General features: G+C 48.2%; 6 protein-coding genes and 1 pseudogene across 10 annotated transcripts; 4 read left to right on the plus strand and 3 right to left on the minus strand.

Annotated features, from left to right (window-relative positions):
- Window positions 1-11,648: 11,648 nt before the first annotated feature.
- On the minus strand, window positions 11,649-59,094 carry kri1 (KRI1 homolog). Of its 2 annotated transcripts, none has more exons than XM_072491017.1 (19): window positions 58,983-59,094; window positions 57,255-57,328; window positions 54,067-54,172; window positions 52,583-52,688; window positions 51,761-51,812; window positions 50,714-50,763; window positions 49,260-49,344; window positions 46,343-46,420; window positions 43,888-43,991; window positions 35,205-35,337; window positions 33,957-34,052; window positions 32,008-32,178; window positions 31,817-31,892; window positions 25,697-25,812; window positions 21,895-22,036; window positions 20,710-20,840; window positions 18,876-18,940; window positions 18,272-18,367; window positions 11,649-12,245 (listed from the first exon to the last, which is right to left on the minus strand). In XM_072491017.1, the coding sequence occupies exons 1-19, from the start codon at window positions 59,077-59,079 to the stop codon at window positions 11,747-11,749; spliced, it is 2,277 nt and encodes a 758-aa protein (XP_072347118.1). In that variant the 5' UTR covers window positions 59,080-59,094; the 3' UTR covers window positions 11,649-11,746. The 2 variants fall into 2 exon arrangements, with proteins under 2 accessions (XP_072347118.1, XP_072347117.1); XM_072491016.1 differs by having other exon boundaries at window positions 52,583-52,691.
- On the plus strand, window positions 59,003-184,332 carry LOC140403246 (uncharacterized). 3 transcript variants are annotated; one of them, XM_072491013.1, is made up of 24 exons: window positions 59,003-59,249; window positions 74,424-74,488; window positions 76,635-76,974; window positions 87,094-87,307; window positions 91,124-91,212; window positions 94,071-94,210; window positions 96,811-97,004; window positions 101,564-101,612; window positions 107,383-107,564; window positions 109,962-110,116; window positions 122,698-122,990; window positions 123,865-123,972; window positions 134,040-134,234; window positions 136,970-137,098; window positions 137,287-137,424; window positions 139,832-139,956; window positions 140,925-141,150; window positions 144,621-144,768; window positions 147,976-148,145; window positions 154,882-155,062; window positions 174,595-174,703; window positions 176,168-176,288; window positions 178,258-178,354; window positions 180,712-184,332. In XM_072491013.1, the coding sequence occupies exons 4-24, from the start codon at window positions 87,099-87,101 to the stop codon at window positions 181,107-181,109; spliced, it is 3,456 nt and encodes a 1,151-aa protein (XP_072347114.1). In that variant the 5' UTR covers window positions 59,003-59,249; window positions 74,424-74,488; window positions 76,635-76,974; window positions 87,094-87,098; the 3' UTR covers window positions 181,110-184,332. The 3 variants fall into 3 exon arrangements, with proteins under 3 accessions (XP_072347114.1, XP_072347115.1, XP_072347116.1); XM_072491014.1 differs by lacking the exon at window positions 76,635-76,974; XM_072491015.1 differs by lacking the exons at window positions 74,424-74,488; window positions 76,635-76,974.
- Window positions 63,311-72,774, minus strand: LOC140403251 (cyclin-dependent kinase 4 inhibitor D-like). Its single transcript, XM_072491022.1, has 2 exons — window positions 72,523-72,774; window positions 63,311-67,459 (listed from the first exon to the last, which is right to left on the minus strand). Exons 1-2 carry the CDS (start codon window positions 72,658-72,660, stop codon window positions 67,085-67,087), a joined length of 513 nt encoding a protein of 170 aa, XP_072347123.1. The 5' UTR covers window positions 72,661-72,774; the 3' UTR covers window positions 63,311-67,084.
- LOC140403390 (anoctamin-10 pseudogene) lies at window positions 166,490-168,756 on the plus strand (annotated as a pseudogene).
- Window positions 184,333-189,720: 5,388 nt separating the features above from the next.
- Window positions 189,721-213,952, plus strand: LOC140403249 (glutaryl-CoA dehydrogenase, mitochondrial-like). Its single transcript, XM_072491018.1, has 11 exons — window positions 189,721-190,040; window positions 192,944-192,982; window positions 193,749-193,892; window positions 198,631-198,693; window positions 198,881-199,051; window positions 199,152-199,281; window positions 202,164-202,380; window positions 204,077-204,180; window positions 206,218-206,343; window positions 207,983-208,143; window positions 211,736-213,952. The coding sequence occupies exons 1-11, from the start codon at window positions 189,941-189,943 to the stop codon at window positions 211,807-211,809; spliced, it is 1,329 nt and encodes a 442-aa protein (XP_072347119.1). The 5' UTR covers window positions 189,721-189,940; the 3' UTR covers window positions 211,810-213,952.
- Window positions 213,953-221,758: 7,806 nt separating this feature from the next.
- syce2 (synaptonemal complex central element protein 2) lies at window positions 221,759-233,860 on the minus strand. 2 transcript variants are annotated; one of them, XM_072491021.1, is made up of 4 exons: window positions 233,711-233,860; window positions 230,513-230,625; window positions 223,885-224,101; window positions 221,759-222,353 (listed from the first exon to the last, which is right to left on the minus strand). In XM_072491021.1, exons 2-4 carry the CDS (start codon window positions 230,620-230,622, stop codon window positions 222,159-222,161), a joined length of 522 nt encoding a protein of 173 aa, XP_072347122.1. In that variant the 5' UTR covers window positions 230,623-230,625; window positions 233,711-233,860; the 3' UTR covers window positions 221,759-222,158. The 2 variants fall into 2 exon arrangements, with proteins under 2 accessions (XP_072347122.1, XP_072347120.1); XM_072491019.1 differs by having other exon boundaries at window positions 223,885-224,107; window positions 233,711-233,859.
- Window positions 233,861-262,300: 28,440 nt separating this feature from the next.
- Window positions 262,301-265,518, plus strand: LOC140403252 (uncharacterized). Its single transcript, XM_072491023.1, has one exon. It carries the CDS (start codon window positions 262,571-262,573, stop codon window positions 264,080-264,082), a length of 1,512 nt encoding a protein of 503 aa, XP_072347124.1. The 5' UTR covers window positions 262,301-262,570; the 3' UTR covers window positions 264,083-265,518.
- Window positions 265,519-288,358: the final 22,840 nt, after the last annotated feature.

The following is a 288,358-nucleotide window of genomic DNA, read 5'->3' on the forward strand; positions in this document are numbered from 1 at the left end:
GCCTTGGCCCGATTAAAGCTCGCCCTCCTTCTCGCCACCTCCGCACTCCAGTCTTGATAAACGTGGATCACCGCGTTCTCCCATTTACTGCACCGAGTTTTCTTCGCCCATCTAAGGACCATTTCTCTATCCTTAAAACGGAGGAATCTCACCACTATGGCTCTGGGAGTATCTCCTGCTCTCGGTCCTCGCGCCATAACTCGGTACGCTCCCTCCACCTCCAACGGACCCGTCGGGGCCTCCGCTCCCATTAACGAGTGCAGCATCGTGCTCACATATGCCCCGACGTCCGCCCCCTCCACACCTTCAGGAAGACCAAGAATCCTCAGGTTGTTCCTTCTTGCGTTGTTTTCCAGTGCCTCCAACCTCTCCACACATCGTTTCTGATGTGCCTCCTGTATCTCCGTCTTCACCACCAGGCCCTGTATATCGTCCTCATTCTCGGCTGCCTTCGCCTTCACGACCCGAAGCTCCTGCTCCTGGGTCTTTTGTTCCTCCTTTAGCCCTTCGATCGCCTGCAATATCGGGGCCAACAGCTCTTTCTTCATTTCCTTTTTTATCTCTTCCACGCAGCATTTCAAGAACTCTTGTTGTTCAGGGCACCATATGAAACTGCCACCTTCCGACGCCATCTTGGTTTTTGCTTGCCTTCCTTGCCGCTGTTCCAAAGGATCCGCTGCAATCCGGCCACTTTCCTCTCCTTTTTCCATCCGTGTCCAGGGGGAATTCCCTTCTGGTTTACCGCACGGTGTTTTTAGCCGTTAAAATTGCCGTTGGGGCTCCTATCAAGAGCCCAAAAGTCCGTTCCACCGGGAGCTGCCGAAACGTGCGACTCAGCTGGTCATCGCCGCACCCGGAAGTCCCCCCAAAAATATAATTTAACAGTATATGTATAATTATCTGTAGCAACGACCTATACATATTATACAGTATATATTAACAACCCTGAGAGTCCTTCTGGTTCCTCCCCCCCCCCCCCCCCCCCCCCCCGATCCTGGGCTGCTGCTGCTGCCTTCTTTTTTCCATTCCATCTATCTTTCTGCGAGGTATTCGACGAACGGTTGCCACCGCCTGGTGAACCCTTGAGCCGACCCCCTTAGAACGAACTTAATCCGCTCTAGCTTTATAAACCCTGCCATGTCATTTATCCAGGTCTCCACCCCCGGGGGCTTGGCTTCTTGCCACATTAACAATATCCTGCGCCGGGCTACTAGGGACGCAAAGGCCAAAACATCGGCCTCTCTCGCCTCCTGCACTCCCGGCTCTTGTGCAACCCCAAATATAGCCAACCCCCAGCTTGGTTCGACCCGGACCCCCACTACTTTTGAAAGCACCTTTGTCACCCCCATCCAAAACCCCTGTAGTGCCGGGCATGACCAAAACATATGGGTATGATTCGCTGGGCTTCTCGAGCACCTCGCACACCTATCCTCCACCCCAAAAAATTTACTGAGCCGTGCTCCAGTCATATGCGCCCTGTGTAATACCTTAAACTGAATCAGGCTTAGCCTGGCACACGAGGACGAAGAGTTTACCCTGCTTAGGGCATCTGTCCACAGCCCCTCCTCGATCTCCTCCCCCAGCTCTTCTTCCCATTTCCCTTTTAGATCTTCTACCATAGTCTCCCCTTCGTCCCTCATTTCCCTATATATATCTGACACCTTACCATCCCCCACCCATGTCTTTGAGATCACTCTGTCCTGCACCTCTTGTGTCGGGAGCTGCGGGAATTCCCTCACCTGTTGCCTCGCAAAAGCCCTCAGTTGCATATACCTGAATGCATTCCCTTGGGGCAACCCATATTTCTCGGTCAGCGGTCCCAGACTCGCGAACTTCCCATCCACAAACAGATCTTTCAGTTGCGTTATTCCTGCTCTTTGCCACATTCCATATCCCCCATCCATTCCCCCCGGGGCAAACCTATGGTTGTTTCTTATCGGGGACCCCCCCAAGGCTCCAGTCTTTCCCCTATGCCGTCTCCACTGTCCCCAAATCTTCAGTGTAGCCACCACCACCGGGCTTGTGGTGTAGTTCCTCGGTGAGAACGGCAATGGGGCTGTCACCATAGCCTGTAGGCTAGTCCCCCTACAGGACGCCCTCTCTAATCTCTTCCACGCCGCTCCCTCCTCCTCTCCCACGCCGCTCCCTCCTCCTCTCCCATCCACTTACTCACCATTGAAATATTAGCGGCCCAATAATACTCACTTAGGCTCGGTAGTGCCAGCCCCCCCCTATCCCTGCTACGCTTTAAGAATCCCTTCCTCACTCTCGGGGTCTTCCCGGCCCACACAAAACCCATGATGCTCTTTTCAGTCCTTTTTAAAAAAGCCTTCGTGATCACCACCGGGAGGCACTGAAACACAAAGAGGAATCTCGGGAGGACCACCATCTTAACCGCCTGCACCCTCCCTGCCAGTGACAGGGATACCATATCCCATCTCTTGAAATCCTCCTCCATTTGTTCCACCAACCGCGTTAAATTTAACCGATGCAATGTGCCCCAATTCTTAGCTATCTGGATCCCCAGGTAACGAAAGTCCCTTGTTACCTTCCTCAACGGTAGGTCCTCTATTTCTCTACTCTGCTCCCCTGGATGCACCACAAACAACTCACTTTTCCCCATGTTTAATTTATACCCTGAAAAATCCCCAAACTCCCCAAGTATCCGCATTATTTCTGGCATCCCCTCCGCCGGGTCTGCCACGTATAGTAGCAAATCGTCCGCATACAAAGATACCCGGTGTTCTTCTCCTCCTCTAAGTACTCCCCTCCACTTCTTGGAACTCCTCAACGCTATCGCCAGGGTCTCAATCGCCAGTGCAAACAATAATGGGGACAGAGGGCATCCCTGCCTTGTCCCTCTATGGAGCCGAAAATATGCAGATCCCCGTCCATTCGTGACCACGCTCGCCATCGGGGCCCTATACAACAGCTGCACCCATCTAACATACCCCTCTCCAAAACCAAATCTCCTCAACACCTCCCACAAATAATCCCACTCCACTCTATCAAATGCTTTCTCGGCATCCATCGCCACTACTATCTCCGTTTCCCCCTCTGGTGGGGCCATCATCATTACCCCTAACAGCCTCCGTATATTCGTGTTCAGCTGTCTCCCCTTCACAAACCCAGTTTGGTCCTCGTGGACCACCCCCGGGACACATTCCTCTATTCTCATTGCCATTACCTTGGCCAGGATCTTGGCATCTACATTTAGGAGGGAAATAGGTCTATAGGACCCGCATTGTAGCGGGTCCTTTTCCTTCTTTAAGAGAAGCGATATCGTTGCTTCAGACATAGTCGGGGGCAGTTGTCCCCTTTCCTTTGCCTCATTAAAGGTCCTCGTCAATACCGGGGCGAGCAAGTCCACATATTTTCTATAGAATTCGACTGGGAATCCATCCGGTCCCGGGGCCTTTCCCGCCTGCATGCTCCTAATTCCTTTCACCACTTCTTCTACCTCGATCTGTGCTCCCAGTCCCACCCTTTCCTGCTCTTCCACCTTGGGAAATTCCAGCCGATCCAAAAAGCCCATCATTCTCTCCCTCCCATCCGGGGGTTGAGCTTCATATAATTTTTTATAAAATGTCTTGAACACTCCATTCACTCTCTCCGCTTCCCGCTCCATCTGTCCTTCCTCATCCCTCACTCCCCCTATTTCCCTCGCTGCTCCCCTTTTCCTCAATTGGTGTGCCAGCAACCTGCTCGCCTTCTCCCCATATTCGTACTGTACACCCTGTGCCTTCCTCCATTGTGCCTCTGCAGTGCCCGTAGTCAGCAAGTCAAATTCTACATGTAGCCTTTGCCTTTCCCTGTACAGTCCCTCCTCCGGTGCTTCCGCATATTGTCTGTCCACCCTCAAAAGTTCTTGCAGCAACCGCTCCCGTTCCTTACTCTCCTGCTTCCCTTTATGTGCCCTTATTGATATCAGCTCCCCTCTAACCACCGCCTTCAACGCCTCCCAGACCACTCCCACCTGGATCTCCCCATTATCATTGAGTTCCAAGTACTTTTCAATGCACCCCCTCACCCTTAGACACACCCCCTCATCTGCCATTAGTCCCATGTCCATTCTCCAGGGTGGGCGCCCTCCTGTTTCCTCCCCTATCTCCAAGTCTACCCAGTGTGGAGCGTGATCCGAAATGGCTATAGCCGTATACTCCGTTCCCCTCACCTTCGGGATCAACGCCCTTCCCAGCACAAAAAAGTCTATTCGCGAGTAGACTCTATGGACATAGGAGAAAAACGAGAACTCCTTACTCCTAGGTCTGCTAAATCTCCACGGGTCTACACCTCCCATCTGCTCCATAAAATCTTTAAGTACCTTGGCTGCTGCCGGCCTCCTTCCAGTCCTGGACTTCGACCTATCCAGCCCTGGTTCCAACACCGTATTAAAATCTCCCCCCATTATCAGCTTTCCCAGCTCTAGGTCCGGAATGCGTCCTAGCATCCGCCTCATAAAATTGGCATCATCCCAGTTCGGGGCATATACGTTTACCAAAACCACCGTCTCCCCCTGTAGTTTGCCACTCACCATCACGTATCTGCCCCCGTTATCCGCCACTATAGTCTTTGCCTCGAACATTACCCGCTTCCCCACTAATATAGCCACCCCCCTGTTTTTCGCATCTAGCCCCGAATGGAACACCTGCCCCACCCATCCTTTGCGTAGCCTAACGTGGTCTATCAGTTTCAGGTGCGTTTCCTGTAACATAACCACATCTGCCTTAAGTTTCTTAAGGTGTGCGAGTACCCGAGCCCTCTTTATCGGCCCGTTCAGCCCTCTCACGTTCCACGTGATCAGCCGGGTTGGGGGGCTTCCTACCCCCCCCCCCCCTTGTCGATTAGCCATCCCCTTTTTCCAGCTCCTCACCCGGTTCCCACGCAGCTGTATCTCCCCCAGGCGGTGCACCCCCGCCCATCCCCTCCCATACCAGCTCCCCCCTCTCCCCAGCAGCAGCAACCCAGTAATTCCCCCCTCCCACCCCCCCCGCTAGATCCCCCGCTAGCGTAATTACTCCCCCCATGTTGCTCCCAGAAGTCAGCAAACTCTGGCCGACCTCGGCTTCCCCCCGTGACCTCGGCTCGCACCGTGCGACGCCCCCTCCTTCCTGCTTCTCTATTCCCGCCATGATTATCATAGCGCGGGAACCAAGCCCGCGCTTCTCCCTTGGCCCCGCCCCCAATGGCCAACGCCCCATCTCCTCCACCTCCCCTCCTCCCCCGTTCACCACCTGTGGAAGAGAGAAAAGTTACCACATCGCAGGATTAGTACATAAAACTCCTCTTTCCCCCCTTTTTAACCCCCCTCTTCGCCCCCCACATTCGCCCCACCACTTTGTTCAAACGTTCTTTTTAATAACCCGCTCATTCCAGTTTTTCTTCCACAATAAAAGTCCACGCTTCATCCGCCGTCTCAAAGTAGTGGTGCCTCCCTCGATATGTGACCCACAGTCTTGCCGGTTGCAGCATTCCAAATTTTATCTTCTTTTTATGAAGCACCGCCTTGGCCCGATTAAAGCTCGCCCTCCTTCTCGCCACCTCCGCACTCCAGTCTTGATAAACGCGGATCACCGCGTTCTCCCATTTACTGCTCCGAGTTTTCTTCGCCCATCTAAGGACCATTTCTCTATCCTTAAAACGGAGGAATCTCACCACTATGGCTCTGGGAATTTCTCCTGCTCTCGGTCCTCGCGCCATCTCTCGGTATGCTCCCTCCACCTCCAACGGAGCCGCCGGGGCCTCCGCTCCCATTAACGAGTGCAGCATCGTGCTCACATCTGCCCCGACGTCCGCTCCCTCCGCACCTTCAGGAAGACCAAGAATCCTCAGTTTGTTCCTCCTTGCGTTGTTCTCCAGTGCCTCCAACCTTTCCACACATCGCTTCTGATGTGCCTCATGCGTCTCCGTCTTCACCACCAGGCCCTGTATGTCGTCCTCATTCTCGGCTGCCTTTGCCTTCACGACCCGAAGCTCCCGCTCCTGGGTCTTTTGTTCCTCCTTTAGCCCTTCGATCGCCTGCAATATCGGGGCCAACAGCTCTTTCTTCATTTCCTTTTTGAGCTCTTCCACACAGCATTTCAAGAACTCTTGTTGTTCAGGGCCCCATGTTAAACTGCCACCTTCCGACGCCATCTTGGTTTTTGCTTGCCTTCCTTGCCGCTGTTCTAAAGGATCCACTGCAATCCGGCCACTTTCTCCTCCTTTTTTCATCCGTATCCAGGGGGGATTCCCTTCTGGTCTACCGCACAGTGTTTTTAGCCGTCAAAATTGCCGTTGGGGCTCCTATCAAGAGCCAAAAGTCCGTTTCACCGGGAGCTGCCGAAACGTGCGACTCAGCTGGTCATCGCCGCACCCGGAAGTCCCATATGACACAAGTTGAATGTACAGAGCAAACATTGCACACATCGCAATATTGAAGCATTCCAGAGTGCAACATGATGTATGTGGAAAACATGGCTATTATTGCGCTTTGTGTGACGGCCATTTTGAAATGTTTGTAATGCTCTTTCAGATATTTTACGAATAAAGTATATTTTTTGCAAAAATAAATCAACAGCACCAGCTCGGTCCCCTTCTCCGACTGGGCTGAATTTGGGACCCGCCTCCACGCCCCACCCATGGTGGAGACCCTGGTGCTGTCGATCACTGGCCTTCACACAGAGAAGTGAGAGTGAAGCACTGACACGCGACTGGAGGCTGGGGGTGAGGGTGAAGGAGGTCCGTGCATGGCAGAGTCGGAATTCGCAAACTGTCAAGAGGTCACGGAGACGTTAACCCCGCCCTAAAAAAAAATCTAAATTACAGGCAGATGCAGCTGAACATTAAAGAAGTGAATTACCTGTGGCACCAGGCAAGGCTAAAACGTTTGAAAACGTTCAGACTTGAGAATGACCTTTCAACTCATTCCCTCCAAACATTGATGATGATTTGTTCTTCTTGGCTTTACACCAGGTCAGATACAGTGCTGCCCTTTGACCCCAGAGAGTAAGGCAACCCGTTCAAGTGGAGTTTGACAGGGGATTGACATGTGTTTAAATTTCCCCTCTCCAGCTAACACCAAGGTCGATGGAATTTCATGCAGGCACGCTAAGCATTCGCACAATAAATTTCAGAGGTGAGCTTTAAGCCAGAATGACAAATACTTATCAGTGATTGAGTCAGGGACAATCGCCAGGCAGGAATGTTGAGAATGAAATGAAATGAAAATCGCTTATAGTCACAAGTAGGCTTCGATGAAGTTACTGTGAAACGCCCCTAGTCGCCACATTCCGGCGCCTGTTCGGGGAGGCTGGTATGGGAATTGAACCGTGCTGCTGGCCTGCTTGGTCTGCTTTAAAAGCCAGCGATTTAGCCCAGTGTGCTAAACCAGCCCCTAACCATGTTCCCTTCCAGCCGGGGAACACTTCAGCAGTCAAGGGCATTCAGCCTCTGATCTTCGGGTAAGCGTTCTCCACGGTGGCCTTCAGGACGCGCGGAAACGCAGAATCGCCAAGCAGAAACTGGTAGCCAAGTTCCGCACACATGAGTACGGCCTAACCGGGACCGTGGATTCATGTCGCACTACATTCACCCCCCACCATCTGGCCTGTGCTTGCGAAATCCTAAGAACTGTCTTGGTTTGAGACAATTCACACCTCTTTAACCTGTGATTATCCCTCTCTCCAGTCGCACCGTCTGGACCTGTAAAGACTTAATTACCTGCAAAGCCTCACCTTCAAAGTATCATCTTGCATCATTGACTTTGTGGAACCTACTTCTTCACTCACCTGATGAAGGAGCTGTGCTCCGAAAGCTAGTGATTCCAAACAAACCTGTTGGACTTGAACTTGGTGTTGTAAGACTTCAACCTGGTGTTGTAAGACTTCTTACTTGCCCACCCCAGTCCAATGCCGGCATCTCCATATCATGGCTACCAATAAGATCATGGCTGATGTTTGCGTTTCAAATTCCATATATCATCTACCCCGCCCCAATAACCTTTGATTCCCTTGCCTAACAAGAATCTATGTACCCCCGCCTGAAAAATATTCACTGACCCCCACCTCCACCGTCCAAAGTTGCACAACCCTCAGAGAAATAAATTCTCCTCGTCTCTGCCCTAAAAGGGCTGACCCCCTAATTTTAAACCACTGACCCCTAGTTCTGGACGCACCCACAAAAGGAAAAACTCTTTCCACGCTCCCACCTCGTCAATACCATTGAGGACTTGTGCAGTGCAACCAAATCACCCCCTCACTCTTCTAAACTCCAGTGGACTCAAGCCCAGTCTGTCCAACCCGTCCCCACAAGACAGCCTGCTCCTTCCAGGTATCAATCTAGTAAATCAATGTGTTCATGCCTGTACTAATTTTCTAACATTACCTTTTATATAAGATGAGCAATGGCATTTGAGGGAGGTGGGGATAAACTTTCAATTTATACTGTTTCTGTGGAAAGTGCTTCAATCAAAATTTGGACTCGAGCAGCCAATGATACTGAACCGGCACAGGCGCCATTTTAAAACTTAAATTACAGAATGTGGGCGTCGCTGGCTAGGCCAGCGTTTATTGCCTGTCCCTAGTTGCCGTTGAGAAAGTGGTGGTGAGTTGTCTTCTTGAACAGCTGCAATCCTAAAAGTGTAGATTTGGCGGTGTGTGTGTGTGTGTGTGTGTGTGGGGGGGGGGGGGGGGGGGGGGGGTGGCTCTCCAAGTCAGGGTGGAGAGTGACCTGGGAGAGGAACCTCTAGGTGGTGGGGTTCCTAGGTATCTGCCGTCCTTGCCTGTCTAGATGGTAGTGGTCATGGGTTTGGAAGATGCTGCCGGAGGAGACTTGGGCGAGTTCCTGCAGGGCATCAGATAGGTGGTACACTTGGCCGTCACGGTTTATCAGTGGTGGAGGGAGCGAATGTTTGTGGAAGGGGGAGCAATCGAGCGGGCTGCTTTGGCTTGATTGGTGTCGAGCTTCTTGAGTGTTGTTGGAGCTGCACCCATCCAGGCATTCTTGCATTGTGGAACTAATAGCCCCAAAACATTGTTTCACAAGGCTATATTGGCTCTCCTTCAGCTTACTTGCGTACTGGTGCCTCTGATGCCACAGAACATAATTAAGCACAATTTCCCCTCATCAATTAAACCTCTGCATAACAAAGGCTTCATGTCCATCTTTTTGAATGGACAGGACTAGCCCAATCAGCTTACCGATCTGTTCCCTTCTAACATCAGCCAGGTACACTCTCAAAATCAGCCTTCAGAACTCACAGGAAACAAACCTGGTCTGCCAGTGACTTTGCAACATTCTGAAGCCCTCAACGAGCTGGAATGCTTCTTTGAAGGAAGGAGCTTTTTCCTGGATTACGAAGCGTACCACAATTTGCAGAGTCACCAGATTGCAATTGGTTACACAATCGGAGCACAGTACATTAATGTTTTTTTGGTGAAGTAACAGAGAAGGCTGACGAAGGGAAAGGAATGGACGTTGTCAAGCACTTGACCAAGTGGCACATGATAGGCTTGTTAATAAAATTGAGGTTTGTGGAATAGGAGTGCCAGCGTCAGCTTGGATAAAAAATTGACTGGAGAACAGAAATCACGAGATGTGGTAAATTGTTATTTTTCAGATTGGGGGGAGGGTAGACAGTAGTGTTCCCCAAGAATCAGCTCTCAGACGACTACTTGTAAAATTTCTACACTTAAGCACTAGCTCCCGATAGCCCCGGGGAAATACTGAGAGAGTCCGGTAATAATAGCTTCATTGAGAATTTGGAGGCAGTTTCACCAACACTTCGGGGTGGGGGCAGGGTCAAGGGAAATGCCGATTCGGGGGAACCACAGATTTGAGCCAGGGAGGTGGGATGGAAATTTTCAGAAATGGGAGAAGGTGATTAAGACACTAAAAGATTTGTTTCTTAGGGATCGGTTTGCAGGATTGAAGGAGCTGGAAGCGAAACATGGGCTGGAGCAGGGGGAAATATTTATATACGTGCAGGTTCAAGATTTTGCCAGAAATTAAATACAGAGCTTCCCGGTGGAGCCGGCCTCCACATTGCTGGATGAGGTGCTGACGATAGGGGGACTAGAGAACGGGGTAGTGTCAGCGGTTTGCGGAGCTATTTTGGAAGAGGAGAAGGCACCACTGGAAGGGATCAAAGCAAAGTGGGAGGAAGAGTTGGGAGAGGATATGGAGTTCTGGTGTGAGGTGCTCCGGAGAGTGAATGCCTCCACCTCGTGCGGGAGGTTGGGGCTGATACAGCTGAAGGTGGCATACAGAGCACACCTCATGAGGGCCAGGATGAGCCGATTCTTTGAAGGAGTAGAAAATGTGTGTGAATGTTGTTTTGGCGGGGGGGGGGGGGGGCGCGGCGCTAATCACGTTCATATGTTTTGGTCCTGTCCAAATCTAGAGAATTACTCAAAGGAGGTTTTTAGGGTAATTTCTAAAGTGGTGCACGTAAAACTGGACCCGGGCCCTCGGGAGGCCACATCCGGGGTGTCGGACTAGTTAGGGGTGGAAACGGGTGCGGAGGCAGATGTTGTAGCCTTCGCCTCGTTGATTGCCCGAAGGTGGATCCTGATAGGTTGGAGAGCAACCTCTCCACCCTGTGCCCTGGCATGGCGGGGGGGGCCTGTTTGAATTCTTGAGAAGTTTAAGTTTGAACTGAGGGGAAGCATGGAGGGGTTCTTGATGGGCATTATTCCTTATGCACTTGCAAGAACTGGATAGCACCAAACATTAGTTGGGCGTGTGGGTGGGAGGGCTGTGTGTGTTAAGGGTGATCCCCAATTCCTTTTTGTAATTTGTGTGAACATGCGGGCTAATGTTTGGGGTTTGGTGGGAGAATGGGATTGTTGTTATTGATATGGGGATTGACATATTTGTTACTGATTATTGTTTACTGGTGGTGTAAATCTGGGAGAAAAAATGTGAAAAAGGAGAATAAAAATATTTTTTAAAAATTTCTACACTTAATAATATTTATTGTCACTGGGCTTACATTAACACAGCAATGAAGTTACTGTGAAAAGCCCGTAGTCGCCACATTCTGGCACTGTTCGAGTACACGGAGGGAGAATTCAGAATGTCCAAATTACCTAACAGCACGTCTTTCGGGATTTGTGGGAGGTAACCGGAGCACCCGGAGGAAACCCACGCAGACATGGGGAGAACGGGCAGACTTCGCACAGAAGTGACCCAAGCAGGGAATCGATAATATATAGTGCACAATTTCGAAGTAGTTGAGGTCAACAAAGAAAAGTGGTTCCCAATACCCTCCTGGTACAAGGACCATGGGGAGGCGAGACACAGATTTAAAGGTTTGGGCAAGTGATGGAGGGAGATTGTGAGGAAGTTACACAGTGAGTGATCATCACCAGGAACTCGCCGCCTACGAGGATGGCGGAAGCAGAGACGGTGAATGATCTCGGAGGGAAGTTGAATGGGCGCATGAAGGAACTAAACCTTCCGGGCTATGGGGAAGAGAGTTGGGGAATGGTTCTGATTTTATTGCTCCACAAAGCACCAGCATGGATTTGATGGGGCGAATGGCCTTCCTCTGTGTTGTAATAACTCTATGAAACAAAATGCCCTTCAGTGGCCCCTTGACCCCCCTCATTCATGAATTTTCTTCCATCCTTTCTTATTGCACCAAATACAAAGAAAAGTATCAACAATAGGAGATAAAAGATTGTGCCGTTTTATTGGACCATCTGTGATAGCAAACCAGTTTATTTTCATAATATCATACAAAATAATCTCACTCAGTACAAAATCAGTCTTTCTTCTGTTTCTTTTTCTCTTTCTTCTTCCGCTCTCTAATTATTTGTTTAAATTTCAGTTTGCGTGGGTTTAGTCCATACGCCTTCAGTCTCCTGCCACTAAACAAATGTCCACCTAACTGCACCTGGGAAGTGAGGAGCATATTTTTCTTAGCAAACGTCTTCCTTTTCCCCACTGGATGCGCTGATTTTTGTCGGTGGGCAATGGGAGGGGCTGGAGGTTTTTCTTCTTCCTGCCCTTCGCCGGGTCCCTCTTCCTCTGGGGTTTCTGCATTCGTACTGCCCTTTGATTTGGCCAACAAGACATCTTCACCCTCCTTGCGGTCCAGTTGCATATTCTCAGCTTCCAACGTCACTCTCTTTGGGCTTGGTTCGGTGGCCACCTCCGCAGCTTCTTCCTCCCCTGCAAGTTGTGGCTTTTTCAGTTTATCCCTTCTCTTCTTCCCAGGCCTGGTTTTGGCAGCTGCCTCACTCCTCTGTGATTCGTCTTCCCTGCAAAGCAGCAATGGTTTGTTTCCAGTTAATAATAATAATCTTTATTAGTGTCACAAGTAGGCTTACATTAACACTGCAATGAAGTTTACTGTGAAGATCCCCCAGTGTCCACACTCCGGCACCTGTTCAGATACACTGAGGGAGAATTCAGAATGTCCAAATCATCTATCAGCACGTCTTTCGGGACATGTGGAGGAAGCCGGAGCACCCGGAGGAAACCCACGCAGACATGGGGAGAGCGCGCAGACTCCGCCACAGACAGTGACCCAAGTCAGGAATCCTGGCGCAGTGAAGCAACAGTGCTAACCGCTGTGCTACCCTGCCACCATGTTCGTATACCTATCCATCAATCCTTAATCAAACCAATTCAAAAGGAGGTTTAAATTGCTTGGGTGTGGAAAAAAAAAGCACAGCATATCAACAGGGCGTACACTTGGTCAGCTGCAGTGATGGCAGAAGCTCGAAAGTTAGCAACAACGCCCTTTGAACTGGCATGGCTGCCCCTTTGAGCACGCTATTGGTTGTCTATCGTTTTAAAGGCACTGACTTTACGCCTTTGCCCCTCAGATCTGAGCCCTAACCCAGAATGATGGATGCAATTCTCAGGAGAGAATACCAGGGTGTATGCAGACCATAAGCTATCAAATATATATCAGGGTGGAGGAGAAGCTACAGTCAGGAGGGCAGAAAGTAGGTACCGATAGGCAGGGCTAAAAGTGGTTCTAAAACTGAGGAGGGGAAAGAATTGTAAAAACATTTGTGAACAAGATGAGAACTTAGAATTCATTGAAGTTAGTGCATTTTATAAATTAATTGCGTTAGTTGGATTTTCCATGTGAAAGTTTCCCTCCCACTCCCCCTTGCTGGGTGTTGAGAGTCCTGTAGCCTCGTGTGCAGATCCCGATAGCCGACCTTTACCAATGGGGCAGCGCGGCATACAAAGGCTACAGGATGTCTTACTACGGAGAAGCTTAACCCTAATGGGGTCGGAAATGCTCCTCTCAGTTTGGAGCATATCCCTGGGGAGTTTTACCCTGTATCGTAATTGTGGGGTAACAGAACTGGAGTATTGTTGTAAAAAAGAGACATGCTATTGAAGCTTTTCATCGTGCACTCATCAGGTCAAATCACAAGAATACCAAATCTCAAAGGGAACAACAATTTGGACTGCATGAGAAAAGGGTGCGGATTGGTTGGCAAGCGGATTCTGATTGGTTGAGGTGTTCCTCTGGAGATTGCATCAGGTGACAGTTATTCCCAAGTTTTTGCTTAAATTCAAACCAGGCAGTTCCACTCGACCGGTAGAATGGGTGCAGAGGAGATTTACCAGGACGTTGTCTGGGCTGGCGTGTTTTTAAACTATGAAGAGAGATTGAAAATACTGGGGTCGTTTTCCTTGGAGCAGAGGAGACTGGGGGTGGGGGAGGGGAATGACTGAGATGTATAATTATGAGGGACAAAGATAGAGTAGACAGGAATAAGTTTTTCCCCTTGGTTGAGGGATTAATGACCAGGGGGCAGAGATTAAAGGTAAGGGGCAGAAGGTTTAGAGGGGATACGAAGAAAACCTTTTTCACCCAAAGGGTGGTGTGAGTCAGGAATTCACTGCCTGAACGGGTGGTGGAGGCAGAGACCCTCATAATATTCACGAAGCATTTAGATGTGCACTTGCAATCCCAGGGCATACAAGGCTTTGGGCCAAGTGCTGGAAACTGGGATTAGAATACTTAGGTGATTGTTTTTGACCGGTGCAGAGGCGGTGGGCTGAATGGCCTTTTCTATGTTGTAGAACTCTATGACTCTCTGGGGAATATCCCAATATCCCATGCTTTAATTTAGTTTAAAAAAGACGCAACGTTTGATCATAGAATTTACAGTGCTGAAGGAGACCATTCGGCACATCGAGTCCGCACCGGCCTTTGGAAAGAGCACCCTACCCAAGCCCACACCTCCACCCTATCCCCATAACCCAGCAACTCCATTTTATCTTTTTGGACACGAAGGGCAATTTAGCATGGCCAATCCACCAAACCCGCACATCTTTGGACTGTGGGAGGAAACTGGAGCACCCGGAGGAAACCCACGCACACATGGGGAGAACGTGTAGACTCCGCACAGACAGTGACCCAAGTCGGGAATCGAACCCGGGACCCTGGAGCTGTGAAGCAACTGTGCTAACCACTATGCTACCGTGTTGCCCGACACATTATTGGACACATTATTTTTGTTTAGACGACGGGGTCCTGCGTGTGAATATATGTAGCTTCTACCAAGCATAATGAGCCCCATTGCGAGCTCAAATACTATTTAATTGTTTTTTAGCGCAATTCTTATTACATTCAAAAATTAAGCAATATTATGTAAGTGCTGCCCAATGGCGGAATACATCTAATGTTAGACCCTACGTTCTGAGTTTTGCAAGTATAGGATGGTTGAGTACAGTCTGTGCTCTGCCTGTTGCAAACAGCTGAAGAGATGTGTTGTTTGATACACGATCCATCAATCATTGGTACGTCCCCAATTGGCATACTGAGTTGAGAGAAAACTGGTTGACAGACAGGAAACAAAGGCTGGGAATAAACAGATCTTTTTCCAAGTGTCAGACAATGACTAGTGAGGTACTGCAGGGATCAGTGCTAGGACCCCAGCTATTCACAATATATATTCATGATTTAGATGAGGGAGCTAAATATATCTCCAAACATGTAGATGACAAAGTTGGGTGGGAGGCTGAGCTGTGAAGAGGATGCAGAGATGCTTTAGTGTGATTTTGGACAACTTGGGTTAAGCGGTAAATGTATGGCAGGTGTAGAATAATGTGGATAAATGTGAGGCTATCCACATTGGTAGCAAAAACAGGAGGGCGGATTATCCGAGTGGCTCTAGAGTGAGAGAGGGGAATATCCAACAAGACCTGGGTGTCTTTGTACACTAGTCGCTGAAGGTAAGCACGTAGGTGCAGCAGGCAGTAAAGAAGGCAAATGGTATGTTGGCTTTCATTGCGAGAAGATTCAAGTACAGGAGCAGGGATGTCTTTCAGCAATGATACAGGGGCTTGGTGAGGCCACACCTTGAATATTGTGTGCAGTTTTGGTCTCCTTATATGAGGAAGGATATTCTTGCTATAGAGGGAGTACAGCAATGATTTACCAGACTGATTCCTGGAATGGCAGGACTGATGTATGAGGCCTAAGGATATGGAGTAAACCATTTAGGACAGGGATGAGGAGAAACGTCTTCACCCAGAGAGTGGTGAGCCTGTGGAATTCTCTACCACAGAAAGCAGTTGAGGACAAAACATTGTATGTTTTCAAGAAGGAGTTAGATATAGCTCTTGGGGCTATGATCATAACGAATGCTAGAGCAGGCTCAAAGAGCCAAATGGCCCACTCCTGCACCTATTTTCTATGTTGTGGGATAATGACGACCCTGATCAGATCGTTGCTTACTGTATATTGTGCAAACTCATTAATGGGTCTAACGCCGCCACTTTCGGTCTTGAAATTATGCCCAGACTACCTCAAGTTACCCTGGAAGGGCAAGCTGTCTCGAATAATGAAGCTAGCCTTTTTACACTACTACTATGCAATACGAGTAGTGTTTTCCAATAACAGGACAGTGGCATCAAGCCAAAAGGATGGTCTGCCTACCATAGCTGAAGTGCAAAGGGACTTGGGAGTCCTAGTCCAGGATTCTCTAAAGGTAAACTTGCAGGTTGAGTCCGTAATTAAGAAAGCAAATGCAATGTTGTCATTTATCTCAAGAGGCTTGGAATATAAAAGCAGGGATGTACATCTGAAGCTTTATAAAGCATTAGTTAGGCCCCATTTAGAATACTGTGAGCAATTTTGGGCTCCACACCTCAGGAAGGACATACTGGCACTGAAGCGGGTCCAGCGGAGATTCACACGGATGATCCCAGGAATGGTAGGCCTAACATACGATGAACGTCTGAGGATCCTGGGATTATATTCATTGGAGTTTAGGAGGTTGAGGGGAGATCTAATAGAAACTTACAAGATAATGAATGGCTTAGATAGGGTGGACGTAGGGAAGTTGTTTCCATTAGCAGGGGAGACTAGGACCCGGGGGCACAGCCTTAGAATAAAAGGGAGTCACTTTAGAACAGAGATGAGGAGAAATTTCTTTAGCCAGAAAGCAGAGGGTCTGTGGAATTCATTGCCACAGAGGGCGGTGGAGGCCGGGACGTTGAGTGTCTTTAAGACAGAAGTTGATAAATTCTTGATTTCTCGAGGAATTAAGGACTATGGAGAGAGAGCGGGTAAATGGAGTTGAAATCAGCCATGACTGAATGGTGGAGTGGACTCAATGGGCCGAAGGCCTTACTTCCGCTCCCATGTCTTATGGTCTTATACAAATGAGTAATGTGGTGTATGAATTTCCGTGCTGGTGTGATGCCAGATATGCCGTGGGTCCCAATGACTGGTGGGCCAAATCAAACAGTACATCTCTTTGAAACAGACAGGCTAAGGATCATACTCAAAAGCCTGTGCTTGTAGGGCAGCACGGTGGGGCAGTGATTAGCACTGCTGCCTCACGGCTCCGAGGTCCCAGGTTCGATCCCGGCTCTGGGTCACTGTCTGTGTGATGTTTGCACATTCTCCCCGTGTTTGTGTGTGTTTCGCCCCACAACCCAAAGATGTGCAGGTAGGTGGATTGGCCACGCTAAATTGCCCCTTAATTGGAAAAAAAATGAATTGGGTACTCTAAATTTATAAAAAGAAAAAAAAAAAGCCTGTGCTTGCAAAACACAGAACATAAGAGCCCAACATTAGATGTAATTCTGTGATTGGGCAGCACCTACTCAGCAATCCCAAGTGTGCTACAAATTAATTTATGATTATCAGCTGGTCTTGTCATTTAGCTCAGTAGAACACACAGTGCAGAAGGAGGCCATTCGGCCCATCGAGTCTGCACCGACCCACTTAAGCCTTCCCGAACAGGCGTCGGAATGTGGTGACTAGGGGCTTTTCACAGTAACTTCATTGAAGCCTACTTGTGACAATTAGCGATTTTCATTTCATTTCAAGCCTTCACTTCCACCCTTAACCCAATAACCCCTCCTAACCTTTTTGGTCACTAAGGGCAATTTATCATGGCCAATCCACCTAACCTGCACATCTTTGGATTGTGGGAGGAAACCGGAGCACCCGGAGGAAACCCAGGCAGACACGGGGCGAACGTGCAGACTCCGCACAGACAGTGACCCAGCGGGGAATCGAACCTGGGACCCTGGCGCTGTGAAGCCACAGTGCTATCCACCGTGCTGCCCTAAGGTACATATATTCACAGGCAGGGCCCTGTGTTCTATCAACAAGAAATAATATGTCCAGGCATTACACATTCTTCAACTAATCAAAGTTTTGGGGGGGAAAATATTTCACTGGGGCATTCCCCATGGCAACCTCGACCAATCAGATTCGATTTCCCGTAACAGCCTCCCCGAACAGGCGCCGGAATGTGGCGACTAGGGGCTTTTCACAGTAACTTCATTTGAAGCCTACTTGTGACAAGAAGCGATTTTTGTTTTGTTTTTGTTGTTTTGATTTGCCTGGTTTGAATTTAAACAAAAGCTTGGGAATAACTGCTGCCTGGTGCATTCTCCATGCCAACCTCGACCAGAGCCCACTTGGCAACCATTCAGCACCCTTTTCTCTGTGCTGCTCACTTTGAAATTTGGTATTCTTGCGATTTTGATCTGATGAGTGCAAAACAAAAAGCTTCAAGAGTATGTCTCTTTTTAACAGCAATATACATATAAATGAAATGTAGGGCATGCTATTTTGGGCGAGTGCTCACTCCTCGGAGTACTAAACGCAAAACTGGATATTAGGTGTGTGTTTTTAAATCTAAACGACACGTAAGTTTATTGTCAAAATACCCTGCAAACACTTAGTCATTACGATACACTTGTTGAAGCCACCACTTCCTTCCTACAATCTAGTTGTTGCAATTATGAAAACTGCTGACAATATTTGGTACAGTCAGTGGATTACACTTACTGTTGAGCGAAAGACCGAAAGATCTGCTGTTTTTTCCGCTGGTTCTGGGATTTCTGCTTGTAAATCTTCAGGTCATGAAGCTCTTCCTTCTCAGTTCTGTTAAAATATAACTTTCTTTTTATTGGGTTCTCATGTATCCGCATATGTACACATTTATACAATTAATTTATACACAGTTTACTCATTCGCGCTAATTTTATGAAGCCATTGAATGCTTGTGGGTACATTCATGTATTTTAATCGGGTCATAACGCATACAGGTGAACGTTCACTTAGATCAGCTTACTCAGCAAAACCTGGAGATCAAGGTTTCGATCTTCCTGGTCTGCCAGCACATTTTTACCAAAATCTCGAGTGCACAATCATGGATGTTCCCACAAATGAGACAACGACTACAATAAAAAGGTCACGTTTGGGAAATCCTAACCGTGCCAAGGAACAGACCTAGGAACGGTAAATGTTTGCGCTCCTGCAGGACTTGGGACTGTGGACTTGGGATCTGTACCCAAGTCTGCTCTATTGTACATTTCACAATCTGCAGGCGACCAGGCACGTAACATGTCTGGCAGCACTGCAGGCCCTTGTTTCACTTTTACTCACTGACCTGAACTGACAGGTTTTCTTTAGCGAACACCAAGCATTCAGTTCCTTATCATCCGCTGCCAAAATCTGCAAACAATAAGAAAAACGTTTCACCGCTGGGTTGTCAGGCTGCTCCCGGGCACAAAGCTCATTGCAAATCTTCTGGTGGAGATGCCCTCAGTTCTGTGCGTTAAGTGAAATCATGACAGGCACCCTTCAGGAAGCAGAGGAAACTGTCATTGATGTATGAACAATGTCAACACACAGAGGAATCGATCGTTCCTCCCATGTATCGGCAAGAATCCATCCCCGGCTGCTGACTGAGTTCTGGAGCTTGCTTCATAGCGATTGTTACACCATTTGAGTAGTTAACCTGCCCGCCTCGGAGGGTACTTAATGTCAATCACAGTGCGGGATGGGAACCACATACAGGCTAAACCTGGGAAAGGCGGCATGTTACGTTATCTGCAGTGAATTCCTTTAATAACAGTCCCATAGCTCTCGCGACAGTTTTTCTGCGCCATTCTTATTAATTACCATTCTTATTGACTCCATAATTTGCCATACTGGCAATATGGACTCACTGGGCTCCCAGTTCAGTAGCACAGCTACTCCATTCTTACCATGTTGGTTCAACAAAGCTTAAAGGGCAGCACGTTCAGAAATAATTTAATCACTGGGTTAATCTAACTCAAGGATGAAGTGAGTATTAAAAAGTCACCTCAGCAATTGTCCATGGCCATGCACTACTCACTGAAGAGAAAAAACGTGACACTGTTCTGAAGTCTTCACCAGTGCCTCCCTAAAACCAGTTCCTCCCTAAAACCAGTTCCTCCCTAAAACCAGTTCCTGCTCACAAGCAGCACAACCAAATTGCATATACAGTCTTTGATGTCGTAAAATGTCCACAGGAGCATTAGCCAACAAAATTTGACACCGTGCCATATAAAGAAATGTTAGGACAACAGGGGGAAGTCGGTGGCATTGGATGGGATGGGATTTGTTTATTGTCACATGTACAGAGGTACAGTGAAAAGTATTTTTCTGCCTACAGCTCAAACAGATCATTTAGTACAGGAAAAGAAAATACATAATAGGGCAACACAAAGTACACAATGTAACACTGGCATAGAAGCAGTGTCACTGGATGAGTAATCCAGAGGCCCAGGCTAATGTTCTGGGGACGTGGGTTTGAACTTGAATTAAATTGTCATGACCCATGACAACCATCACGGATTGTTGCAATAACCCATCTGGTTCCCTTTAGGGAAGGAAATCTGCCATCCTTAACATCCCCCTGAAATGGCCTCGCAGGTCACTAAGTTCAAGGACAAAATTTGACACCAAGCCACATCAAGAAATATTCGGACAGCAGGAGGAAGTGGGGTGGAAAATTGGGATGGGTAACAAATTTTTAAACAGTTGACGTAGATTTTGAGGAGAGTCTTGAAGGAAGAGACCGAGGCAGAGATTTCCAGAATTTAGAGCCAAGGTAACTGAAGACAAGGCCACCAATGGAAGGGCAAAGAAAAAACAGTAGCGAGGACCTTCATCAATTCACCACCACAGAGTGCGCTAGTCTTGATGGAATCCTCTCCAGGAACCATTTTAGCTCCGGCCTTCAAACGTTCCACTAAATAATTCCTCATCAACTGTGTTTTTGCTGTCTTCCCAGTTCTGTATCCACTTTGCTTACCCACCCTATGGGCTCAAGAGTACTATATGAACACCAGGCTATGGTGACTGAAGCTTGGCACCATCAGGTCTAAATAACGTAATGCAGATTGTGCAGTGGTTTTATTCATTCAGATTCTGGAGGGCTATGGGGTTTATCTGCAAGAAAAGTACAAACATACCTCGTCTGCACGGAGACCAAAGTCATTTGGCAACACCTGCCTGTACTTGAACCTGCAGGGCAAGTCATCGATGATATCTTCATAATCCAGCTGGTAGTATTCATCCAGATACTGTTCAAAGGTCTTGTCCTCTATAATAAAAAAATAATCTAGTCAAAAGCATTAAACTCGATAAAGGTTAATTGTTACCTGCCACCAAACGTACATTTAAAATGAGCCATGCCCACAACATATCTCCTCCCCTCAAATAAGATTAGTCACGTGAAGCACAACTTAAAAATTATGCAGTTAAGTCCCGAATCAATTCCAGGGTTTACGTTGCACGTGAGCTTCCTCCCAATTTGATCTTCCTTTTTTTTTTATCCTGCTGCGTATCTCTCGACTCCCTTTTCCATCATGTACACATCAAAACATTCAGATTCAACCACTACATATGGCATCGCGTTCCACATTCTCACCGCATTGAAAAGGAAAAGAAAACTTCAAAAACAAATTTGTTCATGGGATGTGGGCGTCGCTCGCGGGGCTGGTATTTGTTGCCCATCCCGGACAGCATTTAAGAGTCAACCACATTGCTGTGGGTCTGGAGTCACATGTAGGCCAGGCTGGGTAAGGACGACAGATTTCCTTCCCTAAAGGACATTAGTGAACCAGATGGGTTTTTACGACAATAAACAATGGTTTCATGCTCACCTTTAGATTTCTAATTCCAGATTTAAAAAAAATAAAAATTGAATTCAAATTTCACCATCTACCATGGCGGGATTTGACCCTGGGTCCCCAGATCATGACTCTGGATTACTAGTCCAGCGACAATTCAACTGCGCCACTCCCCTGCACCAAATGACAGGACACTGCAAGAAATATTCATGTACATGGGATGGGAAGGGCTACCAAGCATGCAGCCCAGCTCTCAGCATTGTTGGGGTTAGCTCGTTTGTTCAACGAGGTGAATCAGTGTGTCATAAATAAACTCAAGTCACTGGAGGCCAGCATCAAACACTTCTAGGCTTCTAGGTGAGATATGGCACAGCCAGTGGAAAGTTCCCTCCCATTCTATCCCACATCAACATGTGCAACATCATCTACATGGTTCAGATTGTCCATTCATTGATGGGTCTCAGAGAGCTGAGCTACCATGAGTAGTGTAGGTGAAGAGTCTGACTGCATGGCAGAGACACTTACTGGGATCAAACGTTGGCTTCGACTTGCTAATCGCCTCTGCAAATTTCGACTTCCGTCTTTTCTTGCCCATGAGTGGTGCATCTTGCTTCTTTTTCTTCTTCGAGGAGATCGGTTGTTGATCAGGATCATAATCTGCATCCATCTGTTGGAGAAACAATGATCTTTCAGTGCCTACGCTGTGGTCAATGTGCATCGTGACGGAGCAGGAGAGGAAAAAAAGCAAATACTATGATACTCTACAGTCCCTCCTCTCCCAACATCACCCCCCGCCCCCTCCAAAAGGCATGGATTCAAGCTCTGTGTGATTTCACAGTTTCACAGGTATCAGCTACTCCGAGCAAACCCAGATAATGAAGCAAACAGATCAATTCTTGTTAACACAACACAGGACAGGGACTGAACCAAAGGGCTTCTATGATCTGGGAGCTGCCCAGCCCGTGTGGTATTGCCACTAGAAACCAGGTGTGCCAGCATCAGGTGTGCATAGCCGTCACTCACAAAGGGAGACGAGCCTGTTGGGCAAGATAGCAGCAGCCTGCTGACATTAACGGATCTGTACCTCAGCAAGGGTCAGCACCTTCAGCACAGGAAGGGAGAAAGTAGGGATTAAAAGTAATGAACATCTCCCTCAGCTTCCCATCAGCTAATCATCGGGACAGGTACCTTTTTGAGCAGCACAAACAACTGCAGATTTGCAAGCTGCCCTAGTTCAGAAGAATTATTTTAAATGAGTTAAGAATACCCGTGTAACAATGGTACACACATGAATCCAAGTGTTTGTATGTTAACTATATTTGGGATTTCGAACATCGAGGGCCAGATATTCATTTCCTAATAGGGGTGTGAATTAAGTCGCAAAACACAGAACTTTTTTTTTGACTGGAAAAGCAATTTTCCTCCGTCTTCCTGACTGCAGCCCATTTATGGTCAGGAAGGCCTTGGGCCAAAATGAACTTGCATACACACCTTCCGAGATCAGCATCCCTCTCCACAGGAAAATTGAATCTACGCCCTGTGACGACTGGAAGATTTTAAGGAGTATTGGGCAATTAAAAGCCTGGGGTTAGAGCGTGTTTGACTGTAGTGGCCATGTTTTTTTAAGGGCCTGGGTGCTTTTAGGAGCCAGAAGGTGAAAATGACCAAGAGGAATGTGTTTTTCAATCTAGGCTAATGCACTGTAGTTTGACTGGGGACATAATGTGCTTTCGGTCCCTGGAAAGTTCATTTGTTTTGCAGCTTGGGGAGATGATGTCATTACTGGGTGGAGCTAAGAGAGACATTTTGAGAAAGCTTTTGTAGAAGTCTGATTTGGCTACCAGGGTCCATGACTAAAGGCGGTTTTCTTTCCCTGTAGGATAGTTTAGCAAAAAGATAATATTTAAAGCACAGTAGTCTTGTCTAAAGACAAGGAAGAGGCCGAAACAACCCAGTTGAAGCAGCTATTTGAAGACATTCAGCCAGAGTGTGCAGGGGTTCTAACCAGGGCCCAATTCTGTTCTGCAAAGCAAGTATTACTCTATGTCCTGCTAATTTATAAGATATATTGAGAGCTGTATGTTTCTTTTCTTGTTGTTTAATGGGTAATTGAGTGGTGGTGTTTTTTAATAAATTTAGAGTAACCCAATTCTTTTTTTCCAATTAAGGACAATTTTAGCGTGACCAATCCACCTACCCTGCACATCTTTGGGTTGTGGGGGCGAAACCCACGCAAACACGGGGAGAATGTGCAAACTCCACACGGACAGTGACCCAGAGCCAGGATCGAACCTGGGACCTCGGCGCCGTGAGGCAGCAATGCTAACCACTGCACCACCATGCTGCCCAATTGAGTGGTGGTGTTAAGGAGCAATTGTAAGCTGTTCATTTTGGGTGTGAAGTTGAAGAGTTTAATATTGTAGTCATAATAAAGTTGTCTTAAAATACCAACGCCCTATTTTTTCATGCAATCACTCCTGGAGCAAATTGTTCTTTCCGCACAGACTTATAACAAACTAAAATATTGGGATTTCGGTCCCATATCTTAGCCACTGTCGGGGTTTGGTCTGGGATCGTAATAGCCCGCACACAATCTTCGATTGCTGCTGCTGTGTTTTGGAAGATGTTAAAAAAAAGTACCACCTTGAGAGTTTGCGGCCACTGGGGGAAGTGTGTTAAGGAGTTGGGAAACATTCTAAAAGGCAAGTGTAAAATGATTTGAAACCTTCAAATGTCTCTAAGAATGCTGTATTGTAATGTGAATGTGTTTTGCAATGATGCATCATTTGGATCTTTCCTGCAAAATACAAGTTGTCTGTTACATTGGCCACCATTGTGATGACATGCATTTAAGGCATTTTCCACTGAAAAACGTGCCATAATGCATTAAAAATGTTTTTAAAAAAGTTTTATCAGCCTCTGCTGTCATCTTTGGTGCTGCGACAGGTCTGGCGGATTATAAAAACACAGTCTTATAAAGTTGAAATAAATCTCTGCATCTGCTCCCCTCCATTGACTGATGGGCAGTCTGCTTTGAAAGGGAAATGGGACACCGTTCAGTTGTGTCAGTTTCACACAATGTAGCTGGAAGCTATTGTTATGACAGCCACTGAATGCTTGGCTGGGTTTCAAAGGTCTACATGCGTTTGTTTACAAAGCTGATAAGCACTTGTAGAGGAGCAGTTATTTATTTATACTGCGGGCAGCACGGTGGCACAGTGGGTTAGCCCTGCTGCCTCATGGCGTCGAGGTCCCAGGTTTGATCCCGGCTCTGAGTCACTGTCAGTGTTGAGTTTGCACATTCTCTCCGTGTCTGCGTGGGTTTCGCCCTCACAACCCAAAGATGTGCAGGGTAGGTGGATTGGCCTCGTTAATTGCCCCTTAATTGGGAAAAATGAATTGTATACTCTAAATTTATTTATTTTTAAATTTTTTATACTGGATGTAGTTTTTTTAAACCAATATCTGTGACCGTTGGTTTGAATTTAGTGTTTTATTAAACTTGTAGATTTGATTTTTTTCCCCGCAATGATTTTGAAATATTTTCCATTGTTATTGCATGGTTCCAGCCGACTATACACAGTGGATGCTGGGTGACTGACTATGGAGCTTACAGAGGACATGGAGGCGACATGGACGATCTGAGGCACCATAGAAACTGGGTGGGAGGGGGTTGTGAGGTTTAGGGTGCTTTTAAACAATATTAGGAGCGGGACTGCTGTGTTGGAGAACCAAGGCATGTCACCGTACCCATACTTCTCACACACTTCAAACCCGACCCCTACCCGAAAATGAAAAATCAGTGGCAATGTCACACATGGATTAAAAAAAAAAAAATTTAGAGTACCCAATTCTTTTTTTACCCCCGATGTGGGTAAGACCCACGCAGACACGGGGAGAATGTGCAAACGGCACACGGATAGTGACCCGGAGCCGGGATTGAACCCGGGTCATCGGCGCCGTGAGGCAGCAGTGCTAACCAGTGCGCCCCCGTGCTGCCCTAAGTCACACATGGATTGGGGTGTGCACTTCGGAAGGCGCTCAAGTACACAGCTCAGGCCCCACCTCCCTGCCATGGCGGGACTTCCCACAGTCGAGGTGGCGAGCTATTGGCTGCCGGCAGGATCGTAGGGTACTGCTGCCAAAGTCAATGGCAATTTGCACAGCTCGGCAGTTCTATCGCTGGTGTCGACTTCAGCAGGTCCGGAAGCTCCCTCCCGTGGGAAGGGCCAGAATCCCGCGCGTAGGGTGGGAAATTTCTAGAGTAAATGTAATTTTGTAGCAAAGTTAATTCACCCTAAAGGAATTCAAATAAAGCGCAGCTTACAATAAAATCCGGATCATCACAATGTGGGTCATAACTTTGTGGCTGCCACTGTTCTTTTCCCTCGCCCTCAGTGTCGTCATCTTCCTTTCCTGTCCATGTGTCCCAATTCCACTCATCTGATAGAAAGGTAAATAAGAATCGCAATTAATTGATGTTATCTTTTCTAAAAAGTATACAAATAATGCATTCTTTGCGTTTGGTGCTCAAGGTTCATCCTATGTGCTCTCCTTTGCCAAGAAGGTTGATTAAACAGGGGCTCTCCGAACTTGACAATTATTTAACCATTAGGGCCTTAAATAGTGTTTTCATCCAATGTCCACAGACAAACACACACTTTTCCAGCAGGAGGTACTCAACCAGCAATCAGGAACGGAAATCTTTGCTGAGTAACTGTAGTGCCACATTATCGTCCCATTTGAGATTAGCTGAAGTTGGAATAGGGCAGAGGTTGATCCAATTAATCTCTTGCCTGTGTGGCACAGCTGTGTGCTATAAAGTGTGCTGAAAGGTGCGAGGGAGCGTTCTCTCCGTGGGCTCCTGCCAGCTCCATGTCAGAAGACGCTAGGAATGTTACAGTAATCACGCCGACAGCACTCTTCTGTCACAGATCGCACAAATGAAAGTGCTTGCTGTAACAATGTGCAGAAGGGCAATAGTCCAGTCAACGCAAGATAAAATCTCTGTATTGAGTGCCACTTCAAGAGTAAAACTTCACTGTAATTAAACTGTTGACAACTTTATATCACAGAGACAGAGTCACAGGGCAGTGCATCAAGTTACAATGGCAGCGACGAGGAGAAAACATGGCTCCAACGAGCACACAAGGCTGAGAACTGAAAACAAGAGTCCGGGCAAACAGCCCATTTCTTTTGAGTGACTCAGAAATGCAACCGTTTAACATATTTCTTTTTTTTTTTTAAACAATTTTATTGAGGTTTTTTTTGGCATTGCAAACAGTTACAGATAACAGAAATGTGCAAACATCAATATAAAACCAATACTTCAATCAAACCATACTACACAAGCCTGCTCCTCTCCCCTAGACACTACCCGCCTATTTAGCCCTCCTACTCTACTCTAATCCCCCCCCCCCCCCGGCTGACGGTCACTCTCCCGCGAAGAAGTAGATGAATGGTTGCCATCTTCGGGCGAACCCCAGTACAGATCCCCTCAAGGCAAACTTAATTTTTTCCATACCCAGAAAACTTGACATGTCCGAAAGCCATAGTTCGGTCTTCGGGGGTTTTGAGTCCCTCCATGCCAGCAGTATCCGCCACCGGGCTATTAGGGAAGCAAAGGCCAGAACATCTGCCTCTTTTTCCCCTTGAACTCCCGGATCTTCCGAAACCCCGAAAATTGCTACCCCTGGACTCATCACCACCCTTGTTTTCAGCACCCGGGACATGACCCCGCAAATTCCTCCCAGTTCCCCCTAAGCTTAGGACATGCCCAAAACATGTGAACATGGTTCGCTGGACCTCCCGCACATCTAGCGCACTTGTCCTCTACCCCAAAGAATTTGCTCATCCGAGCTACCATCATGTGGGCCCGGTGAACAACTTTAAATTGAATCAGGACGAGCCTGGCACATGTTGCGGTTGAGTTTACCCTACTCAGAGCTTCCGCCCACAGCCCATCCTCCATCTCCCCGCCAAGCTCCTCCTCCCATTTGAGTTTCAGTTCCTCCGTCTGGGACTCTTCCCCTTCATGAGCACCTTGTAGATATCCGAGACTCTACCCTCTCCCCCTTCTCCTCTAGAGACTATTCTGCCCTGGATCCCTATTGGTGGGAGGCGTGGGAAGGATGGGACCTGTCTGCGTACAAAGTCCCGCATCTGTAAGTACCTAAAGTCATTTCCCCTTATCAGCCCAAATTTCTCCTCCAAGCCCCTCAAACTCGCAAAGCTCCCCTCCAGGAACATATCGCCCACCCTCTGCACCTCCGCCATGTTCGAAACCCTCCATCCATGTTCCCGGGGGCGAATCGATGGTTATCACATATTGGAGCCCAGACAGACGCACCCCCCCCCCCCCACATGCCTCCTCCACTGGCCCCATATCCGCAGGGCCGCCCCGGGCTGGTGGAGTACCTGGCCGGCGACAGTGGTAGGGGAGCCGTGACCAGGGCTGCCAAACTAGTGCCCCTGCACGAAGCCGCCTCCATTCGCTCCCAGATAGACCCCGTCCCCACCATCCACTTCCTTATCATGGCTATGTTAGGCGCCCAGTAGTAGTTGATCAGACTCGGCAATGCCAGTCCCCCCTCGCTGCAGCTCCTTTCAAGCATCGCCTTGTTCACCCGCGGGGATTTTCCCGCCCAGACAAAGCTCATGATTTTGCCAGTCCTTTTGAAGAAGGACCGTGGGATAAAGATCGGGAGGCACTGGAAGATGAACAGAAATCTAGGGAGGATTGTCATCTTTACAGTCTGCACCCTCACCGCCAGTGACAGTGGGAGTGCATCCCATCTCCAAAACTCCCTCTTCATTTGTTCCGTTTAACATATTTCTCACCATACATTCAAAAATGCGGCATTAATTTTAGTAATTTAGCAATGGATCGGTCCTGGCTAGCACTGTAAATTGACAATTGAACCCTGGATACCAAACTTCTGGTCAACCGCAATACATTGTGTCAGGTGGCATGTGAATGATTGTTTTACCATCTGTACTGGTAACCTTTCCTGGACCTTTCCACTCGTTAAACCCATATCTTTTATAGTATGCCATGTCTCCCTGTTTGAAAATAGTTTCCAACGGCTATATATTGTGCCTTGAAGCTCTCCGAATTCGCCGAGATTTCTACTTTAAGGGATGCTCCTATGGCCATGTGCTGTGAATTCAAATGCTGAAAAAAGGGAGAGATAATCAGAGTCCCCTCCCAAGCTGGAGGATGATCATTCATGACGGACATGGGATTCCTACCAAAAACCAATTGAAATTGACTGTAGCCCAGCCATCTGTAGTGAATTCTTTGCATAGACGACCCATGCTAAAGCCTAAGTTAATTTACAACTTGGCCTATATGCCAATATTTTACAAAGCATTTAATCGGTCACAGCATGATTTGCCTCGTACACCCAGTTACTAAATGGGCTTTCTGCCTCTGTATTCATAACTATTACGTTCATGTTCTCACACATATGCTGAAATTCATTGTTCGCAAATTCCCCCCCACCCCCCCAATCATCAGTGAGGACACTGCCGGTGGCCCCAGATTATTTCACAATTATTTTCTTTACTACGTTTAATCGTCGATTCACTAAACCTAGTTGTCGAGTCTACAAAGTGTAAACTGAAAATGTTCTTTTCTTTTTCTCACACCGTAAGATCCATAGCCACAACTTCATTAAAATCTCTCGCTAAAGGCATACACGTGCTAAAGGCATACTCACTATGGGTCGCAAAGATGTGCTTCTATATTTCTTACATATATCACATTATCACTTATCTGTTCTATTCTTCATCTCTTTTTAAAAATAAATTCAGAATGCCCAATTAATTTTTTCCAATTAAGGGACAATTTAGCGCGGCCAATCCACCTACCCTACACATCTTTGGGTTGTGGGGGCGAAACCCACGCAAACACGGGAAGAATGTGCAAACTCCACACGGACAGTGACCCAGAGACGAGATCGAACCTGGGACCTCGGCGCCGTGAGGCAGCAGTGCTAACGACAGCGCCACCGTGCTGCCCCTGTATTCTTCATCTCTTATACCCGCATCACGCAAAATGCTTAATCTTTGTGAAGGCGGATGAGCAAATTGCCAATGCAACTTTAACACAATCAACTTTTTGTTTTCTAAACTCCAGTACTTCCTTGATTTCTTTACAAGATAAATTAGGATTTATTTACAGAGGACAATAGTGCCCAGACTGTGTAAATTGTAAGTCCACAGCTTTTTCCAAATATGATGGCCTTGTTGTTTTCCATGTCAAATTTCACTTTCTTCATTGATGGCCGGCTCAATAGTCAAGATATTTCACTGGATACGACATCTGTACTAATAAAATTATTTTTTCCGCCGATTTTACAAGGAATCTTTTCAACGATTTCAGGGAATTATCATCTCCAAATCTGAAACTCATGGAGCTTCCAAATTCCTTAACCTTGTTTCGATTTTTGTCACTTAGACTCCGGGTAACATTTCAACCAGTCTATTCCACATACTGTGGACGTACATCCACTGTCTACTACAGTACAATTGAAGGACTCTGCAACCAGCATATTCATCACTGCATTGAAATTTCTTTTTACAAAGACATTGCCTTCTCTTTGGTCAATATCGCCCTCTTTTCCAGAGAGTCTTCTGTTGTGTTTGGTTTCAAACACCCTATTATATCTCTTAGGCAGATTATTGCACAATGGAATTTTGAATCACACCCAAAATACTGATTGACCACACCCTGCGCATTTCTGATGAAATTTCCTAATTCATTCCTCCTGCCACAATTGTTTTTGTCCTCATTATTTTTAGTTATAAATCTTCTTTCACTTTGACACATGCCATCCCATTAACATTGTGTCTTCCCATAGCCTCTTGTATCGCTGATTGGCCTATTTGTATATGAATGCTGCCAGGAAGGAATGTTTGCCCAGTGACTTCTTTTTAAAAAAAAAATAGAGTCTCTGACAATTGTTCAAACAGGGTGCGTCTTTCTGCAAATGTAATTCCCATCCAAACCAGAAGCCTGTCTATATTTGTAACTTTAGCACAGTCGAATAACTTGAACGGCAGCACTGATTGAGGAATACATATCTAGATTGAATTTTTGCAGACATAGAAGATAGGAGCAGGAGGAGGCCTCTTGGCCCTTCGAGCCTGCTCCGCCATTTATCACGATCATGGCTGATCATCCAACTCAATAGCCTAATCCTGCTTTCTCCCCTTAGCCTTTGATCCCATTCTCCCCAAGTGCTATATCCAGCCGCCTCTTGAAGATATTCAATGTTTTAGCATCAACTACTTCCTGTGGTAATGAATTCCACAGGCTCACCACTCTTTGGGTGAAGAAATGTCCCCTCCATTATATACTCTTCTATGGAGGTATCCTCTGACTTTCTAAATTTGTCAAAATCTCACCGGGCCTCAAAAGCACTTCAGTCACATTTTTCGTAAATCTTATCCATGAAAGTTAATAATGCATCCAAACCTTCATCTGAGTTCAAATGCTTCAGCTCCAATTCTGAGAATATCCTGCATCCTATTTTGCTTTTGTACGAATGCCAGGGCCATTCCTTGTTTTTTTGAGGGGGGCAAGGATGTAACCATTGCCCACATGGTAACTTAATTCTTCCGTTGGTCATAGGGTGACGCTCAGAAAAGAATGATGGATAGTCATACCCTGACATTCTACCCTCGGATTCGGCCATTTGTTTTCCAAGTTTATTGAAATGACTCTTTAAGGTTGGAATTCAGAATACAGTTTCTTGTACGAAGAAGTCTTAGTTTGCAATCCTTTTTTAAAAACTTCCTCGTATAACCCATCCTCTGCTACCATTGTTTCGCTCTGATGGTATCTCAGTAATAACAGCTGGAAAGCAAGCCTTGACTTCGTCAATTCCAATTCTACGGTGTTCGACAATCACTTCTCATCCAACACCAGTGTCACCTGCATCCCCTTTATATACACATTAGGGTAGCACGGTAGCATAGTGGTTAGCACTGTGGCTTCACAGCGCCAGGGTTCCAGGTTCGATTCCCGGCTTGGGTGACTGTCTGTGTGGAGTCTGCACATTCTCCCAGTGTGTGCGTGGGTTACCTCCGGGTGCTCCGGTTTCCTCCCACAGTCCAAAGATGTGCAGGTTAGGTGCATTGGCCATGCTAAATTGCCCTTAAGTGTCCAGAAAGGTTAGGAGGGGTAATTGGGTTAGGAGAATAGGGTGGAAGTGAGGGCTTAAGTGGGTCGGTGCAGACGCAATGGGCCAAATGGCCTCCTTCTGCACTGTATGTTCTATAAGCGCAGTCTATCAAACAATAAGTGTAGTTTATTAAACAATTAGAAGCTCCAATTCTAACTTAAGCACTGGGGAACATTAACTATTTCCTAATTTGGACCTTAGTGTGGCTGTACTTGATTTATGTCTTTTAATCAAATTTCCAAAAGATGATTATTTACCATTAAAGTTTGCCTCATTCTCAAACTGTGGCTTCTGTTCATCTCCCACTCCATAATAGTCATCATTGAAGAACTGCTGCAGGAGGAAGAATTGAGAAAAAGTTTCCTGGTCAGGAAAGCTGGCTTTCTTTTTGGAAAGTGGCAAAACTGGCTCTGCAAAGTATGATTTCAGTTTGTCTCTTGTATCAAACCTGCATGAGCTGGTCGTGCTTGGCTGGGTCAAAATCCTCCTCCAAGTGCTGCTCATTGAAGCCCACAGTTTCGTTCCCAGTTATCTCCTTTAATCGGTTCAACTTGTTGATTATCTCCATCCTCTTTAGCTTCTTCAACTGCTTTATATCCTCTTGCTTCTTTTCCTTCTCCTAAAAGAACCATTCACAAAGACGGAAACAAAATAAGAAGTGTTTACGGAGCTTTGCTGGGCTGACCAGCACTCCGTAATTTCCCTGCTGGGTTTAGATGCTTTAAAAAAAAAAATTCATTTATGGGATGTGGGCGTCGCCAGCTAGGCCAGCATTTGTTGTCCATCCCCAATTGCACTTCACAAAGTGTTGGCAAGCTGCTTTCTCGAACCGCTGCAGTCCATGTGGTGTAGGTACACCCACAGTGCTGATGCCGAGGGGGTTTGACGATTTTGACCCAGCGACAGTGAAGGAACGGAGACATATTTCCGAGTCAGGATGGTGAGTGGCTCGGAGGGGAACTTCCAGGTGGTGGGGTTCCCAGGTATCTGCTGCCCTTGTCCTTCTCGATGGTACCTGTCATGACTTTGGAAGGTCCTGTCTGAGAAGCCTTGGTGAGTTCCTGCATCTTGTAGATGGTGCACAATGCTGCTACTGTGCGTTGGTGGTGGAGGGAGTGAATGTTTGTGGGTGGGATGGCAATCAAGCAGCCTGTTTTGTTCTGGATGGTGTCTGGTTTCTTGAGTGTTGCTGGAGCTGCACTCAACCAGGCAAGTGAGGGTATTCCATTTCACTCCTGACTTGTGCCTTGTAGATGGTTGACAGGCTTTGCAGAGTCAGGAGGTGAATTACCGCAGGATTTCGAGCCTCTGACCTGCTCTTGTACCCACAATATCTATATGGCTAATCCAGTTAGGTTTCTGGTCAATGATAACCTTCGAGATGGTGATAGTGGGGGGATTAAGCAACGGTAATGCCATTGAATGTCATGGGGTGATGGGTAGATCCTCTCTTATTGGAGATGCTCATTTTCTGGCACATGTATGGTGTGAATGTTACCTGCCACTTGTCAGCCCAAGCCTGGATATTGTCCAGGTCTTGCTGCATTTGGACATGGACTGCTTCAGTATCTGAGGAGTCGTGAATGGTAATGAACGTTGTGCAATCATCAGTGAACATTCCCACTCTGACCTTATGAGGGACGGAAGGTCATTGATGAAGCAGCTGAAGATGGTTGGGCCTAGGACACTGCCCTGAGGAACTCCTGCAGCGATGTCCTGGAGCTGAGATGATTGACCTCCAACAACCACAACCATCTTCCTTTGTGCCAGGTATGACTCCAACCAGTGGAATTTCCCCCCTGATTTCCATTAACTCCAGCTTTGCTAGGGCTCCTTGATGCCACACTTTGATGTCAAGGACAGTCACTCTCATCTCAACCCAGTCATGTAGCCCATGCTTGAACCAAGGTTGTAATGAGGTCAGGAGCTCAGTGGCCCTGGCAGAACCCAAACTGAGCGTCAGTGAGCAGGTCATTGTGAAGCAAGTACTGCTTGATTGCACTGTCGATGACCCCTTCCATCACTTTACTGATGATGAATTCACCGCGTGTTGAATTGTGGGCGCAGAACTATTTACCCCTCTGTGGTGCAAAGTGTTGGTTCACTGTATAGTTGAGGGAGTGGACTGTGGGAATGGGGGAGCGGAGGGCTGTGTTTTCTCTTTTACAGTGGGAGGCAAGTTTGAACTTTAGACAGTGTGGGGGGTGGGATGGAGGATTGTATTTTTTACAGAGGGGGTGGCCTAGACTACTGAGAGGTTAAAGTGCACGACACACAAATTGGGTTTAAACACATGTTCAGTACAATCGGTCGACAATTTGTGGCGAAATATTCCAAACCATACACAGCCTTATTTGTAATTATAAATCAAGTGAAAACAATCGGAAAAATACTTACTTTTTTCTTCCTTTCCTTGATTCCTTCTCTTTTGCGCTTCCTCCTGTCATCCTTTGCTCGGACTGAGGTTGTAACAGTTCTTGGATAAGATTTTATCTTTAAAAAAGGAAGGAGTGCATCAATGTTTTGGAGGGCCCGAAAGCCCATGGTTATTGTTTAAGAATCAGAAAACCACTAGAGAGTTCCAGAAGTGCAGCTGGATGAAACCAGCCTTCCACCGCTGCCTTGCCGCAGGTTTGTGCAGGTAAGGATCAGAGCAGAAAAATGACTGAAAATACTTAACCCTTTATTTGGAAAGGGGGCTCTTACTGTACAGGAAACAAATGCTAAATAGAATTAAAGGAAATTCAATACCCCACACCAAAACTAACTTATTATTGCAAAATACATACGTGAGTCGCATTGAATTTTCTGCAACTACTGTCACAATGATAGGGAAAATTTGAGGATAATTTGTAGGGATAATATAGCCATACAAAGGGCTGGAACAGGTGCAATGGGCTGAATGGCCATCTCGTGCAATGGTGCTGCAAGTTCTATCCACCAGGGAGTTCTGTGGAGCAAGCTTCAGAAGTCAATTTACATGATTGGAATATCTACATGCCTGTTCTATTTTCGTAACAAAAGTGGGTATTTATGGCTCCCCCTCCCCACCTATTCCATTCCTTACATCTTTTCCCATGTCATGCGACATCACAAGGGCAAACCTATCACCTACTCCCCACGGTCTGTCGGTAGCACTCTGCCACCTTTCCTGCAAGTCACATATATGAATTAAGCCACTATTTTGCTTTTTGTCTCCCTTCGCCACCTCCATCCATTACTACATTCCTGAGGGCATGTGTATAGAGTGGCAGAAGACAGCTGGGTGATATCTCTCACTCCTGGGGGGGGCCTGCCTCACGTGGAAGCCTATAGCGTTGGATGCTCAGCTTATAGCTGAACCCAATCCTGTCCTCTCTCAACCTCGGTCTTGGGCAAGGGTCACCACCGGAACGTGATCAGGGGCAGGAATCCTTCTCCTTCCCCCCCCGCCCGGCAAGCCTCTACCAGGGGGTGCTGAGCCCAACTTTAGAGCACCTTCCAGTACCCAGGATCAGGGTGAGTTTTTTGCAGCTAGCTCAGCAGAGCGAGCATTGAACTTGGGACTTTACTTAAATCTATAAATAAAAGAACAGCTGTTGGTAAATTGAGACCCATAAAGCGAGAGGTGAAATGGTATCCATAGGCAAACAGGTATCTGCTTACAAGCTCTGCATCGGGTTCTTCAAATCTGAAGTTATATTTTCTTTCAAAGTCTTCCTGCTTCCTCAGAAACTGCTCCCCATCATCTTCAGAGTCGTCCACTTCATCCTGAACAATCTCATCATAAGTAGGAATTCTTCCGAAATCAAAACAAGGGAACAGGAAACAAACAATGAGCTTGCATCAACCTGTCTAAAATGGAGGGAGATTCCCGAAAATGCCTGCGGTGCGACAACAGAAGAAATCCAATTATTAAATGTATGAACACAAACACGAGTGTGTGAGCAAACACACAGGGGTGTCTTTCTCTTTCTTCCCCTCAAGATCTGGGTCAGCTACCGATGGGCTGAAAGCCGAGTAACAGCAGTTACGCTGAACCGCAGAAGCTAGCTGCGTACATGTTTAAGGACACATTTGGAGAAGAGGAGGAGGAGACAAGGGAAGATTTTGATTGTTGCAGATTATACGTGAACACTTGGCTTGAATCTCTCCCTCTGCAGCAGCAAGCATCCTAAGTGAAGTAAAGTGGGGAAGTCTCGGAGCAGTTCCTAGTCCAGCATTACACGTCAATGGCATTCAGGGACGAGAGAATCCTTTTTTCGTTTAATTGGCAAAACTGGTGCAGTGTAGGGTGCATTTAGTGTGGCAATTGCTCCATTACCAAAAGGGACACCTCCCTGTTGGGATAGAGCTAGGAAGACCCTCTGCTTATAGACTTAAATTTATTTATTGGCAGGATATCTGATCGCAATGCAGGACATTTACAGCAGAGCTCAATATGATGTTAGCACAGAGGTAAAATTTTGTCTGGGTGTACTGGTCCAATTTTCGCATAACCCCACTAAATCTGAAGATAATTCTCAGTCGTGACTCAATACATGGGCTTAGATTTTAAAAATCTTACATTTTTTTCTTCTCCTGTATTGAAGGCATCTACTTCTGCTGATGCAGTTTTATTTGCACCGGCAATCTACTATTTTCGCAACCAAATGGCTACTAGGGCATCGGCCAAAAAAATGACTATTGAACCATGAAGGGCATCACTGTCAATCCCGGCCTCGTCTCCATCTGCAGTTTATGTGCCAACAATCAGCAGGAACTATGAAGCTGCCATTAAAAATAAATTACATTTTTCCCTCAAAGGTTCCCCTGAACTGTATCATAGAATCATAGAATTTACAGTGCAGGAGGAGGCTATTCGGCCCTTCGAGTCTGCACCGGCCCTTGGAAAGAGCACCCTACTCAAGCCCACACCTCCACCCTATCACCGTAACCCAGTAACCCCACTTAACCTTTTTGGATACGAAGGGCAATTTATCATGGCAAATTCACTTAACCTGCACATCTTTGGACTGTGGGAGGAAACCGGAGCACCCGGAGGAAACCCACGCACACACGGGGAGAACGTGCAGACTCCACACAGACAGTGACCCAAGCCGGGAATCGAACCTGGGGCCCTGGAGCTGTGAAGCAACTGTGCTAACCACTGTGCTACAGTGCTGCCCATGCTGGGTCAGGAGCAAGGCTGAAAACACCCCACTCAGATCTCCACCTGTGCCTCTTGCTGGTACGGAGAGAAAGGGGAAAGAACAGAAATAGTGACCATCAGTTTAAGGTAGTCACCATGAAATTAAAAAGGGAATTCAGAAGGACAAGAGTAGCAGATGCATGGGAACACCACTGCCACCCCAAGCCTGCCACGCGTCACATAGTCCTGACTTGGAGCTACATTGTCTTGCATTCACTGTCGCTGGGTCAAAATCTTTGAATTCCTTCCCCAACAGCACAAGGACTGCAGCCGTTCAAGAAGGTAGCTCACCACCACCTTCGCAAGGGCAATTAGGGATGGGTAACAAATGCTGGTCTAGCCAGCGACGCTCATATCCCATGAACTAATTAATCATTTTAATTAATCAACAGAGTGGCGAGAATATGGAGCTCGTTACCTATAGGGAGTAGTTGAGGCAAATCATGGGGCGGCATGTCAGCACAGTGGTTCGCACTGCTACCTCACCAGGGACCCGGGTTCGATTCCCACCTTGGAGCTTATGGGGAGGGGGGGGTTTGCGCTCTTTCAGAGGGTCGGTGCAGACCCGATGGGCCGAATCGCCTCCTTTTGCACTATAGGGACGCTATGATTTATCAAACAATATTTGACAGTGATTCACATGTAGAGCCATTATGGACAGGTGACCAAAAGCTTGGATCAAAGGAGCATCAAAAGATGGAGCGAGAAGTAGAGGCAGGTCGGTTCGGGGAAGAAATTCCAGCGCTTCGGGGCTTGGCAGCTAAAGACACAACCATGAACGATGGAGCAAATTTGGGGTGTTCGCGAGGCCAGATCTGAAGGGGCCCAGAAATTTCCAAGGGCTGGAGGGGTGTAATACCAGAGCGGTTCACCTGCATGAGCTTACTCCCCACTTCACAACAGCAGGGGTTATGGGAAGGACATCGGAAATGGTCAAAATAGGGACGTCCCTACTCTTCTTCCCCCCCCCCCCCCCCCCCCCCCCCCCCCCCCCCCCCCCCCCCCCCCCCCCCCCCCCCCCCCCCCCCCCCCCCCCCCCCCCCCCAACCCGACCAAACCAAGAAGCATTTTGGAGGGAAAAAAAGTAATTATTTTTCCATTTTAAAAATAGCAGTTTCATCACTCCCGCGCATTGCCATCTTATATTTAATTGGCCAAGTCTTCTGAGAAGATACATGTTTGGAATTGGCAATTGGATCTCTACACGGAGGACTCCAAAACCTCCCCTTGACCTGGGTTAACGTTAGCTCCGTTTTTTTTGGAGGGAGAAATGCACTGTTTTGATTTTTAGAATAGCAGTTTCAAACCTCCCGCCTGTCGTCAGCTAATATTTCATTGGACACGACCCAAGATAAATCTTTGGAACTGGCCAATCAGCCATTCAATAGCGGCAATGAGTGAAATGGTTCGCAAACCCGCCCCTTGACCTGGGTTAAACAGGGAGGGGAAAAGGCAATTTCGTAATTTTTGCTTTCTTCCGAAAATAAAAGAGACACAGCCGGTTTCATAATTCCCGCTCATTCTCAAGTTGCATTCAATTGGCCCAGGCTGCGGGTGACTCACCACAGAGATTAGTCAAATAGGTTTTGAAACCGGCAGCAACTTGCTACAAGCCACGTTGGAGCAGCCAACCCACTTTCAGCCCAGAAAGGGCAAGTGACTGGGCTCAGTAAATGGTCGTTACTCCCTCAGGCAACACTGTATCAAGGTTATGCACACCCTTTGCCCCAGGTGGCTGACCTGTCGGTGCCCTAACCTTGACGTGTAACGGTTCACCGAGGTTCCACACTCAGGGAACCTGCAGGAACCCGATTCGTAGGTACGGGCCGTAAGAACAGGGAGGAGGCCATTCGGCCCCTTGAACCCCTTCCTCCATTCGCATAGATCATGGCCGGCGAGCAGTTCAACTCCAGCCAACCTACCTTGCTGTCCCATAACCCCCAACACCTTTACCCCAACAAAAAAAAACATCCAAGTCAGACTTGAAATTTTTTTTTTTTTTAGAAAAATAAATTTAGAGTACCCAATTATTTTTTTTCCAATTAAGGAGCAATTTAGCGTGGCCAATCTACCTATCCTCCACATCTTTTTGGGTTGTGGGGGAGGAGACCCACGCAGACATGGGGAGAATGTGCAAACTCCACACGGAAAGTGACCCGGGTCCTCGATGCCGTGAGGCAGCAGTGCTAACCACTGCGCCACCCCAGACTTGCACCCCTGCTTCCACAGCTTTTTGGGGGAATAGAAAATTCCAGATTGCTACTGGACTGTGCGCACCCTGAACACCTCAGCTCCAATTTTAAGCTTATTACCGTCTGAACGTCCATTTTAAATGGTGGCTTACGTTTTCCCTTGTAAAGATGAACAAGAAAGGGGAGTTTTGTTTCGGCAGGGGAAAGAGATGAGGAAAAGAGGGGAAAATGGAGGCCTTAATGGAACCACATTTTAAAAGACGGAGAAGTTTAATTCCCTATTTGGCACCACCCCATATCTATGTGCAGAATGTTGTTGAAAAAGGTTCCATAGGATTCGTATGCCACCTTATACCTAACCAAATGGCCATTTCTCATGTGCAACATGCTATTCAGCTGTGAAGGGCATCACAGATAAAACTCAGTTATACAGCAACAACTTTTATTCACAAGATACTCACCTCTAGGTTACTTGATTTCAAACATTATTTTAAAGAGACAGGGATGCCCGTTGTCCCCATTACTGTTCGCGTTGGCAATTGAACCACTGGCCATAGCGCTGAGAGACTCCAGAAAATGGAGAGGGGTGATTAGAGGGGAAGAGGAACACCGAGTGTCACTCTTCGTGGATGACCTACTGCTGTATGTGACGGACCCAGTGGGGGGATGACAGAGGTCATGCAGATATTGAGGGAGTTTGGAGATTTCTCGGGATATAGGCTTAACATGGGAAAGAGTGAGCTTTTTGTGATACACCCTGGGGACCAGAGTAGAGGGATAGATGGCCTACCGCTAAGGAGAGTGGAAAGAAACTTCCGATACCTGGGGATTCAGATAGCCAGGAACTGGGGAACCTTACACAGACTCAATCTGACACGGCTGGTGGAACAAATGGAAGAGGATTTCAAAAGGTGGGACATGCAGCCGCTGTCACTGGCGGGCAGAGTGCAGGCAATAAAGACGATGGTCCTCCCGAGGTTCCTATTTGTGTTCCAATGTCTCCCTATACTGATCACTAAGGCCTTCTTTAAAAAAATAGATAGGAGCATCATGAGCTTCGTGTGGGCAGGGAAGGCCCCGAGGGTAAGGAGGGGGTTCCTACAACGTAGCAGAGACAGAGGGGGACTGGCGTTGCCGAATTTGGGCGACTACTACTGGGCCGCCAACGTGGCGATGATTCGTAAATGGATGATAGAGGGAGAGGGAGCGGCGTGGAAAAGGTTGGAGATGAAGTCCTGCAAAGGGACGAGTTTAAAAGCGCTGGTGACGGCGCCACTACCGCTCTCCCCAAAAACATTTACCACGAACCCAGTGGTGGCGGCAACATTAAGTATCTGGGGGCAATGGAGGCGACAGAGGGGTGTGCTGGGAGCCTTGGTGTGGTCCCCGATCAGGAACAACCATAGGTTTGCCCCAGGGAGGCTGGACGGAGGATTCCAGAGCAGGCACCGGGTAGGAATCAGGAGAGTGGGAGATTTATTTATAGACGGGACGTTTGCGAACTTGGGAGCGCTTGAGGAAAAGTATGAGCTGCCCCGGGGAAATTTCTTTAGATATATGCAGGTGAGAGCGTTTACGAAACAACTGGTGAGGGAATTTCCGCTGCTCCCGACACAAGGGATCCAGGACAGGGTGCTTTCGGGGGGGTGGGTCGGGGAGGGCAAAGTGTCAGAGATATACCGGGAGATGAGAGAAGAGGGGGAGGAGTTGGTGGGCGAACTGAAGGGAAAATGGGAAGAAGAGCTCAGGGAGGAGATTGAGGAGGGTTTGTGGGCTGATGCCCTAAGCAGGGTAAATTTCTCTTCCTCGTGTGCCAGGCTTAGCCTGATCCAATTTAAGGTGCTGCATAGAGCACACATAACGGGAGCAAGGTTGAGCAGGTTCTTCGGAGTGGAGGACAAGTGTGGGAGGTGCGGGGGAAGCCCGGCGAACCACACACATATGTTTTGGTTGTGTCCGGCACTGGAGGGTTATTGGAGGGGAGTGACGGGAGTGATCTCGAAGGTGGTGAAGGTCCGGGTCAAGCCAGGCTGGGGGTTAGCTATATTTGGAGTAGCGGATGAGCCGAGAGTGCAGGAGGCGAAAGAGGCCGATGTCGTGGCCTTTGCGTCCCTAGTAGCCCGGCGTAGGATTTTACTCCTGTGGAAGGAAGCGAAACCCCCCAGACTGGAGGCCTGGATAAACGATATGGCGGGGTTCATAAAACTAGAGCAGATGAAGTTTGCGCTGAGAGGATCGGCTCAAGGGTTCACCAGACGGTGGCAACCGTTCCTCGACTACCTAGCAGAATGTTAGAGGGAAGATAGATGGCCAGCAGCAGCAACCCAGGGGGAGGGGAGGGAGGGGGGTAAATTGTTTGGGTTTTTGGAGGGGGAGAGGGGGCGGGGGGGAGTATTACTTAGTGTTATTTGGTTAGTTTACCATGTTAGTTAAACAATGTTATATTGCAGTTATCATGTTACCTTTATTTTTATTTATTTTTTTGATTTGTAAGGGAAAAAATTGTGTTTGAAAACTTTAATAAAATATATTTAAAAAAAAAAAATTATTTTAAAAATTGAGAAGCAATTATACACACTGTGAGGAGCACCCTACAATTATACACACATTCCCAGAGACAACCCTCCATCAATTTTACACACATTCCCGATGGGCCCCCACCCCTACAATTAAACACACAATCCTAGAGAACCCCCCTACAATTAAACATACATTCCTGCCTCCCATCCATTCACTGTCTATACCTCCCGCTGCCTTGGGAAAGCTGGCAGCATAATCAAAGATCCCTCCCACCCGGTTATTCTCTGTTCGAACCTCTTCCATCGGCAGGAGGTATAGAAGTTTGAGAATGCGCACCAATAGATTCAAAAACAGCTTCTTCCCAGCGGTTATTGAATTCCTGAATGACCTTCTTATGGACTGAACTGATCTTTCTACGCATCTTCTCTACATTTGTAGCACTATAATCCATATGCTTCACCCGATGTCTTATGTTTATGTATTTACATTGTGTATTTATCATGTGTTCTATGTTTTCATGTATGGGATGATCTGTCTGGACTGTACACAGAACAATACTTTTCACTCTACCTCGGTACACGTGACCATCAATAAATCAAATCAGATCAAATCAAAAGAGACGCCCCAACAATTACATATATACTGAAGACATCTCGTACACAACACAGAACAATATACAGCAGCGGTGACACGGTGGTGCAGTGGTTAGCACTGCTGCCTCACGGTGCCGTAGACCCAGGTTCGATCCCGGCCCCGGGTCACTGACCATGTGGAGTTTGCACATTCTCCCCATGTTTGCCTGGGGCTCACCCCCACAACCCACCCACCCTGCACATCTTGGGGTTCTATAGGTGAGCCCCAGGGAAATACGAGGAGAAAGTGCAAACTCCACACAGACAGTCACCCGAGGCTGGAATTGTACCCGGGACCCTGGAGGTGTGAGGCAGCAGTGCTAACCACTGTGCCGCCATGACTCTTAGAAAGCCACTCAGTTCAAGGGCAATTAGGGATAGGTAAGAAACACTGGATTTTCCTGCGCCACCCACGAAAGAATAAAGGAAAAAAATCCCCCCATGTCCTCACTCCTCGCTACCCCTGTAATCCCATCTAACCCCACAGCATCCCCCCTACCACTTGCAATTTCAGTGCTCCTCAAATACTGGCCCCTTACGTATCCCCAATTCTTATTGTTCCTCCATTGGTGGCCTCGGCCCAAAGCTCTTGGAACACCCTCGCTACAGACCTCAGTTGCCAATAGAATCCAAGCTGGTTGGTGAAGTCAAAACCAAGACACGCAGCTTTTCTTCACTGAGTTTATTGACTTTGCTCAGTCAGACACTTCCCCTCTCACCATACATGAAAATTTTCATTTTCATTTTCACCCAGCGTGTCCCCTATTTATATGTACTCAAAGTACTTCAACAACGCCCTTCACCTTTGTAGCTGGACAATATAATTAACATCCCATTAGCATCGTCCTTTCAAAGGAGCAAAGCGAAGTGAAGACAATCGTTAAAACATACCTCTTTAACCAAGCTTTTGGTCATCCGACCTAAAATCTCCTGAAGTGGCTCAGTGTCATATTTTACTTTACATATAATTACTCATGTCGCATTACATTCATCCCCCACCATCTGGCCTGCGAAACCCTACCAACTGTCCTGGCTTGACACAATTCACACCTCTTTAACCTGGGGTTACCCCATCTCTGGATCTGTAAAGATTTAATCACCTGCTAATGCTCGCATTCCAAGCATTGTCTGGCATCTTTGAATCTGTCTATATATATATGTTTCTGGAACATACCTCTTCATTCACCCGAGGAAGGAGCAGCTCTCCGAAAGCTAGTGACATCGAAACAAACCTGTTGGACTTTAACCTGGTGTTGTAAAACCTCTTACTGTGCTCACCCCAGTCCAACGCCGGCATCTCCACATCATATTTTACTTTATAATGCATGTGAAAGAACATGGGGCGTTTCATTTGATTAATGGCTCTATACTAGTTGCTGTTATATAAACGCAAGGAGTATTAAACAATTGCTAGTTACCCATTGGCAAATTTACAAGTACACTCAATGCATTTTTTTGCCAAAGTAGCCCCTGAATCAGCATTATTGAGCTCTACCTTACAAATAATGTACAATATAAGTTGATAAAGCATCAACAAACATGCCACTGCCGATATTCAATTTCAAATAGCTAAACGTGGATTGTGTAATGAAGCAGCTGATTGTGTCCATAGTTCATCTTTCTGGGGCACTAAGGCTATTAAATCATTGCAGATAACCATTTTGAGACCGTGGTCCCGCACTATTATCACAATTTTACCACAAATGAGTTCAGAGCAGCAGGAGGAGGAACTTATTTTCAAATTACTCAAGCGTCAAAAGAAAACGATGGAAACGTGAAAGAATTTGAACACTGGCACTTCAAATATATCTTACCCCTCTTCTTCCTCATCAAGGTATCTCTTATTGAGAATATAGTCCCGCAGAAACTTTTCTCCCTCTTCCAACTGAGGATCATTCCAGTAATCTCTCAGATAGCCCTGCATCATCACAAATTGAGAATCAGTAAAGGGGTATATTTGGAATACGTCTAGCAATTCCCAAACACTTAACAAGATGCCACAGTGGTGCAACAGAGCTGGGAAATAAGACTTAAAATATCATTCTGGGTTCCCCAATCTACAGCACTTGGCACTGCTGTCTCACAGCGCCAGGGACCCGGGTTCAATTCCGGCCTCGGGTGACTGTGTGGAGTTTGCACTTCCTCCCAGTGTCTGCGTGGGTTTCCGCCGGGTGCTCCGGTTTCCTCCCAGTCCCAAGATGTGCATGTTAGGTGGATTGGCCACGGTAAACTGCCCCTTTGTGTCCAACAATGTGCTGGTTACGTGGGGTTATGGGGATAGGGCAGAGGAGTGGGTCTCAGGAGGTGCTCTTTCAGAGGGTCGGTGCAGACTTAATGGCCTCCTTCTGCACCGTTGGAATCCTATGCTTCTACATTATGCTGTCTTGAGAAAGTGAGAGCAGCTAAATTGCCCCTTAATTGGAAAAAATAATTGGGGAATCTAAATTAAAAAAAAAAAAAATCACCATGTGCTGATTAACACCATTCATATGACTCTTTTTTAAAATAGAATTTATAGAATTTACAGTGCAGGAGGCCATTCGGCCCATCGAGTCTGCACCGGCTCTTGGAAAGAGCACCCGATCCCATAACCCAGTAACCCCACCCAACACTAAGGGCAATTTTGGAGACTAAGGGCAATTTATCATGGCCAATCCACCTAACCTGCACATCTTTGGACTGTGGGAGGAAACCGGAGCACCCGGAGGAAACCCACGCACACACGGGGAGGATGTGCAGACTCCACACAGACAGTGACCCAAGCCGGAATCGAACCTGGGACCCTGGAGCTGTGAAGCAATTGTGCTATCCAAAAGGCTACCGTGACTCTTGTAATGCAAATAAACAACCCAAACAACTTAACAGAAGCATGAGGCAAAGAGTTACTTTGGACAACTCCAAAAGTTATTGCAGTTTGATACCGGTACATATACAGGGTAGGCCCTTCACTGAAAGGCTTTATCCGGTCCACGGGCTACACTTTGAACACTCTTGGTTTAAAAAATAATAATATAGTTGCTTTAACACTAACTTTAATGAGGGTGGCATGTTGACACAGTGGTTAGCAATGCTGCCTCACGGCGCCGAGGACCCAGGTTCGATCCTGGCCGCGGGTCACTGTCCCTGTGGAGTTTGCACATTCTCCCCGTGTCTGCTTGGGTCTCACCCCCACAACCCAAAGATGTGCAGTGTAGGTGGATTGGCCACGCTAAATTGGCACTTAATTGGAAAAAGAAAGAATTGGGCACTTCAAATTGAAAAAAAACACTAACTTTAAAAAAAAACTTTCAAAGTCACTTGTGGGGCCATTTCAGAATTAGAATTTGGCTTGAGCATTGGTGAAACCCTTCCTTGCCTGGTAATACATTCAACTGGTGTGCCAATGACACTTGTTGACATAAAGAGATCCATTGTTTTGACCAAACTTCTTGTTATTAAAACAAGGGAAATGCAAAATCTGGTGGTGTTAGCAAATGCGTGGTCAACAATGGAAATCCCTCTCGGGGCTGAAAACTCCTGTGCATCAAAGCTTTCAAAGTGCAGAAAATTACAGATCTAATCTCTGATATTATTTCAGGTCTGTGCAGGGTAATTATAAAACACCTCTGAGCTTTATGCAGCTATGCACAACTTTATGCAAGTGAGGTTGCTGAATTGCTACATGAAACTGTAAGAGAGGGTTTATTTTTTTAAACATTAACTTCCTCCATTCCTTGAGACACTGACTTTGGCACCATTTGGCACCAGCAATTACAGTGGCCATTCTTTCGAACGTCCAGCTAGATATGTGCATGCATCTGATTGTATTTATTTATTTTAAAAATAAATTTAAAGTACCCAATTCTTTTTTTCTAATTAAGGGGCAATTTAGCGTGGCAAATCCACCTACCCAGCACATCTTTGGGTTGTGGGGGTGAGACCCAAGCAGACACGTGGAGAATGCGCAAACTCCAAACGGACAGTGACCCGGGGCCGGGATCGAATCCGGGTCCTTGGTGCCATGAGGCAGCGGTGCTAACCACTGTGCCGCCGTGCCAGCCTTTGCGCATGGTCCACAAGACCAATCAGAGACTGGGTATTCTACAGCAGGGAACTCACCCGTTGACTCCCAAAAGCCTTTCTACCATGTAAAAGAGGCAAGCGAGGATTGGAACGTCTGTGCATCCATTTTCAAAGTTAGAAAATATAAATAAGGCAGATTATACATTGGCACGGAGATCTCATGCCTGCTCATATCAAGTTAATGGCAAATGAATAGAGAGTACTCACCATGTCTTGCAATTTCTCCTTTTCTTGTAAATCATTTTGCCCTTTCAGCCAGTTAATGTAGGATTCTTCTTCTTTTTCCTGTCAAAGTGGAACAATGATGATCATTATTGTTTAAGTTAATATTTCCGTTGGGTTCCACAAGAAATGCGTTTTTGATAGAATGATCCCTAATCTCCTACCCCTGCATATTTCCGATACACAGATGACATGTTTGCTAATCTGCAGCTGCATGCAAGAATTTCACCTTCTGAAATGGAATAGTCTAATAAGCTCCCTTTCCTTGATGTGTTAGTCGATATGTTCTGTACTACTGTCTACTGCAAGCAGACCGTCATATGCGCATTGGGATTCCTACAGCTCCCACAGGTTACAAGGTTGGCCCAATCAGCAATCTTGTAAATCGGGCTCAAGCCATTTGCTCACCGTGCGAGCTTCATGCCGAAATAGGGTGCACATCAAAACTATCCTGCAGGAAAATGGCTACCCATTTCAGATCATTGCTCACAGTGTATCGCACATGCCCACGAACGGGCTACAGCTGACACTTCGGACTTGAAAAGTGCCTGGTCTCGGGGTAAAATAAATAAATTTAAAGTATCCAATTCTTTTTTTCTAATTAAGGGGCAATTTAGTGTGGCAAATCCACCTACCCTGCACATCTTTGGGTCGTGGGGGTGAGACCCATGACAGACATGGGGAGAATGTGCAAACTCTCAAAGATCTGACCACGACTGTGCAGTGGCAACACAAGTGGAGTTTTCCACTAACAGGATGCTGGTGCCAAGCCACAAAAGACGCTCTGTCTACCACAAAACGTGTAATATGGTATGTGAATTTCAGTGCTGGCGTGATGCCAAGTACAAAGGCCGTACTTCCCAGTGATTGGCGCATCATATCAAATAGCAGGCCCCTTCAGCTGTTCGCAACAGACAAAGTACTGACTACTCAAACTGCCTGTGAACCTCAGAACATGTCTAGTGTTAGATGGGATTCTGCGATTGGACAACACTCGCTGAACAAACCTGACTGGACGAGAAATTACAGTAACAATCAATTTAAGAATATCAAGTGAGGCTCACTTACACTTGCCGGAAACTACATACATTGGCATGTGGGGACCTGACCTCTGAAAGCAAAAGGAATAGGTCCAGACGCTGCATCTTTTCATGAAGACACAAAAGACACGGAGGACAGTTAATGTCCTGGTACATTCACCATGGCAACGTCCTAACCACTCACCACCGACTTGCCAACCAATCAGCACCCCTTTTCCGAGCAGTCTAAATTGTTGTTCCCTGTGAAATTTGGCATTCTTTCATCTGTCCTGATGACATCAAGATGAGAAACGTTAACAGCCTCTCACTCTTTTCAGCAATGATGGACATGATTCACAACCTTATCTACTGTATGGCATGGGGAGGAAATGGAAATGTGGAAACAGGAAAGTAAAAAGAGAGTTGAAGCTCACGGTATATTTTTGAAGCAACAGCTCTCGTTAAAACAGAGTTTAAAGTAAAACAATGTTCATTGCGGGGAGGTGGTGGGGAAATGATATTGTCATTGGACTAGTAATCCAGAGACCCAGGAAAATGCCCTGGGGTCCTGGTTTTGAATCCTACCTCGGCAGATGATGAAATTTAAATCCAATAAAAACTGGAATTGAAAGTCTAATGAGGAACATGAGACCATTGTCGATTGTAGTAAAAATTTGACTCACGACTGCCCTTCAGGGAAGGAAATCTGCCATCCTACCCACAGCAATGTTTTTTTTAAATTCGCTCATGAGATATGGGCTAAGCCAGCATTTATTGCCGAACCCTGAGGGGATTTAAGAGTCAACCACATTGATCGGTGGGTCTGGAGTCACATGTAAGCCAGACCAGGCAAGGACGACAGATTTCCTTCCCTAAAGGACATTAGTGAAGTAAATGGGTTTTTACGACAATCGACAATGGTTCCATGGTCAGATTTAATTCCAGATTTTTATGGAATTAAATTTCACCATCTGGCGTGGTGGGATTTGAACCCGGGTTCCTAGAGCATTACTCTGGGTCTCTGGATTACTAGTCCAGCAACAATACCACAATGCCACTGCCTACCCTGTGATTGAATCTTAAAACGCCCTCTGAAATGACCGAGCAAAACACTCAGTTCAAGGGCAATGAGGGATGGGCAATATATGGTGGCCCAGTCAACGGCAACCACATCCCCGGAACAAATATAAATACAAGATTTTCACTCTTGAAAGGTTTCTAGCCCGGCCAGTCCTCAGGTGCACCCCATAAAATCCAGACCGCCTGATTTTAAACAACACAGTTGAGCAGAGTCATGGTTGTGAACTAACCGATATCAGCACTGACCCCAAAACCCATGCGACTGGAATACTGAAAGTTGTGTGCTGAGTGTTAGGTTATGAATGAACAGAAAGAATTGTTTGTTTTCTGCTCATTCCAGTATTTCCCCACCCTCCCAACCAACACCTCTTTGTAATGTTACATACTGATGGGACATAACATGACACATCTCGTGTATTTCTACACATGTTGCTGTGGAATCGTTACTCATCTTGCATGGAGAGTTCAGGCAACAATAAAAATGTGAAATGAAAACAGAAATGCAGGAAATACTCAACAGGTCTGGCAGCATCCGTGGGGAGAGAAACGGATTTGACGTTTTGAGTCACCTTCATACACAACTCAAAACATTAATTCTCTCTGTAGATGTTGCCAGACCTGCTGAGTATTTCCAGTATTTTTGAAAAATTGATTTATGGGATGTGGGTATTGCTGGCGAGGCCAGCATTTATTGTCCATCCCATTTCTAACAACCACAGTATTTGTCCCAGACTTGTCACTCTCCCCACACAGGCATTGTTGCAGACAGACCAGGAAATGAAGATTAAAAAAAAAAAAATCACCTTCTCTTCTTTGGATTTCACCCGCGGTTTCAGAAAGCCACCATCATCGCTGTCCTCATCGCTGTTTGCAACAAACTTACGAAAACTACGGAAAGCACAGATTAATCAATAAGTAAAGCCATGCAAAATACGTTACAAAGTTTATTTTCAAGGAAGGTGAGAGACCTAGCAGGTTAGCGAGAAATCTTTTCCCTCTGATCTCCGAATCCTGCAAAGGCCACGGAGTTGATGAGAGTTATGGCCCTTGCCAGCTCCAAGGGTCATGCCTAGATGACATGAGCTCCCATCTCATACCGTCAGCATAGTTACGATGAGCTTCCCTCTGCCTTGGTTGGGCCATGCCTGGAGTATTTAATGGAGAGCAAACAGGACCTCAGCTGAACATCTCAACTGAACGACAGCAACCCAGACTGCAGCACGCCCTCAGCACTGCAGTGGGATTGCCATTCTAGATTTCTTCTGCTTGAGTTTCTGGACTGGGACTCAGAGGTGAGATACCATGCATGGAGCCTCAGCTAAACCAAGAGAGAACAACAATACAGGTGATTTTTAAAAATGTGTTAAAGGGATATGGGCTTCAGGTGGGGAGGTGGATTTAAGACCATAAAGAGAACAGCCGTGGTCTGATTGAATGGCGGAGCAGGCTCGAAGGGCTGAATTGCCGACTTCTGCTCCTAATTCCGATGTCCCTGTGTAATTTTCCAAAATTGGTGCCAAAGTTCTGAAGAGTAGCAAATGTCACACCTTTATTAGTGTCACAAGTAGGCTTACACCAACACTGCAATGAAGTTACTGTGAAAAGCCCCTAGTCGCCACACTCCGACGTCTGTTCCCGTGCACGGAGGGAGAATTCAGAATGTCCAATTCGTCCAACAAGCACGTCTTTCGGGACTTGTGGGAGGAAACCCATGCAGACACGGGGAGAACGTGCAGACTCTTCACAGACAGGGACCCTGGCGCCGTGAAACAACAGTGCTAAACACTGTGCTAACGGGCCGCCCCATAAAGGGAGATGAGATTAGGCAAAACGTTATAGGGAAGTTCGCCTAACCCATCGGTTGGTTAATCTTCTTGGGTCTATCTATCACACGAGATCAAATTACATGCACTTGGAGGAACAGGAGTCATTCCGGCTAGATAGCAAAAAGGTCTTAAGCAGCTTTATATAACGCATTTAAGACATATCATAGAGGTCATACAAAGAAAATTAGGTGGTTGTAGTTTATGTGCACCAAAAAAAAAATGCAATAAAGTATCACATGAGAGATGTCTGACAAATAAACGGTTATGTGGAATTTAGAGTAATGTAGTCACATGGACAGGAAAGTGGGGAGAGCAACAAGTAAGGTTAAAAGGAAGCTTCTTGGGACTGGAAGAAGCAATTAGATGGATGAACTGGGAACGTTCTATACTGCATTCGAGCTTATCGCAAAGACTAGCTCCCATATACTCACTTTTCTCGCAGCTGTTTCTGTTCCTCCACATAACTGGGAGATGCTGCTCTCTGAAACAAGACCAAACCACATCTGTCACCATCACAAAAACCAAGGACCTTTGCAGTCTGATTTGCAGACACCTTTTAGAATAATGGTCCACAGAGGCTTCTTCGGGTGCCTACAACATTGAAAGCTGAGGGAAACATTACTGGGCATGTTCAGTGAAAAGTATTCTGACTTTTCAAGATACCAAACCTTGTTTTATCAAACGAATGGGCTTCCATGACGGCATAGTGGGTAAAGGTATGACTCCCGTGAAATACAGCAATGGCTTGGATGTAAGTCTGTGCTGAATTGGCTGATTTCAGCAAGGCAGCAGTTGAAAAGCTGTAAGTGACCTTGGCTATAAAGTGGAAAATTACATTCGTCAGAGTCCTCTTGTGACTGCTGTCCAGCAACCCTTGTTGGAAGGTACATGTGCGACAGGCTAAAAGAGGGTTGGGTTCTGCCTGTGTCACTCTCTGTTTAGACACAGATGAGGAGCAGTTACTTGGGGACGAGGCACGGGGGCCACCTTTGCTCATTCACGTGCTTCACAGCTTATGTTTTACTGTGTTAAGGATGTTACATTATTGCAGGTTCAGCTAGGCCCTCTGAGAAAGTAGGGGACAGAGTTATAAAAACGGGCAGGGAAAAAAATCAATCCTTTTTCACTAAAACTTTCCAAAACTATACTACACGGTCAGACTTTGTGATAGGCAGTCACTTGACATGAGGCGTCAACAGCTCCGCAGGCTCAACACAGAATCATGCTCAAAGGTAACGATCTCCGGTAGCTGGCTAATTTGTACGCTCAATCGTATTAAATCTTTGGAAACCACTGATAATTTCAAATTGGCAACCAGAATCTCTCTTCCCCCCCCGTGGTCACACTACATTAGAGTGAGAAAACCCGAAACAAATTCATAAACCAACACACAAAAGGTACACACACAATCCCGTCTCCCATAACACAGGCCATTTCTAGCGACCCAAACACAGAAATAAAACTTGCTGCATTCCTACCTCAATTTTAACTCTAGATTCCTCTTCATCGCTCTCTTCATCTTCGTATTTCCTTTGTAAGAAAGGTAAATGCATTTAGGGCAAGAAATAAAAAAAATGCCCTGGTTATTCAACTCTTACAAAGATAATGGTGAAAATTGACATCCGTTGGAGGCGCCTTGCTTACTGGAGTAGTTTGCACAACTTGGGTTATTCGAACATCTGACTCCTCTTCCAAGCGGGAGACTCCTTCCTCGGATAGACTGGCAAAGGATGGGTGAAATTCTTCGACTAACATGAAAACCTGAGCACCACCCCCATAAGGTACAGCTTTCGAACAAAATGATGGGAAGGCATGGCTTTCGAACGTATTTTTACTTTTTTTATAGATTACAGAGAAAAGCATATGTCAGCTTCTCACCAAAGGATGGTTCGCTCAACTAAAAGAGGCTTCAAATATTAGCCACAAATGTGAATCAAATTGAGGCAAGTTAAAAAAAAAAATATATATATATATATATATATATATATATAAATTAATTAAGAGTACCAAATTTTTTTTTCCAATTAAGGGGCAATTTAGCGTGGCCAATCCACCTACTCTGCATGTCTCTTTGGGTTGTGGGGATGAGACCCCGCAGACGGGGAGAATGTGCAAACTCCACATGGACAGTGACCCAGAGCTGGGATCGAACCCGGGTCCTCAGCGCAGTGATGCAGCAGTGCTAACCACTGCACTACCCTAAATTGAGGCAAGACGGTAGCTAGACCAAAATGGATTTTAATGCAGAAAATAAGCTATAGTTCTGACATTCCTTGAAATGTTCGCCAAATACGACTTACCCCTCCTTCTCAAGAATGACCTTCCTTTCGTAATCTTTCAGATACATCGGCTTCTCCTTTTTCCTTTTATTTGCAGCCCTCCCCTCATCGCTTTCTTTGTTGGATTCTGCTAATAGAAAGGTTTAGGAGAGGTACCCTTTAGTAGCTGCATCACTTTTCCACCTGTCGTGCCCGCTCACCCACCCCCAGGCCAACTTGTTGCCAAATATTCATAAAATGAAACCATACTGGAAATCTGAAGTAGAAAGAAAACATTTGAACTGCACAACCAGTCTGGCTGTGGTTGGTGAAGAGAGAAAGACAGGTTAATATTTTGGGTGGAGATTATATCAGAACAAAGCAGCCCAGGTCGCCTGAGGCTTGCATATCACTCTTTTTTTAGATGTGGATGAACCTGTTGGGCGCCTCTGGCATTTCTGTTGTTGGATAAATGTAACCAGGTGCATAGCTCAACCAAATATTTCTGGCACTTGCTTACCAGTGATACACAAATTTGGTAACCACATGCAGGTGTAGGGAAACATTATAGTGATTCTTAGTTTGATATTTAAGTGGCTAGATAACCATCACTTCTACAGATTCCACAAATCATCAGGCATAGCTCAGTGATAGCACTCACTCAGAAATGAGAGCTACGGGCTCAGGCCCCACTTCAGCAGTACATAATCTGGGCTGACACTTCCATATAAGTATTGAGGGAGCGCCTAATTGTTGGCATCTTTTGGATCAGGCGTTTCAACAAGGTTCCATCTCATACGGATGTGTAAATAGGCTCATGAAGTAACTCGACAAAGAACAGGGCCCAGTGTCCAAACAGATATTTATCCCTCAGCCAGCATCAGCAAAATAGAATATCTGGTCATCTACCTTATTACTGTTTGTGGGATCTTGCTGTGTACTAATTGGGTGTTCTGTTTGCACACGCTACAACAGTGGCTGCATTACAAAGCATGTGATGTACCAACGAGGTTCACAGTAAAAGACTGTGTAATACTCTAAATAAATTACACTACATAGTATTTTTTCTGTCCTCAACAATGAATGGTAAAATATCATGAACGACATAATAACATAGTGAATTTAACATAGAAAAATAAAGACGGTTAGGGAGGAAATTCTAAATCTTAGGGCCTCTACGAGTGGTGGAGCAAAGGGATGCCAAGTGGCCGGATAGAGAAGAGCAAGGCCGCACTGGGATTTTAAAACGGAGATTCAAATTTGATAGTTGACGCATTGGTTGTCCAGAAGTCAATGTAGGTCAGCGACCACAGGTGCGAAGGTACAACAGTACCTTAAAGAGCCATGCCTTTAAAGCTCCTCAAACAGAATATGTGGGAGATAGGGACATTGGGAGAGAGGAAACATTGTCACCGCTAACCTGATATTCAGCATGTGGGGAAATACCAACAATTCGGCATTCAACATTGATCAGCTCAATTAACCACAGAAATACTATCCACCAGTCAAACTGCAACAGCGCCTACCTTCCACTGTGTAAAACTGCGCATCCTTTTGGTAGATTTTCGGATCCTTCTTCTTCAATAGTGATAAGGTCCTGTAGAAGTCTGCATCCAGTTTGGGGTCAGTTTCCTTTTAAAGAGGCACAGAGGAATCCAATTAGTGGTCAGACGTATGCGATTTGACCTGCATTCCAAAACCAGCACCACCTCACTGCCAAAACAACCTGGCTTTGAAACTTGCAATTTGAGAATTATTTTGTTTGCGGGTTGTTCAGTTGGCAGGAAAAGCAACACTCTCCCGAATTTTAGTCGACGTTATTTGCCCAATCTTACTTTGTTAATATTAGGTGACAAAGGGCAGCATGGTGGCGCAGTGGTTAGCACTGGGACTGCAGCACTGAGGATTCGGGTTCGAATCCCGGCCCTGGGTCACTGTCGCGTGGAGTTTGCACATTTTCCCCATGTCTGAACATAACATAGAACATACAATGCAGAAGGAGGCCATTCGGCACATCGAGTCTGCACCGGCCCATTTAAGCCCTCACTTCCACCCTATCCCCGCAACGCAATAACCCCTCCTAACCTTTTTGGTCACTAAGGGCAATTTATCATGGCCAATCCACCTAACCTGCACGTCTTTGGACTGTAGGAAGAAACCGGAACACCCGGAGGAAACCCACGCAGACACGGGAGAACGTGCAGACTCTGCACAGACAGTGACCCAGCGGGGAATTGAACCTGGGATCCTGGCGCTGTGAAGCCACAGTGCTATCCACGTACTACCCCTGCTGCCCTGTGGGTTTCACCCCACAACCCAAAAAGATGTGCTGGTTAGGTGGATTGTCCACGCTAAATTGTCCCCTTAAATGGAAAAAAAAATTATTGGGTACTCTAAATTTAAAAAAAAACTTTTAGCTGACAGGATGAGCACCTCTTTAGGAAAGAGATGGGCTGAATTGAAGACACAAGCTGATAGAAGTGCCCAGGTAAAGGGCAAAGGACATTTGAGGATTTGTGCTACCGGCAGACAGCTTGGTTTGCTGACTGGCCAACTCGGTCACTTTTTATTGCCAAAATGAGATTAGGCATGGACTTCACATTCCTTTCATTAATAGGTATCTCAAAAGCTACCCACCAACAGTTCCATTCACCAACTGAACATGTGAAAAATTCTTTACCGATCTGATGTCCATCAGCGATCACTCTGACCAAGCCAGTGGAAACTTGACTCAGTTGCAATTGCTCATGAATCTCAATCAAGGGTGGCACGGTGGCTAGCACTGCTGCCTCACGACGCCGAGGACCCGGGTTCGATCCCGGCTCCGGGTCACTGTCCGTGTGGAGTTTGCACATTCTCCCAGTGTAGATGGATTGGTCACGCTAAATTGCCCTTAATTGGAATTGTTTTGTTTTTTAAATCTCAGTCAACTCATAGGTTCATCACCTACTCCAGTATTTGGCCATATAAAATAGGCAGATGCTTCCGTATAGGGCTGAGGGAGTGCTACATTGTTGGAGGAGAGAACAATCACACCATATAAAACAAGTTCTTCACACAGTGAAACTTCCCAAGGTGTTTCACAGAAAGCAAACCAAGGCAAGCCAGCAGCACGGTTCAATTCCCGTACCAGCCTCTCCGAACAGGCGCCGGAATGTGGCGACTAGGGGCTTTTCACAGTAATTTCATTGAAGCCTACTTGTGACAATGAGTGATTTTCATTTCATTTTCATTTTTCAAACAAAAAGCATCTGAAACTGAGCCACAAAAGAAGGTATTAGGGAAGATGGTCAAGTGTTTGGTCAAGAGGTAGGTTTTAAGGAGTGTGGTAAATGAGAGAGATAGGGAGGCAGAGTAATTTAGGGGAGGAATTCCAGAGCTTAGGGCAGAGGTAACTAAGGCACAGCTGACAATCAAGGAGATATCAAAAGTACATACAAACATGCAAGTGAGTAGGCCAATTGTCCAGCCCATTCCACCATTTCATTAGATCATGGCTAATCTGATTGCGGCCTTAACTCTACTGCCATGTCTACCCTCTGTGACCATTTTGACGTATTTGTCAATCAAGAATCTATCCAACTCAGCTTTAAAAATACTGGGGACGAGAATGCCACAGACTAATGCCCCTTTGAAAGAAGAAGAAAATCTCATTTCCATCATAAATGGGAGACCGCTAGTTCTCTCTCTCCCTCATCCCCTCAGCATCCACTCCATCAGGGCTGAGCAACAGGCCAGAATTGGCGATTTCAGAGGTTTGCGGGGCTGGAGGAAGTTCGAGAACGGGATGGACAATGCCATGCAGGAACTTGAAAAATAAAGGTTAGAATTTTAAAATAAGTCATCGTCAGATCAGAGGTCGATGTATGCGGGCGGAAGAGTGACGGGTGATCGGGACTAGGTGCTGGGTCCTTATTTGTTTGTTCACTGATACTAAATAGCTCCATGGAACTATTTGAAGACCAAGCAGCTCTCCTTCTTTACCTTGCACCAGACGCGACGCTACACCCCCCCCCCCGCCTAACATAACCGTGAATAAATTCAATGACCAGTCTCAACTGCTTTCTGGGGGATAGAATTCTCAGTCTTAAAAGTGATACCTCTTATTCTTAAACTGTATTCCCTCATTCTCGATCCATTTGAGGGATTGGTAATTGGGAGCTATTCCTTCTTGGGACTAGCCAGAAAGCCTCTTTTTCTAATTTTGCACTTTCCTGAGCTACCCAAAATAGATCAACTGATCATTCAATTTCTGCTGGATGTAGCATCTCGTGACCTGCAAAATGTGTGCCCTATTAACCTTGACAACAGCACCCTTTAAGTAATTTATTGGTCTGTAAAGCACTCGAGGACATCCAAGAATATGATTGACCTTTTTCTTAAGACCCGATAGCCTTCAGCATCTCACTTCAAAAATATCGACAGACGGCAATCTTTTCCGTAGGATCAAAGGGAAACAGATTCTGTGTTGTACTGTTACCCCCAAACCACCCCCCCCCCCCATACCCCTCAAAATTGTAACTAAATCTGGTATTTCATCCAATATCCAAGAAATAAGGAATGACACAGAAAAAGCAGCCTTCAGATCTGACTCAAGTTCCTCAATGAAACATTAACATTCTCATTATGCTGTTGCTGAAATTTTCACTTTTTAATCCCTTGCATATATTTTTTTGGCAAGCTAGTGAGGATAAAACAAGTTTAGAATACTTACCGCTTCATTTTCATCATCAGATTCAGAGCTGGATGTCTCTTCGTCATCTGCCCCATCTCCGTAACGATCCTTCACTGAAAATCGGAGAGAAACATGAGAGGTGCAATTGGAGCTTAAATGGGGCGCTCTTTCCAAGGGCCGGTGCCGACCTGATTGTCCGAATGGCCTCCTTCTGCACTGTAAAGTCTATGATTTTATGATTTATGAGGAAAACATATTTAACATGTACAAAATTAGCCAATAAACCTTTCCTGCCATATTTCATGTATGCACATCAGATATAAACAAATGTTTTGCACCTACATCAGGAACACATAAATGGCACAGCGGTAATGTCACTGGGCTGGCAATCCATAGAACTAGAATAATGCTCTGGGGTTTTGGTGCAAATCCCATCATAGCAGTTGGTGGAATTAGAATTTATTTGATAAAATCTGGAATTAAAAGCTAGTAACAACCACAAAATCATTGTTGTGAAACCCACCAGATTCACCCACGTCTTTTGGGGAAAGAAATCTGGTGACTACCTACATGTGACTCCAGGCCCAAATTGTGGTTGATTCCAATATGCCCTCCGAAATGGCCGAGGAAGCTTTTCAGTTCAAGGACAATCAAGAGTGGGCAACAAATCCTAGATTTGCCAGTGCGCCAACATAAGTAACAGATATATTTCACTAATACATGTTTACTGATATATTGGTATACCCTCTTCCATCGAGCAAGAAATACAAAATTCTGAGAACATGCACAAACAATTCAAAATCAGTATATTCCCCACTGTTACCAAACTCCTGAATGACCCTCTTATGGACTGATCTGATCTCTTCACACATCTTCTGTACCAAGTAGTACTACATTCCGTATGCTTCACCCGATACCTGTGTCTACGTATTACATTGTGTATCTATCGTATTTGCTTTTCCCATAACGATCTGTCTGGACTGTACACGTGACGATAAATTCCAAATATATTGCCACAGGGGTTAGCACTGGTGCCTGGCACCCGGGTTCCATGTCGACCTCGGGTGAGTCTGCATGGTGTTTGCACGTTTTCCACCTGCCTGCATGGGTTTCCTCCGGTGGCCCAATGTGTAGGCGAGGTGGGGCTGCGGGGATATGGGGGGGGGGGGGGGGGGGGGGGGGGGGTGCTGGCCTGGGTTGGAGTTCCATTTCGGAGGGTCAGTGCAGACTCGACGGGCCGAATGGCCTCCTCCTGCACCGTAGGGATCCTATGATGTGCAAATTTGCATTGGATAGAGGGTGGCATGGTCAGCACTGCTGCCTCACGGCGCCAGGGTCACTGCCCATGTGGAGTTTGCACATTTGCCCCGCATCTGCGTGAGTCTCATCCCCACAACCCAAAAAGGTGTGCAGGGTAGGTGGAATAGCTATGCTAAATTACCCCTTATTGGGGGGGAATTGGGTACTCTAAATTTATTAAAAAATAGATGGCCCCCGTGCTTTGCTTATTTAGCTCCGCTATAAGATAAAATTACGCATTCAAGTTCTTTTCCCCCTCATATCGAGATCTGCAGTGCTTTCCAGGTGAGATATTTTGAGTGGTCCCATTGAATTGGGTGAGTTGGGGGCGGGGTGTGCAGCCTGAGGCCTACTCCAACAGGCTTCGTGCCGCCTTCCAAGTTGAAAAGTAAAGCCCGCTTCGCCGGAGAGGCGCCCCTGCCGACAGGGGGGAAAAAAAAACCCCGATGAGCTCGGTTGGGCACTCACGCCGTTGCAGCTCCTCCTTCTGCCGGTACCTGTCGTAGCTGGCGGCGAAGCGCCGGTTGATGGTGAGCGGCGAGCCTTCCTCCATGGCCGTTACCATGCACACCACGCGACCCTAGCGCCGGAGGTCAAAGGCCACGGCCCGCCCGCCAATCACAAGCCGCGGAAGGGGGCTCACGTGACCGCCAGGCCCTCCTTGACCACAGGCAGCAGCAGCCGGACTTGACCAGAAAGTGGACTCCTTGTCCTTCACTGTGGACCCCCTCAAAGGTTAGTTACCTCAAAACACCAATCCTCAGCAAAGATGGTTCAGATGTTTCTATTTTAGTTTATTCATTTTAAAAATAGTCACTTTTTTTCTTATTGACCCCCCCCCCCCCCAAGTCCCTTCCCTCCTCTCCTCAAGATGCTCAGTCTTATTGGATTACCCCCCCTACTTCCCTCCCGTGATCAGCAGCTCATCCACATAGATCATAGAATCCCTACAGTGCAGAAGAAGCCATCAAGTCTGCACCCATCGACCCACCCCACCACCACCGTTCACCCCCTCCGCCCCCCAGCAACCCTGGACATTAAGGGGCAATTTACCGTGGCCAATCCACCCACCCCATACATCTTTGCAACGTGGGAGGAAACCCCCGCAGGCACGGGGAGAACGCATAAACTCCGCACAGTCACCCGAGGCCGGAATTGAACCCGGGTCCCTGGCGCTGTGAGGCAGCAGCAGTGCTCGCCGCCGTCCCACTCAATGGCCATCATCTTTTTATTCATTCTTGGGATTTGAATGTTGCTGGCAAAACCAAGGCTTATCTACTCATGCAATATTGCACTGAGTGACACTTGCATTTGTGTGGCACCTTTCACTTTTAAAAATATCTATTCTTTATAATTTTTCCAATTAAGGATGGCAATTTAGCATGGCCAATCCGCCCACCCTGCGCCTCTTTCTGGGTTGTGGGGCAGAGACCCACGCAGAGACAGGGAGAGTGTGCAAACTCCGCACAGACAGTGACCCGGGGCCGGGATTGAACCCGGGTCCTCAGTACCGTGAGGCAGCAGTGCTAACCACTGGCCACCGTGACGCCCTTTCACAACCACAAGATGCCCCAATTTACAATTAACTTACCTTTGGAGCATTGTTGCGACAGCTAGTAATAATCTTATGCAATATTTGTTATATGTGGTTGTGTTATTGACAATTCAGAGGGCAGTTAGGAGTTAATGGTGAGGTGCTGCGGTCCCTCTTCAGCGGAAGAGTGGAATTTACCTGTGTGACAAATTGACATAGGAAAAGAAAGCAAGATGGGCATTTAGAAAGCACTTTTCCACCATCAGATATCTGAAAGCACTTTCTAGCCAACAATGCACTTTTGAGAGCAGTTACTTTTGTAGCGGAGGAAACATGACGGCTGATCTGCATACAGTAAGCTCCCACAAACAGCAACGTGATAATGATCTGTTTGGTGATATTTATTGAGGGATAAATATTGGCCATGATGCCAGGGTTCACTCACCGGCTCTTCTTTGAAATAATACAGTAAGGTCTTTTCCGTCCTCCTGAGAGGGCAGACATGGTCTTGGTTTAACATCTTATCTGAAAGACTGACTGATTTGATTATAAATATCATGGGGAAAATTTATAATGAAACAAGGTGGCACAGAAGCAACTGGAAGTAGGGTAAACCTCTTTACTCAAAGTGGTGAGAATGTGAAACTCACAACCAGAAAAGGGAATTGAGGCAAATAGCGTTGACACGTTTAGGTGGAAGCCAGATAAAGGCATGAGGGAGATATGAGAAGGTTGCACTGATTTGATGGAGAGGTGTGGGAGGAGGTTCACGTGAAGCATAAACACCAGTGTAGACCCGTGAGCTCCAATGTGCTGTTGCTGTGCTGTATGTTCTATGTAATTTAGTGCACTGCATTCTCTGTGTGGAGAGCTGTGTTTGAAGAGAGCTGAGGTCAGAGACAGAGCTGGGACACTCTAGAGATTGGTAAATTTAACCATGCGATTTTGGCTATTAATCTTACTGGTAACCTTTCACCGGTATTGAAGCTTTATTATTGGGGGCAGCGCAGTTGCTTCACAGCTCCAGGGTCCCAGGTTTGATTCCCGGCTTGGGTCACTGACTGCTCAGTCTGCACGTTCTCCCCATGTTGGCAAGGGTTTCCTCCTGGTGCTCCGGTTTCCTCCCACAGTCCAAAGATGTCCAGGTTAGGTGGGTTAGCCATGCTAAATTGCCCTTAGTGTCCAAAAATGATTAGGTGGGGTTTCGGGGATAGGGTGGAGGTGTGGGGATAGGTTGGAGGTATGGGCTTTGGTAGGGTGCTGTTTCCAAGGGCCGGTGCAAACTCGATGGGCCGAATGGCCTCCATCTCCACTAAATTCTATGATCTATGATTGTAGAGCATTTCTTTTTTTTAAAATGCAAGCACCAATAAAACTTTTGCTCGTTGAACTACCTTAAAGTGATTGACCCAGTGAATTGCCTTTTTTGGCACTGCAGTAACTAGTGCAAAGTAACTAAGTAGTGTAGTGTTTAATACTGTGTTGATAAATGTGCAGTGACTGTTGTTTTGTAGTAATGCGTGACGGTGACACAGTGGTTAGCACTGCTGCCTCACAGCATCTGGGACCCGGGTTCAATTCTGGGAGCCTTGGGTGACTGTCTGTGTGGAGTTTGTACGTTCTCCTGGTGTCTGTGCAGGCTTCCTCCGGGTGCTCGTTTCCTCCCACATTCCAAAGACGTGCAGGTTAGGCAGATTGGCCGTGCTAAAATTGGCCTTAGTGTTCAGGGATGCGCCAGTTAGGTGGGGTTGCACGGGGGTGAGAGATTGGGCATAGATAGGGTGCTCTTTCAGAGGTCAACTCAATGGGCTGAATGGTCCCTTGCACTGTAGGGATTCTATGGATTAGTGAAGGAAAATAAAATTTTTGCAGCAGGCAGGATTGTTGATAGTCAGAATGAGCACTTCCCATTCTCTCTCTCTTCCTCCAAATAATAGTCTCTGAGCGATAAATTAATTATAATTGTCATCTGCTGCTATAACAGGAAAATGCTGAGAAAGAATAATTGTGAAGATGTTGGGAACACCCTAGTTCTATGTTTACTCTTGTTATAGCTGTTACCTGCTATGATCCTGATTCGGCAGTTCTGTATTAACATGCTGGGAGGCGCAGAAAGGTTGTCTAAGGACTCGCTTGAATGTTGCCTTTGTGGAGCCAGTGTCCTGTTTCTGCTGTTCTCTTTGAGCCCCAGTTGGGGGTCAAGAGCTTATGCATTTGTGCAAGTGATTGTTTTTTCTTTCCTCCCCCACCCCAAACATTAATTTAGAAGAATGTGATTAATCATTGTGCTGTGGTATTGTGGTTAGCTTTTTACTGGGAGGAATACAAGCTTCTTTTAACCACAAATTGATGGAAATTCTTCCCTTCGATTCCATAGAATCCGAGACTCTTACAGCACCAAAAGGGGTTGTTTGGTCCTTGGTGTCTATGCCCGCTCTTTGAACGAGCTGTTCCACACTCAGTCCCACACTCAAACTTTAGAGAAATTTGGGACTCTCCGCTGCAAAAGGCAATTGGTGCTGGATCAACTTGTTTGATTTAAAAGTGATATTGATAGCTTTTTGCTAACCAAAAGTATTAATAGATAGGGTACAAGTGCAGGTAGATGGAGTTGGTCACAATTCAGTCATGACTTCACTGAATTAGAAAACAGGCTTGAGGGGCTAAATGGTTTCCTGCTCCTATACTTTTGGATGATAACCCTGTAATTTCCTCATCCTTAAGTACCTGTTCAGCTGCCCTTTTTAAAGTAAAAAATAAGCTTCTATCAGGTTGATCGTTTCAGATGAAAATAATAATGGTTAAAGATTTGTGAGAATTCTTTTAATTTTCCTGTCCGATATTCCCTCTCCCTCTTCTAGAGGTGCTAACATATGCTGGGTATGGTTTCATTAATCCCATCCCTCGCAACAACCCTCACCATCCAAGGATAGGGCCCAAGTGGCCAGTCTTCACACACAAGCCTAAACAGTGGGGCGTTGGCAGTCTGTTCAACCATATTAAGTATACACTCCGCATAATCCTGTTTGCAGCTGGTTTATCGACACAGGTGGGAGTTGTACATGCAGTAAGAGTAAGCAAGTCAGAAGCAAGTACGCCGGCTGATTGTGTCTCTCTCGGTCTCCCACCACCCCTCACTTTAGTGTAGTGAAACCAATTGTAGCATTCGTACCGCCAATGTGTCATCCCCTCAAGCAGTAAACATAGGACCTTCACATCTGTGTAGCCCGTGTGCAGCAAAGAAAATCCAACTCGCTCAATGTCCATGTTAAAATTTTCCAAAAACATGTTTTATAATTTATTTGCGGATGTTTAAAAAGTACAATATCCACCGAACAAAAAATTCAAATCATAAATAGAATAATTATGTGCAACATCAACCAAATTGCAATCCAGCAACCTATAAAGTCTTCAAACATCCCCCCCCCCTCAATCCCAAACTGAATTTAATCCCCATTTTCCCTGAAGCCCGGAGTCCGAACTGAGATGGGTTTCCAACATTGCTGGCCACGCCATGCCCCATGTGACCATTCTTAACATAATGGCCTCTTGTTTTAATATGAAAAAAATCTTTGTACTCTGGGCAATCCCAAACAGGTTAAAACGACGAACTCTTTCTCAAACAACAACGTGCATCGACATGGCGTTTTTTTAATGTTAAGACAAAACCCACGCGTTTCACCAGAAGAATCTAAAATGACCGTCAAGGCGGAAAGGAGATTAGGACGGGTAAAGAAAGGCTTTCTCGGGGCAGGACGGTCGTGCAGTGGTTAGCACTGCTGCCTCACGGCGCCGAGGACCCGGGTTGGATCCCGGCCCCGGGTCACTGTCCGTGTGGAGTTTCCACATTTTCCCCGTTGTCTGCGTGGGTCTCGCCCCCACAACCCAACAAGGTGTGCCGGGTAGGGTGAATTGGCCCTTAATTGGAAAAAAAATTGCGTACTCTATTTATAAAAAAAAAGAAAGGCTCACTCAAAGACATGGGCTTTGAGAAAAAAAAAGGTTGTTACGATGGATGGAGAAGTGCAGAGGAGCTCTGAAAGACAGGATCGGAACCGACCAAAGGCCTGAAAGAAGGAGGCGCAACACAAAGAAGTTTGGAATAGGAGCTCAGCGGATGGGGAGTAAACTGAGGGCGAAGGATGTGGATAAGGTAAGCTTGTAAAGAGTAGAGGGAAATCAGGAGTTGGGGTCAGGCAAAGAGAGATGGACAAAGAACCTGCAAAGAGTACCATTATTCTGCTTCTATCGATATATCACTGCTAGGAAAGGATAAAAGCCAAATTTCAATTAAATCTTTGGAACAGAAAGCAAGAATAAATATACATCTATATTTTTTTGATGTTCCCTTTCTTAAATTATTGGTTTGATATTTCTCTCTCGTTTCTGAGGGGCCATTACAGAAAATGTTTGATTTCAACCCCACTCCTCCCACCCCCCACAACAAATGAACTGTCAAGCGGACGTGTGGCCCCCTTCTGTGGGGCTTGGGTTTGAAGTCAAGGAACCAGGGTTCCTTTACGCTCTGTATACCTCTGGGTCTTCAGTATCCTCGGAACCAAAATCCAGCGAAAGACAACACACTCGCTCTGCAAGGAGGAGCTAGTTACCAGGTTCCCTTGTCTATAGGAGCTGAATGGGTAAAATAACTTTAAAAAAACCTCAAATCAGCTTTTGTCGCTCCCATACTCATTGGAGTACCATCAATGTGAGACAGGCACACTTCAACATTGGGAGAAAGCTTCACCACCACTTTTCTACAACAAAGCCATCAATCCAAAACATTAACTCTTGTTTCTCTCCCCACGGATGATGCACGACCGACTCAATAATTCCAGCATTCCCTCTTTCCGCCTACTGCCTCACTAGTACATCCTGAGGCAGATGTAATCTTCACTTCTATGCAAAATAGCACCTTTGGCAAAATGGAGTGTTCCTGGATGCTTCACAGGATCGTTATGAAACCAAATTTGACACTGAGCCACGTGGGAGATATTAGGGGAGATGGCCAGAAGCTTGCTCAAAGAGGAATATTTTGAGAAGCGGTCTTAAAGGGAGAGAAGTAGAGAGGCCAAGAGGGTTAGGGAGGGAATGCCAGAGCTTTGGGTCCCAGGCAGCTGCATTTGTGGTCGCCAGTGGCGACGCAATCACAATTCGAGCAGAGCAGTGCAAATATTACAGAGGAGTTTTAGGCTGGAGGAGATGGACGGTCGGGGAGGGACAAGGTCATGGAGGTTTTGAAAATGAGGATGAGAATTTTAAAAACAAGGCGCCGCTTGACCAGGAGCCAGTGTAGGTCAGTGAGCACGGCGGGGGTGCGCGGGGTGGGGGTGGAACAGGGCTCGGTGCGAGAGAGGGCAGCAGTAGTTTGGATAACCTCATGTTTACAGAGGGCGGACTGCACAAAGTGCATCAGGTGCAGGGGTAAGAAGGTATAGGTATATATAAGAAGGGTTTCAGTAGCAGAAGGGCCAGCAGGAATAAGAGGCTGGGCAATGCTGACGAGGTGGAAACTGACAGCCTCAAACATACTTGTACTGCTAGTTCAGTGTTGTTTGCCCAGGACAAGGAAGTTGAAATGCCAAAATTTCACAAGAGGTGTCCATTGGCTGAGTTACCTTATCCAATTATTTGCATTCGGCTACCACACCCAGGTGACACTGACACTGCGTACTAACCCAGTGCTAAAGAAAATCTTATTCAATACCCCAAAGCAAAGGATAAGTCTATAACCAATTTGCAGCTGCCAAGGAACAAAAGACCCCTCACATTCGCAGGAGCTGATCGCTCAATAGACCATTGACAGTGTCATTATGGCAGTGTACAGTTGGGTAGGGCATTACAATCAGTACCTGTATAGTTCAGCACCAGCAGGGTTTCTACTTTATGCTGATTTAATATGTTAACATCTATTTTTTATTACTGGGCATTCTGGAATCTTTAGCTGTGCTCTGTGGATTATATTCCACAGGTTTTGCCTACATACCCACAAAAACTGAATGCCAGTGGTCTTACAATTGAACCACATTCAAATTGAGAACTTAGAATTATTTCACATTTTTTAAAAAAGGTATAAAAGTGTTTGTGTTTTGGAGAAAGAAAGACATTTAAAGCCATACCTTCAGCACGAAGAGTAATTAATTTTCAGGTATAAATTAGCTTGATAATATACTCCCTTAAATATATACAGAATTATAAAGCAGCAATGACTCCAATTCACTGCTACATTAGCTGCTCTCTTTCCTTGTATGGGCAAAGGGAGAAAATAACATAAAGCCACTTAATGTGTACAGTACAACTCATTTTGCTTTGCCTTTTTTTTAACAGTACTTTAAATCATTGTAAACACATATTACTTAAAGCAACAAAAGAACCAGGTCTTCAATTCCCCATTCCAGGAGATTTCTCTTTTTTTTAAAAAAGAGATATTCATTGTCTTCCATGAGGTACTCCTGGGGTGAACAGCAGGCTCCTTTCTACCTCGGAGACCCTCTCAATCAGTGCAGATCCCCACGTCCAATTGACGTCTCCTGAGTGTTCCGTGGACTACACTTCTTCTCCTCTGTCAAAAGAGCAGTCCTCTTCGTGTGTCACCAAAGTAAGTCTGTGGAACTGCACTGGTGTATTGTGCATTGGAGCTCTCGTGCAAAGGACACAAAGGCCGTGCTCAGGGCTCTTAAAGCGATATATGCAAAACACCCTCGATTCAACTGACACTGGCACCACACCTTTTCAAAAGGTTGAACAATTGGGTGATATAGATGGCCAATAAGTAGCATATTTATATTTTTGGCTAGCCTTTTGGTAAGATGACCAGCAAATGCTTTTGGAGGAGATGCCACAACGGGTCAAGACCTAAGGGGTGATTTCGGGGTGGGGGGGGGGGAAGAAGGAATATTATACAATGAGTCCACAATTAACAGTACAAAGTAGGAGTCCAATACGGTGGAAAGGAAGGATTCATAGCATGGCAAAGACCATGGATTGAGAGAGGTAAAGTATAAGCAATATCCAGCATCTTTCAACAGGCCGAGAATCAGTGTAGGGTTTGGGTCTCCATCGCTTGCAACTGCTGCTCTAACCAAGCCACTACTCCAGTTCTGTTGGAGGCCCTCGCCAGGTCCAATGGGGTTTGCCCACTGGAATTCTTGTGCAGGATGCTTGACATTGGAGCCAAGTACTGGACAAGGTCCAAGTAGCCCTCCTGGGCAGCCAGGTGTATGGGGAGGGAGCCCGTGGCGTCCTTGATGTTCACGTCTGCCTTGTATTTCGTCAGGACCATCATGGTATCCAAGAAACCACTCCGGGCCACGTCATGTGCCGGAGTGAAGCCCCATTTATCCTGAGCATTGGGCTTTGCCCCGTTCTTCAGCAGTTCCTCCGCGACCAATGTGCTGCCCAGCATCATCACCTGGAACGAGGAGACAAAAAGCAGGGGTTAGGACACGGAGTTGAACCAAGGACTCACCAGCATTATGAGATTCGCCAGCGAAATCACTCCGGCCATCGATCGAGTGTGCTGTGTACAGGAGGCACTGCAAAATCTCACCAAGGCATCTTCAACAGTGTCACCCAAGCCTACGACCTCCACCACAATGAAGGGTAAGAATAGCTGGCACACGTCAATACCATCATTCCAACTTGGACATAGTCTCATCGTCACTGGGTCAAAATCCTGATGCTTCCTGCCTCCTTCACCACGCACACTATAGTATCAAGGGCAATTAGGGATGGGTAATAAATGCCAGCCTTGCCAGCAACACCCACGTTGCCAAAAATGAATGATGAAATGGACACAGCAGGTCAAGATGAAATTAATTTATTTTTATTTTAAACAAATAGATCTCGTGTCACAATTCTCACAGTGAGTCAGAGGATGTGTTGAATTATCAAAGAACAAAGAAATGTACAGCACAGGAACAGGCCCTTCGGCCCTCCAAGCCCATGCCGACCATGCTGCCTGACTAAACTACAATCTTCTACATTTCCTGGATCCGTATCCCTCTATTCCCATCCTATTCATGTATTTGTCAAGATGCCCCTTAAATGTCACTATCGTCCCTGCTTCCACCACCTCCTCCGGCAGCGAGTTCCAGGCACCCACTACCCTCTGTGTAAAAAAAACTTGCCTCGTACATCTCCTCTAAACCTTGCCCCTCGCATCTTAAACCTATGCCCCCTAGTAATTGACCCCTCTACCCTGGGGAAAAGCCTCTGACTATCCACTCTGTCTATGCCCCTCATAATTTTGTAGACCTCTATCAGGTCGCCCCTCAACCTCCGTCGTTCCAGTGAGAACAAACCGAGTTTATTCAACCTCTCCTTAGATAGCTAATGCCCTACATACCAGGCAACATCCTGGTAAATCTCTTCTGTACCCTCTCTAAAGCCTCCACATTCTTCTGGTAGTGTGGTGACCAGAATTGAACACTATACTCCAAGTGTGGCCTAACTAAGGTTCTATACAGCTGCAACATTACTTGCCAATTCTTAAACTCAATGCCCCGGCCAATGAAGGCAAGCATGCCGTATGCCTTCTTGACTACCTCCTCCAGCTGTGTTGCCCCTTTCAGTGACCTGTGGACCTGTACACCTAGATCTCTCTGACTTTCAATACTCTTGAGGATTCTACCATTCACTGTATAATCACTATATCATTGAGCTGTTTTTCCAAAGTGGATATAATGTTTGGGTCCCGATTGTACACAGACTAAATAAATCAAATACTACTTTTGGAATCTATAACTGTGTGTTTTGGGGGATTGAATTCCACAACTTTCTCCATTTTTCTGGGAAAATTATAAATGAGTGACCCTTTTATAGATCTATTCCGTGATCTATGTACAAGCATTGTTATCCCCCATCATTTGAGTAAGTGAAGAATACACATATGAACAGAAGTTGGCCATTCTGCCCCTCGAGCATGTTCTGCCACTCAATTAGACAGCGGCTTTTCAGTATCACAGTAAGATGGTCAACAATATGATTCACCAATTGTAGGTAGAGGTTTGGGGAAGTGAGAGGGGGAGATTGGCATGGGATGGGGGGGGGGGGGGGGGCAAGCCGGGTGGGTAGTTGTGGGCTTTGGTGGCTTGGGGATGGGGCTACAGGGGCTTCACAGCATAGGATTCTGTTTTGATATTGCAACACTGTGGAGCGGAAGCTAATTGGATGCAGCCAAAGGATTAGCTCAGTGGTGGATTCCTGCAGGAATTGGGCAGGGAACTGGGGAAATAGCTATAACTGGCAGATTACTTCCCATTTAAATTAGCAGACAGAGGTGAAAATAAAGTGTGTGGGAGGAGGTGTCGGTGGGAAGGTATCACACGTTAGCAACCATGGTTTGTTACTTTTGAAGGAATCTTTGTATACATTCAATTTGATTTATTTTTGTGATCAGATTCTGGACATGTTTCTGTGTGCCCGACGATCTCTGTCTGTCTCACAGCTGTAGAATAATGTAAACATTCTAATCATGTATCTCTCTGTCTCTCCCACAGCTGCAAGGAGATGCAGACATCGCAATTACTGCCTACCCCCATGATTGTTATTCATTTGGCTCCATAACAGGCCCTGGGGCGCTAGGCCGGAATGAAGTCTCGCACGGGAATTCAGACACTTGGGAATTATTTTTTTAAATCCTCTGCAGTAGCTAAAAGCGGCCCCCATTATAAAGCATTGATAGGCTTTCAGAGACTAGTTCTGGAGTCTAGACTTTGGTGCTTTACAACTGTCAGTGATACGGCATCCTCTAGACGACAGTGTATTAACAATCTCAGCCCGGGGGGGGGGGCACAGTGTGAGGCCTGGTTAAAGGGGGACTGGATGAGTTGTATGGATGGCACGGTATCACAGTGGTTAGCACTGTCGCTTCACAGCACCAGGCTCCCAGGTTCGATTCCCGGCTTGGGTCTCTGTGCGCATTCTCCCGGTGTCTGTGTGGGCTTCCTCCGGGCGCTCCGGTTTCCTCCCACAAGTCTCAAAAGATGTGCTTGTTAGGTGAATTGGACATTCTGAATTCTCCCTCAGAGTACCCGAACAGGCGCCGGAGTGTGGCGACTAGGGGATTTTCAGTCGCTTCATTGCAGTGTTAATGTAAGCCAACTTGTGACACAAATAAAGATCATTATTGTTATTAAGAGGCTTGGGTACAGAACGTAGGACTTGGGAGCAGGACTCGGCCACGCATTTCTTTGAGCCTGCTCCGCCACTCAATAAGATTGTGGCTGACCTGGTTGTGGTCTCGACTCTGCTTTTCCGTCGGCCCCCACCCCCCGTAATCCTCAACACCCTTGTCAAACAAAAATCTGTCTTAATTCTCCAAGAATAAATTGAATGATTCTTTCCCCCCCCCCAGTGCTTTCTAGGGAGGAGAATGCCACAGACTAACAACCTCTTCGAGAGAAAGAAAATCTCATCTCTGTCTTAAATGGTCGACCCCTTATTCTTAAACTGCGTCCCCATGTCTCTCCTACAAGTGGAAACACTCGCCCGACATCTACCCTACAAACTCCCCTCAGGATATTACATAGTCCCATCAGGATATTACATGTTTCATTAAGATACCTTCAATATTAAGGCTGTTGTGTGAAATTAGGAACACAGGAGTAGGCCATTCGGCTCTTCGGTGAGATCACAGTGTGGTTGTGGTCTCAGTTCCACTTTCCTGTCTGCGCCTACTGGGAAAATATTGGGAAATGATTCATCAGGAAAGAACTCTGCCAGCAAAGGGTGATAGAGGTTAGGAGCTCGCAAATCGCTCCGTCAATTGTTAATTTGGGAGGGGCAGAATGGTGGCGCAGTGGTTAGCACTGCTGCTGCCTCACACCGCCGAGGCCCCAGGTTCGATCTAGACCCCGGGTCATTATCCGTGCGGAGTTTGCAAATTCTCCCTGTGTCTGCGTGGGTCTCACCCCCACAACCCAAAAAAAGATGAGCGGGGTAGGTGGATTGGCCACGCTAAATTGCCCCTTTAATTTGGGGGGGGGGGAATAATTGGGTGCTGTAAAATTTTTTTTTTAATTGTTAATTTTAAAACGGAGACTGATAGATTGTGTTAACCAAAGGGATATGCGACAAAGGCTGAACAATGGAGATAGCAGAAGATCAGCCATGATTCTATTGAATGGTAGGACAGATTCCAGGGGTTAAATAATCGTCTCCTCCGACTCCCCACTCCTCCAAGATTATGGAAACATCGGAAAGGCCAGCTGATGCACTTAATAAAATGGTAGCCATCCAAAATATGGGAATACATCAATGACCCCCCCCCAAAAAAAGTGTATCTGCTTGTTGAGGGGGGGGGGGGGGGAGAGGTACAAATAGTTTAACAGCCACAGGCGGGTTCTGAAGTAGCCAAGCTCACCGGGATTGGCAGCACAGATCGCCCCAGCTTCCCGTTCGAGTGCCCCTCGCCCACCATCACCCGCTGAGGTGAAGGGTCCGGAGCTGGACTGTGATCTAATCTGGGCTCACACGGCCCTGGGTGCGGGCAGCCGCTCTGAAATGCCACTCAGCACGGATGCCGCAGAAGAAAAGCTTTCTGTGAATGGATGGCAATAACCCCCCACCCCCCACCCCGTGCCCCGCTTCTAGTTTCAACCCCATAGTTTACTGTTTTAAATGAGCGGGGTTGTGGAAACCACAGGTTTAAAATGAGCTGAATAAATAGCCATTCTGCAGAGCAGCCTGTGACCGCCCTAGATATTCCCAACTTCAGGCTCCGCCCTTGTAGTAAAGTAAACGCAGTGAGTGGCATACTTCACAATGGTTGTTGTCCCTTTCGCTTTGTGCATTTCGTCCCTAAACCCCGAAAACGGCCAGATCCTTTTCTGGCTCTGTCGCTACCACCGATCTGATCCCTCTCCGATCTGCCAAGGTTGCCACTTCAGGCACACGCACACATACACAACGTTTGGGTGTGTGTGTAAAAGTTTCGGGAGGCAGACAAGATGTCAAGCGGCTTTTCAAAAGCGGATCTTCCAACATCGGTTCAGCCCGGGGCTTCTCCCTTCATTCACGGACTCCCCACCCACCTCAATGGGGGGGGGGGGGGGGGGGGTTCACAGACCAAATAATTGCACCCTTTTTGACAACCTTGTCCCAGAACAGGTTAAAAGCTATCAGTGGCAGGTTTAACAGGCTGACACATCTCTCTCCCCCAAAACACACACACCCAAAAACAAGAAGCATCGCAGTTCAGAGAGAAATTTAAGCAGGTTCCCAATGTCCACGCACATCAGGAATTATTAATTCGGCGCGTTCCGCAATGCAGAGCTTTGACATTTTGAGAAACGGTCAACAACACACAGAGAGGGGTGGGCTAGGTCGATTTAACGCCGAAAGGGTTTATCATTATTATTAGCCCTCTTTTATGGGGGGGGGGGGGGAGCACAACGCAAGTCTTGAGATCCAGTGAGCAAGCGGCGTTTGAATTGATCTTTCAAGAGATAGAGGGGTGTGTGGAGCACCAACCTGCAGTGCGGTTTGGTCGTATTTATTCACCGCATTGGCGTTCACCTTCTCCTCGACCAGCAGACGCTTCACCTCCTGCCAGTCCCCCCGCACGGCCGCCTTGGTCAGCTTGTCCCCGTCCAGAACGTTTTTGCCCATGCTTGTGTTTTCTTTGACCCGCTGACCTGCCCGGGTGCTGAGCTAGATTCTGCCGCTGCGGAGACCGCAGAAACTGACTCTCCAGCCGGGCTGCCTACCGCCGGTTGATTGACAGGCGCCGCCGCCAATCAGGCCGGGGGGTGGGGCAGCGAATTGAAACACAACGTTCGGAGGCCGGGCGCCCGGGCCAATCGGGCCGCGAGTGAGGAGCGAAAGCCCCTGACGTCAGCTCTTTGTGACGTCGTCTGTTTTTGTTACTTTGCCCCGTCCCTCCTTCCTTCCTCAAGGTCCACAGAGGGAGTGAGAAAAGTAGCTCCCTTTCGCCAACAACCTCTACGTGCACGGGTAACCCGGCAAGGCAACATCGCTCGCTGACTCGCATTCGGCCACTTTATCACAAAAGATAATTCTTTCTCACCTGCCACCTCAGCTGAGGGATCCATAACCAGAGGGCATAGATTTTATTTTTCTCTTTTTTTAAAATTTGGAGTACCCAATTATTTTTTTTAATTAAGGGGCAATTTAGCATGGCCAATCCTCCTACCCTGCACATCTTTGGGTTGTGGGGGTGAAACTCGCGCAGACACGGGGAGAATGTGCAAACTCCACACGGACAGTGACCCAGGGCCGGGGTTCGAACCTCAGCACCGTAGGCAACAATGCTAACCATTGTGCTACCCCAAGGCCATAGATTTAAGGTCAGGGGTAAGGGGATGTGAGTGAGGGGAAAATGTTAGTTGGGGTTACTGGGTTACGCGGATAGGGTGGAGGTGCTGGCTTAAGTAGGGTGCTCTTTCCAAGGATAAAAGCAAATTACTGCGGATGCTGGAATCTGAAACCAAAAAGAAAATGCTGGAAAATCTCAGCAGGTCTGGCAGCATCTGTAGGGAGAGAAAAAAGCTAACGTTTTGAGTCCAGATGACCTTGGCTTTGACAAAGGGTCATCTGGACTTGAAACGTTAGCTCTTTTCTCTCCCTACAGATGCTGCCAGACATGCTCTTTCCAAGGGCCGGTGCAGACTCGATGGGCCGAATGGCCTTCTGCACTGTAAATTCTATGAAAACCTTTTCCACCCAGAGGGTGGTGGGAATCTGGAACTCGCGGCCTCAAAGGGTGGTACGTAGGAATTAGAAGCAGAAGCAGGCAATTCAGCCCCCTGCGAGCCGTCTCCGCCATTCAACCATTCATTCATGGCCGATCTCTTCCCGGTCTCAAATCCACCTCCCACCCGTCGCCCATATCAATGGTAGAGGTGGGAAGCCTCGCAACATTTAAGACAAGGGCTCAAAATGCCGCAGTACGCCAACCTACGTACGGGCCAAGTGCTGGAAAATGGGTTGAGAGTAAAGACGTGCTTGGTGGCCGGCGCAGACATGATGGGCCAAAGGGCCTCTTTCCGTGCTGTAATAGCTCTATGGCTCTCTTACGTGTTTGATTGTGAATCCAGCCCTCATCCCCATCCCACAAGATCACCCGTCCCCATTTTGATCTTGTGTCTACATTCATAGAGGCACTTCTGAAATTCACAAGGAAATTAAATCACCCCGACACTTGCTGGGCATCCTTCCCCTCAGATTGTGCTGAATTTCTTGTTTTCGTTTTTTTAACTTAAGGTTGAATTGAAAACAAAGTGCTGGATAAACTTGGCAGGTCTGGCAGCGCCCGTGGAGAGAGAAACAAAGAGTTAACATTTCTAGTCCAATATGACTCTTAAATTTCCATTGTGACTCTTCTGTGTTTCTCTCTCCCTCTCTCTCCACAGATGCTGCCAGACCTGCTGAGTTTTTACAGTAAGAAGTCTTACAACACCAGGTTAAAGTCCAACAGGTTTGTTTCGATATCACTAGCTTTCAGAGCGCTGCTCCTTCCTCAGGTGAATGAAGAGGTCTGTTCCAGAAACATATATATAGACAAATTCAAAGATGCCAGATGATTAAATCTTTACAGAGTTTTTACAGGGCTTTCTGTTTTTATTTCGAAGTTCCAGCATCTGCAGTATTTTGCTTTTAACGCTCCACTGGTTGGGGACCGGAGGAGGTTATTCATGAAGGCCCCGCCTTCTCAATCTTGCCCCTCACCTGAGGTGTGGTGACCCTCAGGTTAAATCACCACCAGTCAGCTCCCACCCTCAAAGGGGAAAGAAGCCTATGGTCATCTGGGACTATGGCGACTTTAATTTATCTGGTTGGGGACTGCCACTTTTAGCATCTGTAAGAGTTGAAATTTGTGGTGTTAGGAAGTCAACATATTTTTTTTCATTATTTTTACATCTATTCACAGTCTGCAATTGTTAAAATGGCAGGGACGCTTCAGATGCGCAGACCATTAGGTTAATTGATAACAACCCCTAATAATTACAACCAGGTTAAAGGGACAGTTCTGTGCTGAACGACTCCCCAGCATATCCCTGTGGTTTGGGATGAGTGGGGGAACAAGTGTCAATTGGAAGAACACATAATACTGGACAATCTCAACAGATCTGCCAGCATCCGTGGAGAGAGAAGCGAGCTAACGTTTCGCGTCCGGATAATTCGAATAAGTTTTGGTTCACAATGATAAATTTATGTGGTGTAAATCAGGCGTTAAGACCCTCAAATAACTCCAAAAGGAAGGAAATCGAGACCCAGTTGGCTGGACATTTGATTAGCAAAGGAACCGAAGCTTAAGCAAGAGAGCAAAGGCATATCAGTCTAATGATGAAATTGTGGTGTTAAAAAAAACCCCATCAGGTTCGCTAACGTCCTTTCGGGAAGGAAATCTGCCATCTTTACCTGGTCTGGCCTACACATGTGACTCCGGGCCCACAGCAATGTGGTTGACTCTCCAATGCCCTCTGAGATAGAGGGCAGTTAGGGTCGGGCTGTAAATGCCAAGACTGGCAGTCGCCTTGCTTCCTGCAATTTGTGGTATAAATATGCCATTTTCCAATGGCTCGATCGCACACTGACACCACTCCAGTACAATACAAGGAAACATTGATACTCTGCGTGTTGTTGAGCTACTTGTATCTAATTTTAAGTGCTTTGGAAACGAGTAGTTTCTGCTATTAGCGTTCGCTCGTGAAAATATAGACTTGAGCCCCACCTCCAGGATTTGAGCCAAAATAATGCAGACTGGCTCGGGGGGAGGGGAAGGGGCAGGGGGTTGCATTAGGGAGGAATGAAGCCCAAGAGCCGAGGGCATGAGAGAGAGTTTTACATTGGAGATGTCACTCACAGCACTGGAGCGACATCAACTGCTGATTCATTTCGTGCCTGTTTACGAGTTTGTTATTCAGCGCAAACTGCACTTGTCCACACAAAACCACACATGTTTACAGTGCGGAATGAGGTCATTCAGTCCATTATGTCTAAGACCTTCCCAAAGCGAAGAATGCCCCAATCTCTCTCCCGCCCCGCCCCCCCCCCCCAAATCCAAAGAATACATTTAAATACATCCATAACGAATCTTGAGTTTCCCTGTGTTTCAAACATCGAATTCCAATTTGTGATCCTTCTTGGTTGAATAGTCCACTGTGCAAAGATGCTTTACCTAACATCTCTAGCCCTCTTGGGGAGCCCCTCAGCACTCCCTCCCCCAGCCAGGGGAACCCCCGCCCCCTCCCTCCAACATTATAACCAAATGTTTCAATTGTTTTAAAACTGTTCAATCTCTCTCTCTGGCCAAGTGGGAACAGTCCCAGTTCCCTCCTCAACCCTTGGCCATCCTGGTGAGTCGAAAGGCTCCTCTGCCTCTTGAGAGCCACCTTTCTGACCAATCTCTCGCCTCTACCCCAGCCCATATTCTTCGATGTGCCAATGCTGTGTCTGACTGTGCCCCTGTGAAGCTTCTAGGGGACATTTGCTCTACTCTGTGTCCTGGTTTTCAAACCCACAATTATGTCAGCCCTTTAGGGACCCGTGCACGCTTTTTCAATGTAATTCTGGTGTGTGCCTGTGAAGTTAGGAGTTACAAACACACTTATTTTTTTCAGCTCGCAGTGAAACTCCCAGTGTCTGCCTGACCAATGTAACCTTGGTTGAAGTTACTTAGCCTTCAAGTGCACAGACCTTTTTTGGCTGCAAGTACAATCTACGGGACATTAAAAACAAAGCAATGCCTTCTTGTACCAGGATGTGGTAGCTGTACTTTTATGAATGGCATTGCCAGGTTAGCCATTCAGTATTTAGACATCCGCACTCCCTTCCTGTTATTGACACTGCGGGTGCTGTTGCTACGGACGCAGTGTGGAAGACACTCATTAACAAATGGGGGTAAATAATCTGTGCGGTCAGTTCTCCTTGTAGTTAAACGCAGACGGCTCAGCCTTCGGAGTAAGTACGTTATACAGTGCATAAATTTGCTTATAATGACATTCTATTCCTTTGGCACATAATCCATGTTGATTGCATGTTAATTTCCGGGGACCGCCATGCTTAACAGTAACTTCGGATGTCCATGTATTTTTTGTTGAAAAACAGGGTCTCCGCCCACTCCCATCAAGGTTATTTTTGTGGCTGCAAAAAAATAAAGTAGCCTTATTAAGTCCAGCTCTCATTGGGGAAAGTTGTGGATTCAAGCCCCCACCCCCAAGGACCGGAATCAATCTTTTAATGCGGCCCAAGTGCAGCCCAGGGAGTGGGGCAGTGCCAGAGGCGCTAATTCTGCTTCCTCTTCACCAAGTGGTCGCTGACCATCCTCGACCACTCCTTAGTTGCCCTTGAGAAAGAGGTGAGGGCAACTGAGTGGCTTGTTAGGCCATTTCGGAGGGGTTGTGGAGAGTCAGGCCTCCCCTGCCCCCTCCCAGCAGAAGGGAAGTTCAAAATGTTCAAATTCCAGCTGGAAAAAAAAATCAGTGATGGAATCTTCACAGCGCCAGGGTCCCGGGAGTCCCAGGTTAGATTCCCGGCTTGAGTCACTGTCTGTGCGGAGTCTGCACGTTCTCCCCGTGTCTGCGTGGGTTTCCTCCGGGTGCTCTGGTTTCCTCCCACTAGTCCCGAAAGACGTGCAGGTTAGGTGAATTGGACATTCCGAATTCCCCCTCAGTGTACCCGTATAGGCACCGGAATGTGGCGACTCGGGGTTTTTCACAGTAACTTCATTGCAGTGTCAATGTAAGCCTACTGATGACAATAATAAAGATTATTAAAAATACAACTTTACAGCACAGGAAGAAGCCCTTCGGTCCATCACGTCTGTGCCAGGGTGCTCTGGTTTCCTCCTGAAAGACGTGCTTGTTAGGTGAATTGGACATTCTGAATTCTCCCTCTGTGTACCCGAACAGGTACCAGTAAAACTTGTCCGAGCTAGTCTTGATACCTTACAATGGAACTCTAGTAATACTGGCACCAGTAATACTGAAGGTATTTTAAGGTATACCAGCCTAGCTCGGCCAAGTTTTACTGGTACCCTTGATTTCCATTTGACTGTTTTTCTTTCTCTTTTGGGGCTGCTGTCGATCTGGAGTCACATGTAGGCCAGACCCGGTAAAGGTAGTAGATTTCCTTTCTCAAAGGACATTAAAGAAATAGGTGTGTTTTTATGACAATCGGCTAGCTTCATGTTTGCAAGGAAGCGTCTGGCTTCCACTCGACACCCAGTGGCCCTCTAGGTGTGAGCACCTCAGATGAGGATGGGAGGGGCTCAAACTATAGCATTGGCTACGCTGCATTTATACCCCAACCAGAGCGGTTGCGTGCATCTGTAACACTGACAGTAAAGTTGCAAAACAGCAATGGACTAGCTAGCGGCAGCCTAATAATTTTGGTATTAACCAACAAACTCCTCCGCAACCCACTGAAACTCAGCTTTTTGCACATTGAAACTGCGAAAACGACTCTCACTACTGTTGGTGGGACCCATGTCTGCAAACTTCAATAAGATAGACAACTGGTTCGTCTGTTTCTCATGATTTTCTTTCCTCTCAAAGCGGAAAGTTCGTGTTGATTGCCCCGGGACGTCAAGTGTGAGCCAGGTAATAGATTAGCAACTGGCGTCGCTGTTTGTGGGAGCTTACTGTGCACTCTGCGTTTCTTACAATGTACAGTGACTGCACTTGGGAAGAACTTCTTCAGCTCCAAAGCGCTTTGAGACAAACTGGGGTTGTGAAAGATGCTTTCTAGGTACATAAAATTATCGATTACAGTTCGTAGAAGCCATTCAAACAGGGCGGCACAGTGGTTAGCACTGCTGCCTCACAGTGCCAGGGACCTGGGTTCAATTCCGGCCTTGGGTGACTGTCTGCGTGGGGTTTGCACGTTCTCCCCATGTCTGCGTCGGTTTCATAGACATAGAATTTACAGTGCAGAAGGGGGCCATTCGGCCCATTGAGTCTGCACTGGCTCTTGGAAAGAGCAGCCCACTTAAGCCCACACCTCACCCTATTCCCGTAACCCAGTAACCACCTAACCTAAGGGCAATTTAGCATGGCCAATCCATCTAACCCTGCACATCTTTGGACTGTGGGAGGAAACCGGAGCACCCGGAGGAAACCCACGCAGACACGGGGAGGATGTGCAGACTCCGCACAGACAGTGACCCAAGCCGGGAATCGAACTTGGGACCCTGGAGTTGTGAAGCAACTGTGCTAACCTCTATGCTACCATACTACCCAGTTTCCTCTGGGTGCTCTTGTTTCCTGCCGCGGTCCAAAAGATGTGCAGTTTAGGAGGGGTTGTGGGGGAGAGGGCTTAATGCGGACTCGATGGACCGAATGCACGGTAGGGATTCTATTCTAGTAAAATTGTAAGAGCTTCAGGCGCAGTTGTGAATAAAGCCTCTAGTGGAGGGACACTGACTACCACAACTATGAGTGACACCAAGTAAGATACTGCAGCACAGACTCGGAAAGATATTTTCAGCTCATGTGCGCTGACAAGGAAAGAATCCTAGATTTGCCCCTCTTTTTGGCAATCATGCCAGTCAGCAGTGTGAAAATGAGAAGCAAATCAGCACACAAAATTGGAAAGCATGCTAACTCTCTTCACCCACACACATGCACAGGCACACGCTGGACACATCACAATGGCCTGTTGGACACAGTGCCATATTTCCCGTCCAGTGTATTTGTCACTGGGTCACGACCTCCTCGACGTCCCACACCTCCACCACAAGGACTCCCTGGGAGTTGGGAAAGGGAGATGGCGGATATTGACACCGACAATTGGGGAGACAGTCGGTGACCCCTGGGGGCCGGCTGTTTGGAAGGGGAGATCAGAAATGAAAAGCTTGGGCGGGCCAGAGAAAAAAAAAACAAGGGCCAGCGAATTGCGCACCTTCTCTGCCCACTGTCTTCTCCTGCAGAAAATGCAGCAGTGACTGCCATGCCAAAGCCGCAGCAGCCGATGCTGTGACCACCACCACTGACTGAGAGGGAAGGCGGGGATGTATACAGCCTTCATGGGGATGGTAGAAAATTGTGTGTTTTAATTCATTCGCCAGAGAATCCCTACAGCGCAGAAGGAGGCCATTCTGCCCATCGGGTCTGCACCAACCCTCCCTCCGGAAAAGCATCTACCTAGGCCCAGTCCTCCACCCTACCCCCACACATCTTCCTTTGGACACTTCAGGGGAAATTTAAACTGGCCAATCCACCTGACCTGCACATCTTTGTATTGTGGAAACCGGAGCACCCACGCAGACACTGGGAGAACGTGCAAACTCCACACAGACAGTCATCCGAGGCCGGAATCGAACCTGGATTCCTGGCGCTGTGCTGACCACCATGCCGTCCGTCATAGCCACTTAATTATCTTTAAGTCATAACCTGAAGGACACAGCCTTCCTCTGGAGTCAGGTCAGGTTCTAATGCTAGTTTGACACTAAAATCTCTTAACATCAACACACACTGAAGAATTTCATTGTCCAGCACTGTGCGTGTGGCCTGACTATAACACTGGAAACTGTGACACAGCACCACCTGGAGTCTGTGTTCATAACTTCCACTCACAACCATCACTATTTTGTCATCTAAAATGCAGGCATGTTTAGTGTGTATGAGGATTCAGGAAGTGCTGGAAATACTCCGCGCACACCTTTTTTTGCACCTTTGGAGAATAGTGATGGAAGAATTCCTGATCTGATTTTCAGCCCCATTGATCCGTGCCTTCCATGGCCAACAAGTCCTGGCATTTGACCTGAACCTAGAGCTTCTGGCCCAGAGGTGTGGCTGTTACCACTGCGCTGTAGGATCAGCACTACAGCGCCAGGAACCCGGGTTCGATTCCGGCTTTGGGTGACTGGCTGTGTGGAGTTTTCACGTTCTCTCTCCGTGTCTGCGTAGGTTTCCTCCCACAGTCCAAAGATGTGCAGGTTAGGTGGGCTCACGGGGTGCTCCTTCAGACGGTCAACGCTGAGGTCGATGGGCCGAATGGCCCCTTCTGCACTGTAGAGAATTCAAGACCTCCACTTTATTACTGAGTCTAGCTTTATAATTCCTGGGTTATTAATTGAATTTAAATTCAATCAGCTACCATGGTGGGATTTGAGTTTACTACCCAGAGGGTTAACCTGGGTCTCTGGATTGCCAGCTAGTGACATTACCACTATGCCCCCCAACAATATGTGATGTTTAACACTACTGACAATCCCATGCGATGGATAGGCATTAATCTGTCCCCTAGGTGGGCTCTTCATCCTCATGGAAGCAGTCAGGTACTATTGCATTGGTAAAGGCAGCAAAACTGCCCGTGTTCACCATCATTATTCCATCAAAACGGACAGCAACTTTGGCTGCATGTAGAGGCTGCCACAGACTGCCACCTCCCCAGCAATCAATGACTCGACGAAAGCTTCTACACAGTTAGGCCTCCTGTAAAAAAAAAAAATTCAAAAGTTGATTCTCCTTCTCGCTGGCACATACTGCCTGACTGGCTGAGCATTTCTAGCACCCTCTGCTTCTAACAGCAAAAGTTACGCTTGGTTGAACGAGGCGTAACTGTGTTTTTAAACATTAAACAGCGCTCCAAGTTCCGAATCACTTACTGGTCCTGAATGATGTCACTAAGGTTTATTAATGTCAAATACATTGTTACGATTAAGATAAGCAGGTATTAATTGTCTTTGAGTATATATATAAGGGACCCCTTCCGCGACTGGTGGGTGCCGCAGGGGTTTGGGTTCCATCATCACCCCTGTGAATGGCAATTTAATTAGTTATATTTCCTTTTGATGTTTTATATTAGTACAATACCCCACCAGGGGACGTTACCCCTGTCACCTTTGTTTAGTTCGTTGATTTTTATTTCATTATTAAAACAGTATCGATAAGGGATGCCGGTTTGATGATAATGAGTTAACATTGATATTTGTTGACAAAATCAGTTATAAATAAGCAATATCTGGGACACTGGGCTGTGTGGGAGGAGAGCTGTGTCTCATCAACCGGCTTGGATACTATTAACACTGAAAGGCCGAGCAGCACGGTGGCGCAGTGGTTAGCACGGCCACCTCACGGCGCCGAGGACCCGGGTTCAATCCCGGCCCCAGGTCACTGTCCATGTGGAGTTTGCACATTCTCCCTGTGTCTGCGTGGGTTTCGCCCCCACAACCCAAAGATGTGCAGGGTAGGTGGATTGGCCAGGCTAAAATTGCCCCTTAATTGGGGGGAAAAAAAAGAATTGGGCACTTTAAATTTATTTAAAACAAACACTGAAAAGCTCATTTCATATTTACCGATAGTCAAATTACCGATTGTTAAAAAACCTGAAAAATAGATAGAGGAGAGTTGGCGTTGCCGAATCTGGGTGGCTACTACTGGGCAGCCAACGTGGCGATAATCCGTAAGTGGGTGCTGGAGGGAGAGGGGGCGGCATGGAAGTGGTTGGAGATGGCGTCCTGCAAAGGAACAAGCCAGCGGGCGCTGGTGACGGCACCGTTGCTGCTCTCGCCGACAAGGTACACCACGAGTCCGGTGGTGGCGGAAACTCTAAAGATCTGGGGGCAATGGAGGCGACATAGGGGCGCGATGGGTGCCTCGGTGTGGTCCCCGATCAGAGATAACCATCGGTTTGTCCCAGGAAGAATGGAGGGGGGGTTTCAGAGCTGGTATCGGGCAGGGATTAGAAGAATGGGAGACCTGTTTGCGAGCTTAGGGGCGCTGGAGGAGAAATTTGGACTACCCCCGGGAAATGCCTTCAGGTACATGCAAGTGAGGGCGTTTGTGGGGCGGCAGGTGAGGGAATTCCCGCTGCTCCCGGCACAGGGGATTCAAGACAGGGTGATTTCGGGCGTATGGGTCGGAGAGGGCAAGGTGTCGGCGATATACCAGGAGATGAAAGAAGAGGGGGAGGCTTTGGTAGAGGAGCTGAAGGGTAAATGGGAAGAGGAGCTGGGGGAGGAGATTGAGGAGGGTCTGTGGGCTGATGCCCTAAGTAGGGTTAATTCCTCTTCCTCGTGTGCCAGGCAATTTAAGGTGGTTCACAGAGCGCATATGACGGGGGCGAGGCTGAGTAGGTTCTTTGGGGTGGAGGACAGATGTGGGAGGTGCTCAGGAAGCCCGGCGAACCATGTCCATATGTTTTGGTCATGCCCGGCACTGGATGGGTTCTGGAGGGGAGTTGCGAGAACAGTATCTAAGGTGGTGAAAGTCCAGGTCAAGCCAAGCTGGGGGCTAGCACTATTTGGAGCAGCGGACGAGCCGGGAGTGCAGGAGGCGAAAGAGGCCGGCATTCTGGCCTTTGCGTCCCTGGTAGCCCGGCGAAGGATCTTGTTAGTGTGGAAAGATGCGAAGCCCCCCAGTGTGGAAGCCTGGATAAATGATATGGCAGGGTTTCTCAGGTTGGAAAGGATAAAGTTTGCCCTGAGAGGGTCTGCACAGGGGTTCTACAGGCGGTGGCAACCGTTCCTAGACTATCTCGCGGAGCGTTAGATGGAGTTCGGTCGACAGCAGCAGCAACCCAGGGGAGGGGGGGGACATCTCTTTCTGGGGGGGGGGGGGGGAGTGGGAGGGATTGGGGGAGGGGTTCTTCGGGGGGGGGGGGGCATCTGAGCAAGAAAAACATAAACGATCCGGAAAACTGATAGGTACAGGAGGAATCCAATGTACAAAGTTCTGTATCATATTGATTTGCCATGCTTATGTCTTGCTATGCGAGTTTTTTCTTCTTTTTTGTTACGGGGGGGGGGGGGGGGGGGGGTTTGTTTATATGGTTGAAAATTCTGTTAAAAATTCTTAATAAACCTTTTTTTTTTTAAAACCCTGAAAAATATAAAGTAAAAATATTAAAATATACACATCGATCTTTCAAAAGTTCATCTTTGTTTTAGCTTTCATCCTGATCCACCTGTGATCATATGTTCCGTTACCTGAAAAATTTAAGTTAAAAGCAATGGAAAATTTTAAGTTGAGGTGAAGGGTGTTTTGAGCGCCGTTAACTTCCTAGTGTGTGACGTCTTCAATGCGATTGGCTCCTCAGCTGCTTGCTGACGTCACTGCTGCCACTCACCAAGACGCCCCGTTGACATGGCGCCAGATTCAAACTGCCATCGGGAGAGGGGAAACCGCGTCACAGACATTACTCGATACTTGTGGGCAGCTTTCTCCAGGGCGTTGACAGGCGCCTGACCACAGAGTCCGGGCCATTACACTGATATCCTTGGCAGCTGGTGTAAGCCATTGGGTCCTGAGGTTGCGCTGGGTGAGAAGGAGCTGATTATATAGTTTGAAAGGCTGGGAATAGTCAGGCCCCATTCCAGGTAATATGCACAGCTGGAGGGGAATGGTTTCACAGACAGCGAAAGTTTGCCGGATTTATTTTGGCGCGCTGCCAAATTTTAAGAAGCCGTGAGCATCCCTTTTGACTCATCTACGCCTTTAAGCCCCAGTTTTATCCCCTCCTCTCCTGAAAATGGTAAAAGAAATTGATCTGGTGGGCAGAGGGGAATGTTTCTTGTTGGTGGGGGTGGGGGGAGGCAGGTGGGTGAGGGGACTCTAGGACAAAGAAGTATGACCTAAAGGCCATACATGGCCTAGAACTAAGGGGTATAACCTAAAGGCCATTCATGGCCTAGAACTAATGGGTATAACCTAAAGGCCATTCAGGTGCTAGGGTCAAGGAGTATAACCTAAAGGCCATTCAGGAGCGAAGTTAGGAAACACTTGTTGACACAAAGGGCAGAGCTCTCTGCCATTGGAAAGCGAGCTCAATTCATAATTTTAAATATGAGATTTTGTTCCAGCAATAGTGGGGCCAAGGCAAGTCACTAGAGTTAAGTTTTAGATCAGACATGATCTCCTTGAATGACAGAACAGACTGGGAAGGCTGAATGGTCGCCTCTTGTTTCTATGACTCCTGCTGGGTGTGCAGTTTCGTGGGCACCAGCTGCCTGCCCTCAAGAGAGCATTCTTCCTGTGCTGTGGCTGGACAATAAATGTTGGCAATTGAGGTGACCCGGAGGCCTACTCTCATCAGAGGACAAGAGCATTCTGCCTATTGTCCTATTACATGCTTCACCCCAACTTTCCTGACCCATAGGCATTAAGGCCCATTGTAACACCCCTTCTTTCCAGCATGGCAGAGATTAATGATCTCGATGGGGGGGGGGGGGGGATCTTCCTGGTTTGTCTAGCTCAGTGCCTTATTGAGTAAACCAATTTTCCTGAAGAATATTGGAAAAGGAGGAGTCCATTCAGCCCCTCAAACCTGATCCTTACCATTCAATGAGCTCATGGCTGATCTGTGACTGAACTCCATGTACCCACCTTTGCCCCATTTCCTTTTGGGCGGCACGGTAGCACAGTGGTTAGCACCATTGCTTCACAGCGCCAGGGACCCGGGTTTGATTCCCGACTTGGGTCACTGTCTGTGCGGAGTCTGCACGTTCTCCCTGCACGGGTGCTCCGGTTTCCTCCCACAAGTCCTGAAAGACGTGCTTGTTAAGTGAATTGGACATTCTGAATTTTCCCTCCGTGTACCCGAACAGGCGCCGGAGTGTGGTGACGATGGGATTTTCACAGTAACTTCATTGCAGTGTTAATGTAAGCCTACTTGTGACACTAATAAAGATTATTATCATTAATACTTTTTGTAGAAGTGCTGAGGGCGATGAGGGGGTTCCAATGACTGGCGATCAAGAATTGATAAGAACAGTAGTTTATTGAGTCATCTGAGCAGCTCTTAAACACTTCTATTCAGCCCAGGCTCCGGGGAGAACTACCGCATTTCTGTCACATAACCCTTTAATAGCCGTGCCATCACGTGACCACTTTTGTTACAAAAAAATCTGTCAATCTCAGATTTAAAATGAACAATTGGCACCAATATCCATTTGTGGAAGGGGTTGCAACGTACCACCCTCTCTGTGTAGGAATGTTTCTGAATTTCAATCCTGAAGGGTCTGACTCTAATTTTTAGGTCTTGTCCCCGAGCCCTCGACTCCCGAACATGGCAAGAGGCCCTTCAGCCCATGTTAGCCATTGAATAGGATCCTTGCAGTGCAGAAGAAAGCCAGTTGGCCCATTAGGTCTACACCGACCCAAAGGGCACCCTATCTAGGCCCGCTCCCCTGCCCCATCTCTGTAACCCCGCCTAACCTGCACAGTCCTGGACACTAAGGGGCAATTTTAGGATGGCCAGTCCACCTAACCTGCACATCCATCTAACCTCCACCTAACTGAACAGAGAGAGACTCGCTAGGCTGCTTCAGAGGGAAATTGAGAGTCAACCGCATTGCCCCTGGAGTCATATGTAGGCCAGACCAGGCAAGGGTGGCAGATTTCTTCCTTAAAGGGAAAAAATGAACTTTAAAAAACATTTATTGTACCCAATTCATTTTTTCCAATTAAGGGGCAATTTAGCGTGGCCAATCCACCTACCCTGTACATCTTTGGGTTGTGGTTGGTGAGACCCACACAGACACGGGGAGAATGTGCAAACTCCACACGGACAGTGACCCGGGCCAGGATCGAACCCGGGACCTCGGTGCCGTGAGGAAGCATTGCTAACCACTGTGTCACCGTGCTGACGGTGGGGAAAAGTGAACCAGATGGGTTTTTACAACCATGTACGCGAAGACTAGCTTTATGTAATCCAGATATATTAACTGAATTAAAATTCCACCAGCTCCTATGTGAATCTATGCCCCCAGAACATTAGCCAGGGTTTCTGGATTACCAACATTGCCACAATACCACTGTCTCTCTCTCTCCCCCCCACCCCTCCAAATAGTACATTTAAAACATTAAAGTGTGCGTCACACATCTCTGGCCAGATAAATATTTAGATACTTTATTTTCAGATTATATTTTCACCAGATTCTTTTTGCTTGATTAGATGAATCCTCTTTTTACCTTCTCTAATCCTCTGGATTACTCCACCAATTTTCAATTGGAGGATGGCCAGTAACTATAGATTGGTATCCGGGCAATAGCCTGTTTGTTCCTCGAGGGGCTGTGAGCAGAACATTTTTTTTTAAAAAGCGGCTCAAAATATTTTCCGGTCTGAATGTTTCAACAGAGGAAATGTCAGGACGCCTGCTGGCGAGGCCCAAAGCCCCTCAGTCCAGCGACCCGAATTTAGCTCGGAGACTGAACATGTTGTGGAAATACCTGGACGCCACGGGGCTTCAGAAAAGCATGGAGGAGCTGTGCATCGAGCTGCTGAACAGGGCAGAGCTGCCACGCAACCCGTACATGGGGTTTGTCCGTCGCCTCCAACAGCGGTCAGAACGGTAAGCAGCAACAACAGCCTGCATTTGTGTCACGCCCTTAATGCAGTAAAATGTCCCAAGGTGCTTGACAGGAGCAATTTTCAACCAGAATTTGAAACCGTGCCGTGTGAAGATCGAGATATTAGATTAGTGCCATGGGAGTGTCCCTTTAAGAAAGGTTTTTGCCTTAACACATGGCTTCAGTGATGTCATTTGGTGGGTGGAGCTGAGCTGTGGCTGTGAGAGTTTCTTAGTTTCACTTTCAGATTTGACTGCTGTGGTCTCTGGGAGAAAGAAGTGTTTTGTTCCTTTCTTTCTATTTTCATTTTAAAGAGTTGTTCCAGGAAAAAACTTGATTATAGCTACCTGCTTTAGTAACTTAAAAAATATAGTTTACTTTGCAGAAGGGGTTAAACCTGCTGGTGAGACGGGTTCAGAATCTCAGGAAAAGCCAGTCTTATTCAAGTGAGAATGCAGAGTGCTGGGCCATGCCGATGAAAAGTTTTTTTTTGATTATGAGATTTTGTTTTTGAATTGGAACAGTTAAAGGGGGAATTCATTAAGTGTTATACATAGATTACTGTAGCTGGGGAGGGGGGGGGGGGGTAACTTAACATTTGTAATTGATAAAAATTCTTGCTGTGTGTTTATATAAATGTTAATTAAATTCTTAGAATGAAGCTTGTTTTGATTAAAGTGTCTAGGAAGTCAATTGAATCACACCTGATGTGAAGGCTCTTGCGCTCATCCTAGTCAAATTCAACAAAAAGTTATAGGTCAGGTGAACTCCATGATACACTTTTTAAACCCTGGCCCATAACAATTAGACATCCAAGAATTTGGTAAAAGAGATAATTTTCAATGGATGACTTTTCTTTTTAATAAATGTTTTATTAAAGTTTTTCCAATGAGAGTTTTTACATAACAAAAATAGAAATACAGATAGTAATAAAAAATAACAATAAACATGCCCCAAAGCTTACAGTGAAACTACTTACACAACATAATTTTTTTAAAAAACAGAACAAGGTGGGTTTTGCCTCCATGCCCACCTCACATTGGATCAACAGTACCCCCACCTGAACCCCCTCCCCCCCAGGATGCTGCTGCTGCTGACATTTACTGTTCCCCTAGAAAGTCAAGGAAAGGTTGCCACCGCCGTGAGAACCCCATCAAGGACCCTCTCAAGGCAAACTTTATTCGCTCCAGGCTGAGGAACCTCGCCATATCGCTAACCCAGGTCTCCACACTCTGGGGATTCGAGTCCCTCCACATTAGCAAGATCCGTCTCCGGGCTACCAGGGAGGCAAAGGCCAGTACCTCGGCCTCTTTCGCTTCCTGCACTCCCGGATCCTCCGACACCTCAAATATCGCTACTGTTGGACTCGCCTTCACCCGAGTGTCCAAAATCCTGGACATCACCCTTGCAAATCCCTGCCAGAATTCTTTAAGCGCCGGGCATGCCCAAAACATATGGGCATGGTTTGCCGGACTCCCTGCACATCTCGGGCACCTGTCCTACACCCCAAAAAACGTACTCATTCTTGCCGCCGTTATATGCGCCCAATACACCACCTTAAACTGAATTAAACTGAGCCTGACACATGATGAGGAGGAGTTCACCCTGCCCAGGGCATTGGCCCACAGGCCCTCATCCAGCTCCTCACCCAGCTCCTCCTCCCACTTGCCCTTCAACTCCTCCACTGAGGCTTCCTCCACCTCCTGCAGCTCCTGATAGATGTCCGACACCTTCCCCTCCCCTACCCAGATGCCAGGCACCACCCTGTCCTGGATCCTACGCGGGGGCAGCAGCGGAAATGTCCCCTCCTGTTTTCTAAGAAAGTCCCGAACCTGGAGGTACCTGAACGCATTCCCCGGGGGCAGGCCGAACTTCTCCTCCAGCGCCTGCATGCTAGAGAAAGTCCCGTCTATAAACAGGTCCCCCATCCTCCTAATACCTGCCCTATACCAGCCTTGGTATCCCCCATCCAACCTACCCGGAGCAAATCTGTGGTTATTCCGTATCGGGGTCCACACCGAGGCTCCCTCCTCTCCCCTGTGTCTCCTCCACTGCCCTCAGATCCTCAGTGCCGCCGTCACCATCGGACTAGTGGTGTATCGCGCCGGCGAGAACGGCAGCGGAGCCGTAACAAGTGCCCTAGACTGATGCCTCTACACGACGCCGCCTCCAACCGCCCCCACGCCGCCTCCTCCTCCATCATCCATTTCCTGATCATGGCCACATTGGCCGCCCAGTAATAACTACAGAAGTTCGGCAGAGCCAGTCCCCCCCCCCCCCACTCCCACTCCACCCTGACAAAGACCACCCCCCCCACCCCCCCCTGGAGGGCATCATGATAATATTCAGGAGCCTCCTCACATTCGCGTTCAGCTGCCTGCCCTTAACAAACCCCGTCTGGTCCTCCCCAATCACTCCCGGGACACAGTCCTCTATTCTGGTGGCCAGAATTGTTGCCAACAGCTTGGCATCCACGTTCAGGAGCGATCCCGGCCTGTAGGACCCACACTGATGCGGATCCTTCTCCTTCTTCAGGATAAGCGAGATCAATGCCTGCGACATTGTCGGAGGGAGGATCCCTTTCTCCTTTGCCTCATTGAAGGTTCTCATCAGGAGCGGGCTCAACAGCTCCAAGAACGTCTTATAAAATTCTACGGGGAAGTTGTCCGGGCCCGGGGCCTTGCCCGTCTGCATGCCTGCCAGCCCCCTTGACTATCTCCTCCACCCCTAACGGGGCCCCCAGTCCCTGCACCCGCTCTACTTCCACCCTTGGGAACCTCAACCGGTCCCTTCCCCCTCCCCATGGGGTTCCGACTCTTATAACCTTCCGTAGAACTCCCTGAAGACTTCATTGACCCTCTCTGGGCTCAGCACCATTTTGCCTTCCCTATCCCGCACTCCCCCAATCTCTATGGCTGAATGGATGACTAAATGGAGGAGAGAGAGAGAGTGACGGTGAGGTTTAAACTCAGGGACATGAAGAGCTTTGAGTCCAGGCAGCTGAAGACTCAGCCGCCAATGGTGGAGCAATGAAAATTGAGAACGTGCCGAAGGCCCGAACTGGAGGAGCACAGAGACCTCGGAGGGTTCTAGGGCTAGGGGAAACTACAGAGTTAGAGAGGGGTGAGGCCTTGGAGGGATTTAAAGACAGTGATGGGGATTTCAAAATTGAGGCATGGCTGGACTTTCGCTGCAGTGAGCAAGGCCTATTAATGTTAACCGGAACCACGCCAATTGGTGACATTAAAACTAAGATCTGGCTGCTATCTTTGCCAGAGAGAGTTTATTGACTTAGTTCACAGTCAACACTGCTCCCATCCCAGTGTCCCAGCTATCCCCAATTATAGGTATACAAATACCCATCGTCTGTTAAACAATGTAATTGCCATTAAACCTTAACAATGTAATTAATAAGACATTGAAAACGGACTATAAATGGGGTGCCTGGGTACAGTAAGTCATGGTTCTGTAAGAGCAAGACTACCTACAACTGCAATTTGTTGAAATGACTATTAAAAAAGATACTGTTGTATGTTATTGTTGATTAACAAGGGGAGTGAAAGGATATTGGGGGGTCAGTAGGATTGTGAGATTGAGGTTACAATCAGATATGATCTCATTGAATGGTGGAGTAGACTTGAGGGGCCGAGTGGCCTAATCCTGCTCCTGGTTCGTATCGTATCTATACAGCATTCTGGAATCTTGTCAAAAAGCCAAATGGTTAACTCATGTCAATGGCTTTCGGGATGTTGGTTTGTTCTAATAACTGCTGCACTACTATACATGGGTGTTACTATCTAAATACTTGTGCTCTGCAGGTTCCGTTTAATCAACTCCGTGCCAACTGAAAGAATCCTTTCCGATCTCAACTTCCCGACATTTTCTACTGCTATCGGGTACATTTCAGGTACAGTAACTGAAAACAGCTAGGCCTGACAAGACTGTTCTCACTGTGACACCATTCATACAACTTGCTGACACTTTGCCTCACTGCCATATACTGAATTGCACACTCAGCCAAGGTGGGGAGGTTTTCTGTTGACTGTGACGTTGCGGCAATGCCACTGGTCTAATATTCCAGAGACCCAGGCTAGCCCTCTGGGGGGCACGGGTTCAAATCCCACCATGGCAGCTGGTGGAATCTAAATTCAGGGAATAAAATCTGCAATTGTAAAGCGAGTCTCGGTAATGGCGGCCATGACAACTATCAGCGATTGTCGTAAAAACCCATCTGGTTCTCTAATGTCCTTTAGGGGAGGGAATCTGCCGCCCTCACCCGGTCTGGCCTACATGCGACTGTGGACCCACAGCGATGTGGTTGACCCTCAGTTGAAATAGCCCAGCAAGACACCGTTGAAATTTGGCAATCTTGCTTCTGACCTGATTGGTGCAAGAGAAAAAGCTTTGACAGCGTGTCCCAATTAGGGCTGGGCCACAAATGCTGGCCCAGCCGGCGACGCCCACATCCCATGGAATAGGTTTTTAAAAAAACACACTTGAATTCCTCATCTCCTGAGTTCCGTCAAATGGAATACCAGAGGATGGTGTACAGTGGTGTATCATTTTTAGTTAACTCATTATTGCTCATTTTGCCTCAACGGGCCTTAGTTAAAATGACTCCTGGTGACTGTTGGAAAATATACCTCTGATTCCATCCTCTCTCTGCTAACATTATAACGTCTAAGATCTTCCCGCACATAGAGAGGGCATTTGGGTAAGGCACCAATGGAATCTGTGAATGAGTCAGTGCCTTCAGGAGGGGGTGGAGTGGACGATGGGGTGGTGGGAGCGGGGTGGTAAATGGGTCTTTTTCTTTTTCAATCGGTTCGCCATTGGAATCGGACTGAACTCCACTCAAGAGCGCACTGTTCAACTGGTAAAACAGGAAACAATGATGAGTAGAGCCCCTCGATTTCTCATATCGTTGTTTGAGTTTGCAGGCTAATTGATAAAGAGTGCATGCTGTGATTCGTTAACAAATCCATGCTCAATCGCACAACCAAAGGACTTTCCAGCACAGAAGGAGGCCATTCGGCCCATTATAACTCTTTGCAGGGACCCGTGTCCCTGCTCTTTCTCCATAACTCTGCAATTTTCTCCCCTTCAAATATTTATTCATTTCCCTTTCGAATGTTGCTGTTGAATCTGCTTCTTCTGTTATTTCAGGCAGTGCTGTCCCAGTCACAGTGGCTCACGGCAAAAAAAACCTTCTCATCTCCCGCTTTCCTCTTTTTGCCAAGTTACCGTAAATCTGTTGTCCTCATTATATCATGCTATCATATCAGCCAGGCTGACAGAGAGAGAGAACTTAGAGGAGTGGTGTAGCGACAACAATCTCTCCCTCAATGCCAGCAAAACTAAAGAGCTGGTCATTGACTTCAGGAAGCAAAGTACTGTACACACCCCTGTCAGCATCAATGGGGCCGAGGTGGAGATGGTTAGCTGTTTCAAATTCCTAGGGGTGCACATCTCCAAAAATCTGTCCTGGTCCACCCACGTCGACACTACCACCAAGAAAGCACAACAGCGCCTAAAGTTCCTCAGGAAACATACGAAATTCGGCATGTCCACATTAACCCTTACCAACTTTTACAGATGCACCATAGAAAGCAGCCTGGTATGGCAACTGCTCGGCCCAGGACCGCAAGAAACTTCAGAGAATCGTGAACACCGCACAGTCCATCACACAAACCTGCCTCCCATCCATTGACTCCATCTACGCCTCCCGCTGCCTGGGGAAAGTGGGCAGCATAAGCAAAGATCCCTCCCACCCGGCTTACTCACTCTTCCAACTTCTTCCATCGGGCAGGAGATACAGAAGTCTGAGAACACGCACAAACAGACTCAAAAACAGCTTCTTCCCCACTGTCACCAGACTCCTAAATGACCCTCTTATGGACTGACCTCATTAACACTACACCCTGTATGCTTTATCCGATGCCAGTGCTTCTGTAGTTACATTGTATATGTTGTGTTGCCCTATTATGTATTTTCTTTTATTCCCTTTCCTTCCCATGTATTTAATGATCTGTTGAGCTGCTCGCAGAAAAATACTTTTCACTGTACCTCGGTACACGTGACAATAAACAAATCCAATCCAATCCAATCCAGAAAGTAACTAATAGCGACCTCTGAAATTATTTCCCGGGATGTGGGTGTCACTGTCTAGGCCAGCATTTATTGTCCATTCCTAATTGCCCCTTGAGAAGGTGGTGGTGAGCCACTTTCTTGGACCGCTGCAGTCCATGTGGTGTAGGTACACACATTGTGCTGTTAGGGAGGGAGTTCCAAATGTTGACCCAGCAACAGTGAAAGGGTGGCCAATATACTTCCAAGTCAGCATGGCGTGTGGCTTGGAGGGGAATTTACAGGTGGTGGGGTTCCCATGCATCTGCTGCCCTTGTCCTTTTAGAAGGTGGAGGGTTTTACATCTGACAATTCCTCGGTTGTTAGTGTCTCAAACTCCAGCATAGGGCGTGTGATCTCACCTTGCACCCGTGGTCGCAATGGACAGGCTGGCGTCAACCGGCCAGGTTTGAATTTAAACACAAGCTTGGCAATTAACTGCTCCCTGCTGCATTCTCCATGACAACATCTCTACCAATCACTTGCAGAACCAATCAGCACTTTCTTCCCTTGCAATATAAATTGTTGCTCCCTTTACTGTTGGTAACCTTGTGATCTGCCTTGACGAGTGCTTACACAGCACATCTCTTTTTCTCAGCCACGTTCAAGTTAATTTTCTCTTCTCATTCTAATTTGCAGGTTCCACCACCTCTTCCCACGTGTGGGGCTTGCCCAGCGTCCTGCGCTGTGTCTCTCCAGTTCATGTCAAACAGTACAGCTGGCTTCTGCACAGCGTTACACCTCCCCTTGCTACTCTACATCACACAAGCGGTTGCACAGTGAGTCTTATTTTTTCCTCTCTGAAGTCCCCGCAGTCCTGTTCCATTGAATGTTGGACGCCATGCTGTTCCATTGAATATTACACGCCATGCTGACTTGGAAATATATAAGTCACATTGGTGAACGCGATTGACACTTTTTCTGTTTTGGACCACTGTTGCTTAAATCTGTCATCTTACCCGAGTCCCTCCCATGTTGAATTTGCTGTTTTTGGAGCTGAGGTTACAGGAAGAAGTAAGGGGGGGGGGGGGGTGTAACTTTGAACATGTTTAATGTGCTTCAAGGCCTTCTCCTTTGTTTCCGTTTCTGGTCTTTACTGTTACGTTATTATTAATATGGGTCAAATAGTTATTTCCGTTCCAGTCGAGATCCTAACCTCGCAAAAAAACATCCGCTGACAGTGAGGTGGGTTCACTAGGCTTCAGTGGCACGGGAAACACCTCCAAGAGAGATGTCGCTCTGCGCCGTGCACGGTAGCATAGTGGTTAGCACAATTGCTTCACAGCTCCAGGGTCCCAGGTTCGATTCCCGGCTTGGGTCACTGCCTGTGCGGAGTCTGCACGTTCTCCCCGTGTGTGCGTGGGTTTCCTCCGGGTGCTCCGGTTTCCTCCCACAGTCCAAAGACGTGCAGGTTAGGCGGATTGGCCATGCTAAATTGCCCTTAGTGTCCAAAATTGCCCTTAGTGTTGGGTGGGGTTACTGGGTTATGGGGATAGGGTGGAGGTGTGGGCTTGGGTGGGGTGCTCTTTCCAAGAGCCGGTGCAGACTCGATGGGCCGAATGGCCTCCTTCTGCATTGTAAATTCTATGAAATCACGATTCAGAGTCAACTGTGGATTAGCGGCTTGCACTCTTATCTCTGAGCCCACTCCAGAAACTCGAAGATAAAAATCTACACCAACAAATGCAGTAAGGAGGAACTACTGCACTCTCTGAGGTGCTTTCTTTCAGATAACACATTAAACCAAGGCCTTCTCCGCTTAATTAGCGGGTGAATGTAAAAGTACTCGAGGGTTATTGAAAATTCTGAGCAGGGGACATCTTCCTGGTCAATAGCATCTCACTGTCCAGCATCAATACCCTCTAACAGCATCACAAAAACAGATCGTCCGCTCGTTATCATATTGTTGTTCGTGGGATCTTGCTATTCACCTGCTGGAATTCTTACATTGCAAGAGTGTGTGTTCCAAAATACTTAATTGGTGTGAAACCTTGGGATGTCCTGGGGTTGAGAAATGTAGGAATTTTCATTCTACTTATTCCTTTTGAACAATTCAGTTCACTAACAGCCAGGAACCTGGGTTTGATTCCCGGCTTGGGTCACTGCCTGTACAGAGTCCGCACGTTCTCCTCGTGTCTGCGTGGGTTTCCTCCGGGTGCTCCGGTTCCCTCCCACAAGTCCCGAAAGACGTCCTTGTTAGGTGAATTGGGCATTCTGAATTCTCCCTCCGTGTACATGAACAGGCACCGGAATGTGGCGACTAGGGGCTTTTCACAGTATCTTCATGCAGTGTTAATGTAAGCCTACTTGTGACACTAATATAGATTATTATTATGAGCTGGAGATTGTTCCGTTAAACTTGTAAAGTCGCCAATGGATTCTGTTAATGCTTAATAGGTCTCGAGTCTGGATGTTTGAAAATAGGTCTTCCTGGGCGCCATCCCAGAACATCTGAATCGACCTCAGCCTGAGGCTTATGCACATCATTGGGAATATTGGTTCAAGCCTTACCGGAAGAGAATTTCCATAATGTTCTCCTGATCGACCGCCATAACGTCAACAACAACCTGTATTTACATAGGGCCGAATTTAATGCCCCTCCCCTGTGGCATGTTTAGCGGTGGGGTGGGGGGTGGGGGCGTGGGCATAATCAGGTGGTGGGTGGGGTCTCCACCTTCTCCCTGTCTCCACCCCAATTAAGTCAGTGGCTGCTGTGGGAAAGCCCATGGATGACCTTCCTGCCCCACAGCCAACAGAGGTAATTAGTGCCCACTTAATGGCCTTATTGCACTGCTGTTGGTATTAGCCCAGCAGCACACGAGATATCGCCATGTGGGGTTGCCAACAGGTACCCAGGAGAAGGTCCCCCCCCCCCCCCCCCTCCCCCCCACCCACCATCATCTACCTGTGGCCTGGGATGCAGTGGCGATCCTGGGCCTCATGCGAGTGTCACAGAGGCGGAGGGTTAGGCAGAGGGAATTCCAGAGCTTAGGCGCAGCTGCCAAGGTGGAGCAGATGGAAATCGGGGATGTGCACGGGGCCAGATTGAGGAGTGCAGCCATCAGTGAGAATTGCCAGGTTGGAGGAGGTCTAGAGGTCGGGGGGGGGGGGGAGTCGAGAGGGATGGGGGGGGGGGGAGTGAGAGGGATGGGGGGGTGGGAGTGAGAGGGATCCAGAAGGTTATGGAGTGGTTGCATTCATTGCCCGTCCCATTGAGAGAGAGAGAGAGGCCAGTCCACGTTCTGATATTATCCATCCAGGCCATCCTGTAAACTTTTATCATCTGGATTTTTAGGCCCATTTTGAAGCCTATTAAGAATGTTGGATGGGTTTGCATGTGAATGAAGACATTTTGAATACATTGCTATGTCATTCTTAGATCCAGGTGCTTTCCGCTCTCACAGGCCCGAGCATATTTACAGGAACTTTCTATGACATCCCTCCATCTGTCGATATTCTCCTGATTTATGTCATCATTGGTCCAAACTACCAGAGAGCCATATCCCTCTACGCAGAATGTCTCAGGAACGATATCATGAGGATGGTCCAACAGCAGAGGCATGCTGTCTTCAGGTAACTCCCAGAAAAGGGGATGGGATTGGGAATTGGTAAACCAATATGCTGGAATAATGCTGGGAATCCTGGGCAGATGATGGCACAGCGGTAACGTTGCTGGACTTGTAATCTGGATGGATATTGTTTATTGTCACGTGTACCGAGGTACAGTGAAATGTATTTTTTCTGCGAGCAGCTCAAACAGATCATTTAGTACATGAAAAGAAATACATAATAGGGCAACACAAGGTACGCCGACATCAGGTGATCGTGTGGTCCAGGGCTGGCGTCGGTACCAAGGCCGGATCGGCGCTCCGAGGTCCGGATCCGGTCCAAATCGAGGTCGGGGCCGCACTTCCGGTTTGGGCCTCATCAGCTTCCAGGTCGGGTCGGGTCATCAGGAGTGCAGCCAGGTCAGGTCAAGTCGGGTCAAAAGGTCCACTCCACTGGCCTCGGTTGATCTTCAGACCTGCAAGAGAAGATAAAAGAGAAAGGTTCGTGATAATGTTAGCGATAGAATTAAATTTTAAAAGATTAGTACGGTTATAAGAGATGTAAAAAGAGGATCTGTTTGGGAGAGCTCGCCGAGAGTCGCCATGCTCCAGCGCCATCTTGGAATAGTCTGGCGGTACAGTCTGCTACTCCAGGGAAAGGGGAGGGTCAAATCCCACCTTTGAATTTAAATTCAATTAATAATATCTGAAATTGAAAGCCAGTCTCAGTAATGGTAACCATGCAACTAGAATCATAGGATCATAGAATTTGCAGTGCAGAAGGAGGCCAATCGTCCCATCGAGTCTGCACCGGCCCTTGGAAAGAGCACCCTACCCAAGCCCACACCTCCACTCTATCCCCGTAACCCAGTAACCCCATCCCACCTTTTTGGACACTAAGGGCAATTTAGCACGTCCAATCCACCTAACCTGCACATCAGGAAACCGGAGCACCCGGAGGAAACCCACGCCGACACAGGGAGAACGTGCAGACTCCGCACAGACAGTGACCCAAGCCGGGAATCGAACCTGGGACCCTGGAGCTGTGAAGCAACTGTGCTAACCAGTCTGCTACCGTGCTGCTGCGTATTGTAAAAACAAAACCTTCTAGTTTACTAGGAAATGTGCTGCCTTACCTGGTCTGGCCTCCATGTCACTATAGACCCACATGTGATTTACTCTGAAATGTCCATTCAATTCAAGGGCAATTAGGAATGCAACAACACACGCGGGCATTGCCAGTAACACTCATTCCACAAAATAATTTTGCTGCATCTGTAAAGTGACATTTCCGGTTGAAAAATCTTTCATCATAACTGGAAAATATTAGGGATGCTACAGATTTTAAGCAACAGCAGAATCAGGGATGAGATAAAAGGAAGGCGTTACATTACCTTGTGTAATATATGTTACTCATTTGCTTCTTACCAAGATGATCTCTTACTCGATGTTGATTGACACTCGTAGTCTTCCAATGAAATCAAATAATTCATTGAGTAACTTTAACAAATAAACTGTGAGTTTTTTCTCTCTCCAATACTTATACTCGATGTTAAATAAGCAAGATTGAATAAGAATTAACTGTGAATAACTACACATGCACGCTGAGCCATCTCTCGCTACCTCTGGTCACTAGGCACTATACACATGAAGAGGCGGAACTGGGCTTGTCTGTCTTTTATACCCCTTTCTAGTGCTGCCATCTAGTGATCACTTAGCTGTTATGTCTATACATTAACCCCTTGTGTACATACAGATATGCAGATCACTACAGAAGGCTGTAAAGAGTGGAAGGTGTTGGGCGGAATTCTCCAATCCCGCGGCAGAGTGTCCATGCCGTCGTAAACGGCGTCGCGTTTTACGACGACGTGAACGAGCCACTCCCACATCTAATTCTGGTCCCTACAGGGGGCCAGCATGGCGTTGGAGCGGTTCGTGCCGCTCCAGCTGCAGATCCCGGCGCGAACTGTGCGCCGCGGGACCCGCGCATGCGCAGTTGCGCCGGCGCCAACGAGGACATGCGCAGTGGTGCCGGTGCCAACACACGCGTGCGCAGTGGCCTCCTTCAATGTGCTGGCCCCAACGCAACATGGCGCAGGGCTACATGGGCCGGCGCGTCGGAAAGGAGGCCCCCAGCCTCAGAGGCCGGCCCGCCGATCGGTGGGTCCCGATCGCAGGCCAGGCCACTTCGGAGGCCCCCCCCCCCCCCCCCCCCCCCCCCCCCCCCCCCCCCCCCCCCCCCCCCCCCCACAGGTGGCCACCCGACCCTTGCACGCCGAGGTCCCGCCGGCCCAGAGCAGGTTAGAACGATGCCGGCGGGACTCGGCTCTTTTCTTATGGCCGCTCGGCCCATCCGGGCCGGAGAATCGGTGGGTCAGGCCGCGTAGAGCGGCCCGCGACCGGCGCCGCGCCAACCACGCCAACACCAATGGCGCCGCCCTGCGGAGAATCGTGGGGATTCTCTGGCCCGGCCCAGGGCTGGGAGAATCCCGTCCGTTGTCTGTCTTTCGTCTGTGCTCATTCCGAGGGTTGTCCACACTATGGAGAATCTTTTTCCACTGATTTCTGTTCTCCACTGCCCTCCTTGCCCGTCCGATAGAGAGAGAGGGAGATGGAGGCCAGTCCAAGTTCTGATATTAACCATCCAGGCCATCTTGGGTCTTCCCCTGTGCCCGTTTTCCAGGAGCTTTCCCTTGCATCACCTCTTTTTCCAAAACACTGGAAAGTAGGAGTGATTACATTACGGATGGAATGATGGTGAAGGCAAAAGGTGGTGGTGATCAGTCTGGTAACAAACAATGTGCCTAGAGCTTTGACAAAGGGTCACCCAGACTCGAAACGATGGCTCCCTTCTTTCTCCACAGATGCTGTCAGACCTGCTGGATTGTCCAGCATTTCCTGTTTTTGTGTCCGTAGTGGCAATCGCAGAATCAGTGCCACCACTGACTGAAAGCATTGGGAGTGGGGCTTGCGATCTGAAATTGTTGAACTTGCTGTTGGACTGGAAGGTTGGGAAGTACCCTGTGGAAAAGTGACGGGCGTTCCTCCTGCTTTACTGGGGATAGAGGAGCGAGCTGAGGCTCGAGGTGGTCAGATTAGGAGTGAGTGAGATGGACAATTAAAACGACAAGCCAAACAATAACCTTGTCGAGCTCTGTTGGTGCCCAACCTGGTTGGCACTCAGCTCTTTCACCCAAACAATCGGGCTTTAAATACAAACCAGGGTGGCATGGCCAGTCGGGAGTTTGAAACTAGAATTATGGTCAGTCTACATCGGAACGGATGAGGACTCTGGGTCTGTACTCATTGGAGTTTAGAAGGATGAGGGGGGGATTTTTTTTAATTAACATTTTTTTTTTAAATTTAGAGTACCCAATTCATTTTTTTCCAATTAAGGGACAATTTAGCGTGGCCAATCCACCTACCCTGCACATCTTTGGGTTGTGGGGGCGGAACCCACGCAAACACGGGGAGAATGTGCAAACTCCACACGGACAGTGACCCAGAGCCGGGATCGAACCTGGGACCTCGGCGGCGTGAGGCAACAGGGCTAACCCACTGCCCCACCGTGTCGCCCTCTCTTTTTTAAAAAATAAATTTAGAGTACCCAATTATTCTGTTTCCAATTAAGGGGCAATTTAGCCTGGCCAATCCACCTAACCCGCACATCTTTGGGTTGTGGGGGCGAGACCCACGCAGACATGGGGAGAATGGGCAAACTCCACATGGACGGTGTCCCAGAGCTGGATTTGAACCTGGGTCCTTGGTGCCATGAGGCAGCAGTGCTAACCACTGTCCCACATGCCACCCATGAGGGAGGGGGGGGGGGGAATCTTATTGAAACTTATAGGATACTGCGATGCCTGGATAGAGTGAACGTAGAGAGGATGTTTCCACTAATAGGAAAACTAGAAACAGAGGACACCATCTCAGACTAAAGGGACGATCCTTTAAAACTGAGATGAGGAGGAATTTCTTCAGCCAGAAGGTGGTGAATCTGTGGAGTTCTTTGCCGCAGGAGGCTGTGGAGGCCCAAATAACTGAGTGTCTTTAAGACAGAGATAGATAGGTCCTTGATTAATAAGGGGATCAGGGGTCATGGGGAGAATGGGGATGAGAAAAATTTCAGCCTTGATTGAATGGCGGAGCAGACTCGATGGGCCGAATTCTGCTCCTGTGTCTTATGGTCATCCCAGAGGCTTCAGTCCTCTGATTCTAAATTCTCAGTATCCCCCCCCAACCTCTCCACCCCCCCCCCCCTCCCCCCCTCACCATATTCATTGATCTAAACCTGGTGTTTAGAGTTCCCTCCTAAACTCGTTGCCATCATAAAAAACCCCATTCAAGCCTTCAGTAAGTCTCATTTTTAAAAATTCATTTAATAGAAGATCAAGAATTGATTGCCTACCTGCCTGGGAGTGTCTGAGACCACAGCAGAGTTATTGCAAAGGGGAACCTAACATGGAGTCTGTGAGACCACAGACATTTATGAGATGTAAAGTAGATGTATCGAATAAAGCCCCTCCTGCAGGCTTTGCAGCTAATAGAGAATCTACTCAATGTCCTGGTATTCATTTCTTTCAGATTACTTGTACCAATTGATAAAAATGGGCAAAACAAAGTCTTCTCCAAGGTGAGTAACTCATTGCCGATTATTTGAAGGAATAGTCACTTGTTTAGTCGAGGCGTCAGTGCCACTGAATGGGTTAGACACAGGTTTGAATTCCAATTCCATTCTCGATCTTTACCTGACCAAGAGCTGGTAAGTGCTGACCGGAGAGTGGAAAAATTCCTATTCCAGGAAAGAAAAACTGAATGGGAGCGTTGCACTGCAAAACATCCCAGGACTTCATCAATTTGTAAGTCATAACCCCAGCAAACAATTCTCAAGGTGAGAACGGTTATCTGCGTGGCTCAGTGGGTAACACTGTCAGAGCGTCAGTACTGAGGGAGTGCCGCACTGTCAGAGGGTCAGTACTGAGGGAGTGCTGCACTGTCAGAGCGTCAGTACTGAGGGAGTGCTGCACTGTCAGAGGGTCAGTACTGAGGGAGTGCTGCACTGTCAGAGCGTCAGTACTGAGGGAGTGCTGCACTGTCAGAGAGTCAGTACTGAGGGAGTGCTGCACTGTCAGAGGGTCAGTATTGAGGGAGTGCCGCACTGTCAGAGGGTCAGTACTGAGGAAGTACTGCACTGTCAGAGGGTCAATACTGAGGGAGTGCCGCACTGTCAGAGGGTCAGTACTGAGGGAGTGCTGCACTGTCAGAGCGTCAGTACTGAGGGAGTGCTGCACTGTCAGAGGGTCAGTACTGAGGGAGTGCTGCACTGTCAGAGTCAGTACTGAGGGAGTGCTGCACTGTCAGAGGGTCAGTATTGAGAGAGTGCCGCACTGTCAGAGGGTCAGTACTGAGGAAGTGCTGCACTGTCAGAGGGACAGTACTGAGGGAGTGCCGGACTGTCAGAGGGTCAGTACTGAGGGAGTGCTGCACTGTCAGAGCATCAATACTGAGGGAGTGCAGCATTGTCAGAGGGTCAGTACTGAGGGAGTGCTGCACTGTCAGAGGGTCAGTACTGAGGGAGTGCTGCACTGTCAGAGGGTCAGTACTGAAGGAGTGCCGCACGGTCAGAGGGTCAGTACTGAGGAAGTGCTGCACTGTCAGAGGGTCAGTACTGAGGGAGTGCTGCACTGTCAGAGCGTCAGTACTGAGGGAGTGCTGCACTGTCAGAGCGTCAGTACTGAGCGAGTGCGGCATTGTCAGAGGGTCAGTACTGAGGGAGTGCTGCACTGTCAGAGCATCAGTACTGGGAGTGCAGCACTGTCAGAGGGTCAGGAATGAGGGAGTGCGGCATTGTCAGAGGGTCAGGACTGAGGGAGTGCTGCACTGTCAGATGGTCAGTACTGAGTGAGTGCTGCACTGTAAGAGGGTCAGTACTGAGGGAGCACTGCACTGTCAGATGGACAGTACTGAGGGAGTACTGAGGGAGTGGTGCACTGTCAGAGCGTCAGTACTGAGCGAGTGCGGCATTGTCAGAGGGTCAGTACTGAGGGAGTGCGGCATTGTCAGAGGGTCAGTACTGAGGGAGTGCTGCACTGTAAGAGGGTCAGTACTGAGGGAGTGTGGTACTGTCAGAGGGTCAGTACTGAGGGAGTGCTGCACTGTAAGAGGGTCAGTACTGAGAGAGTGCGGCACTGTCAGAGGGTCAGTACTGAGGGTGTGCGGCATTGTCAGAGGGTCAGTACTGAGGGAGTGCTGCACTGTCAGAGAGTCAGTGCTGAGGGAGTGCGCATTGTCAGAGGGTCAGTACTGAGGGAGTGCCGCAATGTCAGAAGGTCAGTACTGAGAGAGTGCTGCACTGTCAGAGGGTCCGTACTGAGGGAGTGCTGCACTGGCAGAGGTTCAGTACTGAGTGAGTGCTGCACTGTCAGATGGTCAGTACTGAGAGAGTACTGCACTGTAAGAGGGTCAGTACTGAGTGAGTGCTGCACTGTCAGATGGTCAGTACTGAGAGAGTACTGCACTGTAAGAGGGTCAGTACTGAGAGAGTGCGGCACTGTCAGATTGTCAGTACTAAGGGATTGCGGCACTGTCAGAGGGTCAGTACTGAGAGAGTGCCGCAGTGTCAGAGGGTCGGTACTGAGGGAGTGCCGCACTGTCAGATGGTCAGTACTGAGGGAGTGCGGCACTGTCAGAGGGTCAGTACTGAGGGAGTGCCGCACTGTCAGATGGTCAGTACTGAGGGAGTGCGGCATTGTCAGAGGGTCAGTACTGAGGGAGTGCTGCACTGTCAGAGGGTCAGTACTGAGAGAGTGCTGCACTGTCAGAGGGTCAGTACTGAGTGAGTGCTGCACTGTCGGAGGGTCAGTACTGAGAGAGTGCTGCACTATCAGATGGTCAGTACTGAGGGAGTGCTGCACTGTCAGAGGGTCAGTACTGAGGGTGTGCGGCACTGTCAGAGGGTCAGTACTGAGCGAGTGCGGCATTGTCAGAGGGTCAGTACTGAGGGAGTGCTGCACTGTCAGAGCATCAGTACTGGGAGTGCAGCACTGTCAGAGGGTCAGTAATGAGGGAGTGCGGCATTGTCAGAGGGTCAGGACTGAGGGAGTGCTGCACTGTCAGATGGTCAGTACTGAGTGAGTGCTGCACTGTAAGAGGGTCAGTACTGAGGGAGCACTGCACTGTCAGATGGACAGTACTGAGGGAGTACTGAGGGAGTGGTGCACTGTCAGAGCGTCAGTACTGAGCAAGTGCGGCATTGTCAGTGGGTCAGTACTGAGGGAGTGCGGCATTGTCAGATGGTCAGTACTGAGGGAGTGCTGCACTGTAAGAGGGTCAGTACTGAGTGAGTGCTGCACTGTCAGAGCGTCAGTACTGAGCGAGTGCGGCATTGTCAGAGGGTCAGTACTGAGGGAGTGCTGCACTGTCAGAGCGTCAGTACTGAGCGAGTGCGGCATTGTCAGAGGGTCAGTACTGAGGGAGTGCTGCACTGTCAGAGCATCAGTACTGGGAGTGCAGCACTGTCAGAGGGTCAGTAATGAGGGAGTGCGGCATTGTCAGAGGGTCAGGACTGAGGGAGTGCTGCACTGTCAGATGGTCAGTACTGAGTGAGTGCTGCACTGTAAGAGGGTCAGTACTGAGGGAGCACTGCACTGTCAGATGGACAGTACTGAGGGAGTACTGAGGGAGTGGTGCACTGTCAGAGCGTCAGTACTGAGCAAGTGCGGCATTGTCAGTGGGTCAGTACTGAGGGAGTGCGGCATTGTCAGAGGGTCAGTACTGAGGGAGTGCTGCACTGTAAGAGGGTCAGTACTGAGTGAGTGCTGCACTGTCAGATGGTCAGTACTGAGGGAGTGCTGCACTGTCAGAGAGTCAGTACTGAGGGAGTGTGGTACTGTCAGAGGGTCAGTACTGAGGGAGTGCTGCACTGTAAGAGGGTCAGTACTGAGAGAGTGCGGCACTGTCAGAGGGTCAGTACTGAGGGAGTGCTGCACTGTCAGAGGGTCAGTACTGAGGGTGTGCTGCACTGTCAGAGAGTCAGTGCTGAGGGAGTGCGCATTGTCAGAGGGTCAGTACTGAGGGAGTGCCGCAATGTCAGAAGGTCAGTACTGAGAGAGTGCTGCACTGTCAGAGGGTCCGTACTGAGGGAGTGCTGCACTGTCAGAGGTTCAGTACTGAGTGAGTGCTGCACTGTCAGATGGTCAGTACTGAGAGAGTACTGCACTGTAAGAGGGTCAGTACTGAGTGGGTGCTGCACTGTCAGATGGTCAGTACTGAGAGAGTACTGCACTGTAAGAGGGTCAGTACTGAGAGAGTGCGGCACTGTCAGATTGTCAGTACTAAGGGATTGCGGCACTGTCAGAGGGTCAGTACTGAGAGAGTGCCGCAGTGTCAGAGGGTCGGTACTGAGGGAGTGCCGCACTGTCAGATGGTCAGTACTGAGGGAGTGCGGCACTGTCAGATGGTCAGTACTGAGGGAGTGCTGCACTGTCAGATGGTCAGTACTGAGGGAGTGCGGCATTGTCAGAGGGTCAGTACTGAGGGAGTGCTGCACTGTCAGATGGTCAGTACTGAGGGAGTGCGGCATTGTCAGAGGGTCAGTACTGAGTGAGTGCTGCACTGTCAGAGGGTCAGTACTGAGGGAGTGCTGCACTGTCGGAGGGTCAGTACTGAGAGAGTGCTGCACTATCAGATGGTCAGTACTGAGGGAGTGCTGCACTGTCAGAGGGTCAGTACTGAGGGTGTGCTGCACTGTCAGATGGTCAGTACTGAGGGAGTGCATCATTTTTGGAGATCTCGGCCGGGGCTCTCCCCTACCCGGCGGGGCGGGGGGTCCCGGCGGGATGGAGTGGCGGGAACCTCTCCGGCGTTGGACTTCGCCGCACCTTTAGGGGCCAAGCCCTCACCTTGAGGGGCTAGGCCCGTGCCGGAGTGGTTGGCGGGAAAGGCCTTTGGTACCACGCCAGCCGGGGCCGAAGGAAGTGCGCCGGCCGGTGGAAGTCCGCGCATGCGCGGGAGCGTCAGCGGCTGCTGACATCATTCCCGCGCATGCGCATGGGGGGTGTCACTTCCGCATTGGCCATCATGGAGGCAATGGCCGAGTCGGAGGGAAAAGAGTGCCCCCATGGCACAGGCCCGCCCGTGGATCGGTAGGCCCCGATCGCGGGCCAGATCGTCCCGCGCCCCCCTCCCCCCAGGACCCCAAAGCCCGCCCGCGCCGCCAGTTCGCCGGTAAGGTAGGTGTTTTAATTCTCGCCGGCGGGACTGGCATGACAGCAGCGGGACTTCGGCTTATCGCAGGCCGGAGAATCGCCGGGGGGGCTCGGAGAATCCCGCCCCATATCTGCTACAAGAGATATTAAACCAAAGTCCCAAAGGCTCTTCCCAGTGGATGTAAAAGACGATATGACATTATTTCACAAGACAGATGACGTACTGGCCAATATTTATCCTTTAATTGACATTCCTAAAAGATAAGAGATTATCTGACCATTACTGCTTTGCTATTGTGTGTGCTTGCTTTGTGCGAATTGCGTATCCTACATACACACAGCACGGTAGCACAGTAGTTAGCACAATTTCTTCACAGCTCCAGGGTCCCAAGTTCGATTCCGGCTTGAGCCAATGTCTGTGTGGAGTCTGCACATCCTCCCCGTGTGTGCGTGGGTTTCCTCCGGGTGCTCCAGTTTCCTCCCACAGTCCAAAGATGTGCAGGTTAGGTGGATTGGCCATGATAAATTGTTCTTAGTGTCCAAAATTGCCCTTAGTGTTGGGTGGGGTTACTGGGTTATGGGGATAGGATGGGGGTGTTGACCTTGGGTAGGGTGCTCTTTCCAAGAGCCGGTGCAGACTTGACTGGCCGAATAGCCTCCTTCTGCACTGTAAATTCTACGATGTATGATCTATGATCTACATTACTAAAATAACTTTATTGGCTGGAAGCAGTTTTGGGTTGTCCTGAGGAAGTGAATAGTGTTGTTTGGTGTTTTTCTCAATTAGACACTGGCAGTGATTGCTCGGGGCCCTGTGAGTCGGGTCCTGTCTCTGAGCCAAAAGCTCTGGGTTCAAGTTCCACTTGACGGCCAAGGAAGATGTTCAGAACGCAGTCAAACAGGTCAGTTATCATCCTGCAAATCCTTCCAACACACGATAATAGCTGGTGGTAAGAGTGGGACAGGTTCCTGGTTAGCTATGCTTGATGTGGAGTGGCACTCCTCTGGCTGCAGGCAGGTTAAACGAGCTGTGGAATGAGCGTGCACTTTGCCTGCCCTCATGTGTCTCCGGGTACACAAATCCTTCAGTCTAACAAATGCATCTCTCGGATCGTGTCACTCAGAGCAAAAAGAGCCGTCTCGGTTCAGATCAGTCCGGGATTTACTAATCCCTTTGAACCACTCCCTTTTTGTCAGGATGAAGTGATGAATCAAGGCGAGGCCTTCTTCACCAGCGTCCTGGCTGCCGTCTCGGAAAAGCAGCTCATTCGACTCGAGTGTCTATGGCGACTGAACGTCGCTGGCAGCGACTTCCACAGGGGGGCGAAGCTGTACAGCCTGAGTGTGGTCCAGGCCTCGGAGGCGATTGGAAGTGAGAGGTAAAGGGCAAGGGTGTGCGGCCTGCCAACTAAGGCATTGGCGGGTTCTACAGAGCTGTCAGCAAACCAACATTCCTTTCACCGTGGTTAGCACTGCTGCCTCACAGCGCCAAGGAACCGGGTTTGATTCCAGCCATGGGTGACTATGTGGAGTTTGCACATTCTCTCCCGCGTCTGCGTGGGTTTCCTCCGGGTGCTCCGGGCATTCATGTGTGTTCATTGATGGGCCTTTTAAACTAAATCTCAGTCCATCAACCCCAACGCCCTCATCCCCATTATTCTCCCCAACCACATGCTGCGATATGATTTAATTTGGCTCAGCCATTCTCTGGTAGGTTGGCTGAATCAGTCAAGCCACATGGGGCGGCCAAGTGGCACAGTGGTTATCACTGTTGCCTCACAGCGCCAGGGTCCCGGGTTCGATTCCTGGCTTGGGTCATTGTCTGTGCGGAGTCTGCACATTCTCCCCGTATCTGCGTGGGTTTCCTCCAGGTGCTCCGGTTTCCTCCCACAGTCCAGAGATGTGCAGGTTAGGTGGATTGGCTACGCTAAATTGCCCCTTCAGGTAAGCTGCGGGGAGGACACAAAGAGGCTGCAAAGAGGTGCGGACAGGATAACTGAGTGGGCAACAAGATGTTAGGTGGAATATAACGTCGACAAGCGTGAAGTTATTCACTTTGGTCGTAAGATTGGAAAAACAGAATATTTTTTAAAGGTGTGAAACTCCTATGTATTAATGTTCAAAGAGACTTGAGATAAGGAATGCAAAAAGTTCAGGTGCAGAAGGCCATTAGGAAGGCAAATGGAATCATAGAATCCCTACAGGGCAGTAGGAGGCCATTCGGCCCATTGAGCTTGCACCAACCCTCTGAACGAGCGCCCTGCCTAGGCCCACGCCCCTACCCTATGCCCGTAACCCCACCTAACCTGCACATCCTGGAACACTAAGGGGCAATTTAGCACAGTCAATCCACCTAACCCGCAAGATGGCACAGTGGTTAACACTGCTGCCTCACAGCGGCAGGGACCCGGGTTCGGTTTCGGCCTTGTGTTGCTGTGTGGAGTCTGCACATTCTCCCCATGTCTGCGTGGGTTTCCTCCGGGTGCTCCAGTTCCCTCCCACAGTCCAAAGATGCGCAGGTTAGATGGATTGGCTGTGCTAAATTGCCCCTTAGTGTCCAAAAGGTTAGGTGTGGCTATGAGTTACAGGGATAGGGCGGGGGAGTGGACTTAGGTGGGGTGCTCTTTCAGAGGGTCAGTTTAGACTCGATGGGCCGAATGGCCTCCTTCTGCGCAGTTGGAATTCTATGATCTATGATCCTTGAACTGGTGGGGGAAATCGGAGCACCCGGAGGAAACCCACGGGGAGAACGTGCAAACTCCACACGGTCACCCAAGGCTGGAATCGAACCCGGTTCCCTGGCGCTGTGAGGCAGCAGTGCTAACAACGGTGAAAGGAATGTTGGCTTTCTTCCAAGGGGATTGGAGCACAAGAAAAAAGGCTTGTTGCATGGTATCGTGTTTCGGTGAGACCATATCTGGAATACCGTGTTCAGTTTTGGTCTCCATGTTTCAGAAAAGATATACTCAGATCGGAGGAGGTGGCAAGGAAGATTCGCTCAATAGGTCCCTGGGATGAGGGGGTTGACCTATAATCAGAGGCTGACTAAATTGGACTAAACAGTCTCTGGAATTTATGAATAATACTAATAATAATCTTTATTAGTGTCACAAGTAGTCTTACATTAACACTGCAATGAAGTTACTGTGAAAAGCCCCTAGTCGCCACACTCCGGCGCCTGTTCGGGTACACGGAGGGAGAATTCAGAATGTCTAATTCACCTAACAAGCACGTCTTTCGGGACTTGTGGGAGGAAACTGGAGCACCCGGAGGAAACCCACGCAGACACAGGGAGAACGTGCAGACTCCACACAGACAGTGACCCAAGCCGGGAATCGGACCAGTGCCCCTGGCGCTGTGAAGCAACAGTACTAACCACTGTCCTACCGTGTTTAGAAGAAATATCTCATTAAAACCTTCAGAATTCTGCAGGGGTTTGAGATGGTAGGCACTGAGAGATTGTTTGCGCTGGCCAGAGAATCCAAAACACAGGGTGGGGTTGTAGGGGCTCTGTAGCCGAATGCATTTAAGGCTTTGTATTGAATGACGGAGCAGGCTCGATGGGCCGAATGGTCTACTCCTGCTCCTAACTCTCGTGTCCTTGTGCAAATTCTTCAGTATATTTCAGATAGGATTATGCAGAGATGCTGAATTAAAATGTGGTTTCAACGAAAGTCAAAGGTGAACTTATGCAAGTAAAAACGGAAAATGGTGACACAGGTTCCTCCACTCCCCAACAAAACACCGATCTCTCATTCCTTTTCCTCCCTCTGCAGGATTTTTGATTTCTCCGAACATCCTCTAATCCATCTGTATTCCAGCGTCTTCCTCCAACGGACCCATGCGGAAGCCTATTACCAGATATTTATCTTGAGAGAGCAGGCGACTGATAAAGACTTGCAACAGCCACGGACTCGAGCCACTTATCAATGTAGGTATTGCACAGGTTCGATCCCGAGTCACTGTCCGAGTTGAGTTTGCACATTCTCCCCGTGTCTGTGTGGGTCTCACCCCCACAACCCAAAGATGTGCAGGCTAGGTGGATTGGCCACACTAATTTGCCCCTTAATTACAAAAAGAAATTGGGTACACTAAATTAAAAAATGTATATATTTGTATCATGTGAACCTCCCTATAAAAGGTTGCTCAGTGTCCCAAGTCTGGGTCTGTGCTGAACCTAAGTCTCTCCCAACGTTATTTAGTCTAATCCTGCCCCCCACACCTATTGAATATTTTCAATTTGCACCACCACAGAATAAAAACCTGGAACAAAAAGTTTAACGATGGCCATGAAACCATTGTCGATTGTCGTAAAAACCCATCTGGTTCACAAAATCCTTTAGGGAAGGAAATCTGCCGTCCTTACCCAGTCTGGCCTGTAGGGGACTCCAGAGCCACAGCAAAGCGGTTGACGCTGAAATGTCCTCTGAAATGGAACCTACAAGGGAACGAGCGGTCCTAGATCTGGTCCTGTGTAATGAGACAGGATTGATTAATGATCTCATAGTTAAGGATCCTCTCGGAAGGAGTGATCACAATATGGTGGAATTTAAAATACAGATGGAGGGTGAGAAGGTAAAATCAAACACTAGTGTTTTGTGTTTAAACAAAGGAAATTACAATGGGATGAGAGAAGAGCTAGCTAAGGTAGACTGGGAGCAAAGACTTTATGGTGATACAGTTGAGGAACAGTGGAGAACCTTCCAAGCGATTTTTCACAGTGCTCAGCAAAGATTTATACCAACAAAAAGTAAGGATGGTAGAAAGAGGGAAAATTGACCCTGGATATCTAAGGAAATAAGGGAGAGTATCAAATTGAAGGAAAAAACATACAAAGTGGCAAACATTAGTGGAAGATTAGAGGACTGGGAAATCGTTAAGGGGCATCAGAAAGTTACTAAAAAAAGCTATAAAGAAGAGTAAAATAGATTATGAGAGTAAATTTGCTCAGAATATAAAATCAGAAAGTAAAAGTTCCTACAAATATATAAAACAAAAAAGAGTGGCTAAGGTAAATATTGGTCCTTCAGAGAATGAGAAGGGAGATTTAATAATGGAAGATGAGGAAATGGCTGAGGAACTGAACAGGTTTTTTGGGTCGGTCTTCACAGTGGAAGACACAAATAACATGCCAGTGACTGATAGAAATGAGGCTATGACAGGTGAGGACCTTGGGATGATTGTTATCACTAAGGAGGTAGTGATGGGCACGCTAATTGGGCTACAGGTAGACAAGTCTCCTGGACCTGATGGAATGCATCCCAGAGTGCTAAAAGAGATGGCTAGGGAAATTGCAAATGCACTAGTGATTATTTACCAAAATTCACTGGACTCTGGGGTGGTCCCGGCGGATTGGAAATGAGCAAACGTGACACCATTGTTTAAAAAAGGAGGTAGGCAGAAAGTGGGTAATTATAGGCCAGTGAGCTTAACTTCGGTAGTAGGGAAGATGCTGTAATCTATCATCGAGGAGGAAATAGCGAGGCATCTGGATGGAAATTGTTCCATTGGGCAGACGCAGCATGGGTTCATAAGGGGCAGGTCGTGCCTAACTAATTTAGTGGAATTTTTTGAGGCCATTACCAGAGCGGTAGATAACGGGGAGCCAATGGATGTGGTACATCTGGATTTCCAGAAAGCCTTTGACAAGGTGCCACACAAAAGGTTGCTGCATAAGATAAAGATGCATGGCATTAAGGGTAAAGTAATAGCATGGATAGAGGATTGGTTAATTAATAGAAAGCAAAGAGTGGGGATTAATGGGTGTTTCTCTGGTTGGCAATCAGTAGCTAGTGGTGTCCCTCAGGGATCAGTGTTGGGCCCTCAATTGTTCACAATTTACAGAGATGATTTGGAGTTGGGGACCAAGGGCAATGTGTCCAAGTTTGCAGACGACACTAAGGTGAGTGATAAAGCAAAAAGTGCAGAGGATACTGGAAGTCTGCAGAGGGATTTGGATAGGTTAAGTGAATGGGCTAGGGTCTGGCAGATGGAATACAATGTTGACAAATGTGAGGTTATCCATTTTGGTAGGAATAACAGCAAAAGGGATTATTATTTAAATGATAAAATATTAAAACATGCTGCTGTGCAGAGAGACCTGGGTGTGCTCGTGCATGAGTCGCAAAAAGTTGGTTTACAGATGCAACAGGTGATTAAGAAGGCAAATGGAATTTTGTCCTTCATTGCTAGAGGGATGGAGTTTAAGACTAGGGAGGTTATGCTGCAATTGTATAAGGTGTTAGTGAGGCCACACCTGGAGTATTGTGTTCAGTTTTGGTCTCCTTACCTGAGAAAGGACATACTGGCGCTGGAGGGTGTACAGAGGAGATTCACTAGGTTAATCCCAGAGCTGAAGGGGTTGGATTACGAGGAGAGGTTGAGTAGACTGGGACTGTACTCGTTGGAATTTAGAAGGATGAGGGGGGATCGTATAGAAACATATAAGATTAAGAAGGGAATAGATAGGATAGATGCAGGCAGGTTGTTTCCACTGGCGGGTGAAAGCAGAACTAGGGGACATAGCCTCAAAAAAGGGGAAGTAGATTTAGGACTGAGTTTAGGAGGAACTTCTTCACCCAAAGGGTTGTGAATCTATGGAATTCCTTGCCCTGTGAAACAGTTGAGGCTCCTTCATTAGATGTTTTTAAGATAAAAATAGATTGTTTTTTGAAGAATAAAGGGATTAAAGTTATGGTGTTCGGGCCGGAAAGTGGAGCTGTGTCCACAAAAGATCAGCCATGATCTCATTGAATGGCGGAGCAGGCTCGAGGGGCCAGATGGCCTACTCCTGCTCCTAGTTCTTATGTTATTATGAAATGTCCCAGCGAGCCATTCAATTCACAGACAATTATGGACTGGCTCGGCCAGTGACGCCCACATCCCACCCATAGACTCCATAGAGTAGGGCGGCATGCAGCGCAATGGCTAGCACTGGGACTGCAACGCTGAGAATCCAGGTTCGAATCCAGGCCCTGGGTCACTGTCCGTGTCTGCATGGGTCTCACCCCCACAACCCAAACATTGGTTGGTTAGGTGCATTGGCCACACTAAGTTGCCCCTTAATTGGGAAAAAAATAATTGGGCACTCTAAATTTTTATTTTTTTAAATCTAGAATCCGTAGAGTGCAGAAGAACATAAGAACTAGGAGCAGGAGTAGGCCACCTGGCCCCTCGAGCCTGCTCCGCCATTCAATGAGATCATGGCTGATCTTTTGTGGACTCAGCTCCACTTTCCGGCCCGAACACCATAACCCTTAATCCCTTTATTCTTCAAACAATTATCTATCTTTATCTTAAAAACATTTAATAAAGGAGCCTCTACTGCTTCACTGGGCAAGGAATTCCAGAGATTCACAACCCTTTGGCTGAAGAAGTTCCTCCTAAACTCAGTCCTAAATCTACTTCCCCTTATTTTGAGGCTATGCCCCCTAGTTCTGCTTTCACCCGCCAGTGGAAACAACCTGCCCGCATCTATCCTATCTATTCCCTTCATAAATCTATGTTTCTATAGGATCCCTCCTCATCCTTCTAAATTCCAACGAGTACAGTCCCAGTCTACTCAACCTCTCCTCGTAATCCAACCCCTTCAGCTCTGGGATTAACCTAGTGAATCTCCTCTGCACACCCTCCAGTGCCAGTATGTCCTTTCTCAGGTTAGGAGACCAAAACTGAACACAATACTCCAGGTGTGGTCTCACTAGCACCTTATACAATTGCAGCATAACCCCCCTAGTCTTTAACTCCATCCTTCTAGCAACGAAGGACAAAATTCCATTTGCCTTCTTAATCACCTGTTGCACCTGTAAACCAACATTTTGCGACTCATGCACTAGCACACCCAGGTCTCTCTGCACAGCAGCATGTTTTAATATTTTATCATTTAAATAATAATCCCTTTTGCTGTTATTCCTACCAAAATGGATAACCTCACATTTGTCAACATTGTATTCCATCTGCCAGACCCTAGCCCATTCACTTAGCCTATCCAAATCCCTCTGCAGACTTCCAGTATCCTCTGCCCTTTTTGCTTTACCACTCATCTTAGTGTCGTCTGCAAACTTGGACACATTGCCCTTGGTCCCCAACTCCAAATCATCTATGTAAATTGTGAACAGTTGTGGGCCCAACACTGATCCCTGAGGGACACCACTAGCTACTGATTGCCAACCAGAGAAACACCCATTAATCCCCACTCTTTGCTTTCTATTAATTAACCAATCCTCTATCCATGCTACTACTTTACCCTTAATGCCATGCATCTTTATCTTATGCAGCAACCTTTTGTGTGGCACCTTGCCAAAGGCTTTCTGGAAATCTAGATATACCACATCCATTGGCTCCCCGTTATCTACCGCACTGGTAATGTTCTCAAAATATTCCACTCAATTAGTTAGGCACGACCTGCCCTTTGTGAACCCATGCTGCGCCTGCCCAGTGGGACAATTTCCATCCAGATGCCTCACTATTTCCTCCTTGATGATAGATTCCAGTATCTTCCCTACTACCGAAGTTAAGCTCACTGGCCTATAATTACCCACTTTCTGCCTACCTCCTTTTTTAAACAGTGGTGTCACGTTTGCTAATTTCCAATCCGCCGGGACCACCCCAGAGTCTAGTGAATTTTGGTAAATAATCACTAGTGCATTTGCAATTTCCCTAGCCATCTCTTTTAGCACTCTGGGATGCATTCCATCAGGGCCAGGAGACTTGTCTACCTGTAGTCCCATTAGCTTGCCCATCACTACCTCCTTAGTGATAACAATCCTCTCAAGGTCCTCACCTGTCATAGCCTCATTTCTATCAGTCACTGGAATGTTATTTGTGTCTTCCACTGTGAAGACCGACCCAAAAAACCTGTTCAGTTCCTCAGCCATTTCCTCATCTCCCATTATTAAATCTCCCTTCTCATCCTCTAAAGGACCAATATTTACCTTAGTCACTCTTTTTTGTTTTATATATTTGTAGAAACTTTTACTATCTGTTTTTATATTCTGAGCAAGTTTACTCTCATAATCTATCTTACTCTTCTTTATAGCTTTTTAAGTCACTTTCTGTTGCCCCCTAAAGATTTCCCAGTCCTCTAGTCTCCCACTAAACTTTGCCACTTTGTATGCTTTTTCCTTCAATTTGATACTCTCCCTTATTTCCTTAGATATCCATGATCGATTTTCCTTCTTTCTACCATCCTTACTTTTTGTTGGTATAAATCTTTGCTGAGCACTGTGAAAAATCGCTTGGAAGGTTCTCCACTGTTCCTCAACTGTTTCACCATAAAGTCTTTGCTCCCAGTCTACCTTAGCTAGTTCTTCTCTCATCCCATTGTAATCTCCTTTGTTTAAGCACAAAACACTAGTGTTTGATTTTACCTTCTCACCCTCCATCTGTATTTTAAATTCCACCATATTGTGATCGCTCCTTCCGAGACGATCCCTAACTATGAGACCATGAATCAATCCTGTCTCATTACACAGGACCAGATCTAGGACCGCTTGTTCCCTCGTAAGTTCCATTACATACTGTTCTAGGAAATTATCGCAGATACATTCTATAAACTCCTCCTCAAAGCTGCCTTGACCGACCTGGTTAAACCAATCGACATGTTGATTAAAATCCCCCATGATAACTGCTGTACCATTTCTACATGCATCCGTTATTTCTTTGTTTATTGTCTGCCCCACCATAATGTTACTATTTGGTGGCCTATAGACTACTCCTATCAGTGACTTTTTCGCCTTACTATTCCTGATTTCCACCCAAATGGATTCAACCTTATCCTCCATAGCACCGATGTCAACCCTTACTATTGCCCGGATGTCATCCTTAAATAACAGAGCTACACCACCTCCCTTACCATCCACTCTGTCCTTCCGAATAGTTTGATACCCTCGGATATTTAACTCCCAGTCGTGACCATCCTTTAACCATGTTTCAGTAATGACCACTAAATCATAGTCATTCACGATGATTTGTGCCATCAACTCAATTACCTTATTCCGAATACTACCAGTATTCAGGTAAAGTACACTTTATGTTGGCTTTTTTACCTCTGTTTTGAATCGTAACACCTCGATCAGTAACCTCTCCTAAGTTATATTTCCTCTTAACTTTTCTCCTAATTTTCCTTGTCGTTGAACCCATATCTTCATGTAACAACCTGCCCCGTCGCTTACCATTAATGTTTTAACTTCCCGTTTTATTCCTTTTAGTATTACTGGTCCTATTCACTGAGCTCCCCTCAGTCACTGTACCTTGTACTGTCGCCCTTTTTGATTTTTGACTATGGCTTCTCTGCCTTACACTTTCCCCCTTACTGCCTTTTGTTTCTGTCCCTGTTTTACTACCTTTACTACCTTCCAACTTCCTTCATCGGTTCCCATCCCCCTGCCATATTAGTTTAAACCCTCCCCAACAACTCTAGCAAACCCCCCCTCCCCAGGACATCGGTTCCATTCCTGCCCAGGTGCAGACCGTCAGGTTTGTACTGGTCCCACCTCCCCTAGAACTGGTTCCAATGCCCCAGGAATTTGAATCCCTCCCTCTTGCACCATCTCTCGAGCCACGCATTCATCCTGTCGAGGATTTGGCCCATCGAATCTGCAACGACCCTCCGAAAGAGCACCCTACCTCGGCCTACTCCACTGCCCTATCCGCGTATCCCCACCTTAACCTGCACAACTTTGGACACTAAGGGGCAATTTAGTGTGGTCGATACACCTAACCTGCACATCTTTTGGACTGTGGCAGGAAACCCACGCAGACACGGGGAGAGCGTGTAAACTCCACACAGACAGTGACCCGAGGCCGGAATCAAACTCGTGACCCTGGCGCTGTGAGGCAGTCGTGCTAACCATTGTGCCATCGTGCCAGCCCAATGAATGAGTTTTTTAAAAATCCAGGAGCAGGCGTTGGCAATATTAGGCACCAGAACTTTAATGTGTTCATTTAATAGAGGGAACATTAAATGAACACATTTTAGAAACAGGAAAGGAGAATGTCACCCTGTTGGGAGTTTTCTATAGGCCTCCAAATAGTTCTAGGGATGTAGAGGAAAGGATGGCGAGGATGATCCTGGATAAGAGCGAAAGTAACAGGGTAGTTATTATGGGAGACTTTAACTTTCCAAAAATTGACTGGAAAAGATAATGTTCGAGTACATTAGATGGGTCGTTTTTTGTACAGTGTGTGCAGGAGGGTTTCCTGACATAGTTTGTTGACAGGTCAACAAGAGGCGAGGCCACATTGGATTTGGTTTTGGGTAATGAACCAGGCCAGGTGTTGGATTTGGAGGTAGGTGAGCACTTTGGGGACAGTGACCACAATTCGGTGACATTTACGTTAGTAATGGAAAGGGATAAGTATACCCCGCAGGGCAAGAGTTATAGCTGGGGGAAGGGAAATTATGATGCCATTAGACGTGACTTGGGGGGGATAAGGTGGAGAAGTAGGCTGCAAGTATTGGACACACTGGATAAGTGGAGCTTGTTCAAGGATCAGCTACTGCGTGTTCTTGATAAGTATGTACCGGTCAGGCAGGGAGGAAGGTGCCGAGCGAGGGAACCGTGGTTTACCAAAGAAGTGGAATCTCTTGTTAAGAGGAAGAAGGAGGCCTATGTGAAGATGAGGTGTGAAGTTTCAGTTGGGGCGATGGATAGTTACAAGGTAGCGAGGAAGGATCTAAAGAGAGAGCTAAGACGAGCAAGGAGGGGACATGAGAAGTATTTGGCAGGAAGGATCAAGGAAAACCCAAAAGCTTTCTATAGGTATGTCAGGAATAAGCGAATGACTAGGGAAAGAGTAGGACCAGTCAAGGACAGGGATGGGAAGTTGTGTGTAGAGTCTGAAGAGATAGGCGAGATACTAAATGAATATTTTCGTCAGTATTCACTCAGGAAAAAGATAATGTTGTGGAGGAGAATGCTGAGCTCCAGGTAAATAGATTAGATGGCATTGAGGTACGTAGGGAAGAGGTGTTGGCAATTCTGGACAGGCTGAAAATAGGTAAGTCCCCGGGACCTGATGGGATTTATCCTAGGATTCTCTGGGAGGCCAGGGAAGAGATTGCTGGACCATTGGCTTTGATTTTTATGTCATCATTGGCTACAGGAATAGTGCCAGAGGACTGGAGGATAGCAAATGTGGTCCCTTTGTTCAAAAAGGGGAGCAGAGACAACCCCGGCAACTATAGACCGGTGAGCCTCACGTCTGTAGTGGGTAAAGTCTTGGAGGGGATTATAAGAGACAAGATTTATAATCATCTAGATAGGAATAATATGATCAGGGATAGTCAGCATGGCTTTGTGAAGGGTAGGTCATGCCTCACAAACCTTATCGAGTTCTTTGAGAAGGTGACTGAACAGGTAGACGAGGGTAGAGCAGTTGATGTGGTGTATATGGATTTCAGCAAAGCGTTTGATAAGGTTCCCCACGGTAGGCTATTGCAGAAAATATGGAGGCTGGGGATTGAGGGTGATTTAGAGATGTGGATCAGAAATTGGCTAGCTGAAAGAAGACAGAGGGTGGTGGTTGATGGGAAATGTTCAGAATGGAGTTCAGTCACAAGTGGAGTACCACAAGGATCTGTTCTGGGGCCGTTGCTGTTTGTCATTTTTATCAATGACCTAGAGGAAGGCGCGGAAGGGTGGGTGAGTAAATTTGCAGACGATACTAAAGTCGGTGGTGTTGTCGATAGTGTGGAAGGAAGTAGCAGGTTACAGAGGGATATAGATAAGCTGCAGAGCTGGGCTGAGAGGTGGCAAATGGAGTTTAATGTAGAGAAGTGTGAGGTGATTCACTTTGGAAGGAATAACAGGAATGCGGAATATTTGGCTCATGGTAAAGTTCTTGGAAGTGTGGATGAGCAGAGGGATCTAGGTGTCCATGTACATAGATCCCTGAAAGTTGCCACCCAGGTTGATAGGGTGGTGAAGAAGGCCTATGGAGTGTTGGCCTTTATTGGTAGAGGGATTGAGTTCCGGAGTCAGGAGGTCATGTTGCAGCTGTACAGAACTCTGGTACGGCCGCATTTGGAGTATTGCGTACAGTTCTGGTCACCGCATTATAAGAAGGACGTGGAGGCTTTGGAGCGGGTGCAGAGGAGATTTACCAGGATGTTGCCTGGTATGGAGGGAAAATCTTATGAGGAAAGGCTGATGGACTTGAGGTTGTTTTCGTTGGAGAGAAGAAGGTTAAGAGGAGACTTAATAGAGGCATACAAAATGATCAGGGGGTTGGATAGGGTGGACAGTGAGAGCCTTCTCCCGCGGATGGAAATGGCTGGCACGAGGGGACATAACTTTAAACTGAGGGGTAATAGATATAGGACAGAGGTCAGAGGTAGGTTCTTTACGCAAAGAGTAGTGAGGCCGTGGAATGCCCTACCTGCTACAGTAGTGAACTCGCCAACATTGAGGGCATTTAAAAGTTTATTGGATAAACATATGGATGATAATGGTATAGTGTAGGTTAGATGGCTTTTTGTTTCGGTGCAACATCGTGGGCCGAAGGGCCTGTACTGCGCTGTATTGTTCTATGTTCTATGTTCTATATATTAAGGACATAAGTAGTAAGGGAAGGTGTTAATTAAGATCATTAAGGTAATCGATCTTCTGCCTCAACTCCACTTTCCCACACTGATCCCATATCCACTGATTTCTCTCCTATCCTAAATCTATCCATCTCAGAGTTGAATACACTCAACGACTTGGTACCCACAGCTCTCTGGACCAGAGAGTGCCAAGGTTCTGAGTACAGCAATGTATCCTCATCACAAGAGGGTTGTGAATCTTCCAAATTCTCTATCCCAGAGGGCTGACGTTGTTCAGTCACAAATGCTGGTGAAGGATCAGGTTGTCCTTGTACAGGAAGTGCAGAAAGTTGACATCAAAGTACGGCAAGCCATGAGGAAGGCAAATAGAATGTTAGCCTTTGTTGCAAGAGGATTAGAATACGAGAGGAAGGAAGTCTTGTACGGGGTTTTAGTGAGATGACACCTGGAACATGGTGTACAGTGTGGTTTTCGTACCTCAGGCAGGACACATCTTGTTTATTCTTTCGCGGAATTTGGGCCTCGCTGGCTAGGCCCAGCATTTATTGCCCATCCCTAATTGCCCTTGAGCGGGTGGCAGTGAACCGCTGCCATCCATGTGGCGTACATGTGAGCTAGAAGCAAGAGCAGCAATCCGGACCCTCGAGCAAGCTCTGCCATTTCATAAGATCTCGCTGATCACACAGTCACCTCATATCTGCATCCCACCTACCCCCCCAATACCTTCCAACCCCTTGCTTGCCACAAGTCTATCCATCTCTGCCTTCAAAATCTTCAAATAATAACAATATTCGCATCCACCCTGTCAATCCCCTCAGGATCTTGTATGTTTCAATCAAGTCCTAATCTCTCCTAAACTCTAGTGGGTACAAGCCTAACCATTTAAAAAATAAATTTAGAGTACCCAATTCATTTTTTCCAATTAAGGGGCAATTTAGCGTGGCCAATCCACCTAACCTGCACATATTTTTGGGTTGTGGGGGCGAAACCCACGCAAACACGGGGAGAATGTGCAAACTCCACACGAGCAGTGACCCAGAGCCGGGATCGAACCAGGGACCTCCGCGTCGTGAGACTGCAGTGCTACTCACTGCACCACCGTGCTGCCCAAGGGTACAAGCTTAACCTGTTGAACGTAGACCGTGATGGGGGAGGGGACTGGGAAAGTGGGGGGAGAGATGCAGAGGGGGCGGGGGGTGGACCAGGTTGGAGGAGACTGGGAGGTTGGGGTTGGGAGAGGTGCGGCAGGGTCAGGCTGGGAAGTGGTTGGGTCGGGGATTGGGGGGTCAGGTTCGGTCAAGGCGGAAGGGGATGGTCGGGTCGGGAATGGGTGTGCTGTGAGGGATCTGCTGCGGGAGGGTCGTGTGTGTGCGGGGTGTCGCGTGTGAGACTGGCTCTGGCTGTTTAAATTGTTACTCTGGAGTCAGAAGTGATTTTTTTTCTTTTCCCTCTCACTCTTTCAGAGTAACGATCAGGGTAAAATGGCAACACCATCCGAAGTTTGCAATTTAAACCCCTTCTGCCGGATGGTTCACAGCCCAGTGCAATTGTCCAGAGGAAGTTAGCGCTTCTGAGCAATTGCCAGGTAAACAGTTACGTGGTAACCTCCTGGAGATATTCTCCTGCGCGTTATTGGGGTATCTCCTAAATGCGACCCTGGGGAACGAGGAGGTTATGAGCCAATAAGCTTCACTTTTATTCTTTCTGCCAAAATAGATAATTTGAAATTTTCCCACATTATACTCCACTTACCAGATCTTTGCCCACTCGCTTAACCCTATCTATGTTGCTTTTGTAGCCTCCTTATGTCCCCTTCACAACTTACTTTCCTACCTATCTTTGTGTCATCGGCAAATTTAACAAGCATACCTTTAATCCCTTCGTCCAAGTCATTTATATAAATTGCAAACAATTGAGATTCCAGCGCTGATCCCTTTGGCACATTACTTGTTACATTTTGTCAACCTGGAAAATACCCATTTATGCCTGCTCTCCGCTTCCTGTTAGCTCGCCAATCTTCTATTCATATTACCCCCGATAATATGATCTTTTATTTTCTGCAGTAACCTCTGGAGTGGCACTTCATGAAAGGGTTGATACACCCACAGTGCTGTTTTGTGTTAAAGATGGGGAAACAACCATATATTTGGGTTGCTTCTTAGGACGAGAGGATGTACTATGAGGAGTAGAATGAGTCTATATCACCTAGAGTTGACAAGAATGAGGGTAATCTAATTGAAGCATATAAAATTCGAACAGGGCTTGATAGGATAAATGCTGAGAGAAGGGACCCGGGTTCGATTCCGGCCTCTGTGCGGAGTCTGCACGTTCTCCCCATGTCTGCCTGGGTTTCCTCCGGGTGCTCCGATTTCCAGTCCAAAGATGTGCAGGTTAGGTGGACTGGCCATGCTAAATTGCCCTTAGTGTCCAAAAGGTTAGGGGGGTTTACGGGTTACAGGGATAAGGTGCAGGCATGGGTTTAAGTAAGGTGCTCTTTCCAAGGGACGGTGCAGACTCGATGGGCCGAATGGCGTCCTTCACTGTAAATTGTATCTATGCTGGGGAGTCTAGAATTGGGTTATAACCTCAGGATAAGACTGAGATAAGGATACATTTTGTGAGTCTTTGGAATTCTCTGTGCTCAGAATAACATTGAGATTGATAGACGTTTGGATGCTAAGGAAGTCAAGGGCTTTGAGGAATAGGTAGAAAATCAACTATGATCTTATTGAATGGTGGAGCAGGCACCTATCCCGATTTCTTATGCATGGTATCATTCCTTGCTGTTATACTTTGTCAATCGTTCTATTTCATAGTTGCTTAGAGTCACACCAGACATACAGCCAGAATGGTGATGACTGTCCACTTTCCCATCAATCACACTTGGAGATTGCGCTGAGCACTTTGACCAACAGGGTAGAGTCAATGTTCACTTGGTTTGTCGGTTGTGTTTTGTGTGCCAATAGATCGGGGTGACGGACGGGCGAGCAGGGACGCCGTGAAAAGCATTTCACCCCCTCCCAAGGTGCCGCTCCATGGGTTTCAGTACGCAGCGCGAGGCGAGGACACGCCAGATGCCAGCTCCATCCTGGAACCTGTCAGGGGGAGCATGATGCAGAGAATTGCCCGCACCTCCTTGATCACTGGAGCATTCGACATCACTTACCTCTCCGTACTGATCATCCTCACGGAGCTGGAAAATGCTGGGGATCAGGAAGACGGGCCTCAGATGACAGACACAGATCAAGGCCTACAGGAGGTAAGAGGCAGTCTATGGAATGACCTGCTCCCCGATATCTGTTGAAACAAAAAGGAGAGACGTGCATTTATTTCACAGCCTCAAGACATTCCCAAGTATCTCACAGCCACCAAAATAGTTTTTGAAGTGTAGCCGCTGTTGTAACATAAGAAATGTGGCAGCCATTTGACCAGATCATCTGCTTTTTAGTAATGTTGGTCAGGTGAGAGATTGTCTGGGACAATCGCAATCGGTGATCGGGCGGAGAATCCCTTCTAAGTCCAAATTCGGGGGCAGTGCCTGTTTGACGCAGGTTTCGTATGCTCCGCCCCCTCTGAAACGGCGTCATCGCGGCGCACTCCGCAGGCCATTGGGACGACCTCAGCGCGTCACCTTAAGACCCTCCCCCGATGCTCCGCCCCCGATGGGCCGAGTTCCCGGCCGCGCGGTTGACGTGTGGTCTCAGTGGTCGGGAACCCAGCGTGGCGGCTGTGGACTGTGTCCAGCCCCTCAACAGTCGGACGGGAGCCGCGCTGCAGGCCGGGGGGGCTTCCGCGAGGGCTGGGGGGGGGACTGGTACGGGGTGGGCCAGGGGGGCACTATCTGGCACGGCCGGCGCCATGTTATAAGGCGTGACCGCTGCAGGTCATCGCTGTGGGTATGCGCGGCCACGGACCCGGCAATTCTCTGGCTGTTTATATCGTGGAAGCTGGGGGCTTTACGCAGGATTGGTGCGGAGGCAGCGCCAATTTTTTTTTTTCACGTAAGACACCACAATTCCTCCGCACTTAGCCTCAGAAACAGAGAATCCAGCCCCATGTATTTTTACCAGAATGAGTCAAACTCATTTGGATCCATCGGTTATCGCCCATGTTGTTGTTCCTGTATTCCCCAGGCTTTGGTGCAACTTCACCGGTTCTTACATGGCTCTGGCTGTCAAATGTGGAACATTTTAAATCTCATCGAAACCATCTGCAAGCTCCTGGAATCTGACAACATAGAGGTAAAGGCACTTATAATGTTGATTTATTAGAACATCAGCTCACAGCAGCCAAGTCGCTGAGTGTCTTTAAAACAGAGATGGATTAGGGGGAGAGGGGGAGTGGACTCTATCGGTCAATGGTGACCATGGTCGGTCCCGGACTCCTTTTTCTTTTTCTCTTTTGTTTTTTGTTTCCACCGTGGGAGGGTTTGTTTTATGGGATGCAGATATTGCCAGGTGGGCCGTTGTTTGGGGTGGTGGGAGGATGGGATCGTTGGTATTGTTAAGGGGATTGATTTTGTATTTGTTACCGTTTACTGTTTGTGGGTGGGGTGTAAATTTTGAAGGAAAATGTGAAAATGGAGAATAAAAACATTAAAAAAAACAAAAACAAAACCGAGATGGATAGGTTCTGTAGCCGCTTAAAATGGCTGACTCCCGATTAGAATGGCCAAACCCCGATTTTAAAATGGCGAACGGAAGAGGCTGATGGGAAAATCAGCCAACAGGACTCAAACAGACAGCTGCAGGTAAAACTGTGTATTCGCCTCTGGGGAGGCCAGACAGAATCGATACCTGCAGCCATCAACACAACAACACACCAGCCATTTGCATATTAAGTAGCAATCCCGGGAACAATATGCTACAAATTAGAAACACAAAGCCAACCCAGACTTTTCGGCGCCAGCAGGAGCTTACACAAAGAAAGGTGAATGACCACCCGGAAACCGCCCATCGATCAAGGAATCGCTCCAGCATTGGAGAATATCGAACCAAGTGATTGGGACCAAGTCCAATCACTTGGAACCAGGTACAAGGTCCGCCCCGAGAGGCGGGAAGCCCCTGGGAACTATAAGAATAGGGGCCAAGTTCAAATCGACCCTTCTTCTCCTCTCCACACCCTTCGAGACCCTTCTGCTGACCTTCTACAACAGCTGCAAGAACTGTAAGTCTTACTCCAACGCTCGCTACGAGATAGGCACTCCTGGCTATCGACCTGTACCAGCTTTGAATCCCGCAGGCTCAGAACCCATACAAAAGGCCATTCGTTTCCCTGACCTGGTGGGCCATTTCCAAAGTTAAGTATTGGCCTGTTAGTTGTAGGAAGTAGCTTAGAAGTAGAATTAAAGTATAAGTATTGATTACTGTATATAATAAATGTGCGTTGATTTAACTCTTACTAAGCGGTGTGTTGGATTATTGATCATTACGCGGACTTGAACCACATGGCGGTATCAGAAAGATACCTGGCGACTCGAGCAAAGGTGATGGAACAAGAGTAACTAAGGCTAAAACGAGCAACAGTTCTTAACCAATAATGGGATCAGGGGTTATGGGGAGAAGGCAGGAGAATGGGGTTGAGAAACATATCAGCCATGATTGAATGGCGGAGCAGACTCGATGGTCCGAATGGCCTAATTCTGCTTCTATATCTTATGGTCTTATGTTCTTTATAGATGCACTGATGGAATTGATGTAATGCCTTTTCTGTGCCTTTTTGATTTTCCCTCTCCTGAAGTCACTGATTGTTAACGGGTGCAGTTGCAAGGTGGGATACAGTTCCCAGTTCCACAACTTCACTCAAAGAGTTATATTTTCATTTGGGACCCTTGACATTGGGTATTGAGGAGCAGCTTCATCCCAGGGGACAATCAAAATCAGCCATAACTGATCCTTACTAGACATCCCGCCGCATTTCATATAGATCTGTAGCCATATCAAAGCCTCGGGAGTGAGTGGGGTAGTTACCATTTCGGGATTCTCCAGCATCAACATGCTGGCGGTCACCATGGATCAGAAACTGAACTGGACTAGCCATATGGATACCGTGGCTACACGCGCAGCTGCAGGTCAGAGTCTAGGAATCCTGCGGTGAGTAACTCACCTCCTGACTCCCTGAAGCCTGACCACCATCTGCAAGGCACAAATCAGGAGTGTGATGGAATACTCCTCACTTGCCTGGATGAGTGCAGCTCCAACAACACTCGAGAAGCTTCGCACAATCCACAGTAAAGCCGCCAACTTGATTGGCATTGTTCCACAAACATCCACTTCCTCCCACCTCCACCATTGACGCACAGTGGCAGCCGTGTGTACCATCTACAAGACGCACTGCAGAAGCTCACTGATGCACGATCAATGACTACTAAAGCGAGGTTGTAGTCCAACTGAAGTCTTTAATAAGCTAGATGTTTCCCCCAGCAGCTCAGGTACAGAACGAAGGCTGCTGGGGCGGCATGGGCTCTTATACCCCCGCCTTGCAGGGCGGAGCTACCATACAGCTTGACCAATAGGAAACATACAATATCTACCAATGGTGTTCCAGCATTACCAGGTACTGTAATACCTCTACACAGACTACCACATTCACCCCCTGTTAAAAAAGAGTCCGGCGGGGGTGGTGGCTTGATATTACAAAATGGTAACGTGGTAGAAATTATAGTTATGGAGGTACCGTAATACCTGCGTACAGTGTTTTTGTCTTATTGTCGTACTATTTACAGATTCACAATGAACTATTTACACTTTAAAATGAAGCAATCAGTCGATCGGGGGCCCTGGTCGTCCTCTGTGATCGTCGAAGCTCTGGTGGTGACGCCGGTGGAGGCTCGGGCGTCTGTGGCTCCGGGAGCGTGGCCTCGACCTCTGTGGCAGCGTCGACACCCCTAGACGGCGCTGGTGGGGAAAATGGTTGACCTGGGAAGGGAGCGTCTGCGGGGTGCGTTGGTGGGTGGGGGGGCCTAGACGGGGCCGGCGGAAGGACCGATCCTCCTGGGAAGGGGGTGGCTGTAAGGTGCACCAGTGGGAGGGAGGGTGGGACTGGTGGCTGGAGTGTGCGTGGGGATCCGGCGGGCGCCAGGTCTCGTAGGGAGACCGTATCTTGCCAGCCGTCGGGGTACGCCACGTAGGCATACTGGGGGTTAGCGTGGAGAAGATGGACCCTCTCGACCATCGGGTCCGACTAGTGCGCCCGCACGGGTTTCAGAGCAGGGTGCGTCCGGGTGCTGCCAGCCAGGTCGGGAGCGAGGTCCCAGAGGAGGACTTCCTGGGGAAGACAAAGAGACGTTCGTGTTTGGTTGGTCGTGGTACAAAGCAGTGACCGGATGGAGTGGAGGGCATCCAGGAGGACTTCCTGCCAGCGGGAGACTGGGAGATTCCTGGACCGTAGGGCCAGTAGGACGGTCTTCCAGACCGTTCCGTTCTCCCTCTCTACCTGTCCGTTATCCCGGGGGTTGTAACTGGTCGGCCTGCTCGAGGTGATGCCCTTGCTGAGCAGGAATTGATGCAGCTCGTCGCTCATAAAGGAGGACCCCCTAACACTATGTATACAAGCGGGGAACCCGAACAGCGTAAAGATGCGATGGAGGAGGGCCTTGATGACGGTGGTTGCGGTCATGTTGGGGCAGGGGATGGCGAATGGGAACCGGGAGTACTCGTTAATCACAGTTCAGGAAATACGTGTTGCGGTCGGTGGAGGGGAGGGGGCCTTTGAAGTCCATACTGAGGCGTTCGAAGGGACGGGAAGCCTTTATCAGGTGCGCTTTCTCTGGCCTGTAGAAGTGCGGTTTGCACTCCGCACAGATTTGGCAATTCCTGGTGGCTGCCCTGACCTCCTCGATGGAGTAGGGCAGGTTGCGGGTCTTGATAAAGTGGAAGAAGCGAGTGACCCCCGGGTGGCAGAGGTCCTCATGGAGGGTTCGGAGGCGGTTCACTTGTGCGTTGGCACATGTGCCACGGGACAGGGCATCAGGAGGCTCGTTTAGCTTCCTGGGACGATACAAGATCTTGTAGTTATAGGTGGAGAGTTTGATCCTCCACCGCAAGATCTTATCGTTTTTATCTTACCCCGCTGTGCATTATCGAACATGAAGGCAACCAACCGTTGGTCAGTGAGGAGAGTGAATCTCCTGCCGGCCAGGTAATGCCTCCAATGTCGCACAGCTTCTACTATGGCCTGGGCCTCCTTTTCGACTGAGGAGTGGCGGATTTCGGAAGCATGGAGGGTGCGTGAGAAGAAGGTCACGGGTCTGCCCGCTTGGTTGAGGGTGGCCGCCAGAGCTACGTCAGATGCGTCGCTCTCGACCTGGAAGGGGAGGGACTCGTCGATGGCGTGCATCGTGGCCTTTGCAATGTCTGCTTTGATGCGGCTGAAGAAGGCGGGCCTCTATCGACAGGGGGCAAATTGTGGATTGGATCAGGGGACGGGCCTTGTCCGCATAGTTGGGGACCCACTGGGCGTAGAGACAAACCCTAGGCAGCGCTTCAGGGCCTTGGGGCAGTGAGGGAGGGGGAACTCCATAAGGGGGTGCATGCGTTCAGGGTTGGGGCCTATAACTCCATTTCGCACTACGTAGCCGAGGATGTCTAGGCGGTCGGTGCTAAACACGCATTTATGCTTGTTACATGTAAGGTTAAGGATTTTTACGGTCTGGAGGAATTTTCGGAGGTTCGTGTCGTGGTCCTGCTGGTCATGGCCGAGATGGTGACATTATCGAGATATGGGAATGTTGCCCGTAAACCGGACCGGTCAACCATTCGGTCCATCTCGCGCTGGAAGTCCGAGACCCCGTTAGTGACACTGAAGGGAACCCTTAAGAAGTGGTAGAGCCGCCCATCTGCCTCGAAGGCAGTGTACTTGCGGTCACTAGTGCGGATGGGGAGCTGGTGGTAGGCGGACTTAAGATCCTTCGTGGAGAAGACCTTGTAATGCGCGATCCTGTTTACCAGGTCGGATATGCGGGGGAGAGGGTACGCGTCCAGCTGTGTAAACCTGTTGATGGTCTGACTGTAATCGATGACCATCCTATGCTTCTCCCCGGTCTTTACCACCACTACTTGAGCTCTCCAGGGACTGTTGCTAGCTTCAATGACTCCTTCCTTCAGTAGCCTTTAGACCTCTGACCTAATAACAGTCCGATCCTGGGCACTGTACCGTCTGCTCCTGGTGGCGACGGGTTTGCAATCCGGGGTGAGGTTCGCAAACAGGGAAGGCGGATCGACCTTGAGGGTCGCGAGGCTGCAGACAGTGAGAAGGGGTATAGGGCCGCCGAATTTGAAAGTTAGACTTTAGAGATTGCACTGGAAGTCTAACCCTAGGGGTGTGGCTGTGCAGAGGTGGGGAAGGACGTAGAGCCGATAATTTTTAAACTCCCTTCCCTGGACCGTGAGGTTTGCTACACAAAACCCCTTTATCTCTACTGAGTTGGAACCGGAGGCCAGGGAGATTTTTTGATTAACGGGGTGGACGAGGAGAGAACAGCGCCTTACCGTGTTGGGGTGTATGAAGCGCTCCGTGCTCCCAGAGTCGATTAAGCAGGATGTCTCGTGCCCATTGATTAGTACTGTTGTTGTAGCAGTTGAGAGTGTTCGAGGCCGGGACTGGTCCAGGGTCACCGAGACTAATCGCAGCAGTTGAGTGTTCTCTTCGGACGGTGTGTGGTCAGCCGAGCTGGGGTCCTAGGAGTCCATCCAAGATGGTGTCTCCCATTGGTCGCACATGGCTGGGGGTGCACAAAATGGCGGCGCCCATCCATCGAACGTGGCGTCCGCGGGACAAGATGGCGGCGCCCGGGGGCTGCACGTGGCCCTGGAGGAGGAAGATGGTGGCGCCCGCTGGCCGCACGGGGACCATGGAGAGGGTTGTGGTGGCGGTCCGCATTCGCCACCGGAGACTGGCATACCACCACGAAGTGACCCTTTTTACCGCATCCCTTGCAGGTGGATGCGCGGTTCGGGCAGCGCTGCCGGGGGTGCTTGGCCTGCCGCAAAAGTAGCAGCGGGGCCCCCCGGGGTTGCCAGGCCGCCTTGCAGCACAAGCTTGTGGGGGGATGGGAGATATCTCGGGGTCGGCTGCGGAGGGGTTCCACGCTGCCCAGGGGGCTGCTGCGCAGTCGGGAACGTAAGCGCGGGCGTTTCGGGAGGCCACATCCAGGGAGCCTGCAAGGGCCTGTGCCTCCTTGAGGCCTAGGGTGTCTTTTTCCAGCAATCGCTGGCGGATTTGGGAGGACAGCATACCTGCCAAGAAAGCGTCCCGGATCAAAAGTTCTGTGTGGTCGCTCGCCGAAACATGCGGGCAGCTGCAGTTTCTCCCCAACACCAGGAGCGCATGGTAGAATTCTTCCAGCGATTCCCCCGGGATTTGTCACCTTGTCGCTAGCAGATGTCGGACGTAGACCTGGTTTACCGGGCGAATATAATGTCCTTTTAGCAGCTCCATTGCTGCATCGAAGTCATCCGCGTCCTCGATGAGGGTGTAAATTTCCGGGCTCACCCTTGAGTGCAGGACTTGCAATTTCTGTTCTCCTGTGGGTGTGTTTTCGGCCGTTCCGCGATATCCTTTAAAACACGCCAGCCAGTGCTTGAAGGTTGCCGCTGAGTTCGCCGCGTGGGGGCTGAGTTGCAGACACTCCGGCTTGATTCGGAGCTCCATCCTTTTAAATGTAGCTTATTAAATTGATGCACGATCAATGACCACTAAAGCGAGGTTGTAGTCCAATTGAAGGCTTTAATAAGCTAGATGTTTTCCCCAGTAGCTCAGGTACAGAAAGAAGGCTGCTGGGGCGGCACGGGCTCTTATACCCCGCCTTTCAGGGCGGAGCTACCATACAGCTTGACCAATAGGAATCATACAATATCTACCAATGGTGTTCCAGCATTACCAGGTACCGTAATACCTCTACACAGACTGCCACACTCACCAAGGCACCTTCCAAACCCACAACCACTACCATCTCAATGGGCAAGGACAGCAGATACCTGGGAACCACCCAGCATTGAGGCGTTGACCACACTTGATCAGCTCCGCTGGTCGGGCCACATCGACCCCATGCCTGGCATGAGGCTCCCGAAGCAAGCGCTCTACTCAGACCTCCAACATGGCAGGCGAGCCGCAGGAGGGCAGCGGAAACACTTCAAGGACACCCTCAAATCCTCCTTGAAAAAGTGCAACATCTCCACCAAGGACCGGAAATCCCTGGTCCAAGGCCATCAAGCAGGGGAGGGGTGGGGGGGGGGGTGAGGTTGGCAGTGAAGGGAGCGCATGGCAACCCTGGTACCCCACCCACCCGTTCCTCCAACCACCGTCTGCCCACCTGTGACAGAGACTGGAGGTTGCTCACTGGACTCTGTAATCTTCTTTGATTATGCTGATGTTGAATCTTGATGTGCTAGTGTTAACAAAAAACATTAGACTTTGTTTTACAACTATTTATTACTATAATGTCTAAGATTAATACAGCGACTGCTATCAACTCCTCACTAACACCTTGTCCTGGAACACATGGTGTGTCCGGGTCACGTGCCTTGCACCACCTGCTGGTCGGATGCTAGAACTACAACACTAAAACATATAACCTATGATGCACATACAGATGATGATGATCTGCTCGTATTAAATACAGATGATAGTCTACCTATCACCACAGACTCCTCAGTCTCGGCCAAGGTGGAGCCTAAGGAGATAACCATATGAGTCATTTGTCAATCAAGAATCTATCAAACACTGGGCGGCAAGGTGGCGCAGTGGATAGCACCGCTGTCTCACGGTGCTGAGGACCCAGGTTCGATCCCGGCCTGGGTCACTGTCCATGTGGAGTTTGCACATTCTCCCCGTGTTTGCGTGGGTTTCGCTAAATAAAAAATGAATTGGGTATTCTAAATTTATAAAAGAAAATCTATCAAATACAGCCTGTTATGCAGCTGGGTTTTGTCATAATATACACCAGTATATCATGGTGATGGTATATCACACACTGATGGACACACAGTGGGACCAATCAACACACACAACACCGCAGCCAATCACCAGTTAGAGCACACGCACTATAAAGACAGGGGGGGCATCAGAGTTCCCGTTCATTCGAGCTGCAGCTTTCTAGTAGGACAGAGCTCACAGCCTGCAGCACAGACATTCACCATGTGCTGAGTGCATCGACTGGTTAGGACAAGGCAAAGGTCTCTAGTTAAAGCTAGTATCGTGTTAACCCACAGTGAGAGTATATTAAACTGTTAATGACTCATTAAAATAGTGTTGCACTATTTCAAGTGTTGGTGATCTGTATGTGTTCCACGGATCCAGAGCGCCCAACACAACATGATACCAGGAGTTGAGGGATATTAGCACTTCTTCGACCTACCTGCAAGTGATCTGCCTTCCGCCAGCATTCCGTCATCCTGCAACATGGACAACATCTGCCCGCCACTCCGCATCGCCGGCAACCTAGGGGCCAACTGGAAGATATTCAAACAGCGCTTCCAGCTCTTCATTGAGGCCACAGACAGGGAGGACGCCTCAGATACCAGGAAGATTGCTCTCCTCCTATCCACGGCCGGGGACAATGCCATCCACATTTTCAATTCTCTCACCTTTGCGGCTGATGAAGATAAAACAAAGTTCAAGACGGTCCTCCTCAAGTTTGACACTCACTGCAGCATAGAGGTGAATGAAAATTTTGAGCGCTACGTGTTCCAACAGCATTTGCAGGGTAAGGATGAACCTTTCCAATCCTTTCTCACTCACCTCCGCATCCTTGCGCAGTCTTGCAGCTACCGGCCCACCTTTGACTCCATGATACGCGACCAGATCGTTTTCGGTGTTCAGTCAGACACCCTACGACAGCAGCTCCTCAACGTAAAGCAGGTCACCCTAGCGACCGCCATTGAGACCTGTGTCCTACACGAAAATGCCACGAGTCGGTATTCCCACATCCAAGCGGCTGAAACGGCGCGGCAAGGTCCCCACGAGGCAGAACGGGTCCAAGCAATTGAGCAACTCCAGGGCCTCAGCCTGGATGAGGGAGGCCATTTTGCGCACTTTTCGCGGACTCCCGTGCTTGTGCGCACCAAACGAGGGGACGGCGACGTCGAAGAACGTAATGCACAGGCGCGCAGCACGCACGACCGCACCGTGCATGCGCGGTGGCGCAGCGAACGTGCTGACGCTACGACGTGCAGCAACTGTGGCTCCGCCCATTTAAAACAGCAATGCCCTGCCAAATCCCGACAATGCCTAAGATGTGGCAGACTTGCCCACTATGCTGCCTTCTGCCGAGCAGCTCAGCCTGCCAATTCATATCGCTTCAGCCAGCCTCGCAGGAATGTCCGGGCAATTCAACCCACGGTCACCGAGTCTGATGCGGACCTCCCACACAGCAGTGACACCGAGGACTCGAAGGCGCCTTTTCGAGTCGGTATTGTGACAAAAAACAGGGTGTCCCCGAAGCAAAGACACCAGCCGCTGTCGGTAGACAGCATCGATCCAGACGATGAGTGGTGTGCCACCCTGACGGTCAACCAGAATTCGTCGCCCACCTCAGAGACTTAATTTGTGAACTTTGTGGACTTATAGACTTTCTGAATTGTTCTGTTCTTCCGTTTGATCGTTTACATGGTTTGTATAAAGTGTTCATCTCGTTATTCTTGTTGCATACTGTTATTTTGCACCAGGCACCTTCCCATGTAAATAGCTTAGTTCTCATGTACATAGTCCTTTAAATATGTCTTTCGCACACATGTAGTTAGAGACATTCTCACCATACACTATTGCCACACATGTATATTCTTTTATAAATGGGGGGATGTCATAATATACACCAGTATATCATGGTGCAGACACACACTGATGGACACACAGTGGGACCAATCAACACACACAACACCGCAGCCAATCACCAGTGAGAGCACACGCACTATAAAGACAGGGGGCATCAGAGTTCCCGCTCATTCGAGCTGCAGCTTTCTAGTAGGACAGAGCTCACAGCCTGCAGCACAGACATTCACCATGTGCTGAGTGCATCGACTGGTTAGGACAAGGCAAAGGTCTTTAGTTAAAGCTAGTATCGTGTTAACCCACAGTGAGAGTATGTTAAACTGTTAATGACTCAATAAAATAGTGTTGCACTATTTCAAGTGTTGGTGACCTGTATGTGTTCCACGGATCCAGAGCACCCAACACAACAGTTTTATTGTGTGAAAGGCGCTATATAAGTGAAAGTGGTTAGTGGTGAGAAACAGAACAAGAGAATTAATTTCATACCAGATTCTCCACAGTTGGGAGATGGTGTGTAAACTGGGCCTTTGCACTGTTCCAGGTCCAACGTGGAGAGATCTATCCAATCCTGGCTGGAAAAATCCACAAACTGATTTCGGATTTTCTGAGATTCGATTATCGGACCGTCTCGTCTGATTTCGTGATTCTCACCAAAGCTTTGAGGAAGGGGTTGGAGTTGGCACTGGACGGTCTATCCGAAACACCCCACAGCAAACTACTGGACCAGTTCAGAAAGGTAGGCAGAGTTAAAGTGGTACAGCCGCCAAGCGGTTACACCGCCCTTGCTTATCACGGGCGTCCGGCTGTACTTGGCAATGGACGCTAACTATTTACCATCACCTTAGGCACCGCTTAAACCACGCTAAGCGTGGAGGCTGCCACATACCCTTCAATTGCTCTTGGGTTTTAAAAATCACTGATTTCAGACAAAGTCATGTCTTCAAGCAGCATCAACCAGGTGTTCGAATTGTGAACAATTACAGGAGTTATTTCCGTGCTACTGGAGTAATTCTGCCCCTACAATATATTTGCAGAAACATGCCCGGTTGAGGAAAATGGCAGCATAGTGGTAATGCCTCCTGATTAGTCATCCAGAAGTCCAGGTTAATGTTCTGGGGACACAGGTTCAAATCCTACCAAGGCAGCTGGTGGAATCTAACTCCAGTGAATAACAATCTGGAATTGAAAGCTGGCCAGTCATGCCGATTGTCATCCAACCCCATCTGGTTCACTCACGTCCCCGTCGGGAAGGAAATCTGCCGTCCTTACCTGGTCTGGCCTACACGCCACTCCAGGCCCACAGCAATCTGGTTGACTCTTAACTCCCCCTCTGAAATGGCCGAGCGAACCACTCAGATCAAGGGCAATTAGGGATGGACAATAAATGCTTGAATTGCCCACATCCCGTGAAATAATTTTAAATTTGATACACTTTTGGGCGAGTCTGGGGATTTCCTGAATGGTGTAGTGAGGTAGGCTGAACGGCGCGGTATTTGCCTGTTTGGCTATTTGGTTCACTCCAACTTAGGGTGACAGGAAGTGGATTTCTTTTCTCCCATGGTCCTCCTAGAACGGAATAGCACTGAAGGAGGCCATTCGGCCCACCATGCCTCTGCCATAGAACGGTAGCATTGTGGGTAGCACAAGTGCTTCACAGCTCCAGGGTCCCAGGTTCGATTCCCGGCTTGGGTCACTGTCTGTGCGGAGTCTGCACGTTCTCCCCGTGTGTGCGTGGGTTTCCTCCGGGTGCTCCGGTTTCCTCCCACAGTCCAAAGATGCGCAGGTTAGGTGGATTGGCCATGATAAATTACCCTTAGTGTCCAAAATTGCCCTTAGTGTTGGGTGGGGTTACTGGGTCATGGGGATAGGGTGGAGATGTTGACTTTGAGTAGGGTGCTCTTTTTAAGAGCCGGTGCAGACTCGATGGGCCGAATGGCCTCCTTCTGCACTGTAAATTCTATGATAGGATCTATGATAGAATCCCTACAGTGGAGAAGGAGGCCATTTGTCCCATCGTGTCTGCACCCACTCGGCCAAAGAAATACCTCAATAAAATGTTTATTTTTTTTAAAAAGTCTGCACCCACTCTCCAAACGTTCTACTTCTAGGGGTTTTTCACAGTAACTTCATTGAAGCCTACTTGTGACAATAAGCAGTTATTATTATTATTATTATTCACCCGCCCACCCTGCCCTATCCCCATAGTCTAACTGTACATCTTTGAGCACTAAGGGGCAACTTAGCGTGGCCAATCCACCTAACCCGCACATCTTTGGACTTGTGGGAGGGAACCGGAGCACCCGGAGGAAACCCACGCTGACACTGGGAGACCGTGCAGACTTCGCAAAGACAGTCACCCGAGGCTGGAATCGGATCCGGCTTCCCTGGCGCTGCGAGATGGCAGTGCTAACATTGTGCCACCATGCTGCCCATCAGGCATTTTCGAGTCAGCTTCAAACTGGGCATGAGCTCAAAAACCAAGGATTGCCACAAATCAACCCTGGTTCTGGGTTGACGTTTGACAGTGCAGTACTAAGGAAGTGCTACATTGTCGAAGGTGCCGCCTTTTCGATATGCCATCAAACTGACATCCCGTCTGGCCACTTGCTGTGATAACGGGTACTAAATTTCTGCGGTCATTGTGCGTAATGGGTGCACAGGGTAAAATGTGAGCAATCCCACAGCTAGGTCAGAAGAGGCTTTCCGCACTGGAACAGAGAAGGTTAAGGGCACAGAGAAGGACAGCACGGTAGCACAAGTGGATAGCACTGTGGCTTCACAGCGCCAGGGTCCCAGGTTCGATTCCTTGCTGGGTCACTGTCTGTGCAGAATCTGCATGTTCTCCCCGTGTCTGCGTGGGTTTCCTCCGGGTGCTCCGGTTTCCTCCCACAGTACAAAGACGTGCAGGTTAGGTGGATTGGCCATGATAAATTGCCCTTAGTGACCAAAAGGGTTAGGATGGGTTATTGGGTTACCGGGATAGGGTGGAGGTGAGGGCTTAAGTGGGTCGGTGCAGACTTGATGGGCCGAATGGCCTCCTTCTGCACTGTATGTTCTATGTTAACATTGGGCCTAAGAGAGATCTTTCAAATTGATGAAAGGACAATGATTTCCACTGGCGGGTGAATCAGCTGTCGAGTCGGAACAAATAAGAAAGTTAGGAGAAATATATTCATACCGAGAGTCATTAGGACAGGAAGTGATTCACCGCAACTGGCTATTGAGAATGACACTTTGGCGTCATTTAAAGGAGAACTAAATACAAATAAGATACAGGGTAAATGGGATTCAAACAGATCTGGCTGAAGAGCTAGCAACAACATTTATGCAATGGGCAGAATGGCCTCTCTTTCCATGCTTAATCTCCTCAATTCGGGTTCTGCCCTGCGTTCTCTACAGTGAGTGGCCAGTGTAGGGTAGAGAGAGTTACTCCTTTAATGCAGAGCCAACCATGCGTGTGCCTCCTTTTAGATGTTGTGGTATGGGACTGTGCTGCTGATTCAATCAGTGGAGGATTCGCTGCCCTGGGTCCCAGCGCTGACCAACATGAAGAGACAAGCAGAAATCACCTTCCGCACAACAAGCCCAGTGGACAATCAGGTAAGGAAGCACTGGAACTAATATCTGTCCTATGCCTAGTAAATGTTCACCCTGGGAGAGCAGTGCCTACCCCCAACTCCCCCCCCCCCCCCCCCCCCCCCCCCCACCCCCCCCCCCCCCCCTGCTTCCCCAATGTTGGCAGCTATCTCCTGACAATGCTATTTTCTCTTTTCTATTTTGAACTACAGATCACTGGCAACAGTAAATATTCTCCCCGTGACACAGCAGGGCTCCTGTATGACAGGGAAGGGGGCATTAATGTGGCTGAAAACGCTTCTCGTGTCAACATTCCTGGACTCGGTCAGTTGGATGCCGTCCTCACACAGGTAAGCCGCTTCTCAAGCATCATTATTCGAGGAGCTTCAAGCGGGGGCAAATGTCCGGCCAGGCAACAGCAAAAAATGCTTGAAACGCTGGCGGCGAGATTCTCCGTTTCTGCGGCTAAGTGCCGGCTCGAACGGAGAATCCGCCAGAGTTTCACGACAGGAAAATAGGCGTCAGCCCCTCATCGACTCCGGTACCGGGGAGGGGTCGGCGCCAGGTGAAATTCCTGCCGATCGCGCCGAAAAAGGCAAGAAAATGGCCCGTTCCTGGGCCGCGCATGCGCACGGCGGACGATCTGCACTGGCCGCGCCATACATGCCGGCCTTGCGCAAAACCTAACCCACCAACCGTGACCCCACAGCCCATCCCCTGGCCACCCCTCCAACCAGTCACCCCCAGCCCTAGCAGAAGCCCCCCCCCCCTACCCCCCCCCCCCCCCCCCCCTCTGGCCAGAGGCATGGATCCCGGCTGAGTGTGACAGCACTGGACACAGTCCGCAGCCGGCATGCCAGCTGAGACCACACGTGTCCCGCGCCGTCGGGATCTCGGCACATGGGGGGGGGGTGGAGCATCACGGGTGGGCTGGTCGACGACGCGGCAACGACGTCGGAACGCCGCACGGCACTTTGAAGGTGGCGGACCGGCGTCAAACCGGCGCCGGCCCCGATTCCGGCATCGGGAATCCATTCTCCGCCCGATCGGCGGTCACGTTTTCGGTGTCGGGCAATGGAGAATCCCACCACGGGTCTGGCCAGAGTCTGGTCTGTCTGATTAGGGTTTGGGGGTTTGAGGGTTGAAATCAGAGGTAAGTGAAACCCTGAAATTTTGATTTCGTAGGCTGTGCGTGCAGAGGATTAAATGAAGCATTTCATAGAATCATTGAATCCCTACAGAGCAGAAGGAGGCCATTCAGCCCATTGAGTCTGCACCCACCCTCCGAAAGAGAGGGAGGGTCCCCCATACTATCCCCGTAACCCCACCTAGGGGCAATTTTGCATGGCCAATCCACCTAACCTGCACATCTTTGGACTTTTAAGACTTTGGTTGATTGGTTTTTGTTCGGCTAGAATATCACAGGCTATAGGGTAAGGCAGGTAAATGGAGTTTAGGCACAGATTAGCCGGGATTTTACTGAATGGCAAAGCAGATTATTTTTATTGCTAAAGTTCCCTCAAGTTTAAAAACCAGTACAATTTCCATTAATATGTAACACCCAAAAGAAAATCAGAATAATTTTAGCATTGATTTAAGAACACTCAGGGATAGTTATACCCTTCCATATGATACATAGGTAGAAATGTTTAAGTAAGGTAAAGTCACCATAGTCCCAGATAACAATAGGCTGCTTTCCCCTTTGAGGGCGAGAGCTGACTGGTGGTGGTTTAACCTGAGGGTCACCGCACCTCAGGCGAAGTTGCGAAGGCGAGGCCTTCATTAATAACCTCAGCCGGTACGGGGATTGAACCCACGCTGCTGGCCTCGCTTCACCTCAAACTAAGCTAAACCGGCCCCCAGAAATGATTATGGTTTGCTTAGCAAAGGCCAAAACCACGGTGGAAGAAATGTTGCATTTATGTTGCATTTTTCACAACCACAAGATGTCTCATAGAATGTACAGTGCAGAAGGAGGCCATTCGGCCCATCGGGTCTGCACAAGCCCTTGGGAAGAGCACCCTACTGAAGACCACGCCTCCACCCTATCCCCGTAACCCAGTAACCCCACCTATCCTTTTTTGACTCTAAGGGGCAATTTAGCGTGGCCAATCCACCTAACCTGCATATCTTTGGACTGTGGGAGGAAACCGGAGCACCCGGAGGAAACCCACGCAGACACGGGGAGAATGTGCCAACTCCACACAGACAGTCACCCGAGGCCAGAGTTGAACCCGGCTCCCTGGAGCTGTGAGGCAGCGGTGCTAACCACTGTGCCACCGTGTCTCAAAGCGCTTCACAGTCAATTAATTTGGAGTTGGAGACCCTGTAGAGACACAACAGCAGCCATTTTGTGCACAGCAAGCTCCCGTACACAACAATGTAATTTTGGTTGAGGGGTGACTATGGGCCTGGACACCAGGGAGAACTCCCCGTCCCGTCCCGTCTTCTTTGAAATGGTTCCATTAAACCTTTAACGTCCACTGCAGAAGGGAGGGCTTCAGTTCAAAGCGTCATTCAAAAGGCGGCCCCTGTGACACTGCTGCAGTCACTCAGCCCTGCACCGGAGTTTCAGCTTAGATTTCTGTGCTCGCGTCTCTCCAGCCCACAACCTTCTGACACAGACCACTGAGCAAGGCTGAAGACGGAGAGCAGAGGAAACCAACTTCTACAATTTGCAGCCCCGGTGGAGTTTCCTTATTGGTAAGATACAGAAAGACTGATCGAACCACTTGCTTTCTCTCCTGTCCCTTGTAGTACTGTGTAGACTGCCGGCTGGATTGGCACTGGGAGCAGTGTCTGCAGGGAATCCTGTCGGAATCACCTCTGCCACCAAATCCATACCCGATCGTAGCTTCGGAATTCATAAAGGCTTCCCTTAGGTAAGATATGAATAAAGACGGTGGCTTCTGTGCATTTAATCTTAGGCTGATAAAGTCTGAAAAACCCATTTGGTAAAAATTAAACCGTGGAAATTAAAAGATTAGCATGTATTACGATCCCCGACCAGATCCCAATTTATATGAGAAAACCGGACGAGACCACAACAATTTTTTTAAAACTGCGTAGGAAATGATGCTTCGCTCCAGGAACTATTCCATACCAAATTAGGGATACAGTATTGTGGTGGTCTTTGTGGTTCTAATCCTAGGATGGTTGGCGTAGTGTTGACAAAGACCACAACTAGCTTTTATATTGAAAAAGCTGAAGATTTATTTCCACTACTTAATTGGATTCGACACTTACTCCTATATAATAAACAGTTGATAATAAACATACAATCTACACTCATCTACTACTAATCTCGGCACCAATACAATAACTATGATCTGCTCTCACTCACACTATCTTTCCTACAGTCTGTCTTCTAGCTTTCTCCTTAGCCTCAAGGCTTAGCATCAATGCCTTATATAGTTCTGCATCTAGCTCCCTCTAGTGGTTGATTTGGGCATAACATTAATCCTTACATTTCTGTACATTTATCATGTCACAGGTATCTGATTTTTTAAATGATATTTTTTCTAAGATATATCAAATAATGAAGTGATAAGTGCCCAAATATTTTACTTTATTGCTGTTGGTTGAGAGATAATTATTGTCCGAGACACTGCATAGAATTCCCTTGCTCGTCTCTGAATAGTGTCATATGATCTTTTACTTAAACTTGACAGGGCAAGACATCACCTTGGTTTAACAATTCATTCTGAAGACAACGCAGCGCCCTCGCCAAAACATTACGAATGTAGAGACTAACGCTGTATTGCAGATATTCCAGGCACATCTCAAGATGCCCCAAGCGAGGATGTTGTTTATTGATTCTAACGTCTTATATTATCGACTCTCCTAACAGGATGGACCTTTGGCAGAAGAGAGATGAGGAAATTATCCATCAGTCGCTTCAACTGACATCGCAACTTGTTGATTGCGAGAACCACGTCTCCCAGGTTCCAGGCTTGGAGGTGTTTGGGTTGAAGAGTGCCTTACACCCACTGAATCCAAACACGTTTCAGACAGTACTCGGGCTAATTACATTGATGGGAATTAAGGACATCCCGCATCGATATCAAGACTTCAAGGTACTACCGGGACGGTTAACCTTAGAATCCTGAGGCTCTCGGTGGCGCATTGCATTCCAATTTGTTTTGTTTTTATCAAAAATATACTTTATTCATAAAATCTCTCATAAACATTACAGAACATTTCGAATTGTCGTGACTGTACATTTCCTCCAAAGTTGCATATTCACTTGGCAATCTTACACTCAATTGGGATGACATTCCGCACGTTTCCCTGTTTACTTTACAATTCTTTTGTAAGTATTTACATCGTCATGTTTCTTTCAATGCTTTTATACATTGGAGTGTTAATGACCCAGACCGAGGGGGGTTTACACTGTTACCCACCCCTCGGTGTACATTTGCTGGCAAGACCTTACACAGTGGCCTTTCGCCATTGCGCCTTGGCGGCAGCTGCCCCAAGCTTGAGTGCGTCCCTCAGCACGTAGTCCTGGACCTTGGAATGTGCCAGTCTGAAACACTCGGTCGAGGACAATTCTTTGCACTGGAAGATCATTTACCACCTTACAAACAACCCCCCCCCCCCCCCCCATTTTCTACCTTACAAACAACGCCCCCCCCCCTTAACAACGAAAAGAAAGAGAACTCGTGTGGCAAGACATGAACATGGCAAGTCAATAAAATACAGAACTTTGTACATTGGATTCATCCCGTATGTGTCAGTCTCCGGCTCATTCATGTGTTTTCTTGCTCAAATGCACCCCAGAGAAACATCCCTTCCCCCCCTCACGAACGATGTCCCCTCCTCCTCCTCCTCCCCCTCCTCCTCCCCCCCCCCCCCAAGGTTGCTGCTGCTGCTGCCCGACCTTCATCTAACGCTCCGCAAGATGGTCTAGGAACGGTTGCCACCGCCTGTCGAACCCCTGCACAGACCCTCTCAAGGCAAACTTTATCCTTTCCAACTTGATAAACCCAGCCATATCATTTATCCAGGCCTCCACGCTGGGGGGCTTCGCCTCCTTCCACATTAGCAAGATCCTTCGCCGGGCTACTAGGGACGCAAAGGCCAGAATGCCGGCCTCTTTCGCCAAATAGTGCTAGCCCCCAGCTTGGCTTGACCCGGACTTTCACCACCTTAGATACTGTTCCCGCAACTCCCCTCCAGAACGCCTCTAGTGCCGGGCATGACCAAAACATATGGACATGGTTCGCCGGACTTCCTGAGCACCTCCCACATCTGTCCTCCACCCCAAAGAACCTACGCAGCCTCGCCCCCGTCATATGCACTCTATGAACTACCTTAAATTGTATCAGGCTAAGCCTGGCACACGAGGAAGAGGAATTAACCCTACTTAGGGCATCAGCCCACAGACCCTCCTCAATCTCCTCCCCCAACTCCTCTTCCCATTTACCCTTAAGCTCCTCTACCAAAGCCTCCCCCTCTTCTTTCATCTCCTGGAATATCGCCGACACCTTGCCCTCTCCGACCCATACACCCGAGATCACCCTGTCTTGAATCCCCTGTGCCGGGAGTAGCGGAAATTTTCTTTCGCCGAGTTGATGACCTTCCAGCAGCAGTTGATGTTTGTCTCGGTGTGTGTCCCTGGAAACAGTCCGTAGAGCACAGAGTCCTGTGTCACAGAGCTGTTCGGGATGAACCTTGACAAATACCACTGCATCTCTCTCCAGACCTTCTTTGCAAATGCACATTCCACAAGGAGGTGGGCGACCGTCTCATTTCCCCCGCAGCCACTCCGAGGGCAGCGTGCGACGGTGCTGAGAATTCGGGTGTACGTGAAGAATCTGACGGGGAGGGCCCCTCTCACCACCAGCCAAGTTAGGTCTTGGTGCTTGTTTGACAGTTCTGGTGATGAGGCGTTCTGCCAGATGACTCTGACAGTCTGCTCAGGGAACCATCCAACATCCTCCACAGTCTCCTTTTCCCTAAGGGCCTCATTCCAATGAGGGAGGAGATCCTTACTCGCTAGTGGTAGTGGGCCTTGAACCCAAGACAGCCGTCCTAGCAAATCAGCTTAGCTGTCTCCCTTTTATCTTCAGCTGAAGCAATCCACAGAATGTCCCCATTGTCGAAGAAAACAGAAATGTAGATGACTGCAATTTGTCCCTTCACGAACCATCGCTGTGCAATTTCTGTAGTTGTGGTTCCAAGGATTCCACTAGTTTCTATCACCTTAAAGGGGTCACAAAGAAATTTCCCAGATTCTTCTCTCTATCATTGGCCAGAGTTTCGTTTGGATATTCACCTCTCCTGGGAGGCTGCCTGGATTTTGGCTGGGAAGCGGGATCTCTATATTGTCATTCTCTAGGAATGGCAGTTATGTAGGGGAGGCCGGATGGACCAGAGAATTTTTCTTTTCCCCTGGTCTGCATTTGTTCAGGTCACCGTCTCCGCCTTTGAGACGCTCCGTAAAACCTATTGACTAAACTTTCGATCATCTCTCCCAATACCTCCATATGTGGCTCGATATACAAGTCTGATAAAACTCAGGGCAGTATGGTGGTGCGGTGGTTAGCACTGCTGCCTCACGGTGCTGAGGTCCCAGGTTCGATCCCGGCTCTGGGTCACTGTCCGTGTGGAGTTTGCACATTCCCCCCGTGTTTGCGTGGGTTTCAATCCCACAACCCAACGATGTGCAGGGTAGGTGGATTGGCCACGCTAAATTGCCCCTTAATTAGAAAAAAATAATTGGGTACACTAAATTTCTTTTTTGCAAAGTCTGATAACACTCGAGCGAAGCGCCCGGGGTGTTTTACTGCATTGAAGGTGCGATATAAATGCAAGTAGCTGTTGATGTTGGTAATGTTTGGTAATGTTTATAACCCATTGGCAGGGGTTGCTAATGAACGAAAGCAAAGGGCAGCAAGGTGACACAGTTGGTACCTCTGCTGCCTCACAGGGCCAGGGACCTAACCGGAACATTTTTGGGTTGTGGGGGTGAGACCCACGCAAACACTGGGAGAACGTGCAAACTCCACATGGACAGTGACCCAGAGCCGGGATCGAATCTGGGACCTTGGCGCCATGAAGCAACATTGCTAACCACTGAGCCACCGTGCTGCCCTGAGTGGTCGATTCCGGCCTCGGGTCACTATCTGCGTGGAGTTTGCACGTTTCCCCCGTGTCTGCGTGGGTTCCCTCCGGGTGCTCCGGTTCCCTCCCACGGTTGAAAGATGTGCAAGTTAGGTGGATTGGCCACGCTAACTTGCCCCTTAGTATCCAAAGGTGAGATAGTGTTCCAGGAATAGGGTGGGAGATTGGGCCTAGGTAGGGAGCTCTTTCGGAGGGTTGGGGAAGACTTGATGGGCCAAATGGCCACCTTCTGCACTGTAGGGATTCGAGGACTGCAGACGTAACATGATGTCGGATCATTCTCCCAGGTGCTATCAATTCTCAGCTGTGGGCCACCAGGACAGGGCACGAGGAGACCCAGATTTTGGTTCATGCTAAATAATCATTCCAACTGGTCCTGCCATACTTTAATGATGTTTCTTATTGCCCATTCTCATAGGTGGCGACTGGTCTGGGAGTGAACTCTTCAGCCACCTGGTTCGGTTCATTAAGTCCGTTCCTTGATGTTCTGGAACTGACCGAGTTCTACTACTTGAAAGGCCCGTCAGGATGTGACAGAGAAGCACTTCAGATTTATGCTCAAATAGGTAAGGAGCTTCCACCAATAGAGAGGAACATGATAGCCTCCTGATGATTCAGTGGGATGAATGCCCCATGCGTTCAAATCGACCATGAAGGTCCCAGGTTTAAGTTTTGTCTGTATTAAATGACCCAGGGCTGTAGCATAGACATCTGAGTGCGCTTAACTGTCCATGAGCAAGGGACGGGGGGGGGGGGGGGACAAATGAGCAAGAGTTCCTTCGCCTGATCGTTGCCTAGTGCTTGCAGCAAAGGATTCTGAGAGATCCGACAGAGCGAGCTTGGTTGTGATGTACCCCATGTTAAAATGCACTCTCGCCAAACACGGTCTGCGACTGAGCTGAAGTGAAAAATGTAGTTCCCCAGTTGTTACATGTAGCCAGAAGCAGGGATTGAACCTGTGACCCACCTGTCACAAGGTCAGCATATTTCCATATTTCGGGATAATGCATATTAATCCCAATCCATAAATCCAAATCCTTGGGTGTTATAACCTGCCCGGATCCTATTGGCTGGGGACAATTGGTTACCCCATGTCTCTTGAGGAATATGAGCTCCCCCAACGAGGGGCAATCATTAGCAGTGCAGTTATATAAATAGAGCCGGCCAGTGTGGTCGGCGAGCGAGGGAACCGGCTGTGAATTTCTGGTACCCTGGGCATACTGTTGCAAATAAAGTTACTTTCTGTTTGACTACGAACCCGTGCTGGATTCTTTGTGGCCCTGACAAAACTGGGGAAAGAAAACCAAATGTGTATTCAGTGTCCAATAATTCAATGGGGAACTCTGTAAATTTAGAAACAACGTCAAGGAATTTTGATTTTGATTTGATTTATTGTCACATGTAGCGAAGTGCAGTCAAAAGTATTTTTCTGCGGCCGAGGGAATGTACACAGTACGTACGTAGTAGACAAAAAGAATAATCAACAGAACATTGACAAATGGTACATCGACAAACAGTGATTGGTTACAGTGCGGAACAAGGGGCCAAACAAAGCAAACACATGAGCAAAAGCAGCATAGATGAAGAGTTTCTTCAGACAATAATGGGGTGAACTTTGAGCTCTCCGCCCAGGGCATAGAACTGATTGGCCGCCCGTTATCGACACCTCAGGATTTCTACTGACTGGAACGGAAACGAGAACTGAGCTGTTCTTCTCGGAGCGGTTAGTCAGCAGGTTAATAGGCCACGTCGTGAAATGGCAAGCTAGTCTGAAGTATCACACGCCTTTAAGGATTGGATACCGCAATGGGAAGCTCAGTTCTAGATGGGTTGATCGGCCTTCCTCATCCATCATAATCTAATAACAATAATCAGTGTCACAAGTCAGCTCGCATTAACACTGCAATGAAGTTGCTGTGAAAATCCCCTTGTCGCCACATTCCGGCGCCTGTTCGGGTACACGGAGGGAGAATTCAGAATGTCCAATTCACCTAACAAACGCGTCAGTTGGGACTTGTGGGGGGAAACCGGAGCACCCGGAGGAAACCCACTCAGACACGGGGAGAATGTGCAGACTCCGCACAGACAGTGACTCAAGCCAGGAATTGTACCATAGTCCCTGTTGCTGTGAAGCAACAGTGCTAACCGCTGAGCTACCGTGCCGCCATATGGGCATGTTACGAGATCAAAGATGAAGTGTAATGAAAATAGGTGATGTTATCATACGTACAAGGATTTGTACCACATTTCTCTCTACTATTTTAACAGAGGAGTAGATTAAGATTGACATCCCTGTTAGGAAGTTGGAATGAAACGAAAAGTAACGACCTGGATAAAAAAGAAAGCGAGAGGGATTTAGCTGCACTGAAGGCGTGTCAGATGCAGATTAGCCTAGTAGCAGGGTGAAACAGCTACTTTGTAAGCAAAGTGGAGACTTGCAGTCTGATGACCTAGACCATAATGGCACCCAGTTGCAAAACTGAGCTCTCTCAAAGAATCAAACTGCTGAGCAGAAAATAAAACAGCAGAAGTCTGCCTGTTTCAGACCCCCAGAGGTCCTGCTCTAACCTCGAAGAAACGTCTCCAAAAGAAAGGTACAGGTCCTGTGTGGTAATTATTTTCTGGATTTGGCTCATAGTATTAAAATGTATGGGATGTTTTTTTGGGAAGGTGTATTCTCGGAGTTTAGGAAAGTAGATAGATTTAGATGGGGAGGGGGGGGGGAGGCTGTAATTTGAGCATATTGTCTGGGTAACCATTATTGTAGTTAATTGTAAATGGTTCTTTACTGTTGCCTTTCTTATGTGTTTTAAAGTTTAATAATGCTTTGTTATTAGAACAAGTTACAACTAGACTGACCCCCTTTCCTCACCGGATTTCATCTCTTTTCTCACATTTTTCCAGGTCGCAGAAATAATTAGTTAATAAGCGGCATTCCATGTTTCCTTTCTGGGGTTTGGGATTCTGCATTAACTTTGCCAAGGCAGGTTTTCCGGCATCAAACCCTTTATTAAAATAACATAAAAAGGGCACTGCCGTGGCTTACAGCATTCTAGTCCAGGGACTTACGGGATACCGGCCCAATGTGGAGCTATGGGTTTGAATCTCCCGCTGAACATTTTATTATGATGCCGTACCACGTACCAGGCCCCAACATGTGCTCGGATACCGGACAGAAACCCCAATATTCTATTTAATTTGTAAGACTGTGAGGAAAGGATACTTTGCTTCAGGAGTGACTCCACGCACAAATAGGGATATGATATAGCAAAACAAACTTTATTATCAATACAGTATTAAACTAACTTTAACATCATACAAGAAATAACTTATAATTACCAGTCAAACAATAAAACTAAACACTTTAACTGCTATCTTTTTTATCTCCAGTCAAGCAAAACCCATCTCAGGTCGAAATCCACTTTTAAATATAATTAGCAAACACAGGGAGTTTGCTAACTGTATTTACTGTTTTCGCTGCCATGGCTTACCACCACTATCCCAAGGGCAACTAGGGATGGGCAACAAATGATTGCCGAGCTAGCGAATTAAAAGAAAATTCTCCCACCAGCAGAAACCCCCACCAAAATGCACCTGCTGCATAACTTTTGCGGGACTCTCTGTCAATCGCCCACTAAGATTGCAGTGGGAGACTCCCCCTCATGGAAATTCCTGGCTGTGGGGGGGCCTCTTGGAAGTGGCTTGTAATGATGACCGGTGTTGTGAGATCTCCTGGATTTAGCTCACCATCACGGCTCTGCATTCCTCCCCAGTGCAGCGACACCTGATGGAGTTACAGCAGCAACTGAAGGGAGCATTGATGTTCACAATGTGGCTTTCAAAGAGTCAGCGTTGGAGTGCACACAACATCCTGACCTACCCATCAGCCTTCATCGAAGCTTTCGTGGAAAGCGCGGCGAATGGGAACCAAACATACTTGAAGGTAAGCAGGCGACGGATGGTCATCCTGACAGCAACAAGTTTCCCCCAAAGTATGGGGATATCCAGAGACTTTTCCCCAGGGTGAAAATGGCTGTCAGTAGGGGACTTAATTTTAAGGTGCTTGGAGGAAGGTATAGATGTCAGAGGTCGGTTCTTTACACAGAGAGTGGTGGGTGCGTGGAATGCACTGCCAGCAGAGGTGGTGGAGTCAGAGTCATTAGGGACATTTAAGCGAGTCTTAGACAGGCACATGGACAGCAGTAAATTGAAGGGGTGTAGGTTAGGTTGATCTTCGATTAGGATAAATGGTCGGCACAACATCGTGGGCTGAAGGGCCTGTACTGTGCCGTACTGTTCTCTATGTTCTACCTGTGCATAACCTGGCTGCTGTGTACACTACCTAATGACAGTGACCATACGTCAAAAAGACTTAGTGCAATGTACTCTGGGAACATCCCGAGGTCATGGAGGCACTACAGAAATGCAAACTCGTTCTTTTGAATGAAGAAAGGTGGTCAAGTGGCAATTGGTCATTACCTATTCTGCGCAATGGTATAAGAATATCTCTCCTCCCGTGTATCATGGCTGCCTGTAATATATTGCAGAAAATTTCCCCCTTCTCATCATTCTTTCATGGAATGGTGGCATCACTGGCAAAACCAGTGTTTTTTTTTTGCTCCATCCCTAATTGCCCTTGAACTGAGTGCCTTGCGAGGCCATTTCAGAGGGCAGTTAAGAGTCAACTGTCATGATATTCAAACACACACATCATGATAGACACACCAACAGACAAATCAGAACACACAACACCACAACCAATGACAGAAAGATATAAAAGCACAGACACGACCCTCGGTGGTCAGTATTAGCTGCAGAGGAGGACCAGGACAGATCTGTTACCAAACACACTCCGGGAGACAGCACGTGCAGAGTATCCAGAACGAACTGTATTATAAGAGTTAAAATAAAATAGAGTTGTACCACATACAGCTGTGTTGGCTCATCTGTGCACCAGAGCACCCAACACCACATGGTACAGGAGTGGATCGATACCTGCCGGCATACCTCAGTGTACAGAGACAACCAGCAGTGCCCAGGCAAAATGATAGAGCTCCCGGTTCCGCAGCCGCTCCAGTGCTACGGCGATCTCCGCGAAAACTGGCGGCGATTCCGGCAATGGTTCGAATTGTTCCTGGTGGCAGCTGAACTCCAAGACCTGGATGATAGCGAAAAAATTGAATTTCTCCTCACCATCGCCGGTGCAAGGGCAAGAGAAATATTCACAAGGTTCAGGTTCTTCAGGAGGCAGCAAAGATACGATTACCAGGCAGTCCTGGACAAATTCTCCAAGTACTGTGAAGAAAACGCAATCCAATCGGCAAGTAAAGGTAAGAAAAGCTGCAGTACTCACCTCGTGGCTGGGATCCCGGAGCCCGAATTCCCAGAGGCCGAAATCCCGGGCCTGAGAGAGGGCTGGGTCGAGGTCGGCGGCCATCTTGCTAAAGGTATCAAGCGAGCACAGTTGCGCGAGCAGTGCGCAGATCCGGAAGTTTCGTTTGCGCATGCGCGAGATGCTGCGCATGCGCAGTCAAGAAAACGGCCATCGGTAAAGGAACAGCGATCTGAGCATGCGCAGTCGCTTCCTACGTGCTACATACCGAGCGTCAGGATGTCAGAGGCCCCAGACTGCACCAATTTAAAGGGGAAATGTCCCAAATCCAATTTAAAAGGGGAACGTCCCAAATCAAAAAAACAAAAATCTGTTAAAGCTGTAAAACAACCTTCCCTCACCTGGAATGACAGCACATTGCCGCAAATTGACCCAGGAGATGAATTTGACCTCCGAAGAACCCTCCGACAAGCAGTTACCTACGCACAAGCCGATGATTCCGACCTCGAATACTTCGATGACGATCTTTACAGTGTTTCCGGACCTCGCGAGCCCAATGATAGCTCCGTGGTCCTATACGACTATGACTCGGACGAACCTTTCGTGTTGCACATTGGCGGCCCCCACATTGAATCCGACGCAGATGCGGATTCATTTTTCGGATTTGAGGATCTTCAATCCAGCAGATATGACGTTCCAACTTATCAGTACCGGATGATGCTGCAGCCTGACATTAACAGACAGGGAGCGGTGCAAGCACACGGAGAGCGCCCTGCTGCCACACAGAGCGTGGTCCACGTCCCGCTCAACGTTCCCGACTCTATGAAAGAAGACATGCAAGACTCCAGAGTGCAGTCCTCGCATGAACCAGAAGTGACTCCAGTGTCACAAGCTTCCACAGCAAGCTCGTGGACAGACTCCACAATTGCAGAAATGCAAGACTCTAGAGCGCAGTCCTTGCACGGACAAGAAGTGACTCCAGTGTCACAAGCCTCCACAGAGAGCTCGTGGACAGCCTCCACGATAGAAGCAACGCAAGACTCCAGAGCGCAGTCCTTGCACGAACAAGAAGTGACTCCAGTGTCACAAGCCTCCACAGAGAGCTCGTGGACAGCCTCCACGATAGAAGCAACGCAAGACTCCAGAGCACAGTCCTTGCACGAACAAGAAGTGACTCCAGTGTCACAAGCCTCCACAGAGAGCTCGTGGACAGCCTCCACGATAGAAGCAACGCAAGACTCCAATGTGCAGTCCTTGCAGGAACAAGACCATGAGGGTCTAGCAACCTCTCCTGACCAACCAGCGGCAGACGATGCAAGTCTGCCATGCTCACGTGAACAGCAAGAAGGCTATAACAGCCTACCATGCTCCACTACACAGCAGCATGACCATGACGGTCTCTCATGCTACAATGAAGGGCACAGCGCTGAAGACTGTTCAAGCCCAACTGAAGACAAGCCAAAGGAATCGCTTTGTCCAAGCCCGAAGAAAAAAGGTTTATGCGCTGACCTTCAGGATCATTATAGCCGAACAGAGATTAATAATGCTGCACGGCCACAGAAGGATGCTGAGGATTTGCTAACAAAATTAATTGAATGTTTAACTTGCAAGGAGCAGACTGAGAATTGCCAGTGTTTTAGTACGGATCGAAAAAATGGACAAGACATTAATCCTCAGGTAATGGAAATAACACAACCTGAATCATATCTACAGCAGGGACAAATGTCTCCCTTCAACACAACGCCGCAAAATCTCAACTTCGGAGACCAGCAGTTAGTCAGTAATGACTCTTCAAACCTTGAGGGGAACATTAATTGCATTGAACCTATACACACTCCACTGATTATTGAGCAGAACATTGGAGCAAGAATCCTGAGGACACCGACATCGAGTAGCCAGATAACAAATTTAAAACCCACAGCAGTTTCAAGTGAACCAAGTGTGCTTTCCACTAATGGTGAAGATGCAGATAAGGTCGACCCGATTATCCATTGTACCACACTAACCCCAGTGATTAAGCAGTTATGTATGGGGAGTATAATGTGGGCAATTGAGAACAGTAAAAGAGAGACTGTGACCATGCCAGTCCCAGCAAAATCAGACCCAGAGACCATGAAGGCATGTACATTAGACAAAGATACATATGAGGTACCTGAGAAGAAAAGTGAAACGGAATGTTCTTTGGAAAATAGTACAATGTCGATAGAAACATTGGATCCTATATTCGAGACCATACATATGGGAGAATTTGGGGGTAATAAACAAGGTTCTGCAATGTCTGGGGGAAGATTTAAAATTCCAAAGAAGAAAAGCCCAAATGAAGGACAACGGCAAGACAATGACAGTCCACCGACATGGTGTGCACCACCAGATGAAAACTCTGACAATTTACCCAACCCTAGTGAACAGCAAGCTGCTAATGAGGATCTATCCACGGGATGTGAGACGAGTGACGACAGCATCCCACTTCCCATGCAAAAGGTGCAAGGTGACAGACCTCGCCTAGTGCGTACCGAGGCACTCGACGATCACGGTGGGACCACTGACGACTGCGGTGGCGGCGCACCGCTTCCACCCTCGATGGCTCGACCCTCTCCACTGGTTGGTGCATTCCTGCATGTTCCGACTCCAGAAGTGCAGCTTCAGGGAATCTCGGCTGCCTCCAGTGAACCTGTTGGGACTCCGGACGGGGGGCATCGACGGAAGGCAGACCGGACTCCAGATGGGGAGCAGCCAAGCGCCGACTCTGATTTGCGCACGCCAGACCTTGCTCCGGACGGGCGGTGTCGCGGCCTCGGTGATGGCACGCTCAGGGTGACGGCGGATGCCACGGCGACAGGGAATGGATCGCGTGGCAGTCCCACTGGGTCGGCAGTGGCAACCAGCACCGGCGGTCCAAGATGGACACACCAATTCGCGCCATCGCCAGACGTTGATGCGAGCAACAATTCTCTCTCCAAGGCGACATGCTTCGACGTTTCTCTGCGGAGTCGCCCTTCCGGCACAGCAGGTGGCCGGAACCAGCGTGCACGGTCTCGGCCAACTTCCACACCTGGCACAGTCATCGCCTTGCATGATATTAGTGATGGTGCTACTTCGATGGCAACGACCCATCGGCTACAAGATGCCGTCCACCACAAACATAAAAAGAAAAAGACTCCACCTTGTTCCTGGCATGCAGGGCGGATGGATTGGTGCGTAGGCGCAATCAGCGAGCTTTGCGCCGCCTTCCACGCTCGCAACTGAACCGTACGCACACGCCGGATCCTCCACTGGTTCCCAAGGATGACTTCGTGGAGATGCCACGGATCATGCCCCTTCCATCGCCACCAGAACCAAACCACAGCCAAGGCACCACTAACAAAGATGTTGAATGTTATATTTGCACGAATGAAAAAACCAAGCACTGCACGAAGTACAACAAATGGTAAAGTAGAGACTTTGGCAACAGCATCACCTCCAACAGTCCAAGGTGAACCAGTGTGACCCCAAATCTCCACAGCTGAACCGGCTTGAGGACCAGCCTATTCTTGAGGCGGTCACCCATTAGACTGGACTTATAACGCTGTTCATACGTTCAAAAAGTCAAACACTTCTGTATTATAACCTGTTGTTGTTTATTGTTCCAGATATCGTCTGACCAGACCAATGTTCAAGTTTTTTTTTTCTCTCGCATCCAAGTTTTGTTATGGTACAACCTTGTTAGTGTGACGCACCCGACATCGCCCCATGTAAATAGTTACGTCATATACACACGCTGTACACAACACTCACGACACAATTATATTTATAACCACGTAGGCACATATCTTTGTAAAAAAGGGGGGATGTCATGATATTCAAACACACACATCATGATAGACACACCAACAGACAAATCAGAACACACAACACCACAACCAATGACAGAAAGATATAAAAGCACAGACACGACCCTCGGTGGTCAGCATTAGCTGCAGAGGAGGACCAGGACAGATCTGTTACCAAACACACTCAGGGAGACAGCACGTGCAGAGTATCCAGAACGAACTGTATTATAAGAGTTAAAATAAAATAGAGTTGTACCACATACAACTGTGTTGGCTCATCTGTGCACCAGAGCACCCAACACCACATCAACCACATTGCTGTGGACCAAATCAGTTACATGAGGGTCAGACCAGGTAGGGATGGCAGATTTCCCTTCTCTAAGGGGACTTTAGTGAGCCAGATGAGTTTTTACGACTTGCGACAAAAGTTTCACTATTGCTGAGACTGGCTTTTAATTAAAGATTTTACTAAGTTAATTCACATTCCACCAACTGCCAGGGTGGGATTTGGATCCCTGTCTCCAGAGCATGATCCTGGGAGTCCAGACCAGTGACATTGCCACTGCACCACCGTCTCTCTTAAAGACTAGTTCAGCCAGAAGGGGAATGCTTTAATCCCCTTGGGGCACTCGGAGGAAACCCTCAGAGACACAGGGAGAACGTGCAAACTCCATACAGTCAGTCTCCCAAGGCCGGAATTGAACCCGGGTCCCTGGCGCTGTGAAGCCACAGTGCTGACCACTGTGCCACCGGGCTGCCCATGATCCGCTGCAGCCCATCTGGTGTAGGTATACCCTCAGTGCTGTAAGGGAGAGAGTTCCAGGATTTTGACCAATGACAGTGAAGGAATGGCCAATATATTTCCAAGTCAGGATGGTGTGGGGGGTGGGGCGGTAACCTCCAGGTGGTGGGGTTCCCATGCGTCTGCTGCCCTCGTTCTTCTAAGTGGTAGCGGTCACGTGTCTGGGAGGTGTTGTCGAAGGAGCCATGGTGAGTTGGTGCAAGTGCATCTTTTTTTCCCTTTAAAAAAAATTTAGAGTACCCAATTCATTTTTTTTCCAATTAAGGGGCAATTTAGCGTGTCCAATTCACCTACCCTGTGCATCTTTGGGTTGTGGGGGCGAAACCCACACAAACACAGGGAGAATGTGTAAACTCCACACAGACAGTGACCCAGAGCCGGGATTGAACCTGGGACCTCAGCGCCATCAGGCAGCTCTGCTAAACTGCAATTGCATCTTATAGATGGTACACGCGTCTGTCCTGTGAGTCGGTGGTGGAGGAGGTGGATGTTTAATTCATTTCATGGTCCTGTAGTTTTAATGGAACGAGTGGGGATGACCGATTTTCGCTCCTGAATTCTTGGTATGCACTCCCAGGGCAAGAGAGAGTGTGCTGGGAAAGGTCATTTGTAAAATGGATTGCTATGTTATCAGAGAAAAAGTGCGGTGGGTTTCCCTCCGAGTAAGTAAGGCTTGGCGAGCTGGGTTTGCAGGTTGGATTGGTTCGGAGTTAACTGGTGTTTGTTTCCTGTACAGGTGCTCCATTCCTCTGCTGGCCCGTCACGACAGTACTTCCCCATCGTGAAGTATTTTGTGCTGTACTATTTTGAGGACCAAGTGGAAAGCTGGCTGTGTTTTCCCCAGCACAATCCCATCGCTATTTACCAAGACGTCTTCCTTTCCAAGGAGACTGCGGTGTTTCACCGCCAGAGAGTAGGTGAGTCGCTGGGGAGGGGACACCGCACTGTCTCTGTCAATGGGATAAGGCTGAGAATACCGGAGAATTAAATGGATGTCACCCGGGGGCTCACTTGGCAGGTCGCTCGTCTCAGAGTCACAAGGTTCTGGGTTCAAGTCCCGCTCCAGGGCCTGAGCACTCGGATCAGGACAGATACTGCAGTGCTGTACTGAGGGGTTGCTGCACTGTTGGAGGTGGCATCTGACAGGTGAGACTTTAAACTACTGACCTGTAGGCAGGTCTTGTGACGCAGTGGGCAGTCTCTCTGCCTCGAGAGGCAGAAGATCTGGACTCAAGTCCCCCTCCAGGACTTGGTCACTGAGGAAAGCAGCCAAACAACCTACAAAGCCTTCTGACACACGGCAATGGGAGGTTTCATAAATTCTTAGAATTTACAGTGCAGAAGGAGGCTATTCGGCCCATCAAGTCTGCACCGGCTCTTGGAAAGAGCACCCTACCCAGGCACACACCTCCACCCTATCCCCATAACCCAGTAACCCCACCCAACACTAAGGGCAATTTTGGACACTAAGGGCAATTTAGCATGGCCAATCCACCTAACCTGTACATCTTTGGACTGTGGGAGGAAACCGGAACACCCGGAGGAAATCCACGCACACATGGGGAGAATGTGCAGACTCCGCACAGACAGTGATCCAAGCTGGGAATCAAACCTGGGATCCTGGAGCTGTGAAGCAATTGTGCTAATCACTATGCTACCGTGCTGCCCACGGTAATAGTTTCCGGTCAGCCATGCTTGACGCAGAGTCGCGTCTCTCCAGCTAAATAGCCTCAGCCTTCAGGCTAATGACCTATTCCAGGGAAACAAGCTGTTGGAAACATGATGTGCGTTACCTGCCTCTGCCTCATGCATCCCGGGACGTGAGAAGCCTTCTACATTACATCTGTACAAGGTCACATGGCACTCTGTTGAAGTGAAGCAGACGAATGATGCCCAGCGTCCTGGCCAATATTTATCAATCACCAGCACAAAAAAAACCTGATGATCTGGAGGTGGCTGTTTGTGGGATCTTGCTCTGCACAAATTGGCTGCTACGTTTCCTAAATTACAACAGTGGCTACAGTTCAAAAGTGCCTCGAGCTGTTTTGAGACAGCCGGAGGTTTTGTAAAGTCCAACCGAAAACGAAAGTCTTCCTTAATTACATTTAACCTTTGCTGTGGACATACTCTGCATTTTGTTTTTCCTTCTCCTCTCGAGTTCCCTTTCCTGGATTTATTTATTTTTGCCTTTCCCAGATGGCCACATGGCTGTTAGGGGAGCACAGGGAAGATACGCCAAGCTTCAGGAATGTGGGGCAGGCTGGCTGGCATAACATGGCGTTCAGTTTGTGCCCACCTCCACTGGGGTTTCACCAGCGCCCAGGGGTGCTGGGACACCCTGTGGCTGTGGGGCCACCTTGCGTACACCCTCCCATTCCCACTCTCCCTGTCACTCTCTCGCAAGTCAAATGTTCAAAGTCACTGGCAGTGGGCAGGCTATTGTCCACACGTGCAAGAGATCAATGTCCGGAAAACAGAGGTAGCTTCAAGTGATCTATGTTTTGTATTGTTAAATATTAGATAAAAGGTGTAAATTTAAGTGGGTTTAATTTAGTGTTTCTGTGTAAAAAGAGTAAACCTCCAATTCGATTCATGTTGAACACAGGTGTTTTGCATGTGTTGGGGGTAGGTTTCAGACCAGACTGTGTTCCTATGGTGCTGAGAGAGTTTACGACGTGAAAGGTAAATATGAGGTTGGAGAAATAATGAGCTGTTGCTTAGCAACCAGGGGCACCTTTAGGCTAGGAAGGCTTTTTGTGTGCAGTTTTAATTGGACATCTAGCAATTGGGGGCTAGGAAGCGAAAGAGTGAACAGTTCTCAGCTCTGGTAGAAGCAGAAAAGCCACACAATGGAGTAATGTGCACAAAAGCAAGTTCCAGAGGATATGAAGGACTGTTAGTTCTAGAAACCCAGGAATGGAAAAGAAGCTCCAGGGGTATTGAAGTAAAAAGGAACTGCCTTTGGAACAGGATACTGTTCATGTACAATACAGTCCGACATGGAAAGAGTAGAGCTGATGAGGTTGGCTACAGACAAGCCACATTTCTGAAGCAATCCTAAGGTTTGGTGTCCTTATTTTCATTTTTGAAGCAATAGTATTCTGTTGGGAATCGAGTACCTGGGTTTGTGTAGAATTTTGCATGTAGCATTTCAAATCAAAACAATTCTGAAAGGAGATTAGGAAAACCTGGAGACGACTTCTGGGTGCGGCGATGACCAGCTGAGTCGCACGTTTCGGCAGCTCCCGGTGGAACGGACTTTTGGGCTCTTAATAAGAGCCCCAACGGCAATTTTAACGGCTAAAAGTACTGTGCGGTGAATCAGAAGGGAATCCCCCCTGGATACGGATGAAAAAAGGAGAGGAAGGTGGCCAGATTGCGGTGGATCCTTTAGAGCAGCGGCAAGGAAGGCAAGCAAAAACCAAGATGGCGTCGGAAGGTGGCAGTTTAATATGGGGCCCTGAACAACACGAGTTTTTGAAACGCTGCGTGGAAGAACTCAAAAAGGAAATGAAGAAGGAGCTGTTGGCCCCGATATTACAGGCGATCGAAGGGCTAAAGGAGGAGCAAAAGACCCAGGAGCGGGAGCTTCGGGTCGTGAAGGCAAAGGCTGCCGAGAATGAGGACGACATACAGGGCCTGGTGGTGAAGACGGAGATGCACGAGGCACACCATAAACGATGTGTGGAAAGGCTGGAGGTGCTGGAGAACAACGCGAGGAGGAACAACCTAAGGATTCTTGGTCTTCCTGAAGGTGCGGAGGGAGCGGACGTCGGGGCATATGTGAGCACGATGCTGCACTCGTTAATGGGAGCGGAGGCCCCGGCGGGTCCGCTGGAGGTGGAGGGAGCATACCGAGTGATGGCGCGAGGACCGAGAGCAGGAGAAATTCCTAGAGCCATAGTGGTGAGATTCCTCCGTTTTAAGGACAAAGAGATGGTCCTTAGATGGGCAAAGAATACTCAGAGCAGTAAGTGGGAGAACGCGGTGATCCGCGTATGCCAAGACTGGAGTGCGGAGGTGGCGAGAAGGAGGGCGAGCTTTAATCGGGCCAAGGCGGTGCTTCACAAAAAGAAGATAAAATTCGGAATGCTGCAACCGGCAAGACTGTGGGTCACATATCAAGGGAGGCACCACTACTTTGAGACGGCGGATGAGGCGTGGACTTTTATCGTGGAAGAAAAATTGGAATGAGCGGGTTATTTTTTAAAAAAAAGAACGTTTGAAACAAAGTGGTGGGGCGAGTATGGGGGGCGAAGAGGGGGGTAAAAAGGGGGGAAAGAGGAGTTTTATGTTATTAATCCTGCGATGTGGTAACTTTTCTCTCTTCCACAGGAGGTGGTGGGGGGAGGAAAGGAGGTGGAGGAGATGGGGCGTTGGCCATTGGGGGCGGGGCCAAGGGGGAAGCGCGGGCTCGGTTCCCGCGCTATGATAATCATGGCGGGAATAGGGAAGCAGGAAGCAGGGGGCGTCGCACGGTGCGAGCCGAGGTCACGGGGGAAGCCGAGGTCGGCCAGAGTTTGCTGACTTCTGGGAGCAACATGGGGGGTGTAACTACGCTAGTGGGGGATCTAGCGGGGGGGGGGGGGGGTGGGAGGGGGGAATTTTTGGGCTGCTGCTGCTGGGGAGAGGGGGGAGCTGGCATGGGGTGGGATGGGCGGGGGGGCACCGCCTGGGGGGGACACAGCTGCGTGGGAACCGGGTGAGGAGCTGGAAAAAGGGGATGGCTAATCGACAGGGGGGCGGGGGGTAAAAAGCCCCCCAACCCGGCTGATCACGTGGAACGTGAGAGGGCTGAACGGGCCGATAAAGAGGGCACGGGTACTCGCACACCTTAAGAAACTTAAGGCAGACGTGGTTATGTTACAGGAAACGCACTTGAAACTGATAGACCAGGTGAGACTACGCAAAGGTTGGGTGGGGCAGGTGTTCCATTCGGGGCTAGATGCGAAAAACAGGGGGGTGGCTATATTCGTGGGGAAGCGGGTAATGTTTGAGGCAAAGACTATAGTGGTGGATAGCGGGGGCAGATACGTGATGGTGAGTGGCAAACTACAGGGGGAGACGGTGATTTTGGTAAACGTATATGCCCCGAACTGGGATGATGCCAATTTTATGAGGCGTATGCTAGGACGCATCCCGGACCTAGAGGTGGGAAAGTTGGTAATGGGGGGAGATTTCAATACGGTGTTGGAACCAGGGCTGGACAGGTCGAGGTCCAGGACTGGAAGGAGGCCGGCAGCAGCCAAGGTGCTTAAAGATTTTATGGAACAGATGGGAGGAGTAGACTCGTGGAGATTTAGCAGACCTGGGAGTAAGGAGTTTTCGTTTTTCTCCTATGTCCACAAAGTCTATTCGCGAATAGACTTTTTTGTTTTGGGAAGGGCGTTGATCCCGAAGGTGAGGGGAACGGAGTATACGGCTATAGCCATTTCGGATCACGCTCCACATTGGGTGGACTTGGAGATAGGGGAGGAAACAGAAGGGCGCCCACCCTGGAGAATGGACATGGGACTAATGGCAGATGAGGGGGTGTGTCTAAGGGTGAGGGGGTGCATTGAAAAGTACTTGGAACTCAATGATAATGGGGAGGTCCAGGTGGGAGTGGTCTGGGAGGCGCTGAAGGCAGTGGTTAGAGGGGAGCTGATATCAATAAGGGCACATAAAGGAAAGCAGGAGAGTAGGGAACGGGAGCGGTTGCTGCAAGAACTTCTGAGGGTGGACAGGCAATATGCGGAGGCACCGGAGGAGGGACTGTACAGGGAAAGGCAAAGGCTACACGTAGAATTTGACTTGCTGACAACGGGTACTGCAGAGGCACAGTGGAGGAAGGCACAGGGTGTACAGTACGAATATGGGGAGAAGGCGAGCAGGTTGCTGGCCCACCAATTGAGGAAAAGGGGAGCAGCGAGGTAAATAGGGGGAGTGAGGGATGAGGAAGGAGAGATGGAGCGGGGAGCGGAGAGAGTGAATGGAGTGTTCAAGGCATTTTATAAAAAATTATACGAAGCTCAACCCCCGGATGGGAGGGAGAGAATGATGGGCTTTCTGGACCGGCTGGAATTTCCCAAGGTGGAGGAGCAGGAAAGGGTGGGACTGGGAGCACGGATTGAAATAGAGGAAGTAGTGAAAGGAATTAGGAGCATGCAGGCGGGGAAGGCTCCGGGACCGGATGGATTCCCAGTTGAATTTTACAGGAAATATGTGGACTTGCTCGCCCCGCTACTGATGAGGACCTTTAATGAGGCAAAGGAAAGGGGACAGCTGCCCCCGACTATGTCTGAGGCAACGATATCGCTTCTCCTAAAGAAGGAAAAGGACCCGCTGCAATGCGGGTCCTATAGACCTATTTCCCTCCTAAATGTAGACGCTAAGATTCTGGCCAAGGTAATGGCAATGAGGATAGAGGATTGTGTCCCGAGGGTGGTCCATGAGGACCAAACTGGGTTTGTGAAGGGGAGACAGCTGAATACGAATATACGGAGGCTGCTAGGGGTAATGATGATGCCCCCACCAGAGGGGGAAGCGGAGATAGTGGTGGCGATGGATGCCGAGAAAGCATTTGATAGAGTGGAGTGGGATTATCTGTGGGAGGTGCTGAGGAGATTTGGTTTTGGAGATGAGTATGTTGGATGGGTGCAGCTGTTGTATAGGGCCCAGTGGCGAGTGTGGTCACGAATGGACGGGGATCTGCATACTTTCGGCTCCATAGAGGGACAAGGCATCGATGCCCTCTGTCCCCATTATTGTTTGCACTGGCGATTGAGCCCCTGGCAATAGCATTGAGGGGTTCCAAGAAGTGGAGGGGAGTACTTAGAGGAGGAGAAGAACACCGGGTATCTCTGTATGCGGATGATTTGTTGTTATATGTAGCGGACCCGGCGGAGGGGATACCAGAGATAATGCGGACACTTCGGGAGTTTGGAGAATTCTCAGGATATAAACTGAACATGGGGAAAAGTGAGTTGTTTGTGGTGCATCCAGGGGAGCAGAGCAGAGAAATAGAGGACTTTCCGCTGAGGAAGGTAACAAGGGACTTTCGTTACTTGGGGATCCAGATAGCCAAGAATTGGGGTACATTGCATAGGTTAAATTTAACGCGATTGGTGGAACAAATGGAGGAGGACTTCAAGAGATGGGACATGGTATCCCTGTCACTGGCAGGGAGGGTGCAGGCGGTTAAGATGGTGGTCCTCCCGAGATTCCTCTTTGTGTTTCAGTGCCTCCCGGTGGTGATCACGAAGGCTTTTTTCAAAAGGATCGAAACGAGTATCATGAGTTTTGTGTGGGCCGGGAAGACCCCGAGAGTGAGGAAGGGATTCTTACAGCGTAGTAGGGATAGGGGGGTCTGGCACTACCGAGCCTAAGTGAGTACTACTGGGCCGCTAATATTTCAATGGTGAGTAAGTGGATGGGAGAGGAGGAGGGAGCGGCGTGGAAGAGATTGGAGAGGGCGTCCTGTAGGGGGACTAGCCTACAAGCTATGGTGTCGGCCCCATTGCCGTTCTCACCGAAGAAATACACCACCCGGTGGTGGTGGCGACTTTGAAAATTTGGGGACAGTGGAGACGGCATAGGGGAAAGACGGGAGCCTTGGTGGGGTCCCCGATAAGAAATAACCATAGGTTTGCCCCGGGGAGAATGGATGGGGGATTTGGAATATGGCAAAGAGCAGGAGTAACGCAACTGAAAGATCTGTTTGTGGATGGGAAGTTCGCAAGTCTGGGAGCGCTGACTGAGAAATATGGGTTGCCCCAAGGGAATGCATTCCGGTATATGCAACTGAGGGCTTTTGCGAGGCAACAGGTGAGGGAATTCCCGCAGCTCCCGACGCATGAGGTGCAGGACAGAGTGATCTCAAAGACATGGGTGGGGGACGGTAAGGTGTCAGATATATATAGGGAAATGAGAGACGAGGGGGAGATTATGGTAGATGAGCTGAAAGGGAAATGGGAAGAAGAGCTGGGGGAGGAGATTGAGGAGGGGCTGTGGGCGGATGCCCTAAGTAGGGTAAACTCATCCTCGTGTGCCAGGCTAAGCCTGATTCAATTTAAGGTGTTACACAGGGCGCGTATGACTGGAGCACGGCTCAGTAAATTTTTGGGGGTAGAGGATAGGTGTGCGAGATGCTCGAGAAGCCCAGCGAATCACACCCACATGTTTTGGTCATGTCCGGCACTACAGGGGTTCTGGGTGGGGGTGACAAAGGTGCGTTCGAAAGTAGTGGGGGTCCAGGTCGAACCACGCTGGGGGTTGGCTATATTTGGGGTTGCACAAGAGCCGGGAGTGCAGGAGGCGAGAGAGGCCGATGATTTGGCCTTTGCGTCCCTAGTAGCCCGGCGCAGGATACTGTTGATGTGGAAGGAAGCCAAGCCCCCGGGGGTGGAGACCTGGATAAATGACATGGCAGGGTTTATAAAGCTGGAACGGATTAAGTTCGTCCTAAGGGGATCGGCTCAAGGGTTCACCAGGCGGTGGCAACCGTTCATCGAATACCTCACAGAAAGATAGAGGGAATGGAAAAGAAGAAGGCAGCAGCAGCGGCCCATGGGGGTGGGGGGGGGGGGGGGGTGGGGGGAGGAACCAGAAGGACTCTCAGGGTTGTTAATATATATGTATAATATGTATAGGTCGTTGCTATAAATAATTGTATATTGGACTGTTAAATCATATTTTTGGAGAGTGTTTATCTGAGACAAGGCAGTTGCCATTTAGTTTTAGTTTTCGTTTTTGTTATATATTATTTATTCTTTGTTTATAAAACAGGTCATTGTTATTTATACTGTTATATTATTGTGTAAAGGTTGACCAAAAATTTTCAATAAAATATTTTTTTTTAAAAAAAGGAAAACCTGGAGACAGTTTCTTGCTTAAATAATGGAGAGGAAACCTTGTTTGGAAGGATTGTTGGAAGACCTGGAGGTGGATCTTTGATGAAAGCAACTGAGAGAAAGCATTGGTTTAGAAGGAGATTTTAAAGCGCGACTGTTTGAGAGAGTAGTTGGAAATATTTGTGCGATAATTATCGGGGAAGGGGTGGTGTTTGAGAGGAAATCCACAGAAGATTGATTGTGTTACATCTGACACTTGGTTTCAGAGTGGGGCGGGGGGGGGGGGGCTGTCTGATCACAGTCAGCCTGTGGGTTTAAAGGGACTGTGCGTCGACTGAGAACATTCTAATATAAAATATTTTGTAACCTGTGTTATCTGTGAACTCTGTGTACATTTGTGGATGTAGGTGGGAGTGACGGAATATTGCATGATAGTCAAACTTTTCATGTTTAATAGATGGGTGTTTTTGTTGTTAAAAGCTAATTGGTAGCCCTGTGACTCTGTTTATCCATGTTTTCTAAAAAAATAATAAAGCTAGTCTTTTGAGTCAGGGTTCCATTATGGGATCGTCCCATCCAGTTATTTTTTAATTTTTTATAATTTTTAAATAAATTTAGAGTACCCAATTCATTTTTTCCAATTAAGGGGCAATTTAGCGTGTTCAATCCACCTAGCCTGCACATCTTTGGGTTGTGGGGGCGAAACCCACGCAAACACGGGGAGAATGTGCAAACTCCACACGGACAGTGATTCAGAGCCGGGATCGAACCTGGAACCTCGGCGCCGTGAGACTGCAGTGCTACCACTGCGCCACCGTACTGCCTGTCCCATCCAGTTATAACGTCACCTTATAACATCAGCGATTCTCAGGTTATTTCCACTGTTGCTTTCGGCGCCAGGGTCCCGGGTTCGATTCCCGTTTGGGTCACTGTCTATGCGGAGTCTGCACGTTCTCCCCGTGTCTCTGTGGGTTTCCTCTGGGTGCTCCAGTTTCCTTCCACAAGTCCCGAAAGGTGTGCTTGTTAGGTGAATTGGCCATTCTGAATTCTCCCTCAGTGTACCCGAACAGGCGCTGGAGTGTGGCGACTGGGGGATTTTCACGGTATCTTCATTGCAGTGATAATGTAAGCCTACTTGTGACAATAAAGATTATTTTTTATTTTTTAACTGTTCCAACTATTCCCTGTGATCACGAGTTCCACTTTCTGACAGCTCTCTGGGTAAAGATAGTTTTGAGCAAAGGATTAGAGGGAGTGCGGAAATGATTCACAAGAATGGTTCGGGAATGAGGGACTTTGGTTACATGGATAGATTGGAGAAGTTGGGACTGTTTTCCTTGGAGAAGAGAAGGTAGAGAGGAGATTTGATCGAGGTGTTCAAAGTCATGAGGGATCAGGATAGAGCAGATGGTGGGAGGATCAAGAACAAGAGGGCAAAAATTGCACATAATTTTATTACGATACCAGACAGAAACCCTAATATTTTATTTAATCTGTAAGACTGTGAGGAAAGGATATTTCGCTCCAGGAGTGATTCCACACACAAATAGGTAAACGGTATATTAAAACAAATGTTATTACTAACAGTGTTACTAACTTTAATATCATAAAGACAATAGCTTACAATTACCAGTTAAACAATGGTTAACAATACAATTAAACAATAATTCCTAACTCCTATCATTGTCTCCACTCAAACAACACCCTTTTCAGGTCGAAATCCACTTCAAAATACAGTTCACAGACCCAGGAATGCTTGCTTAAGAAAGATGTCTCGGATACCCTGCTTTGAGAAAGAGATATCGTCCAGGACCTAGCTCGCAGATTCTTGCTGGTCTCAAACTACTGTTTGACCTGCCAGCCGTTGAGAAACTGCTCCTGCCCTGTTCACAGACAAATTCTTAACTGACTGTTTTGAGAGAAACTGCTCTGGTTCACTGATCTAAACTCACTATTTTCAGAGAAGCTGCTTGTCTGTTCACATCCCAAACCAAAACTGAATTTCAAAACTGAAAACCCAACACTTGACCGCTTCAGCCCCTGGCTCCTCCCATTATTAATTACATCTTACTAAGCTAAACACAATGTCTCTAATCAACCACTCCCCTGGGAACCCTCGTTATAGAATCAAAATTCAATTTCCCCAACTTTTACGATGCTTTAATTGCACCTCTGTCTACAAAACGCCTGCTGCCTTGCAAACCAGGATTTTTAAAAACATGACTGCAGCAGTCACACACACTAACCCAAGCTTTTAACCCTTACTGCACCAAATTCATATAATACAATATATCTGAAATTCCTATATTCACCACATACAGCAAAAGAAGCAATGGCGACAACACGAGAAAAAACGTTTTCACAGTGAGTGGTTAGACTCTGGAATACACTGCCTGAGAGTGAAACAGGTTCAATTGAGACCTTTGAAAGGTGTGGCAACTTGATAATAATAATCTTTATTATTGTCACAAGTAGGCTTACATATAACACTGCAATGAAGTTACTGTGAAAATCCCCTAGTCGCCACATTCTGGCGCCTGTTCGGGTACACAGAGGGAGAATTCAGAATGTCCAATTCCCCTAACAGCACGTCTTTCAGGACGTGTGGGAGGAAACCGGAGCACCCGGAGGAAACCCACGCAGACACGGGGAGAACGTGCAGACTCCGCACAGACAGTGACCCAAGCCGGGAATCGAACCTGGGACCCTGGCACCATGAAGCAACAATGCTAACCACTGTGCTACCGTACCGCCTTGTAAGAAGGTAGTTGAATCCGTTGCTTCAAAGAAGGGGAACCTCTTTATATAAATAAATAAAGAAGTAACATTAACTCAGCGGAACAGTATTAACAGTAATAACTGTGAAAACAGGAACTTCAGTAAAACAGGTCTTGTTTAAAGGACACCCTCTGGCAGACTGAAAAGCCCATCAAAGCTCAGAACCCTCAATAGACGCCAGCAAAACAATCAGACAGGAGAAAGGCTTATAAGAACACTCTGTACTCAAAATGACACTCTGCAGCAGCAGGGAATTAGACTTGGGCGAAAAGGAGGAATGTTGAGGGTTACGGGGAGAAGGCAGGGAGGAATGGCACTAAGGGGAATTGCCTAATCGGAGCATCACGAAGACTCGACGGCTGAATGGCTGCCCTCTGTGCAATAACAATCCTGTGCAGATTCTCTCGAATTCTCGATTGAACTTATTATTGACTTAGATTGATGGCGTCAATTAAAATTGGATGGCGGGGCCTTCTTTTCCATACCATTCAGTCTTTGCCCAACCTGTTCCCCCCTCCCCCCATTCCGTCCTGGTATTACAAATAAAGGAGATAGCCCAGGTAGAAAAGGAATTTCTGAGGGGTGGGAGGGAAGTGGGGAAGATGCTGCAATATGTACACTGAAATTGTCTCCGATGAAAAGCAAAAGTGCTTGTTGCCCCATGACATGTCCGCCGACATCACAAAGCTTATCAGTTAATGTTTGCACAGCCCTCACTCTTCCAGTACCTTCACTCAGACCCAAATCAAATGCAGTACAACTGAACTGCAATGTTCACGAAAGCTAGGTATAAAGGCATTCAAACTCCGCTGAAAATATAGAAAAATGTAACTTACGTTTTCTTTGCACGAGAGGTCGTTTCGTTTCCTTCAAATAAAGGGGCATCCGGATACTTAGAAATAGGGAAGCGATTGGGTCGGCAACTGTGATAATTACTTCGATTGATGGAGGATGGTGCAAAAAGCAGTGCTCCTTTCCCCCTGGCCTTGGTTGTCCTGGACCTTGCCCCACGGACAAAGCAGGAGACAGTAGAGTGGCTGATGTCTCGCATTGAGGCACTAAAGTCATTGGGCGGGGCGGAGCTGAAGGTCAAAATGGTCGAGCGGTCAGTGAGCAAGGTGGTCTTGCTGATCGGAGCCACTCTGGAAAGGCTGCTGCGTGGAGCGGAGGAGGCCGCGCTGGTGAAGGTGTACAGGGACGGGAACTTCAAGCCGTTCAATTTCAACGACAGGGCCAACTTCCAGGAAGCGGAGGCCCAGCTGCTCACCACGGCCGAAATGCTGTACGTCATCAAGTTCCTGCTGGACAACCTCCGGGTGAAAGACGAAGAGCACATTCCTGGTGAGTCCGGCATCAAAATGTACCGGGGGAAACCCATCTTCCTGGAGCTGTGGGGAGCTAAGCTTCTGATGAGGATGTACCCGATGCACAATCGAGAAGAACTAGAGCAACTGAAAGAACAATGGAAGAAACACATTTATCTCATTAGCCAACCCGTTCAAGTTTTGAGAAACTATTTTGGTGAATCAATCGCCTTGTACTTTGGTTTCCTTGGCTACTTCACGTGGGGTCTTGCCTTCCGCACCCTATTGGAGCTGATCTTCTACATCACAAACCTGAAAGATTCTGGTGGCTGTGTCCTCTGTGCCCTGTACAATATCGTTTGGTCCACTGTGTTCCTCGAGGGCTGGAAGCGTCGCAGTGCAGAGCTGACGTTTAGGTGGGGGACCCTTCGGCACATGGAGAGCTTTGACAGGGTCAGGGCTGGCTTTGAGGACAAGCTAGGTTTAAGCCACACCGAAGACACCAGAGACTTTTCCTCGTATGACCAGCAGCGCTCCTTCAAGATCATAATGAAGTCGATGCCATTCTTAATTGGATGCTTGTTGGTCACTTTTTTGCTCATTGTAATATTCCTTGATGCGGATAGAAGTGCGAAAGAGAATGATATAAAGGAGGAATCTGTTCGGAGCCTTCTGTATACATATGTCCCCGTACTTATCTACTGTGTTATTGTGGAGCTGCTGAACAAGGTGTATCTAGTCTTGGCCAAATACTTGACAGAAATGGAGAACCATCGCTTAGCTTCCACCCATGAGAACTATCTGTTGGCCAAGGTCCTTGTCTTCTACCTGCTCAACAACTTTGCCATTCACTATTACTTTGCCTTCTACCTGAGAGACATGAAGCAGCTTGCGGACTTGCTGTCTGCTCAGCTCCTGGTGCACCAAGTCATGGTTCAGTTCTTTGACACCATGCTGCCTTACTGGAAGATGCAACTGAAGTTGAACACGATGCTTCCGCACGCAGACAAAGTTGGAGCCCAGCGGATAGAAATGGAAGGTAGCCTCACAGGTTCATCGGAAGACCTGCTGGAGGAATATCTGGAGCTGTTCATTAAGTTTGGCTACGTGACCCTTTTCTCCAGCGCCTACCCGCTCGCTGGCTCCTTCAGTTTCCTCAACAACCTGTTGGGGATTAAGTTAGAAAGCATGCGATTCAGCAGGGTTTTACAGAGGCAATTCCCGGTCCTTTCTCCCAATATTGGAGCCTGGCAAATGGCTTTTGAATACCTCACCAGCCTGGCCATTATAACCAATTGCGGACTCATAAGCCTCTCCCCGGAATTCAGGCAACTCTTTGCCAGCCTCCCTGACCTCCATTATTTCTTACTGGCTGTGGCAGTAGAACATGGCTTCCTGGGAATCCAAAAGCTCGTCCGCATGGCCATCCCCGAGGTACCTTCGGACATCGCGATCAAACTGGACAGAATTGAGCATGAATGCAGAAGGGCCATGTTCCATAATGAATCGTGTCGATGAGGCTTCTCAAGAGGCAGCAACGGAGGCATTCCACCAGTGCCCGGCAAAACCACCCAACCAGGAAACCCCGACTACCTCTCGAGAGATTTCCTCGATTCTTAAAACACACCCCGTGCCCCTGCTTGAAAGTCAAACAGATTTCGAAAAGGTCCAATTTATCTAGTAAATTGAGAGAAGTGCCGTGTGTGTTTTGTCTGTTATCTCTCTCTAGCCCGTGTGAAGTTTGCACATTCTCCCCGCGTCTGCGTGGGTCTCACCTCCACGACCCAAGGATGTGCAGGGTGGGTGGATTAGCCACGCTAAATTGCCCCTTAACTGGGAAAAAAACATAATTGGGTACTCTAATATTTGTTATCTCTCTCTCTTTCTCTCTCTTACTCCCTTGCCAGTTCCATCTTCCAAGTTTCTCACCCCACGTTGCCGCATGTGAACTGAGGGTTGGTAAGTGTGGGGGGAGGGGGGGGGGGGGGGTGGGGGCGGGCACCGCAGCCGAGACTAATCGTGGCGCTCGCACAGTGGACCATTTCCGCTCAGAGTATCCCGTGGCAGCTGAGGTGCGGGAACTCTAATCGAGTTACCCTTGCCCTAGGTGCCCAGAAATACCACGCCTGGTTGCATTTCCTCTACAACATGGCCACGTGGAGTCATTTCAATGCAGGCCCAGACTTGCATTCAAACCATGGAGCCGCTGAGATATTCAGGGACTACTCCCTGCCAGCCTTTCGAATATTCTTGTGCGTGGATGCCAGTCTGCGATACCAAATACTATTCCAGCACTCACTGTGTGGAGTGAAATTTTGAGGATTTTTAAAAAATCATTTACGGGATGTGGACTTCACTGGTTGGGCCAACATTTATTGCCCATCCCTAGTTGCCCTTAAGGAGGTGGTGGTGAGCTCTATTCTTGAACCGCTGCAGCCCCTGAGATGTAGATACACCCATAATGCTGTTAGGGAGGTGTAGCCATGTAAAATGGCTAACTTCTGATTAGAATGGCCAAACCCCGATTTAAAATGGCGAACGGAAGAGGCTGATGGGAAAATCAGCCAACAGGACTCAAACAGGCAGCTGCAGGCAAAACTGTGTATTCGCCTCTGGGGAGGCCAGACAGAATCGATACCTGCAGCCATCAACATAACAACACACCAGCCATCTGCACATAAATTAGGAATCCCCGGGAACAATATGCTACAAATTAGACACACAAAGCCAACCCAGACTTTTCGGCGCCAGCAGGAGCTTACACAAAGAAAGGTGAATGACCACCTCGAAACCGCCCATCGATCAAGGAATCGCTCCAGCATTGGAGAATATCGAACCAAGTGATTGGGATCAAGTCCAATCACTTGGAACCAGGTACAAGGTCCGCCCTGAGAGGCGGGAAGCCCCTGGGGACTATAAGAATAGGGGCCAAGTTCAAATCGACCCTTCTTCTCCTCCCCACACCCTTCGAGACCCTTTGCAACAGCCGCGAGAAATAGTAAGTCTTACTCCAACGCTCGCTACGAGATAGGCACTCCTGACTATCAACCTGTACCAGCTTTGAATCCCGCAGGCTCAGAACCCATACGCAAGGCCATTCGTTTCCCTGACCTGGTGGGCCATTTCCAAAGTTAAGTATTGGCCTGTTAGTTGTAGGAAGTAGCTTAGAAGTAGAATTAATGTATATAAGTATTGATTGCTGTACATAATAAATGTGCGTTGATTTAACTCTTACTAAGCGGTGTGTTGGATTATTGATCATTACTCGAATTTGAACCACGTGGCAGTATCAGAAAGATACCTGGCGACTCAAGAGCAAAGGTGATAGAACAAGAGCAATTAAACTAAGGCTAAAACGAGCAACAGAGAGAATTCCAGAAATTTGAGTCAGTGACAGTGAAGGAATGGCCGATATATTTCCAAGACAGGATGGTGAGTGACTTGGAGGGGAACCTCCAGGTGGTGGCAGTGTTCCCAGGTATCTGCAGCTCTTCTCCGACAATTCTCTCGTCCTTCTAGCTGGTAGCGGTCGTGGGTTTGGAAGGTGCTGTCTAAGGAGCCATGGAGAGTTACTGCAGTGCATCTTGTAGATGGTACACGCGGCTGCCACTGTACGTCGATGGTGGAGGGAGTGAATGTTTGATTTCCTTAGACAAGGCTTGTATTTTTTTTGTTCAATTTTATAGAATATGGGCATCACTGGCTAGTCCAGCAATCATTGTCCATCCTTAGTTGCCCTTCAGAAGGTGGTGGTGAGCTACCTTCTTGAACCGCTGTAGTCCCTGAGGCGTAGGTTCACCCACAATGCTGTTAAAGAGGGAATTCCAGAATTTTGACTGCAAGGAACTGTTAAGGAACTGCAATATATTTCCATGTTACGATGGAGTGACTTGGAGGGGAACCTCCAGGTGGTGGAGTTCCGAAGAGGAACTTTGGTGGGCTCCTGCAGTGCATCTTGTAGATGGTACACACGGCTGCCACTGTACGTCAATGGTGGAGGGAGTGAATGTGTGGTGGTCACTCCTACCGATACTGTCATGAACAGTTGCATTAGTGGCAGGTGGGTTAGTGAGAATGAAGTTGAGTATGTTTTCCCCTCTTGTTGGTTCCCTCACCACCTGCCATAGTTCCAGTCTAGGAGCTATGTCCTTTAGAACCTGGCCTGCTCGGTCGGTGATGATACTACTGCGCCACTCTTGATGATGGACATTGAAGTCTACACCCTGTGCCCTTGTCACCCTCACTGCTTCCTCCAAGTGGACTGAACGCCCACTCCTGTTCCTCTGACCCTCACCATCTAATTTCACACAGGAAGAACAGGAGCAATAGTGAAGCATTGAGAGAGTTGCTGGATTTCTATCATAAACAGGGGCTTGGTAGGACAGAACTTGAATATTGATGAAAAGAAACATGTTTCCTAAGCTTTTTGCCTTGATCAGGACAAATGCAAGAATGCCAAATTTCAAATAGGAAAAAAATAATTGGGCACTCTAAACTTACAAAGAAAGAAATTTGGAATTCTTGCATTTATCCTGAAGAATGCAACATTTCTCTCTCTTCTCAGCAGTATTCAAACTCTATCCTAGTAAGAACTAGTGCCCTTGAGGAGGAGGGAGCAGTAATGAAGCTGAATGTGGCAGCCCTGCCTGGCAAAAATGAGCTAACGCAATGAAGACTGAGAAACAAGCCTGGGACCTTCCTGTATGATTACAGAGGACTTTGACAACAAAAAATAAAGTTAGTGTTACGTTGCCAGCTGATGTTACTACTGGACCAGTCAGATCCCAGGGTGGAACCTGGCTTGACAGATCCTGGGCGGGATTCTCCGCAATCGGCGCAAATCAGTCCGGCATCGCGCCGCCCCAAAGGTGCGGAATTCTCCGCATCTTATGGGGCCGAGCCCTCACCTTGAGGGGCTAGGCCCGCGCCGGACTGATTTCCGCCCTGCCAGCTGGCGGGAAAGGCCTTTGGTGCCCCGCCAGCTGGCGCGGAAATGACTTTGGCGCGTGGCGCATGCGCGGGAGCGTCAGCGGGTGCTCATGGCATCCCCGCGCATGTGCAGTGGAGGGGGTCTCTTCCGCCTCCGCCATAGTGGAGACCATGGCGAAGGCGGAAGGAAAAGAGTGCCCCCACAGCACAGGCCCGCCCACGGATCGGTGGGCCCCGATTGCGGGCCAGGCCACCGTGGGGGCACCCCCCGGGGCCAGATTGCCCCGCCCCCCCCCAGGACCCCGGAGCCCGCCCGCGCTGCCTTGTCCCGCCGTTCGAAAGGTGGTTCAATCCACGCCGACTGGAGTGGGCTAACAGCGGCGGGACTTCGACCCATCGCGGACCGGAGAATCGCCGGGGGATTTCCGCCGACCGGTGCGGCGCGATTCCCGCCCCCGCCGAATCTCCGGTGGCGGGATTCACGCCGGCCCCTGGCGATTCTCCGACCCAGTGGGGGGTCGGAGAATCGCGCCCCATAACTTTTACTTTTTGTTCAGATATATGGAGGCTGCCACTGAACAGAGTCACAGGAGTATGCTGATGAACTTTTAACAAAAGAATAAAACATTCATTAAACAAGAAATGTTTAACTATAACACACTACTCTTTCACCCCAGCTATGCCTTTACAGATAAGTAAGGATATCACAAGTTATTTTTTAAAATCTAGCTTATTCTCTAATGTTCACAGTAAGTACATAGTCCAACAGGCAAAATGAGCCCAGGCGCCTGATACTCTGAAACCAAGTGGCAAACGCCACCCAAAATAACTTCTGTGGCTCTTTCATCAATTACCCGCCCCCCTCCCTCCCAGATGTTTGTCACACTGTTAGCATCTCACTGGAACTCTGCCTTCCACACAAAGGTTTCCAATCTCTGCTGTCAAAGAACACGCCTTGGAATCTTCTCCCCAAAAATGCTTTCTCTTGGATGTCTTTACCGAGAATCCAGCTCCAGGGTTTCAGGCTCTCCTTTCGATATCCCTCTGCCTTGGATCACCATGTGCATTCAAACTTCCACACAATACCTTGGTAAGAGTCCTTCCTATTTATTTCCTTTGTTCCCATTTCTTTTCTTTCATTTTTATTATTTTTTGGTCCATGGACCCATATGTGCCTTTAAAAAGTGGTCTGCTTGTCAGGACACTGTGTTCCCAGGTCTTGTTTTAGAAAGGAAGAGCCAGACTCTTCAAGTTAATCTTAGGAACCAGCTTTAGAGGAAGTTGATTCGATTGGTTGACTGGCAGGCAACCTGTGGGTTGGCCATGGCAATACCAAAATGGCGATGGAAGAGGTTGGAATGGAGGCTCCCCCTGCCGCCAGCCTTTGTGCCACCCAAGTTGGGTGTTGACGGCGGAACTGTAGAGTTGAGACCATAATCAGATCAGCCACGACCTCATTAAACAGAGGAGCAAGCTCAAAGGGACTGAATAGGGGGCTGGTTTAGCACACTGGGCTAAACAGCTGGCTTGTAATGCAGAACAATGCCAGCAGCGCAGGTTCAATTCCCGTACCGGCCTCCCCGAACAGGCGCCGGAATGTGGCAACTAGGGGCTTTTCACAATAACTTCATTTAAGCCTACTTATGACAATAAGTTATTAATAGATATTATTATTATTAGTATGGCCCATTCTTGCTCCTAAGTAGTTGTGTGATCGTAATTCGGATGTTGACACTGAGTGCGAAAAGTGGAAGGCCATATTCCACTCCTTAGCACCAACATTCTCCGGAATTGAGGCAACAGCACAGGAACAGTGAGGTGCTCTTTCGGAGGGTCGGTGCAGACTCGATGGGCCGAATAGCCTTCTTCTGCACAGTAGGGATTCTGTGGATTTAGCTTCACCTTAAATAATCGCCAACAAAAACAAGCTCTACATAGTCATAAAGTCATTATGGCACAGGAGGACGCCATTTGGCCAATCTGGTCCTTGCCACGTGATGACATGCTTGAATGAGGACGCTTGAATGGGAAGCCAGTAGAGCTGATACTCAGAGTAGTGAAATGCATAAACAAGTGTATGTGTAAATATGTATAGCCTCTGACCAGTAGGTGTCAGGCAAGTAATAGCACGTGACCTGGAGTGATTTTGAAGGAGAAACCATTGGGGTCAGTCGTGTTTGTATTAATTCCAGTTTGATAGCATTAGTTTCCTAACCACAGTTTATTAGACTATAATATAGTCTTGAACTAGATGTTCTTTAGTACGCCGACTCAGCAGTTGTCTCTGTACAAGAATGTAACCCTCGGGATCATAGCAAGCAAAGGGGCTAAACTCTCACCTTCATCTCGGGTAGGGAGACATTTCTGAAGCGCAAGGTTGCCAGCACGTGGAAAGACCCGACCAGAAATAGTGGGGAGGGCAACAAAGAAAATCTTTAAGGGCTACGTGACAAAGTGGAGCGATCCTCCAGACAACCAGCGCAGGTGCAATGGGCTGAATGGTCTGAAAGTTATCGTGATAAGAATCATTTTAATTATCCATAAAAATCTGTCAAGGATTTTGAGTGTTTCAGTGAACTTGTGACATTGGAATGTGCTGTGTCCCAGGTCCAGCTGGAAATCCTTTCAATGAGACAAACCAGCAAAAAGCGATGGCCGGGTTGGATCCGCAAATTCTGGAGAGTTTCTTGAAGGAAGATCTTCTGAGTGCCTACAGGTCCGTGTCTGCTGCCTTGTGCCAATTCTAGAAATGTGCGGCAATCATTGAACGATTGCTTTTCGAAGGTGGGTGGGGGGGTGGATTCTTTAGCTGATCTCTGGAGACAGGCTGCGAAAACTAGCCTTGGTTACCTTTAGGTTTCTGGGAGTGTGTGCGTGTATCCGTGCATATGTGTGTGAGGGTGTGTGAATACGAGTGTGGGTGTGTGCATGTGTGTGCATACGTAATTGCGAGCGTGTGTGTGTTTCTTGTGTGCATGTGTATGCATACGTGTGTGTGTACGTGTGCATGCATATGTCCATGTGTGTGCGCGTGTGTGTATGCGTGTGCATGTGTATGTCCATGTATATGTGCATGTGTGAATGTGTGTGCACGTTTGAGCAGGAATTTTCAGCATCCCTCCTTCCAGCAACCCCCCTCCAATCGTGCAGGGAGTTTGTAAAGTCCTTCTGCAACTTTAAACTTCAATACTTTTGTGCACTTGTAAAACTATAAATGGATTATTGAAGCACAATGCATGTTCTTTTTTAATATTAAGAGCTCTTAATGTTGTTAATGCTGTGTTAATGAATTAAAAATTGAATAATGTTGATAAAATCACTCCGCAGGAACGAGAAAATGTTTCCAAACAATCAGACTGAACAATGTCCCGCAAAGACGGCGTCCGGGTTGAAGCCTAGACATTTGAACTGTATTGTACTAAAACTTTATGTTAATGTGTGCCATTCACAATTTGCTTCCATCATAGATACATCCAAAGTTTTTTCAAGTTTAAAGTTGCACAAGGGCGTTACAAACACCACGGATACGCCTTGCATTAGTGAGCAGGGTCCTTATGACAATAATGATTGCGTGTTGTGCAGAATCATAGATCGTTAACAGTACAGAAGGAGGCCCTTTGGCCCCATCGTCTTCATGCTGGCTCTTTGTAAGCGTTACTCAGCCAGTCCACTCCTCTACTCTTTCCCTACGGCCTTGCATTTTCCCTCTCCGCAGATAATTATCTGCTGCCCCCTTGCAATCCCCGACTGAATCTGCCTCCGCCACACTTGAAACACTCGCCGTGTGAAAGCTTTTTCTCACCTCACATTTGCTTCTTTCGCAAGTCACTTTCAATCTGTGCGCTCGCGTTCTCCATCCTTTTCCGAGCGGGAGCTCTGTCCACTCTGTCTACTCTGCCCAGCCCCCTCGTGATTTTGAACAGCTCTATCAAATCTCCTCTCAGCCTCCTTGTCTCCAAGGAGAACAGTCCCAACCTCTCCAATCTATCCTCACAACTGAAGTTTCTCATTCCAGGAACCATTATTGTCCATCTCTTTTCACTCCCTCCGAAACAATGCCTACCATAAGCAACAGCATTGGCGATTTGGGCCAAAGGACCCGTCTCTGTGTTGCAGACGCGATTCAATTCTCTGTTACTCCGCTTCTACGGGGCACTAATCAACCTTTTCATTGGCTTAGGTTCGCAGCGGTCAAGTGTCTGATTGGTCAGCACTATGACATTTTGCCGGCATGCTGGCGAATGTTGAACAGCGCGGCAGCTCAACTTCGGCACCTCAACGGACTCAATGAAACCATCCAGGTCAGTCTCCTTTTTACAAGAAGGAGATCCGCAGGCACTAATTAGAAAATTAATCTCAGGCAAGGAACTCTGTGTATTTGATAAGTGGGTCAGTTCCGTCACCGTTCGATTGGTTTGCCCAGTTTGCTCTCCTCCCCTGACGGTGGCTAGTGTTGCCGTCCAGTATCCCCTTGGTACCGAAATCTCCAGATGAGCAAGTGCAGCTCTTTCCCCAGCACGGTAGCATTGTGGATAGCACAATTGCTTCACAGCTCCAGGGTCCCAGGTTCGATTCCAGCTTGGGTCATCGTCTGTGCGGAGCCTGCACATCCTCCCCGTGTGTGCGTGGGTTTCCTCCGGTTTCCTCCCACAGTCCAAAGATGTGCAGGTTAGGTGGATTGGCCATGATAAATTGCCCTTAGTGTTGGGTGGGGTTACTGGGTTATGGGGATCGGGTGGAGGTGTTGACCTTGGGTAGGGTGCTCTTTCCAAGAGCCGGTGCAGACACGATGGGCCGAATGGCCTCCTTCTGCACTGTAAATTCTATGATTCTATGATTAAAATGAAGGCCCATGCTGTTCACCAGAATGAGTCCCTTGTCTTGTCAAAGGCAAGTGTAGCTGTGATTATTGCAAAGTGTGCTCTGGGCAGATCATCTTGTAAAACTGAGTGTCCTCCTGTGGTTACTTCTTTGAGATTCATAGTTAATTACAGTGCAGAAGGAGGCCATTCGGCCCATTGTGTCCACGCCGATCAACAAAGATCTGACAACACTAATCCCATTTTCCAGCACTTGGCCCACAGGTTATGGCAGCGCAGGTTTTTTAGAAACTTATTTCTGGATGTGGGCATTGCCACTATTTATTGCTCACCGGTATCAGAAGTTGCCCTTCAGAAGGTGGTGGTGAGCTGCTGCAGTCCCTGAGGTGTAACTTCACCCACAGTGCTGTTAGGGAGGGAGTTCCAGGATTTTGACCCAGTGACAGTGAAGGAACGGCTGAAATATTTCCAAGTCAGGGTGGTGATTGACTTGGAGGGGAACCTCCAGCTGGTGGGGTTCCCAAATATCTACTGATCTTGTCCTTCTAGATGGTAGTGGTCGTGGGTTTGGAAGTTGCTGCCGAAGGAACCTTGCTGAGTTACTGCAGTGCATCTTGTAGATGGTACATAGAGCTGCCACTGTTTGTCGGTGGTGAATGTTGGAAGGGGTGCCAATCAAGAGGGGCTGCTTTGTCCTCGATTGTGTCGAGCTTCTTGAGTGTTGTTGGAGCTGCACTCAACCAGGTAAGTGGAGAGTATTCCATTAAGCTGTACCTTGCTGATGGTGAACTGGCTTTGGGGAGTCAGCAGGTGAGTTACTCACCGCAGGATTCCTAGCCCTTTGACCTGCTCTTGGAGCAACAGCATTTCTTTATTTATTTTTAAAATTAAATTTAGAGTACCCAATTCTTTTTTTTTCCAATTAAGGGGCAATTTAGCGTGGCCAATCCACCTACCCTGCACATCTTCGGGTTGTGGGGGTGAGACCCACGCAGACACGGGGAGAATGTCCAAACTCCTCACGGACGGTGACCTGGGGCTGGGATCGAACCCGGGTCCTCGGTGCCGCGACACAGCAGTGCTAACCACTGCGCCGCCCTGCCACAGTATATATTTGGCTAGTCCAGTTCAGTTTCTGGTTAATGGTAGCCCCCAGGATATTGATAGTGGGGGATTCGGTGATGGTAATGTCATTGAATGTCAAGAGGCGATGGTTAGATTCTCTCTTGTTGGAGAGAATCATAAGTGCAGCATCTTGGAATAAAACTTTCACTGTGGGAAAGTAATCTTCTTCTAAAACAGTCATGAATCACGATAAAGGGTCACAGTGTAAATGCTGTCGATGGTGGAACTCCCATAGATATTGGTACACAGACACCATTTGGTTATGGAAGTTTTAATTCAATGTACAGAGAAGTTGTGTTTTAAATGGGATTTCTCTTTTGCTCAGGCACTCCTAACAAATGAAACCATGAAAGGCATTAAATCAAACAGATCAACCAATGGACCAGCTGACATACTCAACTCCATGCAGCCCAAAGTTTTAGGTAACTATTTTTCTCATTCTTCTATAATCGTTTGGTAGCACAGAACATAAGTTTTGCTTAAAAAGACATTTTTCCAGAAGCTTTTCATCTTGCACCCAACGGGACAGCCCACAAGAATGCCAAAGGTAACAACACTTTATACTGTATGAGAAGAGAGTACTGATTGGTCGAGGTGATTGGCCATGGAGAATGCACCAGTTGATGGTGACTGACAGTTAACTGCCAAGCATTGTTTGAAATGTAAACGGGGCAGCTTGACTCTGATCTTTTTTAAAATAAATTTAGAGTGCCCAATTCATTTTTTCCAATTAAGGGGCAATTCAGTGTGGCCAATCCACCTAGCCTGCACATCTTTGGGTTGTGGGGGTGAAACCCACACAGACACGGGGAGAATGTGCAAACTCCACACGGACAGTGACCCAGAGTCGGGATCGAACCTGGGACCTCGGCACCGTGAGGCAACAGGGCTAACCCACTGCGTCACCATGCTGCCCTAGCTTGACTCTGATTGGTCAAGGCATTGCCCTGAGGAATGAACCAGTGAATGGCTGTCGCTTATTTTGTTTAGCTGTAACGGGTGCAATGTGCGTACATGTTCTTTCTGTCTGCTAAGAACAGGGCCCTGTGAAATTCTCGTGGGTTGTCCTGATGAGTGCAAGATGAAAAGCTTCAACAAGAATTCTCTCCTTTACAGCAAAACTTGTTCTGCTATTTTATTCTCTGGATCACTCTGCCCAGAAGGAGGGCCGAAGGTTGGCCTGCTCCATAAATCCACTCTCTCTGAATCCTCCTGCACAGTTGATCAGCAGGCGGTGCAGTTGTGCAGCCCACTATTTGTTTGTTGTCCACTTTGATAGAAAGAGTTGCATTGATTTAGCTCCTTTGTACACAGCAGCCAATTTGCACACAGGGAGGCCCCACAATCAGGACTGTGACCACTTGAAAATCCCATTAACGATATTGATTAAAGGATGAATATTGGGAGAACTCCCCCACCCATCTTCAAATAGCTTTGTGGGATCTCTCAGGTTCGCCTGGGAGGACAGACAGGACTTTGATATACCATCTTATCCAAAAGGTGGCACCTGTGACAAAGTAGTGCCGCAAGTGAAGTGTTACCTAGATGGTGCCCAAGGCAGGACTTGAACCCACAACCTGTTGACTCAAACAAGAGCCTCATCAGTGAGTCACAACTGACTCCAAGACCGCTTGAGTGAAATAAATCATGCGGCCTGTGTCAATCTGTCACATTGGGGGCAGCACGGTGACACGGCAGTTAGCACTGCTGCCTCACAGCTCCAAGGTCCCAGGTTCAATTCCGACCTCGGGTGACTGTCTGTGTGGAGTTTGCACTTTCTCCCCGTGTATGAGTGGGTTTCCTCCGGGTGCTCCGGTTTCCTCCCACAGTCCAAAGATGTGCAGGTTAGGTGGCTTGGCCATGATAAATTGCCCCTTAGTGTCCAAAGGCAAAAAAACTTGCATCTTGAAATTTACGTTGTGAACAAAGGTTTGGGAGCAGGTATAGGCCATTCAGCTCCTCAAACCTGTTCCGTTATTCAGCGGGGTCATGGCACATCTCTGACTTCAACTTTCCCGACCTATCCCCGTATCCCTTAATGTCGAAATAATCGATCTCCACCTGGAATATACTCACTGACTGACCATCGACATTTGGGGAGGAGTGTTCCTCGGATTTACAACGCCCAGAATGAAGAATTTCTCCTTACTCAGGCCCGAATGGTGATCTGCTTATCCGGAGATTCTGCCCCTCCCGGGGTCTGGACTCCCCAGCCAGCAGAAACAGCACCCCTCCCTGCCAGTCCCTCCAGGAAATGGTACACTTCAATGAGATCGCCACCTAATCTCGAGGAGATATTGACCCATTCTACTCAATCCCTCCTCACAGGACAAGCCTATCATCGTCCCACGCCTTTGACCATGTTAGAAATGCTCGCCCCTTTAACAGTAAGACTTCACAGTGTATCGAGAGCCCATTGAAGCTTGTACTTAAGAGCTGTTTTTTTCCCCCCACTGGGGGAGTTGCTCCTGGACAGGGCGAGGATCCAGAAGGGCAGGGAGGAAACCGGTGTTGATACTGAACTGGGGTAGACGATAAAACAATTGTGAATCATCAGAATGTCTTCTGCTGTCTAATTCGGAATGGACATTCATCTGTTTAACCACCTTTGCTGTTGACGAAACATTGAGTGGGTATAGTGTTTCTTTTTGATATTTGTTGATCCATATCCAACTGCTAAAGTGTAAGGGAGGAGATACAGCCTCATAATATGGAGGAAAAAGACAAAGCAGTGGTGATGGCTATCCTGCGCTGAAACCCTGTTTCTTTTTAATTGCAGAGGAGGCACTGCTGACATACCAGGCTTTGCTACGGGTGACCCTCAACAGCCAAAGCTGCCCAGCGCCCCAGAGCCTCTCGGATATTGTTCTGACCAGGATTCAGGCAGTCAACATCGGAGACATTAGTCTGGGCAGCCTCGAACCACTGAAGGAGGTTGCTGTGATGTGCCAGGCTGTGTCCGACATCATAGTGTGGGAGGTCCATGCTTTGTGCCCCGAGGTGGGGTCACTGCTTCGAGCACTGGGCAAGCGTGCCTGCGCAGTCCAAGCAAGCACCACCTCGCCAGCCCCAGAGAGGTCAGGGGACGGAAACCAGGCAGTGACACCAAACTCCCGGGCAAGCGGCGAAACTCCAACAGAGACTGTTACCAGCAGGGAAGCACTAGAAGGCTGGTGAAGATTGAAAAATGCACTTTGCCACATTTCCTAAAGGAATGTTGATGCCAGGAATTTCCGCCTTGCATGTTTTGTTAGCACCAAATAACAAAATCCATCAAAGCATAGTCTTTACAATGAAATAAAAAACAAAAGATGCTGAGAAAACTCAGCAGGTCTGGCAGCATCTGTGGAGGGAGAAAAGCAGAGTTCACATTTCAAGTCTACTTTAAAAAAATATATACTTTTATTAAAGATTTTCCATAATAAACAAAATCATACAAAACAGTTAACCAAAGTTACTCAATAAAAGAGCGAGACAAACCAGCAAAAACAACCCATTTTTAATTGGTTCCACTCGTTTCTCACTCTCGTTACAGTTCAAAAGTCAAAATTCTCTCCACCCAAGGTATTAATCTTTTTACAATCCTGGCCTTGAGCCCCCAATATTCTGTTACAAAGCACAGTGATGTTATCTGTGAGGGTATCCCAACTCAGAGCATTGGCCTGTGGGTATGCGGAATCAAATGAAACCCCAGTGAGAATAATTAGCCCAGTCGTCATGCAGCAATTATTAAAGTGAAGACAAATACACCCGAACAGGACTACTCTGTGACAGCTAAGGTGTATGAATTACTAAACATGCACAGTTTATGTAGAATGTACCCATTATTCCAAACTATAACTACAATACCTGAACTAGAGGGGCTGGTTTAGCACAGGGCTAAATCGCTGGCTTTTAAAGCAGACCAAGGCAGGCCAGCAGCACGGTTCAATTCCCGTACCAGCCTCCCCGAACAGGCGCCGGAATGTGGCGACTAGGGGCTTTTCACAGTAACTTCATTTGAAGACGACTGACAATAAGCGATTTTCATTTCATTTTCACTACGTAAGACTTCCCCGTTTCGCTTAACAACATCCAGATTAAATGACCACCTTTTAAGTTACCACACAATACAGGGATGATAATCACCCTTAGGAAATGTATTTTCCTGGTCCACCAAAGGTATTTAAACTGCCTTTATGAAGGTTATCTACACTGCCTTGGCGCTAAGACATTTGAAGCAGTGAGCTGTCAAACTTGTCCTTCAGGCATGGTGGCTGGAAACTGGCTTGTCTGCTTCCTGAGTTTGCAAGATGTTAACTGGCCTCCCTGGCTTCTGAAAGTCTGGCCAATTATACCGTTGATCCTCTTTGATTTTATGCCTTCTGTGTATTTCGCTGTATGCCCCTATCAACTTCCTTGACTCTAGATATTAACATATGTACGCTTCATTGATCTTCCAAATCGTCTATAATCTGTTTCTTTTCATAAGGTATTTGTCTTTTTCCTGTGTGAATACTGCCGAAAAATATTCATTTAGCACCTCTCCTATCTCCTCGGACTCCAAGCACAACTTCCCACTACTGTCCTTGACAGGCCCTACTCTTACCCTAGTCATTAGTTTATTCCTGACATATCTATCGAAAGCTTTAGGGTTATCCTTGATCCTAACTGCCAAAGACTTCTCATGTCCCCTCCTGGCTCTTCTTAGCTCTCTCTTTAGGTCCTTCCTAGCTAACTTGTAACTCTTGAACGCCCTAACTGAACCTTCATGTCTCATCTTTATATAAGCCTCCTTCTTCCTCTTGACAAGTGTTTCGACTGCTTTAGTAAACCACGGTTTCCTTGCTCGACCACTTCCTCCCTGCCTGACTTGTACATACTTATCAAGAACACGCAGTAGCTGTTTCTTGAACAAGCTCCACATTTCCATTGTGCCCATCCCCCACAGATTTCCTCTCCATCCGATGCATCCTAAGTCTTGCCTCATCGCATCATAATTGCCTTTCCCCCAGATATAACTCTTGCCCTGCGGTATATACCTATCCCTTTCCATCACTAAAGTAAACGTAATCGAATTGTCGTCACTATCACCAAAGTGCTCACCTACCTCCAAATCTAACACCTGTCCTGGTTCATTACCCAGTACCAAATCCAATATGGCCTTTCCTCTCGTTGGCCTATCTACATACTGTGTCAGGAAACCCTCCTGCACACATTGGACAAAAACGGATCCATCTAAAGTACTCGAACTATGGCGTTTCCAGTCAATATTTGGGAAGTTAAAGTCCCCCATAACAATACCCTGTTGCTTTCGCTCCTATCCAGAATCATCTTTGCAATCCTTTCCTCTACATCTCTGGAACTTATCGGAGGCCTATAGAACACTCCCAACAGGGTGACCTCTCCTTTCCTGTTTCTAACCTCAGCCCATACTACCTCAGTCGACGAGTCCTCATCAAACGTCCTTTCTGCCACCGTAATACTGTCCTTGACTAACAATGCCACCCCTCCCCCCAAGTAGGTGTCAGAAAGGTTTGTTTTCCTCTTTATAAGCGGGAGCAGTAATTAAACGGCGCCTCTAATTAAAACTTCTCATCCATATTTTCAAAACTCGTCCATGGGGAACATTTCCCTCTGTCTGTGGCCTCCTCCGACCCAAAAAGCTCTGCAATCTTAATGTTCCTCCAATCCTGGCCTCCATGGGCCATTCCTGATTTTAAAATCACTCGTTGAAAGGGAACTCCACCAAGATCCTAAACTCTGGAATATACTCTCTAAACCTTTCCCTCCTCCCGTTTCCCCTCAGAAACCTATACCTCCTTTGACCAAGCTTGACTAGGGGCTTTTCACAGTAACTTCATTGAAGCCTACTTGTGGCAATAAGCGATTATTATTATTATTTTTGGTCATCACTGAGGTGGCAATGGTGTGAAATTTTGTTCGACCATCGCTCCTTGGTGACATTTTGTAACTTTAACCACTTGTCGATTGCACGTATTCGGAAACAGAAAATACCAGACAGTCTCAGCATGTCTGACTGTATTCTGTGGGAGCGCTCAGGTTTCGAGTCTGGATGACTCTTTGTCACAAAGGCTTTGACAAAGAAGGCGAAATCTAACGGCCACGCCTGCCTCGGGACACAGCGCGGCTGGTAAACGTCTTGCCGAGATTTACCCGGCTTGCCAACATCTTGCAAGATCTAACTGGTGTGTGTCATGATATTCAAACACACACATCATGATAGACACACCAACAGACAAATCAGAACACACAACACCACAACCAATGACAGAAAGATATAAAAGCACAGACACGACCCCTGGTGGTCAGTATTAGCTGCAGAGGAGAACCAGGACACATCTATTGTCAAACACACTCAGGGAGACAGCACGTGCAGAGTATCCAGAACGAACTGTATTATAAGAGTTATAATAAAATAGAGTTGTACCACATACAACTGTGTTGGCTCATCTGTGCACCAGAGCACCCAACACCACATGGTACAGGAGTGGATCGATACCTGCCGGCATACCTCAGTGTACAGAGACAACCAGCAGTGCCCAGGCATGATGTACGAGCTCCCGGTTCCGCAGGCGCTCCAGTGCGACGGCGACCTCCACGAAAACTGGCGGCGATTCCGGCAAAATTTCGAATTGTTCCTGGTGGCAGCTGAACTCAAAGACCTGGATGATAAGGAAAAAATTGAATTTCTCCTCACCATCGCCGGTGCAAGGGCAAGAGAAATATTCACAAGGTTCAGGTTCTTCAGGAGGCAGCAAAGGTACGATTACCAGGCAGTCCTGGGCAAATTCTCCAAGTACTGTGAAGAATACGCAATCCAATGGGCACTTAAAGGTAAGAAAAGCTGCAGTACTCACCTCGTGGCTGGGATCCCGGAGCCCGAAATCCCGGGCCTGAGAAAAGGCTGGGTCGAGGTCGGCGGCCATCTTGCTAAAGGTATAACGCTAGCACAGTTGCGCGAGCAGTGCGCAGAACCGGAAGTTTCGTTTGCGCATGCGCGAGATGCTGCGCATGCGCAGTCAAGAAAACGGCCATCGGTAAAGGAACAGCGATCTGAGCATGCGCAGTCGCTTCCTACGTGCTACATACCGAGCGTCAGGATGTCAGAGGCCCCAGACTGCACCAATTTAAAAGGGAAATGTCCCAAATCCAATTTAAAAGGGAAACGTCCCAAATCAAAAAAACAAAAATCTGTTAAAGCTGTAAAACAACCTTCCTTCACCTGGAATGACAGCACGTGCCGCAAATTGACCCAGGAGATGAATTTAACCTCCGAAGAACCCTCCGACAAGCAGTTACCTACGCACAAGCCGATGATTCCGACCTTGAATACTTCGATGACGATTTTTACAGTGTTTCCGGACCTCGCGAGCCCAATGATAGCTCCGTGGTCCTATATGACTATGACTCGGACGAACCTTTCGTGTTGCACATTGGCGGCCCCCACATTGAATCCGACGCAGATGCGGATTCATTTTTCGGATTTGAGGATCTTCAATCCAGCAGATATGACGTTCCAACTTATCAGTACCGGATGATGCTGCAGCCTGACATTAACAGACAGGGAGCGGTGCAAGCACACGGAGAGTGCCCTGCTGCCACACAGAGCGTGGTCCACGTCCCGCTCAACGTTCCCGACTCTATGAAAGAAGACATGCAAGACTCCAGAGTGCAGTCCTCGCATGAACCAGAAGTGACTCCAGTGTCACAAGCTTCCACAGCAAGCTCGTGGACAGACTCCACAATTGCAGAAATGCAAGACTCCAGAGCGCAGTCCTTGCACGGACAAGAAGTCACTCCAGTGTCACAAGCCTCCACAGAGAGCTCGTGGACAGCCTCCACGATAGAAGCAACGCAAGACTCCAGAGCGCAGTCCTTGCACGAACAAGAAGTGACTCCAGTGTCACAAGCCTCCACAGAGAGCTCGTGGACAGCCTCCACGATAGAAGCAACGCAAGACTCCAGAGCGCAGTCCTTGCACGAACAAGAAGTGACTCCAGTGTCACAAGCCTCCACAGAGAGCTCATGGACGGACTCCACGATGGAAGGAACGCAAGACTCCAGAGCGCAGTACTTGCAGGAACAAGACCATGAGGGTCTAGCAACCTCTCCTGACCAACCAGCGGCAGACGATGCAAGTCTGCCATGCTCCCGTGAACAGCAAGAAGGCTATAACAGCCTACCATGCTCCACTACACAGCAGCATGACCATGACGGTCTCTCATGCTACAATAAAGGGCACAGCGCTGAAGACTGTTCAAGCCCAACTGAAGACAAGCCAAAGGAATCGCCTCGTCCAAGCCCGAAGAAAAAAGGTTTATGCGCTGACCTTCAGGATCATTGTAGCCGAACAGAGATTAATAATGCTGCACGGCCACAGAAGGATGCTGAGGATTTGCTAACGAAATTAATTGAATGTTTAACTTGCAAGGAGCAGACTGAGAATTGCCAGTGTTTTAGTACGGATCGAAAAAATGGACAAGACATTGATCCTCAGGTAATGGAAATGACACAACCTGAATCATATCTACAGCAGGGACAAATGTCTCCCTTCAACACAATGCCGCAAAATCCCAACTTTGGAGACCAGCAGTTAGTCAGTAATGACTCTTCAAACCTGGAGGGGAACATTAATTGCATTGAACCTATACACACTCCACTGATTATTGAGCAGAACATTGGAGCAAGAATCCTGAGGACACCGACATCGAGTAGCCAGATAACGAATTTAAAACCCACAGCAGTTTCAAGTGAACCAAGTGTGCTTTCCACTAATGGTGAAGATGCAGATAAGGTCGACCCGATTATCCATTGTACCACACTAACCCCAGTGATTAAGCAGTTATGTATGGGGAGTATAATGTGGGCAATTGAGAACAGTAAAAGAGAGACTGTGACCATGCCAGTCCCAGCAAAATCAGACCCAGACACCATGAAGGCATGTACATTAAACAAAGTTACATATGAGGTACCTGAGAAGAAAAGTGAAATGGAATGTTCTTTGGAAAATGGTACAATATCGATAGAAACAGTGGATCCTATATTCGAGACCATACATATGGGAGAATTTGGGGGTAATAAACAAGGTTCTGCAATGTCTGGGGGAAGATTTAAAGTTCCAAAGAAGAAAAGCCCAAATGAAGGACAATGGCAAGACAATGACAGTCCACCGACATGGTGTGCACCACCAGATGAAAACTCTGACAATTTACCCAACCCTAGTGAACAGCAAGCTGCTAATGACGATCTATCCACGGGATGTGAGATGAGTGACGACAGCATCCCACTTCCCATGCAAAAGGTGCAAGGTGACAGACCTCGTCTAGTGCGTACCGAGGCACTCAACGATCACGGTGGGACCACTGACGACTGCGGTGGCGGCGCACCGCTTCCACCCTCGATGGCTCGAGCCTCTCCACTGGTTGGTGCATTCCTGCATGTTCCGACTCCAGAAGTGCAGCTTCAGGGAATCTCGGCTGCCTCCAGTGAACCTGTTGGGACTCCGGACGGGGGGTATCGACGGAAGGCAGACCGGACTCCAGATGGGGAGCAGCCAAGCGCCGACTCTGATTTGCGCACGCCAGACCTTGCTCCGGACGGGCGGTGTCGCGGCCTCGGTGATGGCACGCTCAGGGTGACGGCAGATGCCACGGCGACAGGGAATGGATCGCGTGGCAGTCCCACTGGGTCGGCAGTGGCAACCAGCACCGGCGGTCCAAGATGGACACACCAACTCGCGCCATCGCCAGACGTTGATGCGAGCAACAATTCTCTCTCCAAGGCGACATGCTTCGACGTTTCTCTGCGGAGTCGCCCTTCCGGCACAGCAGGTGGCCGGAACCAGCGTACACGGTCTTGGCCAACTTCCACATCTGGCACAGTCATCGCCTTGCATGATATTAGTGATGGTGCTACTTCGATGGCAACGACCCATCGGCTACAAGATGCCGTCCACCACAAACATAAAAAGAAAACAGACTCCACCTTGTTTCTGGCATGCAGGGCGGATGGATTGGTGCGTAGGCGAAATCAGCGGGCTTTGTGCCGCCTTCCACGCTCGCAACTGCACCGTACGCACACGCTGGATCCTCCACTGGTTCCCAAGGATGACTTCGTGGAGATGCCACGGATCATGCCCCTTCCATCGCCACCAGAACCAAACCACAGCCAGGGCACCACTAACAAAGATGTTGAATGTTATATTTGCACGAATGAAAAAACCAAGCACTGCACGAAGTACAACAAATGGTAAAGTAGAGACTTCGGCAACAGCATCACCTCCAACAGTCCAAGGTGAACCAGTGTGACCCCAAATCTCCACAGCTGAACCGGCTTGAGGACCAGCCCATTCTTGAGGCGGTCACCCATTAGACTGGACTTATAACGCTGTTAATACGTTCAAAAAGTCAAACACTTCTGTATTATAACCTGTTGTTGTTTATTGTTCCAGATATCGTCTGACCGGACCAATGTTCAAGTTTTTTTTTTCTCTCGCATCCAAGTTTTGTTATGGTACAACCTTGTTAGTGTGACGCACCCGACATCGCCCCATGTAAATAGTTACGTCATAAACACACGCTGTACACAACACAAACGCACACTCTTAGATGCACTCACGACACAATTATATTTATAACCACGTAGGCACTTGTCTTTGTAAAAAGGGGGGATGTCATGATATTCAAACACACACATCATGATAGACACACCAACAGACAAATCAGAACACACAACACCACAACCAATGACAGAAAGATATAAAAGCACAGACACGACCCCTGGTGGTCAGTATTAGCTGCAGAGGAGAACCAGGACACATCTATTGCCAAACACACTCAGGGAGACAGCACGTGCAGAGTATCCAGAACGAACTGTATTATAAGAGTTATAATAAAATAGAGTTGTACCACATACAACTGTGTTGGCTCATCTGTGCACCAGAGCACCCAACACCACAGTGTGCAGTTGGGCATTCTTGAAAATGCACTCACCCGATCTAACCAGCGCCTGGGATCGAACCCCCTCACTGAGAACACTCCAGCCAAGCGCCATTTAGCACTGATCTCCATAAACGGGACCAGATGGAATGGCAGGGGGGGGGGGGCGGGTCTCCTCCCAGGCGGTTGGAGGCCCCCAGGTGGGTAGGGTGGCACCCTGGCACTGTTGATGCCACTTGCACACCTTGGCACTGCCAATATGGCACCTTTGCCACTGCCAGGGTGCCTGCATGGCACTGCCAGGCTGGTAGGGGGCACTGCCAAGGTAGGTTGCCCAGGTGGCACTGGCAGGGGGCCCTGCCAGGGAGACAGACTGGTAGTGCCAAGGTGGCATTTTGCCAGCGCTGGGGAAATCAGGCGCTGGGCACGGGACTCTGTTTCATTTCCGCTAAATCGAGCCCGGAGTCTGCTTCCAAGCTCCAAACGTTCTCTCCTGGCTGCCTGACCTGCTGCTGATATTGCCCAGCATTTCTGCCTCGGGTTTCAGCATCCGCAGCAATGTACTTGTGCAAGTATTTCAAATTGTGTTTTAAACAAAGTTTTAAAAAAACTTTTAAAGAGCCGCTGGCCTCCCGTGGAGGATATGTTACACCCCACCGGGCCAAAAAAAACAATCAGCAGCATTCTTGAGAGGATCAATGTTCCCCGCCCTCCTCACTGACCAATTAGACCCCATCCGTTACTGGACGAGGGCAGGTTGCAACGGCCTTCAGTGTGTTTGGAATGTTCAGACAGACATTGGCTACAGTGGTTGTCAGTCACTGATTGTGACGTCAGCCCCGGTGAACATATTGTAGCGAGTTCTGGTGTCAGTTTCACATTGGTTCCAGTCGCCAGGTGAAGGTCCTGTTACCTGTGGGACGCACCTCTATTCGGAAAAGGCCTTTTTGGGGTTTTAAAATAAAACCCACTCCATTTATTGCAGCAGTCCCCAGGTGCTAGCCTGCCGAGGGACAAAATCTAGACCCCGCGGAGGAGGTGCTGACAAGAGTGCCCTTGGACCTGCTCATGGCCCTGAGGCAAGCGGCTCGGAGCCTCCTGAACACCGCCGGGCGCACGGCAGCCGTCGGCTCCTTCAGGACACAGGGGACGGCGAAAGCCTTCCAAGGTAGACGGCCTTTTAATGTCACCCAACACCTATTTATAGTGCCGCCCCGTAGAGGCGGCGAGGGCGTTTATTCTTAGATCCTGTTGTGTAACTTTGGGGCGAGTGAGAGAGGGGGCAGTCATTCTGGGATTTGTTTTTCCATACAGGCCTCGACGAAAGTGGAATAATCATTTGTATGTTATTATCTACAATGGAAGGCGGTGTGGTGGTACTGTCCCTGGAGGAGTAATCCAGAGGCTAATGCTCTGGGGCCATGGGTTCAAATCCTACCGTGGGTTTAAATCCTATTAAGTTAAATTAAAGTCGCCATAGTCTCGGATGACCATAGGCTGCTTTCCCCGTTTTAGGGGGGGAACTGACTGGTGATATCTTAACCTGAGGGTCACCACCCCTCAAGTGAGGGGTAAGGTTGAAAAGGAGGGGGGGTCTTCATGAATAACAGTGGGCAGCACGGTGGCACAGTGGGTTAGCCCTGCTGCCTCACAGCGCTGAGGTCCCAGGTTCGATCCCGGCTCTGGGTCACTGTCCGTGTGGAGTTTGCACATTCTCCCCATGTTTGCATAGGTTTCGCCCCCACAACAGGCTAGGTGGATTGGCCTCAATAAATTGCCCCTTAATAGGAAAATAATGAATTCGGTATTCTAAATTAATTTTTAAAAATGAATAACCTCAGCTGGTACGGGAATTGAACCCATGCTGTTGGCCTCGAGCCAACTGAGCTAAACCACCCCCTCTCCCAGATCCAATTAATTAATAACTGGAGTTGGAAGCTTGTCGATATAATAAAGCTAATCTCAGTAATGATTACCTTAAACCGTCATCGATTGTAGGTATGGGAAGAGAAAAAGATTGGTGAAGACAAATGTAGGTCCAGTCAGAAACCTACAGCCAGTATCAGGGCAATTTATAATGGGGAACAAAGAAATGGCTGACAGTCAAATACATATATACTTTGGTTCTGTCTTCATAAAGGAGGATGCAAATAACGTACCAGAAATGTTGGGGAATTTGGTTTAGTGCGAGGGAGGAACTAAAGGAAATTTGTATTAGCTGGGAAATGGTGTTGGGAAAATTGATGGGATTGAAGGCTGGTAAATCCCCAGGTCCTGATGATCAATATCCCAGAGTACTTAAGGAAGTAGCCCTAGAAATGGAAGGTGACCACCAATGCATCCGCTAAGATTCTATGACTCTGGAAGAGTCCCTACAGATTGGAGGGTAGCTGATGTAACTCCACTACTTAAAATGGGAGGTAGAGAGAAAACAGGGAATTGTAGAGCAGTCAGCCTGACGTCAGTAGTGGGGAAAATGCTGGAGTCCATTATAAAAGATTTAATCGCAGACAGCCTGGAAAACAATGGCAGGATTGGACAGAATCAGTATGGATTTACGAAAAGGAAATCATGCTTGACAAATCTACAGGAACTTTTCAAGGGTGTAACTGGTAGAGGGGAGCCAGTGGATGTAGTTATTTGGGCTTTCAGACGGCGTTTGACGAAGTCCCACATAAGAAATTAGAACACATGGGATTAAGAGGAGTGTATTGAGATGGATAGAAAACTGTTGGCAGACAGGAAGCCAAGAGTATGAATAAATGGGTCTTTTTCCAAGTAGCAGACAGTGACTAGTGGGGTACTGCAAGGGTCAGTGCTAGGACCTCAGCTATTCACAATATAGATTAATGATTTTGGCGAAGGAACTAAATGTAATGTCTCCAAAGTTACAATGCTGGGTGGGAGGGTGAGCTGTGAGGAGGATGCAGAGATGCTTCAGTGTGATTTGGACAAGCTGAGTGAGTGGGCAAAAGAATGGCAGATGCAGTATGATTTAGATAAATGCAAGGTTATCCACTTTGGTAGCAAAAACAGGAAGGTAGATTATTATCTGAATGGCTGTGGATTGAGAGATTGTGCAGGTTAGGTGGGGTTACGGGGATAGGTCGGGGTTGGCCTAGGTAGAGTGCTCTTTCCGAGGGTCGGTGCAGACTCGATGGGCTGAATGGCCTCCTAGGCTATAGGAATTCTATGGTCCTATGGAGAGGTGATTAATGAGACTTGGGTGTTCTCATACTCCAGTCACTGCTTGCAGGTACAGCCCACGGTGAGGATGGGAAATGGTACATTGGCCTTCATAGCGAGAGGATTCGACTACAGGAGCAGGGATGACTTACTGCAATTATACAGGGCCTTGGTGAGACCACGCCTGAGGTACCTTGTTGCATATCGCTCTCCTATCAATAGTTAGGATGCCACTAAGTAGTATTTGACCAATTCTTTGTCAAAACTTGTCTTTGCCATTTTTTTCCCCCCTTTTTATAAATTTACAGTACCCAATTATTTTTTTCCAATTAAGGGGCAATTTAGCATGGTCAATCCACCTAACCCGCACATCTTTGGGTTGTGGGGTGAGACCCACGCAGGGGGCGAATGTGCAAACTCCAAACGAACCCGGATTCTCGGTGCGTGAGCAGCAATGCTAACCATTCTCCCCCTGTGCCTGTCTTTGTCATTGTATTTAGCAAGGGAGGCAGTTAAGGGTCTTCCACAAGTCATAGGATGAGTGTTGGAAATGCAATTAGCCTGGTTTCCCGGACGTCAAAATCCTGGATTTCCGTCTGACTGTGCTGTGGGTGTACCTACACCATGGGGCCTGCAGCAGCTCATCACCACCTCCTCCTCCTCGAGGGGCAATAAAAATGCTGGCCCTCCCGTTGAAGCACACATCCCATAACAAACGCACGGCCTTTCTCTGATTCTATCAAACTGGAATCCCAAAGCAAGTCCTGGGAAATATCTAGCTTCACCAAGGTAGTCCAAGAGGAACACAGAGCTACCTAGCTGCTAGCAATGCTAAGAATTTCTCACAGACACTGTTCAAACCACCTTTTTATCCCCCTCTTACAGAGAAAGATGAAAAATTCGAAGAGCAGAAAATTTCAAAACGTAAGTTGTGTGACTTGATGCTTCGTTGCACAGCGCGGAGGATCTTTGGTTGATGTTGCAGTTTAATATGTTTCTGCAAACTATTCTCTAGAACGTTATATTTCCGGTTAGCTTTTTTTAAATATCTTTTTTAAAATTTGGAGTACCCAATTATTTTTTTCCAATTAAGGGGCAAATTAACGTGGCCAATTCACCTACCCTGCACATCTTTGGGTTGTGGGGGTGAAACCCACGCAAACACTGGGAGAATGTGCAAACTCCACACAGACAGTGACCCAGAACCGGGATCGAACCTGGGACCTCGGCACCGTGAGGTAGCAGTGCTAACCACTGCGCCACCGTGCAGCCCTCGGTTAGCTTGTAATTGAGTAGCGGCTTAAGTGGGTTAACATGGTGCAGATAATAGAACTTAACCAAGATTGTAAGAATAGCACTCGAGGGGCAGCGCGGTGGCGTAGCAGTTAGCACTGCTGCTTCACGGCGCTGAGGTCCCGGGTTCGATCCCGGCCCCGGGTCACTGTCCGTATGGAGTTTGCACATTCTCCCTGTGCCTGCGTGGGTATCACCCCCACAACCCAAAGATGTGCTGGGTAGGTGGATTGGCTGTACTAAATTGCCCCTTAATTGGAATTTTCTTTTAAAAATAGCATTCTAATGGGGTAATTAACCCCGCCATTAATGCCCATCCCATGTTACAATCTTTGTTTGTTTGGATTTTATCTTACTAAATTGGATTATTTCTCTTTTCCCCCTCCCCCGGCCACAGCGGCTAAGGTCCAGTTTGACTGGCGGGATCCCTTGAATCTGGAGGGCCAGCTGACCGAGGAAGAAATGATGATCAGAGACACTTTCCGCGCCTATTGCCAATCGAAGCTGATGCCAAGGATTCTCCTGGCAAACCGCAATGAAGGTACGGAACCCGCCCAGCAGACTAGTGATTGATTAGCGGTAAATTATTCATTTTGCATCACGTGCAAAATATTCCAGATCAGATGGAAATATTACGGTGGGTGTTTTGTCTTGAGCAACACCTCACTGTGAGCAGTGTTGGTCCCCTTATTTAAGGAAAGATGTTATTTCATTGGAGGTGGTTCAGAGAAGGTTCACTAGGATGACCCCCCTGCGGAGGGATTGTCTTATGAGCAAAGGTCAAACAGGTTGGGACTTATTGGAATTTAGAAGAATGAGAGGTGATCTCATTGATATGATTCTTAAGGGGTTTGACAGGGTGTAGCACAGGGCTAAAACGCTGGCTTTGAAAGCAGACCAAGGCAGGCCAGCAGCACGGTTCAATTCCCGTAACCGCCTCCCCGAACAGGCGCCGGAATGTGGCGACTAGGGGCTTTTCACAGTAACTTCATTTGAAGCCTACTTGTGACAATAAGCGATTTTCATTTCTTTTTTTTAAAATATGTTTTATTGAAAATTTTTCCCCTTACAGAACAAACATAACAGTAAAGAAAGTTTAACAATAAACAAATGGCTAATCAACATGGTAATCTAATCATTTAACATAAACTAAAACTTCCACCCCCCCCCCCCCCCCCCCCCCTCCCCCCTGGGTTGCTGCTGCTGGTCACCTGTCTTCCCTCTAACGTTCCTCTAGGTAGTCGAGGAATGGCTGCCACCGCCTGGTGAACCCATGAGCCGATCCTCTCAGGGCAAACTTTATCCGCTCCAGTTTTATGAACCCCGCCATATCGTTTACCCAGGCCTCCAGTCCGGGGGGTTTCACCTCCTTCCACATAGAGTAGAATCCTGCGCCGGGCTACTAGGGACGCAAAGGCCACAACGTCAGCCTCTTTCGCCTCCTGCACTCCCGGCTCATCCGCAACTCCAAATAGAGCTAACCCCCAGCCTGGTTTGACCCGGGCCTTCACCACCTGCGAAATCACTCCCGTCACTCCCTTCCAATACCCTTCCAGTGCCGGGCACGCCCAAAACATATGTGCGTGGTTTGCCGGGCTCCCGCCACACCTCCCACATTTGTCCTCCACTCCAAAGAACCTGCTCAATCTTGCCCCCGTTATGTGGGCTCTATGTAGCACCTTGAATTGAATCAGGCTAAGCCTGGCGCATGAGGAAGAGGAATTTACCCTGCTTAGGGCATCAGCCCACATACCCTCCTCTATCTCCTCCCCTAGCTCTTCTTCCCACTTTCCTTTTAGTTCGCCCACCAACTCCTCTCCCTCTTCCCTCATCTCTCGGTATATCTCTGACACCTTGCCCTCTCCGACCCACACCCCCGAAAGCACTCTGTCCTGAATTCCCTGTACCGGGAGCAGTGGAAATTCCCTCACCTGTTGTCTAGTGAACGCCCTCACCTGCATATATCTAAGGAAGTTTCCCCGGGGCAACTTATACTTTTCCTCCAATGCTCCCAAGCTCGCAAACGTCCCATCTATAAATAAATCTCCCACCCTCCTAATTCCCAACTGGTGCCAGCTCTGAAATCCTCCATCCATTCTTCCTGGGGCAAACCTATGGTTGTTCCTGATTGGGGACCCCACCAGGGCTCCCCGCACACCTCTCTGTCGCCTCCATTGTCCCCAGATATTCAATGTTGCCGCCACCACCGGGTTCGTGGTAAACTTTTTTGGTGAGAACGGTAGCGGCGCCGTCACCAGCGCCTCTAAGCTCGTCCCTTTGCAGGACTTTCTCTCCAGTCTTTTCCACGCCGCTCCCTCTCCCTCCATCATCCATTTACGAATCATCGCCACATTGGCGGCCCAATAGTAGTCGCCCAAATTCGGTAGCGCCAATCCTCCTCTGTCCCTGCTACGTTGTAGGAACCCCCTCCTTACCCTCTGGACTTTCCCTGCCCACACGAAGCTCGTGATGCTCCTGTGCGATTTTCATTTCATGCTGAGAAGGTGTTTCCCCTCCTGGGAGAGCTTCAGACCAGAGGGCCTAGTTTCAGAATAGGGCCAATTTAAGACTGAGATAAGGAGGAATTTCTTCTCTGAGGGTTGAGAGTCTTTGGAACTCCTCGCCACAGAGAGCACAGAGTGAGAGCAGAGTCCTTGTGTATATTTAAGGCTGAGATAGACTCTTGATCAGAAAGGAATCCAGGGTTACGGGGAAAGGGCAGGAAAGTGGATGTAAGGATTGTCGAATCAGCCATGATCCTATTGAACGGCGGAGCAGGCTCGATGGGCCGAGTGGCCTACTCCTGTTCGTATTTCTTGCGGTCTTATTAAAGGAGGAGGGGGATGGAGAGATGGTGAGGGTTAGGGAGGGAGCTTCGTGTCTAGGCAGTTGAAGGCACATTTCAATTGGTGGCGCACAATAAATCGAGACTCCATAACTGGGAGACGGTGACACAGTTTTAATGTCACTGGACGAGTAATCCAGGGGCCCATGTAACTAGCATTGATTGTTGTAAAAACCCATCAGGTTCACTATTGTCCTCTCAGGAAAGGGAATCTGTTGGTCGTCTGCGGGTTGTAGGGAGCATTTACCAGATAATTGAGAGATGAGAGAAGCTGGGATTTTTCTCCTTGAAGCAGAGGAGGTTTTTTTTTTTTTTTTTTAAATATTTTTTTATTCTCCTTTTTCACATTTTCTCCCAAATATACACCCAACAATAAACAATAATCAGTAACGAATGTAATCTCAATCCCCATATCAATATCAACGATCCCATCCTCCCACCAAACCCCAGACATTGGCCCACATGTTAACATAGATAAATGACACAAAGGAATCCGGAATCGCCCATAGTCACCATTAACACATACAGTCCCCCTCCCCCCAACCCTCCCAGCCCCCAACCCCCCTAATGTTCGATGTGATCCAATTCTCGAAAGTGCATGATGAATAACGCCCATGAATTGTAGAACCCCTCCATCCTTCCCCACAGTTCAAGTTTGACCTTTTCAAGCGTTAAGAATTCCAGCAGATCCCCCCCCCCCCCCCCCGGCATGCCAGGGCACAGGGTGGAGAGGTTGATCTCCACCCTAACAGGATCCGCCTTCGGGCGATCAACGAGGCGAAGGCTACAACATCTGCCTCCGCTCCCGTTTTCAACCCCGGGGTCCGACACCCTGAATATGGCCTCCTGGGGGCCCGGGTCCAGTTTCAGATGCAGCACTTTAGAGATTACCCGAAACAGCTCCTTCCATTAAACCTCCAGCTTTGGACAGGACCAAAACATATGAACGTGGTTTGCGGGGCCCCCCCACAACGTCCACACACATCTTCTACCCCCTCAAAGAGCCGGCTCGTCCTTGTAAGATGCGCTCTGTACACCACCTTCAGCTGTATCAGCCCCAACCTCTCACATGAGGTGGAGGCGTTCACCCTCCGGAGCACCTCACACCAGAACCCCCCCTCCATACTCTCTCCCAACTCTTCCTCCCACTTTGCCTTGATCCCTTCTAGTGGCGCCTTCGCCTCCTCCAAAATAGCCCCGTAAACCGCCGATACTACCCCCTTCTCCAGTCCCCCTGTCGTCAGCACCTCCTCCAGCAATGCGGAAACTGGCTCTACTGGGAAGCTCTGTATCTCCTTTCTGGCAAAATCTCGAACCTGTATGTAAGCAGAGAAGGTTAAGGGGAGATTTAATTGTCCAAAACTGTGCCGGATTTTGTAAATAGTAAATCAGGAGAAAATGTGTAAATGGTGCTTGGGGTAACAAATGGGTGTAAGGGAGTTAGGTGGGACATCGATTTATATTTCTTTCTGGCTGTTTGTGATTCTCGAGGTTTGGCAGAGTCATCCTGTGGCCCTGTTACCTCAGCTCGCATTTGAGAAGTTGACGCCAGTTGTAACAATCACGGATGCCTGGCTGAGATTAGTTAATTCAACGCGGACTGGGATTGAATCAAATGATCTACTGTAGCGAGTGGGCAACCTGGGCCAGCGAGTGGGCAACATGAGTGGAGTGACCCTCCTTCATCTCAGTGGACCACAAGATTGAAATTGGGATGTTCACTAACCGTGCCCCAGGAATAAGATGAAATACATTTAATACATAGAACATACAGTGCAGAAGGAGGCCATTCGGCCCATCGAGTCTGCACTGACCCATTTAAGCCCTCACTTCCACCTTATCCCTGTAACCCAATAACCCCTCCTAACCTTTTTTGGTCACTAAGGGCAATTTATCATGGCCACCTAACCTGACCTAACCTAAAACACGCCAAATATTTCGCAATGAGTTATAGAAAATGCTTGATCATTTATATGTAAATAGAACTGTCACCAGCTTCAAATGATAAAAATAAATATTTACACTTTGGACGGCTCTCAAAGTCGATGTTGGGAGCAATCAGCACGCTCCTCACTTCTTCGCTTTACGTGGGAATCACTTCAGTCAAACCAGGAACAAAACTATATGGACTGAAATCCGTGGAATGTGGCGACCCTGTGCCTGGGTAACGGTCAACAAAATGTCTCGCGCGTCCCAGATGGGCCGCAGGTTGCCCATCGCCGGCCTACCGGCTGACGTCCTTACCCGATGGGCTGAGTGGTAGACTGTCGGGTGAAAGATACTTGCAGTGCATCTCGTATTCTAATTTATTTACATTTAGTTTGTATCCGAGCGAGTTTTTTTTCTTCTTTTCTGATCTCGTTTTGACATATACGATGGGCCGAATGGTCCCTTTCTGCACTGTAACAATTTCTAATGTTTTAAATCTTCCTAGTGTTTCATCGTGAAATTCTGCACGAGATGGGAGAATTGGGTGTATTGGGATCAACAATTAAAGGTAACACACTCTTCAGACAAACCTCCTATCTTTAGAACAATTTAACGCTAAAGGCTATAGAAGTTATAACCATCTGGCTTCTTCTGTTTGCTGTTCATTTTTCTCTCGTTATTTGACTTGCTCTGATTCTTGCTGTTTTCAGTAAAGGAATTGGATGCATAAACATCCAATGTTTCTATGCTTCCAGGCTATGGGTGTGCTGGAACCTCGTATGTGTCTTACGGACTAATTGCACGGGAAGTGGAGCGAGTGGACAGCAGCTACCGGTCAGTAATGAGCGTCCAGTCCTCGCTGGTGATGCATCCGATCGCTGCCTATGGGACAGAAACGCAGAAACTGAAGTACCTCCCGAAACTAGGTCAGTGACCACGTCTGTCTCCTGTATCCAGCGGCGCTGCTGTAGCTTGCTGCAAGGTGAGATCGCCCGTCTTCTGATTCCGCCCCTTATGTCCTCACAGCCAAAGGGGAGATCCTGGGCTGCTTCGGTCTCACGGAGCCCAATCATGGGAGCGACCCTTCGAGCATGGACACCAAGGCCAGGTTCAACCCAAGCAGCAACACCTACATACTGAACGGATCGAAGACTTGGTATGTACACCGGGGGAATCCTTGAGGGCACTATGCAACCAGTATGTTGCGCTGAACCCTGAGTCACTTATTAGGCCCCAGCTATAGCACTGCAATTTAGGCAGGCTGTGAAGGCCCTAAAGAGGGATGCAGTGGAGATTTACCAACGCAATCCCAGGGATCAGGGACTTCCCGTTATGTGGGCAGAATGGGGTTTGTTCTCGCATTCTGGGAGCATGAAAGAGCCCAAGAGGAAATCTGATAGGTGTTCAAACGAATGAAGTCAGCTGTCCGAGATAAAGGCAGATGGTGTCTACAAGCAAATTTAACTGGCAATAGTAGCAGAAATGAGAGGGATGGTGGCTGGTCAAAACCGATACAATTTTATTTGAAATGGAAGATTTACAGGGCCGAAGGGGAGTGGGAGTAATTGTAGAGCTCTACCAAAAGCCAACACTGGCACAATGGACGGAATGGTCTCTTCTATCATACACTTGGACAGATAAAAGTTTAAACTCTTTAAAAATTTTTTATAAGGGCAATTTAGTGTGGCCAATCCACCTACCCTGCACATCTTTGGGTTGTGGGGGTGAAGCCCACGCAGACACATGGAGAATGTGCAAACTCCACACGGACAGTGACTCGGGGACCAGGATTAAACCCGGGTCCTCGGCGCCATGAGGCAGCAGTGCTAACCACTGCGCTACCCTGCCGGGTGAAAGTTTAAACTCTTATTGTGCAGTACAGGCCTCCCCGAACAGGCGCCGGAATGTGGCGACTAGGAGCTTTTCACAGTAACTTCATTGAAGCCTAGTTGTGACAATAAGCGATTATTATTATATTACATACAGTGAAATATCCTAGAAGGAGGCAGGAGCATTCCATAACACAGGAGCAATCTTGACCAAACATAGACTTGTGACTTAAAAGATATTTGTCATGAAAGCTTAAAATATTTTTTTTCTCCTATACTATGGCCAACGGGGACAATAGTTCCATCCTATGTAATGAATCGTTATTAAGGTGGCACAGTGGCTAGCACCACAACCTCACAGCGCCAGGGACCCGGGTTAAATTCTGACCACGGGGCACTGTCTGTGTGGAGTTTGCATGTTCTCCTCATGTCTGCGTGGGTTTCCTCCAGGTGCTCTAGCTTCCTCCCACAGTCCAAAGATGTGCAGGTTAGGTGAATTGGCCATGATAAAATGCCATTAGTATCCAGGGATGTGCTGATTAGGTGGGGTTAGAGGGATAATCGCTATTCAGTAACCTCTGCTAGGAATTGTATCTGTGCACAACCTTACTCCCCAAAGAGCGCAGTGATATCATGGTTGTGTTGTAGTTCACCGACTGACCACTAGGAGTCTCATTAGTACATAAGTGAGTGTTAGAGTCAGGTGACCCCTCAGACTGGCCGGAGGAAGCTGGAGAGAGGTTGCATGTGCACGATCATACTGTTATTCATCTGTTTTGTGTATAGTTTACTCACAGTAACAGCATATTCGACTCAAAGTTAACAGTATGTCTCTCTCCTTGGATGCTGCCAGACCTGTTATTTCCAGCACTTTGTTTTTGTTTAAGATTTCTAATTTCCTTTCTTTATTCTATAATGGGATGTGTGCCAGACCAGCATTTGTTGCCCCTTCTTAGTTGCCCTTCAGGTGAGCTTCCTTTTTGAACCGCTGCAATCCATGTGGTGTAGGTACACCCACAGTGCTGTTAGGGAGTTCCAGGATTTTGACCCAGCGACAGTGAAAGAACGGCCGATATATTTCCAAATCAGAATGGTGTGTGGCTTGGACGTGATGGTGTTCCCATGCCTTTGCTGCCCCCCCCCCCCCCGCTCGTCTCCTAGGTGACGGAGGTTTGGAGGGTGCTGCCAGGAGTATTTTTTGCTTCTTTTGAATTACATTTTTTCAGTTTCTTTCCGAGGTGTGGTTTCACTTGCCGTTTGGGGGGAAATCTTGACCACTGGCTCAGCCTATAATGGCTCAGTGGGCAAACGAGCTCCGAAGACAGACACGTCCGTGCAGCACTATCCGAGGTGCTGTCTTTCCGTCCTGCCTGCCTCCCGAGCACTACTCTGAGAACAACAGAGGAGTTCTTCTGGCCAATATTTATCCCTCCATCCACAACACTGAAATACAGATTACCTGGTCCTTTTTCCACGTTGCTGTTTGTGGGAGCTTGCTGTGCCCAAGTCCCACATTACGACAGTCACTAAACTTCACAGTACTTCATTGGCTGTGAAGCCTTTTAGATGCTCCTGAGGTTGTGAAAGAGGGTAGATGGAGGAAAGTTGTTCATGTATTTTTGTTTTTTAATTTAGAGTACCCAATTATTTTTTTTTTCCCCCCAATTAAGGGGCAATTTAGCGTGGCCAATCCACCTAACCTGCCCATCTTTGGGTTGTGGGGGTGAAACCCATGCAGACGTGGGGAGAATGTGCAAACTCCACACGGACAGTGACTCAGGGCCAGGATTCCAACTCAGGTCCTCAGCGCCGCAATCCCAGTGCTAACCACCATGCCACATATCGTCCTGGAAAGATGTTAACGTATTGTTCATTGGGTGTCCAATCCATTAACACACTTTCCACATCCAATCACAGGGGTGACCAGGACCAGGAATGTCGGCTTTTCCCGTCTTCTCCTCCTCGCCTGTGATCTCTGGGGTTACTTGTATCCCCAAAAACGTGTCCTGGCTGAGAACCATTCATCACACAGACTGGCGATTGAAGCTAGACATACAACTTATTTCCCGCACTGAGGCATTCTGGGGAGGGGAGGGGGGCGGGGGGGGAGTAGGGGGGGCGGGGAAGGAGGGGTGGGGGGGGTGGGGGGAAGAGCTCACTTTGGAATGTTGCTGATGGAAGTTTTTCGTGAAACTGATTCTGCGACTAGGATCACAAACTCTCCGATCGCCGACATCTGTGTGGTCTGGGCAAAGTGCGAAGACGGGAAGGTGCGGGGCTTTATCCTGGAGAGGGGAATGAAGGGGCTGGCCACGCCAAAAATCGAAGGGAAGTTCTCGCTGCGAGCCTCTTTGACGGGGATGATTCTGATGGAGGACGTGGAGGTGCCAGCAGAAAACCTGCTGCCCAACGCAGCGGGTCTCTCAGTAAGTTTGTACCATCATTTAAAAAGAAAAAAAACATGAAGGCATTGAAGTTGTATGATTGCTAATTAGTACGATCCCAGACCCTGACAGTGACTAGGATACTGGGCAGAAACCCCAATATATTATTTTAATTTTGTGAGGATATCTCATTACAGAAGTGATTTCACAGAAACAAACTTTATTTTACACAGACACAATTTAAATAGCTTTAACTTCACACCAGAAAAATAGATTACAATTACCCCTTAAACAATAGTAATCAATATAGTGAATCCAGTACCCTTAACTGCTATCTTTATTCCCAATCAAACAACATAAAGTACCATCTTGGCTCTCAACCCACTTGGATACCATTAGCACATAGGAATGCAGAGATGTTCTTTTGAGAAAGAGATATCTTTTGACTCCGCTTTAAAGAAAGGACTGGAACCCTGTCAGAACCAAGCAGAAACTCTGGCTGTATGTCTACAGGAGATGATTCTCAGCTTGTTTAGCTCCTCCTTGTTCTCTGACAAGTCTGCACTGCTTGGAAAGACTGTTCATCTCTTAACTGAAGTGCAGTGAGAGCAAGCGGCTTGACGTCTGTTCACAGCTCCATCTAGAACTCCACTGACCTTTTTCTGCAACATGTCTGATCCCTTGGCTCCATCATCGTACCAGGCTGAAACCTAATTAACTCCACAGGGAATCCTCCTTAATCCAAACAAAACTGCATTAGCCCAAGCTTTTTTACGACGGCTTAATTGCACCCCTGGCACCCAAAAGCTTTGCTGTCTTTCAAACTGGGATTTCTTTTAAAACGTGACTGCTGCAGTCTCACACACTAACCCAGGTTTCTAACCCTTACTGCGCCAAATACCTATAATACGATACATCTGAAATTCCTACGTTCATCACACAGACTGGCGATTCAGCCTTTAAAAAGAAGCACTGTCTGAGAGCAAAAATGTCACGAGAGGGTAATCAGTTGGTTATCACCTTTTTCAATTATTTTCTCTTAAAACTGGATTCGTTGAGCGTCCTTCTAAAGAAATCTAGTTTCATTCGTATCCAACCTATCCCTGCAACCCAGTTACCCCACCTAACATGCACATCTTGGGACACTAAGGGCAATTTAGCATGGCCAATCCACCTAACCTGCGCATCTTTGGACTGCACATCCTTGCAGGAGTCCAAAATCTGAACATCTGCATTACCCAGTCAGAGCACAAGGTAAGGTTGTGCTAACTGTGGAGAAGGGACAAAGTGGGCATCGGTGCCATTCTCTCAAAGCCTTGCGAAAAGAGTTTTTAAAAAAAAAAACAGCATTGCTGCCTCATGGTACCGAGGACCCGGGTTCGATCCTGGGTCACTGTCCATGCGGAGTTTGCACATTCTCCCCGTGTCTGCGTGGGTGTCACCCCCAAAATCCAAAGATGTGCAGGTTAGGTGGATTGGCCACGCTAAATTGCCCCTTAATTGGGGAAAAAAAAAGAATTGGGTACTCTTAAATTTATTTTTTAAAACCGCTCTAAATTACCGGTATATGGAACAAGGGGCTTTGCAAATGTCACATGGGGCTGTGAGCCAGGACTTGCACTTTCCCTTTCTCCAGCGCGACAGACTTCAAATGTCTTGGACTCCAATTTTCCTAGGTTCCCCCAAAATACAGCAATGTTCTCATACTTGTGCATTTTTATCCTTTCCTCTGACCCAGGGTCCTTTTGGTTGCCTGAACAATGCTCGATATGGAATTGCCTGGGGAGCCCTGGGAGCGGCAGAGTTCTGTCTGGAAACAGCCAGGCAGTATGCTTTGGACAGGTAATGGGGGGAATGCGACAATTGACAGTCGCAGGAGTTTGGATCAGAATAGTTTTGTATTAAATTCCACAGCCCATTGCTCTAGGTACTTGAGGAATAGTCGCTGGGGGGGGGGGGGGGGGGGTGGGGGGGGTGGGGAGGAGGGTGGGGGGGTGGGGAGGAGGGGGGGGGGAGAGGAGGATGGGGGGGGGGGGGGAGGAGGAGGTGCTACAAACCTCGTTCAGGGGTGAGTACACCACGGTCTAATAGCAGGACATGCCTTCAGTTTGGCTTCTCCCCAACTGGGAATGGTTTCTACAGGCATTGGGTAACCAATGGCTAGGATTTGAGAACCTTGATTATCATGGGCAGCAGGCTATCTTGACTACAGCGGTCAACACCGCTGACTCCAATCCTGCCCTGCACCCAATAGCGACTGGGAGTGTCATCTCTTTCCCCCCCCCCCCTTTCCATGGGGCATCTGCAGCACCCGTAGTGACGACGTTTGAGGAATATCCGCACTTGCTGCAATTTTGAACAGGATTGAAAATCACCAGAGGCCATGAAAACGTAAGAGCAATGAGTGATGGGAAATCGCCCACAATCCGTTCACCGCTAATTGGGAACATCCCATGTGGGGCTGATCTTGAGTAGAATGGCTGGAAGGAGAGACGTGTTGCTGAAGTTGTCTTGCTCCCATCAGGACAAACGCAAGAATGCCAAATTTCAGATTATCTGACAGATTTGTTGTGACCGTCTGAAATTTGGGGTTCTTGCGTTTCTCCTGGTGAGTATAAGATGGAAAAACTTCGGCAAACCCTGTCTCTCTTTTCAGCAATACTCCTGTTTTGCAACCGCTAACTGACTTAAGTAGGATTATTTAGTTTGGCCCAACGCGGTCAATGTTGTTATTCTTTGGTGGGGCTCAACTTCAAAGTAATGTGACACCGTCTGGATATAATCACCCAACTGCATCTACCAATCAAACCTGAACTCTTCCTGATCTGACTCTGCTATTTTGGAGGCCTGATCTAAATGACTCGGCTATTTTGGAGTTTGTTTCTAATATGCCAAAAGCAGGCAGGCATTTGACAGTCCTAGATCGCTCTGCCAATGTCACTCAGTGTAAGCAGACACTGGTAGAGCACTGGAGGGGAAGGTGCAGAGGAGATTCACTAGGATGTTGCCTGGGCTGGGACGATACGTAGGGAGGCCCTCGGAGCAGAGAAGGCTGAGGCAAGGGACTTGATCGAGGCGTACACAATTATGAGGGACACCCCTAGGGTAGACGGGAAGAAGCTTTTCCCCTCCGTAGACCAGGGGGCATTGATCTAAAGTAAGGGGAAAGGGGTTTCGAGGGGATCGGAGGAAAAACATTTCCACCCAGAGGGGGGTGGGAGTCTGGAACTCGCTGCCTGAAAGGGTGGTAGAGGCGGGAACCCTGACTGTTTAAGATGAGCACTCGGAAGCGCCACAACATTCAAGGCTACAGACCAAGTGCTGGAAAATGGGGATTAGGGTAGATAGGTGCTTAATGGCTAGCACAGACCCAATGGGCAGAAGGACCTCCTTAACTGACTATCTAACCTTTTCCACTGCCAATCTGCCCAAAAGCTTGGCACTTCTTGTGGAAGATGAAAAGAGTGAGCACTGCCTGCTCTTGCAGACACCTAATTGGCCTGTTTACAGAGCAGCCTTGCTAGGCAACAGTGCAATCTGTCTCCCTTCCTGGCTGAATTTACTCGTCTGTTGCATGCAGAAATAGATGTCTCCAAACCCCTCCACAGAGGGAGGGGTAGCTTCAGTCTGCTTAGTACAGAGTGCTTGACTCGCACTGTGGAGGGAAACATTGCATTTGCCTCAGTCCAGACAAAGTGGGTGCAAAGCCAAAGTTGTGAGAACCCATGGTAGGCATTGCTAAATCCCAGCTGATGCATGCGGAGACAAAGAGGAGTACGGGATGTTTAAGGCTTAACGTAATTGGGAAGTATGCCTCCCAGTTGGAAAGTATTATTTGCCTTGAGTTGAGTGTTGTCTCTTCCACCCCCTTCGTTTCAGGATTCAGTTTGGGGTCCCACTGGCTAGAAACCAACTCATCCAGAAGAAAATGGCGGACATGTTGACGGAGATCACCCTGGGCCTTCATGCCTGCATCCAGCTGGGGCGATTAAAGGAGGAAAATAAGTGTGTATCAATTGCAATTCCTAATAACTCTTGTATCGAGGGAGGCCTTGTGGCGCAGTGGGTAGCATCAGTACTTCTGGGCCGGAGGATCTGGGTCCGAGTCCCACTTCGGGACTTTTTTTTAAAAAAATGTATTTTATTCAAAACTTGTTCAAACCGTTACCAAACATGAACAATCCAGGGAACGTGCTCCCCCATCACAAATCAACAGTTTGTACAGGTCTTCCCCCATTTCCCCCCGCCCCGCCCCCCTCTACCCAGGGTCAAACAGCTCCTCAAAACATAGATTCATAGAATTTACAGTGCAGAAGGAGGCCATTCGGCCCATCGAGTCTGCACTGGCTCTTGGAAAGAGCCAAGGTCAACACCTCCACCCTATCCCCATAACCCAGTCACCCCACCCAACACTAAGGGCAATTTATCATGGCCAATCCACCTAACCTGCACATCTTTGGACTGTGGGAGGAAACCGGAGCACCCGGAGGAAACCCACGCACACACTGGGAGGATGTGCAGACTCCGTACAGACAGTGACCCAAGCCGGAATCGAACCTGGGACCCTGGAGCTGTGAAGCAATTGTGCTATCCACAAGGCTACCGTGCTGCCCCTATCAAATTTCACCATCTGCCATGGTGGGATTCGAACCTGGGTCCCCAGAGCATGACTCTCAGTCTGTGGATTGTGAGTCCAGCGACAATACCATTACACCACATGCCATTCCACACTGCCAAGAACATCCCCCACCTTGCCTCAAAGCTCTCCGTTGAACCCCTCCGTTCATATTTGATCTTTTCCCGACCGAGAAAGTGGTATAAGCCTCGCAGCCAGGCCGCCACCCCGAACGGCATTGCCGACCGCCATTCCAACAAGAACCTTCGCCGGGCAACCATGAGAGACGAAGGCCACGACGCTGGCCTTCCTCCCCTCCATCAGCTCTGGCTTCTCTGATATCCTGAATGTCGCCACCATAGGGTCCAGGTCCAGCTCAACCTCCTCCCCCACAAATCTTTGTTAGCGTCGCAAGCACTCCCGCCCAGGATCTCTCCAACTTCTCACAACCCCAGAACATATGTGCGTAGTTTGCTGGTTTCTCCCCGCCCACACTTCTCGCACTCGGCTGCCACTCCCTGGAAGAACCCACTCATTCTCACCCGAGTCATATGCACCCTGTGTACGACCTTGAATTGTATCAGGCTCATCCTCGCACACGAGGAGGTTGCGTTTACCCTGCGTAGTGGCTCACTGCACACTCCCCAATTTATCTCTCCTCTGCTTCGGTACTTGATGTCCACGCAGGTTGTGTTCGTAACGCGGTCAAAGAGGCTGATTATCAGCCGATAGATCCTTCCGATATGCCTGATGGCGGGCAGCAAGCATGCGAAGACTTCCTGCATTACTTTGACAAGCACAACCATGGGCCAATCCAATGGAAGTCCATGGTAGCCACCCTGCATTTCTTTGCCATGGGAAATCCAGTGGTAGTCCATGGTTGCCAGCACCCCGTTGGGGGGTGGGGGGGGGCACGATATCTGCAGGAAGAGGAACTCTGTCCCAGTAACCAAGATCAGACCACGACCCAGTGGGATGTCCGAAGTAATGTTCTTACTTTTAAAAATATATGTGTGGATACATTTGTAGGGCGGCTCCTGAAATGATCTCTATGCTGAAGCGAAATTCCTGTGGCAAGGCTCTGGATATCGCCCGGCAAGCACGCGACATTCTGGGCGGGAACGGGATTTGTGATGAATACCACGTAATTCGGCACGTCATGAATCTGGAATCTGTGAACACTTACGAAGGTGAGAAACTTCACTACGACAGAGACGGGTTTCTCGGCTTCCAACCCCTGCTCGCCACCTGTTGGTTGAGATGAGTAAAGGATTTGACCTGGTGGGCCAAGAGTAATATTGGCTCTGCTGGGGGAGTCGAGGTGAGGCGGATATAACTTTTGAAATTAGAGCTAGACCAGGCCAGGGTAATGTCACGATGGACTTTCTCAGACCAAGGGTAGTAGAAATCTGAAACACTCACCCCAAAATGTTGTTGAAGCTGGCAAGGAAGGGGATGATGATGGAAAATTTCAACACTGAGATTAAGACATACCTTTTGTTAAGATTGGGGTTGTGGGTAGATTGAATTAAAAGACCATGCAGCCATGATCCAAATAGAATCACAGAAATACACAGTGCAGAAGAGGCCATTTGGCCCATCGAGCCTGCACTGACACATGAAAACACCTGACGTGCCCGCCTAATCCTATTTGCCAGCAATTGGCCCACAGCCTTGAATTTTACGATGTGCCAAGTGCGCATCCAGGTATTTTTTTCCTCGGGATGTGGGGCAACCCGCCTCGACCACCCTCCCAGGCCGTGCGCTCCAGACTATCGTCACCCTCTGGGTAAAAAGGTTTTTCCTCACATCCCCCAATGTAATGGAAACAACAACTCCGAACTACGCTGCGGCGATGGTGAGGGAGGAAATGCCAGGCCTTCCTGGGTAGATTTAAAATGGGCTGAATGACCTTCTTGTGTCATTACTGCACGAGAGCATTGATAAACTTGACCCATAATTGTGAATGCTGGAGTGAGGCTGCAACCCAATTCTATCTGAGAAAAAAATCCGCACACGTTGTACATCTATAACTTTTGAATCGTCATAGAATCCCCAAAATGCAGGAGGCCATTCAGCCCATCGAGTCTGCACTGACACTACTATAGAGCACCCTAGCTCAGCCCAATCCCCCGCCCTATCCTTGTAACCCCACCTTTGAACTCTAAGGGGCAATTTTCAGCATGGTCAATCCACCTAACCTGCACATCTTTGGACTGTGGGAGGAAACCGGAGCACCCGGAGGAAACCCACGCACATACGGGGAGAAGGTGCAGACTCCGCACAGTCACCCAAGGCTGGAATTGAACCTAGTACCCTGGAGCTTTGATGCAGCAGTGCTAACCACTGTGCCACCCACATCATCTGGCAAACACGCCTTCAATTTTGTGCATAAATGCTAAGTCTGGGGCGACACGGTGGCACAGTAGGTAGCACGGCGCTGAGGTCCCAGGTTCGATCCCGGCCCCGTGTCACTGTCCGTGTGGAGTTTGCACATTCCACCCCCCTCCCCCCCCCCCCCCCCCCCCCCCCCCGGGTCTGCGTAGGTCTTACCCCCACAAACCAAAGATGTGCAGGGTAGGTGGATTGGCCACACTAAATTGCCCTTTAATTGGGGGGGGGGGGGGAAGAGAAGAATTGGGTACTCTAAATTTTTTTTTTAAATGAATGCTATGCCCATACCTACAGTAAGACCATTTCACAGTCTGTCAAGATCGTTTGTTATTTGGCATTCTTTGCGTTTTGTGCTGATTGAGTGCAAGTCAAAAATCCTCGGCAAACATGTCCCTCTCTCTTCAGCAACAGTCAAGTTCTTTTTTTTTAATAATCTTTTGTCACAAGGCTTACATTAATACTGCAATTAGGTTACTGTGACAATCCCCTAGTCGCCACATTCCGGCGCCTGTTCGCATACACAAATGGAGAATTCAAATGTCCAATTCACCTAACAAGCACGTCTTTTCGGTACTTGTGGGAGGAAACCCACGCAAACATGGGGGAGAACGTGCTGACTCCGCACAGACAATGACCCAATCCTGGAATCCAACCTGGGACCCTGGAGCTGTGAAGCCACAGTGCTAACCACTGTGCTACCACGCCGTGATAGAGCAGCACAGCACAAAGCTTACAATAGGAGGTGGTCCAGACATTGTCCTGTTTGTATTCCTTCTCTCCCTTTCTCCTATGGTGTTGCCAGAACACTTCGGGTGACTGTAAGATCATAATGTAAGTATGGGCATAGCTCTCGTGCGTCTGAAGGTGTGACTGCACGCCATTCAATGTGTTATAGATATGAATGGTGTGTGTTTGTTTTCCCCCTGATAGCAAATTGCTGTGCAGCCTGACGAGCCTCGCTTATCTCCAGCATGCACCAGCTATCACTGCAGACTTGTGATAATCACACAAGCAGGGAGGTCATTCAACGCCTCTTAATCCGCCCAGATAGACAGATCTCTAATCAATAAGGCAATCGAGGATAATGAGGATAAGGCGTGAGAGTGGAGCAGAGGATTATATTAGATCAGCCATGATCTCGTTGGATGGTGGAACAGACTTGATGGGTCAAGTGGCCTAATTCTGCTTCTTTGTCTCGTGGTCTAAAGACCCTGCACCTCCTCCCTCACCAGCACTGCAGCGTAATTCGAAGCTTTTGTCTCCATTATTCCATCTGAAATTACATTTCACATCTTGATCAATCTTTAAGCGAAGAGCAACTCTTGGGTTATTACTTCCAAATTTATATTTAAACTTATTGAAGGTAATAATTCCAGATTCACCCTTTTCCTGGATGAGTTAGTCATCGAGTTTTGTGGCACAGCAAGAATCCATAGAATTGCTACAGTGCTGAAGGAGGCCATTCGGTCCATCGAGTCTGCACTGACACTACCAAGAACGCACCACCTAGGCCCACTCCCCTGCTCTATCCCTGTGACCTCCACCTAACCTGTACATCTTTGGACACTTGAGGGGCAATCTAGCATGGCCAATCTGCCTAACCTGCACATCTTTAGCGTACTGTGCCGGCACCAGCCATCGAGCACCTATCTGTTCTAAATCCCATTTTCCAGCACTTGGTGCGCAATGGTGTTTCAATCGCTCATCTAAATGCTTCTCAAAAATGTTGTGAGGGTTCCCGCCTCTACCACCCTTTCAGGCAGCAAGTTCCAGATTCCCAGCCGTTGTCTACAGCTTTGACTTCTGAAACTTTGAACTGTGTGTTACTACTCCGATCTGGCTGCATCACAGCCTGGTACAGCAACTGCTCGGCCCAAGACCGCAAGAAACTTCAGAGAGTCGTGAACACAGCCCAGTCTATCACTCGAACCTGCCTTCCATCCATTGACTCCATCTACACCTCCCGCTGCCTGGGGAAAGCGGACAGCATAATCAAAGACCCCTCCCACCCGGCTTACTCACTCTTCCAACTTCTTCCATCGGGCAGGAGATATAGAAGTCTGAGAACACGCGCAAACAGATTCAAAAACTGCTTCTTCCCCGCTGTTACCAGACTCCTAAATGACCCTCTTATGGACTCACCTCATTAACACTAATACCCCTGTATGCTTCACCCGATGCCGGTGTTATGTAGTTACATTGTGTACCTTGTGTTGCCCTATTATATATTTTTTTAAATTTCGTTTCGCAGACTCTGATTTACACTGATGGCTAGTTTAATGACCAATGAGGAGAGCATTCTTTAATAAAGGATGGAATGTTTTTGGGATACCTGCATTCTATTTGAGCCTAATGTTCGCTGCACCTTTTTTCTTTTTCATTCCTCAGGCACTCACGACATCCATGCACTGATCCTTGGAAAAGCCATCACGGGCTTGCAATCTTTCACCGTCCAGGAATAGTCCCCATTTGGGCGGCGGCGTGACTCCCGAAGATCAGCACTTTGTCGATTTTATAGTTAAGTCTGTTTTGAACCAAATTCCACGTCAGCCAGTGGTTTGAATAATTTGGCCTCCCTCGAGTACCGAGGCTGCTCTGCTTTCAGAACTCTCCGTTTTCCTAATTATGCAATCCCCACGGCACAGAAGGAGTGCATTCAGCCCCTCCAGGCCAGTGCCCCATTCCTGAAAGAGGTACACTAGTACTCCTGCTCTTTTTCCACAGACAGCTCTTGTCACTTTCTCCCTTTAGAAATGTATATCCAAATATCTTTTTGAAAGTTACTGCCACTCTATTCAGGCAGTGCGTTCCACACCTAGACTCTTCCTCTTTTCTTTTTAAAAAAAAAAAAAAAAATTCTTTTAACGATTATGGGAACTTTTATTAATTGTACAGCACAGGCACAGATACCAAAGTGTTGCGGGAAAATAATCATAGGGAGGACGCAGCCACTAGATCCGTTGTTTGTCTTGGGTCTTTGCTCGAGCAACGAAGGACAGATCTCACCGCCGTGTCCTCTTTCCCCATATTTATTTCCTCATCCGTTTCCAAGTGCTTCACTTAGATCTAATTTGTGCTTCTCAATCAACAACTCAACAGGGCGAGAGAACAAGATTTAAATGGCCAGTTCTTCAAAGAATGTCATATTTTCCACTTGAGAGTTTTTCAAAGCCTTGTCCTATTTTTGGGGGCCTTCTCCTTCAGTCGGGACCCTTTCATTGCAAATCGATAACTTGAATGAATTCATTTTAAGTTGAATGAATTCATTTTAAGGTTTCCGTGTACGGAAAGCCGTGTATTTGTGGGCAGCGACTCCCAGAATTTAGCTGGTCCAAGGAAGGATTCACACTACATCAGCCAGAAGCTGAAATATTCCTGCCCCTTCTTGTCTGTGCCTTAAACCGTGGTAGGCCCTCAGCCACGAGCTATTAATTACATTGGTTCTAGGGCAGCACGGTGGCGCAGTGGTTCGCATTGCTGCCTCACGGCGTCGAGGTCCCAGGTTCGATCCCGGCTCTGGGTCACTGCCCGTGTGGAGTTTGCACATTCTCCCCGTGTTTGCGTGGGTTTCGCCCCCACAACCCAAAGATGTACAGGATAGGTGAATTGGCCACGCTAAATTGCCCCTTAATTGGAAAAAATTAATTGGGTACTCTCAATTTAAAAAAAATAAATAAAATATATTGTTTCTTTGCAGTTTACCTTAGCACTCCTAATCATGCACACATTTACGAGGTGATAGTGTAAGCATCTTTTGCAAGTCCCTCGTCTCGACGCAGAATTGAGTCTTCCTCTGCCTCAAGGAATCCTGTTCTCCCACGTAATAAATCTGGTCTGTCATTGGCTACTGATCTCTGCTTTTGGAGCCCATAAGTAAAACAAATCCCCTCTTCCCCCAAACAAAGCCGTTAAAAGTTACAGAATCTCCTCTTGTAAATCAGGGGCAGCTTTTCCGACAATGGAACTAGTCAGGCCCTCGAGTGCTGCAGGGCGCTGTTGTTAAGCCAGACTGCTTCAGTATTTCAACACTAGGTTTGTGAGTTAGTGACTGGAATTCTCGGCACTGGGGTGAGTTGGTTAAACTTGTGCTGGCTTCCCGAGAGGTGCTTGTTCCTGTCTCGGGGTGGACTTTGCTAAGGGGGGGGTGGTGGTAGTGTCTCCACAAAGAGACTAAGAGTAGACGTCGCAAACAGAAACTGCCCGTGGCAGTCCTCGGGAGACCCTTTCGGCATCACAACAGGTTTCTGGCTGTGACAGGCCCCTTGGCGACGAAAGGAAAAAGAGAGAACTTTTCTGCCACGTGAAATAATACTGGCCGAATGGCTGCCTGACTGGCGAGACCCGTACCTCAAGAGAGTTGACGCTTTGGGGTCGACGCTTGGGTTCCGTTTTATCCAACAACAAAAAGCGGGCCTCCGCCACGTGGCTCTTGGTCGTCAAGAACGTTTGTGAGTCACCCGACTTGCTCAAAACCCCTTCTGCGTTCAACTGCCAGGGGCACAGGACAAGCCTGAGGCCATTCTCCCAGGTGCACAGAAGCTACGTGGAGTTTTATGTTTGCGGAATGTCGCGGAATTTATAATAAAGACAAATTCCTTGGTGCGATTTAAGGAAATTTATTTACACAAATATATTTGCAAAGCCAGGGCACTGCACTCTTGAGATTCGATTGAAGGAACCATATTTTTATAGTCTGAAATAACAGCTTGAACTAAACAGCCATGTTTATGTATATATATTTTTTTAATTTAGAGTACCCAATTGTATTTTCCAATTAAGGGGCAATTTAGCGTGGCCAATCCACCTACCCTGCACATCTTTGGGTCGTGGGGGCAAAACCCACGCAGACACGGGGAGAATGTGAAAACTCCACACGGACAGTGACCCAGGGCCGGGATTCGAACCCGGGTCCTCAGCGCCGTAGGCAACAATGCTAACCACTGCGCCACCGTGCTGCCCGAGCCATGTTTATATTAAATAGACCTTGGAAAGTACGTAAGCTGAAATACATAGGATGTATGTTCTTGCCCTTGGCTAAAAACTAGAGTACACATTTTGTTATCTTTCGGAGGACAATGTGTTATCATAATAAGGCCGAGGCCAGAATATTAAGCAGTATTTCGTTTATGTACCTGACCTACTTATTTTTGTTCAAAAGCAGTGTTGAACTATAGTCAAGCATTTCCCAGCATGCTTCTAAGTTGGCAACTCATTAATTTCCCTTCCACACGGAATCAGGGGGTGCTTCATTCATTTGGCATTCCCCCCCCCCCCCCCCCCACCTCCCACTATGAATGGAAGCTGACTATATGTTGGTGCTAAGCCCGTGCTCTGCCACTCACTCATGGTGTAGGATGGCAGATGATGCCAGCTTCCTTCATAAGACGCTAGCCCACACTGACTTTCAAAAGAAAACAATGTTGTTTGTAAAGTTGCCGTTATAAGTAGTAGAATAAGAACCTAACAAACAAAACGCTGTTTGCGCATATTTCTAAAGTAACTTTCCCTTTTTGTAAATCTTGTCATGCACGATACATTTCAAGCGTGAGTTCAACGTGCTGTCTCCTGATGCTGAGTCTGTGGATTTGCACTTTTGGATTTTGCCGCTTCAGCTTTTTGGTTTTCTTTCCCCCCCCCCCCCCCCCCCAAACCCGACTCCCTCAAAAAACAAAGAATCATTTGTGGCAATCTGAAGAAGTGAACAATGAGGATTCGTCGTGTGGACTTGGAGTGTTCACTTTGTGTTCTGTTTGATGCTTTGTTCTCCGGTTGGCCTCCCCCCCCCCCCCCCCCCCCGACATTTCTGCCCCGAACACCACCACTTGCGGTTACTTCCCCCTCTTCAATTCGTACGGGTGCGGCTGTAACGTGCAGGCGGGTGTCTCGCCCGCTGGCCGCAATCAGAAATTTGTGCGGTTGGCTGGAGAAGGTGCGGTGTCTGTGGGCGGGGTGGACTGGGTGATTGTTGTAGTAGATGGGAGGGAAACGGTGTGAGCTGATAAACATCGAGGAGAAAGAACCCTGGTTCTATAATCCTGACTGCTGATGTGATCTCCCTGGGGTTCAGTTGGCCTCCCACATGTTGGGCCTCCCCCACGTACAGCATGACACCATGAAGGTCAACAAAGGTGCTGCTGGCTATTACACTATATGAAATAAAGAGGATATTCTGATTTATTGCAGACTAATTCTATTTTTATTTTCTCAATATCACACACTCTATCTCACAGCTTCTTGCAAATAAATCTATTTGTTTTAACCGCTACACTTTGGCCCAATTGTGTGGTACATTCCCCTTTTTTTTCAGGAGAGGCAGATCACCATTGGCTGTCAACAGGAGCGCAAGATGTTGCCGATGTCTGCGATGTTTTGCATGGCTCCTCCATCCAAGCGCGGGGGCCGCCTGCTCTTGTTGGAGATGGTCATGGCCTGGCACTTGTGTGGCGTGAATGTAACTTGCCACTTGTCAGCCTAATCCTAGATACTGTCCAGGTCTCGCTGCATTTGGACGTGGACTGCTTCAGTATCTGAGGAGTCGTAAATGGTTCTGAACGTTGTGCAATCATCAGTGAACACCCCCATTTCTGACCTTGTGTTGGAGGAGAGGTCATTGATGAAGCAGCTGAAGATGGTAGGCCCGAGGACACCACCCTGAGGAACTCCTGCAGTGATGATTGACCTCCAACAACCACAACCGTCTTCCTTTGTACGAGGTATGACTACAACCAGCAAAGAGTTTTCCTGGATTCCCACTGACTCCAGTTTTGCTAGGGTTTCATGACCCCACAATTAAGGGGCAATTTGGGGGGCCAATCCACCTACTCGCCACATCTTTGGGTTGTGGGGGCGAAACCCACGCAAACACGGGGAGAATGTGCAAACTCCACCCGGACAGTGACCCAGAGCCGGGATCGAATCTGGGACCTCAGCATCGTGAGGCAGCAATGCTAACCACTGCACCGCCGTGCTGCCCGTCAAATGCTACCTTGATGCCAGAGACGGTCATTCTCATCTCGTGGGCCTGTCCTAGAGGAAGTGACTCACCAGACTTATTCTAGCGTTAGTGGGATAGTTTTATGAGGAAAGATTGAGGAGACCGAGCCTACATTCTCTAGAGTTTAAAAGAATGAGAGGTGGGCTCATTGAAATGCAAACAATTCTTGCAGGGCTCAACAGGGTAGATGTAGGAAGGATGTTTCCCTTGTCTGAGGGGTCCAGAACCAGAGGTTCAGGATAAGTGGTCGGCTATTTAATACTGCGATGAGGAGTAATTCCTTTAGTCACTGGGTGGTGACTCTGGAATTCTTTATCTTCAGAGAAGTCTCAGACAATTAGTGTATTTAAAGATTGATAGATTTCCGGATATTAAAGTTATCACCAGAGTTCTGCTTTGGGCTGCAGTAGAGTGCGTAAGTTAAGAGTTTGGTAGGGCAGTACGATGGCGTAGTGGTTAGCACTGCTGCCTCACGGTGCCGAAGACCCGGGTTCGATTCTGGCCCAGGGTCACTGTCCGTGTGGAGTTTGCACATTCTTTCCGTGTCTGCGTGAGTCTCACCCCCACAACCCAAAGATGTGCAGGGTAGGTGGATTGGCCACGCTAAATTGCCCCTTAATTGGGAAAAAAACTGATGTGGTACTCTAATTTATTTTTTTTAAAGTATGAGTTTGAGAAAATTTAAGGGTAAATTTCTATCTACAGTCTATTCTTTGATTTAGTAATTAACTAATAGTCGTTGTTTGGGTTGGATGAATGTGAGTTTTAGGCCAGCTTTAAAACAACGTTTATACAGTCTCTGCCTGCAGCTACATCTAGTTAATTAGATATTTGCTTAACTGGTTGTCAGAGACTAGGGGATGAATTCTCCGCCAGTGGGATTCTCCATTCCGCTGGCAGCACCCCCCCACCCAGGGGTTTCCCGGTCGTGTTGTGTGGCCACAATGGGAAATCTCATTCGCTGGCTGCGGGAAGGGAGCAGCCCGTTGACAGTACAGGCCGAGGAACACGCGGTTGTGGAGGCAGAGAATTCACCCCTAGATCCAGAGAGTATAAAAGCAGGCCATCTTGCGTGCTGGTGTCTGCACTGGAGTGCTCCAGAGGACTGCAGTAGAGTGCATAAGTTGGGAGTTTGGTGACGCAGGGAGTTTGGTGATGGAGGGATTACGGTCATCCTTTCATTTTCTACCTTTCCTCAGAAAGGCGAGCGGTGGCAAGTAGGACCTGGAAGCTGCGGAGGCCGAGTGCTTGAACATTTTCAAAGCTGAGATCGATAGGTTTTTACCCTCTGGGAGTGGAGACAGCCAGACATATACTATGGCAGCAGGATGAATTTGAAAAAGAAATCCAGGAGCGATATCACAGTAAAGTTGTAAGGTAATTGGTTGGTCAGAAGCTGCTGTTCAGGATTGTGTTTTACTTTAACTATAAAAGAAACATCATTTATAAAGAAGGGGCTCCTTGAATTTCAGTAAGGAACATTAGCCGTAGGGAAATAAAATTTAACCAAGTTAAGGGGAAATAAGTTTAGAAAATAAAGTGCCTGGAACTTGCTGCTGGAGGAGGTGGTGGATGCAGGGACGATAGTGACATTTAAGGGGCATCTTGACAAATACATGAATAGGATGGGAATAGAGGGATACGGACCCAGGAAGTGTAGAAGATTGTAGTTTAGTCGGGCAGCATGGTCGGCGCAGCTTGGAGGACCGAAGGGCCTGTTCCTGTGCTGTACTTTTCTTTGTTCTTTGTTCTTTAAGATAAAGTTGGAGAGCGAAGTCGGGAGGATAAAGGAGCAAGAGTGAGACTGAGAGTAGAGCTGGATGGATAAAGGAATGCAAGAAAGAGTGAAGCTGAGAGCAGAGTGCTAGTTTGGATCTCTCGAAGGGACGACAGGTTTTGAAAGTGACGCAGGGCAAGTGGAAACGGTTGATTGGGTGAGAACGGGGGAATTTATAATTGGAAACCAAGAAATGGCTGGCCAACGGAACACACACTTTGGTTATTCACAAATCACAAGGGACGGCACAAATAACATTCCAGGAATGTTGAGGAACACTGGGTTTAGCGAGAGCGGTAAACTGAGAAGGGAATTAGCAGGGAAATGGTGTTGGGGAAATTGATGGGATTGAATGCTGATACATCCCCAGGGCCTGATAATTTTGCGCCGGGGAATACCGCGGCTGGGGGGGGGCGTCGTTGGTTGGACCGGAAGATCCCACCCTGCGTGCTTGAGAGAGATGTGTCACTATCCGAGCTGTTGCCTTGTGGAATGACAGCACCTAAGTTGCATTGTGACAACCTGTGTAGCTAAACGACCCAGGTAAGAAAAGGACCAAGAATAGATTCTGGGGAGGAAGAAACAAAGTACAGAGTGGATCTGTAGTTGGGTTAAATGCAGGGAGGGGATATAGTTATTTTTAAAAAGGGGGTTATTTACTAGTTATTTTCAAATCTGACTTGGATGCCAACCATTAGTGTTTTATCTTTTACCTCGATAAGATGGGTTTAATACATCTCAACCGTACATTGATCGTCAATAGCATAATTTGCTTCTCCGATTCAAAGTTTAACACCTGGTGGTCTCCAATATAGATGTCCAACAGGTCTTCCTTCATCAACCGGCAGCAACAATATATGCAGCACGGTAGCACAGTGGTTACCACATTACCTCACAGCTCCAGGGTCCCCGGTTCGATTCCTGGCTCGGGTCACTGTCTGTGTGGAGTCCTCACGTCCTCCGTGTGTCTGCGCGTGGGTTTCCCCCGGGTGCTCCGGTTTCCTCCCACAGTCCAAAGATGTGCAGGTTAGGTAGACTGGCCATCATAAATTGCCCTTGGTGTCCAAAAAGATTGGGTGGGGTTGCTGGGTTACGGGGATAGGGTGGAGGTGTGGGCTTAGGTGGGGTGCTCTTTCCAAGGGCCGGTGCAGACTCGATTGGGCCGAATGGCCTCCTTTTGCACTGTAGATTCTATCATTCTATATGCAACATGGCCAGTTTCCTCAGTAATGAGTGGCTCTGGGGAAAATATACAACAGGATTATTATAACTGAAACCAGCTAATTTAATGATTCTTTTAAAACAAAATCATTTTAAATTCAAAGAATGTTGCACCTGCTCCAAGGGGACAGATCCATGTGGGCTTGCGTAGCGATTCAGACTCTCAGAATGCTATTTTGTGAAGAAAATAAGTCATTTCATAAGTGTCATTGTTTGACAATACAACATACCTCCATTGACTCCTCCGTCCATCTGGGACTTGCATTTCTTGAAGGCAGGGTGAGGAGAAGACTGTGAGCTCTTGGGTTACTGCCAAAGCCACACTGAGCAAGCTTCTGTTCTGCGTCCTCGTGTCAATACAGGAGGACTTGTAACTCAACAGTGGAGGGGGGAGTGGGAAAGAGGGAAGTTCAATGCTGTAAGGTACACCCTATGCGAGGGTCTACAAATATAAATAAAAGACTGGTGGACCTGGAGCGCACAGCTCTTAATCTAATCGACACGCAGTCAGACTTTGAGACAATTAGTGAGCACTGTGACCCTGTTTTGACTTTAACCCAAGGACAGCACTTCAATTCACTTCTGCCAAAGTTGATGTTTTACAGATAATAGTTTAGCACATGATTGGATTAAATAGGCTGGGAGGAGGCTTGTGCGGAGTATAAATACCGTCACAGGCCAGCTGGGTTGAATGGCCTGTTACTGGGCACTGCATTCTGTGCGATATTCTGACCATTACCAGTTTGCTTCTGTAGTACCCAACCATTGCCACTGGGTGATGCTAGCAGGTTTATAAACTGAACACTTAAGTCACCCATGATGTTTATCATTGCAATGCAACGTTAAGTCCATCGCCCAGTTTGCATCGGTCCTCCTATCATGCACACCACTTGAACTGCTAGAGAACATTAATTTTTAAAATAAATTTAGAGTACCCAATTAATTTTTTTCCAATTAAGGGGCAATTTAGCGTGGCCAATCCACCTATCCTGCACATCTTTGGGTTGTGGAAGCAAAACCCACGCAAACACGGGGAGAATGTGCAAACTCCACACGGACAGTGACCCAGAGCCAGGATCGAACCTGGTACCTCAGTGCCGTGAGGCAGCAGGCTGACCACTGCGTCACCGTGCTGCCCTAACATAACATGACTAAATGGAAGAGAAAAGGGCACCGAAAAGAAAAATCTACTGGGATTACTATATGTTAGTACGTTCTCCCCGTTTTATGCACCGGCCCCGGAGTGTGGCGACTAGGGTAGCTTCATTGCAGTGTTAATGTAAGCCTACTTGTGACAATAAAGATTATAAAAAGAAATAGGATATTATTCTAGATGCCTTGCATGATATGTTTTTGTATCACATGCATGGAGATCAACCCACCAAGGTAACTCCGAACTATATGTTACTACAACACTAATTACTAATTTCGGACCATCGGTCATAACCAGGTTCATTTAAGCTTGCTGGAAGTGAAATATATTCTCACGCACTGTCTCATTCTATGAAAACAAATATGTTCTAGGCCTTGTGCCTTTTTTTAATTATCCGAGGTTTGGGGAGCCTATAGTTCCCCATTGTTTTCTGCATGGCAACACCTTGGAGACGGTGGCGCAGTGGTATTGTCGCTGGACTAATAATCCAGAGACCCAGGGTAATGGTCTGGGGACCCGGGTTCGAATCCCACCTCGGCAGATGGTGAAATTCGAATTCAATAAAGCAAATCTGGAATGAAAAGTCCAAAGATTGTTGTAAAAACCTACCTGGTTCGCTAATGCTCTGTAGGGAAGGGAATCTGCCGTCCTTACCTGGTCTGGCCTACCTGTGACTCCAGGTCCACACCAATGCGGTTGACTCTTTAAAAAATGCCACTCAGTCCAAGGGCAATTAGGGACAGGCAACAAATGCTGGTCTTGCTTACGAGGCCTACATCCCATGAATTAATTTTTTTTAAAATCAGGGTCGATGTGCCAACCAATTAACACCCTTTTCTCCTGCAGTTTAAATTGGTGTAAATGTTTGAAATTTGGCATTCTTGCATTTGCCCTGATGTGTTCTTCTACAATATTAAAGTTCTGCACTACCTAGTGGTCATGTCAAACTGTAAAACACATATGTTTCTTCTTAATACAACCATCATTAATTTAAAGGAGGTTACACACCAGAATTTACAATCGTTACTAAATATTTTTAAATGTGTAACCTGCCTTTTAAGCCTCAAGTTACCATGTGCCTGCGGTTTGTGGTGTATGTGTGAGAGTGAGCGTTTGGGGTTGCTGCCACCTATTTGCTTGCAACTCATTGACGACATGGTCAAGATTGGGACCAGGCTGTGTGAGAATCGTGACTCTGAATGTGCGTCAGCCATTCTACTGCACACCATGTCAACGTATCTCTTTTATTAAAGCAACTACCTCTAATGTTGTTTCCAAACACAAATTTATTTTACAATTGTTAGTACAGGAACATCTGCCAAGCAGAAACCGTTGTATAATTCCACACTGAGTGAGTGCTAGTTAAATATAGTTACATCCAGGCACTGGAGGAGAGGCCCAAGTTTAACCCCATGCAAACAGGTGGATTTTGAGTGGGCTACAATCGGGCCCAGGATCTTTGCAGAGTTTGTGGTCCAAATCATAACTATAATGCATTGCATAAAAATAAGAATCCATTAATTGATAGAAAACCAACTGGCCGTCAAGAAATCTATCGGCAATTGCTTCTTTTTATACCTACGAATTGAACTCTTTTTTTAAAAAAAAAGTAGAGAAAAGATGTGAATACTTAATCTGCAGAGCCCATTATGTCATACAATAATACTTATACTTCCGGCTGGGTACACATGTCCTTGTAGACTGTCGCCATGGCACTGCAGGTCAGTTTAAGTTCCGACTCTAAACACCTGATCTTATCCAGGATGCCCAGCAGCTCCTGCAGTGTGTCCTCAATCAATTTGTTCTCATTGCTGTAGATTTCAAACAACCCTTCTTCTATCTTCTTTGAGAATTCTGAAACCTTAAAAACAGCAAAATGTTATATATCTTTTGTCCAATTTTCTCCCAGGTTCTCACAGCCAACACGAAAGGCCGGGCATTGGTTTTATCGCTGTCAGCCATCTTTTTGTACTCATGGAATTATAGTCAGAGAGGTTTAGAGCACAGAATGAGGCCTTGCGGCCCATCGTGACTGCGCCTGCCATTAAGCACCTATCTAAGCACTGTGGCACAGTGGTTAGCACTGCTGCTTCACAGCACCAAGAACCCAGGTTCAATTCGGGCTGTCTGTGTGGAGTTTGTACGTTCTCCCCGTGTCTGCGTCGGTTTCCTCCGGGTGCTCCTGTTTCCTTCCGCAGTCCAAAGATGTGCAGGTTAGATAGATTGACCTTGGTAAATTGCTCCTTAGCATCCAAATTTTGGGGACTAGGGTAGTGGCATGGGCCGCGGTAGGGTGCTCTTTCCAAGGGTCGGTGCAGACCCGATGGACCGAATGGCCTCCTTCTGCACTGTTGGGATTCTGTGATTCTAGTCTAATCCCATCCACTCGTGTGGCAAGTCTTTATATGCAGGTCTTTTTTTAATATAAATTAAGAGTACCCATTTTTTTTTTCCAATTAAGGGGCAATTTAGTGTGTCCAATCCACCTACCCTGCACATCTTTTTGAGTTGTGGGGATGAGACCCACGCAGACACGGGGAGAATGTGCAAACTCCACACGGCTAGTGAACCAGGGTTGGGATCAAACCTGAATCATCGGTGCCGTGAGGCAGCAGTGCTAGCCACTGCGCCACCGTGCCACCCTTCACATGTGGGTCTTGACAGTGAGCGGCCATCATCAAGCTTGATGCCAATCCAGTTTTCACCCGGCAATTGCACGCTAACTTCCCAGAAGGGGACAGCACGGTGGCACAGTGGGTTAGCCCTGCAGCCTCACGGCGCCGAGGCCCAGGTTCGATCCCGGCTCTGGGTCACTGTCTGTGTGGAGTTTCCTCATTCTCCCCGTGTTTGCGTGGGTTTCGCCCCCACAACCCAAAGATGTGCAGGGTAGGTGGATTGGCCGCACTAAATTGCCCCTTAATTGGAAAAGAAATAATTGGGTATTCTAAATTTATGGGGAAAAAACTTCCCAGAGGGGCCATGATTTCGAGGCAGATTTAGCCGATCTTTCCCCTTCCTCAGCTGGGAATACGGAGGCCAACTGCAGCATCTGCGACGGCTAAGGTTAGCAAACTCAGCATCGGTATGAATTGGAATTGAACAGACTGCTACACAGACCCCTAACCACAATGCTATATATCGGTAAATGACCATGCACGGTAATCCCTTCGTTCACACGTTCACACCTTTGCTACACGTGACACCCAAGAGCAGCGGCTGGTGGGTAACCTCGGCTGTTCTTTACGGGAGCTACAGGATTCCATGAAGAGTAAAGTCCTGTGAAATAAATAATTGCCTTGACTCACAGACACACAGCATTCTTCACGCTAAAAGCTGCCTTACATAAATTAGAGCTTTTCAACGGCTAGTTGGCTTCAGAAATGTATAAATACCTTTAGTATAAGAGTGTCCTTAAAGTTGCTCATCAACTTGTGGTCCTTTATCCTACTTTTGTTTATTTCGTTAACCAGCAGTTTCGTTCGTTCACATAGCGCGTCGACACTGGAATCTGATGCCGCAAAGCAGTTTGGGGGCTTGCTACTGAAATCAAGTGTGGAATCCTCAAATTCAGAGCTTGCCGTTACTTCAACTAAACTGCTTGATTCTGCTCTGTTACTGGAGAAAATAAAACACAATAACAAAATAAAATCACAGATCGGCCGGTGGCCATGATACCTGTAGGTAAATCATGATTAAAATGAAGGTTGGCACAACATGGGTATGCCCTAAACCTTCCAACTACAGTATAGAAAACGGTTACACCACTTGACCTTTTAGAGAAGGGATTATTGCCTCCCAGGACTGTATAAAGGCACCTTGAGCCATCATCTTTAGTTCTTGTTCTCTGTGAGTACAAGGGGGGGTGGAAGTGGTCGCATAAGGGGGTGTGGGGGTGGTCCCACCATGGCAGATGGTATAATTAAATCCAATAAAAGGCTAAAGAATCAATCCAACAAAGATTAAAAGTCTAATGTTGACCACAAAACCATTGTTGATTGTCGTAAAAACCCATCTGATTCACGAATGTCCTTTAGGGAAGGAAATCTGCCGTCCTTACCCGGTCTGGCCTACATGTGACTCTAGACCCACAGCAATGACTCTGATTCTGTAAATGCCCTCTGAAATGGCCTAGCAAACTGTTCCGTTTGATGGCAATTAGGGATGGACAATAAATGCTGACCCAGCCACCGCCCTCAAATCCTATGAATGAATAAAAAAGGAATTACAAGAAGTTTAAGTCACCCAGGAAGTCCCCGTAAAAAAAGGGGAACAATTTAATCAAAACTACAAATAAAGGGGCTAGGTTTTATCGGTCAGAATATTGAATACAGGAGTTGGGACGTCTTGTTGATGTTGTAAAAGACATTGGTAAGACCACACATGGAATACTGTGTTCAATTCTGGTCACCCTATTGTTAAACTAGAAAGAGTGCAGAAGAGATTTACGAGGATGCTACCAGGACGTGATGGTCTGAGTTATATGGATAGGCTGGGACTTTTTCCCCTGGAGCATAGGAGGCTTAGGGGTGATCTTATAGAGGTCTATAAAATAATGAGGAGCATCGATAACGTAGATAGTCAACATCTTTTCCCAAAGGTAGAGGAGTCTAGAACTAGAGGGCATAGGTTTAAGGTGAGAGGGAAGAGATACAAAAGAGACCAGAGGGAAATTCCTTCACACAGCGTGGTGAGCGTCTGGAACGGGCTGCCAGGGGCGGGTTCAATTTTGTCCTTTGAAAAGCAGTTAGACAGTTACAATGGCAGGGTGGGTGTAGAGGGATATGGGCCAAATGTGGGCAAGTGGGACTAGCTTAGTGATAGAAACTGGGCCAAAGGGCCTGTTTCCATGATGTAAACATCCATGACTCTATTACCTTGGACTAGAAGGATTGAATCACCAGCCAAACTGCATCAAGTCTAACCTGTTTATTTGGTTCAACATGGTAGCCAAGAATATTCCCAAACATCAGTGGTCAAGATCCAAGGGAAGAGGGAAGGTGAAAGCAGCTCGACCAACGTGACTTGTTCTATCACCGATCATCAGTCGTGATCTCAATGAATGGCGGAGCAAACCCGAGGGGCTGAATGGTCTACTTCTGCTCCCATCTCTTATGGTCATCGTTCATTAATGCCCACAGTGTACGAGAGAGCGCTTCATAAACCATTGTGTCACCAAGCTCAGGCTAATGCACTCAATGGACAATCTGACCCGGGGAATGGCAAGGGCTATCATTGCAATCACTCTGAGGTAGATTCTCACAGTTCGTTTGTTTCCCATTCTGGAATCCGACTCCTGGTAGGAAGACCCTTTTCTGGATGATTGAAATTTGAATGGTCCCAGCAGAACACAAGTCTGAAACACACATGGCACCAAGATTGTAGGCTACACCCGTGTGCAATCTAACACAGGCCAATAGTTGATGCAAGGGTACACACATGATGTGACGTCTGGAGACTTGAGTCTTCACAGTGGAAGTAGAGGCAGAACTCTTTCCTGCAAGAACTGCTGAGTGCTTTGCAGAAGACAGACCACATTAACAGGCCATTCCACCCAAAGGCTGCATGTTAGTTTTTATGATCCATATTAGCCTTCTACTACTCTTTTCCATCTATTCCTATCTGCATAGTCTTCTATTTCTTTCTCAAACGCCCCTTAAATGCAAGGGTAACATGTCCATCAAAATTACAAAGAAATTTAATATGGAATGCAATAAGCATTGATACATTCTCAATCATTGGGCATCTTTCTAGACCATAGGAAGTGCTTTGATTATTTATCCAACACTGGAATCATGCAAGTTAAGATACTGTGCATATCAAAAACACTGAATTACTGTGCATTAATCACCGGTCTCTTACACACAATCATCTCAGTATCTCAGACACTCCATTTTCTTTTTATGCATTCATGCAATGTGGGCATCTAGACCAGCATTTATTTCCCATCCCCAGCTGCCACCTTCTTGAACCGCTGCAGTCCATATTGATGGTGTATGAGATGCCAATCTAGTGGGCTACTATATCCAGCGCTCTGGATATTGAAAGAGCTCCATATTCCAGATGATCATCGATTTGGGGAGTAGCACATGCGCACAGTGCATAAGCAAGCTTTACTTATTGTACTGTGCCTAAAATGATGGACATTTTAGTAACCAGGGAATGGCTATTCCCCCAGGTTTTGTTTAGCTGTGAACAGTGCAGTGTGTGGACTGTTTCCTGGTACATTCTCCATGGCAACATCTCTGCCAATCAGAGTTCATTTGCCAACCAGTCAGCACTCTTCTGATTCAGTATAAATTGTTGTTCCCTTTGAAATTTGGTATTAGAACATAGAACAATACAGCGCAGTACAGGCCCTTCGGCCCACGATGTTGCACCGAAACAAAAGCCATCTAACCTACACTATACCATTATCATCCATATGTGTATCCAATAAACTTTTAAATGCCCTCAATGTTGGCGAGTTCACTACTGTAGCAGGTAGGGCATTCCACGGCCTCACTACTCTTTGCGTAAAGAACCTACCCCTGACCTCTGTCCTATATCTATCACCCCTCAGTTTAAGGCTATGTCCCCTCGTGCTAGCCATTTCCATCCGCGGGAGAAGGCTCTCACTGTCCACCCTATCTAACCCTCTGATCATTTTGTATGCCTCTATTAAGTCTCCTCTTAACCTTCTTCTCTCCAACGAAAACAACCTCAAGTCCATCAGCCTTTCCTCATAAGATTTTCCCTCCATACCAGGCAACATCCTGGTAAATCTCCTCTGCACCCGTTCCAAAGCCTCCACGTCCTTCCTATAATGCGGTGACCAGAACTGTACGCAATACTCCAAATGCGGCCGTACCAGAGTTCTGTACAGCTGCAACATGACCTCCTGACTCCGGAACTCAATCCCTCTACCAATAAAGGCCAACACTCCATAGGCCTTCTTCACCACCCTATCAACCTGGGTGGCAACTTTCAGGGATCTATGTACATGGACACCTAGATCCCTCTGCTCATCCACACTTTCAAGAACTTTTCCATTAGCCAAATATTCCACATTCCTGTTTTTCCTTCCAAAGTGAATCACCTCACACTTCTCTACATTAAACTCCATTTGCCACCTCTCAGCCCAGCACTGCAGCTTATCTATATCCCTCTGTAACCTGCTACTTCCTTCCACACTATCGCCAACACCACCGACTTTAGTATCGTCTGCAAATTTACTCACCCACCCTTCTGCGCCTTCCTCTAGGTCATTGATAAAAATGACAAACAGCAACGGCCCCAGAACAGATCCTTGTGGTACTCCACTTGTGACAGAACTCCATTCTGAACATTTCCCATCAACCACCACCCTCTGTCTTCTTTCAGCTAGCCAATTTCTGATCCACATCTCTAAATCACCCTCAATCCCCAGCCTCCGTATTTTCTGTAATAGCCTACCGTGGGGAACCTTATCAAACGCTTTGCTGAAATCCATATACACCACATCAACTGCTCTACCCTCGTCTACCTGTTCAGTCACCTTCTCAAAGAACTCGATAAGGTTTGTGAGGCATGACCTACCCTTCACAAAGCCATGCTGACTATCCCTGATCATATTATTCCTATCTAGATGATTATAAATCTTGTCTCTTATAATCCCCTCCAAGACTTTACCCACTACAGACGTGAGGCTCACCGGTCTATAGTTGCCGGGGTTGTCTCTGCTCCCCTTTTTGAACAAAGGGACCACATTATTCTTGTGTCTATCCTGCTGCGTACAAGACAAAACGTTTCAATAACATCTCCTTTTTCAGCAATATTCAAGTTATGTACTACCAAGTGACTGATTATAGAGATAAGCATTAGCTGTACTCAGTGTTTAAACTTGGCCAAAGTAACTCTGCTGTTTAATAGAAGAATGGGACCATGTTTGGTTTATCTCCTAACTGCATCCCCTTTCAGGGACAACTACACACCTTACTCATTAATGCTCTTCAGCAAAGCCTTTTCAGTTCTTTGTAAGTGAATCTTCTCTCTAATATTTTATAGGCAGCTCATATCTGCTTTTTATATATTACGTATCAGAGGAAAATATAGCACTACATGATAAGTGTTTTATTCCAGTAAATTATGCCAATCTTCATTGAGCTTTAATCTCCTTTCCTACTCTTAATATCCCCCCAAAACAGGAAGCAAGAAATAAATAATGATCATGGGCGAAATTCTCCCCAAACGGTGCGATGTCTGCCGACTGGTGCCCAAAACGGCGCCAATCAGACGGGCATCGCGCCGCCCCAAAGGTGCGGAATGCTCCGCATCTTTGAGGGCCGAGCCCCAACATTGAGGGGCTAGGCCAGCGCCGGAGGGATTTCCGCCCCGCCAGCTGGCGGAAACGGCGTTTGTTGCCCCGCCAGCTGGCGCGGAAATGACATCACCGGGCGGCGCATGCGCGGGAGTGTCAGCGGCCGCTGACAGTTTCCCGCGCATGCGCAGTGGGGAGAGTCTCTTCCGCCTCCGCCATGGTAGAGGCCGTTGCGGAGGCGGAAGGGAAAGAGTGCCCGCACGGCACAGGCCCGCCCGCGGATCGGTGGGCCCCGATCGCGGGCCAGGCCACCGTGGGGGCACCCCCCGGGGCCAGATCGCCCCCCCCCCCCAGGACCCCGGAGCCCGCCCACGCCACCTTGTCCCGCCAGTAAATACCTACTTTAATTTACGCCGGCGGGACAGGCAATTTCTCGGCGGGACTTCGGCCCATTCGGGCTGGAGAATTGAGCGGGGGGTCCGCCAACCGGCGCGGCCCGATTCCCGCCCCCGCCCAATCTCCAGTACCGGAGACTTCGGCAACCGGCAGGGGCGGGATTCACGGCGGCCAACGGCCATTCTCCGACCCGCTGGGGGGTCGGAGAATGACGCCCCATAATCTTTAATAACAATAATCTTTATTATCACAAGTAGGCATACATTAACACTGCAATGAAATTACTGTGAAAAGCCTCTAGTCGCCACATTCCGGCGCCTGTTCGGGTCCACAGAGTGAGAATTCAGAATGACCAAATTACCTATTAGCACATCTTTCGGGACTTGTGGGGGGAAACCGGAGCACCTGGAGGAAACCCACGCAGACATAGGGAGAACGTACAGACTCCGCACAGACAGTGACCCAAGCTGGGAATCGAACCTGGCACTGTGAAACAATAGTGCTAACCACTCTGCTACCATGCTGCCCATTGTCACGAGTAGGCTTACATTAACACCGCAATGAAGTTACTGTGAAAAATCACTAGTCGCCACATTCCGGCGCCTGTTCGGGTGCACTGAGGGAGAATTCAGAATGCCCAAAATACCTAACAGCACATCTTTCGGGAGTTGTGGGAGGAACCCGGAGGAAACCCACGCAGACATGGGGAGAACGTGTAGACTCAGCACAGACAGTGACTCAAGCGGGAATCGAATCTGGGACCCTGGCGCTGTGAAGCAACAGTGTTAACCACTGTGCTATAATCACCTCGGCAGAATTCACTACCCCTTTGCTGCCTTCTAAAGTATATACTTTTTAAAGTAGCAAAGATTAAAAATTGGAATTCTCTGGGTCACTGTCCGTGTGGAGTTTGCACATTCTCCCCGTGTTTGCGTGGGTTTCCCCCCATAACCCAAAGATGTGCAGGGTAGGTGGATTGGCCACTCTAAATTGCCCCTTAATTGGAAAAAAATGAATTGGGTACTCTAAATTTATTTATTTTTTTAAATTGGAACTCTACAAGCAACTGATCAGTCTCCGGGCGATTGCATGAGCTTTATGGCTATTTAAATTTTAAAAGGCTCCCCAGCCGCCCATTGCTACACCAACTAGTATACATTCCGGGCATCTAGGCTTGCTTGTGTCCTTCAGACATACCCAGGTGTAACTCAAGTGGAAAACCTCAGCCCCGTGGCCCACGAACTGCATCCAAATTACCAAAAGCAAACGTCCCAGCACCATTGATAAATAACAACGCATTGTGGGCCTTCCGTTCTCCCACGAAAAATAACAACTCCATTCTTCCTCACCTTGAATCCAACTCTGTGTAGAGATTCTGCCTGTAGCCACTAGTTTGTGGTGTGCTTTCATTGACACTTGCCAGCTTTTGCTCACCGTCATGATCCTTGTCCGACATCATGATCTAAAACAAGAAGTAGGGTTCTAACAGCTCGCATCAATAGAAACATAGAAAATAGGGGCCGGAGGAGGCCATTCAGCCCTTCGAGCCTGCTCCGTCATTCATTATGATTGTGGCTCATCATCTAACTCAGTAAACAGTTCCCACTTGTTCCCCATATCCTTTGATCCCTTTAGCCCCAAAAGCGATATCCAACTCCTTCTTGAAAGCATTCAATGTTGGGGTGGCACGATGGCGCAGTGGGTTAGCACTGCTGCTTCGCAGCGTGGAGGACCCGGGTTTGATTCCGGCCCTGGGTCACTGTCCGTGTGGAGTTTTCATATTCTCCCCATGACTGCGTGGGTCTCACCCCCACAAACCCGAAGATGTGCAGGGTAGTGAATTGGCCATGCTAAGTTGCCCCTTAACTGGGAAAAAAAATAATTGGGTACTTTAACTTTATTGTAAAAAAAAAAGAGAAAACATTCAATGTTTTGGCCTCAACAGCTTTCTGTGGTAGTGAATTCCACAGGTTCACTACCCTCTGAGTGAAGAAATTTCTCCTCATCTCAGTCCTAAATGGTTTACCCCGTACACTTAGACAGTGACCTCTGGTTCTGGACTCACCCCACCATCGGGAACATTTGCATCTACCCTGTCCAGTCCTGTTAGAATCTTATAGGTTTCTACGAGATCCCCCTCATTGCAGAGAATATAACTCACTCAATCTCTCCTCATACATCAGTCCCACCATTCCAAGAATCAGCCTAAGGTAAACCTTCACCCAATTCCATTCTCAACTCTCAGTCCTGATGAAATGTCATCGCCTGAAATATTAACTCAGCTCCTTTGTCCTAACCTGCTGAGTGTTTCCAGAATTTTTCTTTTTATTGTAAAATTCCAGCATCCACAGTATTTTACTGGTGTCCATACTGATTAGTAGGGGTCCATAAATCAGAAGATTTCGCAGAAGAAGCAATCAAGGTACAACACCTCAAATCAGAACAAGTGAGCCTGTCAGTCACAGGATATAAAATTATTTTTTAAAATAAATTTAAAGTACCTAATTGGTTTATTTTCAATTAAGAGGCAATTTAGCGTGGCCAATCCACCGACCCTGCATATCTTTTTGGGTTGTGGGGGTGAGACCCACGCAGACTGGGGAGAATGCACAAACTTCACACGGACAGTAACCCAGGGCTGGGATTCGAACCCGGGTCCTCAGTGCTGTGAGACAGCAGTGCTAACCACTGCGCCCTGGATATAAAATTCTATATCACCACTATGGGGAAAGTTAAATGAAGAGGCCTAATTGGATTGTTTTTTCAAAGAGCCATGCATCAGGAACGATGGGATGTATGGCCTCGGTTCTGTGCTATATGATTCTAGGAACAGTAATTCACTCATAATTTACATTTTTTTGCTTTGTAGCTCAACTGGGGGCAGTAGAAACTTTGAACCAAACCAGCCCTCTGTGACAAACTCAACAGTCCTATAATTGTGTCCCTAGTTTAGGAGCGAAACAAGGGAACACCTCTGCACACAAAGGGTGGCGGCGGTTTCGAACTCTCTGCCATAAATGGCAATTGATGCCAGATCTGTGACTGATAAGTTACTGTTCATCCAAAAATATTAAGGATATGGGACATAGGCCGTTATATGGAACTGGGACACAGATCAGACCGGCAGATAGCTCAATGGAAGAACAGGCTGGAGGGGATTTTCAGCATTCCAGAATACAACTGACGATTGATCGGCCAGCCCTGTCTGAATTTCATAGAATCCCTACAGTGCAGAAGGAAGCCATTCGGCCCATCGAGTCTGCACTGACCCTCTGAAAGTGAGCCATGCCCCGTTCTATCCCATTAATCCTTTAATCTAACCTACACATCTTTTTGGACACCAAGGAGCAATTTTAGCATGGACAATCCATCTAACTTGCACATGTTTGGACTGTGGGAGGAAATCGGGGCACCCGGAGGAAACCCGCGCAGACACGGGGAAAAACGTGCAGACTTCACGCAGACAGTGACCCAAGGCCGGAACTGAACCCGGGTCTCTGGTGCTGTGAGGCAGCGGTGCTGACCAATGTGCCATTCCCTTCTTTTAAAAAAAAAAAATTTAGAGTACCCAATTCATTTTTTTCCAATTAAGAGGCAATTTAGCGTGGCCAATCCACCTTTCCTGCACATCTTTGGGGTGTGAGGGCAAAACCGACGCAGATACGGGGAGAATGTGCAAACTCCACACGGACAGTGACGCAGAGCCGGGATCGAACCTGGGACCTCAGCGCTGTGAGGCAGCAGTGCTAACCACTGCTCCCACTCTCTTCTTGTAATAATAATAATAATCTTTATTGTCACAAGTAGTCTCACATTGACACTGCAATGAAGTTACTGTGAAAAGCCCCTCTTCGCTACATTCCGGCGCCTGTTCGGATTCAGAGAGGGAGAATTCAGAATGTCCAATTCACCTAACAGCACATCTTTCGCGACTTGTGGGAGGAAACCGGAGCACCCGGAGGAAACCCACGCAGACACGAGGAAAACGTGCAGACTCCGCACAGACAATGACCCAAGCCGGGAATCGAACCCGGGACCCTGGCGCTGTAAAGCAACAGTGCTAACCACTGTGCCACCGTGCTGCCCTTAAGACCTGCAGAGGTAGAAACATCAAGAGCCCGGACTTGCTTGCCAGTGGCCCCGGACGACCTTGCCGCAAGGCAGCTCCCTAGCCGCTGAGTGAGTGTAGGGATAGGCGAGTAACCCACCCATCTCAGGGGGTTGGCACATGCTTGGCGCTGGGTTACCCTTGAGACAGCATCCGCCACGGGGAGGGGAGGGGAGACAAAATTGGGGGGGGGGGGGGTGCATTTTCCTGCCGGGGAACAATCCAGTGATATGCCTTGGGCCGGTTTGGACCATATAAACCTGCAGACTTTCTTGACTCTGACAAGGCCTCTGCACTGAGCCACCCTGAAGATACATTGTGCTGATTATCAGATAAGGAGTTACAGGCATTATTTTTCTTTTATTCAGTTATTGAAATGCAATTCACACCAGGTAACTGCCATTGCACGACAATGAAACCATTTGCACTGGCGCCTTACCTTCTGCCTAACTTATATCATCTAATGTGTGCATAGGAATGGGAGGGGCAGGTTTGTGAGGCGGTGGCCCGCTGCCTCTGGCTGCCCAGGCCCGTTGCTGAGGGCCGCATCCCGCCTTAGCGACGGGGCCCCGCCCCTCACGTGACCGCCCTCTGTGACGCCAGACGTCCTGCCGCGCAGCCGCAGCGGGCCCCGTTCATGCCCGCCGCAGCTTCCCGCCCTTTGCCCCACCCCCTCCCTCCACGTGGAGCCCAGGTAAAGTTGCAACCCACAGCCCTGGAGTGAGTGCAGTGTTAGCCAGCTCTGAGAGGGCGGTCAATATTCCAGATGGGAAGGTCCTGTCCTCCCCCCCCCTTTATTCTGTTTTATTTTTGCACTCAAGAAAATAATGAAATGGCATCACCTGCACCCTGCCAGATGTTTTTTAAAATGTCTCCAGGGAGCTAGCACCTGTTTAGGACCACAGGGCTTCTAAAAAATAAAGCACCCCCATTGGAATAAGATTTTCTTTTAAAGCTGCAAATGCTGAGCAGCTCAGGCAGCATCTGTGTTGGGCGGGGTGGGGGCAAGAGAGTTACGGTTCCGCCTTTTATCAGTGATGTGGAGATGCCGGTGTTGGACTGGGGTGAGCACAGTACGAAGTCTTACAACACCAGGTTAAAGTCCAACAGGTTTGTTTCGATGTCACTCGCTTTCGGAGCGCTGCTCCTTCCTCAGGTGAATGAAGAGGTATGTTCCAGAAACATATATAGACAGATTCAAAGATGCCAGACAATGCTTGGAATGCGAGCATTAGCAGGTGATTAAATCTTTACAGATCCAGAGATGGGGTAACCCCAGGTTAAAGAGGTGAATTGTGTCAAGCCAGGACATTTGAAGAACATACCTCTTCATTCACCTGAGGAGGGAGCAGCGCTGCGAGAGCTAGTGACATCGAAACAAACCTGTTGGACTTTAACCTGGTGTTGTAAGACTTCTTACTGTGCCTTTTATCAGAACAGGGGTTCTAATGATAGGACATACAAATTAGGAGCAGAAATAGGCAATTCAGCCCTTTGAGCCCATTCAATCAGATCATGGCTGATCTCTTCCTGGTTGTGGTGTTGGGTTCTCTGGCCCACAGATGAGCCAACACAGTTGTATGTGGTACAACTCTATTTTATTTTAACTCTTATATACAGTTCGTTCTGGATACTCTGCACGTGCTGTCTCCCTGAGTGTGTCGTGTAGCAGGTCTGTCCTGGTCCTCGTCTCCACCAGGTGTCGTGTTTGTGCTTTTATATCTTTCTGTGATTGGTTGTGGTGTGTGTTCTGATTTGTCTGTTGGTGTGTCTATCATGATGTGTGTGTTTGAATATCATGACATCCTTTTTTACAAAGATATGTGCCTACGTGGTTATAAATATAATCGTGTCGTGAGTGCATCTAAGAGTGTGTGTGTGTGTTGTGTACAGCGTGTGTATATGACGTAACTATTTACATGGGGTGATGTCGGGTGCGTCACACTAACAAGGTTGTACCATAACAAAACATGAATGCGAGAAAAAAAACAACTTGAACAGTGGTCCGGTCAGACGATATCTGGAACGATAAACAACAACAGGTTATAATACAGAAGTGTTTGACTTTTTGAACGTATAAACAGCATTATAAGTCCAGTCTAATGGGTGACCGCCTCAAGAATAGGCTGGTCCTCAAGCCGGTTCAGCTGTGGAGATTTGGGTTCACACTGGTTCACCTTGGACTGTTGGAGGTGATACTGCTGCCGAAGTCTCTACTTTTCCATTTGTTGTACTTCGTGCAGTGCTTGGTTTTTCATTCGTGCAAATATAACATTCAACATCTTTGTTAGTGTTGCCTTGTCTGTGGTTTGGTTCTGGTGGCGATGGAAGGGGCATGATCCGTGGCATCTCCACGAAGTCATCCTTGGGAACCAGTAATCCGGCGTGTGCGTACGGTTCAGTTGCGAGCGTGGAAGGCGGCGCAAAGCTCGCTGATTGCGCCTACGCACCAATCCATCCGCCCTGCATGCCAGGAACAAGGTGGAGTCTTTTTTCTTTTTATGTTTGTGGTGGACGGCATCTTGTAGCCGATGGGTTGTTGCCATTGAAGAAGCACCATCACTAATATCATGCAAGGCGATGACTGTGCCAGATGTGGAAGTTGGCCGAGACCGTGCACGCTGGTTCCGGCCACCTGCTGTGCCGGAAGGGCGACTCCGCAGAGAAACGTCGAAGCATGTCGCCTTGGAGAGAGAATTGTTGCTCGCATCAACGTCTGGCGATGGCGCGAATTGGTGTGTCCGTCTTGGACCGCCGGTGCTGGTTGCCACTGCCGACCCAGTGGGACTGCCACGCGATCCATTCCCTGTCGCCGTGGCATCCGCCGTCACCCTGAGCGTGCCATCACCGAGGCCGCGACACCGCCCGTCCGGAGCAAGGTCTGGCATGCCCGAATCAGAGTCGGCGCTTGGCTGCTCCTCATCTGGAGTCCGGTCTGCCTTCCGTCGATGCTCCCCGTCCGGAGTCCCAACAGGCTCACTGGAGGCAGCCGAGATTCCCTGAAGCTGCACTTCTGGAGTCGGAACATGCAGGAATGCACCGACCAGTGGAGAGGCTCGAGCCATCGAGGGTGGAAGCGGTGCGCCGCCACCGCAGTCGTCAGTGGTCCCACCGTGATCGTCGAGTGCCTCGGTACGCACTAGGCGAGGTCTGTCACCTTGCACCTTTTGCATGGGAAGTGGGATGCTGTCGTCACTCGTCTCACATCCCATGGATAGATCCTCATTAGCAGCTTGCTGTTCACTAGGGTTGGGTAAATTGTCAGAGTTTTCATCTGGTGGTGCACACCATGTCGGTGGACTGTCATTGTCTTGCCGTTGTCCTTCATTTGGGCTTTTCTTCTTTGGAATTTTAAATCTTCCCCCAGACATTGCAGAACCTTGTTTATTACCCCCAAATTCTCCCATATGTATGGTCTCGAATATAGGATCCAATGTTTCTATCGACATTGTACTATTTTCCAAAGAACATTCCGTTTCACTTTTCTTCTCAGGTACCTCATATGTATCTTTGTCTAATGTACATGCCTTCATGGTCTCTGGGTCTGATTTTGCTGGGACTGGCATGGTCACAGTCTCTCTTTTACTGTTCTCAATTGCCCACATTATACTCCCCATACATAACTGCTTAATCACTGGGGTTAGTGTGGTACAATGGATAATCGGGTCGACCTTATCTGCATCTTCACCATTAGTGGAAAGCACACTTGGTTCACTTGAAACTGCTGCGGGTTTTAAATTCGTTATCTGGCTACTCGATGTCGGTGTCCTCAGGATTCTTGCTCCAATGTTCTGCTCATTTATCAGTGGAGTGTGTATAGGTTCAATGCAATTAATGTTCCCCTCAAGGTTTGAAGAGTCATTACTGACTAACTGCTGGTCTCCGAAGTTGGGACTTTGCGGCGTTGTGTTGAAGGGAGACATTTGTCCCTGCTGTAGATATGATTCAGGTTGTGTTATTTCCATTACCTGAGGATCAATGTCTTGTCCATTTTTTCGATCCGTACTAAAACACTGGCAATTCTCAGTCTGCCCCTTGCAAGTTAAACATTCAATTAATTTCTTTAGCAAATCCTCAGCATCCTTCTGTGACCGTGCAGCATTATTAATCTCTGTTCGGCTATAATGATCCTGAAGGTCAGCGCATAAACCTTTTTTCTTCGGGCTTGGAAAAGGCGATTCCTTTGGCTTGTCTTCAGTTGGGCTGGAACAGTCTTCAGCGCTGTGCCCTTCATTGTAGCATGAGAGACCGTCATGGTCATGCTGCTGTGTAGTGGAGCATGGTAGGCTGTTATAGCCTTCTTGCTGTTCACGTGAGCATGGCAGACTTGCATCGTCTGCCGCTGGTTGGTCAGGAGAGGTTGCTAGACCCTCATGGTCTTGTTCCTGCAAGGACCGCACATTGGAGTCTTGCGTTGCTTCTATCGTGGAGGCTGTCCACGATCTCTCTGTGGAGGCTTGTGACTCTGGAGTCACTTCTTGTTCATGCAAGGACTGCGCTCTGGAGTCTTGCGTTGCTTCTATCGTGGAGGCTGTCCACGAGCTCTCTGTGGAGGCTTGTGACACGAGTCACTTCTTGTTCGTGCAAGGACTGCGCTCTGGAGTCTTGCGTTTCTGCAATTGTGGAGTCTGTCCACGAGCTTGCTGTGGAGGCTTGTGACTCTGGAGTCACTTCTGGTTCATGCGAGGACTGCGCTCTGGAGTCTTGCATGTCTTCTTTCATAGAGTCGGGAACGTTGAGCGGGACGTGGACCACGCTCTGTGTGGCAGCAGGGCGCTCTCCATGTGCTTGCACCACTCCCTGTCTGTTAATGTCAGGCTGCAGCATCATCTGGTACTGATAAGTTGGGACGTCATATCTGCTGGGTTGAAGATCCTCAAATCCGAAAAATGAATCCGCATCTGCGTCGGATTCAATGTGGGGGCCGCCAATGTGCAACACGAAAGGTTCGTCCGAGTCATAGTCGTATAGGACCACGGAGCTATCATTGGGCTCGCGAGGTCCCGAAACACTGTAAAGATCGTCATCGAAGTATTCGAGGTCGGAATCATCGGCTTGTGCGTAGGTAACTGCTTGTCGGAGGATTCTTCGGAGGTCAAATTCATCTCCTGGGTCAATTTGCGGCAATGTGCTGTCATTCCAGGTGAGGGAAGGTTGTTTTACAGCTTTAACAGATTTTTGTTTTTTTGATTTGGGACGTTTCCCTTTTAAATTGGATTTGGGACGTTTCCCCTTTAAATTGGTGCGGTCTGGGGCCTCTGACATCCTGACGCTCGGTATGTAGCACGTAGGAAGCGACTGCGCATGCTCAGATCGCTGTTCCTTTACCGATGGCCGTTTTCTTGACTGCGCATGCGCAGCATCTCGCACATGCGCAAACGAAACTTCCGGTTCTGCGCACTGCTCGCGCAACTGTGCTAGCGTGATACCTTTAGCAAGATGGCCGCCGACCTCGACCCAGCCCTCTCTCAGGCCCGGGATTTCGGCCTCTGGGAATTCGGGCTCCGGGATCCCGGCCACGAGGTGAGTACTGCCGCTTTTCTTACCTTTACTTGCCAGTTGGATTGCGTTTTCTTCACAGTACTTGGAGAATTTGTCCAGGACTGCCTGGTAATCGTACCTTTGCTGCCTCCTGAAGAACCTGAACCTTGTGAATATTTCTCTTGCCCTTGCACCGGCGATGGTGAGGAGAAATTCAATTTTTTCGCTATCATCCAGGTCTTGGAGTTCAGCTGCCACCAGGAACAATTCGAACACTTGCCGGAATCGCCGCCAGTTTTCGCGGAGATCGCTGTGGCACTGGAGCGGCTGCGGAACCGGGAGCTCTATCATTTTGCCTGGGCACTGCTGGTTGTCTCTGTACACTGAGGTATGCCGGCAGGTATCGATCCACTCCTGTACCATGTGGTGTTGGGTTCTCTGGTGCACAGATGAGCCAACACAGTTGTATGTGGTACAACTCTATTTTATTTTAACTCTTATATACAGTTCGTTCTGGATACTCTGCACGTGCTGTCTCCCTGAGTGTGTCGTGTAGCAGGTCTGTCCTGGTCCTCGTCTCCAGCTAATACTGAACACCAGGTGTTGTGTTTGTGCTTTTATATCTTTCTGTGATTGGTTGTGGTGTTGTGTGTTCTGATTTGTCTGTTGGTGTGTCTATCATGATGTGTGTGTTTGAATATCATGACACTGGTCTCAAAGCCACCTCCCCATATCCCTTTAACTGGTTCTTTTTTTTAGATCAAAAATATATCTATCTCTTGAAACCATTTAGTAATTTGGACTCCACCGCACTATGACGTAGCGAGTTCCAAAAATTCAACATCCTCTGCGAGACGAAAGGTCATGCACCTGAGACGTTAACTAAAAATCACAGGCGCTGCCTGACCCGCTGAGTTTTTGCCAGTTTTTGTTCTTATTTCAGGTTGCAACATCCGCAGTATCTATGGCTTTTACGCAAGTGTTTTATTGGTTATTGTTGTAATGGAGGGAATGAAGCGACCGATTTGCAAACAGCAAGCTCCTATAAATGGCAATGTGATCATGACAGATAAGGCATATTTGAGATGCTGACTGAGGGATGAATATTGGTTCGGACATGGGATAACTGCCCTGTCCTATAAATAGTGCCATGGGATCTTTCACATCCACTTGTAAGGCAAACAGGTCCTCAGTTTAATGTCTCAATCACTGACCATAGGAACTTGTATCCATCCATTGTCTACAAAATCGTTTCTTCAATTCATTTAAGGGATGTGGGCTTCGTTGGCTAAGCAAATACTTACTGTCCATCCCTAATTGCCCTTGAAAAGGTGGTGGCAAGCTGCTTTCTTGAACCGCTGAAGTCCATCTGGTGCAGGTATACCCACTGTGCTGTCAGTGTTCCAGGTTTACAATGCGGCAACACTGAAGGAACAGCGAGATAGTTCCAAGTCAGGATGGTGTGTGGTATGGAGGGGAGCTTGCAGATGGTGATGCTCCCATGCATCTGCAGCCCTTGTCCTTCCAGGCAGTAGAGGTTGCGAGTTTGGAAGGTGCCATCAAAGGATCCTTCATGAATTGCTGCAGTGATTTGACTTAGATTTATTGTCATGTGTACCAAGGTACAGTAAAAAGTATTGTTCTGTGTACAGTCCAGGCAGATGGTTTCATACATGAAAAGCATAGGACATACGATAAATACACAATGTAATACATAAATATAGACATTGGGTGATGCATATGGAAAAAGTGCTACAACAGTAGAAAAGATGCGTAGAGAGATCTGTTCAGTCCATAAAAGGGTCAGTCAGGAGTCTGGTAACAGCGGGGAAGAAGCTGTTTTTGAATCTGTTTGTGCGTGTTCTCAGGCTTTGTATCTTCTGCCTGATGAAAGAGGTTGGAAGAGAGAATAACCGGGGTGGGAGGGGGCATTGATTATGCTGCCCGCTTTCCCCAGGCAGCGGGAGGTGTAGACAGAGTCAATGGATGGGAGGCGGGTTCGCATGATGGACTGGGCTGTGTTCATGACGCTGTAGTATCCTACCGTCGTGGGCTGAGCAGTTGCCATACCAGGCTGCGATGCAGCCAGATAGGATGTTTTATACGGTGCATCTGTAAAAATTGGTAAGAGTCAATGTGGACATGCCGAATTTCCTAAGTTTCCCAAGTAAGTATATGGCGCTGTTGTGCTTTCTCGGTCGTAGCGTTGACATGGGTGGACCAGGACAGATTGGTGTTGATATGTACATCTAGGTGTACGCCAGTGCATCTTGTAGATGGTACACGCTTCTGCCACTGTGTGTAGGTGGTGGAGGGAGTGAACATTTAAGGTGGTGGATGAGGTGTAGATCAAACGGCTGCTCTGTGCTGGATGGTGTCCAGCTTAAGTTTGTTTAGAGCTGCACTCATCCAGGAAAGCCCTGACTTGTGCCAAATCCCAGGTGTGCTCGCCACCTTTGGTCCCCTTCTGTATATATTACATGAACTGAATTTACACCTAATCCTACAGCCCGTCTTGAGCAATGCCACTGGCCCGTCTTGAGCAATGCCACTGGAGATCCATTGCAACATGAAGAAATATCCATCCCGTCAGCTCAGCAAGTTTATTCATCTCAACTTATCTCATGTGACAAGAATCATAGGGATTGGTAGTATGGTCCTTATATATTACTGGGGGCTCGAGGGACCAGATGGCCTACTCCTGTTCCTAGTTCTTATGTTCTTATGGACCTATCAATCCCAAAACCTAGTCTATCTGGAGATGTGAGTTCAAGTCTAACTACGCCAGTCGGGGAATTTAAATTCAATTAATTAAATCTGGAATGAAAACTAGCATCAGTAATGGTGACCCTGAAACAATGGTTTTGTCATTCATGTTTCTGGGGAAGAAAACCTGCCAATTCTAACCTAGTCAAGCCTACATGTGACTCCAGGCTCAAAGGTTCAAGAAGGCAGCTCGCCATCCATCTTCTCAAGGGCAATATGTACTGACCCTGAATAAATCATTTTGAAGAAGTGATTGCTTCAATTAATATTGTCGGACTATTTATCTCGCCAAACATGTCAATGAAAAGCATATCAACATGAACACCCATCAGACGTACCTACCCATCAGGTTAAACAAAAGGCAGTTTTGTGACCTGGCCGTCTCCACAATGCATCCATACGCGGCTCCGTCTACATAGGAATATAGGATTTAGGAGCCGAAGTAGGCCATTCAGCCCTTCGAGCCTGAACCGCCATTCAATCAGATCATTGCTGATCTCTTCCTGGTCCCAAATCCACCTCCCCCCCCCTGTTCCCCTTATCCCTTTGATCCGTTTTTAAAATCAGAAATATATACATCTCCCTCTTGAAATCATTTAATGATTCGGACTCCATTGCACTATGAGATCGACACATTCACCACCCTCTGCGAAAAGTAGTGCTTCCTCATCTCAGTTTTAAATTTACCGCCTCTCAACCTATATAGAATCATAGAAGGAGCAGAAGGAGGTCATCGAGTCTGCACTGGCCCTTGGAAAGAGCACCCCACCCAAGCCCACACCTCCACCCTATCCCCGTAACCCAGTAACCTCACCCAACCTTTTTGGACACTAAGGGCAACTTAACATGGCCAATCCACCTAACCTGCACATCTTTGGACTGTGGGAGGAAACCGGAGCACCCGGAGGAAACCCACGCACACACGGGGAGGACGTGCGGACTCCGCACAGACAGTGACCCAAGCCGGGAATCAAACCTGGGACCCTGGAGCTGTGAAGCAACTGTGCTAACCACTATGCTACCTTGCTACCCCCTTATCTGTGTCTCTCTTGTTCTAGATTGCCCCACAAGGGGGAACATTTGGTCTACGTTTACTTTATCAATCTCTTTTAATATTTTATATCCCTCGATCAGATCCCCTCTTATTCTTCTGAACTCCAGCGGAGTTGGAGCCCAAACTGTTTCATCTCAATGTTGCAATTGCAAACTGCCCCACTCTTCATATGCTTCTTCTGCGAGGTAGGAAGAAATTAAGAAACCAGGCTGGATTTCGTATCCTTTTTTAAAAATAAATTTAGAGTACCCAATTCATTTCCAATTAAGGGGCAATTTAGCGTGGCCAATCCACCTACCCTGCACATCTTTGGGTTGTGGGGGCGAAACCCACGCAGACACGGGGAGAATGTGCAAACTCCACACGGACAGTGACCCAGAGCCGGGATCGAACCTGGGACCTCGGCGCCGTGAGAGGATTTTGTATCCTGTTTGCTATCTGGAGATTGGAAAATCCATGCTCAACCCAACCTTGCTCTCAATGGTTCCGGGTCTTAAATTTCATATGGCGTATTTAAATTTCACAATTTAAAAAGCTTCAGTTGTGTTTCCCAATTTTACAATATAACCAAGTTTTTTACACTTACAGCATGAGGTGCCACAGAAATAAAAGGTGTATGATTTTTCTCCTTCGCTGCCTTTCTCTGCTAATCAATAGTCTGCGAAGATCTTGTGTCATGTTGCTAAATGGAAGCTTCCGGAACAATTCTGCCTGAATGGGTGTGCCAATTCTGGCAGCTGTTGCAACTGCAGCATCAAGCCACTGGTGGAGAGAGTGTGGGGGGGGATGAGATATTCGACAATGTAGGCATCATCAACAGTGAGCTGTAATATATTCAGCTTAGCAACCTCCATCCTTTACAGATCAAATTCAGATTTTTTTTTTATTCGTTCATGGGAAGTGGGCATGGCTGGCTGGGTCAGCTTTTATTGCCCATCCCTAATTGCCCTTGAGGACAATTATAGCATCCTTTAGGGCAGCACGGAGGCACAGTGGTTAGCACTGCTGTTTCACATCGCCGAGGTCCCAGGTTCGATCCCGGTCCCGTCACTGTCCGTGTGGAGTTTGCACATTCTCCCCCTGTCTGCGTGGATCCCGCCCCCACAACCCAAAGATGTGCAGGGTAGGTGGATTGGCCATGCTAAATTGCCCCTTAATTGGAAAAATAATAATTGGGTGCTCTAAATTTATATAAAAAGAAATATCATCCTTTAAAAAAAAGGCATGTTTTTCTCTTTCTCAGTCCTGAAGACGATGAAAGAAAGATGTGCATTTATCTAGCCCCTTACACATCCTTGAGATTTTCCGACTCACTTTGCAGCTAATGAGGTACTTTATAAAATTGGAGTCACTGTTATGTGTGAATCCCAGCAGTCAATTTGCGCACAGCAACCTCCCACAAAACAGCAATGATCAGATAGTCTGTTTTTCGTGATGTTCACTGAGAGATAAGCTTTGGCCTGGGAAGGACGGGGGAAGGACACCCTGGTCTCCTTCAAAATAGTGTCAAGGGATTTTCTACTCCAACTGAGAGGGCCTCAGTTCACTGTTTCACCCAAAAACTGGCACCTCCAACAGTGTTGCACTGGAGCACCTTGGTGGACATTTTTCTTTGCTCAAATCGCTGGAGTGGGAATCCTATGGTACATTTATTTTCCAAGGCACCCTTGACGGTACCAAATGCCCATTTTCTGACTGGAGGTTTTGACTGGTTCTTTGACCACCAAGCTCGATTCCCTCCTTGCATGCCATCAATGCCTACCCCTCTCCGACACTGGGTAAAATTGTTTTTTAAATTTAGAGTATCCAATTCATTTTTTCCAATTAAGGGGCAATTTAGCTTCAAATACGGGCAGGATGTGCAAACTCCACACGGACAGTGACCCAGAGCCGGGATCGAACCTGGGACCTCAGCGCCGTGAGGCAGCTGCGCTAACCACGAGGCCACCGTGCTGCCCTGACACTGGGTAAAGTTATGCACTTTGGTAGGAAGAATAAAGGAGCTGAATGTTATTTAAATGGAGAAAGACTGCAGAAAGCTGCAGTACAGAGGGATTTGGGGGTCCTCGAGGATAAATCACAAAAGGCTAGCCTGCAAGTTCAGCAGGTGACGGGAAAGGCAAATGGAATTTTGGCCTTTACTTCAAAGGGAATGGAGTATAAAAGTAGGGAAGTCTTGCTAAAACTACACAAGGCACTAGTTAGACCGCACTGGGAATACCGTGAACAGTTTCGGTCCCCTTATCTAAGGAAAGATATACCGGCATTGGAGGCAGTCCAGAGAAGGTTCACTCGGTTAATCCCCGGTATGGAGGGATTTTTTATGAGGGGAGGTTGAGTCGGTTGGGCCTGTGCTCATTGGAGTTTAGAAGAATGAGAGGCAACCTTATTGAGACATATCGGATTCTCAGGGGGTTTGACAGGGTCGATGCTGAGAGGTTGTTTCCCCTTGTGGGAGAGTCTAGGAGTAGATGGTGTAATCTCAGAGTATTTTTATTTTATTTTAGAGTGTCCAATTCTTTTATTCCAATTAAGGGGCAATTTAGCGTGGCCAATCCACCTACCCTGCACATCTTTAAGTTGTGGGGGCAAAACCCACGCAAACACGGGGTGAATGTGCAAACTCCACACGGACAGTGACCCAGAATTGAACCTGGGACCTCGGCGCCGTGATGCAGCAATGCTATCCACTGCGCCACCGTGCGGCCCTGTAATCTCAGAGTAAAGGGTCACCCATTTAAGACAAAGAGGAGGAGGAATTTCTTCTCCCAGAGGGTAGTAAATCTGTGGAATTCTTTACCGCAGAGAGCTGTACAGCTGGGTCATTAAGTATGTTCAAGGTGGGCAGCAGGGTGGCGCAGTGGGTTAGCCCTGCAGCCTCACGCCGCTGAGGTCCCGGGTTCGATCCCGGCTCTGGGTCACTGTCCGTGTGGAGTTTGCACATTCTCCCCGTGTTTGTGTGGGTTTCGCCCCCACAACTTAAAGATGTGCAGGTTCGGTGGATTGGCCACACTAAATTGCCCCTTAATTGAAAAAAAAAATCAATTGGGGACACTAAATTTCGAAATAAAAGAGTATGTTCAAGGCTGAGGTAGACAGATTTTTAATCAGTGAGGGAATCAAGGTTTATGGGGATTAGGGGGGAATGTGGAGTTGAGGATTACCATATCAGATCAGTCATGATCTCATTGAATGGCGGAACAGATGGGCCGAATGGCCTACTTCTGCTCCTCCGTCTTATGAAGTTGCCCTCCCTCGCTCATGGGGTGAAAGGTCAAATGTAGCCCGCTCCAGGTGCCAAGCTCATGGCTTCAGTGCAAGCTGAGAACTTCCGATCCATCAAGCTCAGGACCAAACAACATGTGGCACGTCTACAGAGGGAGCCAAAGGTCTAGAGCTCTAACACCTTCCAATTGTTTTGGGGGCCTTAATCTTTATCAGGATACAAAGTTCATAAACAAAGCCTCGCACAAATTACAGGGCACAATTTGGAGCGGCTTGCAAGGGAGGGTTTACCCGGCCTCATAAACCTAAGACAATTAGGATAAAGGTACCGAGAGGGCGATGCTGTGATTGCCGGAAATCTGAGATAAAACTCCTCAGCAGGCCCAGTAGTATAAGAGCGGGAGAACAACAGAGTTGACGTCTCACCTTTTCTCGGAACAAGAGATTTAACAGCTCTTCACGTTGGGGTAAAGGGGGAAGGAAGGACAAAAGGGGGAGGGCTGTTATAGGGTGAAGGACAAGAGGGATGAAATGACAAAAGTAATGATGATGTAAGATAAGGGAGGGTGGCAATGGGACAAGTAAACAGACAACAGATGGATCCGGGGAAAGTGTAAATGCAGAACTATCACCAGCGCCTTCTGCCTGGAAGCAGCAATAACGACCTGAAGTTGTTACAAAGTGAAGGTTGAGGCCAGAAGGCTGTAAAAAGCGCTGCACAGAAAGACGGGTCGCTCAAGTTTGAATTGCGCAGTCTCCAGAAGGAGAAACAGACAGAAAACGCTGCAAGTGCTCGGCAGGTCGGTCAGCACCTGTGCAAGGAGAAACAATATTAATATTCCAGACTTTAAAAAAATTTTTAGAGTACCCAATTATTTTATTTTTTTCAATTAAGGGACAATTTAACGTGGCCAATCCACCTAACCTGCACATCTTTTGGGTGTGGCTGTGAAGAGAGTTCCTGTTGTGTTATGCTACTTCGGATAACACAGGCTGCTACTTGGTGCAGTCTTAACTAAAGGATGCTCCAGACTCTGAAATGAGTTCAACTTGTTTATTGAACTATTAACACAGTTCTCAAATGAGTTCGACTATCTGCTAATCTAACTGTAGTAACTCAGTCTAACTGTGCCAGCTTGCTCTAAGCCCCGTGCTGGAGTGTGATGCTGCTGATCAACCCTGTCTAACTCTCTAGATGTCTGTGGAAAGAGGCAGGGTGTGAGTGCCTCATCCCTTTTATAGTGTTTATGTCATGCCCCCTTGTGGTGAAGCCACCTCTCAGTGTCCTGACTGCCCATTGGTTGTGTCCTATTCTGAGTGTTCATTGGTTGCATGTTTGCATATCATGACAGTTCCAGGTTTCCACGGCTCTGTGTATAACAAAATGCTTCCTGACAACACCTCTCAACAGTCTGGCTCTAATGTTAATTTTAAGGGTATCTTGGACTTACCCACCAAAGAAAAAGGGCGGCATGGTGGCACAGTGGTTTGCACTGTTGTTTCCCAGCGCCAGGGTCCCAGGTTCGATTCCCGGCTTGGGTCACTGTCTCTGTGGAGTCTGCACGTTCTCCCCGTGTCTGCGTGGGTTTCATCCGGGTGCACCGGTTTCCCCCCACAAAGTCCCGAAAGACGTGCTTGTTAGGTGATTTGGACATTCTGAATTCTCCCTCCGTGTACTCGAACAGCACCGGAGTGTGGCGACAAGGGGATTTTCACAGTAACTTCAATGTAGTGTCAATGTAAGCCTACTTGTGACAATAGTAAAGATTATTATTGTTATTAAAATTAATTTCCCAATATCGGCCGTTAATCTTTTGAAACATAGTTTGTCTTGCATTGACCTCACAATCTGTGAGTTTAATTATTTATTTATTTATTTTTATTATAAATTTAGAGCACCCAATTCACTTTTTCCAATTAAGGGGCAATTTAGTGTGGCCAATCCACCTAGCCTGCACATCTTTGGGTTGTGGGAGTGAAACCCACGCAAACACGGGGAGAATTGGAGTCACTGTTATGTGTGAATCCCAGCAGTCAATTTGCGCACAGCAACCTCCCACAAAACAGCAATGATCAGATAGTCTGTTTTTCGTGATGTTCACTGAGAGATAAGCTTTGGCCTGGGAAGGACGGGGGAAGGACACCCTGGTCTCCTTCAAAATAGTGTCAAGGGATTTTCTACTCCAACTGAGAGGGCCTCAGTTCACTGTTTCACCCAAAAACTGGCACCTCCAACAGTGTTGCACTGGAGCACCTTGGTGGACATTTTTCTTTGCTCAAATCGCTGGAGTGGGAATCCTATGGTACATTTATTTTCCAAGGCACCCTTGACGGTACCAAATGCCCATTTTCTGACTGGAGGTTTTGACTGGTTCTTTGACCACCAAGCTCGATTCCCTCCTTGCATGCCATCAATGCCTACCCCTCTCCGACACTGGGTAAAATTGTTATTTAAATTTAGAGTATCCAATTCATTTTTTCCAATTAAGGGGCAATTTAGCTTGGCCAATCCACCTAGCCTGCACATCTTTGGGTTGTGGGAGTGAAACCCACGCAAACACGGGGAGAATGTGCAAACTCCACATGGACAGTGACCCAGAGCCGGGATCGAATCTGGGACCTCGGCGCCGTGAGGCAGCAGGGCTAACCCACTGTGCCACCGTGCTGCCTTATCTGTGAGTTTATGAATGAAACAAGTGTGCAATGGGAAAAGAGAATTGCAGAGATGTGTGTAGGCATCGCGTTTCAACAAGAGGATAGTGTGCAATGGGAAAAGAGAATTGCAGAGATGTGTGCAGGCATCGCGTTTCCTCTTGGCCCCAGTTATTGAAGTGAAAGTTATGGGCTATCGATGTGAAGTTAGTTTAAAGCCAAGCGATTAACACCATCAAATTTGACCAGCTATAGGTCTTTGGATGATGAGATGGATCGGATGGTCACCAAATTTGCTGACAACACACAAATAGGTCAGAAAGTAAGCTGTGAAGAGGACACAAAGAGGCTACAAAACAACAATCAGGTTAAGTGAGTGGACAAAGAGCTGGCAAATGGAATACAATGAAATAAGGGGGTCGCCCATATAAGGCGAAGATGACGAAAACTATGTCAGGACTTAGACAAAGGGTCACCTGGACTCGCAACGTTAGCTATTTTCTCTCCCTACAGATGCTGCCAGACCTGCTGAGATTTTCCAGTATTTTCTCTTTGGTTTCAAGAACCAATCACTGAGCGTTGTCAGGCAGAACAGTGTTCCTGACCAACCCACCGTTTGCCAGTTAACCAATCAAACCATGTCCCTCCAAAGCTCAGATCCACTCAGTGCCGAGGAGTCTGGTTTCTCCTCTCCAAAATACAAAACCTGGGAACACAGTGTCCTGGCAAGCAGGCTGCTCCTACTTTGAATATTCTGCTAAACAGCACAACCCGATTATCGGTCCACGGACCAAAATGATCAAAATAAAATGAAAGAAATGGGAATTAAGGAAATAAGGAACAACTGTTAAATAATATTATATTATTATAATAATAATATTAAACAATATTACACAGAGATCCAACTACTAGATATGGTAAAATGTCTATTTCTTTCTTCATTGACAAGCCAGAATAAAAGGATGATGGAGCCGAGTCCAGTACACCAACAAGGTTAATGAGAGCAGCAGAGATGAATCAAAGAAAATGAAAAGGTCTTGCTTATTTAGCATTTTATGATTACGGCTCTAAGCCTTTATATTTATTAATTCATGAAGTACCAGAGATAGGATATTTTGCTCACATGGAGAGACTGGATTGTTGTCCTCGGTGTCATGATATACACCAGTATATCATGGTGCAGACACACACACTGATGGACACACAGCAAGACCAATCAACACACACAACACCGCAGCCAATCTCCAGTTAAAGCACACTCACTATAAAGACAGGGGGCATCAGAGTTCCCGCTCATTCGGGATGCAGCCTCCTACAAGGACAGAGCTTACAGCTTACAGCACAGATCCTCACCATGTGCTGAGTGCATAGACTGGTTCGGACAGGCATAGGTCTTTAGTTTAATCTAACATTGTGTTAACCCACAGTGAAAGTATGTTCAACAGTTTCACACTCAATAAAATAGTGTTGTACTATTTTAAGTGTTGGTGGCCTGTATGTCTTCCACGGATCCAGAGCACCCAACACATCATGATACCAGGAGTTGAGGGATATTAGAACTTCTTAGACTTACCTGCAAGTGATCTGCCTTCCACCAGCATACAGTCATCCTGCAAAATGGACAGCGTCCGCCCGCCGCCGCCGCTCCGCATCACCGGTAACCTGGGGGCCAACTGGAAGATATTCAAACAACGCTCCCAGCTCTACCTGGAAGCCACAGATCAGGAAGATGCCTCAGAAGAAGATCAGTCTCTTCCTATCCACGGCCGGGGAACATGTCATCCACATTTTCAATTCTCTCACCTTTGCTGATAATGAAGATAAATCAAAATTCAAGACGGTCCTCCTCAAGTTTGACACTCACTGCAACATAGAGGTGAATGAAAGTTTTGAGTGCTATGTATTCCAACAGCATTTGCAGGTAAGGATGAACCTTTCCAGTCCTTTCTCACCCACCTCCGCATCCTTGCGCAGTCCTGTAATTACGGGCCCACCTCCGACTCCATGATACGCGACCAGATCGTTTTCGGTGTTCAGTCGGACCCCCTACGCCAGCAGCTCCTCAAGGTAAAGCAGCTCACCCTAGCGACCGCCTTCAAGACCTGCGTGCTACACGAACACGCCACTAGTCGGTATTCCCACATCCAAGCGGCTGAAACGGCGCGGCAAGGTCTCCACGAGGCAGAACGGGTCCAAGCAATCGAGCAATTCCAGGGCCTCAGCCTGGATGAGGGCGGCCATTTCGCGCGCTTTTCGCGCACTCCCGCGCTTGTGCGCACCGGATGAGGGGACGGCGATGTCGCCGAACGTACTGCGCAGGCGCACCACATACGGCCGCACTGCACATGCCCGGTGGCGCAACGAACGTACTGACGCTACAACGTGCGGCAATTGTGGCTCCGCCCACTTAAAGTGGCAATGCCCTGCCAAATCCCGACAATGCCTGAGATGTGGCAAACTTGGACACTATGCTGCTTTATGCAGATCAGCTTGGCCTGCCAATTCATATCACTCCGGCAAGAACTCGCAGGAATGTCCGGGCCATTCAACCCACGGTCACCAAGTCCGATGCGGACCTACTACCCGATATTGGACCCGAAGACACCTTTTCGAATCGGTATCGTTACAAAAAACAGGGTGTCCCCGAAACAAAGAATCCAGCCTCTATCAGTATATAGCATGGATCCAGACGATGAGTGGTGTGCCACCCTGACGGTCAACCAGTCCCAAATACGATTCCGCCTGGACACTGGTGCCTCCGTCAATCTCATTGCGCGGTCTGACCTCCAAAACCTTCGTGTTAAACCAGCCATCCTCCCATCAGCCTGTCAGCTATTAGATTATAATGGCAATGCCATTGCTGCCCGCCGCTGGTGTCAGCTCGAAGTGACGCACAAGTCACGCAAAGCCATCCATCCCTTTGAAATCGTGGGCTCCTCGAAAGCCTCCCTGCTTGGCGCGCAGGCATGCAAGCTGTTGAACCTAGTTCAGAGAGTTCACTCTCTCTCCTGCTGACGGGTCTGCCTTTAAGGACACCGACTTCAGGGCGCAGCTCGACACCATTATCAACCAGTACCACAAAGTTTTCGAGGGCATGGGCACGCTCCCGTACACCTACAAGATTTTATTGAAACCGAATGCCACGCCTGTGGTGACGCACCTCGCCGGGTCCCAGCACCCCTTAAGGACCGCCTCAAGCAGCAGCTGCAGGACCTCCAGAACCAAGGAGTGATTTCCAAAGTCACGGAACTGACCGACTGGGTCAGTTCCATGGTATGTGTAAAAAAGCCTTCTGGCGAATTGAGAATTTGCATTGATCCCAAGGATCTAAATCGCAATATCATGAGGGAGCATTATCCAATTCCAAAGCGTGAAGAGCTCACATGCGAGATGGCTCGCGCCAAGCTCTTCACCAAACTCAACGCCTCAAAAGGATTGTGGCAAATCCAGCTTGATAAATCCAGCAGGAAACTTTGCACATTTAATACCCCCTTTGGCAGATATTAGAACATAGAACATAGAACAATACAGCGCAGTACAGGCCCTTCGGCCCACGATGTTGCACCGAAACAAAAGCCATCTAACCTACACTATGCCATTATCATCCATATGTTTATCCAATAAACTTTTAAATGCCCTCAATGTTGGCGAGTTCACTACTGTAGCAGGTAGGGCATTCCACGGCCTCACTACTCTTTGCGTAAAGAACCTACCTCTGACCTCTGTCCTATATCTATTACCCCTCAGTTTAAAGTTATGTCCCCTCGTACCAGCCATATCCATCCGCGGGAGAAGGCTCTCACTGTCCACCCTATCCAACCCCCTGATCATTTTGTATGCCTCTATTAAGTCTCCTCTTAACCTTCTTCTCTCCAACGAAAACAACCTCAAGTCCATCAACCTTTCCTCATAAGATTTTCCCTCCATACCAGGCAACATCCTGGTAAATCTCCTCTGCACCCGCTCCAAAGCCTCCACGTCCTTCCTATAATGCGGTGACCAGAACTGTACGCAATACTCCAAATGCGGCCGTACCAGAGTTCTGTACAGCTGCAACATGACCTCCCGACTCCGGAACTCAATCCCTCTACCAATAAAGGCCAACACTCCATAGGCCTTCTTCACAACCCTATCAACCTGGGTGGCAACTTTCAGGGATCTATGTACATGGACACCTAGATCCCTCTGCTCATCCACACTTTCAAGAACTTTACCATTAGCCAAATATTCCGCATTCCTGTTATTCCTTCCAAAGTGAATCACCTCACACTTCTCTATATTAAACTCCATTTGCCACCTCTCAGCCCAGCTCTGCAGCTTATCTATATCCCTCTGTAACCTGCTACATCCTTCCACACTATCGACAACACCACCGACTTTAGTATCGTCTGCAAATTTACTCACCCACCCTTCTGCGCCTTCCTCTAGGTCATTGATAAAAATGACAAACAGCAACGGCCCCAGGATGCTGTTCGGGATCATATCTGCATCAGAAGTGTTCCATAGGATTATGGAACAAATGATGGAAGGCATTGAAGGTGTTCGCGTCTATGTCGATGACATAATCATTTGTTAGTCGTCTCCAGCGCGTATTCAGACGTATACACGAGCATGGCCTCTGCCTCAACAGGGCCAAATGCTCTTTTGGTCAGACGGAACTCAAGTTCCTCGGGGACCACATCTCCCAATTGGGTGTGCAGCCGGATTGCGGACAAAGTAGCTGCCATCACAGCTATGAAAACACCAGAGGACAAGAAGGCGGTCCTCCAAGTTCTGGGCATGGTCAATTCTCTAGAGAAATTTATCCCTAACCTCGCCTCTCATACCACGGCTCTCAGGAACCTGGTCAGGAAGACGACAGACTTCCAATGGCTCCCTGGCTACGAGCGCGAATGGAGAGAACTCAAAGCAAAACTGACCACGGCCCCGGTCTTAGCTTTCTTTGATCCAGCAAAGGAGACCAAAATTTTGACCGATGCCAGTCAATCCGGCATTGGGACAGTGCTCCTGCAACGTGATGAGGCCTCATCATGGGCCCCCGTTGCATATGCATCACGTGCAATGACCCCCACGGAGCAGCGCTACGCGCAGATAGAAAAGGAGTGCCTTGACCGGTGTGGTTAGGTTTCACGATTATGTCTACGGACTTCCTCAATTCGAGACCGACTATCACCCGCTGGTCAATATAATACAGAAAGACTTGAACGATATGATACCTCGTCTCCAGCGTATTCTTCTCAAGCTCCGGCAATATGACTTCCAGCTGGTATACACCCCAGGCAAAGACCTCATCATTGCTGACGCTCTCTCCAGGGCAGTCAACACTCCGTGTGACCCAGCGGGATTTGTCTGCCAGGTTGACGCCCATGTGGCATTCGCGGCCTCCAATATACCTGCCACGGATGAACGCCTCGTCCAAATTTGCCGCGAGATGGCGGCTGACCCCTTGCTACAGCGTGTCCTGCGCCACCTAACGGACGGGTGGCTCAAGGGCCAATGCCCTCAGTTCTATAATGTCAGTGATGATCTGGCGGTAGTAGACGGGGTTCTTCTAAAACTGGACCGCATTGTCATCCCGCATAGCATGTGCCAACTTGTCCTGGAACAACTACACGAGGGCCACCTTGGCGTGGAAAAGTGCCGCCGACGGGCCCGAGAGGCAGTGTACTGGCCCGGCATTAATGAGGACATAGCCAACACAGTGCTCAACTGCCCCACTTGTCAGCGTTTCCAGCTGGTCCAACCACGTGAGACCCTGCAGCCCCATGAGTTGGTCACGTCACCATGGACCAAGGTGGGCATCGACCTGTTCCACGCTCTGGGTAGAGACTATGTCCTGATCGTGGACTACTTTTCAAATTACCCGGAGGTGATCCGGTTGCACGACATCACCTCGTCTACCATCATTCGTTCATGTAAAGAAACATTTGCTCGACATGGCATCCCGCTCACGGTTATGTCGGACAATGGCCCCTGCTTCACCAGCCAGGAATGGTCCAACTTTGCCAGGCGGTACAATTTTGCCCATGTGACATCCAGTCCCCTGTACCCCCAATCCAATGGCAAAGCGGAGAAGGGAGTACATATAGTCAAACGGCTCCTATGCAAGGCTGCCGATGCTGGGTCCGATTTCCACCTTGCCTTGCTGGCCTATCGCTCCGTCCCGCTGCCCACTGGCCTGTCGCCAGCCCAGTTACTCATGGATCGTACCCTGAGGACGACGGTGCCGTCCATCCATGTCCCAGACCTCGACCACGTTCCGGTCCTTCGCCGGATGCAGCTGTCTCGTGCACAGCACAAGGCGGCTCATGACTCCCGTGCAGCTGATCTCCCTGCTCTGGCTCCAAATGATAATGTCCGCGTCCATCTTCCGGATGGGGGCTGGTCTGCGACCTCTGTTGTCCTTCGGCAGGTGACCCCCCGCTTGTTCCTGGTCCGTCTACCGGATGGCTCTATTCTGCGCCGCAATCGACGTGCCCTTTGTCTCGTTCCATGCTCGCCACGTGATCCTCCATTGTCGCCTCGCCCTCCTGCTGACCCTGCCACGGACCTTGCAGAGCTCCCTGTCACTCTGCCACCCGACTCTGGCGCAGTCCAGCCCGCTCCTGAACCGGCGGCTCTCGACCCACCCTTGAGGCGGTCAACCAGAATTCGTCGCCCGCCTCAGAGATTTAATTTATGAACTTTGCGGACTTATTGACTCTCTGAATTGTTTCATTGCTTTGTTTGATCGTTTCCCTGGTTTGTATATAGTGTTGATCTCGTTACTCTTGTTGCATACTGCTTCTCTGCACCAGGCACCTTCCCATGTAAATAGCTTAGTTCTCATGTACGTAGTCCTGTAAATATGTCTTCGCCCCCCACACATAGTTAGGAACATTCTCACCATACATTATTTATTGCCACACACATACATTCTTTTATAAATGGGGAGATGTCATGATATACACCAGTATATCATGGTGCAGATACACACACACTGATGGACACACAGCAAGACCAATCAACACACACAACACCACAGCCAATCACCAGTTAGAGCACACTCACTATAAAGACAGGGGGGCATCAGTGTTCCCGCTCATTCGGAATGCAGCCTCCTACAAGGACAGAGCTTACAGCTTACAGCACAGGTCCTCATCATTTGCTGAGTGCATAGACTGGTTAGGACAGGCATAGGTCTTTAGTTTAATCTAACATCGTGTTAACCCACAGTGAAAGTATGTTCTACAGTTTCTAACTCAATAAAATCGTGTTGCACTATTTTAAGTGTTGGTGGCCTGTATGTGTTCCACGGATCCAGAGCACCCAACACATCACTCGGAATAGAGCAGGTTAAGTGGAGATTTAATAGAGGTGTTCGAAATTATTAAGGGTTTTGATTGTGTAGAGAGGGGAGACATTTTTGTTTCCACTATCAGAAGGGTCAGTAAGCAAGGGCGCCACATGGCACAGTGGTTAGCACTGCTGCCCACGGTGCTGAGGATTTGAATCCCAGCCCTGGGTCACTATCTGTGTGGAGTTTGCACATTCTCCCCGTGTCTGCGTGGGTTTCACCCCCAAAAACCAAAGATGTGCAGGCGAGGTGGATTGGCCACATTAAATTGCCCCTTAATTGGAAAAAATGAATTGGGCACTCTAAATTTATTTTTAAAAATGGTCTGCACCGACCCTTCGGATGAGCACCCATATCCACTTCCCCAACCGCCCCTCCATTCCTCCATAACCTGACCTGCACACCCCTGGACACGAAGGGGAAATTTTAGCGTGGCCAATCCACCTAACCTGAACATCTTTTGGGCCGTGGAAGGAAACCGGAGCATCCGAAGCAAACCCACGCCGACACGGGAGGAAAGTGCCAACTCCACACATTCAGTCACCCGAGATCGGAATCAAACCCAGGTCCCTGGCGCTGTGAGGAAGCAGTGCTAACCACTGTGCCATTGTGATGACCATTACATTAAAGGTGTCACACAAATAAATGTTGCTGCTAAGAGAGAGGTGGAGATGGGGAGCGGTTTAGGGATGAGTCAAACCTAAGGGTCTAGACGGCTGAAGGCACAGATACAAGAGCAAAGGAGTGGGGGATGCAGAAGAGGTGACAGTTCGAACCACGCAGTGTTATTGGAGGGATTAAAATAGAAGTTAGAACTGGGAGACAACCCAACTGTCCAAATCTCCAAATGATCAAGTAGCCCTAATCCATCCCTTTCGTGTATCTTCAAACCCCATTTTATTCACCCACTTATCACGTATAGTTTCTGCCTCAAATACCAAAGGAAGCATTTGTTATGTTCCTTGTGTTGTTCTCCAAGATAGCCAAAGTCATAGTGTTTACAAAGAACATTGAGCTATATGTTTAAACCAAAGCCAGTTTATTTTACACTACTTGAAATGGTTTGCACACTCGACTGAGTAACAGTTAACAAAATAACAATATTGAATCTATGTTACAGTAATTAATTATCTCTCTCTAATACATCCAACACTCTAACTCAACCTCATACTATCCTTCTTCATCGGCTTCTCATCAGCTTCTCCCAGAATGCTAAGAGACGCATTCTTTTATCAGATAACTCAGCGATGCCATCTAGTGTTGATATACATGAACATCATCTTGTTAACCCTTTACTCTCCTTAGATTATACATACATTACAGCCTTGACAGAAAGAAATACTTGCATGTCTATTGCGCCTTGCATTTCTATAGCGCCTGCCACATCCACGGGCATCCACAAGTGTTTTTTTAACAGTCAGTGGAGCACCTTTGAAGTCACTGTTGTAATGTGGGAAACATTAAAACCAAATTTTCTATTGCAAGCTCTCAATAAGGCCAATGTGACAATGACCAGATAACTGTTTTTCTCGTGGGGCCTTTTAGATTCACCTGAGTCGGCAGAGGGGACCTGAATTAAATCATCTGAATGACAGCACCTCCAACAGTGCAGCACAGCACTCCCTAAGTCCTACAGTGGAGCGTTGGCTTCGATTTCTTTTCTCTCAAGTCTCTCGAGTGGATTTTGAACCCACAACCTTCAGAGGAAAGAGTGCAAGGACCATGTAGTTGCCAGTGAGTTGCGGCTGACTGGGAAATCAATTCTACAACTCTCTATGTCTGAAGAATCATCTCCGGCCTGATTTTATGCCCATAGCCTCCTCACCCTTAGCACCTCAACAATTAGAAATAGTCTGTCCCACTTCTCTTCATTTTAAACACTTCTATCATGTTGCCCTGTAACTCATGTTGTCACGACAACCTGGGCTATTGCACGGTCAATTCCAGCCCCACTTGACCCAGAGTCACAACACAGGTGAAATTAGATTTTATTTAAAATACAAAGAACAAAGAACAAAAGAACAAAGAAAAGTACAGCACAGGAACAGGCCCTTCGGCCCTCCAAGCCTGCGCCGACCATGCTGCCCGTCTAAACTAAATCTTCTACACTTCCAGGGTCCATATCCCTCTATTCCCATCCTATTCATGTATTTGTCAAGATGCCCCTTAAACGTCACTACCACCTCCTCCGGCAGCGAGTTCCAGGCAGCCACTACCCTCTGTGTAAAAAACTTGCCTCGTACATCTCCTCTAAACCTTTCCCCTCCCACCTTAAACCTATGCCCCCTAGTAATTGACCCCTCTACCCTGGGAAAAAGTCTCTGACTATCCACCCTGTCTATGCCCCTCATAATTTTGTAGACCTCTATCAGGTCGCCCCTCAACCTCCGTCATTCCAGTGAGAACAAACCGAGTTTATTCAACCTCTCCTCATAGCTAATGCCCTCCATACCAGGCAACATCCTGGTAAACCTCTTCTGCACCCTCTCTAAACCTGAGGTATTTTAGCCAAATAAATTACAGTCACCAGTTTGTAACTTTAAAACACAAATAACCATTTATTATGTACAGTATTACAATTAGATGGACAGAAAATGTAACTATTTACTACCCTTTTCCCAACACGCCCCTCTTCCTAATTTGTCCCACTGCCCCACGCACACAGACAAACACAGAGGGGAAATGGTAATGGAAAGGGAAGGAAAATATTAATAAAATAAAAGGATAAGGATCTTTGATGCACTGGGATGACTTCCAGTCAATGTCTTTCTGAAGTTCAGGCTTTTGTTTTGGTACTTCTTCCTTTTAAGCTTGAGATGGTTTTTCTCTGGCACGGTTGACTACTTTCTCTGCCGACTTGGCACCATTTCAGGTTCACAGCAAAGGATGTGCCGGCACTCACTGCTTTCAGAACAGGGCAGCACGGTAGCCTTGTGGATAGCACAATTGCTTCACAGCTCCAGTGTCCCAGATTCGATTCCCGGCTTGGGTCACTGTCTGTGCGGAGTCTGCACGTCCTCCCCGTGTGTGCGTGGGTTTCCTCCGGGTGCTCCGGTTTCCTCCCACAGTCCAAAGATGTGCAGGTTAGGTGGATTGGCCATGATAAATTGCCCTTAGTGTCCAAAATTGCCCTTAGTGTTGGGTGGGGTTAGTGGGTTATGGGGATGGGGTGACGGTGTTGACCTTGGGTAGGGTGCTCTTTCCAAGAGCCAGTGCAGACTCGATGGGCCGAATGGCCTCCTTCTGCGCTGTAAATTCTATGATAATCTATGATGAATAGAGCAGTTCTTTCACTTCAGCAAGTGGGAGATAGAGTGTGTGATCCTTTCACTTCCAAGGTCTAAATACTTTTACTAACTTCTCTCAGGAACAAATCACTGACTGTTGCCAGGCAGAACACTGCTCCTGGCAAACCCACTGGTTGCCAGTTAACCAACCGAACCGATTCCCTCCACAACTGGTTGCTAAAATCCACTCGGTGCCAAGGAGTCTGGCTTCTCCTCTCCAGAATACAAAACCTGGGAACACAGTGTCCTGGCAAACAGGTTACTTCAACTTTGAGTCTTCTGCTTAAAGACACATCCCAATTATGGGTCCATGGACCAAAATAAAAAAGTAAAAAAACGGCAATAAAGAAAACAAACAAGAAGGTCCCTTTCAATGCTCTTCCAGTAAAAAATACCCTAACTTTTGAATGGTTTAGCCTTTATTAATTGTTGTACTTCCTCCCAGTGGGTTTATACTCAATAGTCTTCCTGTAGTGTGGAGCCCATTTCAGCGCACTGTATTTCTTTTTTAAGTATGTTTATTAGAAAAAATGTCATAACAAACAATATAAACCAGAAAAATGTAAGAGGAAATGCAAAACACCCAATAACCATTAAATGTGGCAATTATCCTGCCCCAACAACTGACGGTGACTAACGCCTTAAGAAAGGAAATGGATAGTAGCCATCTTAGATAGAACCTCCCCACTGACTCCCTGAGGGGGAACTTCACTTTCTCCAACCAAGCAGAGGTACTGGACAGAGTGGGATATCTCCGAACCAGCAATATTTGCCTCCGGACTATCAGCGAGGCAAGGGCGACAACACCCGCCTCTACCCCAGACTGAAGCATCGGGGAATCCGACACCCCAAATATGGCCACCGAGGCTCATCATTAATTCTTTGCTCTCACATTTTATGCATTAACCGGGCAAACAAAGAGGGACTGAAGCAGATGCGGAACATTTATGTATCTACAAGACCTCGAATGATAGATTGATACAGAACAAGAGGCCATTTGGCCTATTATGCTTTGTGCTGGCTCCTTGAAAGATCTATCCAATGAGTTCCCCCTGTGAAAATCCCCTAGTCGCCACACTCCGGCGCCTGTTCGGGTACACAGAGGGAGAATTCAGAATGTCAAATTCACCTAACAAGCACGACTTTCGGGACTTGTGGGAGGAAAGCGGAGCACCCGGAGGAAACCCATGCAGACACGGGGAGAACGTGCAGACCCCGCACGGACAGTGACCCGAGCCGGGAATCGAACCCGAGACCCTGGGGCTGTGAAGCAACAGTGCTAACCACTGTGTTAAATCTGTCAGAACACGGCCTGCCGGTCCTTCTGGCATTAGACGCATCTTCGCCTTATTCACCCTATCAAAACAATTCACGATTTTAAACACCTCGATTGCATCTCCTCACAACTTTGCCTTTTATCTCTCTCTCTCTCTCTCTCTCTCGATCTTATAGAAACCTCTAAAATTCTAAGAGGACTAGATAAGGGAGATGCAGGAAGAATGTTCCCGATGGTGGGGGAGCCCAGAACCAGGGGTCATAGTCTGAGGATACGGGATAGACCATTTAGGACTGGAGTTGAAGAGAGGCATGGGCTACTCATTCAGTCATATTAAGCAGTCGGACAGGTTCCGCATGAGATGCATTCAGAATATCATGGTCAGCAAGGTCAAAACGCCCAATACTTCAGAGAGCAGAAATGCATGGAATTGAAGCACTCACTATCAGAACCCAGCTCAGATGGAGTAGACATGGAGTATGTACAATTGATGACAAAAAGAGCAGCAGGGTGGCGCAGTGGGTTAGCACTGCAGCCTCACGGTGCCGAGGTCCCAGGTTCGATCCTGGCCCTGGGTCACTGTCTGTGTGGAGTTTGCACATTCTCCCCGTGTTTGCGTGGGTTTCGCCCCCACAACCCAAAGATGTGCAGGCTAGGTGGATTGGCCACGCTAAATTGCCCCTTAATTGGAAAAAAAAAAAATTGGGTTCACTAAATTTATTTTAAAAATGAAGAAAAAAAACAATTGATGATAAAGTCTCTTAGGTGGTCATGTATACGCAACTTAAACTTGGATTACTGCCTGTGTCGTAGGCTGAGATTAAGGTGCATGCTCACCGCAGACTACAGTGAACAAGCACAAGAAACTTACCTGGGGAGCAATCTCAACAGGCGGCATAGTTTCCTTCAAGAACTATAGGTAGCAAAGGACAAAAGATAAGCCAGAATGACTGAACGGTCTCAATATGAATCAGACCCTTCGTTCTTGCCCGTACTGTGGTAAGGCAGGCCTGGTGTGCAATCACAGCTAGGTTAGAAAGCACAACACGGTGGCTCTACACATGCAAGGTATGGTCATCCACAATAACAAAGGGAAAGCAATGATGACAAGGTCAGAAGACAATACTTCCAGTCATGTGAACGACATGGCAATGCAGTGGTTAACCCCGCTGCCTCACAGCGCCGGGCAGCACGGTAGCATTGTGGTTAGCACAATTGCTTCACAGCTCCAGGGTCCCAGGTTCGATTCCGGTTTGGGTCACTGTCTGTGCGGAGTCTGCACATCCTCCCCGTGTGCGCGTGGGTTTCCTCCGGGTGCTCCAGTTTCCTCCCACAGTCCAAAGATGTGCAGGTTAGGTGTATTGGCTGCGATAAATTGCCCTTAGTGTCCAAAATTGCCCTTAGTGTTGGGTGGGGGTTATGGTGGAGGTGTTGACCTTGGGTAAGGTGCTCTTTCCAAGAGCCGGTGCAGACTCGATGGGCCGAATGGCCTCCTTCTGCACTGTAAATTCTATGATAATCTATGACCCGGGTTTGATTCCCACCCCGGGTGACTGTCTGTGTGGAGTTTGCACATTCCACCCCCCCACCCCCCCCGGTGTCTGCGTGGGTTTCCTCCGGGTGCTCCGGTTTCCTCCCACAGTCCAAAGGTGTGCAGGTTAGGTGGATTGGACATGCTCCTCAGGGTGAGGTTACAGGGTGGGGAATAGTGCCTGGGTAGGGGGCGGCCTCTCGAGGGGTCGGTGCAGACTCGATGGGCCGAACGGCCTCTTTCGTTACTGCAGGGATTCTACGTGAGTGTCATTAATCTGTAAATATGTCTCAGAAACAGAGTGCTTAGAGAGAGAAGGTTGCTAAGGAACCAGCAACAAAGTTGTGTGTGACGCTCCACCTATGTAATAAGCATCACCTAGTGAGCTCATGGAGGTTCCAGTTTCTAGCCCCTACTTGGTGCCTTTAGCGACTCTCAGCGGGGTGACAGGAAGGGGCATTAAACCAGGCCTCAGCATCTGTAAATTGGAGGAGTAACATCAATTTCTCCCCAGCGCCCCCCCCCTTCAGGCCTGTGACTGCCTGTTGCAGTCAGAACAAGGTGCGCATCAGGTGACAAAAGGGTTAAACTTCATTGTGATGCCCCAGGGTCCATCAAGTTGCCAGCACCCACTGACCATGTTTACATATGAAGACCTGTGTCAGCTGTAGGCCAACCAGCTCCTGTGGAAATGGACGAAGAGCAGGCTCCAGTCCCTGAGGAAGGGGGGAACCCAGAGGAGGCACCACCCGAGGAAGCCCCGGAGGAGGCACCACCCGAAGAAGCGGCACCACCCGAAGAAGAGGCACCACCCGCGGAAGAGGCGCCACCCGCGGAAGAGGCGCCACCCGCGGAAGAGGCGCCACCCGCGGAAGAGGCGCCACCCGCAGAAGAGGCGCCACCCGCGGAAGAGGCGCCACCCGCGGAAGAGGCGCCACCCGCGGAAGAGGCGCCACCCGCGGAAGAGGCGCCACCCGCGGAAGAGGCACCACCCGCGGAAGAGGCGCCACCCGCGGAAGCCAAGGAAGCAACACCACCTGCAGCAACCCCAAAGGAAGAGACACCACCTGAGGAGCAAAAGAAAGAGGAGGCACCAGCGGAGGAGAAGAAAGAGGAGGCACCAGCGGAGGAGAAGAAAGAGGAGGCACCGGCGGAGGAGAAGAAAGAGGAGGCGCCCGCGGAGGAGAAGAAAGAGGAGGCACCAGCGGAGGAGAAGAAAGAGGAGGCGCCGGCGGAGGAGAAGAAAGAGGAAGCACCGGCGGAGGGGGAAAGCTGCGAAAAGCCAAAATCGGAAGAGGAGAAAGAAAAAGAGGAGAAAGAAAAGGCCAAAGAGGCTGAGGAATGTGAAAAGCCAAAATCGAAAGAGGAGAAAGAAAAAGAGGAGAAAGAAAAAGAAGAAGCGAAAAAGGTGGACGAGGGCTGCGCGAAACCCAAATCGAAGGAGGAGAAAGAAAAAGAAGAGAAAGAGAAAGAGGAGAAGGAGAAAGCGAAAAAGGCGGACGACGGCTGCGAGAAACCCAAATCGAAGGAGGAGAAAGAAAAAGAAGAGAAAGAGAAAGAGGAGAAGGAGAAAGCGAAAAAGGCGGACGACGGCTGCGAGAAACCCAAATCGAAGGAGGAGAAAGAAAAAGAAGAGAAAGAGAAAGAGGAGAAGGAGAAAGCGAAAAAGGCGGCCGACAGCTGCGAGAAACCCAAATCGAAGGAGGAGAAAGGAGGAGCAGCAGATGAAGAACACAATAAACCCCTAGAAGGCGCTTGCGCAGAGGCAAAATCAGACAAGGAGAAAAGGAGGGACAGTAGCGCAAAGCCAAAGTCAGAAGAGAAAAAGGCTGACGAAACCTGCGGCAAATCAAGCACCGAACAGGAAAGGGCAAAGCCAGCAGATGCCGGCCCCTGCGACAAACAAAAGGCACCGGAAGAGAAAGTCTGTACCTGCAACGGTTCATCAGCGGGAGCGAGCAGCGACAGGAACTCCCAATCAAGGCCCGCCGATTCCGGGGGCTGCAAGTGGAAGGAACCAAGAGACAACAATGACAGGAGCTCAAAGTCCGCCGCGTGTCCAAATGCGAAGGAATCTTTTTGCAGCTGCGGGAACCCGAAACCGTCGGGGGCCAAAACGTGTGCCACGGCGCAGCCGGGAATCTGCGCCTGCGGGAACAAGCACTCAGAACCCACCAAATCCTGCGGGCATTCGCACCATTAGGGCGTCAGGAATGCCCGACGTGAAATGGATTTGGGATGGTTTTCCACCGAGTTTCTCTTACGGAATGGGCCTGCACCGTGGAACGACCCTCGACCTACCGATATTAGACAAAACAAAAAGGTTTAGCTGCTAATTAATGACCAATCACTTGCAAAGAGGAAATGGAAAAGTGTGACACCATGGCAACATGGGGTTTGACTAACTTCACGATCTACTTCCCAACACCTTGAGGCACAGAAACAAATTCTCATTGAACCCACCACCCAAAACCACCAACCCCACCCCCCCTCCCTCCATCCTTTTTAAGCTGATGATGATTACTGGATTAATGGCAGAGAGACATGAGAATTCTTTCAATTTGAGTCGTTTGAGATGGCAATACAACAAGAGCCGAGATCTATTACTGATGACTTGTAGACACCTGGGCGATTATGTGATTGGTTGTGCACTCCAGCGATACTATATACAGGATAACATGAAGCCGAATCCATGCCACATCGTACGGTTATCAATGTCACCAACAGGAGAGGCCTGGTGGGTTTCCCTTTTATCAGATTCCACACCCTGTGGAATCTGAACAGATCGACCTCTCGTCTTGCCCGTCACGCAGACCTGTGGCCGAATGCGTCAGCAACTTCCTGCTGTACAAACCGAAAGAGAATCTGTTTACCCCCCACCCTCACTTTGCTGCTACAACATCTCAGTGACTTGCTGGAAATCTCGGCGCATGAAGACAAAGTTAACGGGTAACTAAGATAAGACCTGCCAGAGGGTCTTCAAAATGAAAGGAAGTTTAATGAGATGTCCAAATACTCAACCTTCGACCCCTGACTGAAAGACTGGCATTGTAAGATCCCTTATATTCTTCACTTATTGCGTGAAATCTCGGCTCATCTGTCAGTATCAGAATTTTGAATACCTCTCCATTCTTGAGACAACGTGTTTGCAGTCAGATATGGCGCCCCTAGATGCCAAAGGAATGACGGGGATATCGGGACAGGCGATGGTAATTCAGCCATGCCTCCAGTGTGGCTGATGACCATCCCAACTCCATCCACCCGTTTTGGCTCCATAATCCCTTAAATATCACTACATACCAGGACCGACTCTGCTGCCTTAATCCCAACATCTAAAGTATCATCTCTCCCCCCCCCAATCCCGCCCCGTCTAATATTTACCTCACAGCAGCCATCGAGGTCGTGTGGAGGGTAGTCAGCTGGCAAATACTCTGTGTAGCATCTGTTCAAGATAGTTTTGGATAAAGCTGAAGGACCTTCTTCAACCCCAATGGATCACATCCGTACAGATTACCAACCGTCACCACCTTCCCATCATAGCAGCTGGCTGCTTCCTAAATTAATCCTAATGCCTAAGCCTCAACAAACCTCAACATCAGAAGAACAGCACCCCCCTCACCCCCCTCCCTCCCCCCCCCCCCCCCCCCCCCCCCCCCATCCCACTGCATCGGTGTCACTTTTGTGTCCTCCGTGACAGTGGACAGAGACACCTAAGACATCCCTCTTAAAGCCCAAGCGACATCAGCATCAGCAGAATCTGCTTTGATGTCCATTCTAGGACTAGATTCCTTGCTATGCTTCTGGGATTTATTTCACCTCCTGGAGACATCAGAATCATGGGCAAGACCATCGCTGCTAACCGTAAAGACGATAGAAAATGTGCCACCGTAAATCCTTTTGTGTGACAATACTCGACCTCATGGGAGCTGCTCATTCTCAACAAAGTGCTGAGTAAGCGAATCTGAACTATGTTGGCAATAAAGAAACGTGTGTTGGTTCAGGTAGAGGTGGCATGTCTGTGTGAATTTATTTTCGGGGAGCTTAAATAGTCAGCGCACTGTAATTAATAGATATAAATGGCCAACTGTAATGCGAAATTGGTAGAGCTTAAGTCAGTCAAGAAGAACCTTGACTGGTCAAATCACATCTTGAACTTTCAGTGGTATGGCATTTTGTGCAGGGCAGTGTACTAACCACAGCCCGGGGAGGTCAGGAAGATGGTGAAAGGAGGGGTGGAGAGGGCTAAGACATGGATTCCATCCACCCAGGATCATTCCTTTCAGGTGTGAATTTAGGAAACATTGCTGTACACAAACGTTGGAAAATTTATCCAAGATGGCAATTAACGCTGGGGCAATCGATAGTTTTAAACCGGAGATTGATGGATTTTTGTTCGTGAGAGGTAATAAGAGGTATGGGGCAAACTCAGCACGGTAGCACAAGTGGATAGCACTGTGGCTTCACAGCGCCAGGGTCCCAGGTACGATTCCCCGCTGGGTCACTGTCTGTGCGGAGTCTGCACGTTCTCCCCGTGTCTGCGTGGGTTTCCTCCGGGTGCTCCGGTTTCCTCCCACAGTCCAAAGATGTGCGGGTTAGGTGGATTGATCATGATAAATTGCCCTTAATGTCCAAAAAAGGTTAGGTGGGATTATTGGGTTATGGGGATAGGGTGGAAGTGAGGGCTTAAGTGGGTTGGTGTAAACTCGATGGGCCGCATGGCCTCCTTCTGTACTGTATGTATGTTAAATGAAGGGAGAGATGGCGGTGTTTTGGTAAGGTCATTATTTTTTAAAGTATTTTATTCAAGGCGTTTTCATATAAAATAAAAGCAGAAGAAAAATCTCCCCCCCCCCACCCCCACCCCCCCCCCCCCCCCCCCCACCCCGATTTTGGCGACTCCGTGTCCCTCCATCTGAGCAAGTTATCCCTCCGGGCTGTCAGGGAGGCACAGGCCAAGACATCAGCCTCTCTTGCCCCCCCCCCCCCCGATCTTCCGACTCCCCAAATATCGCTACCTCTGGACTTGAGGCCACACCCACACCCAGACCTCGCACATCACCTCCGCAAACCCAATGCCAGATCCCCTTCTGCTTTGGACATGCCCAAAACATGTGGACGTGATTTATGGGCCTCCTCGTGCACCGCCCACACCTATCCTCTACCCCCTCATCCTTGTTACCGTCATATGTGCACTATGAGTGGGTCTCACCCCCTACAGCCCAAATAGATGTGCAGGTAGGTGAATTGGCCACACTAAATTACCCCTTAATTGGAAAACAATTTATTTTAAAAAGGAAAAAAAAATGTTCTCTATGAATTACTTTACAAGGGAATGATGCTTAGCTTTGCACACGACGAGGATGCATTCACCACCCGCAGGGCCCCCTGCCAGTCCATCAACTCCTTGTAGACCTCGGACACCTTCCCCTCCCCTAGCCCCTCCTCCGACAGTACTTCATCCTGCAACCCCAGGGGTGGCAGCCCAGGAAAGGGCTTCATGAACTCCATCGCCTTTTCTGGTGTGCCGGGTACAGCACTCCGAACCTCACCCCCTTCTCAAAGAGGGCAGCCTTGACCCGGTTAAACCTGGCCCTCCCCTTCGCCAGTTCTCCCAACTCCTGGTACACCCGCAGCTCGTTCCCTTCCCAGGTGCACTTCCTCGTCTGCCTCGCTCAGTGGACGATCTTCTCCTTATCCAGAAAACGGCGCAACCGCACCACCATCGACCTCTGCGCCCTGTGCACTCGGTCAACCTCTAGGGGTCGGTCAACGGCCCGCTCCCCCATCAGCTTCTCCAACATTTTGACCACTTACATGCCGGCCTCCGCACCTTCTATATCTATCGGGCATCCCCACGATCCTCAAGTTTTGTCTTCTGGGCGATTCTCCAGATCCTCCACCTTCTCCTTCAGCCTCTTTTGGGTCTCCCGGATCAGGGGCGGCACGGTGGCACAGGGGTTCGCACTGCTGCCTCACAGCTCCCGGGACCCGGGTTCAATTCCGGCCTTGGTTGATTGTGCGGAGTCTGTACTTCTTCCCCGTGTCTGCGTGGGTTTCCTCCGGGTGCTCCGGTTTCCTCCCACAGTCCAAAGATGTGCAGGTTAGGTGGATTGGCCATGCTAAATTGCCCCTTTGTTTCCAAAAGGTTAGGTTGGGTGATGGGGATAGGGTGGAGGCTTCAGTAGGGTGCTCTTTCCAAGAGCTGGTGCAGACTCAATGGGCCGAATGGCCTCCTTCTGCACTGTAGGGATTCTATGATTCTGTGATCACCCCCACCTCAGCCACCAATGAGGCCAACTGCTCCTCGTGCTCCCCCGCTGTCTCCTCCACCTCCTGGATCGCCCGGCCCTGGGACTCCAGCCACTGCTCCACTCTCTCGATCCCCGATTTAAAGGGTTTCACCACTTTGGTCAGGTCTTCCTGGGCCTCCTTCCTCTGCTGGCTGAACGTAGCGTTCAGAACTCCACTAACTGACCACTCGACGGGCCACCTTGCCCTCTGCCACCTTATCCCATGGCGCACCATGAAGACTCTCCTGATCCAGCAGCCCATTTCTTCTCGCCCCACTCCTAGATCCCCATCCACCAGCCGCAGCAGAGGAGTACCACCTTCTACACCTTCTCCTGCACCTCATCAAAGCTTCGCCTTCCAGACGGGAAATGACCAGATAATACCCCCTTGAGCAGGAGCCACCAAATGTGCAACTCCCTCACTCCGTTGTTGCCACCGGGAAGACTCGTGTTGGTAATGTAATTACACTAGCAATCCAGTGACCCAGGCTAATGCTCGGGGAACGTGGGCTCAAATTCCACCACGGCAGCTGGTGGAATTTAAATTTAATGAATAAAATCTGGAATGTAAAACTTGAGATTGTAATGGCGGCCATGAAACCATTGTCAATTGTTGCAAAAACCCATCTGGTTCATTATTATCATAGAATTTACAGTGCAGAAGGAGGCCATTCGGACCATCGAGTCTGCACCAGCTCTTTGAAAGAGCACCCTACCCAAAGTCAACACCTCCACCCTATCCCCATAACCCAGTAACCCCACCCAACACTAAGGGCAATTTTGGACACTAAGGGCAATTTATCATGGCCAATCCACCTAACCTGCACGTCTTTGGGCTGTGGGAGGAAACCGGAGCACCCGGAGGAAACCCACGCACACACGGGGAGGATGTGCAGACTCCGCACAGACAGTGGCCCAAGCTGGAATCGAACCTGGGACCCTGGAGCTGTGAAGCAATTGTGCTATCCACAATGCTACCGTGCTGCCCTAATTAATGTCCTTTAGGGGCAGAAATCTGCCATCCTTACCCGGCACGGTGGTGCAGTGGCTAGCACTGCTGCCTCACGGCAGGACCCCGGGTTCGATCCCGGCCCAGGGTCACTGTCCGTGGGGAGTTTGCACATCCTCCCAGCATCTGCTTGGGTCTCACCCCCACAACCCACAAAGATAATTGGAAAAAGAAGAATTGGGTACTCTAAATATAATGAAAATTATTTAAAAAAAGAATACTCCTGGGATTGGTAGTGGAGACAGAAGCCAGAGAGATATTCAGATGCCAGAGATCTGCAGCTTTCCTGTCTAGACAGATGAGCTACTTTAGCTGACTGCCCTCCCTTAGGGGTGAAGGTGAAGAGAATTGGCCGTGTGTCCAATTTTGGCTTGCTGTTCAGCATCAAGGCCTCTCAGGTTAGGCGCAGAAAATTTTTAGAAGCTCCCTCTACCCTTCCCAAAACTCAGTGTCTTAATCCCCAATCTTTAGAAACACACCAAAGTGCCGTTTGACCCATCCCACGCAGAATATGGGCAGCCCGGTAGCATGGTGGTTAGCACTGTTGCTTCACAGCACCAGGGTCCCAGGTTCGATTCCCGGCTTGGATCTGTGCGGAGTCTGCACGCACTTCCCGTGTCTGAGTGGGTTTCCTCCGGGGGCTCCGGTTCCCCTCCAAATGTCCCGAAAGACGTGCTGTTAGGTGAATTGGACATTCTGAATTCTCCTTCTGTGTACCCAAACAGGCGCCGGAATGTGGCGACGAGGGGATTTTCACAGTGACTTCATTGCAGTGTTAATGTAAGCCTACCTGTGACAATTGTAGCCATGTAAAATGGCTGCGTTCCGATTAATCTGGCCAAAACCCAGTTTAAAACGGCTAACCCGAAAGACTGCTGGGAAAAGCAGCCAAGAAGACACAAGCAGGCAGCTGCAGACAGTTTTGCATATTTGGCTCTGGGAAGGTAGCCCAGATCAATACTCAGGGCTATCAACAGCCCATCAACCCAGGTATTCACAGTTGCATTCAGGACTGTTTGCAGCCAATCTATTCAGACATCCACAGTTAAATCGGCTATCCCCGGGAACAATTGCAACATATTAGCAATTAAATACCGGGCCAGACCTGTCGGCGCCTGCAGTGGCCGAAACAAAGACAGGTGAGCGACCACCCCCCCGATCGAGGAATCGCCTCACCATTGGACACATCGACCCCAGAGATTGGGAACAAATCCAATCACTTGGGACTCAGGGTCAAGGGCCGCCCCGGGAGGCGGGAAGGCCCTGGGCCCTATAAAAGTAAAGGTTCAAGTTCAGCTCTCTCTCTCTCTCATCTTCGCCTGCTCGAGACCTTCGCAAGACCAGCCACCGTGTATAGTAAGTTTGAATCCAGCGATCGCTATCCGGTAGAGACACCTAGCCACCGACCTCTAGCAGCCTTTTGAATCCCGCTGGCCAGATTTGATTGGACAAGCCATTCGTTTCCCTGACCTGGTGGGCTCTTCCTAAGTTAAGTATTGGCCAGTAGTGATAGGTTTGTTATATAGAAAGTAGTATTAGGGTATTAATATTGCTTGTTGTATATAATAAATGACCGTTGCTTTAATCCTTACTAAGCGGTGTGCTGTGTTATTAATCATAACCTGAACTTGAACCACGTGGCGGTATCATAAAGATACCTGGCGACTCATGAGCAAAGGTGACCTAAACAGAGCAAATAGACTAAGGTTAAAAAGAGCAACACAATAAACGTTATTAATAAATAAATAAATAAATAAAATAAAAATAAATTCAGAAGCCGTAACGTCATGTTAAACTTGTGTGGAATCCTGGTCAAGAGCGCTGTGCAGAATTTCACACGGCATATCAAAAAAAAGACATAGAATCAACGGAGAAAGTGAACAATAGATTTGCAAGGGTGGTACCAAAAATAAGCAATTAGAGCAAGCAGGAAGGACTGAACACATTGAGGTCTTTCTGTTTCGTAGAGAGATTTAGAGGCGACCCAGTAGAACTCCTTAAAATGATGATGGGGTAGATGTGGAGATGAGGGGTGTGCAAAGTCGAAGGCCACGAACATAAGCTAAAGTTGTTAACAAACCCAATAGGGAGTTTGTTACCCTGGGAGTTGTGAGACTCCACAAGGAGTCATTGAGGCGAAAGATGCATTTAAGGGAAGTTAGATAAGCACCATGGGGAAGAAAGGAATAGAGGGGAATGTTGATCAGGGGAGGTAACACAGAAATGGGGGAAGCTTCTAGAATCATAGAGTTTACAGTGCAGAAGGAGGCCATTTGGCCCATCGAGTCTGCACCAGCCCTTGGAAAGAGCACTCTACCCAAGCCCACACTTCCACCCTATCCCAGTAACCCCACCCAACCTTTTTGGACACTAAGGGGCAATTTAGCATGGCCAATCCACCTAACCCGCACATCTTTGGACTGTGGGAGGAAACCGGAGCACCCGGAGGAAACCCACGCAGACACGGGGAGAACGTGCAGACTCCGCACATACAGTGACCCAAGCCGGGAATCGAACCCAGGGCCCTGAAGCTGTGAAGCAACTGTGCTAACCATTGTGCTACCATGCTGCCCCTTCGACCGAGCTTTAACACCATAATGGCCTCTTGGGCCATGTGGACCAGTATTAGTGCTGTCAATTCTGGATAACTTGAGAGAATGTGGAATAAGGGTTCGACTCTGGCTTTGGGTGACCTTTCTGTGTGGAGTTTGCATGTTCTCCCCTTGTCTGTGTGAGATTCCTCTGGGAGCTGGTCCAGTTTCCTCCCACAGTCCGAAGATGTGCAGGTTAGGTGGATTGGCCATGCTAAATTGCCCCCTCGTGTCCAGGGTTTGTGCAGCTAGGTGGGGTGACAGGAGAGTGAGCCTACGTGGGGGGGGGGGGGGGGGGGGGGGGGCTCTTTCAGTGGGTCGGTGCAGACTGGATGGGCCAAATGGCCTCCCTTTGAGCTGAAGGGATTCTATGGTTCTAAGAGGATGGAAGAAAATTAGGGTCAGGAGAGCTCATTGACTTTGGGCCGTCACTGGTTTAAGGAAAGAAAACAAATCCTCATTACCTCAAGGATTACCTGTGGCGTGTTTCAGTTAAGCCTTCTTCATTTGTGTTTCTTCATTTCCCACGCTGACTCCTCGCTCATTTTCACCTGGATGACAGCAACTTCACACGACGGGAACGGCATGGTGGCATGAAAGCCCGTCGCCATGGCAACCTCGTCAGCAACCAGTCTTCTTCACATAGTACTGGAAGTTCCTTTGCCACTGACAGAATGCTGAAGATCCTCTCTCTTGGCATGTCCCTTCCCTTAATAAGACCATAAGACCTAGGAACGGAAGTAAGGCCATTCGGCCCATCGAGTCCACTCCACCATTCAATCATGGCTGATTTCAACTCCATTTACCCGCTCTCTCTCCATAGCCCTTAATTCCTTGAGAAATCAAGAATTTCCGCTGGACCCGATCTAGTGCCAGTATGTCCTTCCTGAGGTGTTGTGCACAAAATTGCTCATAGTATTCTAAATGGGGCCAAACTAGTGCTTTATAAAACTTCAGAAGTACATCCCTGCTTTTATATTCCAAGCCTCTTGAGATAAATGACAACATTGCATTTGCTTTCTTAATTACGGACTCAACCTGCAAGTTTACCATTAGAGAATCCTGGACTAGGACTCCCAAGTCCCTTTGCACTTCAGCGTTATGAATTTTGTTAATGAGGAAGCACTGGTCACCCAGGGGCAAAGACTTACGGTGAGACTCCTGTGAAGTGCTGACTCGTTCCAGGACAAAGAACTTGCACTTATATAGCGCGAACCACAATCTCAGGCTGGTTAACACTCCCGCTTCCGTACACCTTAGCACGTAAACTGGGCTGACAGTTCAGCGCATAATTTCATACAATTCACAGTGCAGAAGGAGGCCATTCGGCCCATCGAGTCTGCACCAGCTCTTGGAAAGAGCACCCTACCAAAGCCCACACCTCCACCCTATCCCCATAACCCAGTAACCCCACCCAATACTAAGGGCAATTTTGGATACTAAGGACAATTGAACATGGCCAATCCACCTAACCTGCACATCTTTGGACCGTGGGAGGAAACCGGAGCACCCGGAGGAAACCCACGCACACACGGGGAGGATGTGCAGACTCCGCACAGACAGCGACCCAAGCCGGAATCGAACCTGGGACCCTGGGGCTGTGAAGCAATTGTGCTATCCACTATGCTACCGTGCTGCCCCAAAGTGCGGCACTGACAGGGGTGCCATCTTTCAAGTGAAATGTTAAACTGGGAACCACCTATCTGTTCAGTTGGATGTCAACAGAACGCTATAAAAAGAAGCAGGGGGGCAACACGGTGGCGCAGTGGGTTAGCACTGCTGCCTCACAGCGCCGAGGTCCCAGGTTCGATCCCGGTTCTGGGTCAATGTCCGTGTGGACATTCTCCCCGTGTTTGCGTGGATCTTGCCCCCACAACCCAAAGATGTGCAGGCTAGGCGGATTGGCCACGCTAAATTGCCCCTTAATTGGAAAAGAAATGAATTGGGTACTCTAAATTTTAAAAAAATAAAAAGGAGCAGGGAGTTCTCCTCGAGTCCCGGCCAACATTCCTCCCTGCAACTAACTCCACTGTAAACAGATGAACCTGCCGCTTACCTCTGCTGTGCGCAAACTAGATGCTGCACCAGAGCAGTGGCACCACTTTTAAAATAATTCGGTAGATGTGAAGCAGTCTGCGTGGCCTGATGATGCCTTGGTCCATATTAACGGATGTTTTCTCTTCTTTCAGCTTCAGGGGAAGCTTGGGGAGATTGGGATCAAAGGCTATGGGGAGAAAGCAGGATTAGGCTATTGAGTTGGATGATCAGCCATGATCGTGATGAATGGCGGAGCAGGCTCGAAGGGCCAAAAGGCCTCCTCCTATGTATGTAACTATGTAGAACGTTAGATTCAAGCAGCAGAGCTCCCAGGAGCCGAAAGAGCGACCCTACTCAATGGGAACGGTGGCTTCAGCACAGGCCCCATGACCTCAACACTGGGCCAGATCGACAAGGGGATGTCCACATTCTGAAAATGGGACCGGGGGAAAGAACATGTATTTATATGGCGCCTTTCATGTTCTAAAGTTGTTCCAAAGAGAATTACAGCCAATAGCCCTTTTTATTTGAAGTGTAGTCACTGTTACGATGGAAGACATGAAGGAGCCAATTTGCTGACAGAAAGGTTCCGCAATCAGCGATGTGATAATAACCAGATCATTTGTTTTTATTTTTTTTAATGAATTTAGAATACCCAATTTTTTTTCTCCCCAATTAAGGGGCAATTGAGCATGGCCAATCCACCTACCCTGCACATCTTTGGGTTGTGGGGGTGAGACCCACGCAGAAACGGGGAGAATGTGCAAACTCCACCCGGGGCCAGGATCGAACCCGGGTCCGCAGCGCCATGAGGCGGCTGTGGTAACCACTGCGCCACCGTGTCGCCCAAGATAATTGTGCTGATTTGCATCACTGTAAATACACTACAACTAAGTAAACACTAGAGGGAGCACCAGAGACATATGACATGCAGACATACAGCTAATGAACACATAGAATAGGACACGACCAATGGACAGTCAAGACACCCAGAGGTGACACTACCACAAGGGGACAACCCATATACAAGGAGAGGGCACACATGCTCTTTCTCTTTCCACAGGCGACACTCAGAGAGAAGGACAGGGGCAGATCGGAAGCATCACACCCACCGCATGGATTAGAGCAGACTGGTTAGTTAGACTGAGTTACTATAGCAAGATTAGCAGGAGAGTCGAACTCAAGGAGGAGAATTGTTAACTGTTCAATAAATGTGTTAAACCTATCTCCAAGTCTGAACCTTCTTTTGTCAGAGTATACATAGAGGAAGCAGTTTATGCGACATGAAGAAACATAACACAACAATAATTTGATGTTGGTTTGGGGGAAAATATTGGTCAGGATTCCAGGGAGCACTTCCATCCTCTTAGAAATAGTGCCTTTCTGTTCAGCTGATTTAACATCTGATCCAGATGACCACATGTCTGATGGCTCTGCCGACAATCCCGAAGCACTGCGCTGGGAATGTCAGCCGGGATTATATCCTGCAGGCGACATGTGTCCTGGACAGATGAGGTTTTTCAGAACAAGTTAACTTGAATAATAATGAGGTATTAGACAGATGATATTTACTTATCTTCATTTATTATTTTAATTATTTTTATACAACAGTTTATCGTACACCAAAAGTGTAAGAAGTTACATTTTGCTGCCACTGTTTTTTTTCCAATTAAGGGGCAATTTAGCGTGGCCAATCCACCTACCCTGCACGTTGTTGGGTTGTGGGGGCGAAGCCCACGCAGACACGGGGAGAATGTGCAAACTCCACACGGACAGTGACCCAGAGCCGGGATCGAACCTGGGACCTCGGCACCATGAGGCAGCAGTGCTAACCCACTGCGCCACCGTGCTGCTCCTGCCACTGCTTTTATACAGCGGGCCATCTGCATACACCAAGGATCCACAAACAGCAATGATCTGCACGCTCAGTTAGCCTGCCTTGGTGGATGAATAATAAACGCTGGCCAACACACCTTCAAATTGTGCAGTGGGTTATGTTACCTCTGTCTTGAGCACGCAGAGCCTCGGTTTAAACATCGGTCTAACAATGCAGCAATGTGCATTGGGGAGTCAGCTGTAGTGAGCCTTATAATAATAATCTTAATTAGTGTCACAAGTAGGCTTGCATTAACACTGCAATGAAGTTACTGTGAAAAGCCACTCGTCGTCACACTCTGGCGCCTGTTCGGGTACACGGAAGGAGAATGTGCAAATCACCTAACAAGCACGTCTTTGTGGGAGGAAACCGGAGCACCCAGAGGAAACCCACGCAGACACGGGGAGAACGTGCAGACTCCGCACAGACAGTGACCCAAGCCGGGAATCGAACCTGGGACCCTGGTGACGTGAAGCCGTAGTGCTAACCATTGTGCTACCGTGCTGCCCATTTCGGGCAACAAGGCACAAGTTTCAGAAAATGAAGCTGGAGGAGGGCAGAAGAAAGTTTAATTTGCTTTGTTAGCTTCTTTCTTCTGATTATTTCCTTGTCTCTTTCTGCTTGTCTCTTAAATCGCTGGCTTTTAAAGCAGACCAAGGCAGGCCAGCAGCACGGTTCAATTCCCGTACCGGCCTCCCCAAACAGGCGCCGGAATGTGGCGACTAGGGGCTTATCACAGTAACTTCATTTGAAGCCTACTTGTGACAATAAGCGATTTTCATTTCATTTCTTTCCCCCCCGCTTTCGATTTATGACACACAGGTTCCTATTTTTAAACACCACTTAACCCTTCATTTTCACTTCACTGTCTCTCCTATCTACTCTCGGGTCTTCCATCTACCTCCCTGTCGTCTCCTCTATTTCTCCTGATCATATTTTTATTTCTCTTCTGCTTGGATAAAACCCAAAGGATTCAAAAGGACCACCTACGATTGGTGATTTGCTGGTAGGCAGCCAATTGAAGTGTAGGGATGCACACAGTCTGGGTGAGCACATTAATAAGCTCCTCGACTGGCACCGGGAGCCGGGGAGGGAACTGCTGAAGCAGTCAGCTCTGGCATGTCTTGAGGAGAGTCAGTCATTATGCAGCCTGCTGTCGAAACAGCCAGTTGAATATTCCCAAACGGCAGATAGCTCAGAACGGAGACTCATCTTTAACGAGACTTGGGGACCTGGAATCTGAGTATGCCGAGAGGAGAGGAGGGGAGGGGGGATTCTACTTTTCATTTTTCTCCAAGAGTGCAAAGCAAAGCAGAATTCAAGCAGACAGTGAACTGATCTCCCCCTCGTAGAACAAGATCAACATCACCCTCTGCCTTCGTATCTGGCAATCATTTCCCGTGGTAGCATTTTAACACAACGTAGCCAGGACTCTTTTTTGTTTAACTTCAATTGACTCCTCAACAACTCTGCAGCTATGGACCAAGAATCGACTCTGCTAGCGGGCAACGCTACCAACTTTACAGACGCGCTGGGCCACGCGTTTCAATACTCGCTCTCCTCCAGCCATGTGCTCTACAGCGACTATAAACCACCCGAGAGGGAGCTGATCCCTTTGCCCAAAGCCGTGCTCTACCTACTCATGGCTGCCCTAGTGGTGGTGGCAGTGGCTTATGCCATCGTGGGGCATCTCATCAAAGATCTTACGCACGAGGTTGCAGGTGAGTTCCGCTGTTCCCCGTCGCGAGTTTCTTTCCACAGTTTATATTGCAGAGTGTGTCTTTCAGCTGAATGTCGCACGTCGAACCCATGGGGCTGAAGTCAAAGAGCAGTCAGGAGCCTATTCAACTCTTTCCTTCCCACCACTCTACTTCCCCGAACAGGCGCCGGAATGTGGCGACTAGGGGCTATTCACAGTAACTTCATTTGAAGCCTACTTGTGACAATAAGCGATTTTCATTTCATTTTCATTGTCTGCACAGCTGACAGTCGCATTTCGGGTTGTGACACTGCTGCACTGCCAGAGAGGTGGGGTGAGATTTTAGTTGATTGGAGTTTAGAAGGAAGAGAGTGGGGGGTGGGGGGGATCTTTTTGAAACTTACAGGATACTGAGAGGTCTGGGTAGAGTGGACATGGAGAGGATGTTTCTGAGGCTGTGTGCTGCCTCACAGCGCCAGGGACCTGGGTTCAATTCTGGCCTCGGGTGACAGTGTGGAGTTTGCACCCTCTCCCCGTGTCTGCGCGGGGTTTCCTCCGGGTGCTCCGGTTTCCTCCCCCAGTCCAAAGATGTGCAGGTTAGGTGGATTGGTCGTGCTAAATTGCACCTTGGTGTCCAAAGATGTGCAGGTTACGTGGATTGGCTATGCTAAATTGCGCCTTAAGAGTCCAAAAGATTAGGTGGGGTTACTGGGCTACAGGGATAGGGTGAAAGCGTGGGCTTAAGTGGGTGTGCTGACACTCCACAGACTGTAAGCTAACGGCCCACCCTCACCTTCCAAAGGCAATGAAGGACGGATAGGAAACGGTCAGCAACGTGATTGACAAGCACCCCCACACCCACAAGAATGAATAAAATCACCGTTGCCTACGAAAGGTTAATACACTGCAAAAATAAATGTTGACATAACAAAGAGCTTTTTTAAAAATCCAAGTACTTAACTACTTGCAACCCAGTGTTTGCGACTTTGATTCCCTTGCTCAAGAAACAAATCTTCTTTGTAGACTTGCAAGCCCAGTCAGTTACGGTTGCCTGATCTGCTACTGGATGTTTAATAGAGCTCCCTCAGTCTCCCGAGCTAGGTTCACCACAGGGAAATGAGATGTTGTCGGAAGAGGACAAAATTCTCATAGTTGGATAACACACCGAGATGGAACTTGCAAGGAGTTAAGAACAAGGAGCCACTTTGAGAGTGAAAGGCAGAGAAAGCAATGGGCGGCTTGTTTAAACAGGTTGCAGCTATCACTTTTAGCTGCAGTTTTGTCAATTGGGACACAATCAATAGCGAAAGGCTTCAATATTTAGTTCCAATCATCTCTCTCTCGTTCCTCCTGAAGGCGTGACTCTCACCAAAGTACAGTTGCACAGGATCTCGCCCCATCCAAACGCCTTTGAATAAACAGCAGGCTATTTGGCCATGGGGGCCATCACAGTTTAGGTCCATTCTTGTATTAAATTGCTGCCCTGACTTCAACATGAAACATTTAAAAAAAAAATTTTTTTAAATAAATTTAGAGTACCCAATTCATTTTTTCCAATTAAGGGGCAATTTAGCGTGGCCACGGGCGGCATGTGGCGCAGTGGCTAGCACTGCTGCCTACGCCGCTGAGGACCTGGGTTCGAACCCTGGCCCTGGGTCATTATCCGTGTGGAGTTTGCACATTCTCCCCATGTCTGCGTGGGTTTCACCCCCACAACCCAAAGATGTGCAAGTTAGGTAGAGTGTCCACACTAAATTGCCCCTTAATTGGAAAAAAAATGAATTGGGTACTCTAAAAAAAAATTTTTTTTAATTTAGCGTGGCCAATCCACCTAGCCTGCATATCTTTGGGTTGTGGGGGCGAAACCCACACAAACACGGGGAGAATGTGCAAACTCCACACGGACAGTGACTCAGAGCCGGGATCGAACCTGGGACCTCGGCTCCGTGAGGCAGCAGTGCTAACCACTGCGCCACCGTGCTGCCTGTTAGACATGAAACATGATCCACATCCCTAGCCCCAGGAGGCTAAGGCGAATACCTTAGGAGAGACCAGCCAACTCGACAGAGATTGATCGAGGAGGACTCTAGTGTGCGTGTGTGTGTGTGTACATTTAACCACCAATGCCTTCCCTGTGTTGAGCTATCTCACCTTTAAGACCTCAACATCCAATTAATGCAAGAAGCTACATCACAACCTCAAGTACAGACTGAAGGCTTTTAAGTTGAATTATTCAGTCTCACCCTGCTGCTGTTAACTGTGAGCTGCGTGCTATCAAGGAGCTGCTGGACCTGTGCTTAATCTGTGCTCATTTGCACTGAAGGCTTGCCAGATACTGCGCAAGTCTTGCTTAAAAGAATCAACAGCGTAATCATCCTAACGTTGGCGGGGAGTCTGTTCTCATTCATAGTTGCTTATGATCAAAGAATTGACGCTTGATCTGCAAACGTATTGTTTGCACTGCGCACATGTATGAACAACCCTCTTGCTAATCTCTCAGCAGAATCAAGTGTTTAGAACCAGTTAATCTCTCTCTTTTAAAAAATAAATTTAGAGTACCCAATTTTATTCCAATTACGAGGCAATTTAGCGTGGCCAATCCACCTACCCTGCACATCTTTGGGCTGTGGGGGCGAAACCCACGCAGACACGGGGAGAGTGTGCAAACTCCACACGGACTGTGACCCAGAGCCGGGATCGAACCTGGGACCTCAGCGTCGTGAGGCAGCAGTGCTAACCACTGCATCGCCGTGCTGCCCCCAAAACCCTCACTTCTGATGGCGGGAGTGCAGGGGGAATGGCGCTGCGCAGTAACTGATGCATTTCAATTTGAGATGCGATTGCTGCCACTGCCGAGAAAATGCAGCTGCGATGCAAGCGAGCAGGTCTGGATGTCCGACAGCTTTATCATCCAATGTCCGGTCTCACCCTCGACAATCTGTGACAAAGGGAGATCCCAGCCAACTGGGAACTGGGTGACGCTGGCAAAGGCTTTGCACTGGTCGTCCACCCCTGGTTGCCCGAGAGAAGGTGTTGGTGGGACCTCTATCTGACACTTGGCAGCGGGGATCACCTTGCTGTCTCATGGAGCAGAGACAGTTGAATCACAAAATGTTTCCAGTGCAGCAGAGGGCATTTGGCCCACCGAGTGTGCATAGGCTCTCTGTAAAAACATTCTACCTAGTCCCACACCCCTGCCTTATCCCCGTTACCTTGCCCATTCCTTTTCAGATTGCAACCCAATTCCCTTTTTGAACAACCTCGATTGTGCAAACTCCACAGACAGAGACGGCTCCCTATTTATTGAGGTTTTTCTTTATTCTTTAATGGGATGTGGGCATTGCTGACAAGACCAGCTTTGTTGACCATTCCAGATTGCCACATCTGCGTGGCTTCCTGAGCCATTCTGGAGGACAGTTGATCACAATTCATTAGTTGTACAGCTCTTTGGGAAAAATAAATCCCCGTTCCTGAAATAAGTCACGTGGGGCTGAGTATCTCTCTCCCTCTCCTGTTCTCTAGCGCTATGCTCCAGGAGCCAAGTTACAAATGACTTAGTCAATGACAGTCATAGCTTTGAGAAGTTATGGATCCAGCTCAGAATCTAAACTGACACTGCAATGCAGTACTGATGCAATGTTCGACCAACAGAGCCATTCCCCTGCTCTCCCGCCATCAGAAGTGAGGGTTTTGGGGGCAGCACGGTGACGCAGCGGTTAGCACTGCTGCCTCACGGCGCTGAGGTGCCAGGTTCGATCCCGGCTCTGGGTCACAGTCCGTGTGGAATTTCCACATTCTCCATGGCACAATTCAATGGTGAACAATGAACTCTTCCAATCTCCATCCCACCATTTATCCCTCAACCAGCAGACCAGAATAAATAATAATTTCTCTCATTGCAGTTTGCAAAGACGACGTTTGATGCCAATTGGTTACTTCATCTTTTTTTTTCACATAATTAATACCCATTTTGCAAATTGTGGGTGAAGTGTTTTGGGACATTTTAGGAATGTTGCAGCTGCTATAGAAATGCAATTTTGCCCCCTAATTTCAAACAAAAACTTTAAAATAACTGGGGAACTGAGACAGAGACAAGATATTGATTCTGAGACCAGGGTCCCGAATCTCAATAAACTACGATGGCATGAGGCACAAGTTGGCTTTGATAGATTGAGAAACATTACTTCAAGGGATGACAGTGGATAGGCAATGGCAAACATTCAAAGAGCGCGTGGGGGAACTGCAACAATTTTTTATTCCTGTCTAGCACAAAAGTAAAATGGGAAAATGTGGCTAAACTATGGCTTACAAGGGAAATAGATCCAAGGAAGATGCATGCGAATTGGCCAAGAAAAACATCCATGTGTGAGGATTGGGAACAGTTTAGAAATCAGCAAAGCAGGTCCAAGGGATTGATTAAGACAGGGAAAATAAGAGTCCGAGAGTAAGCTTGCAGGGAACATAAAAACTGACTGTAAAAGTTTCTACAGGCACGTGAAGAGAAAAAGATTGGTGAAGGTCCCTTGCAGTCGGAAACAGGGGAAGGTATAACAGGGACAAAGAAATGGCCGAGCAACTAAATACATACTTTGGTTCTGTCTTCACAAATCAGATACCAGAAATGTCAGGGAACTCCAGGTTTAGTGAGAGGGAGGAACTGAAGGTGATCATTATTAGTGAAGAAATGCTGGTGGGGAAATTGATAGGATTGAAGGCTGATAAATCCCTGGGCCTGATAATTTGCATCCCAGATGTAAGTGGCTCTAGAACTATGGGATGTATTGGTGATCATCTTCCAGGATTCTATAGACTCTGGAATAGTTCCTGCAGATTGGACGGTAGCTAATGTAACCCAATATTTAAAAAGGGAGGTCGAGAGAAAGCAGGGAATTATAGATCTGATGTCGGTAGTGGGGGAAATTCTAGAATCCATTATTAAAGATTTTATAGCAGAGCACTTAGAAAATAATGGCAGGATCAGACAGAGTCAGCAGGGATTTATAAAGGGGAAATCATGCTTGACAAATCTACTGGAATTCTTCGAGGGTTTTATAAAAATGTATTTACAGGTTGTTAAATGTGATCATGATGCCCCTGGAAGGTAGGGAGGTGGAGGTAGTGATCGCAATGGATGCAGAAAAGGCTTTTGCTCGGGTAGAATGGGATTATCTGTGGGAGGTGCTGGGACGGTTCGGATTTGGGCGGGGCTTTATTGACTGGGTCAGGTTGCTGTATCAGGCTCCTGTGGCAAGCGTATGGATGAATAGGACAACATCAGACTATTTTACACTGCACCGGGGGACGAGACAGGGATGCCCCCTCTCCCCGCTGTTGTTTGCGCTAGCTATAGAACCGTTGGCAATTGCTCTGAGAACCTCAAGGGGCTGGTCCGGGGGAGGGGGTTGGGTGGAGCACAGAGTCTCGCTCTACGCAGACAACCTGCATCGGACCCATTAGAGAGGATGGAAGAAATCATGAGGATTCTAGGGGAATTTGGACGGTTTTCGGGGTATAAGCTAAATATGGGGAAAAGTGAGATGTTTGCGGTCCAGGCGAGGGGACAGGAGAAGCGATTGGAGGAGCTGCCGTTTAGATTAGTAGGGGGAAGCTTTAGGTGCCTAGGCATTTAAGTGACGCGGGAATGGGACCGGCTGCATAAATTAAATCTGGCCCGGCTAGTAGACCAAATGAAGGACGATTTTCGGAGATGGGACGCGCTCCCGTTGTCATTAGCTGGGAGGGTGCAGACAGTGAAGATGACGGTCCTCCTGAGATTCCTGTTCGTGTTTCAATGTCTCCCCATCTTTATTCCGCGGTCCCTTTTTAAACGGGACAACAAAGTGATCTCTGGCTTTATTTGGGTGGGCAAGACCCTGCGGGTAAGGAAGGTAATGCTTGAGCCGTGTCGGGGAGAGGGCGGGCTGGCGCTGCCAAATGTTAGTAATTATTATTGGGCGACGAATATACCCATGAGCAGGAAGTGGATGGTGGGAGAGGGGTCGGCATGGGAGCGTATGGAGGCGGCTTCAGGCAAGGGCACCAGTTTGGGGGCGTTGGTAACTGCGCCTCTGCCGTTCCCGCCAGCACGGTACTCCACCAGCCCCATGGTGGTGGCGGCCCTGAGAGTCTGGGGGCAATGGAGGAGACATGTGGGAGCAAAGGGAGCATCGGTCTGGACCCCAATCTGTAATAATTACCGGCTTGCCCCGGGAAGCATGGATGGGGAGTTCCAGATATGGCGGAGAGCAGGGATAAAGAGGACGGGGGATATGTTTATAGAGGAGAGCTTTCCGAGTATGAGGGCGTTGGAGGAGAAGTTTGGGTTGGCGAGGGGAAACAAATTCAGGTATCTGCAGGTGCGGGACTTCCTACGTAAACAGGTGTCAACCTTCTCGCTCCTACCGCTAAGGGGGATTCAGGGTAGTTTCCAGAGGGTGGGTAGGAGAAGGGAGCGTCTCGGACATTTACAAGGAGCTCATGGGGTCAGAGGACACGCAGACCGAGGAGCTGAAGCGCAAATGGGAGGAGCTGGGAGGAGAGATAGAGGATGGTCTATGAGCGGGCGCGTTGAGTAGAGTCAACGCATCCGCCACATGTGCCAGGCTCAGCCTGATACAATTTAAGGTCGTTCACCGGGCTCACATGACAGTGGCCCGGATGAGCAGATTCTTTGGGATGGAAGACAGGTTTTACAAAATGTGCGGGAGGACCAGCGAACCATGTCCACGTGTTCTGGGCATGTCTGAAGCTTAGGGGAGTTTGGCAGGGGTTTGCAGATGTCATGTCCACGGTGTTAAAAACAAGGATGCCGCTGAGTCCAGAGGTGGCGATTTTGGGGGTGTCGGAAGACCCAGGAATCCAGGAGGAGAAATAGGCAGACGGTCTGGCCTTTGCTTCCCTGGTAGCCCGGAGACAGATATTATTAGCTTGGAGGGACTCAAAGCCCCTGAAGTCGGAGACCTGGCTGTCGGACATGGCTAGCTTTCTCTGTTTGGAGAAGATCAGGTTCGCTTTGAGAGGGTCACTGTTAGGGTTCGCCCGGAGGTGGCAACCGTTCGTCGACTTCTTTGCGGAAAATTAATCGTCTGCAGAAGGGGATGGGGGTTAGTTTAGCTTAAAGTAGAGGGTTAACAAAGGTGGCACCTGTAAGGGAGGGAGACGGCTTTTGCACTATGTTTATAGTTTCATGTACATTGTTTATTGTGTTGTTGTTATACCAAAAAGTACCTCAATAAAATGTTTATTTTAAAAATGTATTTACGTGATGTGGGCATCGCTGGTTAGGGCCAGCATTTATTGCCCATCCCTAGTTGCCCTTCAGAAAGTGTTGGTGAGTTGCCTTCTTGAACCGCTGCAGTCCTTGAGGTATAGGTACATCCACTGTGCTGTTAGAGATCAGTTCCAGGATGTTGCCCCAGCAGCAGTGACTAGTAGAGTTGACAAGGGGGAGCCACTGGATGAGGTATATTGCCTTGTGGGATTTCCCACTGGCGATGTTAACTTATAATTTTAAATGGTAGAAATCACATCCACTTTAAGATGTCTTTCTTCTAACGCTTTCCCCGCAGATTGCATATTTGGCCCAAGGCAGCAGCACAGCACCGAGACCGGCAATGAGCTGAAGTGCATCACACGTGAAACGCCTTTGCACCCCCTCCAGAATCAGGAAGGGGTCCAAATCCCACTGGAGACGTGATTTCTGAAACAGGGACAGGAGGGATGGCTTCACCAAAGAGGGCTCGAAACAGCAACATCCTCATCCCATCAGTCACACCAACCAAACTCATGTTAATGGCATCAGCTGCCATCGCCACCGAGCTGGCTTCTTGAAACTGATAATGTCGACAAGTTGCTCAAGTTTACTCGTGGCATTTCGAATCCTCAATGTATTTCCTGATATAACAGGAGTCAATAAGTAATCATATATATTATGTATGTGTGTGCACATTTTGCCAACACGTTTGTGAATATAATGGCGAGAAGTCAAAGATAAGGACATTCTGCAACTTGCATTTGTATAGCTCCTCTAACATAGCTAAGAAATCCCAAGCCACTTCACAGAATAGATGATCAGATAGATTTACCCGCCAAATTTCATCTTTCCAACATTCCAACTAGAATCATAGAATTTACAGTGAAGGAGGCCATTCGGCCCATCAAGCCTGCACCGGCCCTTGGAAAGAGCACCCTACATAAGCCTACACCTCCACCCTATCCCCGCAACCCCACCCGACCTTTTGGACACTAAGGGGCAATTTATCATGGCCAATCTACCTAACCTAGGGGGAAACCGGATCACCCGGAGGAAACCCAGGCAGACACGGGGGGAAAGTGCAAACTCCACAGTCACCCGAGGGCGGAATTGAACCCGGGTCTCTGGCGCAGTGAGGCAGCAGTGCCAACCACTGCGCAACTGTGTCACCCACTGCCAGATTGAAATCTAAAACTTGTATAAAAGCAAATTACTGCGGGTGCTGGAATCTGAAACGAAAATAGAAAATGTTGGATAATCTCAGCAAGTGTGACAGCATCTGTGGAGTGAGTGCGGAGCTAAAGTCAAGGGTCTGGATGACTTTGACAGAGTGATCAAGACTCGAGACATTATCTGCTGTAACTGCATGCTAGTTTTTGTGACTCACGAACGAGGACCCCCCCGATCTCTCTTGCAACGGAGCACCCCAAAATCCTTACTCTCAGCTCAACCCCATCATATTTGGAATAATCTCTTGGGTCGCAATTCTCCGCACCTACCCTTAACACTGGCACGGCCCTGGTGAACACCTGGCAAATTCGGTTTGCCTCCAAGCAAGTGCTTTTTGACCAGTTTCCACGGACGTTAAGTCGGCAAGTCTCAGCCCGTGACCGCTGGCCACAATGGCAGCAGTCAGCGTCGCATGTAAAAATGTGTTTTGTCACGGGATTAGAAAAACTTTGGCTGGTAAAGCAAAGCAGCACTTAAAAAAAACCTTGCTGAAATCCCCATCAACTTGGACGAGTGATTTAATATGGTGCAGCATCCAGCGAGTTCCTACTCACCACATGCTGCTCTTGCAACGGTGCATGGAAATCCTGGGGACAACTTCTCGAAGGGACTTGTTCCAATTCCCTGCGATATCCTTTATTAAAAATTCTTGGTCTGAAATACTGGCACTGTTATCAGCCTGTGTCGATTCAATATTTTATAAAGAAACCATTACACTTGCATGGATACCAGTTGTGAACAGACCCCTCCCCCCCCAGAGGTGTGAAATTTTCCAGTCCTCGATTCCAATACAATTCGGATTGCAATGCCGGTGTAACCACCTCTTCCCCTCACCCCAGCTGGCACAAGTGGACGTTGGCCAACCATCACAACCCACGGGACCATCGAACGGCGGGCATGCAGATGGCAAGGTAGCTCAACTGTTTAGCTCCTGTGCCTGGACATAAGGAAGCAATTAACAGGCAATGTTGTGGTGAATGGTATCCAAGTCACCTGCATAATACTGTTGCCCTCCCCAGACCCCCTGGGACAGCAATTCCTCCTTGCAGAGAAAAGGCAAGGTAAAGTCGCCATAGTCCCAGGTGACCATAGGCTGCCTTCCCCTTTGAGGAGGGGGGGGGGGAGAGGCGGGAAAGAGCTGACTGGTGGTGATTTTATAGCCTCAGGATCTGCACACCTCGGGCGAAGGGCAAGGTTGAGAAGACGGGGCCTTCATATGTAACCTCCCGGAGGTTATTCCTCAAGAGAACAGCATGCTTACTGTTGAGACGGCGCCCACAGTACGTCAACCAGTAGTCAACAGTCGAGAATTGGTGCTTCCACACGAGGGCTAGGCTTGGCTAAAATTGGCGAGCCTGGCCATGTCCGCTTTTAACTGCAGAAATCTCAGGCTTTGAGAAGTCGGCACATTATTACTGATCCCATGAACAGTCCAATAGCTTACATGGGCAAACACGTGCTGAGCCGCAGTAACCAGACAGACCTCTGGTCCATGTTGAGTTAGTTGATGTCAGCCAAGGATGCTACAACTGACCTGGAATGAGTATGTATGGTGCAAGTGTCCTTCCAGTTTGTTCTTGTTTATTCCCTTTATTTTAGCCGTGGCATTTTTGATCCATGGATGTTTAATGGGCCCGTGGCTTTAAGGCAAAGCAGCCTGTACCTTTAATTCAATCAGAAAGATCCAGAAGGCTGTGCTGTTTTAATTGCAGCCTGGCTGACATCAATGATGCGCTGTTTGATTTATTTGGCTGGTGGCCAGAATGGCTGTGCTCTGCCTAGTAACAGGTGGTGATTGAATCTGATCCCACTGGAATGCTTTTAGAGTCACGAGGTTCCAGTTTGGTTTCTCCTTTGATTCTGCCACCTGGATGGTAACTAATTCTCTCAATAAAGATCCAACTAATCCTCCCCATCAGGCCACCGTGGGCGCTGACTCTTTCTCTCTCTCTCGCTTTAGCAAGACTGGGTGTCATTCTCTCAGGCTTGAAGTCAAACCATGAGCTGGAAGTAAGTGTGAAATAAATTGTCTATAAAGATATAGGTCTAAATCTGAACCTCAAATGGAAGACCCATTTTGATAAGAAATCAAGCGCCTCTCCAGAATGCCTGCTGCCAGTGAGTACTAAATTTTCTAACCTGCTGGGACCCGGAATGAATGGCTCTGCAGGAAGACCATTACCGGCTGTAAACCAGAGACTTTAATCAGTGAGCGTGCTGTGAGAAAATCGTGAAGAACCACCATTTGAAGCAAAGAATTATCTTTTGACCTTCAATCTTATTACTCCCCATCAGGCCACCGTGGGCGCTGACTCTCTCCCTCTCTCTTTAGCAAGACTGGGTGTCATTCTCCCAGGCTTGAAGTCAAACCACGAGCTGGAAGTAGGTGTGAAATAAATTGTCTATACAGAAAGATATAGGTCTAAATCTGAACCTCAAACGGAAGATCCATTTTGATAAGAAATCAAGCGCCTCTCCAGAAAGCCTGCTGCCAG

This window comes from Scyliorhinus torazame, chromosome 27 (genome assembly GCF_047496885.1).
Source record: "Scyliorhinus torazame isolate Kashiwa2021f chromosome 27, sScyTor2.1, whole genome shotgun sequence".
Taxonomy (NCBI): Eukaryota; Metazoa; Chordata; class Chondrichthyes; order Carcharhiniformes; family Scyliorhinidae; genus Scyliorhinus; species Scyliorhinus torazame.

Excerpts from the sequence above, each read along its gene's own strand:
- kri1 (XM_072491016.1), bottom strand. The coding sequence starts at position 59,079 with ATGGTAACGGCCATGGAGGAAGGCTCGCCGCTCACCATCAACCGGCGC. Across the intron at positions 50,764-51,760 it reads AATCTAGAGTTAAAATTGAG|AGAGCAGCATCTCCCAGTTA; the intron begins GTAGGAATGCAG and ends GTCTTGTTTCAG. Across the intron at positions 32,179-33,956 it reads TCAAGGAAAGGAAGAAAAAA|GAGAAGGAAAAGAAGCAAGA; the intron begins GTAAGTATTTTT and ends TGGTTCTTTTAG.
- LOC140403251 (XM_072491022.1), bottom strand. The coding sequence starts at position 72,660 with ATGGGCAAAAACGTTCTGGACGGGGACAAGCTGACCAAGGCGGCCGTG. Across the intron at positions 67,460-72,522 it reads ACGACCAAACCGCACTGCAG|GTGATGATGCTGGGCAGCAC; the intron begins GTTGGTGCTCCA and ends TCCTCGTTCCAG.
- LOC140403246 (XM_072491013.1), top strand. The coding sequence starts at position 87,099 with ATGTCAGGACGCCTGCTGGCGAGGCCCAAAGCCCCTCAGTCCAGCGAC. Across the intron at positions 176,289-178,257 it reads GACTCAATGAAACCATCCAG|GCACTCCTAACAAATGAAAC; the intron begins GTCAGTCTCCTT and ends TCTTTTGCTCAG. Across the intron at positions 178,355-180,711 it reads CATGCAGCCCAAAGTTTTAG|AGGAGGCACTGCTGACATAC; the intron begins GTAACTATTTTT and ends TTTTAATTGCAG.
- LOC140403249 (XM_072491018.1), top strand. The coding sequence starts at position 189,941 with ATGGCCCTGAGGCAAGCGGCTCGGAGCCTCCTGAACACCGCCGGGCGC. Across the intron at positions 199,052-199,151 it reads GAAGTACCTCCCGAAACTAG|CCAAAGGGGAGATCCTGGGC; the intron begins GTCAGTGACCAC and ends ATGTCCTCACAG. Across the intron at positions 202,381-204,076 it reads CCAACGCAGCGGGTCTCTCA|GGTCCTTTTGGTTGCCTGAA; the intron begins GTAAGTTTGTAC and ends CCTCTGACCCAG.
- syce2 (XM_072491019.1), bottom strand. The coding sequence starts at position 230,622 with ATGATGTCGGACAAGGATCATGACGGTGAGCAAAAGCTGGCAAGTGTC. Across the intron at positions 224,108-230,512 it reads TACACAGAGTTGGATTCAAG|TAACAGAGCAGAATCAAGCA; the intron begins GTGAGGAAGAAT and ends TATTTTCTCCAG. Across the intron at positions 222,354-223,884 it reads AGGACACTCTTATACTAAAG|GTTTCAGAATTCTCAAAGAA; the intron begins GTATTTATACAT and ends GCTGTTTTTAAG.
- LOC140403252 (XM_072491023.1), top strand. The coding sequence starts at position 262,571 with ATGGACGAAGAGCAGGCTCCAGTCCCTGAGGAAGGGGGGAACCCAGAG.